This window comes from Salvelinus sp. IW2-2015, unplaced genomic scaffold (genome assembly GCF_002910315.2).
Source record: "Salvelinus sp. IW2-2015 unplaced genomic scaffold, ASM291031v2 Un_scaffold1098, whole genome shotgun sequence".
NCBI classification, from domain to species: Eukaryota; Metazoa; Chordata; class Actinopteri; order Salmoniformes; family Salmonidae; genus Salvelinus; species Salvelinus sp. IW2-2015.
In genome coordinates, this window is record NW_019942726.1 from 106,181 (window position 1) to 351,183 (window position 245,003).

Genomic DNA, 245,003 nt, shown 5'->3' on the forward strand with positions numbered 1-245,003 from the left:
ATGGCCATGTCTAGCTGTACCTAGTGTGTAGACTCAGTTATATGCTAGATTTATTTAAACCAACCCATATATTGGTGTCTCTCACTTCACATACACACTCAAGAAAATGAGAATGATGTGTAGACAAAACATTACTTGTGAGAGACGCTGATAACGAATGAATACATCAGTCACGAAGGTTAATGTCATGAATGCTAAGCCTACTTCAACTCTCATAAATGTGTCATGAACTGCTTCATAGAGATGTTATGAATGTTACAGAATAGGTTTACCCAGAAAACACGCATTTTAAGTGATTGAATRATGTGATATTTGGCTATTTTATGCTTTCATACATTATCTGAGTGATCTAACCAAATATAGTTAGTTAGAATGGGTCAACTTGCTTTCTTCTTTTATCTGAGACTTCCTGAGTCTGGCTTTTGGAGCGTTATCATAATTTACACATTACTGCTCCTTACCTGATGGGTCAAAGGCAGYGGTGGCCGAGTGAAATTAGCAGGTTTCTCGCCACTCACCTTCCCACAATCCCCGGCACATTTCTCCACGTGCCCTCTTTGAAAATGAATGGGGGCGGGAACTTCTCCTGCCGACTCAGCGTCTGGTGAAAATGCACTGTTACTACGGTTGCTGTCCTTTCAGCATAATGAGCCTGTTAAACTCACATCCTTTGATGTGTCACTGTTGTAACTCTTGGTGATGGTGTCAAATCAAATCTAATCTAATTTCAAATCAAATTAAATCAAATTGTTACTTGGTCACATACAGTCGTGGCCAGAAGTTATGAGAATGACACAATATATAATTTTCACAAAGTCTGCTGCTTCAGTGTCTTTAGATATTTTTGTCAGATGTTACTATTGGAATACTGAAGTATATTTACAAGCATTTCATAAAGTGTCAAAAGGCTTTTATTGACAATTACATGAAGTTGATGCAAAGAGTCAATATTTGCAGTGTTGACCCTTCTTTTTCAGACCTCTTGCAAATCTGCCCTGGCATGCTGTCAATTAACTTCTGGGCCACATCCTGACTGATGGCAGCCCATTCTTGCATAATAAATGCTTGGAGTTTGTCAGAATATGTGGGTTTGTGTTTGTCACCCGCCTCTTGAGGATTGACCACCAGTTCTCAATGGGATTAAGGTCTTGGGGAGTTTCCTGGCCATGGACCCAAATATCGCTGTTTTGTTCCCCGGCCACTTAATTTTCACTTTTGCCTTATGGCAAGGTGCTCCATCATGCTGGAAAAGGCATGTTTTGTCACAAACTGTTCCTGGATGGTTGGAGAAAAGTTGCTCTCGGAATGCTGTTGGTACATTCTTTATTGATGGTGTCGTTCTTAGGCAAAATTGTGAGTGAGCCCACTCTCTTGGCTGAGAAGCAACCCCACACATGAGATGGCTCAGGATGCTTTACTGTTGGCATGACACAGGACTGATGGTAGCGCTTAACTTGTCTTCTCCGGACAAGCTTTTTTCCGGATGCCCCAACAATCGGAAGGGTTTCATCAGAGAAAATGACTTTACCCAGTCCTCAGCAGTCCATCCCTGTACCTTTTGTGCAGAATATCAGTCTGTCCCTGATGTTTTTTCCTGGAGAGAAGTGGCTTCTTTGCTGCCTCTCTTGACACCAGCCATCCTCCAAAAGTCTTCGCCTCACTGTATGTGCAGATGCACTCACACGCCTGCTGCCATTCCTGAGGATGCTCTGTACTGTTGGTGCCCCGATCCCGCAGCTGCATCAACTTTTGGAGACGGTCCTGGCGCTTGCTGGACTTTCTTGGGCACCCTGAAGCCTTCTTCACAACAATTGAACCGCTCTCCTTGAAGTTCTTGATGATCCGATAAATGGTTGATTTAGGTGCAATCTTACTGGCAGCAATATCCTTGCCTGTGAAGCCCTTTTTGTGCAAAGCAATGATGACGGCACGTGTTTCCGTGCAGGTAACCATGGTTGGCAGAGGAAGAACAATGATTCCAAGCACCAACCTCCTTTTGAAGCTTACAGTCTGTTATTCAAACTCAATCAGCATGACAGAGTGATCTCCAGCCGTGTCCTCGTCAACACTCACACCTGTGTTAACGAGAGAATCATTGACATTACATTTACATTTAAGTCATTTAGCAGACGCTCTTATCCAGAGCGACTTACAAATTGGTGCATTCACCTTATGATATCCAGTGGAACAACCACTTTACAATAGTGCATCTAACTCTTTTAAGGGGGGGGGTTAGAGGGATTACTTTATCCTATCCTAGGTATTCCTTAAAGAGGTGGGGTTTCAGGTGTCTCCGGAAGGTGGTGATTGACTCCGCTGACCTGGCGTCGTGAGGGAGTTTGTTCCACCATTGGGGTACCAGAGCAGCGAACAGTTTTGACTGGGCTGAGCGGGAACTGTACTTCCTCAGAGGTAGGGAGGCGAGCAGGCCAGAGGTGGATGAACGCGGTGCCCTTGTTTGGGTGTAGGGCCTGATCAGAGCCTGAAGGTACGGAGGTGCCGTAATCCAGACGGGAGATGACAAGTGCCTGGATTAGGACCTGCGCCGCTTCCTGTGTGAGGCAGGGTCGTACTCTGCGAATGTTGTAGAGCATGAACCTACAGGAACGGGTCACCGTCTTGACATGATGTCAGCTGGTCCTTTTGTGGCAGGGCTGAAATGCAGTGGAAATGTTTTTGGGGGATTCAGTTCATTTGCATGGCAAAGAGGGACTTTGCAATTAGTCTGATCACTCTTCATAACATTCTGGAGTATATACAAATTTCCATCATACAAACTGATGCAGCAGACTTTGTGAAAATTTATATTTGTGTCATTCTCAAAACTTTTGGCCACGACTGTACACATGGTCAGCAGATGTTAATGCGAGTGTAGCRAAATGCTTGTGCTTCTAGTTCCGACCATGCAGTAATATCTAACAAGTACTCTAACAATTTCACAACAACTACCTTATACACACAAGTGTAAAGGAATGAATAAGAATATGTACATATAAATATATGGATGATCGAWGGCCGAACGGCATAGGTAAGATGCAGTAGATGGTATAGAGTACAGTATATACATGTGAGATGAGTAATGTAGGGTATGTAAACATTATATAAAGTGGCATTGTTTAAAGTGAATAGTGATACATTTATTACATCCAATTTTTTATTTTTGAAGTGGCTAGAGATTTGAGTCAGTATGTTGGCAGCAGCCACTCAATGTTAGTGATGGCTGTTTAACAGTCTGATGGTTTTTCAGTCTCTCGGTCCCAGCTTTGATGCACCTGTACTGACCTCGCCTTCTGGATGATAACGGAGTGAACAGGCAGTGGCTCGGGTGGTTGTTGTGCTTGATTGTCTTTTTTGGCCTTCCTGTGACATCGGGTGGTGTAGGTGTCTTGGAGGGCAGGTAGTTTKCCCCTGGTGATGCGATGTGCAGACCTCATAACCCTCTGGAGAGCCTTGCGGTTGTGGGCGGAGCAGTTGCCGTATCAGACGGTGATACAGCCCRACAGCATGCTCTCGATTGTGCATCTGTAAAAGTTTGAGTGTTTTGGGTGACAAGCCACATTTCTTCAGCCTCCTGAGGTTGAAGAGGCGCTGTTGCGCCTTCTTCACCACGCTGTCTGTGTGGGTGGACCATTTCAGTTTGTCTGTGATGTGTACGCCGAGGAACTTAAAACTTTCCACCTTCTCCACTACTGTCCCGTCGATGTGGATAGGGGGGTGCTCCCTCTGCTGTTTCCTGAAGTCCACGATCATCTTCTTTGTTTTGCTGACGTTGAGTGTGAGGTTGTTTTCCTGACACCACACTCTGAGGGSCCTCACCTCCTCCCTGTAGGCCGTCTCGTTGTTGTTGGCAATCAAGCCTACCACTGTAGTGTCGTCTGCAAACTTGATGATTGAGTTGGAGGCATGCATGGCCACACAGTCATGGGTGAACAGGGAGTACAGGAGAGGTCTAAGAACACACCCTTGTGGTGCCCCAGTGTTGAGGATCAGCAGGGTGGAGATGCTGTTTCCCACCCTCACCACCTGGGGGCGGCGCGTCAGAAAGTCCAGGACCCAGTTGCACAGGGCGGTGTCGAGACGAGTTTGGAGGGTACTTAATGACGAGTTTGGAGGCTACTATGGTGTTAAATGCTGAGCTGTAATCGATGAACAGCATTCTTAMATAGGTATTCCTCTTGTCCAGATGGGTTAGGGCAGTGTGCAGTGTGATTGCGATTGCGTCGTCTGTGGACCTAAGCAAATTGGAGTGGGTCTARGGTGTCAGGTAGAGTGGAGGTGATATGATCCTTGACTAGTCTCTCAAAGCACTTCATGATGACRGAAGTGAGTGCTACGGGGCGATAGTCGTTTAGCCCAGTTACCTTAGCTGTCTTGGGAACAGGAACAATGGTGGCCCTCTTGAAGCAGGTGGGAACAGCAGAGTGGGATAGGGATTGACTGAATATGTCCGTAAACACACCAGCAAGCTGGTCTGCGCATGCTCTRAGGACGCGGCTMGGGATGCTGTCTGGGCCGGCAGCCATGCGAGGGTTAACACGTTTAAATGTTTTACTCACGTTGGCTGTGGTGAAGGAGAGTCCGCAGGTTTTGGTAGCGGGCCGTGTCGGTGGCACTGTATTGTCCTCAAATCGAGCAAAGAAGTTGTTTAGTTTGTCTGGGAGCAAGACATCGGGGTCCGCGACGGAGCTAGTTTTCTTTTTGTAGTCYGTGATTGACTGTAGACCCTGCCACATACCTCTTGTGTCTGAGCCATTGAATTGCTACTCTACTTTATCTCTATACTGATGCTCAGCTTGTTTGATTGCCTTGCGGAGGGACTAGCTACACTGTTTGTATTCGGTCATGTTTCCGGTTGCCTTGCCCTGATTAAAAGCAGTGGTTTGCGCTTTCAGTTTTGCGCGAATGCTGCCGTCAATCCGCGGTTGGGTAAGGTTTTAATAGTCGCTGTTGGTGTGATAGTGATGGTGTGGCTACCGTAGTTTGTGTATGCAGTGTGGTTGTTGTTGCTGGTAACATTAGTGCTGTCTGTGTTTTCTTGATTTTTGACTTTGTGGAATTTTTTGGAATATTTTTTTCCCCGACTAAAGGCCTAGGTCCAATAGCCACGGTTTGCCACTGAAGGAAAGTGCTGTGCGTGTGTGTATGTGTGCATGTAAATTGTGTTTTTTGAAGCATGTGTTCCACAGAATTTATTTGACATCAAAAGTGAAATATGCAATATTTCAAAGCTATGGTTAATAAACATCTGGTGAACCTCTCTCACACATTCTTGGGAATGTGTTTTGGTCCCTTCCCATTGCAACATGTTTGTTTTGGGTCTGCACAGGTGAGAAACTGTTTCGTTGACTAGGGAGTCTTGCTCTCCATAAGGATGGGTTAGGAGACGGCAATGAAGCATGATACATGAGAAACGTTCCGAATAAGAAAAACTAGAAATGCACACCGCCAGAAACCTCAAAAAACCAAGCTCATCTGCAAATGTTCCCAGCCAGAGCCCACTTTAACCTCAGCTTGAATCAATCCAATGAATCCATCTGTCAATCTTATTTATGTAAACGCTATCAATCAATCTACACATCATACCTGTTTATATAGAGTGATCCTATTTGGATGGAGAGTTCCAGTATCGGAAGGGGTAACCATGCCTGGGAAAATGATCATCTATACACAGTTATGGATACTGCTTATTATGTTTACACTAGGTGGGACTATTGGAGCTCGTATCGTTTCTTTCCACTACACTGAAGTCATTTTCATCTCATCATCGAACGAAAGAGAAAAATAAGCAAGAATGAAATGGAGAATTAAAATAGCACTATGAGTTTCGTAGAGGGTTAACTATCCTGCCTGTGGCTGTGCTTGTAGATCGGCCTTTTGCTCTCCTGTACAAGCAACAAAGGTTATGTTGAACCAGGATGTGAAGTGAAAGGAAAGCTCAGCTCCTCTGGCCAAAATGGGCCCTGTTTTTCTTGGCCTAGCACAGTCTTTCTTTCCACATAATTTAACCGATTTAAAACACTGAAAACACCGAAAATGTGGTGATTCGTTGGTTTCTGCTCAGCACGTCTGCAATAACAGCACATGTCAAAACAACTCAATAGTTTGACAGCAACATTTGAGAAACTTAAAACAACAGCCTTATCAGAAACACATGATCTTCAGATTACACTGTGCCATTATTGTAATGGCTGTGATGGTACTTACCCCGTCGTACAGGGTCTCAGTGTTGTTATGCCAAGGTGACATTTGTAAAACTCTCAAACACAGGCGAGGGGGTGCCTGTAAGAACTCGCCCTGCTTATGACCTTATGAACATTAAAATATCGTCACAATTTTACCTCTCACTTTTATTTTTCTTCGATCGGGTTCTTAGAGCATTCCAGAGAAAAAAAGATCCGTCCAACGCGAACTGGGGCAAGAGTAAATATTGGATAGATGAATTAGAACCACAACCAACCATGAATTCAGCACGTTGATGCCAGCTCCTATTTTCCAGAGTGTGCCTAACACACCCCAGTGGCTCTCTGGACGTTACACAGAGCCCATAATGCAACAGGCATAGACTAGCACAGAGCTGCCAATGAGTTAATGCCCCATACATAAACACACAGGAACATACACATTCACATACTGGACTGTGGCTGGTGCAAACCTACCCCACTGACTACGAAAATATGAAGAAAAAAAAATATGAGAGAGAGAGAGAGAGAGAGAGAGAGAGAGAGATAGAGAGAGAGAAGAGAGAGAGAGAGAGAGAGAGAGAGAGAGCGAGAGAGAGAGAGAGAGGAGAGAGAGAGAGAGAGAGAGCGAGAGAGAGAGAGAGAGAGAGAGAGAGAGAGAGAGAGAGAGAGAGAGAGAGAGAGAGAGAGAGAGAGAGAGAGGAAAAAAAAAAAAAAGCTAATGTTTGTGGCCAATGGGTTATGCAAGAGTGAGAGGAGACAGTGATGGGAAAGGGGATAAGGTTCTGCCGGGGAGTCACCCCGTCACACCCCGACTGCTGTAATTAAATAATCATCTCTGCTTGGTGGGAGGGGGAAGGGTTAGAGGGGAGGGAGAGAGAGAGAAAAAGGGGCAGGAGAGGGGAGGTGTCCAGATGTCCCCCCTTAGCCTCTCGGAGTGGAGAGCAGCAGAGTATCACTGACCCGAGGGTGGAAGGTCAACCAGACAGAAGGACAAACTTCCTCTTCAGGCCCTAGCTCACACAGATTGGCTTACACATTGTTTGTCAGACATACCCTGCAGAGATTGTGCACAGCATAAATAGCATCCACCCAGAGTTGTAATGCATTTTGTGAGTTGAAATCGGGGATCTTAGAACAACATGGCCTCTCCCAGAACAACAATGCCTTATAATAATGTTTATTTTTCAGAATCAACGTTTAATTGCTCTGTAAGGTATCTAGCGATCAGTTTGTCTCTTCAGGACCGAGCTGTTTGTACAGGCTGCAGAGCAGAGTTTGTCTTGCTCCTCTGCCAAGAGGACCCGGTTTTGCAAGCTTCCTGCGTACAATGGCAGGCAGTGTATTCTCTACCTCAGAGATCTAACATACAGTGCCCCATTAGAATACTTCCTCAGATATTAGAAAAGGAAAGAGGAGAAATGGAAGGGAGAGAGGGTGAGAAGGGGAGCGAGAGAGAAAGAGAGAGAGAGAGCGACAGAGAGAGAAAGAGAGAGATCATTTTTACCCCAAAAAATAAAGCATAGCTAACTCTCAATAGCAGAAAAAGGGAATCTTACTGGTTAGTGGTCAGCCTTACAACTACTTCCTATGCTTCAGCAGCCTACACTACACTGGTGGTGACTAAACTATCCTGACACCGTCCCAGCAAGGGTGGGAGTCATGTAGTCTGGTGGTTGGATTATGACAAGGCAGGACAGCCTGTGACTAGGCATTATCCTGGTCGGATCCCGTGCTGTATATTGACAAAGCACTTTCATTTCTGTCTACAGCTTCTATTTTAAAACAACCACTGAAAAGACCCATAAGGAATTTCAATAGAATTCCACTGTTGGTTAACTTTAGTCCCTGGTAATTTAACGAGGGAATTGATCCCAGTGGATTGCCGTCAATCCAGTATACAGAGTATGTCCTAAATGGCACCCTATTCCCTACAAAGTGGACTACTTTTGACAGGAGCCATATGGGCACTGGTGAATAGGGTGCCATTTGGGATTCAGTCAAAGTCACCCCCACAGCAGTCTGAACTGGCCTGCAGTGTTACAAGAGAAAAGATATGATGACCAAAGACCTTGCCTAACAGGCCCTGTACTAGGCCAGGGCTTCTCCATAAATAGAAACAGCTGATAATTGAAATGCATGAAAAGAGCGTTCAAATTCCCAACACAATGGCCTGCGGTGGGCTGGCATCTCACCACCACTCGCCTGTTGAGAGAAAGGATTGCAATCTTTCATTTCTCTTGGACCCAAAAGCGGGTTAGAATTATGCAACGAAGAGAACATAAGAACACAGCCTTAAACACTCATCTGCTTGCGGTCTCCGCCACAGCATTTGTTTTGGTTTCTGCTGATATTTTAGTAAATTGAAAACATTGCCGTTCACAGATGCTGCCTGGGAAGGCTTTGGAGGAGAAATGCTTGAGAAAAGCTGGGTTGTTTGTTTCAGTGGGGAGATGTGGGGGGGGGGGGGGGGCAGACATCGAGCTGAGCTAAATCAGTGAGATGGATGGATAGAAACTTCCCTGTTTGTAATTGTAAATTCAATCAGCTGGATGTGTGGATGTGTTGGAGTGGGGGGTGGAGATGGGGGTGGAGATAGGGGGGGTCATCCCACCACACCCTGGAGTGTAATTGGTTGACTGGTGTCTGCGGGTGATGAATTGATTGTGGCTCCACGCCTTCCTCTAGTTGTGTGGGATAATCCATCAGTGAACTGCAGGTCCAGGTGGGACCAGATGCACCTTCACTCTCCCTCTCACTCCCAGGCTGTGTTCTTCTCCTGCCTGTCAGAGAGCAGTGTTGCCCAGCCCAGCCCTGGGAAGGTCACGAAGTATTTACACCTGATACATTTCACCTCTCTGTTCACTTCACTCAGGGACTGACCTCAACTCTCAAGGTAGCCTACTGTACAGTCAAAGAAGCGGGAAAGGTAACACACATCAGAACCTGCACAAGGTCAGAGTGAGCAGCACAACACGTATCTGAGTCTCTGGAAAGAGACCAAAAGCATGTTTAAGTTGTGGAGATAACCCAGCAAACCAAAATTGGTTCTGTGAAACTTCCCAGAACATTCGTTACGCTGCGGGAAATGTTCTCATAACACCAAAACTGTCCAGAAGCACTGAGGATTATACAATATGGAATGACGTGACATTCAATGATTTGATGACTTTTATATATCAAGTAATTACCTACTATGTTCAATTGTTACCAGATTAAAATAATTATGTAACAATTAACTCATTAGTAATTTGGGGCACCATGGAAGAAGTTGTTTAACGAGTTACCATCTCCTGAATTAAACTCAAGAATATATATAAGTTGTATATCGATAACAGTCCCTTATTAATCATTACTTCATATCAGTCTCGTTCTGAACGTCGCGGACTTCTTGAATCTGCACAAACCCGAGTCTTACTGATCATTCCGCACCACACAAATTTATTTGATTATTGATTAACTAACAAAATAAATGATAACACGGGATACACACACACTCAGTATAGGTTATTGATTAGAAACTTAATACGATGAAAACAGGTCCCTAGCGGACTAACACAATATGACACTTGTTACAAAAGATGGAGAGTTAAAGAGAGCGAGAGAAAGCGAGAGAAAAAGAGAGACAACACTTGGATACATTTGGAAACTATGCTCACAGTAATCCTAATACCTTGTCCCGAACTGCCGCCCGTTTGGGTAAGAAGTAATGCATGTATTTACGTGTTGAAGGTCTTTGTCGTTTATCTTTGTTGGAGGACTTCGTGAAAAGGGTTCCCAGGACCCAGGACTTTGTGAAAAGGGTTCCGCTTCGTGAAAAGGGTTTTGTTGGGCCTTCTCCTTAGTTCGTAAGTGTAAGTCTCTGATTGTCCACAAGATGTCACAATGTTCTTCTCCTTAGTTGTCTGTGTTTACTTTCACTCGTTCTGGAATCGTTCTGGAGTGGTCTTCTGAGGACAGCTAATCTGCCGTGTTGATGATCCCCAGAGTTGTGATGAGAGCAGTGTAGTCGACGGTTGTTTGAATAGAATAACCGGATGGTCCTACTTAAATTAACTTTCTTAGATACAGTACTTAGAACAGCTACTCAGCCTTAACATTGATTGTTAGAGAGGCTACTTTGTCTTCTTCAACTGATTGTTGATTTTAAGGGTTGTGATCAATGGAGACCTAGCTGCAACTTGTGGTCCTTCTAGTCTGGTATGTTAATTCTTAACTCAATCTTTTATGAACTTGGGTAACAAGAGCCCTTTCTGTAATACTGACACGCTCTCTGAGCTCCCTCTGTCATGCCTGCTCCCGCTCTTCCTCCCTCTGGCGCTCAAGGGTGCCAGACTCCCCAACATTACGCACTCAAGCCACTTTCAGTACGCACACCTGCCTTTCCCCGTCACGCGCATCAGCGCTCATTGGATTCACGTGGACTCAATTACTTGTGTAATTTCCTTCCCTATATCTGTTTGTTTCTTAGCTCTGTTCCCTGCTTCGGGATTGTTTGTCATATATCCTTGTTTACCCGTGTGCTGACGCTGTTCCTGTCGTGTTCTATGTCCGTTCCTGAATAAATGTTTGACTCCCCGTGACGTCGGTTCTGGGTCGCCGCCAATGGAACCAGGGGTGCCTAGCCATCTCATCGGGCCTCCACGCCCTAGCTGGCTTTAAAGGTTTCCTTGCCCCGGTTGGCTCAGAAGGCGCCCATCCCACGTTGGGCCTCAGCCGGATCGCCAGATCTTGTTCGCCCAGCCGGCTCGTCAGACTGCCACGTCTCCGTCGGATCATCGGGCTTCCACGTCGCAGCAGGATCAACAGGCGTTCATGCCTCAGCCAGATTGTCATGCTCCCATGCCTCAGCCGGCTCGCCAGGCTCCCAAGCCCCTGCAGGTTCGTTGAGAGTTTACCGCCAGCCGGCTTGCCCGGCGCTCATGTCTCGGCCGACTCGCCCAGGTGGGATGCCGGGTGGCACTCCTAGAAGGGAGGTACTGTCACGCCTGCTCCCGCTCTTCTTCCCTCTGGCACTCGAGGGCGTCAGACTCCCCAACATTACGCACTCAAGCCACTTTCAGTACGCACACCTGCCTTTCCCCGTCACGCGCATCAGTGCTCATTGGATTCACGTGGACTCAATTACTTGTGTAATTTCCTTCCCTATATCCGTCTGTTTCCTAGCTCTGTTCCCTGCTTCGGGATTGTTTGTCATATGCCCTTGTTTACCCGTGTGTTGATGCTGTTCCTGTCGTGTTCTATGTCCGTTCCTGAATAATTGTTTGACTCCCCGTACCTGCCTTCTCCTGTTCGGCGTCAGTCCTTACACCCTCGGACGTGGCTAGTTACGGGGCAAAACATCATCAAAAACGATGATCTTGTTAGAAAACGAAACTATCAAATGTGGTGTCGAATGAAAGCTAAGAGTCTATATTTTGAGGAAAGGAAGGCATATATACATTTTTCAACCATTTCCAGCCTAAAATTAAGAATAAGCATAGGCTTTGATTTATGGTCACACAGATGGAAAATGGGTCTTTAAAACATCTACTAGAAAAAGTGAAGGTATTAGAAATACATCAAAACACAATAGTGGTAAGGAGTCTACCGGGTCCGGAAGCAACTTCACCATTCATTTTCTGTATTCAGGGGTTCACTCAAACATTGTTTTAAGCTTTGTTTTACTATTGACAGTTGCAGCTGATTTCGGGATTGTATATCGATTCGCTCTCCTTAAATATAAGTAATCTGATTTATTCGTTTCAGTCTCTGAATTGTTAAATCAAACTCGAGGTAATATGCACATGTAGGTAGGGGAAAAGTGACTATGCATAGATAATAAACAGCGAGTAGCAGCAGTGTAAAAAAAAGGGTGATGCCAACAGTCCAGGTAGCCATTTGATTAGCTGTTCAGTAGTCTTATGGCTTGGGGTTAGAAGCTGTTAAGAAGCCTTTTGGACCTAGACTTGGCGCTCCGGTACCGCTTGTCACGTGGTAGCAGAGAGAACAGTCTATGACTATTCTACCCTACACACTACCCTCTGTAGCGCCTTGCGATCAGTGGCCAGGCAGTTGTCATACCAGGTGGTGATGCAACCAGTCAGGATGCTCTCAGTGGTGCACCTGTATAACTTTTTGAGGATCTGAGGAACCATATCAAATATTTTCAGTCTCCTGAGGGGGAAAATGTGTTGTCGTGCCCTCTTCATGACTGTCTTGGTGTGTTTGGACCATGATAGTTTGTTAGTTATGTGGACACCAAGGAACTTGAAGCTCTTAACCTGCTCCATTACAGCCCCGTCGATGAGAATGGGGGCATGCTCGGCCCTCCTTTTCCTGTAGTCCACGATCACCTCCTTCGTCTTGATCACTTGAGGGAGAGGTTGTTGTCCTGGCACCACACTGCCAGGTCTCTGACCTCCTCCCTATAGGCTGTCTCATCGTTGTCAGTGATCATGCCTATCAATGTTGTGTCGTCGGCAAACTTAATGATGATGTTGGAGTCGTGCTTGGCCACGCAGTCATGGGTGAACAGGGAGTACAGGAGGGGACAAAGCACGCACCCCTGAGGGTCCCCCGTGTTGAGGATCAGCGCGGAAGATGTGTTGTTGCCTACCCTTACCACCTGGGGATGGCCCGTCAGGCAGTCCAAGATCCATTTGCAGAGGGAGGTGTTTAGTCCCAGAGTCCTTAGCTTAGTGATGAGCTTTGAGGGCACTATGGTGTTGAAAGCTGAGCTGTAGTCAATGATCAGCGGCTGCAGCAGGTGTTATCGAAGAGGATATTGTTGCTCATTTGTTACCTGTGCTCTTTTCAAGATGAACTTTCAACAAGTTAAGGTTCAGCTGATCATCATCTTGTGGAACTGTGTTTTTTTATTGCAGCTCGCATGCTGTCGTTAGCTATCTAACTTATGTGTTGCATTTAAACTTTAGATCACCGGTTACTTTGTGTGCTGAATGCCCAAAATGTATTTGCAATGGGAAGTAGTAGTTACAAATTTAGATTGGGAAATGCTTAGCGTAATGGTTGTGTTTTTGTATTCTTATGATTTGGACCTGCTGGCCTTTTATGTCCGAGTGAGTGGACTGCTTATCCTTTAACATCATGCTGTGTGTGACTGCTGTCTTTCTATCGGCCCTATGTGTTTCACAAAAAGGGCACTCTCCTACATGGAGTGTGCTGATGTTGCGGTCGCTGTCCTTTCAGCATCACAAGCGAGTCACGCACATCCTTTGACGTGTCACTGTTGTCGCTTTGATGATAGTGTGATAGTGATGGTCTTAAGAACTACAGCACAATCCTATGGGAACAGCTGAATAACCTTTTTAGGCTCTAGATAGGACCTTTTTTTGCTAAGAGTGTAACTAGAATTTAATGGTAATGTCAGCTAATGTTCTGGTATGTTCCAGGTTTGCTGGGCTGTTTTTGTTATCAATACACATCATTGGTTGTTAGGCCTATACAGAATCTTAATTTGACCACTCTGTTGAAGGATGCATTTTCCTGCACTGCAGGAAATGAAAACTTGTACTGTACTTGAGGTTTAAAAATTATAATCCACATAGTAATTCAGATTTTCCTTTACATCAGGATTATTTTCCTGCTGTGAGAAACTGGTCAAATTAAGATCTTATACTTTACCTAGGTAGTTGTCTCACATGACATCTCCATTAATGTTAATGGGACGTTCCAATAATGTTTTTTCTCAGAATCAATTTAATTGAATCAGACATGATCACTGAAGAATGTTTAGGGAACGTTATTGGAACAATCATGGTATAACATCACACTGTAACTTTATAAGCGTATTGAGGGAATGTTCCCTGCCTGTTGTTATAGTTGTCTCGGATGACATCTCCATTAATGTTAGCCAAACGTTCCAGTAATGTTTTCTCAGAACCAATTTATTTGAATCCAGACATGATTGCTGAACAATGTTTAGGGAACGTTATTGGAACAATCATGTCATAACATCATACTGTAACTTTATGACAGCATTGTGGGAATATTTTGTTTGTTGTTATGGGTGTTTTTAATAACATAACACTAGCAGAACGTTCCCATGAATGTTTCGAGAACATTCCAAGGATGTGTGTGTGTGTGAGTGTGTGTGTGAGAGTGAGAGTGAGAGTGAGAGAGAGAGAGAGAGAGAGAGAGAGAGAGAGAGAGAGAGAGAGAGAGAGAGAGAGAGAGAGAGAGAGAGAGAATATATTTATTCCTCTCGTGTATGCTAGTTTTTGCCTGCCTCACTAACGACGCCTTTTGCCTATGCCTGTACTTTAGCCTATTGGATTTCCTGTTATCAACCTATTGCCTGATCTGACGTTACTAGCCTTTTCCCTGCCTGTACTGTTGCCTTTTTGGAACCCCTGTGTATGACCTTCTGCCTGCCCCTGGACCCAGCTACCTGCCTCCTCCTGTGGTCCTTTACAAATAAACACCTGCTGCGCCCTGCGCTTGAAACCAGCTCTTTCTCCCATCGTCCACGTCCACACAGTGACACACACTCAGGATTCAGCAGATTTACTTCTATGATTTCAACCCCTCTCCCCCTACTCAAGTACAGTAACACACATACATACACTACATATACAAAAGTCTGTGGACAAATTAGTGGACTCGACTGTTTAAGCCACACCCGTTGCTGACAAGTTTATAAAATAGAGAAATCTCCATAGACAAACATTGGCATTAGAATGGCATTACCGAAGAGCTCAGTGACCATACAGAAATGGTTTGTCGAGATCGATGTGGAAGAACTTGACAGGCCTGCACAGAGCCCTGACCTCAACACTATCGAACACCTTTGGGATGAATTGGAACGCCGACTGCGAGCCAGGCCTAATCGCCCAATATCAGTCCCTGACCTCACTAATGTGGCTGAATAGAAGAAGCAAGTCACCAAAAGCAATGTTCCAACATCTAGTGGAAAGCCTTCAGAGAAAAGTGGAGGCTGTTATAGCAGCAAAGGGGGCACCAACTCCATATTATTTTGGAATGAGATGTTTGATGAGCAGGTGTCCACATACTTTTGGTCATGTATTGTATTTCAATGGCAGCTTTGTCACTGCTCCATAGCAGATGATTGTTCCGTGAAGCAGCAATGTGGAGTAAGCCAGGCATGACAGCTCCCTCCTGCTCTGACACCATGTAAAAACAGAACAGGAAATGAGACAGAATGAAGACCTGGGCCAGAATAAAATATCTATCAGCCTTCATTCCTCTCAGGGTTGTTTCACTTCGTCTCGTTTTCTGCTCTCTCTCTCTCTCTCTCTCTCTCTTCCCTCCTTTCTCTCTCTCTCTCTCTCTCTCTCTCTCTCTCTCTCTCTCTCTCTCTCTCTCTCGCTCTCTCTCTCTCTCTCTCTCTCTCTCTCTCTCTCTCTCTCTCTCTCTCTCTCTCTCTCTCTCTCTCTCTCTCTCTCTTCTCTCTCTCTCTCTCTCTCTCTCTCTCTCTTTCTTTCTGTTGGTGGCTGTAGTCCAGAGGAAAGCACCTAGATGCACCATGGGAGGGAGATTATCGACTCCTCATTGGGCCCATGTGGAAACCATTTCCCCATAATCTCCAGTAATTGTATCCGTATTACGAGAGAGACCTGGTTTTAATTTTCTCTCCATCATCTTGACCGGGCATTCTGTAACAATGGTATAGTACTTACAGCAGGCTTGGCCATGGCCAGACATACTGATGTAAAGGGAGACCATTAAAAGTTTGTAAAATAATGGTAAAGAGATTTCCTGTTTTAACAAACCAACGATACATTCATGTTAATGTACATTCTGTCCTTCCTCTGAACCCACCAACAACAGTCTACATCACTTCACATTACGACCATATCAACTCAAACAGCCATATCTTGACGTTAGTTGTTCAAGCTTGTATTGCTACGTTTTTTGTTTCAATGAGACAAATTAAGTACAACAGCGTGCAACCTTATCTCAGAGCATTTCATATTTTTCTGTGCGTACATCCGAGACACTCCATTAGTATGATATGTTATGTCGAGATGGTACACTATACATACAAAGTATGTGGACATCTCTTCAAATTAGTGGATTCGTCTTTCAGCCAGACCCGTTGCTCATTGGTGTATAAAATCGAGCACGCAGCCATGCAAAATCCATAGACAAACATTGGCAGTAGAATGGCCTTACTGAAGAGCTCAGCGACATTCGACGTGGCACCGTCACATGATGCCAACTTTCCAGCGAGTCAGTTCGTAACATTTCTGCCCTGCTAGAGCTGCCCCAGTCAGCTGTAAGTGCTATTATTATGAAGTGGAAACGTCTAGGTGCAGCAACAACTCAGCCGCGAAGTGGTAGGCCACAAAAGCTCACAGAACGGGGCCGCCGAGTGCGTAAAAATGTATGTTGCAACACTCACTGCTGAGATCCAAACTGCCTCTGAAAGCAACGTTGTCGGGAGCTTCATGAAATGGGTTTCCATGACCGAGCAGCTGCACACAAGCCCAAGATCACCATGCGCAATGCTAAGCGTCGGCTGGATGTGTAAAGGTCACCGCCATTGAACTCTGGAGCAGTGGAAATGCGTTCTCTGGAGTTATGAATCACGCTTCACCATCCGGAAGTCCGTTGGACAAATCTGGGTTTGGCGGATGGCAGTAGAACGCTCCCTGGCCGAATGCATAGTGCCAACTGTAAAGTTTGGTGGACGGGAATAATGGTCTGGGTCTGTTTTTTTGTGGTTCAGGCTAGGCCCCTTAGTTCCAGTGAAGGGAAATCTTAACGCTACAGCATACAATGACATTCTAGATGATTCTGTGCTTCCAACTTTGTGGCAACAGTTGGGGAAGGCCTTTCCTGTTTTAGCATGACAATTCCCCTGTGCCACAAAGGTCCATACAGAAATGGTTTGTTGAGATCGGTGTGAAGTTCTTGACTGGCCTGCACAAAGCCCTGACCTCAACCCCATCAATCACATTTGGTTGATTTGGGACTTTGACTGCAAGCCAGGCTAATCCCCAAACATCAGTGCCCGACCTCACTAATGCGCTTGTTCCACAACTGCAGCAATGTTCTAACGTCTAGTGAAGCCTTCCCAAAAGAGTGGATCTGTTATGGCAGCAAAGGGGACCAACTCAATATTAATGCCATAATTTTGGAATGAGATGTTCGACAAGCAGGGTTCCACATACTTTTGGTCATGTAGTGTATGTATTAATTAGTGGATATCCATCATTCATTTCGTATGATATGTTACGAAATACAATTCGTATTATATGTTATGAATTTGCAAAATGTACAATATGTTATGAATTTGTAAAACGTACAATATGTTAAAAATTGGCAAAACCTATGATATGTTACGAATTCTGGCTAGCTGGCTAACTTCAGCTAGTTCGCTAATGTTAGGTAGGTTAGGGTTAGGGTTAAGGTTAGGGTTAAGTTTAGGAGTTTAAGAGCTAAGGATTTATAACATAATACAAATAATAATGATGATATTATTGTTTTCATTGATGATCCAATCAGGATTTTTCTTTGGGTGTCTCTGGTACATCTAACTGGCTCTGATACATCTAACTAGCTAAGTCAGCCATTGGCTAGACCATCAGAAGCTTGATAGAAGGCATCTGCCATTCAACTGGCCAGCAGCATACCACCCTGCATACCACTGCTGGCTTGCTTCTGAAGCTAAGCAGGGTTGGTCCTGGTCAGCCCTGGATGGGAGACCAGGTGCTGCTGGAAGTGGTGTTGGAGGCCAGTAGGAGGCACTCTTTCCTCTGGTCTAAACAAAGATCCAATGCCCCAGGGCAGTGATGTGGGACACTGCTCTGTGTAGGGTGCGTCTTTCGGATGGGACGTTAAACGGGTGTCCTGACTCTCTGAGGTCATTAAAGATCCCATGGCACTTATTGTAAGAGTAGGGTGTTAACCCCGGTGTCCTGGCTAAATTCCCAATCTGGCCCTCAACCATCACGGTCACCTAATAATCCCCAGTTTACCAATTGGCTCATTCATCCCCCTCCTCTCCCCTGTAACTATTCCCCAGGTCGTTGCTGCAAATGAGAACGTGTTCTCAGTCAACTTACCTGGTAAAATAACGGTAAAATAAAAAAAATAAAAAAAAACTGTATTAGGGCAAAATTTTGGAGTGACAGTGGAATCAACCAATCACATTGGCTTGTAATAGCCAACAGGTCGAAGACCAACAGGTCACTGTGAAATAGCGAGCAGTAGTTTTCCCACAGTCTAGCTAGCTAGCCTTTGTCGTAGGCTAGTTTGCAGTGGCTGTAGCAGGTGTTATCGAAGAGGATGTTGTATCTAATTTGTTAAGTTAACGTCTCCCTTTTCAAGAATGACTTTCAACAAGAAGTTACATTTCAAATGGTTATCATCTGGTGACTGGAACTATGTTTGTTATTGCAGCTCGCATTCTGTTCTTAGCCGTCTCTTTGAAAATAACTTATGTGTGTGACACATTGTTGCATTTAAACTTTAGATCACCAGTTACTTTGTGTGCTGAACGTGAAATGTTTTTTTGCAATGGGAAGGGGAAGTAATGGTTTAAGATTTAGATTGTGAAATGCTTAGCCTAATGGTTGTGCTTTTGTATTCTTATGATTGGGACCAACTGGCTTTTTATCTCCGAGTGAATGGACTGCTGTTTTTCCATCGGCCCTATGCAGTGGTGTAGTGGTGCCTGGAGAATTGGGTCCTGTGTGAAGGAAAGGCGTCCTGTGTGACATATCCTATGTTTTCCTATCGATTTTTCAGATTTTCACTCTTAAAATCACACTTTTTAAAATTAAATAAAAAATAAAAAATGTGATGTTCTAAGTCCACAACAATGCTTAAACCACATCAGGTGACCATTTTTTATGTCTGTGAAAAATCAAAAAAAAAAATTGGGGGAGGGTGTAGTTGCCCTTTAATTCAATTGAGGAAAACAAATGCTCTCCCTATTGATACAAAGCATGAAATCATTATGTCAGGAAGGCCTAGATTGCAGTCAACATTTAATTGGGAAGGTTTTTTGGGAAAGCCTTTAGAAATGCAAACAGTGCATGATGACTGGATTGCACATCGCAAATTGCCTACTAACTAAGACTAAGGACCAAACTTTTTCAGTACCTGGTTTGCATACCCATTAGTTAGTATTTACTGGTAGATATCATAAGTTGAAACGTGTTTCCTACCTACCGACTACCGATGTCATTCTTCTGTGAGCTGCTCCATGCAACAATCAGTTGAGAGAGAAAACAATTCAACTCTCCTACATGAGTGTGCTGGAATTATGGTTGCTGTCCTTTCAGCAACACGAAAGGCCTTGGTCCAATAGGTTCGCCACTGTACTAGCCTGTCACACACTGAAGGTCTTGGTGAAGGCCTTGGTCCAATAGGTTCGCCACTGTACTAACCTGTCACCCACTGAAGGCCTTGGTCCAATAGGTTCGCCACTGTACTAACCTGTCACACACTGAAGGCCTTGGTCCAATAGGTTCCCCACTGTACTAGCCTGTCACACACTGAAGGCCTTGGTCCAATAGGTTCGCCACTGTACTAACCTGTCACACATAGAAGGCCTAGGTCCAATAGGTTCGCCACTGTACTAGCCTGTCACACACTGAAGGCCTTGGTCCAATAGGCTTGCCACTGTACTAACCTGTCACACACTGAAGGCCTTGGTCCAATAGGTTCGCCACTGTACTAACCTGTCACACACTGAACGCCTAGGTCCAATAGGTCCGCCACTGCACAAACATGTGTTTTATAGATATATAGACTTTTACAATTTACCCGTTTCCCCTTTATTAATAGTGAGCAGGCAACTTTCCAATAATTTCCCCCACTCTTCCCTACCAGTGAGTCAAGGAAATTCGGACAAAGTTTGAGGATATTTTTCAATTAAAGTAAAGGACATTAATGTTATGAGTAAAGAAGGAATCCCAGGTTTCAATATGCAATAAGATATTCATGTTTCAATAAAGGAGTTTATATATTTGGCTTGACGAAGTGCTTTTATGCACTGACTGAATGGAAGCTGATAATTCTGAATTTTTACTCCGCTGGTCTCGGCTGGTCTCGGGAAGAAATTACAAGTCCTCACTGTCCTAGACAGAGTCAAGACCGAGTAAAAATGTATCCGACACAGAGACAAGATCGAAACACTCACTTTGGTCTCAAGACAGGACTCGAGACCGAGACTGGTCTCAAGTACTACAACACTGGTTAAAGGGTTAAAGTTAGGGCTAGGGGAAGGGTTAGCTAACATGCTAAGTAGTTGCAAAGTAGCTATAAAGTGGGAAGTAATTGAAAAGTAGCTAATTAGCTAAAATGCTAAAGTTGTCTGTGATGATATTCGAACCCGTCCACCCCAACCAACCACCCTCCTTTCGTTTTGGCCTTAAGTAACCATATGTCTTATGTAACCATACCAAACGTAACATCTCATACGAAATGAAGTGTTTCGGATTTACGTACAGAATAATAAGAAATGCTCTGAGACCAGTTTGCAGTGTGAGATATCACTATCACCTAGCTGGTACACATTGACAATCTAACCTGCATCAACAGGAATACGGTTGTATGGCCGATGGCAGTATTATTACACAATATACAGGTAGGTATGACTAGGTAGTGTTGCCCTAGCTGTGTCTGCCCACCGGCATAGGGAAATAAACCAGGGCAAGTTGCTCCAGGCTAACACTGATTTGAGTCAGATTTTTATTGCTGCCTCCAGCAAACCCATTAGCACTTTGTCACATGAGGTCAGATCACTTGCGTTATGTAGGGAGGCCCAACCTTGTAGAATCTAGCAGAGCAGAACAAGCAGAGGCAATTTATGATTTAGTAAGTGGGCTACCAGTACTTAGATATCATGTTTTGAGAGAAACAGATACTTTGATTGTATGCTTATCATTATTTGTAATGCATGTCAAATTAAGTTTCAATTCCTTGAACACTGTTATTGACAGAGGCATTGACTCAGAAAAACATAAATATTATGCGCAACTCACATTAATTAGAGCTAAACATCTTTGGACAAAATGATCCTATGGCCTTAAAAAATGCATGCACTTTAGATTGCTTCCACGAACAATCTGGATTTGAAATTGCCCAAGTACCCCAAATGTGGTCAATTTGATACAATTGCAGTGTAACCCTTTCACCCATGGTTTAATGGGGCCTGGTAATTATACTATACCACCCACTTCTCTCCTCCCTCTAAACTGGGCTTTAATACGGTTTCCATTACAATATTATCCATTCATTTCTCCTCTCAACTCGGCTGTGGAGCGCAGAGTCAGAACACATTACCGGCGCTGCAGTCAAAATAACATTACATCCACAGCGACACGACCCTCTCTGTGTTCCTCTGCTCTCTGGCGTGACCCCATATCCTGAACACAGCGGCCTGGGAGAGACAGAGACACAGCACTCCACTGAAAGGGAAGGGTGACTCCCCCTGGTCTCCATAGGAACAGGACAGACTTCTGAATGTTAACCCAGTAGTAACGTTATGCTGTAGTCCAGCAGCCTGGAGATAGCTTTTCAAGGATGAAATAATACTGGTTTAATGTCATCCATTTCACTGGACACCTGGTATAATTCTCAGAGCCAAACATACAGCACCAGTCAAAAGTTTGGACACACCTACTCGTTCAAGGGTTTTTCATTATTTGTACTATTTCCAACATTGTAGAATAGTAGTGAAGACATCAAAACTATGAAATGACACATATGGAATCATGTAGTAATAAAAAAGTGTTAAACGATTCAAAATATATTTTTGATTTTAGATTCTTCAACGTAGCCACCCTTTGCCTTGATGACAGCTTTGCACACTCTTGGCATTCTCTCAACCAGCTTCACCTGGAATGCTTTTCCAACAATCTTGAAGGAGTTCCCACATATGCTGAACACTTGTTGGATGCTTTTCCTTCCCTCTGCGGTCCAACTCAAACCATCTCAATTGGGTTGAGGTCGGGTGATTGGGTTGAGGTCGGGTGATTGTGGAGGCCAGGTCATCTGATGACCACTTCTTGGTCAAATAGCCCTTACACAGCCTGCCGCTTGATGGTTTTGCAACTGCATTTGAAGAAACCTTCAAAGTTCTTGACTGACCATCATGTCTTAAAGTAATGATGGACTGTTGTTTCTCTTTGCTTATTTAAGCTGTTCTTGCCATAATATGGACTTGGTCTTTAACCAAATAGGGATATCTTCTGTATATCACTCCTACCTTGTCACAACACAACTGATTGGCTCAAACGCATTAAGAAGGAAAGAAGTTCCACAAATTAACTCTTAACAAGGCACACCTGTTAATTGAAATGCATTCCAGGTGACTAACTCATGAAGCTGGTTGAGATAATGCCAAGAGTGTGCAAAGCTGTCATCAAGGCAAAGGGTGGCTACGTTGAAGAATCTCAAATATAAAATGTATTTTGTTTAACACTTTTTTGGTTACTACATGCTTCCATATGTGTTAATCCATAGTTTTGCTGTATTCACTATTATTCTACAATGTAGAAAATAATACAAAAAATAAAGAAAAGCCCTTGAATGAGTAGGTGTGTCCAAACTTTTGACTGGTACTGTATGTTTTTGTTAAATTAAATAACGTTAGAAGGGGAACTTAAGGCATGGTCTCTTATTAAATCTGGCTACGACTCTTATATACTGTAGGATGTTGAAACAGATTTGTTTGAGTCTGAACTATATGGTAACGGTAGGTGTTGGTCTGCCTTGGCTGTGAAAAAGCTTAGCCTAGTCCAGCCCTTACATACAGCATGGGCAACTTTCCCCCAAAGTGCCGTGACAGCATCATCTTCACCATCCTCATCAGGCTGGATCTCCTAGGCGCTCTCTCTGCCTCTGAGTCTGACCAGCTATCACAGCAGTAGCAGCATGCAGCATGCCTCAGCACTGCCCAGATGATAGATGAACCGTGCCCCGGGCTGCATCTTCAACAATCATTTATTTTCGCTGAAAGGAAGAGAGTGTTTTAGAAATATAAGAAACATCAGGCCCCACAACACAACACTCACATCAAACTACCCGCCTCAAATCCCCTACCTCTCCACCACTCCCAACTCTGAAAATAAATAAATAAGCATTGCGGGCTTGATACATTAGCCTGTGAATGATAGGCCAAAGACCTCCCTTAATTGCTTTTTTCTTGTAGTGTCTCAATTTATTTTTTCCTGAACTCAAAGCACACACTGGGCTCTTTTATGATGGATGACGGTAGGAGGATGCACCGGCTCGGGTAAACTGTGAGGGGCTTTGATTAACGATGCTGCTGGGAATCCCCCAGGAACCTGCAGGAGAATAACATTGTTATCTGGAAACAGCTGCTGCTCCCAGAGACCAGGGGCCCCCGGGGGCACGCACCAGGCAAGGGCCCCACAGCCACATATACCACTGGCCAGGAGGGAAGCGAGAGGTAGAGAGAGACCAAAACACAGAGAAAGTGTTAGAAAACATTACAGCGAGTGACCAAATAGAAAGAGAGAGTGCATAATAGTGAGACACTGAGCTGAGTTGATGAAGGTCCCATGAAGAGGAGCCAGGGGATGAGCTGGTTGACATGGGTACAGAATGTAAAGGAATGGCGAGGAGGGGTAAGGGAGAGGGGTGAGGGGAGGAGGTGTATCTGCAGGGAGATGTGCTCGACACGAGAACAGTCTCAGTGGGGAGACCATGTCTGAAGGGGCTAAATCTCCCTGACAGCCCTGTGTCATATCAGACACTGCATCATAGTGGCTCCCTAAAGGGACTACATGCCCACAAGACTCTCTACAACGCCACTTACCACTATCCATGTTCTGTTTTATATTCTACATTCACTCAGCAACCATGCAACTTTTTTTCATTATTGTTATTATCATTCAGTGAATGAAAGATAATTAGGTAATAAGGGAGTAAGCTGACTGAAGTGTCTCTTAAAAGATTAATTATATATTTTTGCAAACAAACAAATGGGCTCCCTCCCTCTCTAAAACAGACAGGTTAGTGAATACATCCTCTGGTGTTTCTGTATAGCTAAAATACAGTGGCAAGAAAAAGTATGTGAACCCTTTGGAAATACCTGGATTTCTGCATAAATTGGTCATGACATTTGATCTGATCTTCATCTAGGTCACAACGATAGACAAACAGTCTGCTAAAACTAATAACACAAAAAAAAATGTTTTTATTGAACAAACCATGTAAACATTCACAGTGCAGGGTGGGAAAAGTATGTGAACCCTTGGATTTAATAACTGGTTGACCCTCGTTTGGCAGCAAGAACCTCAACCAAATGTTTCTGTAGTTGTGGATCAGACCTGCACAACGGTCAGGAGAAATTTTGGACCATTCCTCTTTACAAAACTGTTTCAGTTCAGCAATATTCTTGGGATGTCTGGTGTGAACTGCTCTCTTGAGGTCATGCCACAGCACCTCAAATCGGGTTGAGGTCAGAACTCTGACTTGGCCACTCCAGAAGGTGTATTTTCTTCTGTTGAAGCCATTTTGATGTTGATTTACTTCTGTGTTTTGGGTCGTTGTCCTGTTGCATCACCCAACTTCTGTTGAGCTTCAATTGGCAGACAGATAGCCTAACATTCTCCTGAAAAATGTCTTGATAAACTTTGGAATTCATTTTCACGTTGATGACCAATTTATGCAGACATCCAAGTCATTCCAAAGGGTTCACATACTTTTTCTTGCCACTGTACATGCAACCCGCCATTTGTACAGTGAGAGGAAGGTGACTTTGGCTGAGGCAGGGAGACTCCACAAGTCTCCTTCAACAAGGTCCCATAACATCTGCCCAGCTGACTAGAGCCTGGGTTTTCATTTGTCATTCCCAACACTGGACCTCCACGCCTCTACCCAAGCACTGCTCTCTGGATCCCAGCCAGGCTGCTCTAAGGCGGGGTAGTGTTGCTGTGACCCCTCTGGATCTGTGACAAGAATGTGCACTGTGGAGCGACACATATCCAGATGGCATGAAGTCTTAATTGTGGGCAGCTTGGGTTGTTTCATTCCTCTTTCATTCTCCCCTCAAGCTACTCCCCTCCCCTCCATCACTGAAATCAAAGGAGGGCAGTTGTGTGCCCCCTTCCCCTCTCTGTTCCTCAGCTAGACCAGGGAGAGAGGGGACACCTCGAAGCAAATGTTTTTGGACGGGAGCCACGGTCTGTCAGGCCACGTCTGGGCTGGTGTATGAGGCGTCAGGGACTCGGGGAGGGCGCTGGGGCTCTGCCTGGGCACTTTTGTCCGCCTCTGTCAGGGCTCGCCCCGTTCTCACCCCCTCATTGCCTCCTTCTCATGGTCCCTGTTTATTTGTTCCTTCAGACAGCCACGACAGTGCTGGCCGGCCAACTGAGAGTGCTGCTGCAGCACTGGGACTGTACGAGTAAAACACTGGGCCGGCTGGTTTATTTTTGTTGCAGCTTGGTTTAAGTGCACATAGTTTGGTGCCCACGTGTTGTTTTCTCTCCTTGTGCGTAAATGTTTACATGAGACTGGAATTTTCGGAAATGTGATCTGCTCCGTCTGAAGAAATTTGAGTGGAGGAGCTTTGTCAAACACAGTGAATCATGTTTGTTTTACGATGGAGAGATTTATACACTAGAAAAATGGGAAAATGTTGTCAAAACACACTCAACGACAAAAATCCTAATCCATGACCAATCGTTGTCACACACACACAAACTTACTCTTTACATCACTGGTTTTCACCCTTTTTATCAAGACACTTGATAGGCTAGTAAAATACAGTTGGGCTAATAGGTACACCTTGGGGTCAACAAGAGAGCCTTTATGCCACAGAAATCCTGTAGGCCTGTGTCTAGGCCTATGAGAAACACTTCTCTGACATTTATCTCATCATTGCGTCAGCTCAAAAAGGCTGAAGCAGGTGTTGATAACGTTCAATGCTTTAATCACTTTTTTTTTTTTTTGCTCATCAAGAATGTTTCAGGAGGCTCCAAAGGCAGCAATTGATCTTATTAACCAAACATGGCTGGATCCCAAGTTGGGGTGAACATTATTATTTTCCCTCTCTTAATGAAGAGGGTCTCAAAAGAGAGGAAAAGAAATGATCCTCCATCCATAGTTTTGAATAACAATGAAAATAATAAAAAAGATTATGGGGGGAAAAACTTTCCTCATTGTCTGTATTAATTTAAGTCTCATTTAATGACTGCGGGAATCAAACCCGCCATGGGGGAGTGGGTGGTGAGACGCAGAGCTGAGCAAACAAACAAACAGAGAGAGAGAGAGAGAGAGAGAGAGAGAGAGAGAGAGAGAGCGAGAGGGAACACAGAGAGAATAAAACTCACTGAGAGACACAGAGACATCAGAATACATCAGTCCGAAAATAGACTTGCTTTGTGTTTCATCCGACAGAGAAAGGTGTAGTTAATTAAAGTCAGATGTTCCACCAGGCGCCAGAGCCAGGTAGAGCGCGAGAAGCGCGCGAGCCACCCTGACAATGCACACGAGCAAAATAAATGCGAGGGTAATGGCTGTCATCTCCTGACAGCTTTAAATGGCCTTTTAGTTTGCCGCGCAGAGCTGTCATAGAGAAACACATTAAGAATGCGTATGTAGACAGCCGAATCTGCGAGGCACATCATTATTAACAAACTGCGAAGAGCCTCTCGTTCACGGCCCTTCACAGAGGCCAGGACATGTAGTCGGATCTTCCCTCCTTGCGCGGACAAGAAACAAAGCACTGTCAGGGGAAACGAGCCGTGCAGTGCCACAACGGAGGTTTTGGGGTGCCAATCACCCAGGGCGCACTGCGTTTGTACACATTACCACCGACCCTGGTGGGAACATGAAACGAACCCCGGTGATGTTAATTTAACTCTGCCTGTTCCACAACTACCCTATTGTGATCCTGGGGCTTTGCTTTCCTGTTTAGTGGCTAGATTTGTTTGCTTGCATCCATATGATTTCTGATGCATCTCTGCTCCCTTTGTTTTCTTATACAGTGCTTTTTGTCCTCACCGCTTGAGGGAGGAACCCTATTACCACACACACACACACACACACACACACACACACACACACACACACCACACACACACACACACACACACACACACACACACACACACACACACACACACACACAGATTATTTGATTGGCTCCATTTTAGAGTCCATGGCTGACCTCATCCTACAAGGCATCCTATTGGCCAATGCTTTCTGCAAGCCAGTGGACCATGTCAGGGTCAGAGGTGAGGCAACAGAAAAATGAAATCCAAGTTAATGGATTCTCATATGTTTATTCACACAGGTGCTTTGAATGTGTTTTTTCTTTCTCTCACTGTGTGTATGAGGAGGGGCCGTCACTGAGGGAGCCGTTTGCAGCGAAATCACGTTCCCTCCATGAGACCTGTGTAAAAACCCAGAGTGCTTTGCAGCACAACCAAAGACTGTGTTGGAGTAAGGAAGATTGCATTACATTATGGCAGCGAAACAAAGAGGGCTTCAAGTCCACCTCAGCTTGTATATTGGCTATTAATGTGGTCAGTGTACAATTACAGTTCTGGGTCTAGTTTTTATGGGAGTGTGTGGCTGTGTGAGTATGCAAGCTTTAAAATTGTATTTGGGAGTTATATGTTGGTGTTTGCCTTTTTAAAAATGGGTTGGCTCTGTACAGTGAGTCAGTGTGCAGTTTGCTTCTCTTATGATCAAGAGTGTACGTACATGGTTCTGGCTACGAGGGAACAGGAAAAAAAAACTTTGCAGCCAGTCAGCTTTGCGATTGTGCCGACATACAGACCCCCCCCCCCCCTCCCCCGACGTCAAGTTCAGGTCAAGCTAACATTTGGGTTAGAGCCCCATGGCCTGACCACGCATGACAGCCAGCTAATCACCATGCTGTAATTAGTCTTTAAGTGCATCACCATTAGAGACACTCAGTGTACTGCATTACTACCAAATTACTTTTCTACCCTAACAGTTTAGCCTGATCAGTCCCAGTGACTCCCTCTCACCACATTGGAGCACCACATGGCTGGATCCTCAAACCTCCCTCCAGACAGTCTGGGGGATCCCATCAGGGCACGTGATGATGTTGAGCTAGACCTCACTACACAGACCCGACACCTGTCTGTAATTCCAGAGGCACTAATGAACTTGGCCCAAAAAGGCTAGAGGCGGTGGGACATCAATTGATAACAGGAAATGGGGAGTTCTGGGAATCGTGGTGCAGAGAGAGAAGCTACCGCAGTAGGTTAGGGGGAAGACATTATCAGCGTAAGACACACCAGAGCTGACCAATCAGATGTTTGAGATGGTATTTGTCTCTGGGACATGCCGTGGGGGTGATGACATGGTCAGAGTTACTCAGGGAAGGGCCTGTTCCTGTAAAAGAAATCTCCCTGGGCAACCATTAGGGAACTACATTAAAAGGTGGCAGGGTACGCTGATATGGATACGGTCTGTCTGGCTGTTTACCTCAAGGTATTAATGGCCTAATTAGCAGGGATGCTGCTCTGCTTGGGATGTGCTATCGTTGCTTTCGTTAAAGGTTAAATCTGATAGGCCTGTTATTTTGGAGCCACTCTTGAAGGTCTTTATTGAAGAAGGGTCAGTGGAATAGTCTGACTCATACAATTATACATATCATGTGGGAAACATGTAAGAATTTACCATTCTGTTCAACGACTATGAATGTGCAGTGTGTGTGTAGGAAGAAATTGTCATCGAAACTGGAGAGCACAATACAACCAGTCTCTAATGATTGGATTCATATCCTCTYATTTTTCTCAATAGAAATGACATTAAGTAGACATTTTCCATTTTAAATGTTGATTACAAAGTTTTACAGAGAAATAACAGAATTTAGGATCTAGCTTGTGCCACTCCAGAGTCGGGAGAAAGGGAGGCATTGATCCAGGGGTGTAATCGGGCCGTAAATTGAACGCTTAAGGATCTTGTTTTCACAGGAAGTGTTTGGTGGGATGTTATAAAATGTGCTGTCACCACACCGTAACTCAGGCCTCTCCCTCTGACAAAAGCCTGCTGTTTGGAGGCGCTGCCCCGGCGCGCTCTCGGCTACAATTACTAAACCAGCTCGTTATCCTCCTCTTCCTCCCCCTCTCCCTCTTCCTACCTACATAGAGGGGAGGGGGACAGAGGGAGGGAGAGTGGGGGAGGGCGGAAAAGAGGACAGTATTAGACGCTGCTGCAGCTTGTTACTGTGTACACTACAGAGTGTGATGTGTATATGATTCTTGCTTTTCCAGCAAAACTCCTGGCCCTGATACACAGTACAAAGGTACACTATGAGTGTCCAGAGCCAGGGCTGGAGCTGTAGCCAGAGGAATGTGTCTCAGTCAGGGTGAGAACACTCTAGTGTTGACACAGCGGATCAGAACCAGCAGTGCACCCTGCAGGGAGTGGCTCTGTTTGTCCTGGCCAGGCCCCTGTAGCACAGCTGGGGCTGATATGAGGACAGAGAAAGGGAGGAGGAGGGGGGGGGCAGGGCCGGTGGGTGAATAGATGCCTGGACCAGCCTTCAGTGTCTCAGTCACCACTTGCTCATAGTTTGTCAGTAGCAGGGGGACACATGTGGCACGGCGATCCCAAAACAAAGTTTTAAAAAGCCCCTTCACCCCTCCCCTACGAGGCCTGCCCGGGGCGTGACAAGCGCTAATGACGGGCGGACGCTGCTAAGTAACGGGCTGACAGGTGAACGGAATGTGATGACTCTGTGAAATTTGGTAAAGCCTTGCATCTGTTGTTGTTAGTCTTCAGAGCCCAGTGACAACTGCTGTGGGGAAAATGGGACGTTTCAATTAGGCCAATAGAGTTATTAAAGTAAACCCTGCACCCTATCCTCTCCCCCCTGTCTCTCTCTCTCTCTCCAGGTCCACAGCCGGACCGTCTAATTGGATGGGTAACAAAGAGGTGCTGTGAGATCCGGCGGTTGGACTGGATGCGCCTGCCTCTGTCTGGGGAGTAGTGTCAGCCATGTTCAACAGCAAACCTTGTGTGAGGATTTAGAGCAGAGGATTGGAAACAAAATACTTAGTTGATAATAAAGTCAGCGAGTATTGTTGTGACACTGTGACTCAACTCTAGGGAAATGCCAATATTGGACTGAATAAAAATTGTAGCACTGTTGTAAGTATGTCATTCTCATAACACAGGGCCTGGGACACAGGGAGATATAATTATCCTATCGCCTTTTCATACCAGGCCTCCCTAAGTACAGTGTATCCTCATTTCCTGATAATATGGGGATGGAGATTGGCAATCAGGGTTTCTGAATGGGAAATGTTCACTGCTGGGTGTTGTACATGTTTATATTTGAGTTTAGATCTAACTGGTTGTGCTGCATATCCTGTCAAAGGTGTGCAAAGTAATTMAGCTTTTCTCATAATACATTTTCACTTCTGCACACCAACTCCCTCATCAAATAAAACGGAAGATGTTTGAAGGTGGAAAGCAACACCCAAGATTGTCACGAGTTTTTTTTAGAATGCCCATGGGTCCAATTTTCAGCTTTTTCATTGGGAATTTAAATGTGCTTTCCCAGATTTCAAAATGTGGCTTGACGACTATTGGTGAGAGTGTGTTTGGGAGGCGGTGGGGGGGGGTGGTTATTATTTCACATATTTGTTTAAGCCTTAAATCTAAAACGTGGTCTTTCTCTCTCCTTAGTTCTTGGATTATTGGTCGCAGAACGTTGATTGAGGTACGCTATTAGTAGGGATTGCAAAGAAACGAAACGTCCCTGGCTCTACACCGAGAAGCGAAGAGGAAAGAACATCAGGAGAACATCCACAACATCCACAACATCCACAGAATCCGGGCCAGCCTACAAATGTGGCAATTGTGGCCGAGTCTGACTCACAGATTGGACTTCACAGCCACAGCAGACGCTGAACTAAGACCTAACCTCCAGACAAAAGAGATCTATGGTCTCCCGAGACTGCGATGCCGCCGCCGCGACAATTATTAGTGCATGCAGCGGGCAACTAGTTGACGCTAATTCATAAGTACCCCAGAGTCTTGAGATATACTGTATATGCACCATTTCCCTAACTGGACTTGTGCAGACTCTTGTTGTAGTAATCAGTGTAATACTAACAGAGAGAGTAATAGGGACACAGAGACAGAAAGCGACTGTGTTTCTTAGGTCCATGGAATACAATGCTACTCAGTGTTAGGGGTAGGGGGAACCTCTGGCTGCTTGTGTAATGTAGCGGGTAGACCACCCTTAATGAGTTCAGGTTGCACTAAATGAGAGTAGTTGCTTGTAATCGATGTGATGTTATCTGGGTTTCCATGTCAGGTCCTAGGGCACCACATCCTTATCTCAACTAGTTCCATTCTCTCGCTCTCTTCATTATAATGAGCCTTGTAATGAGAGAACACTTACATTCATCACAACCTTTCCCCTGCTCCCTCTAACTTCCTCAAATGATCCAATCACACTGTATCTACATGATCCAGGGGGTGTGTGTATGTGTTTGTTCGGGTGTACTTGCATGTGAGAGGTTGCATGTTTATGTGCCCTGACAATAGACAAGAGATTGTTCATTCCCAGTATCAATGTTTAGGTTAGGAGCCGGCAATGTTAGTAGAAGGGGAAACATGGCTTACCATTATTATCCCAGTTAAAAAGCAAAGTAGTGCTGTAGCCTTGACCTTGTCCCTTAATGAGTGCAAACACGTGGGGAGGACCAGCGGGCCAGTGGCTGTTAATTATTTCGGCTGTCCGTCCCGCTTTGGGCAGCAAGGCTCATGCCTGTGACCAATTGGGAGCAATTTTGTAACCCATACCCTTGAACATTAGTAATGGAAGACGACTGGGTGAACCTATGACTACATTAACCTTCAGAGGGCCGGCCTGGTGGTGTCACAGGGCCGGGCTCGGCCAGGCTCCAGCCCCCCTGCTCCCCAGGCCCCTCTCTTTCTCTCCAGGCCACCCAGGTCTGGGGCCTTGATTGAGGGGCCACTGAGTGAGGATGCGCGGCAGCTGCAACCCGGACTATTTTTAAGAGAGCGGACACCTTTCTTCTTCTCCTCTGCGAGCCCCACTCTCCCTCGCCGGTCAACCTCCACACAAGGACGGCAGGTTCGGCTGAGGGGCAGCGTACCCCTGTGGTTGCCTGGCTACCCAAACTCCTTGCTCCAGCCAAACGCTACGCCACGCCCGCGGACGTTAGTTTGTTCTCCGCAATGAATCTGGATCTGAGTACCTCCCCGACGATTTCTAGAATGCAAACACATTCTAACCGTTGTGATTGGTCCCAGAAACTGATGGGTTGGGCCATAGTACACACGAGAGTAAAGCAGCATTTTTAACATTTGTCATTGGCTTTTATATACTGATTGGTTAAAAATGATCCAATCGCTGATGACTTTGTTTTGTACAACACCCCTCATTTTGACATCACCACAAACCACTTCAATGATGGCAGTCTCAGACTGTAGTATGTAGCGAACATAGAGCAGGCGACCTCTGTGGTGCACTAATTGATAAGGAGTAGAGGATGAGTGGGGGGGGGAAAGAGAGAGATGTTCGAAGTTCAAACACACACGTGGTTGCTTCCTCTCAAGTATCGATTATCAGCAAATCAAAGTGTATTGGTCGTGTTCACAGATTTGCAGATGTTATCACAGGTGCAGCTAAATGCTTGTGCTTTCCAGCTCCAACAGTGCAGTAATATTTAGTCACAAAAAAAACAATACACACATCATTAAAAAAGTAAGAAAATAAGAAGAATATCAGAACAAGCAATATCGAGTGATGTTGTGAATAAGAAAGATGAATTACCGACTTTCGTTTTAAAAATGTGTCAGACCAAACATATGTACTGTATGTTTGTACTGTGGGTATGGATAGATGGATGTGTGCAATACATTTAAAAATGCATAAACTGGCAGCCTATTCTGTAAAATAACTCAAAACAAAACGTATTTGGCCAGCATGGCTCTCATACGGTGGTGTGTAATTAGCCTTACTGCTCATTGCGTCAGGCAAGTTTTACATCTGCTAAACCAACACCATCCGATGGGGCCCCTAAATAATGTACCTTCTCCAAACGAGGAAGCCTTCTGTCGAGCTGCACCCCTCTTCTCCCTCTTATCAGCCACGGCTGTCCTACAAAATGCAGGGCTCCTCTCTCTCCTCTCCCCATAATGGCCCATGGCACCTCACACACTCATTAAGCCCTGCTTCCCTCAGCAGACAGGCATTTTGCCACTTTGCTGTAGGGGACAGCAGGCACATGCCTTCAGGGTATGAATCCTAATGGAGAAAGAGAGAGGGAGAGACAGACAGAGAGACAGAGAGAGAGAGAGAGAGAGAGAGAGAAAGACCACTAATATCTGAGGTCAAATTCATGGTATAGAAGCATCTATTCTCCACTTAAGAGTGCCACTTGAGCCCTCCTTTTTAGTGTGAAATGACACATATTATGTATGCAAGTGTTATTTTAATTTGGTGTAGCTGAAATATTTTACAATGGCCCACTTTTAAGACTAAGTTGAGAGAGCATTTTAAGATGTAATCTGACTGGGAAAAACTCTGGGGCCTATTTATAGCCTATAACTAGGGCCCCGAGTTTTTCCTGGCTAGGTCACGTGGTCTGGGGGGGAAAAAAACACCTGGCCCTACCTATAACACATCAATAGCTGGTTTCCATTTTGGTTTGTTTCCATTTCCATCATTCCACAGAAAGGAGAGTTAGCAGCCAAGACTCTGGAATTCCAAAAATGTCACCACAGACCAGAAAGTGCTGTTGATGCATATTAAGTACATTTATTGGGGAAACAAATTGGGGAAACATTTGATACTTTACGGTCATGAAAATTGCATGACTGCTTGCACACAAGGGGAAGGGAACATCTTCCTCATCCTGTGAGGCAGAAGGTATGACCCACACCAGATGTCTCTGTAAGAACAGTGACCATTATCTCAAATGGTACGAGTAAAAAAAAAAAAGGGTCAAATCCAGCTCAACCCTTTATACGTTGCTAATAAATTGTGGCAAGTATACATGTCCTGGTTTTGACGTCACATGATTAATGTTTGACACAAAAATTTTAAATATTTTTTGGTTTCAGGACAGTAATAAGAAATATTATCAACACTTCTCTCCACATACACAAACATTCAGTCATCCATAAAGTAGTGTACAGCTACATCTTTTCTATTGATAGGAGCGGTTGAGAGGAGAGGTGCAGAGTGACAACACGCTAAAACACCTGACTGACTGACTGACTGACTGATTGACTGGCACACACACCGAGTACCAAACAAAGCATATTTTTGTTTCCGCTATCATATCTGTGGTAATGAGCGCCACCGCGACATCCTGGCCTTTCATCTCGGCAGCCCCACCACACCGCGAGCTGAGAGCTTCAGTCAGTCTGTGTCGACGCCACACCAGCCAGCCTCTGCTGTGTCTGAGGCTCTGCCTGGGTCGCCCCGCTGGCTACACACAGTCACTCTCCAGATAGGGACAGCACAATGCCACACAACAGCATAGCACTGGAACAACAGCCCAACACAGTAGAGCATCTTCAGAGACAGCAAACCAGGAAGTAGACTTATAGTTAATTAAAGGAAAGCATAATATAACATAAACCTGTGGATAAATATCTCTGAATCTATTTTGGTCCTGACCAAAATGAGCAGAAAGGCACATACAGCTTTGTAAAATACTTTGAATAGATACAACTTAAACAATAAACACGGTGATAACATATTATCTGTGTTGTCTGGCAGATGCAGAATCCATTTGAAAAAGTGACAGGAATCTCACGTTGTCATTAGATTGCATTGTGGAAGCGGCTCATTGCTGTCAGTTCACAGGATTTCATCAGTACATCACACACTGCTTCCACACAGCAAAATGCCTTTTTGTTGAGATTAAACCCTACCTTATCCACAAATACAAATATATGTTTATGTGGAATAACATTAGTATCAAGCCCTAGCCTATTCTCTAGGGGACAAACAGACTATCTAAGCGTAAATATTGTTTAGCCATTTGGAACACCGTGTACATTGCATAGAATGCAACGCAATAACATGTCAAAATCATTTCGTTTAGGAGTTGTACTCTTCTTTAACCGCACAATAACATCCTACTAAAGTCATAGAAACAGTCCATRATTAACGTGTGGATTAGTGTTCCAAGTTAAAATAGGGTGTGGTGTGGCAAAATAAAACGTTGAACATCCAGGTCAACATCCCATATTATTGTCATTTGTAATGATCTAATATGGCTGATTTGAACATGCTGTAGTCCAAATTGACTCTATGATCATGATTTCCAAGTATTGTTGCTTTTATACGTCTTGGTTACAAGTTCTTAACGATGGAATCAGCATTAGGGGGAAACAGTGGCACTTTGTTATTGTTTTTGTTTTGTGGACAAAACGGAGGTAAGATGTGTCAAGCAGTGTGTAAAAAAAATAAAAATAAAAAAGCAATACATATTCCGCTGTTCTATCGCGCGTGCAATGATGTCCGAGGGAAATAACAGGGTTCATTGTTTGCAGTAACTTCTTTGTTGTTGTAATATCCCAAACAGACATGTCAGTTTCACCATTAAGGATTCCAGCTTTAAAGCGTTCTCTTCTGCATGCTAGGGACCTGAGGGGAAGCTCCTTCAATGTCACTGTCATTATCAACAGATCTATGCTGCCCTCTTTTGGCCCTCAGGGATCATATCAGCAGAGGTCAAATGTCACAGTGAGGGGAAAGCTGACTGGCAGCCAGGAGTCCTGCTGCAGCCCACAGAGAGGACCTGATGGATGAATGACAGAAAGAGAAGAGGAGAAAAAGATGAATGAAGAGGACAGATGGATGAATGAGAGTGAGTGAGGTGAGATAAGAGGGTACAGGGCCATGCACAGACCTTTTGGGTGGCAGATGCTCAAAATTAAACAAGGGCATCCCCCTTTTGAAGAAAATAATTCATATATCGAAATTCATAACATAGTAACTGCCTCTGTAGCAATTTTTTCAAGATGTTAGCATACTGTAGGCCTATTTATTTCTGCAGCGACACACTCACTCATCACAAATTGTAAGCAAGCTAGTTACAGGGCCTCCTAAAGACAGGATCGACATCGGGGAAAGAGGGTAGGCTGATCATTGATGTTGATGATTGATGTAAATCTGCTTGTTAGCTAGCTCAATAATTATTTTACTGATTGGATTTATCTTCAATGCTCTTAAATAATAACTTCATAATATAGCCTAATATTCATAATTCTCTAACTCATGATACTGTATATGGCTGGCTGGCTGGTGGCTTGTGTGGATATTTTAATAGGCTATGTGGTGGTTAGCTAGAGTCTGGACTATCTGTGTTCAGTGCTTCATTTGTGAATCGAGTAAGCGCGATTGGGTGTGACCCAGGGAACTAGTTCTGAGGTATAGGAACGCATTTCTTTTTTTTTTAACCTTCATAATAATGCATTGCATGCATACCATCGCATCTGTGTAGTGGCATAGAGTAGTGGTGCGCGGGTCAGCTGTTTGTTCACCCGCACCTGCCCGCAATTGTTAATAACCCATCAGCAACTGCCGATGTGATAAATTGAAAATCTGAGGCCCCGCACCCATCCCTAACCCGCAAATATACAGTAGAATATGCGCTTTGTTAGTCAACTTGTCTATAAACTAGATACAGTACATGCAGCTTCTCTTTTATATGTTGACCTAGAAGACTAAATAAACCCTTGCTCAACAAAAGACTGTAATAGACCGATAGAATGAATGCTTCAATCTACACTGAACAAAAATATAAACGCAACATGTAAAGTCCCATTGTTTCATGAGCTGAAATAAAAGATCCCAGAAATCCCAGATCCCATACACACACAAATCTTGTTTCTCTCAAATTTTGAATRGGTGTGGCATATCAAAAAGCTGACTAAACAGCATGATCATTACACAGGTGCACCTTGTGCTGAGGACAATAAAAGGCCACTCTAGAATGTGCAGTTTTGCCACACAACACAAAGCCACAGATGTCTCAAGTTTTGACGGTGCATACAATTGGCATGCTGACTGCAGGAATGCCCATCAGAGCTGTTTAACTGCAAGAAATGCTTAAGTCTACAGGAGTTATTATTAAGGCAATGTGAGAGGTTATAGACCTACAGTCAGTGTCCAGATTTCAGTTTCCATTCAACCTATCTAAACAGTAGGCTACAGTTCCCTTGACATGCCATAGGCCTATTTGAAGTCCCTTCTTGTGACTGTGGAATTTGTATAGAGCCTCACAATTAATTAAACTTTGACAATGTCCTTTTTGGCTCCGTGGATTGATGTAAATTTTTTCTGCCTGTTCCCAAAAGCATTATTTGGCGAGTGGCTGTGCAGTGTATTTGGCGCGCGTACAGTTAAGCCTTAAAGTTTAGGCTTATGCACTAATGCCAGATAGCCTAAAATAATGAAAGAAAAACCTCAATGTAGCCTATAAATATAAATTGTACAAGAATTATACATTTATGGAAACCGCGCACCACTAGCATAGAGCAGCAGAGTAGAGGCGCTCACAGAAGTTGCAAACATGGGGACCATTTTTAGTAGCCTAGGGTCCAGGAATATGGTGGTGTTTATAAACGCATTTCATAACATTATACGTCATGTTACCTGACTGGAGACTTCGGCAAAAAAAWATGTAATACCGCACAAATGATCGAAATGACAGGCTATTTTGACACTGACAAACTGCGAATCTGAGATCAATAAAAATGATTTAGTCTTGAATCCATCAATTGCCTAGTTGCACACATATTGTACTATTATGAAGAGGAAATTATAGTCCTAAAAAAGCTTTCCAGTTTCACTGACTCACCCGGCCTTCGCCGGCTATGGCCAATGTGCCCTTGCTTCTCTCTTGTTAACTTTGTAACCCAATGTTGCTCAATAGGCCTATTTGGAAGTTTATCAAATATTTGAAAGCCTACAGCAGACTGATTAGTCTTCTCTTTTCAGCAGGAGCCATTTGCTTTCCAACCTGTGTTTTCCCGCGATTGTATTTGAAATATTGCCGAAAGGCCTGTTTTGTCTGCATGCTGTTCACTGACAGATTTGTCACTCGTTCCTACACACACTCAACTGGTGACTGCTTTTCAAGCCATGCATGTTTGAATAACGGAGACTGCAATCTCTGTACAAGGCAGAGGGGGAAAAGCACAGAGAACGATAAAGGCCTCTAGTGGCCAAAAGGTCATTCTTTTATGGGCAGCGCCATTGAGGGCCTTCACCATGCTTCCACCATTTTAAAGTAGTCAGAGTAGTCAACTGGGTAAGGATTCCTATGGGTTGTAGCCTCAATGGCACTGCCCATGCTGTCAAAGACGCTATAATAGCACACATATAAAGACGAGTTCAGTATCTATCTGTATGGGAAAAAATCCAATCAAGCGTCTTAAACAACAGGTGTAAAATAACAGTAATTCAAAATTCAAAAGGCACTCGCACATCTGAGCAATCTTTTTTTTGCAGGTGCATGGCAACAGTTGAACAAGATGAAGGAAAAGGGAAACCGCACACTGCTCTTGATAGTATCACTGATCTTTAATAGGCTTACGTGTCGGTCTCACGGCCTTTGTCAGTGCTTTTGTGAGTTTATTTAAATTAGAACCCTTATGTAGACCTAGCCTCACCCGCATCCGTTCCACTCATCGAAAAGKGGTTGGACKCGAAGGAAAAACAAATAAGTGCTACCTAATATAACAAYATGCATTTCATAAATATTCCAATAAAGTGTGTAAATAAGACGTATTAAACACGTCTGTAAAACCACAATGAGGACATAGACCTACCGAGCAAGTTTTCATTAATCCTTGGGTACGTCGTATGAAAAACATCAGAGTAATCTTAAATAGGGGCATAATTCATGTTCAAATTCACAACATAACATACATAGGCATTTCATCATTAAGACATTTAGGAAATAATGTCTGGAGGGTGAAAATCCAAAAACATTCTCTTTTACTCAGAGTATTATTAATATCACTGATATCTTAACTTTCTCTATGCCACAAAATCTGAAGGTAGAAATGTCATGTTTTAGGTCATTAAAATGTACTGCGACTGGATAATCCCTGTAAAATAACAGTAACATGCTTACTTACCCCCCCAACAATGCAGAGAGAAAAATGTAGTAAATAGTATAAATAATATATAACACAAGGAATAAATACACAATGAATAATGATAACTTGGCTATATACACAGGGTACCAGTACTGAGTCTACGTGCAGGGGTGGGAGTTAATTGAGGTAGATATGTACAAATGGGTAGAGATAAAGTGACTAGGCAACAGGATAGATAATAAACAGTAGCAGAAGCGTATGTGATGAGTCAAAAGAGTTAGTGCAAAGAAGATCAATGCAGATAGTCTGGTAGATATTTGGTTAACTATTTAGTAGTCTYATGGCTTGGGGATAAAAGCTAAAAACTGACTGTGACTTGGGTGGCTAGAGTATTTGACCATTTTTAGGGCCTTCCTCTGACACCGATCTTCCAAGATCCCTGCAGTTCCAGATGACTGTGTGATCTCGCTCTCCGTTGCCAATGTGAGTAGGACCATTAAACAGGTTAACATTCACAAGGCCGCGGATGTGTACAGAGCATGACCAGCTGGCGGTTGCCTTTACTGACATCTTCAACCTCTAACTGACCCAGTCTGTAATACCTACATGTTTCAAGCAGACCACCATAGTCCCTGTGCCCAAGAACGCCAAGGTAACCAGGCTATTGCCCCATAGCACTCACATCTGTTCATTGACTMCAGCTCAGCGTTCAACACCATAGTGCCCACAAAGCTCATCACTAAGCTAAGGACCCTTTGACTAAACACCTCCCTCTGCAACTGGTTCCTGGACTTCCTGACTGGCCGTCCCCAGGTGGTAAGGGTAGGCAACAACACATCTGCCACGCTGATCCTCAACACGGGGACCCCTCAGAGGTGCGTGCTTAGTCCCCTACTGTACTCCCTGTTCAACCACGAATTCGTGGCCAAGCACGACTCCAACACCATCATTAAGTTTGCTGATGACACTACGGTGGTAGGCCTGATCACCGAGGCAGCCTATAGAGAGGAGGTCAGAGACCTGGCAGTATGGTGCCAGGRCAACAACCTCTCCCTTAACGTGAGCAAGACAAAGGAGATGATCATGGACTACAGGAAAAGGAGGGCCGAACACGCCCCCATTCACATCAACAGGGCTATAGTGGAGCAGGTTGAGMGTTTCAAATTCCTTGGTGTCCACATCACCATGGTCCAAACACACCAAGAAAGTTGTGAAGAGGACACGACAACGCCTTTTCCCCCCCAGGAGACTGAAAAGATGTGGCATGGGTACCCAGATCCTCAAAARGTTCTACAGCTGTACCATCGAGAGCATCCTGACCGGTTGCATCACCACCTGGTATGGCAACTGCACGGCATCTGACCGTAAGGCGCTACACAGGGTAGTGCGTATGGCCCAGTGCATCACTGGGGCMAAGCTTTCTACCATCCAGGACCTATAAACTAGGAAGGCCCAAAAAATTGTCAAAGACTCCAATCACCCAAGTCATAGACTGTTCTCTCTGCTATCGCACGGTAAGCGGTACTGGAGCGCCAAGTCTAGGTCCAAAAGGCTCCTTAACAGCTTCTAACCCCAAGCCATAAGACTGCTGAACAATGAATCAAATGGCCACCCGGACTATTTGCATTGACACTCCCTCTTTGTTTTTACACTGCTGCTACTCACTGTTTATTATCTATGCATAGTCACATTACCCCTACCTACATTTACAAATTACCTCCACTAACCTGTACCTCGCACATTGACTCGGTACCGGTACCCCCTGTATATAGCCTCATTATTGTTATTTTATTGTGCTACTTTAATTTTTTGTTTTTACTTTAGTTTATTTAGTAAATATTTTCTTAACTCTATTTTCTTAAAACTACATTGTTGGTGAAGGGCTTGTAAGTAAGCATTTCACGGTAACGTCTGCACCTGTTGTATTCAGCGCATGTGACAAATACAATTGGATTCGATTTGATCTCACATACTGTCTAGCAAAGCAGTCCTGTAGCTTAGCATCCACTTCATCGGACCCCTTCCGTATTGAGTGCGTCACTGGTACTTCCTGTTTGAGTATTTGCTTGTGAACAGTAATCAGGAGGATAGAGTTATGGTCAGGGACGGCGACCCTTGTATGAAGAGCCTTGTATGCATTTCTGTGTGTGGAGTAAAGGTGATCTGCAGTTTTGTTGCCTCTGGATGTGTATTTACTTGTTTGCTTATGGCCATATTCAGCTCATTGTGTGCGGTCTTAGTGCCAGCATCGGTTTGTGGCGGTAAATAGTCAGCTATGAAAAATATAGATAAACTCTCTTGGTAAACAGTGTGGTCTACAGCKTATCATGATGTATTCTAACTCAGCAAGAACAAAGTTGAGACTTCCTTAACATTAGAGATTACAACAGCGCACCAGCTGTTGTTAACAAAGAGACACACCCYTTACTCCTCTCAGCTTCAGCCATCAGATCTTGACGAAGCATGGAAAAACCAGCAAGGTGTACATAGGATATTACAGTCCTTCAGGTCCCGTTGATAGAATAGTCTCGAACGGAGCTCATCCATTTTGTTCTCTTGTGATTATACATCCACCAACAAAAAAAGAGGTCAATGGTGAACAGGAAGGTGGCGCGGTGGTCCTTTGTGGGCAAATTTTATCATCCAACATTGTCATCAAAGTCTGGCATTCTCTGAATTTATGGTGCTTTCAAGACAACTGGGAACTTGGGAAAAAAACAAGGTTGAATCATGATGACGTCAGTGATCTTCAGGTCGTAGCTCTAGAAATAGGCCCGAGTTCCCGGATTTACAATTCTGAGTTGGATGATCATTCAAAACGTATTTTCCCAGTCGGAGCTTGTTTTTTCCCCGAGTTCCCAGTTGTCTTGAACTCACTGAAGTCAGATTTCGCAGTTCCGAGTTAAGAGTTGTTTTGAGCGCGGCACAAATCATGCTTCATTGACAGCATGGCCAACGTTAAATGTTTATCATTTTAAGCTTGGAAAAGAGACCCTTAATCCCAGACTTGGGACCACACAGCCACTCCACTGAATAGCAGGCTAGTGACTACTTTGCRAAGCTTGAAGTTAGCCACTGATTCCTTCCAAATCACTCATTGTTGAATTTGCGATTTCCAACTTGTTGTGTAATGTTTATGTCCAATGGCCGAAGAGCACCGATACGTTTTATCTATAATTTCTCTAATTTAAGACTTTGAAAGTATGTTGTTGTCCAATCAAAGCTACTGTAGATGTAATGTGATTTGACATCATTTTATCTGTGGCCAATGACCTTGAGCCTTCTTGGATGGGAACTTCTGATGTAACACTATGGCAGCAGCCAAGGGTCTTGAATTTTTTAGCTCTACCCTTAGAATTGGCGGTGACGTAGTGTCCCCATGAGTGACAGAACACTTTTTTACATAATTTGCAAACTGATATGTGACATGTATTAATGCCAAAATAACATGCAAAACAGGAAAGCACAACAACAACAACAACAAAAAAATATGTATTTACATTTTTGTAGCTCAAAATAGGTGGGCTCTGCCCTGAATTAAGGTTCGCCACTGCTTCCGCTTCCTCTTTCGAGTCCCTGGGATCAGGGCTAAGCATAACATCCAGAGCTGCCAGTCAGAGTTGAAATAGAAATCTTAATCCAAATGTAGGTTAGTGATCGCTGTCCAGAAGCTGTTTTCGGTCATAGGAAAGGATGGTGGAAACATTATGTACAGAAAAGTTATGATCAGCGTAAAAAAAACACAAAATAGCAGAATTGGTCAGGAGCCCGTAAGACGTCAGCTATCTACTGCAACGCCATCTCAAAAGGCACAACGGGCTCTGTGTTGTGCAGACCAACAGATAGGACAGGGGTACGGTAAAAAATAAAATAAAAAGTACMAAAAAAAAGATATACCACCACACAAAAGGGCACTTGGCGAGCGAGAGGGCAATGGGGCAAGTGCTCGGGCACAGGTATACCACTATCTGTGCACGTGCCTGAGCTGGTAGGTGAATGATGGTAAGTTTATAGTAGTGAGGAAAAAGCACTCTCTTTCTTTCTGTCGCTCTCTTTCTCCATCCATCCCTTGTCCCTCAACCATCCCCCCTCACCTATTTCTCCATCTCGTCACCCCTTCCTCCCTCGCTCCCTCCCTTCCTCTCTCTCTCTCTCTTACTCTTTCTCTCGCTCCCTCGTTCTGACCGCTGTATCTCCTGGCCAAAGTTTACAGCACAGTGGGTGTCATGCAGCCATCTGCTTTCCAGGGCTGTGAGCAGACTGATTCACTACAACATTGTGATTGAGTGGAGGGGATATTTCCAAGTCTAACAGATACACCCCTCCTCTGTCCCTGTTGTGCTGCGGAGGGTCTCAGCATGCATTTGCATTCAGCACCAGTCGGTAGGACCTCCACCATCAATGGGCTAATCCTGCTTTGTCTCCAGTGGCTCGTGATCTCTCCAACCCCGTAATGAACAGGTTCTGGGGTCCATTGGCCAGGCTGTCTGGGGGGCTGCCGCCCTCCCCTGCCCCCGACCCCCTCTCGTCCCCTCCCCTCTCCGCCCCTCTCGTTCCCACCTGTACCCAGAGGTCCCTGGCAGCTGCTCGGCATTGTGGGTGTGTAGGTGCCGTGAGGAGTGTGTCAGTAAGCCAAGGAGATGGAGGACATAGAATGGATGCACACTAATCCTGTTTTGCACTTGTATGCTATAGGCAGTGTTGAGGGGTGCACAGCCCCCAGTAATAAAGCAAGACAAAAAGAGCATTAGGCCTGCTGGTACAAGAGGCACACCAGAATACCAAATCATCTAAGCACATGGTTTGTATTTTTTTTAATCATAGATCACTAGGGAGACTGGGTTTAAGTGTTAGTGCATGCGTGAGCTTGTGTGTGTATGAGTATGAAATACATGTTAGTATGTTAGTTTGACTGTGACTATGTATAAGGAGGGAGGGCTCTGGGCTCTAACGCAGTGGTGATGGTAAACAATGACGCCTGTCCCCTGACCATATGGGTTTAGCTGGTGAATTATGTAAATGGCTTGTGTCCCAGCTGGTGGCCTGTGTMTGAGGGCAGCGGTGGCACAGCCCTTCACCCTCCCCCCCGTCTCCCCTCTGCCTCCCCCTTACCCCACTGTACTGCTGTCACTGGAGCACAGCCCCCACCCCCCAGCCACAGCTACAACATGAGGACAGTCACCCCATGTACACACAGGGAATATTGATCACCACTAGTGGACTTGATGTATAAATACACAATAAAAGTCAAAAGTTTGGACACACCTACTCGTTCCAGGGTTTTTCTTTATTTTTTATAATTTCAACATTGTAGAATAATAGTGAAAACTTCAAAACTATTAAACAACACATATGGAATCATGTAGTAACCAAAAAAGTGTTAAACAAACCAAAACATATTTGAGGTTCTTCAAAGTAACCAACATTTGCCTTGATGAAAGCTTTGCACACTTTTGGCATTCTTTCAACCAGCTTCATGAGGTAGTCACCTGGAATGCATTTCAGTTAACAGGTGTGTCTTCTTAAAAGTACATTTGTAGAATTTCTTTCCTTCTTAATGCATTTGAGCCAATCTGTTGTGTTGTGACAAGGTAGGTGTGGTATACAGAAGATAGGCCTATTTGGTAAAAGACTAAGTCCATATTATGGCAAAAACAGCTCAGAAATCACAGTCCATCATTACTTTAAGACATGAAAGTCAGTCAATCTGGAAAAATGTTCAAATTTCAGTCAATCAATCCAGACCTTTTCAAATTTCTTCAATTGCAGTCGCAAAAACCATCAAGCGCTATGATGAAACTGGCCCTCATGAGGACCGCCACAGGAAAGGAAGACCCAGAGTTACCTCTGCTGCAGAGGATAAGTTCATTAGAGTTACCAGCCTCAGAAATTGCAGCACAAATGAATGATTCACAGAGTTCAAGTAACAGACGCATCTCAACATCAACTGTTCAGAGGAGACTGCATGAATCAGGCCTTCATGGTCGAATTGCTTTAAAGAAACCATTACTAAAGGACACCAATAATAAGAAGAGACTTGCTCTGGCCAAGAAACACGAGTAATGGACATTAGACCGGTGGAAATCTGTCCTTTGGTCTGATGATTCCAAATTTGAGATGTTTTGTTCCAACAGCTGTGTCTTTGTGAGATGCACAGTAGGTGAACGGATGATCTCCATGTGTGGTTCCGACTGTAAAGCATGGAGGAGGAGGTGTGATGGTGTGGAGGTGCTTTGCTGGTGACACTGTCAGGGATTTATTTAGAATTCAAGGCACACTTAACCAGCATGGCTTCCACAGCATTCTGCAGCGATACGCCATCCCATCTGGTTTGCACTTAGTGGGACTATCATTTGTTTTTCAACAGGACAATGACCCAACACACCTCTAGGCTGTGTAAGGGCTATTTGACCAAGAAGTAGAGTGATGGAGTGCTGCATCAGATGACCTCGCCTCTACAATCACCTGACCTCAACCCAATTGAGATGGTGTGGGATGAGTGGACCGCAGAGTGAAGAAAAAGCAGCAAACAAGTACTCAGCATATGTGGGAACTCCTTCAAGACCATTGGCTAAAGCATTCCGTGTGAAGCTGGTTGAGAGAGTGCCAAGAGTGTGCCAAGCTGTCATCAATGCAAAGGGTGGCTACTTTGAAGAATGTAATACATTTTAGTAACCAAACACTTTTTTGGTTACTGCACGATTCATGTGTTATTTCATAGTTTTGATGTCTTCACTATTATTCTACAAAATAGAAAATATTACAAATAAAGAAAAACCCTTGAATGAGCAGGTGTGTCCAAACTTTTGACTGGTACTGTATATGCTAGCAGTAGAGTTCAACTAATGCTAACTGACTGGGTGGACTAACACATATAGAACATTTTGTTAAGTTTAAGTTCAGAATGAGTTATACATTGCTATCTGATTTGTCATGTTCACACATTGTTTTAAACCATTATGTCTCTGAGATAAGAGATTGTAGATTATAAATACTGCCAAAGGTCCAGAGTTGTCATAAGGAGTGTCGAGTATTACAGGGGGTAAGTGATGCGAGAGGCCTGGTCAGGAAGTGTGTGGCCATTGTCAAAACAGAGAAGTGAAACCAGTAGAATGTAGAAGGATAACTGTACCCCGCTGCTCCATGTCTTTTTATATTGTGCCTTTTGAGGTTTGTCGTCTTTCTCTTCTTTTAGAAAGAGGAGTTGCTTAACTTCCATGCTAACAGTGTAGTCTACAACCGTCMTCATTCTATACCATGCTGCGGTCACACATGGCAGCCAGAAATATGTGGGCTAAGATTACTAGAATAGGATGTATCTCACATACTGTCTATTCAAGGTTATGTATTCTCTTCAGACTTTTATTTGCACATTGTTATTGCTCGTGTTATGGATTTCTGTGTGGTCAAACGTGGTCAAATTGTAGCTGTCTCTGTTAGTTGCATTGATCTAACCGTTATTGACATAATCGTTCCAAACGGAAACATGACGTGATGTTTTTCCAAAGAGAAAGAAAATGTGAAAATAAAACGAATAAGATGCCCATATAAGATTCCTTTCCGTTTTTATTTAGGATTGTTATGTCACTAGACAACATCATACGAATACCAATCATTGATATCCTGTTTTGGATATTAAGGTCAAAACACAAGCCCTCAAAGGTGGTTCATCTGAGAATCTTTCCCAAGGTCTAGAGTGACATTACTTCTAAACATCTGCAGGGCTGTTATTCAATAAGAAACATATTAAACGCTCTGTTTCTGCTCACATAGTTTTAAAGGAAGTAAAACAGTGAGGCCTTGCGAGATCCCCAAAGAAATTAAAGCGGGGAACTGCAAAAATATTCACGTCATTAAGCCTTCATTTTAGCGGTCAGTCAAGCAGAGATGCCAATCAAGCTTCCTCTTTCAGATGCTAAATGTTAATAAAGTCCCAGAAGAATGGCAACTTGATTGAGTTTCCCAGGATTCCNTAAGTCATTTAGCAGACGCTCTTATCCAGAGCGACTTACAAAGTGGAAAGTTCATACATATTCATCCTGGTCCCCCCGTGGGGAATGAACCCACAACCCTGGCGTTGCAAGCGCCGTTGCAAGCGCCATGCTCTACCAACTGAGCCACACGGGACCGTAATTGATATCCTGTTTATGACATTCAGGTCAAATCAAAAGCCCCTGAGGAGGTTCATCTGAGAATCTTTCCCAAGGTCCAGAGTGACAGCACTTCTAAACGTCTGCAGGGCTGTTATTCAATAAGAAACATATCAAACGTTCGGTTTCTACCCACGTAGAGGAAGTAAAAACAGTGCTAGATCTCCAAAGAAATTAGAACGAGAAACTACAAAAATATTCACGTCATTAAGCCCTCATTTTAGTAGTCAGTCAACCAGACATGCCAATCAAGCACCCTCTTTCAAATGCTAAGCGTTAATAAAGTCCCAGAAGAATGCCAACTCGATTGAGTTGCCCATGATTCCTGCCTGGGCAAAGGGGGGAGTTGGGAGGGGGGGGGTTTGGGATTGGCAGAGCCTGCCTACTGAGGTGGGATGCGGTGCTATGGTGGTATAATTGTGCGCGATGCATGCCCTGCTAATTATCACTGTGGAAGGTAATCTCCAAAGATTATGGTAGCTGTCAGGGGTAACAAGCCAGTGATTCTACGCCACATTACTGGAGAACCAACGGCTCTCCCTCTGTCTCAGCGACAGTGGCTGTCTCTTCTTGTTCAATACACACATGCACATGGGCGTGCACACACAYGTATACGCACAGGCGTGGACCCACACACAGATATACACACACAGATACACACACACACACAGGAGTATACTGTGTGCATGCTACTGAAACAGATTCTCTCCTCTTTTAGCTGGCTGCGATGGACAGATGTCTCCTTTCAACATCACCATGGCACTGAATCCCACATTTATTTCCCAGCAGCTCTGCAGGGTTCATTCTCTCACCTGTCGCTGAGGACCCTGCCCATACCCTAATGGACGGCCAAATAGAGAATTAGTCCTGATTAATTTCATCACTTAACATTCTGCTCCCTCCTCTGATTTGATTCACACGTCAGGTACCCAGCATGCCGCCCGCGGGCATCTCCGCTGAGACCGCCGGGCCTTTTGAAGAGCAGGGCAGGAGATGTGGAGCGTGCCACTGACAGGCAGGGAGTCAGGCAGGCAGGCCCCACAGGGACACCGCCATTCACAGGCCCTACTTACGAGGCACCTCAGTATGCCAGGCGTGCCCGCTACGAGTGCCACTACACAGGGGTCAGGCCAGCAAGGGAGGGGCTCAGGAGGAGAGCAGGAGATGGAGGAGAGGAGAGAACAAGAGAGGGGGGGAGCGAGGCAGGGAGAGATGGATACAAATTAATTTTCTGCCCCCTGATGTTAAGAGCGTTAAATTACTGTTTTCCTCTGAGACATGCCATAGGCTATGGGTGGCTCTCGTGCCCTGGCTGTTCTGTTTCTGCGCTCTGCTCTGTGTGGAGTGCCGCACTGTCACAGACACACAATCAAATGGGAGCAGCTCTCTATAATCACAGCATACTAAGAGACTCTGCCTGTCTGTCGGTCTACAGTCTGCTGCACAGTCCTATTCATCCGCCATGTATCTTTCTCCCTACGTTCACACGAACAGATACTAAGGTTAGCAGTCATGTTGTGTGTTCCCAAATCATGTGGTGTGTATTATATTCTAGGTGCCACAACAATATCCACTACTGTAATTGACAGGCATTCATGCATACTCCACTCTCTGCTCCACGGTCCCCTTTTTCCTGAGCTGCTGATCACGAGCAGCATTAACGTAAGATCTTGATCAATTTCGCCTCGGTGAATTGTGACGTAAATCTAACAACACACAGAGAGAAAACCCCTATCGAACAACCAGAGTCTTCTCCGATCTCATATGTATATATAATCTCCGGAACGGTAAGGATGATAGACTTCTGTGCTTACTCCTTTGTCCATATCCACTACATGTCGGGCTGTGTGTGGAGGACTGCTGTGTGTGGATGTGGATTCAGTCGCCTAATGAGGTATTGACTCCAGTCTGCACACTGCACATTGTTTAACCTGTTTACTTATTTATGACTGTTTGATGTATAGAGCACTGCTCATGATTCATTCCTTAACACAGACCCCTGATCAATATGCAAGATTAATGGTGGATTTACTTTCATGTTATTTTTATTGAAAACATGGATACGCTCCTCTCTCTYTTTTTTTTCTTTCTATCTCTCTCCCTCTCCCCGCGTTCCCACTTGATTGATGTCAGCACCACATAAACCTGGCTTTCTTTTAATTCTCTGCATAATTTCTCTACTGTCAGTTGCATGGAGTTCTTTGTGGCTCGTTCAAAATGTCTTGTTAAAAATTAAAGCGATTGTATTCCCCTTTCTAATGCTAATAGCGTCCCACGTGGGCACCAAATGCATATGAGGGCCAGAAACAAGATCTGTGAGGAACAAATGACACTTCTTACAGACGCCAGAGTATTGAATAGTGATGAGGCCAGTGCTCACACACTCTTCCCCCCTCAGCACCCTATCAATGCCCTGTAGTCTACCTGTCTGTCTCCCTGTCAATCACACATAAGGAGGAAATGGAGGTAACGCTGTGTTTTCCTTATTTCTGTCTTGGGTTGTTTGATTCCGGGCTGACTTCGCTGAAGTGCCCTTTGTGTCGCAGCTACCCTGCTCACACTCAAATCCACAATCAACAATGCCATTTCAACAGAAACCATCAACACAATGTTATACGCCACCAGCAAAATATATATCATCCTTATAACATGCTTTATATTCATAGTTACAGCCTTAACATATAAATACAAATATAGTCAAAGATAAGCCCTCCTCCTGCATAACAAGGTAAATAAGGTAAGATTAAGCAACACTGCTGCAGGTGTGATTGACAGCCAGCGAGTGATTGACAGCTTGCATTATACCCTGGCTGAGGAGGCTTATAGGTCCTTCATTCAGGGCCAGTGAGCTGTGTGTAGATTCCAGAAGCATCTGTTTCAATCTGACGATAAAGAGAGACCGGGGAGAGTCCAGCCTCTATAGATCCCTATATCCTCCTCAACACGATCGTCATGGAGCCTCCCTCATCTTGTATCTTGATTGGTGGAGGAGGGTTGCTCTGAGTACGTTTGAGCTGTCTGCTGAACAATCACTTCAGTTCACTGAGACGTTTAGACTCTGTGAACATTTCTTAGGATGTTTTTTTTAATCTAGCCTCAACTCCCCATAGGAATGTGTAAATTACTCCTCCTGCCATTTAAGAGCTTGTCTGAGGTCAGTATGGTCTGTTAGGTCTTGATGGTTATGGTAATGTTGGTTTGTTATGAGGATTTTGGTCAGATCTCCATGTTTTATTTATGCAGAGAGCTTATTCGTTTTTCTCTTTGCCCTGGGCAAGGTATGGTTATTTATTTCCTCTACGCAAATATCATCTCACATCATTTTGTATTTTGTCAAGGATTTGTCAATGATAATAATTATTTAATCTACTCATAAATGTGGTCCTCCATGATGTTTTCATTACACATTTATGTGAATTGGAACATTAGTGGAATACCTGAATGAAAACATACACAAATTGTTACACATTTTATAGTGATTTTAAAAGCTATTAACGGTTTAATGTTGTTTAGAAATAATAAAGTCATCAAGTTTGATACACACACTTATTTCTTTCTCTCATAATTATGCCTATTAAATTAATTCAATTAAATCCAAGAATGCTTTATTGGCAGGGAACACACCAGTGAATAATCTCTGCCATGCTGTTTACCAACCCAGAGGCCTGTACAATATTTTTACCTCAGTGCTGCCTGCCTCTGAGAATAGGACTGTTGAGTACAGCACTGTGGGGGCAAAGTGCAATGGACCGGCTTGCATGAGACAAATGACAAGCGACATGGAGAAAATGAGAGCTAATTCGCCGCAGAGGGTTTTCTTTAATCCCAAACTTAACACCTGGGTTAATGACGGGAGGGTTCTGTGTTCGATAAGAGCAATTATCATGAACCAGGAGGGCTTATTAGTTTGAGCTCCTTTTGGCAGTCTGGAGTGGCATGCGGCACTCTCAGCGCACTCTCTTGGTGGTCCCTCAGTTCAGAGGCTCATGAATAAGTTTAAAAAAAAAACATTTTTTGAAGAGGTTTCCTTGGGGAAATCGGCCCCTGTCTTCTCTCCACTCCTCTCCAGGTACACACTGGGAAACGGGGAAACCGTAGCCCTTCCCTACTGCTATTATCATATTCTCTCCCCCTCTCTCTCCCTCTTTTACTCTCTTTCTCATGCTACTAACAATGAGGCAGTTTCTCTTATAATCTGATAATATATTGGTGCATTAATGTGTCGGACCTGCTGGTCTTACACTAACCTTTACTAAATGAGTCCTTTTCTTTGTGGTTCATTGTTGATGTTCTGTATTATATCTAAGTTTCCCTTCTCTTCATTTTTCACCTACCTGCAGAACTAGAGCTTGTTCCCATCGTAGAATATAAAATACAATTTATTGTAAAGACTTTAAACAGCTGCCATGTATGGGTAGTGCATTTTCAATGGGGATACAGGGGCAGCAAAAATTGAAAATAATCAACAGAAGTGAATATGGCAGCTGCCTGAAATCTGCACCAATCGAAGCTGATTTATACATATTTTCTCCAGATAGCAGATCATCAAGTCGTTCTCCATGTCGCTGTGAAAATTGTGACATTGAAGAAAACTAGTCTCCATACAGGCCAACTAGTCTCCATACATTTAATTGAGTGCATTTGGCTGTGTTTAGACAGGCAGCCCGATTCTGATCTTTTTTCCACTAATTGGTCTTTTGACCAATCACATTCAGAGCTGATCTGATTGGTCAAGACCAAAAAATATCCGAATTGGGCTACCTGTCTAAACGCAGCTTTTCAGCCTGTGAACTGGATCCAGTTCTACTCAAGTTCTGGTCAGGATTTCTACAAATATTTTTGAACAAATCTAAATATACTGTGGAAAACTTGAAAACTTGAAAGACCGATTTATTAACACTGAGAGGTAAAGTAATAGTGAGTAGAACACTCTTCTGACATTACTTAAAATACTGGAGATCTCCTCATTCTGATGGTTGCCTTCCCAGGAGAGAGTAATTTGGAGGACAGATGGGGAGGAATACCATATCACATGAAAGTCCACCGGCCTGCCACTGTTTCTCACTACAGTCTCTGACAGCCCAAATCAAGCACTGGTTGCCATGCAATGGATTTTTTGGGGAAACTGCACTTTTTGTGCAAGGAATGGATTCTTTGACAGTGAATTCATGACTCTCCTCTCACTTCTTTCCCTCCCTTTTTTCTCTCCTCTCACAGTGCCCCTTGGTTATTACTCTCTTAGGTTTTATGGTGCAGAACACCATATTAAAGGTGATGATAGTGAATAATGGTAATGTTTGGGTTCTGGCATAATAGTGGGGGAACAATGAGCGTCTTGTTATTCAATTTCCTAATAATTTGATTATTGACTTTGGAAATATGCTTAAAATCAGGAAATCCTTAAGGTTTGACGTTTGAGTGTTCAGGGTCCCAAGTTTCATTCTGGCAGACCATCACTCACTCTGGTGGCTCATTCCTCCGTCTCTACCACTCTACTGTTCTCAGTGAGCTGTGTGCAAGGCTTTGTTTCAGAGTTGGTTTGCACAACAAAACATCTGATTCATTTTGAGCCACAGCTTTTGCTTCACGCTCTGGTTTTAACTGGCCTGCACTATGTCACATCCACTGAAAAGCATTGGATTACGTGGAATATTCAGCATCGGGGGATGTCCGTTTCTAGTGGACTACAGTCATAAAAGAGCTTCAACGTGCGCCACGGCCCTCGCTTAATGAAAGGGAACGGGCTGGCGAGGTGCCTGTGTTTCTAGCACTCCTCAAAGTCCTGAGAACTCACGTCTGGTCCCGGAGCAAGGCCAGTGAGACACGAGGGAGTGAAACCCCCCCCCCCCCCCAGTGCGTTCTAACCATCCCAACTCCCCCTTAGCGTTGGCTGGAAAAAAACAGGAGAACGACGAGCCGGAAGATGGAGAGAGCTTCGCCAAAGTGCTAGCTTCCCATGTCAGCGCCTCTGTGCTGCCCAGGGCCATTGCAAGCAGCGCAGCATGTGTGCTCCCCACAGGCCTGGAGGAGAGAGAGAGAGAGCGAGAGAGAGAGATGCTAAATCTCTGCTGTTTGTCCATTGCTTTCCTGAGAGAATGGCGCCATCTAGTCTGAGCAGAGAAAAACAGTGCAGTATCTGTATAAGGTCAACAGTGGCCAAGGGAAGCCAGCCTTCCCCAAAAATATTGACCTAGAAAAAAATAAAAAGTGTCACTTTGTGATTCATGATTTTCCTTCAATTTACAAGAGGCTGTATCTCTTAAGCATCCATGCGATTTCCCTCTGTCTCAGTATGTGTAGCCCATCTATCTGATGCTGTCTGGTCAAAAAGAGTATGCTATTGTTGCCGGCTGTATCATTGAATGCAAGGGAAGCCAGAGAGTATTTGGYCTCCCTTGATATATATATTTTTTTATAATATCCAATCAGCTAGAGCTAAATTGAGTGAGCTCAACTGTGAATGGTCAACTGTGAATGGCACACCGACCAAAATAATGTCAATGGATACCAGTTTGGATTTGGCCTCACACCAATCGCATCAATTCAAAAGCAAAGCGTAATTTGCTGAAAAAAATAGAATTGTTGCATCTCGTTGTGTCATCCTCCGGTGGCTAGCTAGCTAAAATCGTCCCTATCCTAAATTAGCCATGGATGGGGATAAGGATTTGGACTTCTCTGTACTGGCCAATGATTATAATGGCGATTCTGATCCAACCATAAATTCATACATTGTGTTCCTGGCCTGAGAGGATGGAAGTTCAATATGTAGCTAGATGTAGAAGGCTAATGTTAACTAGCTGGCCTGGTGTATCGTTGCCCATGAAAGRAAATTTGGCAAGCAAGAAAGTATTTTAGCCAGGTAGCCTAGGGTAATTAAACTAAAAGTGTGTACTGTGTGATAGAGTGATAGACTGTTTCGTCAACATGAAAGAGAGGAGGATGGCATTGGCATTTCTCTACAAGTAGGGTGAGTCAACATGTTTTTCTACCTGCACACACACATACACACATACAGAAATCAGAACTACTGACAGCCACATCATATTTAGCTTACGATGATTGGACTAAATTGTTTTTGGTATCTTATATGTCACTGTATTAGACTAAGCATAGGTTGTTCTAAATCAATAGTTGTATGGTAGTCTGAAAATGTTGGAAACATTAACTTGCTTGACCATGCTGAAAGTCATGTAACTGTTTGTTACATGCAATATGCACTGTGGAATTCACCGGACAGATGTTGCTCTCCGCTTTTGTGATAAAACAAAGCTGTGGTTGGATTCATTCTGCCACTGTTTCTTCGTATTGTCTCGGCCGTAGGCCTATTCTGTATATCACAGTGGCAAGTCATATGAACTAACAAGTTATAAAGCAAACACTGCAATTATCACAACACATACAGTACCAGTCAAATGTTTGGACACACCTACAGTACTCATTCAAGGGTTTTTCTTTATTTTACTATTTTATACATTGTAGAATAATAGTGAAAACATCAAAACTATGAAATAACACATATGGAATCATGTAGTAACCAAAAAAGTGTTTAACAAATAAAAATATATTTTTTATTTGAGATTCTTCAAAGTAAACACCCTTTGCCTTGATGACAGCTTTGCACACTCTTGGCATACTCTCAACTATCTTCATGAGGTTTTGGAATGCATTTCAATTAACAGGTGTGCCTTGTCAAAAGTGCATTAGTGGAATTTCTTTCCTTCTTAATGCGTTTGAGCCAATCAGTTGTGTTGTGACAAGGTAGTGGTGGTATACAGAAGATAGCCCAATTTGGTAAAAGCCCAAGTCAATATTATGGCAGGAACAGCAAATAGAAACGACAGTCCATCATTACTTTAAGAGGTCAGTCAATTTGGAAAATTTCAAGAACTTTGGAAGCTTCTTCAATCTGTCCTTTGGTCTGATGAGTCCAAATTTGAGATGTTTGGCTACAACAGCTGTGTCTTTGTGAGATGCAGAGTAGGTGAACGGATGATCTGCACGTGTGGTTCCCACTGTAAAGCATGGAGGAGGAGGTGTGATGGTGTGGAGGTGCTTTGCTGGTGACACTGTCAGGGATTTATTTAGAATTCAAGGCACACTTAACCAGCATGGCTACCACAGCATTCTTCAGCGATACGCCATCCCATCTGGTTTGTGCTAGTGGCACTATCATTTGTTTTTCAACAGGACAATGACCCAAAACACCTCCAGGCTGTGTAAGGGCTATTTGACCAAAAAGGAGAGTGATGGAGTGCTGCATCAGATGACCTGGYCTCCACAGTCACCCAACCTCAACCAAATTGAGATGGTTTGGGATGAGTTGGACCGCAAAGTGAAGGAAAAGCAGCCAACAAGTGCTCAGCATATGTGGGAACTCCTTCAAGACTGATGGGAAGCAGTCCTCATGAAGCTGGTTGAGAGAACGCCAAGTGTGTGCAAAGCTGTCATCAAAGCAAACGGTGGCTACTTCAAAGAATCTAAAATATCAAATATATTTTGATTTGTTTAACACTCTTTGGGTTACTACGTGATTCCTAATGTGTTATTTCATAGTTTTGATGTCTTCACTATTATTCGACAATATAGAAAATGGTAAAAATAAAGAAAAAGCCTTGAATGAGTAGGTGTGTCCAAACGTTTGACTGGTACTGTAGATTGTAATATGGCTTTTCCCCCCACTGGCTCGACTTCCCCCAGTGATTTTACCCACGCACTGCTACTGAATGTCAACACGGTTACAATGGACACACAGCTATGATATCAGTCAGAAGAGCTTTGAGTGTCTATAGCACGTCATGAAGAATATCTATAGGTGTTAGTTCTGATTCCATTTTCGTCTTGGACTCAGGACTGCCTCAAAGTAGGTCAACGCAATGCAGACACTGTAGACCAGTGGTTCCCGACCTTTTTTGGATACTGTCCCACCAACTGAATTTTGGCTGCCCGGAGTACCCCTGAAGTACCACCTCGTGCATTTTATCAGTAGGCCTATGGTCTCATGAGTCTTCTCAAGTATCCCCTGTGGATAGGCCAAGTAACCCCAAGGGTCCTAGTGCCTCTGGTTTTGGAACCACTGCTGTACACTAACCCTGACTCTGATAAGGTATCTGAATAAGCAGAATAACTTGTGTTTTATACCTTTGTGTTTTATTGCTTTGTATGTTTCTCTCTCGTCTCCTTTGTTACAGATGATATATTATATTGAGCTCCAGAGTATGCTATTTCCTGTGTCGTTTTTTCCCCCTGTGCGCTTATAATGTTATTTTTGCGTCCTAAATTACTGCTACATCTGCACAGGCATTTCCTGCCTGACCTTGAGCCAGGCTCCCCGAGCACCCTCAAAGTGATGCTAGAAATCACTGACAGCCAAGGACAAGCATCTGCACGGACACAGGACTCAGTCCCAACAGACACACACTACAAACAGTAGGGCTAGGGGGAAAACAGTAGGCTTCACAATACTAGGCTGCACAACACAGTCTAAGATTGTATACGTTACACTAAACCAAAAACAAAATTGTTGTCGTGCAAATGTATGCTTTATAAATAGAAGTGGATATAGTTACCTCGTACTCCGGCACATCGACTCGGTACTGGTACACTGTGTATATAGTCCAGTTATCGTTACTCATTATGTATTTATTTTTTTATTACGTTTTATTTTTCTATTATTTCTCGATTTTCTTTATTTCTGCCATGTTGGGAAGGGACTGCGAGAAAACATTTCACTGTTATTCCAAACCTGTTTGTTTACGAAGCATGTGACAAATACAATTTGATTTGATAACCTACTTTAACCCATTTTTGACCAATAATTGAGTTGCTGATGTCAGACCCGTGTACTTATGAGGTATAGAGTTGATTTATCCAGGTCTCAGGTGATATGTAGGGAGTCATACTACTTTCTTAACCTTGTCAGGAGTTTCATCGGTACAATTAACATAGGCTTCCAACACCATAACACATCCTTTAAGTCGTTTACATGTATGACATACAGTGTCACGCCCTGACCATAGTTTGCTGTGTATGTTTCTATGTTTTGTTTGGTCAGGGTGTGATCTGAGTGGGCATTCTATGTTGTTTGTCTAGTTTGTCTATTTCTATGTGTTTAGCCTGATATGGTTCTCAATCAGAGGCAGGTGTTTGTCGTTGTCTCTGATTGGGAGCCATATTTAGGTAGCCTGTTTTGTATTGTGGGTTGTGGGTGACTGTTTCTGTGTTTGTTCACCATGCGGGACTGTTTCGTGTTCGTTAGTTTATTCGTTATTTTGTTTGTTTGTTTCGAGTATTCTAAATAAATATGAATACTCACCACGCTGCGTATTGGTCCGATATCTCCTACTCCTCCTCAGACGAGGAGGACGAAGACAGCCGTTACATACAGACCTAGGTGTGGGTGCGGGTGGGAGTTGGCATTATTATTCCGGGGCATAGAGTAGAAGGCCATTCACTCACAACAAAGTATTCAAAACCAAACCGAGCATTCAACTACGTAATCGCTTCACATTTTGAAATGCTATATGCTCCTAAAATTGGGCACACGTGTTTTTATTCAATGGGAAATTCATAAAAGTGAAGGTTAGGTCAGAGATAGTTTAGAATAATATTATTCATGTAAAAAGAAAGCAAATACAATTGCAAGTGTGACTTCACTGTATTTTGCGAGCATGCTCAGAATACATTGATATCCCTCGTAGCAGTAAAAGGCTGCCTTTTCTCACACTGCTATTTAATTGCCTGAACAAAATTTATAAGGCGCTGGAAACAAACCAAGCCAAAGTAAAATAATTAGCATAGATTTAAAATAACAAATCTTTCCCTCCGGCGATTTGCTAAACTTTCATAGACATAATAGCACACAGAAGTATTATTCCAACTCTGCCCAAAAACAAGCCAAGCACACACAGCGTCTATTGTGCTCTGTAATTAGTGTCTGCTTATAATGTTAAATCATATGACAAGTGACCATGATGGCAGTCCAAACACACAGAGGCTCAATTCTCCTGTGGAGCAGATAGGCTCAGAATGGATCCACCCTCCAGTCAGCACAACACACTGTTCGCCTCTTCTAGTCCTGGCCAAGCACATCCCAACACATTTTGAAGGATCCTGCCCTGACATCCCCTGCCTCTTCACCTCCAACCCACCCCTCCACCCCCTTCTAATCCCAGCAGGGGAGTCATAGTTTCCATGCCGTATGAGGCCGCGTAATCGTATGAGGTCATGGTGTTTGAGCAGGATACGAGTATCTCTCTGCTGCTTTCCCATGGGAGAGTTCTAGAAGGAACTGGCGGCGGGCGCTCTCGCTCTCTCTGTTTGTGTGTGCTGCTGGGAACCAACTCGCTCCACTGGTGGACGCATATCATGCACGTGTCCTCAACAGTTCCTCTGTTTTCTACACTGGGTTTTATCTATTGGCTGCCGTATGCATGCCTCCCCTCAAAGCACAATTACAATGTGCATGTACACACATGCACACGCACTCGCTACACATCAATAAAAGGATCAACCCGTCCTCCTAGTCATTTCATTTTCCCCAACAACAGCCTGTGACATATGCTCAGTGCCAGGATGCATTGCTGACTAACCTAGGCTCAGGCTCAGAAAGAGACCGCCATGGCTGTCACAGATGCTTCTTAATGCATGTTTGCTGTATAGACAGGTGCATGTCTTCACATTGTCCTATCTCATCTGTCACGGTTCACAGTGTTGCAGTGGTCTGGCCCTAAAAGCCCATGGGCTGTAGGAGGTTTTTACTGCTGTTCCACAGACCCAGGGGGGTTGCTTCCTGATCCAGTCCTGACGGACTGACTGACTCTCTGGCCCTGACAGCCACAGCCCTGGTCCCAAGGTGCCCCTCTCAGTCCCTGGTGTCACCCCACATGACAGCTGGTGTCCCACTGAGCGAGAGCACAGCTCTCCACATGAGTGCCCGTCCCAGCCGTCCACAGCCTAGACTTAGACAGGAAGTGACAGACCGGGTTGGCCAGCCTTTCTCTTTCTGCAGAGTTAAAAGAGAGAAGAGATCGTTCTCTCACTTCAGAAGAGTTTGCCAATTACGGCCAGAGAGAGAAAGAGGAGAGAGAGAGAGATAGAGGGGGGGGGGGGGGGGGCTGCAAGGCAGTTTCAAAATCAATAACCAGATCAAGTGATGTTCTCTAACAGAACTCTTGGCGAGGAGAAGAAAACACAGGGACTCTTTCAACATCAAATTAGAGAGATTGATTGGGAGACAGAAACGAATGCAGCTTCAATTGTTGATAAAACACGGGCCAAAATGTCACATCTTGAAACGTGCTACTCTTTATTTACAGTCCTCTTAGACACCTCTGACCTAGCTCCTTGACATGTTTTTATGACTTATTGAATATCATTACTCATCATCGAGATTGTTCTGGGAGCCATGCCCACAAACACTAGGCCTATTTAATAATATAAATATCTGTGTTTTAAAGCCCTGGCAGCTTAAACCCTGCAAGCCGTTGAACGGATAATGAGAGTACACAAAATGTTACGAGGTGCTGGAAGTGTGAGGTGAATGATGTAATTTCGTATGTATGACGCATGATTATTTGCAAGAGGAGTATCCAGTCCTCCCAGTTAGTTCCTACTAGATAGTAAGTGCATCCATGCGGATAAATAGCTCCAGGATGCTGCTGGCCTGGCCTTGCTCCGTTCACTGTGTGTTCACTTGAATAGTCCTACACACACAATCAGAGCAACGACAAGAGAGAGGGGAACTCAGTCGAAACACCTCTGGCGCTGTGACCCGTGTCAATCCATAAATTATTCCTGAATGTGAGCGTAAAAAGGGTATGCCACTCAAACACTGCGCTCCTATGACATACCGTCACATTTGTCCTTTCACATGGAGCCCTGCGCCCACTGAGCTGTTGGGGTCACGTCGTGGCAAAGTGATGCAGAAATCATTATTTTCCCTGATAAATAAATGAGCCAGGGGCCCTTCAGGCTTCACTCCAGCCACCCATAATACTGGGGGGGGGACCTGAATAATATAGAACAAATAGCTCAGTTCATTTATTAATAAGCCTTTTTTCCCCTGCTGTCACAAGAAGCGGATTGGCTATCGGCGGCGTTAAGGGACAAACGGATATGCCGCTGGGGACATTTAAATTCCTCCGGTTGAGAGCGAAGCGGGAGGAAATCGACTGCTGTTTTAAGCAATGTGAGGGTGACTGAGATGATGGAGTCGGGAGCTTGTCCCTGCAGGCTGTGTGACAATCAAGCAGTGGCGATCAAAGGCCTCGTTAGATTTGTGTTTAGGACAGAAATATATTCTGAAGAGGGGGGGAAGTCAGAACGGCCATTTAATGGATCTGTATTTCAACAACAGTTACTGTGGTGACCTCTGATTGAATGTGAACAAGGGGGAACACCTCTACCGCAGGCCAAGTAGGCTTATTGACATTCTCTATTATTACCGACAGGACCCACAGCTCTTCTCTCAGTGATCCATACTAATAGATCACTGGTCACAATGCATGTGCATTGTACGAAATATTGACTTGTGAAATGGACGTCAGTACTGCACCTTGTATCTTCGCCTGAGGAGCGGCATGGCTCCTGAGCTCTACTCTCTCCCCGTTGAACCTCACTCGGCTGTGTGAAGGTGAACTCATGACCTCCCTTGAACCTCATCTCTGTGGGACTACTACTCTATATCATTATGACAGGGAGACCGCAGGCCACTCACCCCAACGCAAACGTGCCAATTGGACTCCCATTTTCCCATTCCTGTTTTCTGGTTCTTACACACCCTACCCTTTACCTCTTATCACCCTTACTGATCAGGCGTGGTGTCCCCCCCTTGGATCGTCTTGCCCTGGCTAACTGAGCTCTGACAGGTTAGCCTGTCCCATAGACCTCCAGCCGCGGTGGTATCCTATCTCTATCATTGCTTAGTTACATTAGGCTTGAACTCATTCAGTAAGAGTGTCCTCGGGCCTAGTCCTCCTAGTCCTGGAAGATTGCCTAGTGCCTCTGTCGCTGTCGCTCCTCTCTGAGGGGTGAGGTGGCAGAGTGAGTTAACCCTGCAGGCTACGAGAAGCTCAACAGGGAGACAGATGTGACAGAAGCGCCTCAGTGGTTTGGGTTTGGGGTCTTCAGTCTCCACAGGGGAGCTTGACTGTCTGCAGAGCAATGGTATCCAAACATGTTCTCCCATCTAAGATCTCTCTTGGTGAAAGAGTAAGAGTCAGCGAAGAGTATCAATCTTTGTATATTTGTGTTAATCAGATTCAGAACTATTGACTCCATCAGCTCAGTACTAAGAGAGAGAGAGAGAGAGAAAGAGAGAGGATAGAATCATTTGTATCCATCCAAACACGTGTATTGTGTATTTGTTAGCTATAGTCTTCCTTGGTTATCACTAGTAATGTATGTTGACCGGTGCTCTGAGCGACAGTGTGCCCTGTTTGGGTACATGCTCATCGCCATGGCGCCGAGTGGGAGGCAGAGAATGCAAAAGGGCCCTGATTGGTTCAGACAGCTGATGCAAATGCCCCATAAAATATTCATGCTCTGTGCATTGAGTGTTGCCGTAGTTGCTCTTTTTTGGGTTGTTGTGGTCTTAATTCCACTAACGCTTACTAATGCTGAGAATACAGCCGCATTGATTTATGCAGTGTTGCTACGGCATTGCCGTGGACACCTTCAACAAGGTCCAGTATTTGAAATGGATTTCTAAGTGTCATTGTATAGGCTGGGCTGACTCCTTTGCATGCCAACATAAATGGTGGTGGCGGTGGTGTGTTTGGGGTAAAGTGGGGCAGTTGTATCGATGGAATGAAAGTGGTCCCCCTATCTGAACTCCCCGTGTTCTCCTGCTCGGAATCACTTCGTGGCCCTGAGCTCATCAGTCATGTTACAGTTGGATGTGACGTGGGCGGGTCAGGGTCCTGTGGTTCCACATGTCACACAGTCAAACCCGTAATAGCTCTCAGATGGAGGGAGGGGGAGGAGAGAGTGTCAAAGGCTCCCTCTCTATCTCCCTCCTAGCACATTCCGCCATGACACCCACCCAGTCCTTCTGTCCCTGTAGTAGTGCCTGGGATACAGCACGGGATAGAACTACAGGCTCTGGGGGTCTTCACGAACCTCTCACGTCTTGCTATAACAGAATATCCAAACACACTCACTGTCCCACAACATATACCATCACCCCCACCCCTCCATCGGCCTTAACCCAACATGAACACATGCACACACTTACACACACTAGCCCACCGTTTATTTGCTGTGGCAGGTGAACAACCAAGACGGTTGGCTTTACAGTTTGGCCTGGAGGCATTATCCAATTCGACGCTGTTTCCTATCCCATGTGTCTAACCCCTGACCATTTTCCCTTTTTTTTTTTGCAATCAAGTACTTTGAGCTCCGTGTTGAAAACCTGGGTATCCTCTTGGGTGCAGTGGGATGGAGGGAGAGGGCTGAGAGGGTAATTCCAGACGCCCAGCTCCAGTGCCTTAACTGCCATGGTTCCACAAACAACACATTCTCTCCTGGGTTTCTAGTGTTTCACTACCTCACTCGCTCTTGTGCTCTGCATTTCACTATGAAACATGTTGGCTCTTGGTTGATTCTTTCCATCTCACAGTGTTGTATTTTTTCCATCTTTTCATCAGCCTCTATGCTACTGCTGAAGCCTCTGATCAAACAGCCCAGAACAGAGGAGGGCAGAGTGGAGAAAACACGGAGTGACGTTTTCTCTGCCGACATGTCTGTCATACTTCTACAGTGCTGCGTTTTTTTTATACATTAGCGCTTTAAAGAAACGACACATGGATTATATGCAGTGAGTATGTAGAGTACTGTACAACCGCAGAGGTAGAGTATACAGCTATGACATATTCAAGAAAACTTAACCCTGTAGCATCCATGTAGCTTTCATGCTATCAGCTCAGCCCTCCAATAGTCATCATGTCCACTGAATCTTTGATATAGTGCTGCATTCTCTCATAGAATAGGGTCAAGACACACTCCAGCTATTTGTTTCCTGTTGAAAATCAATATCCCAGTATAAATGCAGTAATGTACACACATTTAAAGGAAAATTCCACCCCAAACTATATTTTGGTATTTGTTTCATTAGTCCATTGTACGAAAATGTTTTGATTTTAAACAATTAAGTTTTCAAGATATATAACTTTCAAAATACAGAAATCATCCCCGTATGAACCATTTTGCATCGTATGATTTTCACCTCATTTAACACCTGATTTACTTAACAAAAGGTCCCATCTCAATAGGTGGTCCAGGTAAGTCACGACATGGCACAAGTGGGGGGGGCGTTCCTCTTTTTTTATTTATTGCTCCTCTATAGTTCCTGAAGCAAGGGGGGAGGCCGATGACATCACRGATTCCCATCAGTACTTATTCCCATCAGTATTTATACAGGGATATCGCTTTTCAATAGTGAAAGTTCAAGAATTGCTGGAGGACGTCTTTAAGTGCTGTGTCTCTCTCACCTCTCACATCTCTCTGTTGTTCCATGGATGTTCTCTCTCTGTCCCGATTATTATTCATATGGAACAGGCCGTAATCCTATGAAGTGTGTTTTCCTTTCACTTTGTTATTTCATGATAAATGGGAGGCAAAGTACAAAACATATTGAAGCTGCCCGACCGTTCGCTCGCTGCCTATTTTCACACGATTACACCGTGACAGCTCCTCACATTCCACAAATGCACAGGGGTAGATTTTCCTTCCTTGAGCAGGCTTTGATTTAAACCTTAATAAATGCAATCGCCTTAATTTATCTCGGGGGCTCTTTAAGATGACAGCCTGAAAACAATTAACACCTTTTCTCCAACGTGTCTTGCTTTCCCTCTGGCGTAAGGAGCAATAATATTTGTTTTTGCCTGCAGTGTCATGGGTCACATCAACTCGATGAGAGTTTACTTCTCTGGCAAACGGGGGGTTTCAACACCTAGTGTGCGTGGTGAGGAACCAGCTTGACAAGGCAGTGTTATTTTAAGAATGTATACTCCCTGCTTTGGGAGAGATGCTGTTTTTTTTCTCTGTGTCCTGGAGCAATTCCCAGGCCTCTGAGGCTGCCTGCCTGTTTGATATAAATCTTATGCAGGGGAAACGGCTCTCTGCACAGCGTACAGGCAACGAGACGATGTATCCACGGGACATTAAGGAATAGTTTTTCAATGACTTCACTCATGCAATCTAGCTGGCGTTGAAATACGTTGAATGTTCCTTGTCATTGTCTTATCGTTTCTATGCTGCTGATGTGTAGTATCAACATTTACATTGTATGTTTTACAACATTGCATTTGGGAGTCATTGTTTAATTTGAGATTTAAATCACAGTGCAATTGAGAGAGTCTTTTTCTTCACTATCTATAACTGAAACCATAAGCCTCTGGAGCAAGAAAGACCACTGTCCATCAGTTTGTTTAATTTAAACAAATATTATGAAATCATTTTTTTATTTGGATAAACAGAGCCAGTGGTTAATTCTGTATGCGGACCCACAAGCTATGCTTTATCAGTGTTTCAATCAACGTACATTATGCCTCAGCCACTCGACCTCTCTCTTGTCGGAGGCCAAAAAGGGGATTTTGATAAGGACTCAGAGCTCTATATTTTATTCACATGCTTTTAACAGGCGAGTGCAAGCCAAAAGCCTGTTTTTCATAATGAGGTGCTCATAACAGCTCAAATAATCAACGTGGAGTTGACAATGAGACAAGGAGGGTTAGCCTAGAGCCAGGGGACGTACAGGAGGACCCTGGAAGGTTTAGACTATTCTTGCTCTCTCTTTCTTTCAGGGGCGGACTGGGACCAGAAATCGGCCTTGGCATTTTAAACACACCGGCATATTTTTTTCCTTGAGTCCCCCCAATTATTAGCCTGATCATTTTCATTTTGCGCCAAAAAAACAACAAGTTAGACAGGCCCACTAGGCTAAAAAGGGACCAGCCCATCTGGCACTTGCCAGCCCTTTTGTGGGCATCTGTTGTCATGCCATCTGCACTCTGCTTCTGTCCCGTGGTTTTTGTAGCTGGAGAGGATAGACCCATGGACATGAAGTGTAGCATGATGTTGCATTTTGGTTGTTGCATGAGAGAGCATTTTTGGCATTGCTCTCCATCCCATGGGAAAAGAGACAAAGCCACGGACTGACAGGGCTCTTAAATGCCTCGCTATGAAGAGTGAATAGTGCTTTTTCATCTCTTTCATTCTTTGTGGTCTGTATATTATTTGTGATTTTTCTCTCCCTCTGATGGTACTGTCTATTCTTCAAAAACGTGTATTCTTTTTAAAGGTAAAAATAAATGAACAAGCTATTGATATATTTTAGGCCACTGGGGTGTAATCTTTGCTTACTAAATTGACTGTCAATTAAATTCTGATGTCATTGCCACAACTTGTACTGTTTAATGTTATGCATTATTATCCATAGTCTCAGTGGATTTACAATAGACAAATTATTATTTTATTATTGAGAAATGACTTTTTTCACCACTTATCTGCCATTTCTCTTAGCTGGACCATGGCACAGACCTGTTTAACCATGCAGGAAGCAGGAAGCGTTTGTCCTTGAAAGTCTCACATTCTCATCCTCTTTTTCCACATCAACTATTAATGACTCCAGATGTTTGGACCTTTTTTCACGTTCCTTTTTATTCAGCTAAATTGTTAATTTAATCTGGCCATAAAAGAGCAGCTGCTTTTTGAGGACCAGAACAGTGTGTTAGTGTCAGGATGGAGAGACCAACAGGACAGCAGGATGAGAGGAGTTGTCCTGGGTCCCATATGACATCAGCAGCTAGCTTTATCCTGCTCTTTAATTGCCTTTAAAGTCTCTCCATTCCTTTCTTTTTATTCCCTGAGAGCTGATCATCCTATACCTGTGCCGCTACAGTGCTGTTATGTATCTGCATGACGCCGGTTTAGGGTTGTTTGCAAAAAGCAAATGGCTGACTGAAGCCAGGCTCTTCACAGTCAAAGTGTGTGTGTGTCTGTGTGTGAGTGTGTGCGGTGACAGGGGAGTTATCATTCCCGCCCCAGCTTTTTCATCCGCGATAAGAGGACTGATACAAGTCTTTAAATGCACAGGAGCTCTCCCATGGGGTTAAGTCCCAGTGCTCCACGGTTGTTCCTACCCAGATGTGCGCTAAGAATAAGGCCCTTATTTATCGTTCTCCAGTTTATTTCTGTAACAGCTCTGGAATGTGCGCCTTCTGCCTGTTTGTGTTGAAAATAAAAACGTAAGCGTCAGTAAACGCTGCAGCAGCTGATGATAAAGAAGCTGCTGCCTGTTCAGAGCATGACTGAGACTGGGAGTGAGACAGCAGCCTCCGCAAGGCCCTGTGCGGTGTGACCATGCACTGATGTCTTACGGCACTCCCTGCTGTGGCGCTAAAGATGGAGGACATTTCATGTGTCCTTCCACCATTCCCTTGTTCCCTCTCCTGCATGAACAATGACAGGCTGAGCCGCAGGCTGAGCCAGACAGTGGAAAGCACACACTGTTGTTTACCCCCGAGGAATGCACGCTGCCTCTCTTGTGGGGGGCAGAGGAACGGCAACAGTTTTAGACAAAGGATTTTGAAGGGAAAAGGAACATTTAAAGTGATTGTTGTGAAGCCAGTTCAAACAATGTATAAAGGAAGCATTGGATCAGATTTTGTCCAGTGCTTGGGCGAGACGTTGGCAGCATGCCCAGCGGGAAGAAAATTATCTGCTGGGCACTGTGCCCGCCCACTTAGGGTGGTGACCCTCCCAGCTCACACTGGCTCTATTAGGCTAGAACCACCACAGTGGACACAATGAATATGGCCCAGCTCACACTGGCTCTATTAGGCTAGAACCACCACAGTGAACACAGTGAATATGGCCCAGCTCACAGTGCATCATTATACCTGGTAGATCTATGCTGTTCCATCCCAAGGACAGGCAGCTCTGTAGATCCCATCACAATGACAGGAGGTGACTGGCCAGGACTGAACATCACGTCGACTCGGCTATTTGTCAAGTTCCCTGAACGTTCCCTGAGCGTTAATGGAGCGGACCTGTTTACGCCAGCTGAATTTCCCATGGCTGATCATCATCTGCAGTCACGGACGCTCTCCATCTTCTTCTACCACTTTATAGTATAGCAAAACAAAAAAGAACAAATCAAACAATCGAAATGTCCCATTATTATTATTTTTCATATGGATCCAATTAGTTTAAATACTGTGAAACCATGCGAGTGAGGGTGTTCTGTTTTTCTTCCGTTTCTTTTTGAAATACAATGTTCTTTGTTCATTGATTTAGCTCTAATTTTACATATCCATGCCCACGACTTGGGTCTCAGGTTTGAATCGCTCTGTTGGACGGGATATCTTTCCCCTTCTCCGCTGTTTTATTTTGGGTTGTTATTTTTGGCTACCACTCAGACCACAGTCAGACCTTAGGTCCTTTTCCCAAGCGATATACATGTCATACACCCACATGCCATACATCATTTGACCCTGACCCACATGCAAGCCTACTTCCACCACGGCTTCTTTGCCAGAAGAAAATCATATCTAAACAAACAAATAGGAAAAAGGTTCATGCCCGTTACATAGAAATCGGTGTGCTTTATGTGTGATTTTGTAAGTGGAACACAATTTCCTACAATGTCTTGATAATCTGTCTTTTATAAATTCCTTCATCTCCATTGTTATAAGGACACCAGAAAATGTATCTCTCTTTATACTGAAAACTACAATAATTGATCATTTATAACTATCATTATTATTTAAAATAATACATATATTAAAAATAAAGCTCTAAAACATTTAATATGATTATAGTAGTGGCTGGTAAAAGAACTCACCGCTCGATTAGATTTATCCATTCTCTTGTTTCTATCTATCATGTTTTATCTGGAGACGTCGTCACAAATGGTGGGGTCACAGTGACACCTATTGGAGAGACAGAATACACAGAATATCACATTTGCATACATTAAAGGATTGTGTCTTGATCAGGGTGAACTCTGGCCAAACATGCCCAGTCAATATTGACCAATCACTGTTCAGACAATCATTTGAAATGCAATTAAAATGCAATTGTGTCATCATCAGTAATCCCCAAAATGAGTGTTGGTAGCTGACCGAATCAGAATTGCTTGTACACCCAATCCGTAGCCAGTACCCCCGTACAGACTTTTGTAGATCTGAACCGCATAAGATAGGTGTAAGCAATGAGGCAATCATTTTACTTAGCCTATCAGAGGGCAAGCTGGAGCTATCTTTTCAGGTCTACATGAAGTGCTTAAGGTCTAGAGGCTATGGGGTTGATTTGGCATTGAGTGCTTCTACACCTGCATTGCTTGCTGTTTGGGGTTTTAGGCTGGGTTTCTGTACAGCACTTTGAGATATCAGCTKATGTACGAAGGGCYATATAAATAMATTTGATTTGATTTGCCAGATTCCCTATGAAAATCTTCTATTTATAGTCTTGTGCCATGCATTTCTGAACTATTCTTCAGTGGGTTTCCATGTAGATCAATAAAAAGCTCTTAATATATGTGAATGAAAGAGGTTACAATTTAATATTCATTTATTAACACACCACTAGGCCCTATTTCCTAACAAGTTCCACATCGTTCCGCTTCCTTGTTAAAACAAATCCCTTCAAACCAGCCAGATGAGGTCTTGAGGAGAAACAGTGAAAGCTGAGGAATAGTGAAGGATGACGGGGGCGTGACAGGAGAGTGGCGTGGTCAATGCCTGATCGCATTGACAGAACACAGCACTCCTCTTGGCAGCCCACTGACTAAGTGCATCTGAAAGACATTGTTTACTACTTATAGCCCATCCCCGTGGCCTCAACACTCCTGAATACTTTATTAGGAAGCCARAAACAGGTTCGTAAAGAAGGGCCTGTCAATCTCTGCCACTCCTCCGAGTCAAAATGATGAAATTGCTTCTGAATGTTCTGATTTCCTCTGCAGGCCTGACAGTCCGTGGGCTGTTTCTTCATTGGCCATGCAGTTTTGATGGGTTGGGGGCTCCCCTGACACAGTGCAGATAGAGACAGTAAGTGCTGTCTTATGTCATGCTTTGTTTTCACTAAAATCGTCATTTTTTTCATCTGTTTTTAGAGCATTGTAAAAAATAAAAATGTCAATGCGTGTAAAGACGAGAGCTCCTCCTGCAGTTGAAGTGGGTCCCCGATCATGTAAACGTTCTCCTTCAGAGTCAGAAGCAGACGCTATCCTGAAAAATGGGCTGGGGATCGGAGCTGACACCAGGAAGTCCTGCACGGCTGTCTCCTGTCCATCACTGAGACAGGCATGATAGAATCAGGATGACAAAGTGTGATTGTGCTGATGTGCATCGGGTCAGGCCTCACTTCACTGCCAGGCTGGAGTAAGAGCAATGACATTATTGTTGGATGTCACCACTGTTGTTGTGGATTGCAGTCTTGAAGCTGAATGTGTCCTCATGAAGATGGCTGCCTGCACCAGAAAATCCCATTACCTTTTCACTTGTCCTCCACAATGATGTCTCTCCTAGAATAATTTACCACTGACAGGCAGGCACATGAGCCTTCAAGATCCAAGGAGGTTGAGGCCCTATAGAGCGGTCAATGAATAGTAATTTAATTTGAAATAATATTGTAACGAATGGCGGGGAAGGGAGGCAAACCCAGGTTGCTGAAGTGAACGGCAAACAGCATGGGTTAACCCACTTGGTGGGAATTGTAGCGTGGCTTATATAGTCAGGATCGCTACACTGCCCCCATTTCAAACGGGAAGGCACGTCCTCGTGCTTTGACCTACCGTGGCCCGCTCACATGTCTGGCCATGCATTCTGAGAGCCTCATGGCCACCATTCCACTTCTGACACCAATGTAACAAACTGCAAGGCAGGGAAGTGAACCCAGGTCACTGGTGTGAAAGGCAAACACCCAACACATCACACCAATAAGGTTAACCCACTTCGTGGGAATTGTAATGTGGCTCATATAGCAAGGATCGCTACAATATTTTATATGTTTACACTTTATGTGTTGATTTGGATGATTTTTTTTGTTTTGTTTAAGTCTATTTTGACACGTTTTTACAAGTTACAAATGTTTATTTCTTAGATTGTACGGATAAAGTGGTTTTTACCATATTTTTGAGTGATACCTCACAAATATCTAATAATCATGGTCATGAAACAAAGAGTCTTTTCAAGAGATAAATCCATAAGAAAAATGTCAGGTGTTTGCCGCAACAGTTTGAGGACTGGGGGTTGGCCAAGGCTCAGGGTTCCGGTCTAGATCCCGGTTTCGACTCCTCCTAGAGTTTTGCTTCGGTACTGCAGTTTAACTGACTCTCGGCCTAGAAAGGCGATTTCCATAGACGACCACATAGAAAAGTCAGATTACAATATTCGTAATAAGACATTTTGGTCATCAATGGAAAACATCCATTGAATTATTCAAATATTTTTCGCTGAGGCCGTTTTTTCCCATCACTCACAGCTGAAGATAGTAAAATGTTATATTCATCCAATGTCTACCATGTTTTTTGATGATGTCGTCGCTGCTCCCTGAGCGCACTGATGCCGCATTCAAGGGCTAGTCGGAACTAGGAACCACAGACATTTTCGAATTGGTGGTTGAACTCGGCACGTGCATAACTACAACCCTTTATCAAGTCGAACGTTTCCTAGTCCAGATGAGTACGTGAACGCGGCATAAGTACTAGTTCGCATGTGATGTTTGTCCGTATAAACCGGATGCAACCTGGATATAGACGGTTCATGAATCAATGTATGTGAACGTGAGTAGATTACCTTGAAAACGRCGATCGGAAAACGTCTCAAGTTCTTATTATACCTCAGTGGGTGAGGCCTACCAAAACAAGAGATAAACTTGAAACAAGCACATATTTCCAGGACCCGGTTTCCCAGAAGCATCTAAAGGCAAAGTTCATCGTTAACCTTCGTAGGAGCATCATTAAATCTCTGAGCTGTTTCCCAAGAACATTGTTATTAACGCTGCTCTTGAAAACGCTCGTAATCTTGCGCCTGCCTCAGTTCACTCATAAAAAAAAGCTTCCTGCCATCCAGGACCTCTATACCAGGCGGTGTCAGAGGAAGGCCCTAAAAATGATCAAAGACTCCAGCCACACTAGTCATAGACTGTTCTCTCCGTACCGGAGCGGTCCAAAAGGTTTCTTAACAGCTTCTACCCCCAAGCCATAAGACTCCTGAACATCTAATCAAATGGCTACCCAGACAATTCGCTTTAATAACTCTACCTACATGTACATATTACCTCAATTACCTCGACTAACCGGTGCCCCTGCGCATTAATTCTGTACTGGTACCCCCTATTGTTATTTTACAGCTGCTCTTGAATTATTTGTTTCTTTTTTTCGGTTAGGGCTTGTATTTCACTGTAAGGTCTATCTTTTGTATTCGGCGCATGTGACAAATAAAATATGATTTGATTTGAAAACAGCTAAGTGCGTCGTTGGATGTTTTTTTTGCCCTCACACTTTATAAACAGAAGATCTCTGCTGAACATAGGATAAACCACGTGATTCTATCTCTGACTACCGATAACTTCAGAACAAAGTTGACTATAAATACAAAGTTGCAAATGTCTTTGCAACTGATACCAACAAGTGACGTATAAAAAGATGAATCAAATGAAAAATGAGATAACTGCATGCAAATATAAACCGTAGGCTATAGGCCTATTTCAACCACATTGAAATACATGTAAATGTTCAATCCATTGAGCTCTATTAGGCTACTGTCTGTGATTTGTCTCAATACATTTAATGATGTGTAGCCTAACATGTGTGCAATGATGTTCCAAATCAGTGATTTAATGCATTTTTATTGGGTAAGCGTTAGAATATGCCGCCKCAATATTTTCAGCCATAGGCGGTAATATGTCTCTAGGAGCTGACCCCTCGTCAGTATTGTGAAATAATTATAATGTTAAAGAAAGATTTGAATGGAGAAGGCTGATCCAAGAGCAGTGCTCCCTTTTTTTCTCGTTCCTATCAGTACCGTCACACGCTCCAACAACGTACTTACCGACCGTTCTCTCTGCGTGGGAAATGCGTGTCACATCTTCGGCCTTGTAGGAAAGATTCATTGTTAAAACCCTCGTAAGATTAAATTCCATCGCTATCGGGAAACCGGCCCAAAATAATTGTGATTCTACTTTCTTGCAATAGGCTGCGTTTACTTAGACAACTCAATTCTGATCTTTTTTTTCATTAATTTGTATTTTGACCAATTCGATCAGCTCTGAAAAAGATTTTGTAGAAATCTGATGTGACTGGTCAAAAGACCAATTTGTGGAAAAATATCAAAATTGGGCTGCCTCTGTAGGCTACCACAATGCAGCCTTTTAGGCTGCCACAAGAGACAAAATCTACACAAAACTATCAAATGGAACAATAAACATCTGCATATAAAAAGAACCAGAGCCATCAATTCAGTTAAAATAGCTCAATCAAATATCATACCTGTGTATTTTACTGGAGAAAATCTCACGCCTGTGTATTTTACTGGAGAAAATCTCACGACTGTGTATTTTACAGGAGAAGAGATGGCAGAGAGGGTTCTGATTCTGAATCGTCTCTGATTATTCTTTACATAGGCCTAGACATCAAGCTTGAGGGGAGGTATAATGACCAAGGTTAAATTGGACTTTTCTTTACCCTTTAGGTCAATATTTATGTGTCTTAGTATCCTTTTTTTTCCTGACACCCGACCCATGCTAGCACAACCTGGCCGGGTGGACACCACAGAGAAAAAAAATACATATTGGCAAAAAACTGACTGGTCAGATTTTTGTTTTTTAAGGAACCCGACATGCGGTAATGGCAGCGAGTAGTGAGGATGCTGCGATAGAGGATATGGAGAGAAGGTTGGAGAAGCAACAGCTGTGCTGGAATGCAAACAATATGGATGATAGTTGTGATGATATGGAGCGGGAGGATGAACGGTCTGTAGTGGAAAGTAATAGGAAAAAGAGAGACCATGCCACAGAAAGCAGTGGGTCTTCTAGTGCAGAGAGTGAAGAGTGTGAAGGTAGGGAACAAGAGTAAAAATGTGTTGGAGAGGGAAGTTATGATGGTATTTAATGTGACCACAGGGCCGCATCTACATACTAACCAATTAACCAATGACGTAAAGAAAGAGATAGGTGAAGAAAAACTAGCCCCGTTCTTTGGTAGACTGCTTATATTCTGTACTASCCATGCTCAGCAGGGGAAGATTTTTCAAATGTAAACCCTCAATTTGAATGTAAGCCCTCAAAAGCCATGTTCCTGGTGCTAAGTTGAGGGGAGTCATTTCTGGGATCCCACTATGTCCATAGATGATATTAAAGAAAATGTGAAGGGAGGCAGTGATTGAGGGAAAAGGTTGATCAGTAGGAAAGAGGGTCAAATAAATGAAAGCTTATCAGTGCTACTGAGGTTTGAGAAGGTTTTGCCTGAAAAAGTATCCGAGAATTTGTCCCCATCCGCATCGCTGAGTTTTAAATGCCAATGAATGGGACATGTACAGTGCATTTGGAAAGTATTCAGACCCCTTGACGTTTTCCACATTTTGTTGTGTTACAGCCTTATATTCTAAAAAATGTTTTTTTTTAAATCATCATTCTACACACATTACCCCATAATGACAAAACAAAAACAGGTTTTTAGAAATGTTAAAAATGAAATATTACATTTACATAAGTATTCAGACCCTTTACTCAGTAATTTGTTGAAGTACCTTTGGCAGCGTTTACTGCCTCGAGTCTTCTTGGGTATGACACTACAAGCTTGGCAAACCTGTATTTGGGGAGTTTCTCCATTTCTTCTCTGTAGATCCTCTCAAGCTCTGTCAGCTTGGATGGGGAGCGACGCTGCACAGCTATTTTCAGGTCTCTCCAGAGATGTTCGATTGGGTTCAAGTCCGGGCTCTGGCTGGGCCACTCAAGGACATTCAGAGACATACCTCCGAAGCCACTCCTGCGTTGTCTTGGCTGTGTGCTTAGGGTCATTGTCCTGTTGGAAGGTGAACCTTCACCCCAGTCTGAGGTCCTGAGCGCTCTGGGGCAGGTTTCATCAAGGATCTCTCTGTACTTTCTCATCTTCTCATCTTTCCCTTGATCCTGACTAGTCTCACAGTCCCTGCCGCTGAAAAACATCCACACAGCATGATGCTGCCACCACCATGCTTCACYGTAGGGATGGTGCCAGGTTTCCTCCAGATGTGCCGCTCGGCATTCAGGCCAAAGAGTTCAATCTTGGTTTCATCAGAACAGAGAATCTTGTTTCTCATGGTCTGAGTCAACTCCAAGCGAGCTGCCACGCGCCTTTTACTGAGGAGTGGCTTCTGTCTGACCACTCTACCATAAAGGCCTGATTGATGGAGTGTTGCAGAGATGGTTGTCCTTCTGGAAGGTTGTCACATCTCCACAGAGAAACTCTGGAGCTCTGTCAGAGTGACCATCGGGTCTTGGTGGGTCTTGGAAGAGTCTTGGTGGTTCTAAACTTATTCAATTTAAGAATGAAAAAGGCCACTGTGTTCTTGGGGACTTTCAATGCTGCAGACATTTTTGGCACCCTTCCCCAGATCTGTGCCCCAACACAATCCTGTCTCGGAGCTCACCGGACAATTCCTTCGACCTCATGGCTTGGTTTAGCTCTGACATGCACTGTCAACTGTGGGACCTTATATAGACAGGTGTGTGCCTATCCAAATCAAGTCCATTTAAATTGAATCTACCATCTCAAGGATGATCAATGGAAACAGGATGCACCTGAGCTCAATTTTCTAGCTGCTCAGTGTAAAGAAAGAAAAGATGTGCCAATTGTGGAGGGGAACATGGTTACGATGACTGTAGGAACAATTTGAAGGCTAATTGTTCTAATTATGGGGAGAACACAGTGCAGCATTTGGTGGATGCCAGGTGCAGAGAGAGGCAAGAGAGGCCCAGAGATACATAATCAAATCAAATTGAATTGTATTTGTCACATGCTTTGTAAACAACAGGTGTAGACTAACAGTGAAATTTACGGGCCCTTCTCAACAATGCAAAGAAAAAATAGAAAAATAATAACACAAGGAATAAATGCACAATGAGTAACGATAATTTACCTATATACATGGGGTACCAGTACYGAGTCAATGTGCAGGGGTACGAGGTAATTGAGGTAGATACTGTATGTACATATAGGTAGGGATAAAGTGACTAGGTAACAGGATAGGTAATACACAGTAATAGCAGCAAATGTGAGAGTCAAAAAAGGGTCAATGCAGATTGTCCGGGTAGCTATTAGTTAACTATTTAACTAACTATTTATCAGTCTTATGGCTTGGATGTAGAAGCTGCTCAGGGTCCTGTTGGTTCCAGACKTTGTGCATTGGTACCACTTGCCGTGCGGTAGCAGAGAGAACAGTCTATGACTTGGGTGGCTGGAGTCTTTGACAATTTTTAGGACCTTYCTCTGACACCGYCTGGTATGGAGGCCCTGGATGGCAGGGAGCTCGGGCACCAGTGATGTACTGGGCCGTACACACTACCCTCTGTAGTGCCTTGCGGTCGGATGCCAAGCAGTTGCCATACCAAGCGGTGATGCAGCCAGTCAAGATGCTCTCAATGGTGCTGCTGTATCTTTTTGAGGATCTGAGGGCCCAAGATTAATATTTTCAGCCTCCTGAGGGGTAAGAGGCGTTGCCGTGCCCTCTTCACGACTGTGTTGGTGTGTGTGGACCATGATAATTCTTTAGTGATGTGGACACCGAGGAACTTGAAGCTCTTGACCTGTTCCACAACAGCCCCGTCGATGTGAATGGGAACATGCTCGGCCCTACGTTTCCTGTAGTCCACGATCAGCTCCTTTGTCTTGCTGACGTTGAGGGAGAGGTTGTTGTTCTGGCACCACATTGCCAGGTCTCTGACCTCCTCCCTGTAGGCTGTTTTGTCGTTGTCAGTGATCAGGCCTATCACCATTGTGTCATCTGCAAACTTAATAATGTCGTTGGAATCATTGCAGTCGTGGGTGAACAGGGAGTACAGGAGGGGACTAAGCACACCCTGAGGGTCATCGTGGCGGATGTGTTGTTAGCTACCGTCACCACCTGGGGACGGCTCGTCAAGAAATCCAGGATCCATTTGCAGTTGGAGGTGTTTAATCCCAGGTTTCTTAGCTTAGTGATGAGCTGTAGTCAATTCACAGCCTTCTCATGTAGGTGTTCCTTTTGTCTAGGTGTGAAAGGGCAGTGTGGAGTGCAATAGAGATTGCGTCATCTGTGGATCTTTTGGGGCGGTATGCGAATTGGAGCGGGTCCAGGTTGTCTGTATTAATGGTGTTGATGTGAGCCATGAGCAGCCTTTCAAAGCATTTCATGGCAATAAACGTGAGTGCTACGGGGCGATAGCCAGTTTACCTTGGCGTTCTTGGGCACAGGGACTATGGTGGTCTGCTTGAAACATGTAGGTATTACAGACTGGGTCAGTTAGAGCTTGAAGATGTCAGTAAAGGCACCCGCCAGCTGGTCAGCGCATGCTCTGAGTACACGTGCTGGTAATCCGTCTGAATGTTAACCTGTTTAAATGTTAACCTGTCTTACTCACATCTGCTACGGAGAGCGTGATCACACAGTCGTCCGGAAGCAATCATGATGTCTCATATGCAGAGGCTGTAAAACAGATTGGTGGAACTACTAGGCGGACTGATGGAGCTACCATGGCTGCTTCTACTAGTCCTGACATGGTTTCGAAGCCTGTTCAGAAATATTGCTTCCATAAATATGCTGTATCAAAAGACTTTGATAGTAAATAAAATGGACTTCATAGCTTTCATTGGAAAAGTTATTAACATGACGCGGATTGAGGAAAGCAGAAATGCCAGGATGAAGATTATTGTGGATACGGCAACAGTTATTATGGGTAACAGATGTTACTGTCGACAGGACTTTTGAAATGCTGAATAATCCACATGTTGGATTGTTTTAGCATGATAGAGATTAAGTGTGAAGATGTTGGATGAGGTTGGGGGGGTTTGTTATAAATTTGTACGGATTCATTTGATTTTGTCTTAGTACAGAATTAGGCAAACCATGATTGATCGCACACTTCAGCACAATAGATGGGGACATGCACCTTAAACTTTTGTTTTYGGACCGCCATTATACCACAGAGTTTATGATTATACCATAGAAGAAAAAACAGACAGTTCGCCACGACGGTGATCTAACCATCTCTGGCTAAAGGGGTTGCAGTGAAACCCTACAGGACGACCTTCGTTCAAACTAGGAAGCGAAATAGAATCSATCGTTCTATATTGTGGTAGGCAGCTGTGCTGGACTGTGGTCGACATGGATGATACTTCTGATGGTATGGGTGGGGTTGATGAAAGTAATGGACGTGGATGGTCTGTGGTGAAAAGGAAAAAGGATGGCCATGCTATAAACGCTGCTGACAGCAGTGGCACTTTTAGCATTGAAAACATGAAGAGGGTGAAGGTAGTGAAAAACAAAAGTAATGTGTTCGGGTGGAAAGTTATAATCGTGTATACGGGGTCTCATCTACACCCTATTTGATTAACCAATGCCGTAAAGAAATGGCATTAGCTCGGTTCATTGGTTATGGTAGACTGTTAATATTCTGTGCTGACCATGTTCAGCAAGGGAAGATTCTGAAAATGAAAACTCACAATGGGAAGAAAATCACAAGTCATGTCCCTGGAGCTTCGGGCTAAGCTGAGGGGGGTCATTTCTGGGGTTCCACTATCTATGTCCATAGATTATATCAAATAAAATGTAGAGGGGGGCATAGTGGTTGAAGCCAAAATGCTGTTCAGTAAAAAAAGAGGGGCAGATAAGTGAAAACCTGTCAGTACTATTCATGTTTGAGAAGGTTTTACCTAAGAAAGTACAGATGGGCTTCCTGGCTTTCACTGTTAGAGAGTTTGTCCCACCTCCATTAAGGTGTTATAAATGCCAAAGAATGGGACATGTGGCAGCTCTGTGCAAAGTAATTGTGTGGGGGGGGGGGGCAGTGCAGCATTTGGTGGATGCCAGGTGCAGAAAGAGGTTAGAGAGGCCCAAAGATATAAAATCACTCATAATGTATCTTATTAGTCAGAATTATGGAGATAATAGGGTCAGTCCTGGAATAAGTGGACCTACTGTAGGAAATGTTGCTTACTGTATGTTGATCCAAACATGGATACCAGATAGTTTTAGACCAATAGCACTGACCTCTAACTTGTGTAAACTAATGGAAAAGATGATAATCAACAGATTGTCATATTTCCTGGAACATAGAGGTTTATTGAGGCAATGTCAAAGTGGATTCCGTAAAGGTAGATCTACTTTGGATGCATTAGGTAAGGTGAGTAATGAAGTTGAAAAAACTCTGGTCATGAAATATGTAATGGCTACTGTTTTTTTTTTTACATTGAAAAGGCTTATGAGACTATTTGGAGAGAATGCCTACTGATTAAGATGAAAAGACTTGGTATTGGGGGGGAGATTATATAACTGGGTTTTGACCTTCTTATTTAATCACTCTTTCGAGTTAACATAGGATCCATTTTATCTGATGCCTATGGAGTTGACRATGGTATTCCTCAAGGCAGTGTTATCAGTCCTATTTTGTTCAACATTAGGATTAACGATGTGTTTTTCAAATGTAGGTAGGGGTATTGGGGCTTCCCTATATGCCGATCATTGAGCTATTTTGAAGAGGGGAAGGAATGTTTCTTGTGATCAAATTTATTCAAAAAGCTATAGTGGATGTTCAAAGATGGTAGTGATGTCTTGTTGTATGTTCTTGATAATAATTGCTGATAATATACAGTTGTTTCTGTATGGACAGCCTATGGGGAGACTTTCTAAGTACAAATATTTTGGTCTATGGCTCAATGAGCAATATACATGGAAATATCATGTCAGACATGTTGAAACAAAGTGTAAGAAGGTGGTGCATCTTATRCGCTCGGTCTCTGGTTTGGTGCTGACTGACAATCGTTGATGGATATTTATAGAGCTGTGATCAGGACGACAATTGATTACAGGTGTATAGTTTATGGAACAGCGGYGAAGACTTGCCTTCAGAGGCTGGACAGAATCCAGTATATAGCTTTAAGGATATGTATTAGTGAATTTAAATCAACATCTATATGTGCCTTACTAGTGGAAGCAGGTGAGATGCCTTTGGATATACGGTGTAAAGAAATGTCATTAGCATATTGAGTTAGGCTGAAAGTTCTATGAGGTTGAGCATTCCACTGCTACTGTTCTAGATGACTGTTGGGAATTTACTGGTAATATAGTGGTTTTGGTTGGACAGTAGGAAAGCTTGCTGATGAGAGTGGTTTGAGGGAGTTGGAGGTTGGCCCTTCTGTGGTGATAGGGGATGTTCCTCCATGGTTACTCCCAGATCCTGTTGTTTATCTAACCTTGGCAGAGAAAATGAAAGATTGGTCAGAAGTCAGTGATATAGGGAAACTGGTTGACAATTATATTGGTAGAAGTTTTTTATGCTTTTTTACCGCTTTTCACAGATGGACCCAAGGATGCAGATAGTGGGTGCACAGGAGCAGGCTTTTATATTCCTGAATTTGATGTACAGATGTGTAGAAGACTAACAGCTATACTCAGTATAACAGCTATACAACAGCTATACTCAGTATACTCAGTTGAACTGTTGGGGATAGTAGTTGCCCTCCAGTGGGTGTAGGACGTACAACCTGTTAGAATTATAGTATGCTCAGATTCTCTGTCTGCATTGAATAGCTTTTCATCTGGTAAATCTAATAGCAGTGACTTACKATTGRAGGTATTAATGTTATTATAGAGATTTCAGAGACTGGGTGTAGTAGTGAGATTCTGCTGGGTCCCAGCACATTCGGGTGTGGAAGGGAATGAAATCGTTGACCAGTTAGCCAAAATAGCTTTAAACTTCTGTTTGAAGTTAGTATGGCTCTTTTTATTTTCTCAGAAGTACTGAGTTAGGTAGGAGGATTTAGAAATGTTGTAAAACGTGATTGACCATACACTCCAATACAGGAGGTGGCGGCATGCACCTTAAACGTTTGTTTGCGGACCGCCATTATATCACAGAAGAAGAACAAGCTCGCCGCGCTCCCGACAGTAGTAACTTGCGCGGCCCGTTTGCCGCTAACGGAGCTGGCTAGCTGAAGGGCTCGGAATTCTGTTGTCGGTGACACAAATCCAAGTCCATCTGTGGTTGTAAACAGACTGGACGACGCATTATTGAGGCGGCGAGCCCTTAGTCGAGAGTCTATATGCTAAATATGTGGAAAGTCCGAGAACTGGTGGATAAAGCGTGAGTATTCTTGCAGTTATCGTGTTGACGTTTTGTTGCAAGGCCCGTTTATGTTAAGGACAAGGGAATCACTGATTTCGTGACGTCACGCTGTTTTCTCAGCTGATGGCTCATTATGGGTAACGTTACTGTTTCAGCCTTGTGTACAACATGAAATACCATTAAATCATGTATTCTCCTCTGATCTTTTTGCTAATGTCCATTCTAAACATACATGCAAAGTAACATCCCCATCTTTCAGGCTGCTAACTCAGGAAAGTAACGTTAGGTGATGATGTATGGTTAATGCTAACGCGTTAGTTAGTCTCTTTCCGTGTCTGAATCGGTCCCTTTGATGTCCACTATCATCCATTTCCTGCTAGCAATATTTGTTTTACATAGCAAGATGATTTCTTACTCAATTACTAAATTATAATGCAAGGCCCTCGTTCACTGCCACCTAACATTGGCTAGTTAGAAATCTTACAAAACGGGCAAATTTAGCGGAACATGAGCTAATTAGCTAGCATAGCTAAGCTAGCCACAATGACTGTCAATACCTTTTCSTTTCATTGTGTCCATAACATTACCCACTATGGAAGTTGAACTTCATGACCATTCTATTGTTTTATCGTTAAAACGTTTTTATACGACCACAATTACTGGCTAGTTAGTTAACTAGTTAGTTAGCTAGTTAGTTAACTATCTAAGCCAGCAGCAGCAAACATGTATTTGTCTGTGCACTAACCTAGTGTACTGTAGCCAGCTGCCGGTTAGCTTCAGGAGGACTTTGCAGCAGAGACATAAAGCTGTATGCCGACTAGGGTAAACAGGCTCCTCATGCCTGTTTACACTTTGAATGACAGTGACTGAAAGTACACCTGAACCACGAGGAATGCAACACAGCACCAACATAATCTCTTAGCTAACGACTCACTGGTGGGCATTTTCTTCATAGTTAGTTAACATTAGCTAAATTAAACTAGTATTCTACCAGCAGCACAAACGATGTCACGTTTATATGGTAATGAGGAAACCTTAAATAAAAGCCAGCGTTTCAAAAGGTATTGCATTTGAATCAATGGTCACTTTTATTGTGCCAACAAGAAGTAATTTATGAAAACAAATAAAGTATGGCTTTAAAAACATTTTTTCAGACCAATAATGAAAAAGTTATGTTGAGATTATTGGGCTRTAGAGAGGCCTAACTATTCTACCTGTTTTAGCTAAAGTGGGGCATGAAATACTCAGTAGGGTCTCCACAAACCAAATATGGTTAATTTTTGTGTAGCATGGTCTGCTAGTGGCTTTTCACTCTGCCCCTTCCATAGCCCCCAATGCAATACACTGTAATAGGCTGTACATGGGATACATATTGGCTTGTAGAAATAACTTTTCTACCTGTGTTGAATAGTAGTTGGAGATGCAAAACAGGTTTTTGGGGGGTGCTGAGGAGTATTTCTGTCTGTAATAAAGCTCTTTTGTGTGGGAAAAATTCAATCTGATTGGCTGGACCTGGCTCCCCAGTGGGGAGGGCATAGGCCCACCCACTGGGGAGCCAGGCCCACCCATGGTTGAACCCCTGCCCAGTAATGTGAATTCCCTAGATTAGGGCCTAATGAATTTCTTTCAATTGACTGATTTCTTTATATGAACTGTAACTCAGTGAAATCTTTGAAATTGTTGCATTTATAGTTTTGTTCAATATACATTAGATTCTCGTTTTGATACAAATAAAAAAGGGTTGACTTTCATGCAAATTTTTTTATTTTGTGTGTGTTGATTTCAGGACCATGGATAGTACCAGGTCATTTAAAGCTGTGTTTCTGGATATGTACGACACACAAGTCCCCCTCCAAAATTACAGATATTTGGTTAGTAGAGACCTAGCTTCGTTGCAAACCAGGTTTCCCTTAAACAGGAGGCCTGGGAACGTTCCATGGCARAAATCAACTGAAGACGGGTCGGAACCTGGTGAAATCACTGACGCCTCGCAACACGTCAAACCAATCAAATGCCCTGCTTGGGCAGAGTTTCAAAGGTGCTCACCAGATTAGTGTCATAGGAGCTACAGTGCACGAGGACAAAAAAAGTCAACAAAAGAAGCACTGGTGACAAAACATTTTAGAATGTTGGCAGCATGCTGGTTTTCACAGCATTTCTCTGTTMTTTGGAGATTAGCTATAGCTGCAGCAAGATGGGAGAAATGGTCTACAATGCTGACCATATTAATATTTGTAATGTTGTTTCTGAAGTGATATTTGKCTGTAAAGGCTAGTATGAGGGACAATAAGTAGCAAGACACAATGAGGCTAGTTATGAGAAAAGTTAACTAACACATTACTTTAATAAAATATTTCAGTTGTGTATATTACATTTGTTGTCATTTGATGACTTTATTATTTCATTCCAAGTCATCATCTCATCTCTATAGAGCTGCTGTCTGACAAATCACTAGTTTGTCATTTTTCTAAGTAAATAAGGCATACTTTTATGACTGCTGAATACCAACTATAATTCACTTAGATCATGTGTTTTCAGGTAGAGAAAGCCCCGCAATGCAACTGCTTTCAATACCTCTTGCGAGTTCTCTCTTCGGTTCCGTCAACAAGGTCTCTGCGTCTGCTCCACACAGACTGAGACCGGACAAGTAAGCGGGCGGTCAAAGGATTATGATCATTGTAGTTAATGACCACATTTTCTGTGCTAAACTGTAGAATATTGGCCTGTTGGAAACTACAACTCCCTACTACATCGCACAATTTGGGCTTGATCTCAACAGAAACTGAGCATCGATCTCACAGAAAAAAAACGAACTAAATGGAATTCAAATAATTGAACCGACGTTGGTCAATTAGTTGTTTAAAAAACAAAAAATAATATAATTTTCAGTCAATCACTCAGAACAAATATTTTTTCAAGGCACTGTGTCCCATGTACAGTGTATTGCATTGGGAGCTATAGGGTGGAGAACGAAGTGCTGCKGGATATGTACGGCAGTCCCCCTCCAATCTAACCATATTTGGTTAGTAAAGACCCTATTGAGTATTTTCCACCCGACAACTTCTCTACAACCAGTAAGTATCCCCCATACAATGTATTGTATCGCAGTGAATAGTGTGGGTGGAGTCAGGAGTCATCAGCACTCTGTATTCAACYTGTTGCCCATCACAAGTTAAATAAAAACAAGAGACCATTTAAATTTAGCAGACTATTGAATAATTCCAATAACATAACTGTATTTTATTTTAAAAAATGTATTTCTTTAAATATAACCTACACATGAAGCTAGCTTTCAACATACCAGTATCTGTGTAAACTTTCAAAGGAAATGCTACTATAAATAATACAATGTTCAAAATAAAATGCATAAAATTATATATATATATTTTTTTTAGGTTGTTGCAATTTGGTTTGGGGGGTATACAGATTTCATATTGGCATACTGTCCTTCTCATCAGGGGATTTACAGTATTACCGTCTTAGTACACATGGGGWGCTAAAAATGCAACAACAAAAAAGCTCATTGGGTGTCTTATCAGATAGAATTTGCACAAAGTATTAGCACATTTCAATAGAGGCTGCTAGCTAAATATGCTAACGAGCGCAAACGGAAAATAAACGAATTGCCAAGACAGGGAGGAGCAGACGGGCAAGAATGGAGAGGAGAAAAAATAAACGCACGGAAATCAAGAACTCATCCAAAACGCTTTGACTTCTCAAACACGACAGAAAGCTAACAGTATGTGATGCCCGGTCTCCTTATTAATTCAGCCACTTACATAGATACCTAGCAAGTTAAACCAAATACAAAGCTGGAATCACCAGCTCCCGCTTTCTCCTGTTCTGCTATTTACAAACAACCATGTAACTCGCTCAACTTTTCTGGGGAACTAAGCTTCATATTGTGACAGGTGAAATGAAGAACGCAATCTGCTTTTATCTCCTAACATATTGCACAATTTGACTGCAGGTATTTCACTTAAATTGGCTACAAATATTCACATTTATTGAAAAACTTCAAATAAATAGTTTTGACGTTATTGAAAAACCATCCCCTGGCTTTTTCCAAGTACCCCGGTATACCGCCCAAGCCTAGTTGCAATGCTGTGAAAAACAGTTGTACTGCACTAGTGCTAAGAAAATTGATAATCCCAACGTTAAACTTGTCTTTGCAGGGGCACTCTTATTTTGAAATGTGCCGCCAGCATAATATTCTGATGCTCGGAGAACAGAAATCAAAGTTAGTGTGTTGCACATGATCTCATATGTGTTGGCTATGGACATTTGTACTGTATGGTGCTTACCAGACATTATTTCAATGAATCGCTAGAGGGGTTTGAAGTTTGTATACCCTGGCAACACTTATTTAATCATTCATGCGTCAGTATTGGAGAAGTTCAAATTGCTTAGTGCAACCGTTTATGTCAACACAGCTAGCTATGATCATGAGAAAAGCCTCTGTGGCACAAATATCTTGCATTGCCAGCCTGCAGCTTAGTGCTTCAAGGTTGTGCAAGATTTTGTAAGTGTAGCTAAGTAACCACAAAGTATAAAATAGAAAGACATTTTGTCCTGAGGCATAGCCTACTTCTCATAGGAAAGAGCGTATTTGACCTCTGGGTTGAAATGTGCAGTCACTGTGGTCATTTGACTAATACAGTTTTGAAACCAAGTGGTGTGTTTCTAGCACTTCTCCCTATGCCAGCATAAAGTCATGAATCATGGCAGTTCTTGTATCAACCCTGCATGCAACCACTTTCTGCAGGATTACCTTTCTCATGCTTTTAAGTTAGTCTTAATATAGGGAGGGACTTGTAAATACCATCGCTGGTCTAGCCGTTCAGGACCTATTGAAAATAGCCTATTTATAATCTGCTGTGTTTTGATTTGAATCAAAAGGTTTATTTGCATGCAGAGTAGTTTCAAATCATGCATACACTTGAGTCATAAAGAATGCATGAAATGAGAATGCTGATGAGCAGTAGAAAGAGGTGAAGGATATGAATGACTTATTCTGATGCAAAACTTCGCCCACGTCCCCCAATGAATGGTGCTCTGATGTCACTGTGACCTCTGATCTTCAATTACGTGCTTGTTGAGATGGAGGTTTGTAAGGTGCAAAGCCAGGCTAGACTCCATGTAGGTAGGCAAGATACTGCCTCCATTGTCTGACTGAATGCACTCATCCTKGATTCCAAACAGAAGGTTTGTAAAGGAAGATGTTTCTTTCATTGTGCAAACAGACAAACGAGCCCAGTAATTGAAAAGGGTCCTTTCTTGCTTCTTGTCTCCTCATTTTGAAAGGAACTCCATGGTTTTATGTAGGACTGTAAACATCAATTTACCGGAAAATGATTCCCTATAGACTTCAATGGTTTTAAAGCATTGGGCCAGTAACCGAAAGGCGGCTAGGTGAAAAATCTGTGTGCCCTTGAGCAAGGCACTGAACCATAATTGCTCCTATAAGTCGCTCTGGACAGGAGCGTCTGCTAAATGACTAAAATGTAACATTTAATGGAGGAAATGCTAGCTAGCTACATACATTTCAGCTGTCCTGCTAAAGGCTAGCCAGAGCCCTGATTTTTAAAAATGTGTTCTAAATGTATAGCCAGCAAGCTAGCTCCTAATTGCAGTGTTGGATAGATAGCTAGCTAACATGTTCCATCTATGAAAATAGCGACAATTATCTCACTTTCTTTCAACTTATCCAATCTTTACCCGGCACTGGGCATCTGTAGCTAGCCCATCTGTAGGCCCCCCCCTGGCTAGCTGAGTTCTGTTTATTGTTTCATTATTTTACATATTGTTTGAACACCAAATGGCCACAAGCTGCCTGCCAGTGGGTGGAGTTAACGAACTAGCTAACTAGATAGCCAATGCTATTGCTGAGGCAGGGATATCTTGCCAGCACGCATTGGGTGAATGCAGCAGTCCTATAACGTTAGCAAGCAAAGACAACCTGTGTTTTCAATGAATAAGCTGGCTTGGTAGCACACATTTCTTTAACTGATTCCGATGATAGCTTATGGCAGTCTATGGAGCAATCTGACCCAACTCAAGGATGAAGGAAGTTCATCAGAAACTTTCTTCACCATAGAGTTGCTGAGCTGTGGCTATGGGGTAATAAATTGTACTAGCTAGCTACTTCTCTGTTCTGGCATAAACCATAGCMTACATGTCGACACGTAATCACTGCAATTTGAGAGTTGTTTTCAACTGCTAGCCAGCTACCAGGTTTGGACAAGTTGCCTGCTTGCTTGCTAGTAGCTAATGTTATAYACAGAAAATAACAAACTCTCTTTTAAAGGATGATATTTTTACTTGGCTGTGATCTGATATCATTCTACACGGAGTGTACAAAACATGCTCTTTCCATGACATAGACTGACAATGTGAATCCAAGTAAATGCTATGATCCCTTATTGATGTCACTTGTTAAATCCACTTTAATCAGTGTAGATGAAGGGGAGGAGATGGGTTAYAGAATGCTTTTTAAGCCTTGAGACAATTGAGACATGGATTGTGTATGTGTCCCATTCAGATGGTGAATGAGCAAGAAAAAAGTACCCTGTTCAAAAAGTGCCTTTGAACAGGGTATGGTAGTAGGTGCCAGGCGCACCGGTTTGTGTAGAACTGCAACGCTGCTGGGTTTTTCACTCTCAACAGTTTCCCATATGTATCAAGTAGAGGTCGACCAATTATGATTTTTCAACGCCGATATCGATTATTGAGACCAAAAAAAGCGATACCTATTAATCGGACAACATTTTATTTATTTCATATATATATATATATATATACACTGCTCAAAAAAATAAAGGAACACTAAAATAACACATCCTAGATCTGAATGAATGAACTATTCTTATTAAATACTTTTTCTTACATAGTTGAATGTGCTGACAACAAAATCACACAAAAAATTATCAATGGAAATCAAATTTATCAACCCATGAGGTCTGGATTTGAGTCACACTCAAAATTAAAGTGGAAAACCACACTACAGGCTGATCCAACTTTGTGTAATGTCCTTAAAACAAGTCAAAATGAGGCTCAGTAGTGTGTGTGGCCTCCACATGCCTGTATGACCTCCTACAACGCCTGGGCATGCTCCTGATGAGGTGCGGATGGTCTCCTGAGGGATCTCCTCCCAGACCTAGACTAAAGCATCACGTCAACTCCTGGACAGTCTGTGGTGCAACGTGGCGTTGTGGATGGAGCGAGACATGATGTCCCAGATGTGCTCAATTGGATTCAGGTCTGGGAACGGGCGGGCCAGTCCATAGCATCAACGCCTTCCTCTTGCAGGACCTGCTGACACACTCCAGCCACATAGAGTCTAGCATTGTCTTGCATTAGGAGGAACCCAGGGCCAACCGCACCAGCATATGGTCTCACAAGGGGTCTGGATCTCATCTCGGTACCTAATGGCAGTCAGGCTACCTCTGTCGAGCCCATGGAGGGCTGTGCGCCCCCAAAGAAGAATCCACCCCCACACCATGACTGACCCACCGCCAAACCGGTCATGCTGGAGGATGTTGCAGGCAGCAGAACGTTCTCCACGGCGTCTCCAGACTGTCACGTCTGTCACATCCCTGTGAACCTGCTTTCATCTGTGAAGAGCACAGGGCGCCAGTGCAAATTTGCCAATCTTGGTGTTCTCTGGCAAATGCCAAACGTCCTGCACGGTGTTGGGCTGTAAGCACACCCCCACCTGTGGACGTCGGCCCTCATACCACCCATGGAGTCTGTTTCTGACTGTTTGAGCAGACACATGCACATTTGTGGCCTGCTGGAGGTCTCATTTGCAGGCCTCTGCAGTGCTCCTCCTCCCCTTCTTGCACAAAGGCGGAGGTAGCGGTCCTGCTGCTGGGTTGTTGCCCTCCTACGGCCTCCTCCACGTCTCCTGATGTACTGGCCTGTCTCCTGGTAGCGCCTCCATGCTCTGGACACTACGCTGACAGACACAGCAAACCTTCTTGCCACAGCTCGCATTGATGTCCATCCTGGATGAGCTGCACTACCTGAGCCACTTGTGTGGTTGAGACTCCGTCTCATGCTACCACTAAGAGTGAACACCGCCAGCATACAAAGTGACCAAAACATCAGCCAGGAAGCATAGGAACTGAGAAGTGGTCTGTGGTCACCACCGCCTGAGACCACTCCTTTATTGGGGGTGTCTTGCAATTGCCTATAATTTCCACCTGTTGTCTATTCCATTTGCACAACAGCATGTGAAAGTTATTGTCAATCAGTGTTGCTTCCTAAGTGGACGAGTTGATTTCACAGAAGTGTGATTGACTTGGAGTTACATTGTGTTTAAGTGTTCCTTTATTTTTGAGACAGTTATATATAAAAAAAAAATTAAAGAAACGGCACGCGTAACCCCAGTTTGGGATACCTGCCTACAGCATGTCATATTTCTAATGTTTAGTGTAGAGTTCTTGCTTGGGTGTGATTATGTGTTATTATCTTGCTAATAAAACCGGAGGAAATTGGAAAGCCTACTTGAGTGCACTCAAAAAATGTGCTGCATCAACCTCTCTCTTTAACTAAATTTTAATGGATTGATGCGATGGAAGCTATCAAATCTTCTGAATTGTGGATAATATAAGAAAAATCGGCGGCCAAAAATTCCGATTGTTATGAAAACTTGAAATCGGCCCCGATTTAATCGGCCATTCCGATTAATCGGTCGACCTCTACTCTATACTGACGCTTAGCTTGTTTGATTGCCTTGCGGAGGGAATAGCTACACTCTTTGTATTCAGTCATGTTTCAGGTCGCCTTGCCATGATTAAAAGCAGTGGTTTGTGCTTTCAGTTTTGTGCAAATGCTGCCATCAATCCACGGTTTCTGGTTGGGGATGGTTTTAATGGTCACCATGGGTACAACATCACCGATGCACTTGCTAATAAACTCGCTCACCGAATCAGCGTATACATCAATGTTGTTGTCTGAGGCCCAAACTGCTGCATATACTCTGACTCTGCTTGCACAGAACGCAAGAGAATTTCCCTAGTTAATATTGCCTGCTAACATGAATTTCTTTTAACTAAATATGCATGTTTAATATATAATTGTGTATTGATTTTAAGAAAGGCATTGATGTTTATGGTTAGGTGCATTGGTGCAACGACAGTGCTTTGGGGAAGTAGGCTGTGATTCGATGATAAATTAACAAGCACCGCATTGATTATTTGCAATGCAGGACAAGCTAGTTAAGCTAGYAATATCATCAACCATGTGTAGTTAACTAATGATTATGTTAAGATTWGTTTTTTTATAAGATAATTTTAATGCTAAGATAATTGTAATGCTATCGAGCAACTACCTTGGCTCCTTGCTGCACTCGCGTAACAGGTGGTCAGCCAGTCATGCAGTCTCCACAACCTGCCATGCAGTCTCTTGTGGAGTGCAATGTAATCGGCCATAATCAGCATCCAAAAATGCTGATTACCGGTTAATCGGTCGACCTCTAGTATCAAGAATGGTCCACCTTTCAAAGGACATCCAGCCAACTTGACACAATTGGAGTCAATATGGGTCAGCATCCCTGTGGAAAGTTTTCAAAAACGTGTAGTCCATGCCCYGAAGAATTGAGACTGTTCTGAGGGCAAAAGGGGGTGTGCRATTCAATATTAGGAAGGTGTTCCTAATGTTTTGTACACTCAGTGTATATCATCTATGAATAAGTGAACAGGCACGGGTTATCATTGCWCATTGTTTATTGCGAACCAACAGTGTTGGACGTGGCACACTAACCTAACATACTGGCTCACTATGGCCGTCTGCTGGATAATTTGGCGATTACATAATGAAATATCCCAGTGACATTGACAATGGTTCATATTATTGGAAAGTCTATTTTGCCGGTTCATTACAGTACTGTCAACTACACGAAGAAAAAAAAAACTAAACTTAACATGTAAAGTGCTAGTCACATATTTCATGAGCTCAATAAAAGATCCCCCAAATTTTCCCTATGCACAAAAAAGCTTACTTCGCTCAAATTTTGTGCACACATTTCTTTACATCCTGTTAGTGAGCATTTTGTCCTTTGTCGAGATAATCCATCCACCTGACAGGGTTGGCCTATCAAGAGGCTGATTAAACAGCATGATCGTTACACAGGCGCACCTTGTGCTGKGGACAATAAAAGGCCACTCTAAAATGTGCAGTTTTGAATGAACAATTAACCCTTTTATTTTAACTTAATATAATACATAAATAAAATCTATTTACGGTAGTCTCAAATAAATAATGAAACRTGTTCAATTTGGTTTAAATAATGCAAAAACACAGTGTTGAAGAAGAAAGTAAAAGTGCAATATGTGCCATGTAAAAAAGCTAACGTTTAAATTCCTTGCTCAGAACATGAGAACATATATGAAATCTGGTGGTTCAATATTCCCAGTTCTTCAATATTTCCAGTTCAGAAGTTGTAGTTATTATAAGAATTATGATGCGTCGACTATTTCTCCCTATACCATTTGTATTTCATATACAGTTGAAGTCAGAAGTTCATAAACACCTTACACACACCAAACATTTAAACTCAGTTTTTCACAATTCCTGACATTTAATCCTAGTAAAAATTCCCTGTCTTAGGTCAGTTAGGATCAACACTTTATTTTAAGAATGTGAAATGTCAGAATAATAGTTGAGAGAATATTTTTTTCAGCTTTTATTTCTTTCATCACATTCCCAGTGGGTCAGAAGTTTACATACACTCAATTAGTATTTGGTAGCATTGCCTTTAAATTGTTTAACTTGGGTCAAATGRGTCGGGTAGCCTTCCACAAGCTTCCCACAATAAGTTGGGTGAATTTTGGCCCATTCCTCCTGACAGAGCTGGTGTAWCTGAGTCAGGTTTGTAGGACTCCTTGMTCGCACACTCTTTTTCAGTTCTTCCCACARATTGTCTATAGGATTGAGGTCAGGGCTTTGTTATGGCCACTCCAATACCCTGACTTTGTTGTCCTTAAGCCATTTTGCCAACCGTGGCTGGRCCCTTGCTCAGTCATGTGAAATCCATAGATTAGGGCCTAATKAATGTATTTCAATTGACTGATTTTCTTACATGAACTGTAATTAAGTAAAATCTTTGAAATTGTTGCATGTTGAGTTTTTATATTTTTGTTAAGTATACATTATGCAATTACTGATTTTGTAAATACTGAACACAACCATGCAGAGAACCATGCACATAACTTTCTCCAACCAGGAAAAAAATGTGCTTGCTATTGTTACATAACGGTCATTTGTTCTATAGCATTCAGAGGCTCCAGTCGAGTGCCTGTTTTATGGACAGAGCTTGCAGTCAGGTGACAGTAATGGATGCTGCCTGAGATGCCATCATCTGATTTCAGCTGAATAGGGCTTGAAACAGGAGGCCAAGAGGGAGAGGGTCTTCTCCTGCTACCCTGGTCCCAGAGAGMTCCCTGCAGATGCTAAGCTGTTTGAGAACAGACTATCCACCGCCACACCTTGTCGGTGCGTTTTTTTTATTCTCATACATCTGTTTGGAATGGGATCCCAGCACKTCGCTTCAGTGTGTTTGGCCAGTTGAATGGTATTTCTGGTGAGGACCGACATTTTTCACAGATGTCTTGCAGAATATGCATTTAGGCTAGTCGATGGGTCATTGGGCCATATAGCCTATACTTATAGGTCATTCTGAGATCTCTGTGGCTGATCAATGGATCAATTATRTCTGTCTGAGACTCAAGATGAGACATTGATGGGAGGAACTTTGAGAGTGATCCTCTAGTATTTCTTGTTWGGGGTTTTTCCTTGTAGGTTATAATACAAAGGTATGTTTCCATCTGTTATTGCACGAGAGAAGTCATTTATTATTTGAATGATGACTTTGCTTCAAGGCCCACTCCAACTGTCTTTGTATAGGCATAAGTCCCGTGTTCAGTATGATATTGATGATATCATTGCATTGTATTGACTAACGATATCMCCTATGACGGCTTCTTCATGTCCTGGCTGTGTTTTAATTATTTTGACTTTCTCCGCCAGTTAATGGACAGAAAGTCCCATCTAATGCAGTAAGATCAATACCATGGCAGGACTGATGGCTTTGTGTGGGAGATCTCAAAGGCGTCACTCTGTGGAGAATGAAAAATGTCAAACATTGCACTATTATGTGGAGAGATGTGATCTGTTGAAGGGAGCAGAGGAAACCTGCTCCTGAAGACATGAGAGAGGGGGGGAGTTTTGACAACTCTCGCTCGGATAAGATCTGAGAACTCGCAAACTTGCGAAGACAAACATGAAGAAATGATCCGTCCATTTTTTTCTTCCATCGCTTTTTGAGGCAATATGGTTGCAGAAGTTATTCAGCTTGCCCTTAGCTGGCCACACTGTCTWGGCTGAACCATGTCATGACTGAGCCACACTTCTAGGAAATGCAAATGATGCTTTTAGGTTACAGTAATGAATAGAACTTCAGTCCATCAGCCAACTTGCAAATACATTTTTATCAGTAAATTATCTTCCTAGGCATGACTCCCAGCAGTACAGTGTTCCAAATCCTCCCAGCACACTGCAGTGTGATCAGCGCCACTTCTGTGTGAGTAGATTCAGGAATAGACCTACTCCAAATCAACCGAGCTGCAGGCTGCATCCCCCAGGGACTTTTCTCCCTGGCAAATGTCCTTGTCCGTCCAGTGCCTCTTGSTTCTAATGAGCGTCAGTGAGCGGAGCGCTCTCAACCTCCCTCCCCCTCTCCCTCGCTGCTGTTGTCCCCTGTGTCCCCTTCATTACTATCACCACTATCTCCATTTGAAAACTGACCTCTAGAACCACTGTTCMTCAGAAGCAGCAGGTGATGTTTATCTTCTAGTGTCGGAGGAGGGAGAGAGGAGAGTGAGGACTGGAGCAACTAGAGGTTGTTTCATGTGCAGGGCTTTGGCTTTTCAGCAGGGGCCCGCTAGGCTGTGTTCTCCACTGCATGTGTAAATAAGCAGGCACATCCTGAGCAGAACAGACTCGGCAACGGCGGGCCTACTGAACAAAGAGGCCCAGGATGCAGAGGGTTGGAAGGGAAGCCTGGGCTCTGTCTGTTTCCTTCTCCCTTTCAGTCAGAGCCACTGCTCACCTTCTTTTGTCTCATCTCCAGCTGAATATTTTTCACACAGCGGGTGTGTGTGTGTTTTCTAGGCTGTTTGAAATGTAAGCACATCGCCGGTACGCTTGCCGTTCAGGCCATCTGCTTTTATAAAACCGCTGTCATTCATTATTTATTGGACTAGGATTTCCCGCATCTTGGAGCAGCTTTGCTGTGGAGAAGCTCTCTCGCTCTCTGTCACTCATGCTGCTGCACGGACACTGACTGTATAAATTCTCTCTGCGTTTGTTAATCCATCCGCCATGCTTCATACACCTAAAGAAGTGTATTCCTGTTTCATTGAATGTCCAGTTCTACCCAATGTTCTGTTTGGAACAAACCGGTTTGAGCTGTGGCCATTTGTTGATCTAGGGCAGGATGCTAGAGCAGAGTCCCCTTTTTTGTAGGACTACAAATCACCCCCCCCCCCCCCAAAAAGAAAAATAAATGAACTTCATCAGGGTCTCAACTTGCTGTTGAGAGTTAGAATAGTAGAATACACAAGGTGAAATTTCAAAATTTGCTTGTGCATCAGCAGTTGTGTCAGTCACTGACACACAAATTGTTTTAGATTGGTAAGTTACAGTAGTCTAGCCAGCCGTATAAACTTGTAGTAATCATGGTCGAATTCTGACCAGAAGCCCCTATTGATTTTTCACTCGGATATATTAAAAACTGCAAACATTTCTCTCCACCTTATGGCAAAATATGTAGAATTCCAGCAAACTTGCTYTAAAACTGCAACATTTTCTCTATGCCCATGGCAAAGTGTAGAATTGTACTCAAATTGAACTCGAAAGCTAAAATGTTCTGCAACAAAAATGCACTTAGAGCCCCCAAAAGGCTAGGGCCAGCTCTAACAGCATGTGTGGGTATGGATGTCGGTACACAGCCCCGCGAGCCACTGCGGCTCCACATGATGAGTTCAGATTTTTTGTGGCCCCCACCCCGTCAAAGTTGGACATCCCTGATCTAGAGTCTACGTGTAGCCTATGGGTGATCAGTTGGCCGTTATCTCAGACTTCAAGTTTGTTTATTCGTCATATACATATGATATACTTTTGAGTGCAATGAAATGCTTACTTGCAGACTTTATATAATTGGCTCGTTCATCACTCTCGTCTCGTCATTCTTTCCCCAGCTCTATTCCATTGTCCTCCCATCTGTCACTGAGCACTTTACCCTTGACCTCCTAAGGATCTGAGCACCYGTCTGTGGCAAAGCCCTGGCTAAACCCAGCCAGCAGCCAGCTTTTGACTAGCCTAATCAGACCTGTGGTCACTTAAGGCGTCAGCTAGCCGAACCGAAGGAGTGTGCTCRCATACTCCCTTCAAAGACCGTCGCTTAAAAATGTTTGAAAAAAGCTTCAATAGTACTGATTGTCCATTTTGAGACACCGTAACCAGTATTCACTTCCTCAAAAGTCAGAATGAATCTATGATAATTTAAGAAAGAAAAGAGATCTTAGTCCCGCAATTTTAAATCTAACTAAGATGTTTGGTACAGTATTTTTCAAWAAAMAAATGTGCATGAAAATGKGTMATCTCTTGTTGAATGACTACAGACTTTATTGAAGAATCCCTACTGTTGACCAATCACTGACGAAGCGGCTTAGACTTTGGCTCCGAACTTTGGCTTGCCTCCAGAAATTATATTGTGTGYCCGAACAGCCCMAAAAAAASTCACCGAAGTCCAAAACAAACAAAAACTTCACAAAATGTTGTCATAATATATGCACAAACTCATGCAGACTCCTTTAGGGCCACCTCCACTACTCTAGACCCCCGGTAGGTTACTGTGTGCAAACAAATGTAGGCAAATAGACTGAGTGTGAAATAGGTTCAATAGGGAGGAGAATTGTAAATATGCTTTTCCATGTAGTGTTGTGGATTGTCCGATCTCTTCGCTAGGCTGATATTAGGGTCAGGAATTAAGTCAATCTCCCTTCCTATTGATAGGGCTCTAGAGCCATAAAATGTGATCTTTTTTGTGTTTTGCCATCAGCAACATGTGGAAGAGCTTGGCATGTGTCGTGAAACTGAACTAATCTGTGAACCTGCATTTCTGGATTTAATAAACCCTCTTGGATGTAATTAGATTATTCTAAACCAGAGTAAATTGATCCATCTCAAGTCCTCTGCCAAATCCAGGGATCCGTTCCAAAAGCTGGTTTAATCACAGATTTCCTTCTGCTGCGAGTTGCAGAAAGAAACATGTCGGCTTAGCTTATGCATAGGGTTTTGCACAGTGCACATGTAGGCTTAGTTTGTCCCCAGTAGATGGATTCATAGACTAAGTAGTCGAAGGAGCTGCATTTCCTGCCCTGTGAGAACAGGTGTTCAAACGGCAATCTCTCAGACCTGACCAAGTTTCTGTTCCTCTAACTCTTCCATCATCCATGTCCCAATCTGTGGTARTGGCTTCCGGTGCTGCATACCTGGCTCTCCACTCAACCTGCTCCCTCCCTGTGCAGGTGTGTCTTTGGAATTTATTGAGAGTGGGAGTGAAGGAAGTGTTTGTTTTCTGTCTAAATGACAGTAGGGATGATTGGTAAAAGTGCTGGAAGCTGCAGGGGAAGGAAGAGTCTGTTGGGCCATGGGGAGAATCTCAATTGCATACTCCTTGCCTCCTCAAAACCCCTTGGATGAGAAAGCCAGAGGTCCCTCCCATCTGACCTTCTCCTCCAATGGGTTTTGAGTAGGAGACAAGTCGAGAGGATGCGAGCAGTATGCTATTGAGATTCTCCAGAGTCTTGACTCCTCCTCGGTCCTCTTCACACATCTGCCAGGTCAGGGATGACCGAGGAAGGGTTAGCGCAGCGTGTCCCAAACTAGGGGTCGAGGACCCCATGTTGGGTTGCCTGATTTGAAAATGGGGTCGTGAAAAACTGAAATAAAATAAATAAAATGGTGCTTGGTTCATAGAACCGGGGTTACGTCAGTAACGGTTGTAATAAACCGAGCGCTTTTGTTTTCTTTCTACAGGTGAGGCGCTTATCTTTTTGATCCGTTTAAGCGACAACATTTTATGGCCCCTTCAGTGAAAGATAACTCTGTCTYCCTCTACAATGCCCACAAACGGCACAGGACTCATTAGAACAGAGTGGACAAGACCAGGCACTAAATCGGACTGGGGAAGGGGGGTTTAGGGTTAGGGGTTATTATTGCTATTATTGCCTGATGTTCTTCTATACTTCTCAATAACTTTCTGATGCATTTCAGTCACTTCAAACCATGCTTCCTTCAGATTGAAGTAATGTCAGACTCATTTATAAGACTGTCATAGCCCCAATTGGGGGGRAAAAAGTTATCATTGACAATTGATATCAAAAGGGGGTTGCGGGCCAAACTTTTTTGGAACCCCTGGGTTAGCCTAATCATCCACACAGTCATGTTTGGTCCCTTCTTACTATGGCTGAACAGTCCCTACAGGAATCACATTTACATTTACATACACCCGGAATTTGACCTGGTGAAATGGTGCTGACGGCAATAGACAAAATATAGGCCTAGGCGTACAATACCCATTTAATCCTGCAGTTTTCACGTGGGAATGTCCCTTGGCTATATACAAATAGGTAAAACCACGAGTGAATTCTTTCATTATTGAATAGTTGACCTGCCTTGTTGTTTCAGCTAACGTGTTGTCCCTCCATTGCAAGCCGACGTTACCATGTTTACCTCGTTTTTTTAAAGATGTAGAGCATCGCAGTGCTGTGTCCCTTCACCCTCACCTTCCATTAGCTGCGTCAGGTGGGGCCCCTACTCACTCCCTCACATCTGTCCCGGCTGAACTGTGGCAGGGGGTTAGAACGGCTGGTCCCTAGGTGTGATCTCAGTCACTAAAATAACATTGCATCACATTTTATCACTCTCACGGATCTTCCATCAGCTGATGGAATGTCATCATACACTGGGTGTACAAAACACTAGGAACACCTGCTCTTTCCATGACAGGCTGACCAGGTGAAAGCTACGATCCTTTATTGATCTCACTTGTTAAATCCACTTCAAATATTGTAGATGAAGGGGAGGAGACATGTTAAAGGAGGATTTTTGAGGAGAGACAAGGAGACAATTGAGACGCAGATTGCATTTGTGTGTCATTCAGAGGGTGAATAGGCAAGACAAAATATTAAAGTGCCTTTGAAAGGGGTATGGTGCCAGGTGCACCGGTTTTGAGTGCATCAAGAACTGCAACGCTGCTGGGTTTTTCACACTCAACAGTTTCCTGTGTATCAAGAATGGTCCAACTCCCAAAGGACATCTGGCCAACTTGATAGAACTGTGGAAAGCATTGGAGTCAACATGAGCCAGTCCAATCSCTGTGGAATGCTTTTGACACMTTGTAGAGTCCATGAATGAGTTCTGTTGTCAGCTGGTACATATTTCATTAAGCTGAGTGGTTATGGGTGTCTATTTGAGTTKTCATAATAATCCGGTCAAGCTGCTTTTCGAATCAGGATAGATCTTGAGAACCCTTTTTCCTCATCAGTCAATTTAATTGCCGTCTTTATACCCTGGAGTGGCCCACTCTGACGCTCCTTCTGACAGTCCAGAGGAGAAAGTTGTGTAGAGCCCAGCTGTTTCCTGGCACTCTGACTGCTCTGCTCTGTGATTTGGCAGGTATGGTGATGGGAGTGAATTGAGACCTGACAGGAAATGGCTGATTTGTTCTATATGGTCCACACTGAGTCACATTGATCTTTATGGACATCTGGAGCCCTCCCAAGCTGCTCTCAGAACAGGCCCAGTCTGAMCAGAGGAGTTAAGCCTTTGCTGGACATGATAGGCTAAATCAGAAGTCTGTTAAGAGCAGCCTTACCCCTACCTATTCTAACACCACCACCCTAATACTCAAAACACACCATGTACTGTTATGCCATGTACTGTTGTGCCAAGTACAAGACATTATTCATGCAGAATATGAAATAGATCATGCTCCACAATGTACAGTTCAAGTCGGGAGTTTACATACACTTATGATGGAGTCATTGAAACTAGTTTTTCAAACCACTCCACAATTTCTTGTTAACACACTATAGTTTTGGCAAGTCAGTTAGGACATCTACTTTGTGCATGACACAAGTCATTTTTCCAACAATTGTTTAAAGGCAGATTATTTCACTTATAATTCACTGTAACACAATTCCAGTGGGTCAGAAGTTTACATACACTAAGTTGACTGTGCCTTTAAACAGCTTGGAATATTCCGAGAAAATATGTCATGGCTTAAGAAACATCTGATAAGCGCATTGACATCATTTGAGTCAATTGGAGGTGTACTGTGGATGTATTTCAAGGCTACCTTCAAACGCAGTGCCTCTTTGCTATACATCATGGAAAATCTGAAGAAATCAGCCAAGACCTCAGAAAAAAGATTGTAGACCTCCACAAGTCTGGTTCATCATTGTGAAGAATTTCCAAATGCCTGAAGGTACCACGTTCATCCGTACAAACAATAGTACGCAAGTATAAACACCATGGGACCACGCAGCCATCATAGCTCAGGAAGGAGACGGTTCTGTCTCCTAGAGATGAACGTACTTTGGTGCGAAAAGTGCAAATCAATCCAGAACATCAGCAATGGACCTTGTGAAGATGCTGGAGGAAACACTAAAAAAGTATCTATACTCACAGTAAAACGAGTCGTATATCGCATAACCTGAAAGACAGCTCAGCAAGGAAGAAGCCATTGCTCCAAAACCGCCATAAAAAAGCCAGACTACGGTTTGCAACTGCACATGGGGACAAAGTGTACTTTTTTTGGAGAAATGTCCTCTGGTCTGATGAAAAAAATATAACTATTTGGCATAATGACCATCGTTATGTTGGAGGAAAAAGGGGAGGCTTGCAAGCCAAAGACCATCCAACCGTGAAGCAGCGGGGGTGGGCAGCATCATGTTGTGGGTCTTTGCTGCAGGAGGACTGTGCACTTCACAAAATAGATGGTATCATGATGGAGGAAAATGATGTGGCTATATTGAAGCAACATCTCTAGACATCAGTCAGAGTTAAAGCTTGGTCGCAAATGGGTCTTCCAAATGGACAATGACCCCAAGCATGCTTCCAAATTTGTGGCAAAATGGCTTAAGACAACCATTTCAAGTATTGGAGTGGCCATCACAAAGCCTGACCTCAATCCTATAGAAACATTTTGGCAGAACTGAAAAAGCGTGTGCGAGCAAGGAGGCTTACAAACCTGACTCAGTTACACAACACTCTGTCAGAGAGAATGGGCCAAAATTCACCAAATTATGTGGGGAAGCTCATGGAAGGCTACCCGAAAAGTTTGACCCAAGTTAAAAATTTAAAGGCAATGCTACCAATATACTAACTGAGTGTATGTAAACTTCTGACCCACTGGGAATGTGATGAAATAAATCATTCTCTCTTCTATTATTCTGACATTTCACATTCTTAAAATAAAGTGGTGATCCAAACTGACCTAAGACGGAATTTTTACTAGGATTTAAATGTCAGGAATTGTGAAAAACTGAGTTTAAATGTRTTTTGCTAAGGTGTATGTAAACTTCTGACTTCAACTGTATATGATATATCCACCAGTGTCTTTCAGTGTGTGTTTTTTTATTGATGTGATTCTTATATTAGCCTAATGTTTCATGTCTCTTGCAGCACTAATGTGGTGATGAACTACTCTGAGATCGAGTCCAAGGTGCGAGAGGCCACCAACGATGACTCCTGGGGTCCCTCTGGACAGCTCATGGGAGAGATCGCCAAGTAAGGGACAACCACTGCACAACACTGTCCTATCACATTTACAAAAACTAGGCCGGTAGTTGTGCCTAGKGCTGGGCCGTATATGTATGTTTTAGCGCCATGTTTCAAAGACCTGTATCGCAAGAATGAAGTGTATATATATATATATATTTTTTTTTTCTTTCTTCATTTTTAGTCTTTTTTGGTCTTGTATCCCTTGCTCCTTCTGTGCTGTGTGCAACTGTGCGCAACTGTGCACTTTGCCACTCGCACAGACACCAAGACCTTCCCCCTGCCACTCACAACAACAAAGACATGAAAGATCACTTCTTCCTCTCTGACAATTAGCAGTTTCAACTCGCTATTTGCGTTTGCGGTTTGGTCAGACATATAATCGGTTGTATGGGCACCGAAATACATTGAGATATTATTTTAGTGTACTAGAAAATATCTGAACCTTTGTAACAATCCCCTTTTTATGTCTCAACTCCCAACTTYTTTTAACAGAGCAGACCATACCAAGACTGGAGTATCAATGAACATGATTGTGGGAAATGAATCCTCAGTTTCTGTCACAACGCGGTGTTGCGCTGCCACGTACCACCTATAATCATCAACAGCCACACACTGTTATGCGCTAGCTGTTTAGTCTGTGTTTTATAAATATGCAATGAACATAAAAATATGCATTTGTTTAAGGAATTTGCAATTCGTTCTCATTCTGAGAAATAAGCGTCATCTTATCCAGGTAGGCAACATCTAAACAAAGTGAACAGGCTATGTTGTTCAAACTGTTGGAGACAGACAGGAGGGTGTATTCATAACAGTTCAACTGTTCTACCTTGTTAGCAAGCAAATAGATTCATGTTGTCTAGAGTTTAAATATAAAGATTAGCTGGCTACTCACTAGCAGTGGGCGTGTGCTTGTGAGATTGTTTTTGAGACCTGTGTTCATGTTCTATAATGCCTGCTACCAGAAGTTAGTCATTATTAGTGGATGTGTATGGTTCTGGTTACATTTGTAACAAAAATGTAATTTTCCTAGATTGACTTGAAAACCAGATTAGTGATTATTGTAAAAAAKAAAAAAGCAGGTAAAACTATTTTGATCAAATAATGAAATTATTAGTTGGTCTTATTGTTGAAGGCTTATATTTAGCCGAGGTATATTTTCACAAACTGCAAATTCATTCGATTATTCCAGACTGTTTTTGAAATGCGGAGTTTTGAGTTTACATTGTACACCAAAACTTATTTAGAGAGAAGGTTTAAAAAAAACAATTAAAAAACAGTTGTACCGATTTTATGATTTTTTTGTTGTTGGAAATATCGCCCAGCCCTAGTTGTGCATTTACCACTGATCCCATCCGTATTTCTTGATCTACCTCTCAGATCCACGTTCATGTACGAGCAGTTCCCCGAGGTCATGAACATGCTGTGGACCAGAATGCTGAAAGACAACAAGAAGAACTGGAGGAGAGTTTACAAGGTGTGGAGAGTCTCCSTTCCGCTGCTCATGTATCATTCATACGATCATGTTGATTGCGGTGAGGAAGCCGAGTGCCGTGTTGTTTCTAACTGTGTTGCACCTCTCCCCCAGGCCTTACTACTACTTGCATACCTCATCAGGAACGGATCGGAGCGAGTTGTCACCAGTGCGAGGGAACACATCTACGACCTTCGCTCCTTGGAAAACTACCATTTTGTCGGTAAGGAAACATTTGGGGCCGGCGCAGCACAGAACGACGAAGAAAAGTGTGAAGCCTAATCCTAGGTGTTTATTAATTCCGTAACCATCCCACACTTCTCTTCTAAACCAATCAGGATGTTCTCAGTGGTGAGACTGTTGGTTCTCAGATGGAAAACCCAGGAGAATTCATTAGTGAGGAGGAAGTCTCCAATGCTGGAGTACTGAAGAGTCAGTTCCATCATGTTCTGGTTTTAAATTGGTATATGCACATATGTAATGTGCACAAATGAACAGTATTTAAATCTTCAAGTTGAGTTTCTCTATGGATACCAACTGTACGCATTTGTGATTTGCTATGACAGAGGTAAAAGCCTTTGATGGGTTCTGTACATGTTTTGTGTGCTAGACCTAGCTTGAATAGCTCGCCTTGTGTTTTCAGTGGCACAACAACRCATGCTTTCGAGGCTAATGTCGTCACGAGAATGTGATAAACTCTGAACGTGTGCATTCCAAACATGGCTTGCTGTCCCTGTCAAATAGAGACCTTGTAGTTGTCGTAAGGACAGAGATTCAGCAGGAGACATACATACATACAGTACCAGTCAAGTTTAGACACATTCAGTTTACTCACTCAAGGGTTTTTCTTTATTTTTACTATTTTCTACATTGTAGAATAGTAGTGAAGACATCACAACTATGAAATAACACATGGAATCATGTAGTAACCAAAAAAGTGTTAAACAAATCAAAATATATTTTAGATTTGAGATTCTTCAAAGTAGCCACCCTTTGCCTTGATGACAGCTTTGCACACTCTTGGCATTCTCTCAACCAACTTCATGAGGTAGTCACCTGGAATGCATTTCAATTAACAGGTGTGCCTAGTTAATTTGTGGAATTTCTTTCCWTCTTGATGCGTTTGACCCAATCAGTTGTGTTGTGACAAGGTGGGGGGGATATACAGAAGATATCCCTATTTGGGCAAAGACCAAGTCCATATTATGGCAAGAACAGCTCAAATAAGTGAAGATAAACGACAGTCCATCATTACTTTAAGACGTGAAGATCAGTTAATCCGGAACATTTCAAGAACTTTGAAAGGTTCTTCAAGTGCAGTTGCAAAAAACTATCAAGCGCTATGATGAAACTGGCTCTCGTGAGGACCGCCACAGGAATGGAAGACCCAGAGTTACCTCTGCTGCAGAGGATAAGTTCATTAGAGTTACCAGCCTCAGAATTGCAGCCCAAATAAATGCTTCAGAGTTCAAGTAACAGACACATCTCAACATCAACTGTTCAGAGTACACTGCGTAAATCAGGCCTTCATGGTCAAATTGCTGCAAAGAAACCACTACTAAAGGACACCCATAAGAAGAAGAGACTTGATTGKGYCAAGGAACATAAGCAATAGACATTAGACCGGTGGAAATCTGTCCTTTGGTCTGATGAGTCCAAATTTGAGATTTTTGGTTCCAACCGCTGTGTCTTTCTGAGAGGATAAGTTACTCACCTAGAGTAGGTGAACTTATGATCTCCGCATGTGTGGTTCCCACCGTGAAGCATGAAGGAGAAGGTGTGGGGGTGCTTTGCTGGTCTTTTTTATTTATTCAAGGCACACTTAACCAGCATGGCTACCACATTCTGCAGCGATACGCCATCCCTTCTGGTTTGGGCTTAGGACTATCATTTGTTTTTCAACAGGACAATGACCCAATACACACCTCCAGGCTGTGTAAGGGATATTTGACCAAGAAGGAGAGTGATGGAAGGCTGCATCAGATGACCTGGCCTCCGCAATCACCCAACCTTAACCCAATTGAGATGGTTTGGGATGAGTTGGACCGCAGAGTGACGGAAAAGCAGCCAACAAGTTCTCCGCATTTGTGAGAACTCCTTCAAGACTGTTGGTTGTGATGTCTTATATTTGTGATGCCTTCACTATTATTCTACAATGTAGAAAATAGTAAAAAATTAAGAAAAACCCTTGAATGAGTAGGTGTCCAAACTTTTGACTGGTACTGTATATACATGCATACATACAGTTCATACAATCTTCTGACTTTAAATGTCAGCATTCCAAAAGAAAAGCCTATCATCAGGCAAAATCTGTCTTAACCAATAAAGCACAGGTGTTGTCTACCAGGCTCAGATACAACATGAATGTAATAATATACATAATGAGATACCAGACATGACTGGAACAAAACATTCTAGGTTGCTTGGTGATCTAAATAAATAAGACTAAAAAAATCTTTGCGTTATAGCTGGGAATTAATAAAGATTTACAAACTTGACTCACAAACTTGAAAAAATCAGTGGCAACAAATTGGCAGGAGTCGTGCGCATCTTCGCCACAATCCCTTTCATTGTTGGTGGTTATGAGAAACTGAGGAATGACATTGCATCACTACTTTTAATTATGCTCAGGGGAGTAATGTTTTGGAGGCACCATTTTGGTTCCAGTTACATTGAGCAGTTGGAAGTGGCTCTAGAACGTTGTTTCCAGAGCTGAACCGCGTACAGCGGTTTGCTTTAAACTTAATTTCAGTCTACACAAATGAACCTAGAGCCAAGCGAATGACCCTCTGAGACCTCTTCTGTTCGTAGTTTCAGCGAGTGACTGAATGACTCCATGTACATGATGCGGTTAGACCAGTTACCCAGTAATGCTCATTTAGGACTCTGGGTCTRTCTATAGGCTAAACAAGCCTGTCTAGAGACGCGCACACAGACCTTTGTTCAGATAATGTTTAGGTACGTTGAAGCCTCAATCTCAGTACATTCATCAAGGTTACTGTCCCTTAAGGATAGGTAGCCATAAATGTGTGTTCTCTCTCTAGAAGTTCAGTATATCTTGAGAAATTCACAACTCTGGTGAAGTTGCCTCTGTATTTTAGTCATTGGATATTGTGTTTTTGTGCTACACTTAATCCAATAACAAATGTATTTGGGTGATGGCATCCATTAAATATTTAAATAGGGAGGCCAACATATTTACAGTAGGGCTATTTTAAGTCGCGCTAATCTTTTTTCATGCTTCCCTCTCAAGAATTAGCATTTGGTGCATGGCATTAGTACAACTAGGTTCCGTTACATAAAGTCCTCGCTCAGACAAATACTGTCCCCAGAACAGGCCTGTTGTGGCAGTGAAACAATGGTGCCTGGAATGTTGGCGCGAATGTGTGAAGYCAAAAGTGAAATGTTTGTTTTTGACTTTCTAATTTGGTGAATGCTAGTATACTAAGGTTCCTATCCTGTTGTATCTTGTGTTCCCCCTTACCGTCGCCAGATGAGAGTGGGAAGGACCAGGGCATCAACGTGCGTCAGAAGGTGAAGGAGATGGTGGAGTTTGTCCAGGATGACGACCGGCTCCGGGAGGAGAGGAAGAAAGCCAAGAAGAACAAGGACAAGTACATCGGCGTGTCCTCGGACAGCACTGGAGGAGGATTCGGCAAGACCAGCCGTAAGTTTCACCACGCGGGGGAGAGGGCACGTAATCTGTGATGCTCTGCTAAAGGCGTGGAAGAGAATGTGGTATTGTCGTTCGGCGCCGCGCTCTCACAAGTGAGACGGGGAAATAGACGTTGTGCTGTTGCAACGTTCGTAAGGGACGTTCCCCTCAGTCAGCGAGGGCATTTTCCCTGTAAGCAGACATACAAGGTTCAAGTAAGTAAGTAAGTAAACACACTGACTGATTTGCCTCGAGTCGCTCTCTCTGCAGGCCTCAGTCTGTCAGTCTACAGACTCGGAATGCTTCCAGAATATCACACCTCATTCCCCTCCTCTATTCCCCACAGACCTCTCCCTCCCTCGTCTCACTCCTCCTCCTCACTGATCTTTTGATTAGAGCTGTTTTCACTCCGGGGCCAATCACGTCTCATCTCCTCTCACATCTTCATCTGTGAGATTTCTGATCATGTTTGTACGAGAGAAACCTCACCATTCATGTAACGGAACAGATCTTCCACAAATCCTTTTTTGATTTGTTGCTTTCTGATCTGCTATTCCGATATCTAATCAAGGGGGCTGGCGGGTCCCTTGCCATTTCATTAGGATTGGGTTGGAGACGACTCACTAGAGTTTTTACTTTATTTCCATGCGCCGTTCATTGATTCCTCCCTTTGATTCCCGATATCTTTGATTTGCTGCTGTGATTTCCCACTTCATTAGTCAAACGAGAGTTCCCATTTGTCAATTAATGATGTGGTAGGGAAGGGAATTATTTTTGTCACACAGGATCAAAATACCGCAGCGATGGGAGACATTCATCTAGGATTGTTCATCTAGGATGCTCGCTCTGTTTTCAGCAGACATACTGTAGCTGTGCAATGTTTGTGTTGGYAGTGGGGCCCATTTTTCAATGCGCGATAAACAGTTATCTGTTGCAAATCATAATTGGCGTTCCAGATAGATGCGGAGCATTTCCACAATGCCTCTCGTGTTAGTGAAGTGAGGCTCACTCAGCATAGCTACAACRCATGGTAATGGTACCAAAACACACTTGATTTTTCCGCACGTGTCAACCCCTGTTTCTCCCCTCTGCCCCTCAGCGGGCGAAATGTTTGACTCGGAGCCCAAAGGGAAGTGGGATGAGGACTGGGACAAGAGCAAAGGAGCCTTCCCCTTCAGCGAGAAGCTGGGAGAGATCAGCGACAAGATCGGCAGCACCATCGACGACACCATTAACAAGTTCCGCAAGAAGGAGAGGGATGACTCGCCCGACAGAATCAGGTACCGCCGAGTGTATTTAAGTACAATGACCAAAATGCTTATTAAGTTAATACAAATCTGCTTAATGACGGATCATTTCTTCTTGAAAGACACGTACAAGATAATCTTCACTCCTTTTAATGTTTTTGTTTTTGGGGGGGCTTTTCTTTYTCCCCCCAGTGACAACGAGGAGGACAGGGTATCGCGGAACGGCCGGCCGTTGTCGGGGTCAGGGAGTCTGTCGGGGGTGGAGTTCAAAGACGAGGAGGAGACTGTTACGACCAAGAGCATCCAGATCACCCAGGCAACAGAGACCACCACCACCACCACACGCAAACGGGGCGGCGTCCCSTCCAAAACCGTGGACCTGGGGGCCGCYGCCCACTACACAGGGGACAGGAGCAGTCTGGACGCAGACGACGCAAAGGTACCACTCTGACCACTGACCTAGGCCGCTGCTGTATGTCAGCGTAGGCCTATAGCGGGGATGGAGTCCACGCAGCACCTGCTTTTGAAGCCTATAGAGAACACTGTTGAATTGTCTGCAGCATCTATTTTCATCAGTGCGTTTTTATTGAGACTGAAGCACAAGATGGTGATCATTTCCTGTGGGACAGAAGGCAAGCCGTGTTGCGTCTCTTCTGACTGTCTAATGAGATGATAGAAGTGGATGGCAGCAGGAATAGTGAACAGCAGGAGCTCCTGGGCTGCCTATTCCTGACTGTTTCTAGACTAATGCTGCCCCCTTGTGGCAGTTTTAGGAAGGGTAGCCCCCCGTTTTATTCCAACTCCATTTAAAAGTGAACAGCTTGTGTAAGAGCCATTCTATTTCTCTCCTCTTCAGACGTCGGTCAGCCAGACTTCAAGCAGTGGCCTTGCAGACCTTCTGATGGTGGACTCTGGGTCCAGTCAGGCGGCACCAGCAGGTAAGACCCATCACTTATCTAATGAGTCACAGTGGTATAGACAATGAGAAGAGCTTGGTATTCAAAGTGATGGCACTCTAAAGCAAGATGGCTCAAAGCCATCGATGTATAGAATTGCCCTTAACCGCTCCTCCAGAATCGTCTGTGAGTAGTAGAGGGCACGAGGCGGGCAGGCCTAAGAGGCCCAGATGTCAGGCCAGTGTGTCAGGCAGCTTAGCTAGAGGAGAAAAGTGTGGTAGCAGAGTATGACCAGCTGTCTGAGGCTGAGCCAGTCTCTGGTGGGAAGGGAGTGCTGCATGCACACACACACACACACACACACACACACACACACAGATGCTGCTGTCCCTGTTCATCGTGTCCTTGCCGCTTCCAACCAAACAGCTGGGGCCTGTCTCTCACACTCAGCCATGTACTCTGGTAGGGAGCAAGATGAAGACATCTTCATCACCTCCACTGTCACACTGTTCTCACTCTTTCACTGTGTGTGTGTGTGTGTGTGTGTGCGCATGTGTGCGCCATCCAGGTGGAAGTTCAGACCTCATCGGTGGCTTTGCTGACTTCTCCTCCCCAGCTGCCTCAGCCAGTCTCCCTTCATCAGCCGGTATGTCTCACCGCTTTCTCGCTCCATTATCCGAACAGTATCCTCTTTCTGTATCACAGCTCCGACCATTCATCTTAGGCAGGCCGCTCCCACTTCCCAATGACCTAGTAGTCAGGTTAAATCCAGCAGAAATGTTTTCATAAACCTAGGAGCAGAAGAGGTGAATACCTTAGTACAGAAGCACCCACGACAGAGATATTTAGAGGATCCAGAGGCCCCCCTCCCGTTCCTGCTGAGGGATTTGTGGTTGCGGCCCACGTGTTGTCCTGTCCTGTGGAAGTGAAGGTCTTGAAATATTGATGAGTCACTTCCTCCTGAGCCTTATGAGGACAGACACCTGTCAGCTCCCATTTGACACAGCTTATCTCCCCCATCCTCCACCCTCTGCTCTGGATGGATGGATGGATGGATGGATGGATGGATAAAAAGAGAGAGGGATACAGGGAAGACGAGAGGGCCCCAGCAGCAAGTCTTTGGCAGTTTATCTGCTATCTAGATTGGATTTACACTGAACAAAACTCTTTCCATGACGTAGACATCGGTGAATCCAGGTGAAAGCTATGATCCCTTATTGATGTGACTTGTTAAATCCACTTCAATCAGTGTAGATGAAGGGGAGGAGACCGGTTAAAGAAGGATTTWTAAGACTTGAGACAATTGAGACATGGATTGTGTATGTGTGCCATTCAGAGGGTTACTGGGAAAGACCCAGTAAGTGCCTTTGAACGGGGTATGGTAGAAGGTGCCAGGYGCACCGGTTTGAGTGTATCAAGWACTGCAACGCTGCAGGGTTTTTCACGCTCAACAGTTTCCTGTGTGTATCAAGAATGGTCCACCACCCAAAGGACATCCAGCCAACTTGACAACTTGTAGAGTCCATGGCTTGAYGAATTGAGGCTGTTCTGAGGGCAGAAGGGGGTGCAACTCAATATTAGGAAGGTGTTCCTAATGTTTTGTACACTCTGTGTATACTAATTAGTCATTGTCAGAGTCCTCCCTGGATTTGTGTGTGTGTGCGTGCGTGTGTGTGTGTGTGCCTGCTCAAGCAGTACCCTCTGGGCCAGGTGTGTGTGGTGTGTGTTCCCATGCAGTAGCCTCTGGCCCTAGTGTTAGCACACACTCTGTCCTGTGTCAGGTCCCATCAGCACTGGGCTGTGTGTGCTGGTACTCCCCTCGGGGCGATATCTGTTACCTTCACTGTTCACCCGCCCTGCCTGACAGGGTGCACATCGCCCTTTCAGAAGAAATGGGACATGTATGCCTTATTCATTTCTCTTCAAGTTGACTTGGGAAAACAAAACTGAACACTGTGGATAATAAAATCTTTACTTATTTTGAAAAAAGATTTWAAGATAAGCACAGCAACTCATTTATTTTTTCAAAGAAAAAACACATAGTTTTATTTAAAGTCGTTGGTATAAGGGTGGTTAGAGATTCATAGATATGAATCTGGTGAATTCTTTCATTTTCTAAATGATCCTCCATTGTCTCCGTAGGGCCAGGGTCCAATGGGAACGGTGAGTTTGGGGACTGGAATGCGTTCTCCAGTCCTCCGGCCACCACCACTCCGTCTCAGCCAATCACACACCTGTTTGGTAGCATCCAGCCTCCCCCAGCCTCGGCCCCCACCCCGCCATCAGCTGAGCTCTTTGACCTAATGGGCTCCAATCGTACCTCCCTCAGCGCCTCCCAAAGCATGACCTTCTCCATGTGTGGTACCCAGAGTGTKGGCGCCGCCAACACCGGCCTGCCCATCTCCAGATCACAGGTACAGGTGGCTCACAGGCCTCCAACTCACTACACCAGTCATTGTTACAGATGGAGGTGCCTCATTATCACTGAAGATGTCTACGTTGTGAATACAAAGAAGGATGTATGTTGTGTGGTTGTAGGATAGACGAATGTCTTGTCTCTTCTTTGGGCTGTTGTAGAACTTTGGGCCAATGCAGGGGGGCTTATTGCCGCAGCACATGGGACTCCAGAAGCCCTCCCTCCCCCCCACATGGTCGGACCCCAGCGTCAACATCAGCCTGGACTTCCTGTCTCCTGGTATGCAGTCGGCCAACTGTAAGCCAAGCCTCAATATGTTACAGCAAGGTCTGTTATTAACTCAAGCTCTCTACTTTTCTCTTTGTTGGGTGTCAACTCACTTGTAATGTGAATATCTATGTGTCAGTGCAGGGAGATTTGAAATGACAGTAATAGGACCTAATTTTTCATTTCAGATCCCCTGCTTCCAGGAGTCCAGTCACCCATCAACCTGGCTCAGAGTTTTGGAGGCCTGAATATGAACATCCAGCCCACAGCCACACCCATCAGACCGCCGACCAACCCCATGATGCCCGTCAGGGCCATAGGCCTGGGCATGCCTCCCACCATGGCAACGGGTACCATGGGGATGGGCGCCGTGGGAATGGGAGGAATGCCTGTCAATCAGGGAATCATGGGAATGAACCTGGGCGTGGCCCCCTCAGGCATGGGCCTGCAAGGCACCCTGGGTATGCCAGGAATGGGCATGGGGCAGYCCATGGTCAACACTGCCATGATGCAACCCAAACAAGATGCCTTCGCAAACTTCGTCAACTTCGGGAAATGAGAGCGCTGAAGGATTTGTGTGGAAGAGTATGTCAGAATACACAATTTTGAAGGAAAAGCTCATACTTGAAAAATATCTGATGGTGTTACCCTTCAATCCCTACTTTTTATATATACAGGTAACTGCCAAAATAATGGAAACACTTAAAGTAAATAGTAAATATTGAAAGCAGGTGTGGTTCCTGATTTAATTAAGCAATAAACATCCCATCATGCTTAGGGCATGTATACAAATGCTGGGCAAGCCATTAATTTGGCTACCATGGCTATGCACCCGTAGGATGACAATACCCTCATCCACAGGGCGTGAGTGGTCACTGAATGGTTTGCTGAGCATAAAAACGATGTGAACTTTATGCCATTGCCGAGTCACCAGATCTCCACCCAATGTAACACTTATGAGAGATTCTGGAGCGGTGCCTGAGTCTGTTTTCCACCACCATCAACAAAACACCAAGTGATGGAATTTCTTGTGTAAGAATAGTGTCACATCCCTCCAATCGCGTTCCAGACACTTGTAGAATCGATGCCAAGGTGCATTGAAGCTGTTGTGGCTCTTAGTTGCCCAACGCCCTATTAAGACACTTTATTAATGTGTTTCCTTTATTTTGCCAGTTACCTATGTATACTGAACACAAATATAAACGCAACATGCAACCATTTAAGTGATTTTACTGAGTTACAGTTCATATGAGGAAATCAGTCAATTGAAATAAATTCWTTAGGCCCTGGCTCACACATGACTGGAAATAATATGTTGGTCACAAATGTCTCACAATGGGCCTCAGGATCTTGTCACGGTATTTTCAAATTGTCATCCATAAAATGCAGTTGTGCTTGTTGTCCGTAGTTTATGCCTGCCCGTACCATAACCTCACCGCCACCATGGGGCACTCTGTTCACAACGTTGACATCTGCAAACCGCTCGCCCACACAACGCCGTACATGTGGTCTGCGGTTGTGAGGCCGGTTAGACGTACTACCAAATTCTCTAAAACGAKGTTGCAGGTCGGCTTATGGTAGCGAAATTAACATTACATTATCTGGCAACAGCTCTATTAGACATTCCTGCAGTCAGCATGCCAATTTGCACTTTCCCTCAACTTGAGACATCTGTGGCATTATGTTGTGTAACAAAACTGCACATTATAGAGTGGCCTTTTATTGTACCCAGCACAAGGTGCACCTGTATCATTCTGTTTAATCAGCTTCTTGATATGCCACACCTGTCAGGTGGATGGATTATCTTGGCAAAGGAGAAATGCTCGCTAACAGGGATGTAAACAAATTTGTGCACACAATTTGAGCTAAATAAGTTTTTTGTGCATATCGAACATTTCTGGGATCTTTAATTTCCGTTCATGAAACATGGGACCAACACTTTACATGTTGCATTTATATTTTTGTTCAGTGTATGTACTGTATAAATCAAGAGTTTGAATTTGTTTTGGGGGTAGGGGAGGGGGCTGTGGCGTATCTGTGAGATTTTGTAAATGGTTGAAGGCATATACAGTATACTTTTGAAAGAAGGAGAAAGGTGTCTCCTACACCAGATAAAAACATGGTAGGCCTGTTACTTTGYCCCTTTTCTACTTTCATGTTGTCATCTCTCTGTTTCAAACCTGTCATAAGAATGTTCAGGAATTACCTCGCATTTACCATAATTCATTGACCATATGTAAATATATTTTCGGTGTGCAAAAAATACATTTTTGCGTTATTGATGACGTCTTGGACCGTATGACGTGGAGAGCAAGCCTAAAGGACAAAGAAGTACCCCAAGTCCTTAAATTCTTATTTTTTTTGTTGTGTTTTGAAGTCCGATTACATTTGAATATCTGAAACCTACAGTCTGTTACTGCTGCATGTTTTAAGCTGAACTTTCAATGCCCTCGGTTCTATTGCCTGTTCTACCGTCTTAAGAGGTTAACCATCAGAATCAGCATTAAGCAAAGCTGTTAACCCCAAGCACCAGCTTCTGTTGTGTCCCAAATGGCACCCTGTTCCCAACACACTGAATGTACAAGACCCCTCCCCCCGCCTGCCTTTTGCCCTCAGAACAGCCTCCATTCGTTGGGGCATAGACTCTACAAGGTGTCAAGTGTTCCACAGGGATGCTGGCCCATGTTGACTCCAATGCTTCCCACAGTTGTGTCAAGTTGGCTTGATGTCCTTTTGTTGGTGAACCATTCTTGATACACACGGGAAAATGTTGAGCGTGAATAGCCCAGCAGCGTTGCAGTTCTTGACACTCCAACCGGKGTGCCTGGCACCTACTACCATACCCTGTTCAAATGCACTTCAATATTTTCTTGCCCATTCACCCTCTCAATGGCACACATACACAATCCATGTCTCAATTGTCTTAAAAATCCTTATTTAACCTGTCTACTCCCCTTYATCTACACTGATTTGAAGTGAATTTAACAAGTGTCATCAATAAGGGATCGTAGCTTTCACCTGGTCAGTCTGTCATGGATAGAGCAGGTGTCCTTAATGTTTTGTACACTCAGTGCCTAGTGCACTATAAAGGGATTAGAGTGCCATTTGGGATTTAAAAGCTTTTCCATCCAAATGTGATCATGTACAGTGGCATTGGTAGTGTTACCCAGACAGAGGCTGCCCTCTCCTTCCTGCTATATGGTGCCTCACAGTGAAACCCATGCCTTGTCTGTCATGAGTATGGTCACAGGGGCTGACACGAGAATAAATCACTATTTGATAGAGATCCTTGATCGTTCGAGTCCTTTTAAGTATATTCATGGATATTAAGCCCATATATGCCACAGCTTGGTATGTAGTGTGTGTTGTGAGGTCATTGTGGGGAGGTGTATGACTGTGTGGCCAGCAGGAGTGGCCTGTCAGGCCTGGTGGTGATGGGGAGACAAGGGTTTAATGGGACTGTGGAGATGGGGGGGGACTATTGACTCTGAGTGAAACTGTCTGCATCCCTGCCTAGCACTCTAACGGGAGAGTGGGGACAGACCGAGAGCGAGATGAGGCCTGGGCTGAGTCCCTCTGACCTGCCCAGTGGTACCCCTCATCACTCTCCCTTCCACTGAAGGCTGAAGGCGGTGTTTCTTGCATCTCTCTCCCAATGTGAAGGTTATTTCAAAGGGTGTGTGTGTGTGTGTGAGAGATATTTCTCCATTTGCTGCTGTGCACACAGAGGCAAAAGAACACACCTTTTTGTCATACTCCGAGGCATTGTTTCAAATGACCAAATGTTTATTTTATTACTCAAGATTAYTCCATAGTGTTTGTATGTTACATATTCAAATATGAAACCGACTGTAATGTGTTAATTTACATAATGTTGAATGAATGGGAGAGTTACTAAAACCATTATTAGTTTATGCAAATATGAAAAATAGAAGGATAAAGCAGCTCTTTCATAAGCTAGTTTCTTTACTTTTCAGTACATTGTTTTGATTGTACTCAACAATATTTTATGTATTTCAATAAACTGTTCATTAAATCATGATTTAAAATGGCATTAATTTATCACGCAAAGCTTCTATTTTAAGTTATCTTCATTTTTTGTTGTTGCTTAGTGATACTCCTTGACAAACCAAATGGCAACGTCAACAGTCACTTTGCTTGTATAGTATAATTTTCATGGAATATTCCTTGAACTGAACCAGAGAGTGAAGGAGGAGATAGCTGAACCAGAGAGTGAAGGAGGAGATGGCTGAACCAGAGAGTGAAGGAGGAGATAGCTGAACCAGAGAGGGAAGGAGGGGATAGCTGAACCAGAGAGTGAAGGAGGGGATAGCGGGACATTAAAGTGATTCATTAGTAACACGATGGGTATAATTAAAGCATGTACAGTGCTTCAGAAAGAATTCTCACCTTACACATTTTGTTGTTACAGCCTGAATTTWAAATTGATTAAATTGAKATTTTGGGACAATGGCCTACACATAATACCYAATAATGTTAAAGTGGAATTGTGTTTTTAGACATTTTTGCWAATTAAATAAAAATTCAAAACTGAAATGTCTTGAGCCAATGCGTATTCAACTCCCTTGTTATGGYAAGCCTAAATAAGTTCAGGAGTAAAACTTTGTTTAGCAAGTCCAGTTTGTGTATGTGACCAATAAAATTGGATTTGATAAGTTGTATGGACTCAATAGTGTTTCACATGATTTGTATCCCACACATACAATTCTTTGTAAGGTCCCTCAGTCGAGCAGTGATTTTCAAACACAGATTCAAATCAAATCAAATTGTATTGGTCACATACACATGGTTAGCAGATGTTAATGCGAGTGTAGCGAAATGCTTGTGCTTCAAGTTCTGGCAGTGCAGTAATATCTAACAAGTATTCTAACAATTCAACCACAAAGACCAGGGAGGTTTTTCTATGCCTCGCAAAGAAGGGCTCCTATTGGTAGATGGTAAACATTTTTAAACCAGACATTGAATGTCCCTTTGAGCATGGTGAAGTTATTCATTACACTTTGAATGGTGKATCAATACACACAGTCACTACAAAKATACAGGCGTTCATCATAACTTGGTTGCTGGAGAGGAAGTAAACCATTCAGGGATTTCACCATSACGCCAATGGTGACTTTAAAACAGTTACTGAGTTYATCCTGTTTGCAATGTATCCTGTTTGCAATAACACACTAAAGTACAAATGCAAAAGAGGTGGAAAGAAATKAACTTTTTGTCCTGAATGCAAGCGTTATGTTTGGGGCTAATCCAACATATCACTGAGTACCACTCTTCATATTTTCAAACATGGTGGTGGCTGCATCATGTTATGKGTATGCTTGTCATCGACAAGGACTAGGGAGGTTTTTTAGCATAAAAAKAAATGGAATCGAGCTAACCACAGGCAAAATCCTAGAGGAAAACCTGGTTCAYTCTGCTTTCCAACAGACACTGGGAGACAAATTCACCTTTCAGCAAGATAATATCCTAAAACACAAGGCCAAGTATACAATGGAGTTGCTTACCAAGACGACGTTGAATGTTCCTGATTGGCCTAGTTACAGTTTTGACTTAAATCGACTTTAAAATCTATAGCAAGACTTGAAAGTAGCAAGGATCAACAACCAACGTGACAGAGCTTGAATAATTATTTWAAGAATGTGCTAATATTGTACAATCCAGGTGTGTGCAAAGCTCTTAGAAACTTACCCAGAAAGACTAGCAGCTGTAATCGCTACCAAAGGTGATTCTAACATGTATTGATTGACTCAGGGGTGTGAATACTTATGTAAATGCAATATTTCTGTATTTAATTTTTAATAGACTACAGTCGTGGCCAAAAGTTTTGAAAATGACACAAATATTAATTTTCACAAAAATATCTAAAGACACTGAAGCAGCAAACTTTGAAAATTCATATTTGTGTCATTCTCAAAACTTTTGGCCACAACTGTACATTTGCAACATTTTCTAAAAGCATGTTTTCACTTTGTTATTATGGAGTATTGTGTGTAGATGGGTGAATTATTATTTTTTAATCCAGTTTGAATTCAGGTTGTAACACAAAATGTGGAATAAGTCAAGGAGTATGAATACTTTCTGAAGGCAGTGTATGTTGGTTTCTCAGTCATTTCAAAGGTCCTGGCACCTTTGTCTAGAGCGCTGAGAGATGTCAGTGATACCAGGTTACACAACCTGGTCTCAGAGCATTTTGTATTATTCTGTAGTTAATCCGAGACACTCCATTTACTATGATATGTTACGTTTCGTATGGTATGTATTCATTTGTAGATGTCCATCATCCATTTCTTAAGGTATGCTACGAATTACAGTTCGTGTGATACAGTATGTTACCAATAGCAATTCATACAATATGTTACGAAATCACAAAACGTACAATATGTTACGAATTTGCAAAACGTATGATATGTTACAACTTTGTTGTGGCTAACGTTGGCTAGGTGGCTAATATTAGCTAGCTGGCTAACGTTATCTGGGATAGGGTTAAGGTTAGGAGTTAGGTTAACTCTTAGGGGAAGTGTTAGATAACATGCTAAGTAGTTGCAAAGTAGCTAAAAAGTAGTAAGTAGTTGCAAAGCGTTAATAAGCTAAAAAGTTGTCCATGATGCGATTCGAACACACAACCTGACAGATGTATAAAATCGAGCACACCGCCATGCAATCTCTATAGACAAACATTGGCAGTAGAATTGCCTTACTGACGAGCTCAGTGACTTTCAACGTGGCACCGTCATAGGATGCCACCTTTCCAACAAGTCAGTTCGTCACATTTCTGCCCTGCTAGAGCTCCCCCGGTCAACTGTAAGTGCTGTTAGCAGCAGTGAACACACAAGCCTAAGATCACCATGCAGCAGTGAAAACGCGTTCTCTGGAGTGATGAATCACTCTTCACCATCTGGCAGTCCAATGGACAAGTCTGGGTTTGGCAGATGCCAGGAGAACACTACCTGCCCCAATGCATAGTGCCAACTGTGAAGTTTGGTGGAGGAGGAATAATGGTCTGGTGCTGTTTTTCATAGTTTGGGCTAGGCCCCTTAGTTCCAGTGAAGGGAAATCAAAAACGCTACTGCATACAATGACATTCTAGGTGATTCTGTGCTTCCAACTTTCAARTCAAATCAAATCAAATGTATTTATAAAGCCCTTCTTACATCAGCTGATATCTCAAAGTGCTGTACAGAAACCCAGCCTAAAACCCCAAACAGCAAGCGATGCAGGTGTAGAAGCACGCTGGCTAGGAAAAACTCCCTAGAAAGGCCAGAACCTAGGAAGAAACCTAGAGAGGAACCAGGTTATGAGGGGTGGCCAGTCCTCTTTCTGGCTGTGCCGGGTGAAGATATAACAGAACATGGCCAAGATGTTTCAAATGTTCATAGATGACCAGCAGGGTCAATTAATAATATCACAGTGGTTGTTGAGGGTGCAACAGGTCAGCACCTCAGGAGTAAATGTCATTGGCTTTTCATAGCCGATCATTCAGAGTATCTCTACCGCTCCTGCTGTCTCTAGAGAGTTGAAAAAACAGTAGGTCTGGGACAGGTAGCACGTCCGGTGAACAGGTCAGGGTTCCATAGCCGCAGCAGAACAGTTTGAAACTGGAGCAGCAAAAGGAAAGGTAACACTGGGGACAGCAAGGAGTCATCAGGCCAGGTAGTCCTGAGGCATGGTCCTAGGGCTCAGGTCCTCTGAAAGAAAGAAAGAAAGAAAGAAAGAAAGAAAGAAAGAAAGAAAGAAAGAAAGAAAGAAAGAAAGAAAGAAAGAGCATACTTAAATTCACACAGGACACCGGATAAGACAGGAGAAATACTCCAGATATAACAGACTGACCCTAGCCCCCAACACATAAACTACTGCAGCATAAATACTGGAAGCACAGCCCCCACACCAYTAGAGGGAAATCTTCAACCACCAACTTACCATCCTGAGACAAGGCCGAGTATAGCCCCGAGTATAGCCCAACTTTGTGGCAACAGTTTGGGGAAGGCCATTTCCGGTTTCAGCATGACAATGCCCCTGTGCACAAAGCGAGGTCCATACAGAAATGGTTTGTAGAGATCGGTGTGGAACAACTTGAATGGCCTGCAAAGAGCCCTGACCTCAACCCCATCGAACACCTTTGGAATGAATTGGAACGCCGACTGCGAGCCAGGCCTAATCGCCCAACATCAGTGTCAGACTTCACTAATGCTTTTGTGGCTGAGTGGAAGCAAGTCCACACAGCAATGTTCCAACAACTAGTGGAAAGCCTTTTCAGAAGAGTGGAGGCTCTTATAGCAGCAAAGAGGGAACCAACTCCATATTAATGCCCATGATTTTGGAATGAGATGTTCGACAAGCAGGTGTCCAAATACGTTTGGTCATGTAGTGTACTGTACAGTACAGTATCATACTAATTTGAGTGACCCTGATTTACTTTTACTATGTTATGTTTAGTCTATGAGACCAGGCTGGTTCACAGGATATCCAATGTACCTTGACTGGGTGGGCAATACTGGCATCTGTTCAATCAGAGAGGAGACTAGGAGGGGGTTGTAATCAGCACCACACAGTCTCACCTGTACTTGTCCTATCTAAACAACACCAACAATTTAAAACGGGTTACTAAAATCATTCCAATCCCGATTAAAAGGTACATGCAGTTTAGAGGTATAAATGGGCTGGCTTTATGACAAAACCGACCACTCAGAGCAGACGAGAAGGCGAATTTGCCCGGCTGGCTGGCTTTAGGGCAAGAGCATTAATGCAGCTACACTGAATAGCACAACTTTTCCCTAGCGGTGGAAGATGGCTGTAGTAGATGGCATGGCTAGGAAACTGCTTTTTGACTTTACATGAAACAAAACTAGTGTTTTTAATTCCTGTGCTGAGCTGTGTTTGTAGCAGCCAAGGTAATAATGKCTGAAGAACATTTTATGTGTTTCTGCTGTTCCCCAAATGTATTTTWAAAGTTTTTAAATTGGGTAGAAATGCAGTAAATGAGCTTCAATTTTGTTAAAGTAAAAAATATTAATTTACATTAAGGCTAAATACATTTTTTTGAAAAATATGTATTTCTTGGTGTGCCAGTTAAAGGGTTTTAAACAAGGTCACTGCAGTAGAATTGCCACCTAATTTGGACAGATCTTATTAGCTTTCATTATCGTACTACTTGAAATAACATATCTTATCTCTCAAACAACAAAGTAGAAAAGAGTGACTTTGCTGTGGGCACTGGGAAGAGGAGGCTGGGGCCTTACCTGAACATGAGAGTGCCCATAGAAGTTGTTAGAAGAGAGGCTTTCACAAGAGGAAGGGGGACTTTGCACAGTTGGAGCACCTTTGCAGATGTTTGTCTTGAAAATAAATCTCCAASCCTGTTGTGTGTTTAAGGACGTGACCGTATTCTAATGAGCCCTGCTCTGCTCTGTGGAGCTCTTGAAGTGTGTCAGTGAAGCTGGGGAACAGATGTCCCCTGGGACTCATCTACAGYCTCCCCCCCTGAGCCGCCAGCAACACAAGGAAGGGGCTCCACTTTCTTCTCCATGGTGGGCAATTCTATTGTCTACAGCCCTCAAATATTATTGCACTTGTGCATCCTTTCACCTTTTTGAATTGCAGACAGTATTTTGCATAATTACAGACAGATAAAGCCTGATCTTGCAAGGTTGCCATCGAAACACAACTCATTGTCAGATTTGAAACCATGCAGCCCAGTTTGATACCGGGGTCGTTCCWCGAAATTAGTGCCTTTTGTGTCCCTTTGATATTTTAAGTAGAACTTGTGCACCAATATTGCATTTTAAAAGCATGTTATATTCAATTAAGTGCCCTTTAATATAGACCACAGGGAGAATTCAATAAATCAGATTTCTTATATGAATAAAGACTTGCTAATGTGCCAAGACTCAGCATTTTGACATGTCCCTCCTTGCACCCTCTGTGACTTAAATGTAAAATGTATCCAAGTTCTCATCATAAATGTAAAGCCCTAGTTATTTTGTTGCTTTGACAAAGTCATTTCTTAAAACGTATTATTTATTTCATGTGATTAGTGATTCATTTACGTCTGTCCCTCATTTTAAGGTCAACCCTGTTATGTGAACTGAACTCTCATTTTAGTACGGTGAAAACATTCCTTTTGAAATATCTTTTTCTAAAGAAACATTGAACATCTAATAGTGAAATCATATTGTTAAAAGGTGAGCTGGTTCGACCCTTTTTGGCAATTATCTGGAGTTTTGTGTTGGAAAACTGAGCAGGACCAGCATAACAGGTTAACTCTGTTACCCATAGATAGGAATGGTACAATGTTTTAACAATAAATAACACGAGCACTTCCATTTCCTGCGTAAAGCTGAAGTTGTAACGAGTCTGCAGCAATTTTAATGGTGTCTGCATCGCTCAGAGGAGGCTTGGCAGAAAATGCTCTGTCGTCATTTATATGAAATGGGGAYAAATATGTACTGTCAATAAATATGATCATATTTATTTTACAGTTATAAGAAAGGTGAAATCTTATGGTAAAATGTTTCTAATTTGATTGTTGCTATATTTAGAAAGCATTTCAGTCATTTCAAGCCCTATTCCCCCACTTTTGTTGAATAGGAAAAAAAAATATCAATGACTTTTTATACTTTCATATTTTCATAATTTTTGAACTGTACTTGAGCTTGTGTCCTCATAAGTGAGTACACCTCWGCAATGTATAAAACATTTTTACCAGAAAAGTGAGTGCCAGATCTTTATAGAACTATGCAGCAGTTCTAGTTATTTTTTCTGGGCCTCTCATGAAAAATATTTACTTTTGTGTATGTCTATTTAGGCAGAAATCTACATTTTGCTTTTGCATTATCATTCAATAAGTTTTAATATCGACTTACTATAGTTATTTTTTCTTCTTTTTTTTTACCTTTTGAGATGGGAAAACATGTTTTTTGTCTTTTTTACATGTGCTCTTTATGACAGAATGTTAAAATTAGGTGAAATCAAACTAAGTTACACATCTCAAAASGCAGCGAATTGGTGGAACGACCCACCGATGTTTACCTCAGCCAATTTGTCTTTTCACTATTCCACCATAATGAAGGTTTAAGTGCCTATACCCTATGAATTCAGAATGCTTTTGAGTGCATAAGTCTGTCCTATCAATTAATGCACGTTTAAGGGAGGGAGTAGTCTTTGAATTCCGTGAGATAGACAGAGTTATGTAGCTAGTGTGTTTAGGGATAATGTGCACATTAAAATGTAATCACAATCAGAAATGTGAAAAGAAAGAAACAATGGCATCCGGACGCTATTTACAGKTCAGGAGCTTAATAATTAATGTTGACCGTATGAAATGTATTTGACCAGCAGATTAAAGTGAGAAAATATGGCATGTTCACTTCCATCTCGCTAAATGTATTATTAGTCTAATGTCGCCATCTAGTGGTTAATTCTAGTACAGTGGCTGGTAGGCCTAACTGATATTTATGACTGGATTCATGACATTTTTTGTGATAATGGGAAACTACACATAGGCTTGTTTTGCTTGCTTTGTTGAYACGTTTTTCATTGTCATTTGAGGGTGTTTCATTGTGACAAGTTACATAGTTGCGTTCCTTTCCTTGCCATACAAACTTCAATTATGACAGGTCCCACGTGATTATTGTGGTTTGCAACAAAGCTGCTCGCGCAACAATTTAAATCGTTCTCAAACATTCCATGACAGTTTCTTTCTCGTAACAACGGACAAGACTTTCAGTTATTTTGTTGGTTGTTGTCGGGCACAATAAGAGTTTCTCTTAAGTTTAGCTAGCTAACGTGCTAATATTTGCCACAATGGACAGGCATCCCAAGCGAAGAGCGCAAATGACATTCAAGAAAAGTGAACAAAGTAAAAACGAAGATGACAGTGAGCCTCCAGCTTATATGAAAAATGCAAATGAAAGCGAGGGACCAGCATCTTCAACAGAGAGGCATCGAGGTGATGGAGAACAGAAAAGACCAGTGGGTAGGCCTAAAGGCAGTGGACGTTCTGGAAATAGTGTTAGTGGAGATGTTCAGGTTAGGCCTAAAGTTATTTTTAAAGCTGATAATAAATGGGTTGGTGATGGAGAGCTAATGCCCACAAGTTCAACACACCTCAAGGGAGCCATTCAAGGTCRACCAGTTACATTTGAAAAGGAGAGCGCATCATCATTAGCCAGTAAACAGAGTAAAGCCACATTTGATTATCCCAGGACATCTCAAGTGCTGGTCATCAAGGAGGAGATCACCACAACTGCTCCAGGTCAGGCCAAGGTCAAAGTTGTCCAAGAACCTGCAACAACACATCATCAAGGAAGTCCACCTGTGGCTCCCACTATAGACTTCTCCAAACCGATCCATGTTGTCCACGAAAATGGGATGACCTTCACAGTATTGGATGGTAAAGCCATAACGCTCAGCAAAGTTCCATACCCACCACTTGTTCATGTGAATGTTCCGCCACCCCCAGTAAAGGTGAAGACTAGAGGGATGAATCTCACCATGCCACCATCAGAAGCAGGTATGACTAAGAGCTTACCTACATTTTACATACGGATYGAATGTTTTTAATACTTTTCAACACATCATTGTCACGTATTGAGTTCATGCACAGTCCAAAACTTTGTGAAACATTTCCTTCTAGAAAATCTTGAAGTACCACAGAGCGTAGACAGGAATGGCTACATCAAGAGACCTATGAATGCGTTCATGGTCTGGGCGAGAATCCACAGGCCTGCCCTGTCCAAGGCCAACCCAACAGCCAATAATGCAGACATCAGTGTGCAGCTAGGAATAGAGTGGAGCAAGCTCACTGAGGAAGAGAAGAGGCCCTACTATGTTGAAGCACGTAAACTCAAAGACAAGCACAGACAGGAGTTCCCAGGTAAGCAAAGAGCAGGCTGTCTACTCACTCACACCATTTAAACATGTACAGTATAATTATCGGCTCATATATTTATCATATTTCAAAACTCATAGCTGACACTTATGACCWTTACTTGCTTTTCAAGTGTTTGTTCACAATCTTCACCCATAATCATCACAGGTTGGATCTATCAGCCCAGACCTGGAAAAAGAAAGTGCTACCCTTCTGTGATGTCTTTTGCTCCTGAACCATCCTGCTGCTCTGCAGGGACAAGTGGTCATGCGGCTGAGTCTTATCCCATGACCATGATGACTATGGCCAATACTACCACCAGCTCCTGTGTTCCATACACACAGGCCACAGGTAAAGCAATAGCTCACTATCAGGGTGGCTGGTGGATGCCCAAGTTTTACCAGTCACTCACATTTTCTACCAGACTAATTTTTTTTCTGGATATAAATAATGAAGATAAATCACAGTAAAGACATGCACATGTTTTGTAATGGTAAAACAACAATTATTGAATGGGTGTTTTCACTACTGTAGCATTAAGATTCTCTCTTCCAGAGCTCACATATATATATACACAACACAGTTGAAGTCGGAAGTTTACATACACTTTGGTTGGTGTCATTAAAAGTCGTTTTTCAACCACTCCACAAATTTCTTGTTAACAAACTATAGTTTTGGCATGTCGGCTAGGACATTTACTTTGTGCATGACACAAGTATTTTTCTAACAATTGTTTACAGACAGATTATTTCACTGTATTGCAATTCCAGTGGGTCAGAAGTTTACATACACTAAGTTGACTGTGCCTTTAAACAGTTTGGAAAATTCCAGAAAATTATGTCATGGCTTTAGAAGCTTCTGATAGGCTAATTGACATAATTTGAGTCAATTGGAGGTGTACCTGTGGATGTATTTCAAGGCCTACCTTCAACTCGGTGGAAAATCAAAAGAAATCAGCAAAGACCTCAGAAAAAAATTGTAGACCCCCACAAGACTGGTTCATCTCTTGGAGCAATTTCCAAACGCCTGAAGGTATGACATTCATCTGTACAACACATAGTACGCGCAAGTAAGGACCACGCAGCCGTCACACCGCTCAGGGGAGACGCGTTCTTTCTCCTGAGATGAACGTACTTTGGTGCAAAAAGTGCAAATCAATCCCAGAACAAACGGCAAAGGACATTGTGAAGTGCTGGAGGAAACAGGTACAAAAGTATATACAGTTGAAGTCGAAGTTTACATACACCTTAGCCAAATACATTTAAACTCAGTTTTTCACAATTCCTGACATTTAATCCTGTAATAATCGGTTAGGACATCTACTTTGTGCATGACACAAGTAATTTTTCCAACAATTGTTTACAGACAGATTATTTCACTTGTAATTCACTGTATCACAATTCCAGTGGGTCAGAAGTTTACATACACTAAGTTGACTGTGCTTTAAACAGATTCGAATATTTTCCACAGTGAAACGAGTCCTATATCGACATAACCTGAAAGTCCACTCAAAACCGCCATAAAAAGCCAGACTACGGTTTGCAACTGCACATGGGGACAAAGATCGTACTTTTTGGAGAAATGTCCTCTGGTCTGATGAAACAAAAATAGAACTATTTGGCCATAATGACCATCGTTATGTTTGGAGGAAAAAGGGGGAGGCTTGCAAGCCAAAGAACACCATCCCAACCGTGAAGCACTGGGGTGGCAGCATCATGTTGTGAGGGTGCTTTGCTGCAGGAGGGAATGGTGCACTTCACAAAATAGATGGTATCATGATAGAGGAAAGTTATGTGGATATATTGAAGCAACATCTCAAGACATCAGTCAGGAAGTTAAAGCTTGGTCGCAAATGGGTCTTCCAAATGGACAATGACCCCAAGCATGCTTCCAAAGTTGTGGCAAAAATGTCTTAAGACAACAAAGTTAAGGTATTGGATTGGCCATCACAAAGCCCTGACCTCAATCCGATAGAAATGTTGTGGGCAGAACTGAAAAAGCTTGTCCGAGCAAGGAGGCCAACAAACTCAGTTACACCAGCTCTGTCAGGAGGAATGGGCCAAAATTCACCCAACTTATTGTGGGAAGCTTGTGGAAGGCTACCCGACCCATTTGACCCAAGTTAAACATTTAAAGGCAATGCTACCAAATACTAATTGAGTGTATGTAAACTTCTGACCCACTGGGAATGTGATGAAAGAAATAAAATCTGAAATAAGTCATTCTCTCTACTGCTATTCTGACATTTCACATTCTTAAAATAAAGTGGTGATCCTAACTGACCTAAGACAAGGAATTCATTTTTACTAGGATTAAATGTCAGGAATTGTGAAAAACTGAGTTTAAATGTATTTGGCTAAGGTGTATGTAAACTGACTTCACTGTGTGTGTGTAATTATACACTGCTCAAAAAAATAAAAGGGAACACTTAAACAACACAATGTAACTCCAAGTCAATCAACTTCTGTGAAATCAAACTGTCCACTTAGGAAGCAACACTGATTGACAATAAATTTCACATGCTGTTGTGCAAAATGGAATAGACAAAAGGTGGAAATTATAGGCAATTAGTAAGACACCCCCAAAAAAGGAATGGTTCTGCAGGTGGTGACCACAGACCACTTCTCAGTTCCTATGCTTCCTGGCTGATGTTTTGGTCACTTTTGAATGGTGGGGTGCTTTCACTCTAGTGGTAGCATGAGACGGAGTCTACAACCCACACAAGTGGCTCAGGTAGTGCAGTTCATCAGGATGGCACCTCAATGCGAGCTGTGGCAAAAAGGTTTGCTGTGTCTGTCAGCGTAGTGTCCGAGCATGGAGGCGCCCAGGAGACAGGCCAAGTACATCAGGAGACGTGGAGGAGGCCGTAGGAGGGCAACAACCCAGCAGCAGGACGCTACCTCCGCCTTTGTGCAAGGAGTGCACTGCCAGAGCCCTGCAAAATGACCTCCAGCAGCCACAAATGTGCATGTGTCTGCTCAAACGGTCAGAAACAGCCTCCATGAGGGTGGTATGAGGGCCCGACGTCCACAGGTGGGGTTGTGCTTACAGCCCAACACCGTGCAGGACGTTTGGCATTTGCCAGAGAACACCAAGATTGGCAAATTTGCCACTGGCGCCCTGTGCTCTTCACAGATGAAAGCAGGTTCACACTGAGCACATGAGCACATGTGACAGACGTGACAGAGTCTGGAGAAGCCGTGGAGAACGTTCTGCTGCCTGCAACATCCTCCAGCATGACCGGTTTTGGCGGTGGGTCAGTCATGGTGTGGGGTGCATTTCTTTGTGGGGCCGCACAGCCCTCCATGTGCTCGCCAGAGGTAGCCTGATGCAATTAGGTACCGAGATTAGATCCTCAGACCCTTGTGAGACCATATGCTGACACATGCACATTTGTGGCCTGCTGGAGGTCATAAACTCACAGCCATTAATGTCTAAACCGCTGGCAACAAAAGTGAGTACACCCTAAGTGAAAATGTCAAATTGGCCCAAAGTGTCAATATTTTGTGTGGCACCATCATTTTCCAGCACTGCCTTAACCCTCTTGGGCATGGAGTTCACCAGAGCTTCACAGGTTGCCACTGGAGTCCTCTTCCACTCTCTCCATGATGACATCACGGAGCTGGTGGATGTTAGAGACCTTGCACTCCACCTTCCGTTTTGAGGATGCCCCACAGATGCTCAATAGGGTTTAGGTCTGGAGACATGCTTGGCCAGTCCATCACCTTTACCCTCAGCTTCTTTAGCAAGGCAGTGGTCGTCTTGGAGGTGTGTTTGGGGTCGTTATCATGTTGGAATACTACCCTGCGCCCAGTCTCCGAAGGGGGGGATCATGCTCTGCTTCAGTATGTCACAGTACATGTTGGCATTCATGGTTCCCTCAATGAACTGTAGCTCCCCAGTGCCGGCAGCACTCATGCAGCCCCAGACCATGACACTCCCACCACCATGCTTGACTGTAGGCAAGACACACTTGACTTTGTACTCCTCACCTGGTTGCCGCCACACACGCTTGACACCATCTGAACCAAATAAGTTTATCTTGGTCTCATCAGACCACAGGACATGGTTCCAGTAATCAATGTCCTTAGTCTGCTTGTCTTCAGCAAACTGTTTGCGGGCTTTCTTGTGCATCATCTTTAGAAGAGGCTTCCTTCTGGGACAACAGCCATGCAGACCAATTTGATGCAGTGTACGGCGTATGGTCTGAGCACTGACAGGCTGACCCCCCACCCTTCAACCTCTGCAGCAATGCTGGCAGCACTCATAAGTCTATTTCCCAAAGACAACCTCTGGATATGACGCTGAGCACGTGCACTCAACTTCTTTGGTCGACCATGGCGAGGCCTGTTCTGAGTGGAACCTGTCCAGTGAACCGCTGTATGGTCTTGGCCACCGTGCTGCAGCTCAGTTTCAGTGTCTTGGCAATCTTCTTATAGCCCAGGCCATCTTTATGTAGAGCAACAATTCTTTTTTCAGATCCTCAGAGAGTTCTTTGCCATGAGGTGCCATGTTGAACTTCCAGTCAGTATGAGGGAGTGTGAGAGCGATGACACCAAATTTAAACACACCTGCTCCCCATTCACACCTGAGACCTTGTAACACTAACGAGTCACATGACACCGGGGGGGAAAATGGCTAATTGGGCCCAATTTGGACATTTTCATTAGGGGTGTACTCACTTTTGATGGCTGTGTGTTGAGTTATTTTGAGGGGACAGCAGATGTACACTGTTATACAAGCTGTACTCTCACTACTTTACATTGTAGCAAAGTGTCATTTCTTCAGTGTTGTCACATGAAAAGATATATTCAAATATTTACAAAAACGTGAGGGGTGTACTCACTTTTGTGATATACTGTATATATTAGTATGAGTCAAAAGTTTGGACACCTACTCATTCAAGTTTTTTTTTTTCTACTATTTTCTACATTGTAGAATAATAGTGAAGACATCAAAACTATGAAATAACACATGGAATAATGTAGTAACCAAAAAAGTGTTAAACAATTCTAAATCTATTTTTGATTGTAGATTCTTCAAAGTAGCCACCCTTTGCCTTAATGACAGCTTTGCACACTCTTGGCATTCTCTCAACCAGCTTCATGAGGTAGTCACCTAGAATGCATTTCAATTAACAGATGCGCCTTGCTAAAAAAAAAAAGTGAATTTGTGGAATATCTTTCCTTAATGCGTTTGAGCCGTTCAGTTGTGTTGTGACAAGGTAGGGGTGGTATACAGAAGATAGCCCTATTTGGTAAAAGACCAAGTCCATATTATGGCAAGAACAGCTCAAATAGAAAAGAGAATGACAGTCAATCATTACTTTAAGACATGAAGGTCAGTCAATCCGGAAAATGTCAAGAACTTTGAAAGGTTCTTCAAGTGCTGTCGCAAAAAACTATCAAGCGCTATGATGAAACTGGCTCTCATGAGGACCGCCACAGGAAAGGAAGACCCAGAGTTACCTCTGCTGCAGAGGATAAGTTCATTAGATTTACCAGCCTCAGAAATTGCAGCCCAAATAAATTGTCCACCGAGTTCAAGTAAAGACACATCTCAACATCAGCTGTTCAGAGGAGACTGCGTGAATTGCTGCAAAGAAACCACTACTAAAAGACACCAATAAGAAGAGACTTGCTTGGCCAAGAAACACGAGCAATGGACATTAGACCGGTGGAAATCTGTCCTTTGGTCTGATGAGTCCAAATTTGAGATTGTTGGTTCTAACCGCAGTGTTTATGTGAGATGCAGAGTAGGTGAACGGATGATCTCCACATGTGTGGTTCCCACCGTGAAGAATGGATGAGGAGGTTGATGGTCGTGGGGGGTGCTTTGCTGGTGACACCATCTGTGATTTATTTAGAATTCAACACGAATTGAATGTAAGCTTCACAAAAAAATTATTCATTGTTAACATTTCTAACCTCTCCATCTATGGGTAACAGGGTTTGAGTGTTACTGTTTTTTTATTTTTTATTTCACCTTTATTTAACCAGGTAGGCCAGTTGAGAACATGTTCTCATTAACAACTGCGACCTGGCCAAGATAGAGCAAAGCAGTGTGACACGAACAACACAGTTATACATGGGATAAACAAACGTACAGTCAATAACACAATAGAAAAGTCTATATGCAGTGTGTGCAAATAATAAAAATAAAAAAAATATGTCATAGTGGCAAAATAATTACAATTTAGCAATTAAACACTGGAGTGATATATGTGCAAGTAGAGATACTGGGGTGCAAAGGAGAAAAATAAATAACATGGGGAYGAGGTAGTTGGGTGGGCTATTCACAGATGGGCTATGTACAGGTGCAATGATCGGTAAGCTGCTCTGACAGCTGATGCTTGAAGTTAGTGRGGGATATATAAGTCTCCAGCTTCAGTGATTTTTGCAATTCGTTCCAGTCAATGGCAGCAGAGAACTGGAAGGAAAGGCGGCCAAACGRGGAGTTRGCTTTGGGGATGACCAGTGAAATATACCTGCTGGAGCACGTGCTACGGGTGGGTGCTGCTATGGTGACCAGTGAGCTGAGATAAGGCGGAACTTTACTTAGCAAAGACTCATAGATGACCTGAAGCCAGTGGGTTTGGCAACGAATATGAAGCGAGGGCCAGCCAACGASAGCATACAGGTCACAGTGGTGGGTAGTATATGGGGCTTTGGTGACAAAACGGATGGCACTGTGATAGACTACATCCAATTTGCTGAGTAGAGTGTTGGAGGCTATTTTGTAAATGACATAAACGAAGTCAAGGATCGGTAGGATAGTCAGTTTTACGAGGGTATGTTTGGCAGCATGACTGAAGGATGCTTTGTTGYGAAATAGGAAGCTGATTCTAGATTTAATTTTGGATTGGAGATGCTTAATGTGAGTCTGGAAGGAGAGTTTACAGTCTAGCCAGACACCTAGGTATTTATAGTTGTCCACATATTGTCAGAACTCTCCAGAGTAGTGATGCTAGATGGGTGGGCGGATGCGGGCAGCGATCGGTTGAAGAGCATGCATTTAGTTTTACTTGCATTTAAGAGCAGTTGGAGGCCACGGAAGGAGTGTTGTATGATATTGAAGCTCATCTGGAGGTGTGTTAACACAGTGTCCAAAGATGGGCCAGAAGTATACAGAATGGTGTCGTCTGCGTAGAGGTGGATCAGAGAAACACCAGCAGCAAGAGCGACATCATTGATGTATACAGAGAAAAGAGTCGGCCTGAGAATTGAACCCTGTGGCACCCCCATAGAGACTGCCAGAGGTCCGGACAACAGGCCCTCTGATTTGACACACTGAACCACTGAAATGATCGATTATCGTAGATTTATCGGTGGTGAGTGTTTCCTAGCCTCAGTGCAGTGGGGAGCTGGGAGGAGGTGCTCTTATTCTCCAATGGCCTTTACAGTGTCCCAGAACTTTTTGAAGTTTGTGCTACAGGATGCAAATTTCTGTTTGAAAAAGCTAGCCTTAGCTTTCCTAACTGCCTGTGTATATTGATTCCTAACTTCCCTGAAAAGTTGCATATCGCGGGGGCTATTCGATGCTAATGCAGTACGCCACAGGATGTTTTTGTGCTGGTCAAGGGCAGTCAGGTCTAGAGTGAACCAATGGCTATATCTGTTCTTAGTTATACATTTTTGAATGGGGCATGCTTATTTAAGATGGTGAGGAAAGCATTTTTAAAGAATAACCAGGCATCCTCTGCTGACGGAATGAGGTCAATATCCTTCCAGGATATCCGGGCCAGGTCGATTTAGAAAGGCCTGCTCACTGAAGTGTTTTAGGGAGCGTTTGACAGTGATGAGGGGTGGTCATTGACCGCGGACGCAGGCAATGAGGCAGTGATCACTGAGATCCTGGTTGAAGACAGCAGAGGTGTATTTGGAGGGCAGGTTGGTCAAGATGATATCTATGAGGGTGCCCGTGTTTACTTGATTTAGGGTTGTACCTGGTGGGTTCCATGATAATTTGTGTGAGTTGTAGGGCATCTAGCTTAGATTGTAGGACCGCCAGGGTGTTAAGCATATCCTAGTTTAGGTCACCTAACAGTACAAACTCTGAAGATAAATGGGGGGGCAATTAATTCACATATGGTGACCAGGGCACAGCTGGGGGCTGAGGGGGGTCTATAACAAGCGGCAACAGTGAGAGAAATATTTCTGGAAAGGTGGATTTTTAAAAGTAGAAACTCGAACTCTTTGGGTACAGACCTGGATAGCATGACATAACTCTGCAGGCTATCTCTGCAGTAGATTGCAACTCCAYCCCCTTTGGCAGTTCTATCTTGGTGGAAAATGTTGTAGTTGGGGATGGAAATTTCAGAATTTTTGGTGGTCTWCCTAAGCCAGGATTCAGAYACGGCTAGGACATCAGGGTTGGCSGAGTGTGCTAAAGCGGTGAATAAAACAAACTTAGGGAGGAGGCTTCTGATGTTAACATGCATGAAACCAATGATAGCATCTGGGGAATAGGAGTCGAACTTGGRGCTACAGGGCCTGGGTTAACCTCTACATCACCAGAGGAACAGAGGAGGAGTAGGATAAGGGTATGGCTAAAGGCTATAAGAACTGGTCGTCTAGTGCGTTGGGGACAGAATTAAAGGAGCCGATTTCTGGGCGTGGTAGAATATATTCAAGGCATAATGTACACACATATGATAAGATGTGAGTGCAGTGGAGGTAAACCTAAGCGTTGAGTGACGATGAGAGAGATTTAGTCTCTGGAGGGACAAATTAAGCCAGGTGAGGTCTCCTCGTGTGTGTGGGGTGGGACAATATACTGTGCTTGACATGCTCAGTTTTCCACCACAACACCAGAAAATTGCGAAAAAGAGTAGAACGCTCTCACCTGCCTTTACACTATGATTTCACTATTAGATGTTCAATGTTTCTTTTGAAGTTTTTTGTTTTAAGGAATAGTTTCACCATATTAAAATGAGAGTTCAGTTCACGTAACAGGTTTGACTTTAAAATAAGGGACATATGTAAATGATTCACTAATCACATTAAATAAATAATAYATTTCAGAAATTACTTTGTCAAAGCAACAAAATAACTAYGGCTTTACAATGATGTTGAAAACTTAGACACTTTTGTGTTTAAATGGGTTAATCTTCCTAGAAGTCACAGAAGGTGCATGGAGGGACATGTTAAAATACAGAATTTTTGCACTTTAGCAAGTCTTTATTGATATTAAAAATTTGATTTATTGAATTTTCCTTGTCTATATTAAAGGGCAGTTCATTCATTATAACATGCTTTTAAAATGTAATATTGGTGTACAGTTTCTACTTAAAATATCAAAGGGATACAAAAGTCACACTTTTCGTGGAATGATCCGGTTGCTGTAACAGTAAGAATAATACATTGTAGTATGAAGCTCAATACTGTAATTATTATGGTTTTGTCTTCCCCAGGCTCTAATGACCATGGTGTCCAGGTGGCTATAACGGCAGCTCCAAATGCCTCTCAGACTACCAGCCCAGTCTCCATATTCTTCCAGACTACTGCCTGCCCACATCCCCACCCAACAGCCACAACCTCTGGTGGTAAGCCTGCAGAACGCAAGCATGAAGCCAGTCACTCTGACAGCAATCCTGAAGAAGCTCCCAAACCCAGGAAAATCAGCAGGCAACAGGCCTACTACAATTCTGCCAGTGAGATGCCCTCAACAAGCATGGCATCCAGCTCCAGAGGTCTCCAAATGCCACTCCCTAACATGGCTCACCCTCACATGTATCCTCCATCTCCCATGCCACATCCAGTGGGCCTCTTTCCCACCCCTCGCTTCCCCTTTGCTCCGCCCTACTTCATGCCTGGACCTAATTTTTATCCACCAGGGTGAGCAATGAATGCTGTTTCATCTAGAATACCATTTAAGTTATACTTAGGTACGCTGTGTGATGTTTTATAATTGTGAAGGTTAGTGGTGAAAATATAACTATGGTCATTTGAAACACCATCATCCTGGGAATCTTGTATTTTTTTCAGATCATACCCTTACCTACACAGCCCATACTCCTACCCAGTTCTCCAACCCCAGGATTTCTCAAACCCCATGGCTACTCCCATGGCTACTCCGGGCTACCCCTATGATGACAACTACGATCAGCATGAGTCCACATTTTCCCTTCTCAACAGAGACTACCCGTTTTGGCAGAATGGAGAGGGCAGGCAGAGATGTCAAGGGCAGGCCCCCACTGCCTCTGAGCTCCTAGGTTCGGTCCCACCACTGGACGTACGTGCCCTGGAGAACGTCTTCACCAACTCTGCCAGTGTCCAGGAGGTCCAAGTCACCAATGAGGAGGACGAGGAAGAAGTGCGCGTGATGAGAATTCTCTAGGATCAAACCTAAGAGACATCCTTTAGCAAAATCCCTGATAGCCTATTTGTTGATTCAGTGAATCAATACTTTGTGTTGTACATACAAAAATAAATGAATTGTTACTGTTATTCTGAAATGTATTTTTAACGATTAATATTGTTTTATGCGATCGACCACTGCTCTGCACAAAATGAAATGTCAAGTATTTTAAAGTGTTTGATATGGGTTCTATTTAWGCCTTTTTGTTCTACAAATACCTGGTTTGTAAGGAGAAAAGGGTGCTTTACTGATTTTATGCAGACTCCAGCTGATTTTTGTATAGAAATCCAATAAATTACAGTGCACCAATAATACATTGCAGAGTGGTCATTTAATCATGAGTTATACTTTTTTCACAACTATAGGAAATACTTTACCCACAATATTGATAATATATTACATGAATACATATACTGTTTATACATATTGCATGCAACGTCTTTTCTCAAATGTAAATTACGTTATGGTACAGTTGCCTGTTTTGCCATATGTTAAGAAATTGTTACGTATCAATAGTTTGGAAAGTCCTAACTGAACAAAACACATCACAGTGTCTAGACGCAGAGCCCTCTGCCCAGACGATGTTGACTATTTTGGCATCCAATCAGATGTTATTAACGACTGACCCCCYCTACTATGATTGACAGGCCATTTGGCCAATGCTGTGTACAAGTTTGTGTCAAGAGGTGTTTCCAGGAAGAATCGTTTGATTTCCCTGTAATGGCGGACCACGGAGACGGTGAAAGTATTGGGTTTAACGACAACAGGTGAGGCGATAGCGAATAAACCCAAGTGATCGATATTTGTGATAAATAATGTTTTCTGCGGTTGTTAACTTGACATTATTGTGAAACTGAACTCCCAACGATGTGTTACATGCGCTCGCGAGTGCATTCGTTGCTGCCGCTGACTGTTCAATGTGGCCACGCTAGTTAGTTGCTAACATTAGCCTCGTAACGTTAGCTAGACAACCTGTCTCATCGTATATTTTGATAAAATGTGATACTATTCGTCGAGTTAAGCAAAGCAGTTTCAACATAAACTACTTAATGACTAGTTAGACACGGACGATTGTTTCTGAAATGGTCCGTTAGCGTYAGCTGGGCGTGTAGACTGCGCGTCGATTTGAATGGCATAACATTAGCCAACGTTAGTTAGCCTAGAGTACCTATATTAGCTAACTAGTCAACATACACATTCACTAGTTACTGTTCATTGGCCTGCGGATTACCAGTTTCACAGAAACTGTGAAACTGTCAAATTTAGCGACAGTCACTGCGTCGTTTGATGCCATCAAGCGATKAATAGCTAGCTTGACCGCGCAATGTACGTAATAGGCTAGCTAATATTTTGAGACGCTAGTCTGTTGCTGCAAACAATAACCTGAACATGGGTAGGAAAGCTAGCGAGTAAAATGTTGTTGATTTTGATTTGGTTCATGAGCCAGGTCCATTTGGTTTGTTTCTAGGATGACGCAGCAGACGTTGCGTTTCCGCGGCCCTGCTCCTCCTCCAACCCCAGTGATGCGTGGTCCACCCCCACTTCTCAGACCCCCACCTCCCCCTTTCGGTATGATGAGAGGGCCTCCACCAAGGGGGCCACCATTCGGGCGTCCACCGTTTGACCCCAGCATGCCACCCATCCCCCCACCAGGAGGCATGCCCCCGCCTCTCGGACCCCCTCACCTACAGGTACACCTGCCAGTGATRCAAGGATATTTTTTAAATTTAGACCATCTATTCTAAAGTATGACTGCTGCACTTTTGGTCTGTCAGAGCTTGGAATGCATTGAGAGCCAGAACATCAGACTGCATAGTTAGTATAAAAGGCTTGAAATTTGAATGCATTTGTTTTTGTTTGTCAGAGACCTCCTTTCATGCCCCCTCCGATGGGCAGCATGCCCCCACCCCCAGGAATGCTATTCCCCCCTGGAATGCCCCCAGTTCCAGGGGCAGGAGCCCCTACTCTGCCCCTTGCTGAGGAGATCTGGGTGGAGAACAAGACACCGGAGGGAAAAGTAAAGAATGGCCTTTTACATTGGGCTGTTACATAGTTCTGTAATATTTCAACCTACCGGAATGAATATTTTCCTGTGTTTCCCTCATAAATTATAGATGGGTTGGTTGTTTAGCAACAACTGACGCATGCACAACTATGGGGTAAAACAGACAGGGTTGGCKTAGATTGTTGACATGTAAACTATATTTCTTCAATGTTTATTGAAAACAAGTACATTTTAATTTCTCTCAAATATATTGTGACAGTTGTTGATTAGCTTGTGAATTTTAGCCATATTAGTGTAGACGTGACATCAGTCAAAACACCTCCAAACAAGGCATGGTATCAAGAACAAGATAACACTAGCCGAAATGAGCCACCTACGATTCCCCACATGGCAGCTTYTTGTCATTGTTGCTAGCGGTCTGGCCATCCCAGAATCAAAACGACTTCTGCCCCATTGAAGCGTGCACATTGTTTTCGTGACGTTGTAAACCAACCCGTCTATCTCCCCCTAGGCGTACTACTACAATGCCAGGACTCGAGAGTCAGCCTGGAGCAAACCTGAGGGGGTGAAGGTGATCCAGCAGTCAGAGCTCAACCCTGTTATGGTGACCCCGGCGGGGACGGGAGCCTCCTCCAGTAGCATCACATCAGTCAGCACTGCAGCTGCTATACCTTCCCCAGTGTCCACACAGGCCCCATCCAGCACCATGACCACCAGCCCAGACTCCAACACCACCACCACCTCTGTGTCCCAGACCATTGCTAGTGAGTACATACAGTGCCTTRMAAAAGTATTCATCCACCTTGGTGTTTTTCATACTTTTTTTGCATTACAACCTTTAATTTAAATAGATTTTCATTTGGATGTCATGTAATGGACATACACAAAATAGTCCAAACTGGTGAAATGAAAAACATTACTTGTTTCAAAAAAAAATAAACGGAAAGGTGGTGCATGCATATGTATTTACCCCCTTTGCTATGAAGCCCCTAAATAGAACTGGTGCAACCAATTACCTTCAGAAGTTGTGTAATTAGTTAAATAAAGTCCACCTATGTGCAATCTAAGTGTCACATGATCCGTCACATGATTTCAGTATATATACACATGTTCTGAAAGGCCCCAGAGTCTGCAGCACCACAAAGACCAAGGACCTCTCCAAACAGGTCAGGGACAAAGTTGTGGAGAAGTACAGATCATGGTTGGGTTATAAAAAACATATCAGAAACTTTGAACATCCTACGGAGCACCATTAAATCCATTATTAAAAATGGAAAGAATATGGCACCACAACAAACCTGCCAAGAGAGGGCTGCCCACCAAAACTCACAGACCAGGCAAGGAGGGAATTAATCAGAGAGGCAACAAAGAGACCAAAGATAACCCTGAAGGAACTCCAATCTCCGCTGTGGAGCTTTGCATAATCTGTACAAAGGACCACTTTAAGCCCTACACTCCACAGAGCTGGGCTTTACAGAAGAGTGGTCAGAAAAAAAGCCATTGCTGAAAGAAAAAAAAATAAGCGAACACGTTGGTGTTTGCCAAAAGGCATGTGGGAGACTCCCCAAACATATGGAAGAAGGTACTTTGGTCAGATGAGACTAAAATTGAGCTTTTTGGTCATCAAGGAAAATGCTATGTCTGGCGCAAACCCAACACAACATCACCCCGAGAATACAATCCCCACAGTGAAGCATGGTGGTGGCAGCATCATGCTGTGGGGATGTTTTTCATAGGCAGGGATTGGGAAACTGGTCAGAATTGAAGAAATGATAGATGGCGCTAAATACAAGGATATTCTTGAGGGGAACCTGTTTCAGTCCTCCAGAGATTTGAGATTGGGTCAGAGGTTCACCTTCCAGCAGGACAATGACCCTAAGCATACTGCTAAAGCAACACTCGAGTGGTKTAAGGGGAAATATTTAAATGTCTTGGAATGGCCTAGTCAAAGCCCAGACCTCAATCCAATTTGAGAATCTGTTGTATGACTTAAAGATTGCTGTACACCAGTGGAACCCATCATTTTTGAACAAGCTGGAACAGTTTTCCCTTGAAGAATGGGCAAAAATCCCAGTGGCTAGATGTGCCAAGCTTATAGAGACAAAACCCAAGAGACTTGCAGCTGTAATTGCTGCAAAAGGTGGCTCTACAAAGTATTGACTTTGGGGGGTGAATAGTTATGGACGCTCAAGTTCATTTTTTTTGTGATGTTTGTTTCACACACACACACATTTTGCATCTTCAAAGTTGTAGGCATGTTGTGAAAAATCTAATGATACAAACCCCCCCCAAAAAAATCAATTTTAATTCCAGGTTGTAAGGCAACAAAATAGAAAAATGCCAAGGGGGTGAATACTTTCGCACGCAACTGTAAGAGGGACATCTGGGTCCCATCAAAGTTTTTGGCATGTCTGACCTTTTGTATGGTGAGAAATCCTGATTTGGTGAAGTTCACAAAGTTGGTAATGGGTTGTTTTCGGCTTGTTTATGGTTGGTTGTATTATATGACCAGACTGTGTGTTGCAACTGTCTGCTGGTCTTTGTCCAGCTTCTGCTGCTACAGATCTGCAGCCTGTGGCCTCCGTCCCCTCCAGTGTTGCGGTGACCATCAGTGTAGCCACCGTGCCAGCCTCAGTGACACCAGTCCAGACCATGTCCCTGCTGCCCCAGAGTCTCCCGACTGGCCTGCCCCACCACGCCATGTCCCAGCCTCACACGGCCACTATCCCAGGCTTCCCCCCAGGGGTCATGCATCCCTTCAGAGTGCCTCTACCAGGCATGCACATCCCACTGCCCGGTAAGACATAAGCTCCCTCATCCCAAACCCTCTCTTCTCTACCCCATTTTAACAGTACTGCCTCTCCATCCTTTTCCGTACTCTGTCATGTGTCATCTCTTCATTTGTTTGTCATAATGTTAGGTCTTTTATTTTCATCTTCTGTATAAGCAATAGGTTAAACAATTATTGTACGATGGTCCTGATCAAGGCTGGAGTAAATAATTGGGCAAATCAATTCAAGTTGTTTCTACTTAGTTTTTTATGATTCTTAAAACTTGTCCACTGGCACTTAAAATTAGGGCCAAATTCGAGCTGGTTCGAATGGAATTCTCMAATTCAAGCTGGGTCGAGGGAAACCCAGGCCAGTGCAGCCCAGTTTCACAACTGGTGCCAGCTCGATTAGAATTCTGGCTGGTAATTCTGTTAATATGCAACCACCAAGCTGATCACTGCTGGCTGCTGATACATTTAGCTAGCTTGTCTGGGCTCATTGCTCTTAGCTAGCACATTGACTACTGCAGAACTGCTTGTCTGACATTACATGAATTTCCACCATAGCTGGATCCTTCATTCATTTTTGCACGACACAAACTTTTGAACAGTCAGCCCTCAAATGCTAGCTACCTAACGTTAGCCAGTAAATCAGTTGAAACAAGCTAGCTAACGTGCGCTAGCAACACATTTTGCTGGTCAGGTCGTTTTGAAAGCTAGCAAGCTACATGATGTAAAAATGAATGAAGGATCCAGCTATGGTGGAAATTCATGTAATGTCAGACAAGCAGTTCTGCAGTATCAAACATGTYGTCTGGTTTGCTTGGTTAGTTAGCTAGCAAGCAAATAGTCAATGCCATGATAAGCAATGTAGGATTTAAGCTAGGTCGCCTGTTATGCTAGCAACGACAGTAACCGTTTAGCTAGCTAACTGACGTCAGTCTGGTACTGACAGGAATATGTGGTAACGTTAGTTACGGCATGGTGAGGGTGAATTAAATTTTCAACATCTTGCTAGTTAGCAACATTGGCAAAGCCAGTTGCAGTCACATTGGCTACCTAACATGACATTTCTAATTTCTGGAGGCAGTGGGTGGAAATGCAATTTCAGCTAGCCCAACAAAGCCAGCCCAACCTGGGTTGACTTCAAAGTGCCAATGAAAATAGTTTTATTCCACAATATTTCACATTCAACTCTTAGCATTTTACACTGAATAAAAATACGAACGCAACACGTAAAGTGTTGGTCCCATGTTTCATGAGCTGAAATAAAAGATCCCAGAAATGAAGCTGATTTTAAACAGCATGATCATTACACAGGTGCCATGTGTGCTGGGTACAATAAAAGGCCACTAAAATGTGCAGTTTTGTCACATAACACAATACCATAGATATCTCAAGTTGTGGGAGCGAGCAACTGTCATGCTGACTGCAGGAATGTCCACCGGCGCTGTAGCCAGATAATTGAATGTTMATTTCTCTACCATRAGCCATCCAATGTTTTAGAGAATTTGGCAGTGCCTCACAACCACAACCGCAGACCACGTATGTGTATGGTGTCGTGTGGGSGAGCGGTTTGCTTATGTCAACGTTGTGATTAGAGTGCCCCATGGTGGCGGTGGGGTTATGGTATGGGCAGGCATAAGCTACGGACAACAAACACAATTGCATTTTATCAATGGCAATTTGAATGCATGGAGATACCGGGACAAGATCCTGAGGCCCATTGTCGTGCCATTCATACGCAGCCATCACCTCATGTTTCAACATGATAACGCACAGCCCCATGTCGCAAGGATCTGTACACAATTCCTGAAAGCTGATACTGTCCCAGTTCTTCCTTGGCCTGCATACTCACAAGATATTTCACCCATTTAGCATGTTTGGGATGCTCTGGTTTGACGTGTACGTCAGCGTGTTCCGGTTCCCTCCAATATCCAGCATCTTTGCGCAGCCATTGAAGAGTGGGACAAGCATTCCACAGTCAACAGCCTGATGAAGTTTATGTGATGGAGATGTGTCGAGCTACATGAGACATATGGTGGTCACACCAGATACTGACTGGTTTTGTGATCCTTTAAAAAAAACATATTTTTTTAAGGTATCTATGACCAACCGATGCATATCTATATTCAGTCATGTGAAATCCAAAGATTAGGGCAAAGTGAATTTATTTCAATTGACTGATTTCCTTATATGAACTGTAATTCAGTAAAATCTTTTAAATTGTTGCAGGTCGTGTTTTTTTTTTCTTTATTTTCGTTCAGTTTTTTTCTTGCACAAATTATTGCAGAAACAAGTCGCATTCAGTCCTGTAAATGTCAGCATTGCCAAAGGCGTCTAAAGAAAGCAAATTCGAAGGCGTTTGACATACTCCCTTATAAGGAAAGGGGGTGTTAATTTTAGATGACTTCCTCTACTTTTCTTAAATGAATTTAAATACATTGTTAACAAAACAAAATTGTTCAATACTCTCCATTTATATGACCAAATTATTTATCCATATCGTTGTTGCCAGGAAGAGAATACTAACGTGGTTTTATCAAAGTAATATTATAGTTGTGGGCCTAGTTTTGTATATGTATTGTGTCAATAGCTGTCTGCCTTGCCCTGGCAGCTGGCACCTCTTCTCCTGTGTCCCAACAACATGCTTGCTTGTCCGTTCTTGCAGGTGTAGCAATGATGCAGATAGTAGGTGCTCCCTATATAAAGACAGTCTCCCCCAACAATAACGGTAATTCTTTCAAACGTCTCCAGTCAGTATTTTGTTAGATGGCATGTTAGTGGTGTGTTGTGAAAATTATGCTTTTTTTGGGGGGGGGCACCGCTGAACCATGTGAATATTGCTGTCGTATATTTTTCCTTTATATTTCCTCAACATTAGTGAGTTAGACATTTTAGGACATTCTTTCTTGTTTAAACTATACAGTTCTGATGCCCCCCCCCCCGAGGAGATTACGAACAGAGACATCTCTGCCCTTGTAATTATGATAAACAACCAATTTATATTTGGTGTCAGTGTGAAGTCTTGTTGGACGTAAACGCATTGTAGACTTGCATCAGTAATGTCACTGTTATACTGTTGGTTTTAGCTAGGCTAAACATTTTTAAGAGCGGAGTGATCATTTATTTTGTAGACAGTGACAAAGGAGTATTGGACCTTGTTTCGACAGGCAGCACCCTTATTTTCCATTCAGTAGAGGATATTCACATTAATATTGTATGGTCATTTGATAATCATGTACTTCTTGTGGCATGCCTTTTGTGTGTTTTTGTTAACATCTCAGTGGCTCAGTTTAGATGTTACTGTGTGACTAACCAGGGAAGGCCAATTTATTTCCAGTGTGGAGAATTAGGTCAAACATTTACACCTAAGACCTTTCTATATTTCAGGTGAATTCTTATATTATATACACAACCGGTCAAATGTTTTAGAACACCTACTTATTCAATGGTTTTTCTTTTCTTTTTAATATTTTCTACGTTGTAGAATAATGGTGAATACATCAACTATGAAATATCACATATGGAATCATGTAGTAACCCAAAAAATGTTAAACAAATCAAATATAGCCACCCTTTGCCTTGATGACCGCTTTGCACATTCTTGACTTTCTCTCAACTAGCTTCACCTGGAATACTTTTCCAACAGTCTTGAAGGAGTTTCCACTTATGCTGAGGACTTGTTGGCTGCTAAATAAATGAATCACAGTGTCACTAGCAAAGCACCCCACACAATAACACCACCGACTCCATGCTTTATGGTGAGAACCACACATGCGAAGGTCATCTGTTCACCCACACCGCGTCTCACAAAGAGGTTGGGACCAAAAATCTCCAATTTGGACTCCAGGCCAAAGGACAGATTTCTACCGGTCTAATGTCCATTGCTTGTGTTTCTTGGCCCAAACAAGTCTCTTCTTATTGGTGTCCTTTAGTGGTTTCTTTGCAGCAATTTGACCATGCAGGCCTGATTCCATACAGTCTCCTCTGAACAGTTCATGTGTCTTACTTGAACTCTGAAACCTTTATTTGGGCTGCAATTTCTGAGGCTGGCAACTTTATTGAACTTTTCCTCTGCAGTAGAGGTAACTCTGGGTCTTCCATTCCTGTGGCGGTCCTCATGAGAGCCAGTTTCATCATAGCACTTGATGGTTTTTGCGACTGCACTTGATATTATCCGGATTGGCTGACCTTCATGTCTTAAAGTAATGTACTGTCCTTTCTCTTTTCTATTTGAGCTGTTATTGCCGTAATTTTGACTTGATCTTTACCAAATAGGGCTATCTTCTGTATACCCCCCTACCTTTTCACAACACAACTGATTGGCTCAAATGCATTAATTTGTGGATTTTTTCCCCTTAGCTTTTAACAAGGCACACCTGTTAATTGAAATACATTCCATGTGAGTACCTCATGAAGCTGGTTGAGAGCCTGCCAACTGTGTGCAAAGCAGTCAAGGCAAAGGGTGGCTATTTAAAGAATCTCAAATATATATATATATATATATTATATATATATATATATATTTGTTTGCTTACTACATGATTCTATAATGTGTTATTTCATAGTTTTGATGTCTTCACTATTATTTTACAATGTAAAAAATTTAGTGAAACCCTTGAATGAGAAGATGTTCTAAAACTTTTGACTGGTAGTGTACATCCTCAATATATTTTAAGATTAAGAGGCACAAGCAAAGATGTCTTCTTTGTCTTTTCTACTACCCATCCCATGCTGTATGTTTGGTGTTGATTAGATGTGCAGTAGATTGGGGTTAGGAGTTTATCAGAGCTGAATGTCTTAAGTAGTCTGTATGTATTTCACCTTCTACAGGTATGTTGCCCGGCATGGCCCCTCCCCTTGTTCCCATGATGCACCACCCCCAGTTGGCCCTGGCGGCGCCCGCCTTGGCAGGCCTCCAACTCCCAGAGTGGTCCGAGTACAAAACGGCCGATGGGAAAACCTACTACTACAACAACCGCACACTAGAGTCCACCTGGGACAAGCCCCAGGAACTACGAGAGAAAGGTTGGTGTATTTAAAGCTTGGGTCTCGACAACCAGCTAGCATTCTTCCTGGACTGGTTAGTGAAATATTGATGATGGCGCCGACGGAGATGGCAGCATCGCGACTTGCTCTTGGGAAACTTCGCGCAAGCATTTCGCTACACCCGCAATAACATCTGCTAATCACGTGTATGGGACCAATAAAATTTGATATTTAACTGTTGCATGACTAATGTGTGTGAGTTTCTCCTCCTGTAGAGAGAGAGGCAGAGAAGGCCAAGGAGAGGCAGCAGGCCCTCGAGGAGGAGGCCATGGAGATGGAGGCCGAGGAGTCCAAAATAGAACCCCCTAATGAGATGAAAGAGGTAAGAGGAGAGCTGGCGCGGTCTACTAGTCAGAAAGTTGGCATCAAACAATCAACAGCCCATTTTACATCCACAGCATTAAATGTTATAATTTGATAGGGTGGATCATTTGAAGAATACTCTTTAACGGTTGTATTCCTTTTCATTGAGGAGGTTAAGGAGGAAGAGATGACTGAAGAGGAGAAAACAGCACAGAAAGCCAAGCCAGTGGCCACTAACCCTATCCCTGGCACTCCCTGGTATGTACCCACTGATGTTGATGGAGCCATGTGCTGTTGTATGAGGCTGAACTTTCATCACTCTCTTGCCCATGTGCCCTGTTGAACATGTGTAGGTGTATTGTGTGGACCGGTGACGAGCGTGTTTTCTACTACAATCCCACCACGCGTCTCTCCATGTGGGACCGGCCAGATGAGCTGGTGGGGCGGGCCGACGTTGACAAGAATATCCAGGAACCACCTCACAAAAGAGGCCTGGAGGACGCCACCAAGAAGCTGGGTACGAACACACGCACCAAAAAAAATTTTTTATTTTAGGAGAAGGTGGGATTCAAGATTCAAGTGTATATACAGTTTACCCTATAGCTTTTTTTTTTGTTGCCAATTTTGCCAACTTTATGTAATCTATTTTATGAGCTGAACGGCACGGTTAGGAGGAGAAGTTTAATTTCTAAAAGTTCCAAGCGGTCAAGAACATTCGTTTTTGAGACGGGGTTTCACCAAAGTTGTTTTGTGTTCATTAGTTAGAGGGGTCCGAAATTGGCACCCTTGATAAAGATGAGCAGAAATGAATGGTGGAAAATAAATAATTCATATACTGAGCCAATGCTGACTGCAGAATGTCCACCGGGGCTGTACGCAAGATAATTGTAATGTTATTTCTCTACATGAGCCAATTCCAATGTTTTAGAGAATTTGGCAGTGCCTCACAACCAACAACCGCAGACCACGGTATGCTGTATGGTGTCGTGTGGGCGAGCGGTTTGCTTATGTCAACCGTTGTGATTAGAGTGCCCCATGGTTGGCGTGGGGTTTTGGTATGGGCAGGCATAAGCTACGGACAACAAACACAATGCATTTTATCAATGGCAATTTGAATGCATGGAGATACCGGGACAAGTCCTGAGGCCCATTGTCGTGCCATTCATACGCAGCCATCACCCTATGTTTCAACATGATAACGCACCAGCCCATTGTCGCAAGGATCTGTTACACACTTCCTGATGAAGCTGATACTGTCCAAGTTTTCCCTTTGGCCTGCATACTCACAAATGATCTTCACCCATTTATAGCATGTTTGGGAATGCTCTGGTTGATCGTGTACGTCAGCCGTGTTCCGGTCCCTCCAATATCCACAGCATCTTTGGCAGCCTATGAAGAGTGGGACAAGCATTCCAGCAGTCAACAGGCCTGATGAAGTTTTTATGTGATGGAGATGTGTCGAGCTAGCATAGACTATAGGTGGTCCAACCAGATACTGACTGGTTTTGTGATCCTTAAAAAAACAATTTTTTTTTAAGGTATCAATGACAACCGATGCATATCTATATTCAGTCATGTGAAATCCAAAGATTAGGCAAAAGTGAATTTATTTCAATTGACTGATTTCCTTTATATGAAACTGTAATTCCAGTAAAATCTTTTAAAATTGTTGCAGGTCGTGTTTTTTTTTTCTCTTATTTCCGTTCCGTTTTTTTTTGCACAAATTATTGAGAAACAAGTCGCCATTCAGTCCTGTAATTGTCAGCATCTGCCAAAGGCGTCTAAAGAAAGCAAATTCGAAAGGCCGTTTGACATAGCTCCCTTATAAGGAAAGGGGGTGGTTAATTTTTAGATGAACTTCCTCTATTAAAATGAGTTTAATATACATTGTTAACAAAACAAAATTGTTTCCTACTCTCCATTATATGACCAAATTATTTTATCCCTATCGTTGGTCTGCAGAAGAGAATACTACGTGGTTTTATCAAAGTAATAGATTAAGTTGTGGGCCTAGTTTTTGTATATGTAATCGTGTCAATAGCTGTCTGCCTTGCCCGTGACCAGCTGGCACTCTTCTCCTGTGTTCCCAACAAGCATGCTTGCTTGTCCGTTCTTGCAGGTGTAGCAATGCAGCAGAATAGTAGGTGCTCCCTAATAAAGACAGTCTCCCCCCAACAATAACGGTAATTCTTTCAAACGTCTCCAGTCAGTATTTTTGTTAGATGGCAAATGTTTAGTGGTGTGTTGTTGAAAATTATGCTTTTTTGGGGGGCAACCGCTGAACCATGTGAATATTGCTGTCGTAATATTTTTCCGTTTATATTCCTCACATTAGTGAGTTAGACCATTTAGGACATTTCTTTCCTTGTTTAAACTATACAGTTTCATGATGACCCACCCCCGAGGAGATTACGAACAGAGACATCTTCTGCACTTGTAATTATATAAAACAACCAATTTATATTTGGTGTCCAGTGTGAAAGTCTTGTTGGACGTAAACGCATTGTAGACTTGCATCAGTAATGTACACTGTTATACTGTGTGTTTTAGCTAGGCTAAACATTTTTAAGAGGGAGTGATCCTTTATTTTGTAGACAGTGACATAAGGCTATTGGGACCTTGTTTCGACCGGCAGCACCCTTAATTTCCAGTCAGTAGAGTATTCACTTATATATTGTAATGGTCATTTGATAATCATGTCGTCTTCTTGTGGCATGCTTTGTGTGTTTTGTTAACATCTCAGTGGCTGCAGTTTAGATGTTACTGTTGACTAACCAGAAGGCCAATGTTATTTCAGTGTGGAGACATTAGTCCAACATTTACGACCTAACGACCTTTCTATATTTACAGGGTGAATTCTTATATATCCTATACACCAACCGGTCAATTTTAGAACACCACTACTTATTCAAATGTTTTTTCTTTTTCAATATTTTATAATCGTTGTAAAATAATGGTGAAAACATCAACTATGAAATATCACATTAGGAAACCATGTAGTAAATCCAAAAAGTTAAAACAAATCAATATAGCCACCCTTTTGCCTGATGACCGCTTTGCACGACATCTTGCTTTCTCTCAACTAGCTCACCTGGAATACTTTTCCAACAGTCTTGAAGGAGATTTCCATTATGTGAGCATGCTTGTTGGCCGTGCTAAAGCATGGTGGTGGCAGCATCATGCTGTGGGGATGTTTTTCATCGGCAGGGATTGGGAAACTGGTCAGAATTGAAGAAATTATAGATGGCGCTAAATACAAGGATATTCTTGAGGGGAACCTGTTTCAGTCCTCCAGAGATTTGAGATTGGGTCAGAGGTTCACCTTCCAGCAGGACAATGACCCTAAGCATACTGCTAAAGCAACACTCGAGTGGTKTAAGGGGAAATATTTAAATGTCTTGGAATGGCCTAGTCAAAGCCCAGACCTCAATCCAATTTGAGAATCTGTTGTATGACTTAAAGATTGCTGTACACCAGTGGAACCCATCATTTTTGAACAAGCTGGAACAGTTTTCCCTTGAAGAATGGGCAAAAATCCCAGTGGCTAGATGTGCCAAGCTTATAGAGACAAAACCCAAGAGACTTGCAGCTGTAATTGCTGCAAAAGGTGGCTCTACAAAGTATTGACTTTGGGGGGTGAATAGTTATGGACGCTCAAGTTCATTTTTTTTGTGATGTTTGTTTCACACACACACACATTTTGCATCTTCAAAGTTGTAGGCATGTTGTGAAAAATCTAATGATACAAACCCCCCCCAAAAAAATCAATTTTAATTCCAGGTTGTAAGGCAACAAAATAGAAAAATGCCAAGGGGGTGAATACTTTCGCACGCAACTGTAAGAGGGACATCTGGGTCCCATCAAAGTTTTTGGCATGTCTGACCTTTTGTATGGTGAGAAATCCTGATTTGGTGAAGTTCACAAAGTTGGTAATGGGTTGTTTTCGGCTTGTTTATGGTTGGTTGTATTATATGACCAGACTGTGTGTTGCAACTGTCTGCTGGTCTTTGTCCAGCTTCTGCTGCTACAGATCTGCAGCCTGTGGCCTCCGTCCCCTCCAGTGTTGCGGTGACCATCAGTGTAGCCACCGTGCCAGCCTCAGTGACACCAGTCCAGACCATGTCCCTGCTGCCCCAGAGTCTCCCGACTGGCCTGCCCCACCACGCCATGTCCCAGCCTCACACGGCCACTATCCCAGGCTTCCCCCCAGGGGTCATGCATCCCTTCAGAGTGCCTCTACCAGGCATGCACATCCCACTGCCCGGTAAGACATAAGCTCCCTCATCCCAAACCCTCTCTTCTCTACCCCATTTTAACAGTACTGCCTCTCCATCCTTTTCCGTACTCTGTCATGTGTCATCTCTTCATTTGTTTGTCATAATGTTAGGTCTTTTATTTTCATCTTCTGTATAAGCAATAGGTTAAACAATTATTGTACGATGGTCCTGATCAAGGCTGGAGTAAATAATTGGGCAAATCAATTCAAGTTGTTTCTACTTAGTTTTTTATGATTCTTAAAACTTGTCCACTGGCACTTAAAATTAGGGCCAAATTCGAGCTGGTTCGAATGGAATTCTCMAATTCAAGCTGGGTCGAGGGAAACCCAGGCCAGTGCAGCCCAGTTTCACAACTGGTGCCAGCTCGATTAGAATTCTGGCTGGTAATTCTGTTAATATGCAACCACCAAGCTGATCACTGCTGGCTGCTGATACATTTAGCTAGCTTGTCTGGGCTCATTGCTCTTAGCTAGCACATTGACTACTGCAGAACTGCTTGTCTGACATTACATGAATTTCCACCATAGCTGGATCCTTCATTCATTTTTGCACGACACAAACTTTTGAACAGTCAGCCCTCAAATGCTAGCTACCTAACGTTAGCCAGTAAATCAGTTGAAACAAGCTAGCTAACGTGCGCTAGCAACACATTTTGCTGGTCAGGTCGTTTTGAAAGCTAGCAAGCTACATGATGTAAAAATGAATGAAGGATCCAGCTATGGTGGAAATTCATGTAATGTCAGACAAGCAGTTCTGCAGTATCAAACATGTYGTCTGGTTTGCTTGGTTAGTTAGCTAGCAAGCAAATAGTCAATGCCATGATAAGCAATGTAGGATTTAAGCTAGGTCGCCTGTTATGCTAGCAACGACAGTAACCGTTTAGCTAGCTAACTGACGTCAGTCTGGTACTGACAGGAATATGTGGTAACGTTAGTTACGGCATGGTGAGGGTGAATTAAATTTTCAACATCTTGCTAGTTAGCAACATTGGCAAAGCCAGTTGCAGTCACATTGGCTACCTAACATGACATTTCTAATTTCTGGAGGCAGTGGGTGGAAATGCAATTTCAGCTAGCCCAACAAAGCCAGCCCAACCTGGGTTGACTTCAAAGTGCCAATGAAAATAGTTTTATTCCACAATATTTCACATTCAACTCTTAGCATTTTACACTGAATAAAAATACGAACGCAACACGTAAAGTGTTGGTCCCATGTTTCATGAGCTGAAATAAAAGATCCCAGAAATGAAGCTGATTTTAAACAGCATGATCATTACACAGGTGCCATGTGTGCTGGGTACAATAAAAGGCCACTAAAATGTGCAGTTTTGTCACATAACACAATACCATAGATATCTCAAGTTGTGGGAGCGAGCAACTGTCATGCTGACTGCAGGAATGTCCACCGGCGCTGTAGCCAGATAATTGAATGTTMATTTCTCTACCATRAGCCATCCAATGTTTTAGAGAATTTGGCAGTGCCTCACAACCACAACCGCAGACCACGTATGTGTATGGTGTCGTGTGGGSGAGCGGTTTGCTTATGTCAACGTTGTGATTAGAGTGCCCCATGGTGGCGGTGGGGTTATGGTATGGGCAGGCATAAGCTACGGACAACAAACACAATTGCATTTTATCAATGGCAATTTGAATGCATGGAGATACCGGGACAAGATCCTGAGGCCCATTGTCGTGCCATTCATACGCAGCCATCACCTCATGTTTCAACATGATAACGCACAGCCCCATGTCGCAAGGATCTGTACACAATTCCTGAAAGCTGATACTGTCCCAGTTCTTCCTTGGCCTGCATACTCACAAGATATTTCACCCATTTAGCATGTTTGGGATGCTCTGGTTTGACGTGTACGTCAGCGTGTTCCGGTTCCCTCCAATATCCAGCATCTTTGCGCAGCCATTGAAGAGTGGGACAAGCATTCCACAGTCAACAGCCTGATGAAGTTTATGTGATGGAGATGTGTCGAGCTACATGAGACATATGGTGGTCACACCAGATACTGACTGGTTTTGTGATCCTTTAAAAAAAACATATTTTTTTAAGGTATCTATGACCAACCGATGCATATCTATATTCAGTCATGTGAAATCCAAAGATTAGGGCAAAGTGAATTTATTTCAATTGACTGATTTCCTTATATGAACTGTAATTCAGTAAAATCTTTTAAATTGTTGCAGGTCGTGTTTTTTTTTTCTTTATTTTCGTTCAGTTTTTTTCTTGCACAAATTATTGCAGAAACAAGTCGCATTCAGTCCTGTAAATGTCAGCATTGCCAAAGGCGTCTAAAGAAAGCAAATTCGAAGGCGTTTGACATACTCCCTTATAAGGAAAGGGGGTGTTAATTTTAGATGACTTCCTCTACTTTTCTTAAATGAATTTAAATACATTGTTAACAAAACAAAATTGTTCAATACTCTCCATTTATATGACCAAATTATTTATCCATATCGTTGTTGCCAGGAAGAGAATACTAACGTGGTTTTATCAAAGTAATATTATAGTTGTGGGCCTAGTTTTGTATATGTATTGTGTCAATAGCTGTCTGCCTTGCCCTGGCAGCTGGCACCTCTTCTCCTGTGTCCCAACAACATGCTTGCTTGTCCGTTCTTGCAGGTGTAGCAATGATGCAGATAGTAGGTGCTCCCTATATAAAGACAGTCTCCCCCAACAATAACGGTAATTCTTTCAAACGTCTCCAGTCAGTATTTTGTTAGATGGCATGTTAGTGGTGTGTTGTGAAAATTATGCTTTTTTTGGGGGGGGGCACCGCTGAACCATGTGAATATTGCTGTCGTATATTTTTCCTTTATATTTCCTCAACATTAGTGAGTTAGACATTTTAGGACATTCTTTCTTGTTTAAACTATACAGTTCTGATGCCCCCCCCCCCGAGGAGATTACGAACAGAGACATCTCTGCCCTTGTAATTATGATAAACAACCAATTTATATTTGGTGTCAGTGTGAAGTCTTGTTGGACGTAAACGCATTGTAGACTTGCATCAGTAATGTCACTGTTATACTGTTGGTTTTAGCTAGGCTAAACATTTTTAAGAGCGGAGTGATCATTTATTTTGTAGACAGTGACAAAGGAGTATTGGACCTTGTTTCGACAGGCAGCACCCTTATTTTCCATTCAGTAGAGGATATTCACATTAATATTGTATGGTCATTTGATAATCATGTACTTCTTGTGGCATGCCTTTTGTGTGTTTTTGTTAACATCTCAGTGGCTCAGTTTAGATGTTACTGTGTGACTAACCAGGGAAGGCCAATTTATTTCCAGTGTGGAGAATTAGGTCAAACATTTACACCTAAGACCTTTCTATATTTCAGGTGAATTCTTATATTATATACACAACCGGTCAAATGTTTTAGAACACCTACTTATTCAATGGTTTTTCTTTTTAATATTTTCTACGTTGTAGAATAATGGTGAAAACATCAACTATGAAATATCACATATGGAATCATGTAGTAACCCAAAAAATGTTAAACAAATCAAATATAGCCACCCTTTGCCTTGATGACCGCTTTGCACACTCTTGGCTTTCTCTCAACTAGCTTCACCTGGAATACTTTTCCAACAGTCTTGAAGGAGTTTCCACTTATGCTGAGCACTTGTTGGCTGCTAAATAAATGAATCACAGTGTCACTAGCAAAGCACCCCACACAATAACACCACCGACTCCATTCTTTACGGTGAGAACCACACATGCGAAGGTCATCTGTTCACCCACACTGCGTCTCACAAAGAGGTTGGAACCAAAAATCGCCAATTTGGACCCCAGACCAAAGGACAGATTTCTACCAGTCTAATGTCCATTGCTTGTGTTTCTTGGCCCAAACAAGTCTCTTCTTCTTATTGGTGTCCTTTAGTGGTTTCTTTGCAGCAATTTGACCATGCAGGCCTGATTCCATAGTCTCCTCTGAACAGTTCATGTGTCTTACTTGAACTCTGAAACCTTAATTTGGGCTGCAATTTCTGAGGCTGGCAACTTTATTGAACTTTTCCTCTGCAGCAGAGGTAACTCTGGGTCTTCCATTCCTGTGGCGGTCCTCATGAGAGCCAGTTTCATCATAGCACTTGATGGTTTTTGCGACTGCACTTGATATTATCCGGATTGGCTGACCTTCATGTCTTAAAGTAATGTACTGTCTTTTCTCTTTTCTATTTGAGCTGTTATTGCCGTAATTTGGACTTGATCTTTACCAAATAGGGCTGATTGGCTCAAATGCATTAATTTGTAGATTTTTTCCCCTTAGCTTTTAACAAGGCACACCTGTTAATTGAAATACATTCCATGTGAGTACCTCATGAAGCTGGTTGAGAGCCTGCCAACTGTGTGCAAAGCAGTCAAGGCAAAGGGTGGCTATTTAAAGAATCTCAAATATATATATATATATATATTATATATATATATATATATTTGTTTGCTTACTACATGATTCTATAATGTGTTATTTCATAGTTTTGATGTCTTCACTATTATTTTACAATGTAAAAAATTTAGTGAAACCCTTGAATGAGAAGATGTTCTAAAACTTTTGACTGGTAGTGTACATCCTCAATATATTTTAAGATTAAGAGGCACAAGCAAAGATGTCTTCTTTGTCTTTTCTACTACCCATCCCATGCTGTATGTTTGGTGTTGATTAGATGTGCAGTAGATTGGGGTTAGGAGTTTATCAGAGCTGAATGTCTTAAGTAGTCTGTATGTATTTCACCTTCTACAGGTATGTTGCCCGGCATGGCCCCTCCCCTTGTTCCCATGATGCACCACCCCCAGTTGGCCCTGGCGGCGCCCGCCTTGGCAGGCCTCCAACTCCCAGAGTGGTCCGAGTACAAAACGGCCGATGGGAAAACCTACTACTACAACAACCGCACACTAGAGTCCACCTGGGACAAGCCCCAGGAACTACGAGAGAAAGGTTGGTGTATTTAAAGCTTGGGTCTCGACAACCAGCTAGCATTCTTCCTGGACTGGTTAGTGAAATATTGATGATGGCGCCGACGGAGATGGCAGCATCGCGACTTGCTCTTGGGAAACTTCGCGCAAGCATTTCGCTACACCCGCAATAACATCTGCTAATCACGTGTATGGGACCAATAAAATTTGATATTTAACTGTTGCATGACTAATGTGTGTGAGTTTCTCCTCCTGTAGAGAGAGAGGCAGAGAAGGCCAAGGAGAGGCAGCAGGCCCTCGAGGAGGAGGCCATGGAGATGGAGGCCGAGGAGTCCAAAATAGAACCCCCTAATGAGATGAAAGAGGTAAGAGGAGAGCTGGCGCGGTCTACTAGTCAGAAAGTTGGCATCAAACAATCAACAGCCCATTTTACATCCACAGCATTAAATGTTATAATTTGATAGGGTGGATCATTTGAAGAATACTCTTTAACGGTTGTATTCCTTTTCATTGAGGAGGTTAAGGAGGAAGAGATGACTGAAGAGGAGAAAACAGCACAGAAAGCCAAGCCAGTGGCCACTAACCCTATCCCTGGCACTCCCTGGTATGTACCCACTGATGTTGATGGAGCCATGTGCTGTTGTATGAGGCTGAACTTTCATCACTCTCTTGCCCATGTGCCCTGTTGAACATGTGTAGGTGTATTGTGTGGACCGGTGACGAGCGTGTTTTCTACTACAATCCCACCACGCGTCTCTCCATGTGGGACCGGCCAGATGAGCTGGTGGGGCGGGCCGACGTTGACAAGAATATCCAGGAACCACCTCACAAAAGAGGCCTGGAGGACGCCACCAAGAAGCTGGGTACGAACACACGCACCAAAAAAAATTTTTTATTTTAGGAGAAGGTGGGATTCAAGATTCAAGTGTATATACAGTTTACCCTATAGCTTTTTTTTTTGTTGCCAATTTTGCCAACTTTATGTAATCTATTTTATGAGCTGAACGGCACGGTTAGGAGGAGAAGTTTAATTTCTAAAAGTTCCAAGCGGTCAAGAACATTYGTTTTTGAGACGGGGTTTCACCAAAGTTGTTTTGTGTTCATWAGTTAGAGGGGTCCGAAATTGGCACCCTTGATAAAGATGAGCAGAAATGAATGGTGGAAAATAAATAATTCATATACTGAGCCTAAATTGTATGTTCCAAAAAATGAAATTATTTTATGCTAATACAATTGCACAGAGAAAGASATTTTGTTTAACAAATAAAATAATATATAGATCAAAATTGACACCCCTGTTTTCAATAMCTTTCAATACGTCACCTTGCGATGATAACGAGACTGAGGCTTTTTCTAAAATGTTTTATGAGTTAGAGAACACATTGGGAGGGATCTTTGCCCCTTCATCCATACAGAATCCTTCCAGATCCTTGATATCCTTTGTCTGCGCTTATGGACTGCTCTGTTCAATTCAAACCACAGGTTTCAATCGGTTTGAAGTCCGGAGACTGATAGCCATTGCGAAATGTTGATTTTTGTGGCCAATTAACTATTCCTTTGTGAAGATCCACTTGTGGCCAAGTTTCAGCCTCGTAGTGGACGCAACCAGACTTCCCCCTCAAATGTCCTGGTCCTGGATAAAGTTATATCAGGGTCCAGACACTRCTTTTGCGATATCACTTGTTTTTGAGAAACTTAAACCACCCAGCGAGTCACTTCCTCGTTTTCGAATAAGGCTGTAACGTAACAAAATGTGGGAAAAGTCAAGGGGTCTGAATACTTTCTAGAAGCCACTGTGTGTGTAATATGTAATCTACACACAGTGCCTTCGGAAAATATTCAGACCCCTTGACTTTCTCCCATTTTGTTACGTTACAGCCTTATTCGAAAATGGAAGAGAAAAAGATCCTCAGCAATCTACACACAAAATACCCATAAAGACAAATCGAAAAACAGTTTTGACATTATTGCAAAATAAGATGCCTTATTTCCATAAGTTTTAGACCCTTTTCTAGGAGACTCAATTGAGCTCCGGTGCATCCTGTTTCCATTGATCAACCTTGATGTTTTTACAACTTGATTGGTCCACCTGTGGTAAATTCAATTGATTGGACATCATTTGGAAGCACACACCTGTCTATACAAGGTCCCCACAGTTGACAGTGCATCTCAGAAGCAAAACCAAGCCATGAGGTCCAAGGAATTGTCCGTAGAGCTTCGAGACAGGATTGTGTCGAGTCATAGATCTGGGAAGGGTACCAAAAAATGTCTGCCACATTGAAGGTCCCAAAGAACACAGTGGTCTCCATCATTCTTAAATGGAGAAGTTTGGAACCATCAAGACACTTCCTAAAGCTGGCCAAACTGGGGCAATCGGGGAGAAGGGTTTGGTCTGGGAGGTGACCAAGAACCCAATGGTAAATCTGACAGAACTCTAGAGCTCTTTTGTGGAGATGGGAGAATCTTCCAGATGGAAATCTCTGCAGCACTCCACCAATCAGGCCTTTATGGTGGCCAGACGGAAGCCACTCCTCAGTAAAAGGCACATGACAGCCCGCTTGGAGTTTTCCAAAGGCACCTAAACATTCTGACCATGAAAACAAGATTTTCTGGTCTGATCAAACCAAGATTGAACTCTATGTTCTGAATGCCCAGCGTCACGTCTGGAGGAAACCTGTCACCATCCATATGGTGAACCATGGTGGTGGCAGCATCATGCTGTGGGGATGTTTTTCAGCGGCAGGGACTGGGAGACTAGTCGGGATCGAGGGAAAGATGAGTGGAGCAAAGTACAGAGAGATCCTTGATGAAACCTGCCCCAGAGCGCACAGGACTTCAGACTGGGTGAAGGTTCACCTTCCAACAGGACAACGACCCTAAACACAACAGCCAAGACAACGCAGGAGTTGCTTTGGGACAAGTCTCTGGATGTCCTTAAGTGACCCAGCCAGAGCCCAAACTTGAACCCGATCTAACATCTCTTGGAGAACCTGAAATGCTGTGCACCAACCTCCCCATCCAACCTGACAGAGCTTGAGAGGATCTGCAGAGAAGAATGGGAGAACACTCTCCAAATACAGGTGTGCCAAGCTTGTAGCGCTGCCAAAGGTGCTTCAACAAAGGACTAAGTAAAGGGTCTGAATAATTGAGACTGCAGAACACCAGTCTCAACGTCAACAGTGAAGAGGAAACTCTGGGATGCTGGCATTCTAGGTAGAGTTCCTCTTCCAGTGTCTGTTCTTTTGCCCATCTTAATCTTTTATTTTTATTGGCCAGTCTGAGATATGGCTTTTTCTTTGCCTCTTCACTGTTGACGTTGAGACTGGTGTTTTTGCGGGTACTATTTAATGAAGCTGCCAGTTGAGGACTTGTGAGGCATCTGTTTCTCAAACTAGACACTAATGTACTTGTCCTCTCTGCTCAGTTGTGCACCGGGGCCTCCCACTCCTCTTTCTGTTCTGGTTAGGGCCAGATTTGCGTGTTCTGTGAAGGGAGTAGTACACAGCGTTGTACGAGATTTTCCGTTTCTTTGGCAATTTCTCGCATGGGAATTGCCTTCATTTCTCAGAACAAGAATAGACTGACGAGTTTCAGAAGAAAGGGCTTTGTTTCTGGCTATTTTGAGCCTGTAATCGAACCCACAATGCTGATGCTCCAGATACTCAACTAGTCTAAAGGCATTTTTTTTTTGATTGCTGGGTAAACAGCACAACAGTTTTCAGCTGTGCTAACATAATTGCAAAAAGCGTTTTCTAATGATCAATTAGCCTTTTAAAATGATAAACTTGGATTAACTTACCCAACGTGCCGTTGGAACACAGGAGTGGATGTGTTGCTGCATAATGGGCCTATGTACGTATTTCATAAAAAATCTGCCATTTCCAGCTACAATAGTCATTTACACCATTAACAATGTGTACACTGTATTTCTGATCAATTTTGTTATTTTAATTGACAAAAATGTTGATTTTCTGAGAGAGGCTGGACTGAGGGCTTGTAGTTCTGTTGTAAGGCAGGTCCTTACCAGACATCACCGGCAACAACGTCGCCTATGGGCACAAACCCACCGTTACTGGACCAGACAGGACTGGCAAAAAGTGCTCTTCACTGACGAGTCGTGGTTTTGTCTCACATGGGGTGATGGTGTAACGCTCATTCCTTCGACGATAAACGCGAATCCGACCGAGGCCTATACTCTGGAGCGGGATCGATTTTTGGAGGTGGATGGTCCGTCAAGGTCTGGTGTGGTGTGTCACAGTATCATCGGACTGAGCTTGTTGTAATTGCAGGCAATGTCAACGCATTGCATTACAGGGAAGACATCCTCCTTCCTCATGTGGTACCCTTCCTGCAGGCTCATCCTGACATGACCCTCCAGCATGACAATGCCACCAGCCATACTGCTCGTTCTGTGTGATTTCCTGCAAGACAGGAATGTCAGTGTTCTGCCATGGTCAGCGAAGAGCCCCGATCTCAATCCCATTGAGCACGTCTGGGACCTGTTGGATCGGAGGGTGAGGGCTAGGGCCATTCCCCCCAGAAATGTCCTGGAACTTGCAGGTGCCTTGGTGGATGAGTAGGGTAACATCTCACAGCAAGATCTGGTGCAGTCCATGAGGAGGGGGATGCACTGCAGTACTTAATGCAGCTGGTGGCCACACCAGATACTGACTGTTACTTTTGATTTTGCCCCCCCCTTTGTTCATGAACACTATTCAATTTCTTTTAGTCACATGTCTGTGGAACCTCTTCAGTTTGTCTGTTGTTGAATCTTAAGTTCAAGCAAATATTTACACATGTTAAGTTTGCTGAAAATTAACACAGTTCACAGTGTGAGGACGTTTCTTTCTTTGCTGAGTTTGTGTCTGTGTGACACGGGGAATAAATACACAGTGAATAACGAGTAAAAATAACATGGCTAAATGCAGGGAGTACCAGTACCGAGTCGATGTGCAGGGGTACGAGGTAATTGAAGTAACTATGTACTACATATACAGTGGCTTGCGAAGTATTCATGCTTACCACTTTGAAGATCCAAAATATTTTTTATTGTAAAAGTCAAATCACAAAAATTAACTTGAGCGTGCATTAGTATTCACCCCTCAAAGTCAATACTTTGTAGAGCCACTTTTTGCAGCAATTACAGCTGCAAGTCTCTTGGGGCATCTCTCTATACGCTTGACACATCTAGCCACTGGGATTTTTGCCCATTCTTCAAGGCAAAACTGCTCCAGCTCCTTGAAGTTGGATGGGTTCTGCTAGTGTACAGCAATCTTTAAGTCATACTGCAGATTCTCAATTGGATTGAAGTCTGGGCTTTGACTAGGCCATTCCAAGACATTTAAATGTTTTCCCTTAAACCACTYGAGTGTTGCTTTAGCAGTATGCTTAGGGTCATTGTCCTGCTGGAAGGTCGACCTCCGTCCCAGTCTCAAATCTCTGGAAGACTGAAACAGGTTTCCCTCTATCTCCCTGGATTTAGCGCCATCCATCATTATTTTAATTCGGACCAGTTTCCCAGTCCCTGCCGACATTTTTAATAAAGGATATAAGGGTGCTCCGTGGGATGTTCAATATGTCTTCTTTTTTTTTTATAACCCAACCCTGATCTGTACTTCTCCACAACTTTGTCCCTGACCTGTTTGGAGAGCTCCTTGGTCTTCGTGGTGCTCCTTGCTTAGTGGTGTTGCAGACTCTGGGGCCTTTCAGAACGTGTGTGCGCCACACGGAAATCCACAAAGAAATGGTTAATTGTCCTAAACAATCTAAATTCATCTGTCTCTGGAAACCCATTGAAAACTTGTGGTTTGAATTGAAGAGGGCAGTCCATAAGCRCAGATCAAGGATGTGGAAAGATTCTGTATGGAAGAATGGTCTAAGATACTTTCAAATGTGTTCTCCCACTCATAAAACATTTTAGARAAAGGCTCAGTGCYGGTTTCCTTGSAAGGTGAGGTATTRAAAACAGGGGTGTCWMATTTTTTTACCCTACCTTTTTGAGAGGAGAAAAGTAATACTTTTTAAACAAAATCATTTTCTGAGCAATTGTATTAGTATAAAATGTTTTAGCATTCAATATAGCTCAGTATTTGAATTTATTTTATACTGTAATTTGTCCATTTTTATCAAAAAATGACTTATTTATTTATTTTACCGTTATTTTACCAGGTAAGTTGACTGAGAACACGTTCTCATTTGCAGCAACGACCTGGGGAATAGTTACAGGGGAGAGGAGGGGGATGAATGAGCCAATTGTAAACTATGACAATAGCCCTAGCTATTCTCTTGACAATGAGTCATTACCCAAGATTCCTTAATCTTCACAGCTCTACTCTCATTATGCCTCTGTAGGTTTTCATGAGGATGGCCTCATTTATAATGTTACACAGCTGTCTTATCAATTATCGCTCCCTCAGGAATCAGCAAAGAGGAGCTGGAGGCGGCAGCAGAGGAAGCTCTGGAKGATGAGCCTGTGAAGGCCAAGAAGAGGAAGTAAGTCCACAGTCCACCTCTCCATCCAAGGGCCCAACACAGAGGCCAATAGCAGCATGAGGAGGCACTCAGTCATTCTTCCTCTTGTCKAAACAGATAAAACAGCATGTACAAATTCAAATAAACCTATAATGTACTCTGGCTAAAAATCKAAATTGTTAGTTGAAGGTTGTTTATTTTTATTTTTTTTGGTCATCAAACCCTAAATTGCTTGATTTGGATCTTTTCCTGTGGGGGTGGAGGGACTGACTATTTTGGTGGGAAAGTAGTCTTTGACCCAGCTTGCACTGACTTAGTAAAGCCTGATTTTTATGTCTTCACTGGGTCTGTTAAAGTGGTGAATCGATGGTCACTGTCCAGGTTACCCAATCAGTCACTGTTTCCCATCAGTGCCCTCCAAGCCTGCCTCTCCCTGCTACCCCAAACACTGGTCCAGTTGCACACGAGACTATTGTTCAGGGAAAAGGCCTGTAGAACACATGATGCCAACATGGGCCTCCAAGGTAACCACCTTGCTTCTAAAACTACTGCTTTAGGAACCCCAATGAAACAGCAAATTAAGACCATTCACCTCACTGCCCTGTCCTGCCCTAGCTTTATGTGATTGTGGAACATGGACTCCAAGTTCATGACAATGAATATCAGTGGTCATGTATTTGACAAATCCTCCCCCTCCCAACCTATAAGACCTACGCAAAGCCTACCSTAGATAATTTGGAGTTCACTCTTTTGTTAGACATGGCCAATGATTGAACAGTCAAGTATAGTGCACCTCCACTATTGTTTCAAGTCATACCACCTGGATAGAGCTAACGGAGCAGAACATGTCATTTCCCTATTTAAAGAACTTAAGTTGCACCCCAGTCCAGCCTCGTAAACTCCCCATCTATCATCAAATGTATTTATAAAGCCCTTTTTTTTCTTCTTTTTTACATCAGCAGATGTCAAAGTGCTTCTAGCTCTCCCCTGCCCCTGTGTGCCTGGTCCCTGACGTGTTCCCTCTGCTTGCAGGAAGGAGGAAGTGATGAAAGAGGCGGACTCTGAGAAAGAGGCAGCCATGGAGGCGGAGCTGAAGGCGGCCCGAGAGCGGGCCATCGTGCCCCTGGAGAACCGCATGACGCAGTTCAGGGACATGCTGCTGAAGAGAGGGGTAAAACACTTCAATCCAACGCAATACTGTAACCAGCTCTGTAATGTTAGACACATTAATCTGAATGGAAGCCCACCAAGGTACACTCTTCAGTTAATTCTCCTTTTCCTTGTCTTTGGTGCACTGTTTTATTCCTGTTTCTCTCCCTCCTGCCTCTATCCATGTCTTCTCTCTTATGCTCAGTTGAATGACGAATACTTTTCTGCCTATGTTTTGCTTTGGTAATACAAAAAAAAAGAAATACAAAATGTTAGGTTAAAAAAATGTTATACAACTGTAAATGGTCTGATTTTTTTGAATTGTAATGATAGGCTAAGGATTTAACATTTCACTATTTTATGCAGGGAAGACATTCTTTCATAAATATCTATTTCTTGTACATAACGGTGACAGTTTCATATTTAAATTTTTTCGAAAATGACTCATGCCATATGCTGTATAGGAGTTTCTAACTATAGCTTTTGTTCCTAGAATTCAGTTCTTGGGTTTGTCCAATACCATCCATATGTCTACAGGCCTACACTGCCTATGACAGTCGTAATGTTCCTTGTTTACAAACTGGCGCGCAGAGCAGATAATAGCCTGTTTTTCGTTATTTTAGTCTCGTCTCTAATCTGGGTTCCGCTTGTCTTCACCTTCTGTTTAKGTATTACATGAACTGAGTGTCAACTTTTCTGTCCTATTTGACTAAACCGAGGTGTTCAACTTCTGTTCTGCCCCAACAGAAGCTTATTGTAACTGACGCATCCAAAGCAGCAATAAAATAAAATAAAAATCTAAAATTGTATTGTAAACTGTATTGAACTACCCTGGCAGGGGATTTATTTGGCCTGGTCTGCCTGGTCTCTGGAGCCTTTTCCATGGGCACCACCAGGYGTGATGCAGACCTTTTTTATTGCCTTACTCTGCTCTTATTATATTGCTCCTTTGTGTGTCAGTAGTTTGAGGAGTAAAACGTGACTCATTCCGACCCTTTTTAGATTTGAATGGGGGACGACCAAAGGATCATTTTTTCCCCTTGAAAGCAACTAAGTTGACTGATGAGTGAACTTGTTATGTGGATGTTGTTGAAGCCCACCTTGATTGKCCGGGTCTCATGCMCTCTTTTAACCCCRTGCCCGCAGGTCTCGGCATTCTCTACCTGGGAGAAAGAGCTGCACAAGATTGTTTTTGACCCGCGATATCTGCTGCTCAACCCCAAAGAGAGAAAGCAGGTATTGAATACTTACAGAATTAATCAATCAATGAATCTATACATGAATCAATTTGTTTCGAAAAGTATAAAAAAACATGTTTTCTTTTGCCATATTCTGTGCTATGGTAAAATGAGCTATGTTTCACTTTCGGGGGAAGGTCAGAGCCCTGATATATCAGGTAATGAATATCCTTAAGGGTTACCTGCCACAAATGTCTTTATTTTCGCTAACTATTGTTCCATGTGTCTGCTGGTCTTGGACAGGTGTTTGACCAGTATGTGAAGACCCGGGCTGAGGAGGAGAGGAAGGAGAAGAAGAATAAACTGATGCAGTCTAAGGACGAGTTCAGGAAGATGATGGAGGATGCTAAGCTCACCGCCAGGTCAGACCTCACTTCAAACACCCATCAGTTCAAACATTGTCTTGGTATACCAGGCAGTTGCACTCATTTAGGAATTTAGTGTCAAGTGTACATTTTGCGTTGTCATTGTTTTCTTGGCCAACTAAGAGTCTTTGTTTGTTTCAGGACAACGTTCAGTGAGTTTGCCTCCAAGCACGCCAAGGACCAGCGGTTCAAGGCCATCGATAAGATGAAGGACCGGGAGGCCATCTTCATTGAGTTCATGACCTCTCTCAAGAAGAAAGAGAAGGAGGACTCCAAGAACAGAGGAGAGAAGGTGAGCACTGGAAAACCCCCATGGCCCACGGAATACAGACGCCTGAGGAAATGATATGTTGGGACAAGTACCTTGCTGCCTGGATTCTGTGCTTAGGGAAACCTGGAAGAAATACCTAAATTGTTAATTGACAACACTTAGAACAATCATTTAAGTTGTTGTTAAATGTSTACCTGACCAAGTGTGTGTGTTCCTCTTATAAGCCTGGTCTGCCCTCGTGTCTGTCCCAGGTGAAGCAGGACTTCTTTGAACTTCTTGGGGACCACCACTTGGATGGAGGGCAGCGCTGGAGCAAGGTGAAGGACAAGCTGGAGGGAGACCCCCGCTACAAGGCTGTGGAGAGCTCCAACACCAGAGAGGAACTCTACAAGCAGTATGTGGACAAGCAGGCCAAGGTGGGAGGAATAGCCATGGCACCTCGCTCAGAGGCTGCCTGCAACCCTCATTCATACACTGACTCCAGCTCTTCTGGCATCTAACCCAGCCCATAGGCACAAACCTGCCACTATTCAGTGGCGTGCGGTTAGGCGCTGTTTGGCCACTTGACGGGTGTCATCTGTCGTGCTGCCTGTGATGATTGTAGGCCTCTGTGTGTATACTATGATGCTGCTAGTGTGTGTGTGTGACGGTTTCTCTCTCTGCTGCCAGCACATGGACTCTGATAAGGAGAAGGAGATGGAGCGCGCCGCCAGGATAGAGGCCAGTCTGAGGGAGAGGGAGCGCGAGGTGCAGAAGGCCCGCTCTGAGCAGACCAAGGAGATCGACAGGGAACGGGAGCAGCACAAGAGGGAGGAGGCCATTCAGCACTTCAGAGCCCTCATGTCTGATATGGTGAGCTCTCCCTGTCTCACTAGGTTAGCTTGGGTGAACCAAAAAAATTGGCCCTGTTTTATATGACCACTGAATAGTCTGAACACGAAAGTCATTTATTATTTTGACTGCATTAATGCACAGACTCGTGCAGTGATTTATGTGGACAAAGAACTACTTGCCAGATCCTAATCCTGGGGGTGTGTGTTGTGTGATCAGGTGAGGTCGTCTGACGCGTCGTGGTCAGACACCCGGCGTAACCTGCGTAAGGACCACCGCTGGGAGTCCGCCTCTCTGCTGGAGAGGGACGACAAGGAGAAACTGTTCAACGAACACGTGGAGACGCTCTCCAAGAAGAAGAAGGAGAACTTCAGACAGCTACTGGACGAGACCGTCATGGTGAGGGGCAACGCTTTGGCTGGTGTGACACTCCATTCCAGGGCGTATGCACACTGGCATGGCCGCATGAAATGGGAACTCACTGCAGTCCGTCTGCATGAACGTGCTGTTGACATAAAGGTGGCGTCGTAGACGACGGACAYGCATGTCATTCAGATATGGTGTGTGATCCTGGGACATGACTTGATAGTAAGTGCTGATATTGATTTGTTGTTCACCCAAAGATCACACTGACCACCACATGGAAGGAGGTGAAGAAGATCATCAAAGAGGACCCTCGCTGTATCAAGTTCTCCAGTAGTGACCGTGTAAGACCTCTGCTTTTCTCTTTACCTTACTGTGTGCTACTGGTTACGTCAGCCTCCCATGTACTGGGTAAACACCAGGCAAAAACGCTGAGGGGATTTTTGTGTGCTTTGTTTCTCAGAAGAAACAGAGGGAGTTTGAAGACTACATCAAAGACAAGTACATCACAGCCAAAGCTGACTTCCGAACGCTTCTGAAAGAGACCAAGTTCATCACGTACAGGTGGGTGATTGAACACATGGGCTGGCTTGACATCTTTACACTGCCACCTGAGGGAATACGTTTTCAATTGAAGTGTATCATAAGTTGGTTTAACTTTTAATGGCATTTTATACTTCTAATTAAGAATGGAGTCTCCAAGAATTGCTCGGTTTGATATTGGGTCAGCAGGAGGCGCTGTTGTTTCAACTGCACTGCCTCTTAACCCCTTCCTAGACTGTTGAATTGTGGCTGCGTCGTACTGTGGCCACAAGATATCGCCAAGATCCACTCTAGTCTTGTGTCTCCCAACACGTTATTTTTCCACTGACTGCTTCCACCCATGTCGTCGTCCTCAGGTCGAGGAAGTTGCTCCAGGAGTCTGACCAGCACCTGAAGGACGTGGAGAAGGTTCTGCAGAACGACAAGCGCTACCTGGTGCTGGACTGTGTCCCGGAGGAGAGGAGTAAACTAATCATGTTCTACATCGAGGACCTGGACCGCCGGGGTCCCCCTCCTCCCCCCACTGCCTCTGAGCCCACGCGCCGCTCCACTAAGTGACCACAGAGGATGCTCGAGAGCCAGAGCATGAACCCACCTGTCCCAGTGCAGTATTTAAAACTGTAACGTCGTAATGACTCATGGTAAACCCGGAACATCCATCCCCTGTATTTATTAAATGCAGTTCTGGGCCGTCGTGGCTCTCCCCTCCTGCCTACAGGGCCTGATGATGATGATATGCCACTTCCCTGTGTCCCTTAACATCTGACCTTTGGCTAAGGTGAAAGGTCAAAGGGATAGGCATAGTAATACATCTGTGGTTTTCAATCTGCTGCAGAAGCCTACAACATGTACGACAATGTAAATGATCAGTTTAGCTGTTTCTGTGATTCAAGGCATTGCAGGTCTTGGCAATAACTGTTAGAGGGTGTCATTTTCATGTACCATCTCGCAGTACAGTTTAAATGCTTCTCAAAGCGGTTTAATTTTGATAGGTTGCTGTTTCTGTAAATGTTTTACTGGATTAAAGGCAACCTTTTTTTGGAAAATCTTGTCCTATGATCTGTCARTGTTTAATGGTTTTGTTACCAAACAATTTAGAGTAATCTATGTAGGTATCAAATGCCCTGTTTATACCTGGAGCTAACATGTCCTGATCTTGTCCACATTCTGATTGTGCCCACACAGAGGAGACATTTAAAATAATCGAACAACGCAACGTTAATGATGATTTTTGAGCAATTTTTACTTAGAATGACAGTCTACCCCGGCCAAACCCGGATGACTCTGGGCGAATTGTGCGCCGCCCTATGGGACGCCCAATCACGGCCAGCTGTGATACAGCCCGGGTGCTCTCATGAAGGTTGTAACGGTGAAATTAGCCTTAAAATGCTTTTGGGGAAACTGGGCCCAGGTCCTCCTGACCACCTTCGGAGGTAGTCGTAATGTATCTAGATATCTTAAACCATTTAAATCGTCCCCCTGACAGGACTCCATCATTGACTCGAGGCATGTGTCTTAACAAAGTAAAAATGTGCATTCTGCTGAAATATACCCTTTTTGAGAAAGAGGATTGGCAAAAAGAGGATTGGCGAAATTGGGTTCCTTTCCCAGTGCCTAGTCCACAGCACCAGTCTTGTTTTGACAAGCTGTTCAGTCAGTTAGGTTAATTGACAAAATGTGGTTGGAAAACAAGTCACTGGGATTTGAACTGGCAACCTTGTGGGTCAAAAACTGTTTACCTCCCTAAAATGACTTTTTTTGACTCACCTGTTACTCCGCCCACTGATTTCATCGAACCAATCAATTAATCCACAACTACCTCCAGTGGAGGAGGATAAGTCAGTTATTTTAATTGTCTACACCAGGTATTCCCGCAATGCCATTGTGAGGTACGCCAAATWAAATGTGATTCACATTTTTTAAATTATCTTCACATTTTCAAACAGTCCATTTATATTTTCCAATGAGACTATACATTTGGGTGAGGKTTTTTTTCTCGCCTGAGTAGCCTCTTTTCACTGCCAAAAATTAAACTAAACTATCATAAACTTTGAAAAATAAGCCACGGGAGTTTTTGGAGCGAGAATTAAGACATGTATAACAGCAATAGATACCATTAATAAGAAGGGGCTAGAAACGTCTTATATGGTGAGTTACCGAGTGGCTAGGACAGACAAGCCCCATACTATTGTGGAGGAGTTAATTCTTCCTCCTGCCGTGGACAATGCTGGGACAAAAGGCCAAAAATACTTAACAAACAATGCCTTCATCAAACATCACTTTCACGGAGCATCAGTGACAAGGTAGATATTTTGAAACAATTACTGCTTCGCATACAAGCCAGTGAATTCTATGCGAGTCAACAGACGTGGCGGGCCTGCCACATGTCCATGGGGGGGTCAATTAAGGAAGACATCCTCTTCTGCAAACCATTGGAAACCAGGACAACAGGAGAGTATCATTTTAAAGTCCTCGACAGCTTTGTGACATCAAATGGACTTTGGTGGTCAAGATGTGTTGGTATCTGTACTGATGGCTCAAAAGCCATGACAGGGAGACATAGTGGAGTGGTAACGGGCGTGCAAGCAGTTGCTCCCGACGCCATTTGGGTACACTGCAGCATCCACCGAGAGGTTCTTGCTGCCAAAGGAATGCCTGACCGCTTGAAAGATGTTTTGGACACTACAGTGAAAATGGTTAACTTAAAGCAAAGCCCCTGAACTCTCGTGTATTTTCTGCACTATGCAATGACATGGGCAGCGACCATGTAACGCTTTTACAAAATACGCTGGTTATCAATGGCTTAGTTGACACGTTTTTTGAATTGAGAGWCGAGCTTAAAGTTTTCTTCACTGACTACAATTCTGGGTGATGTTTTTCTCGCCTGAATGATCTGAATCTAGGATTACAGGGACTCTCCACAACTATATTCAATGTGCGGGACAAAATTAAGGCTATGATTAAGAAGTTGGAGCTATTTGTCTACATTAACAAGGACAACACACAGGTCTTTCCATCATTGTATGATTTTTTGTGTGCAAATGAACTCAAGCTTACAGACAATGTTAAACGTGATATAGCGAAGCACATGAGTGAGTTGGGTGCGCAATTACGCAGGTACTTTTCCGAAACGGATGACAAACTGGATTCATTATCCCTTTCATGCCCTGCCTYCAGTCCACTTAACATATCTGAACAAGAGCCTCATCGAAATTGCAACAAGCGTTGCAATTTCATCAGAAGCCACTGCCAGATTTCTGGATTGGGCTGCGCTCAGAGTATCCTGTCTTGGCAAATCGCGTTAAGACAATGATGCCCTTTGCAACCACGTACCTATGTGAGAGTGGATTCTCGGCCATCACTAACAAGAAAACTAAATACAGGCACAGACTGTGTGTGGGAAAGTATTTAAGACAGACTCTCTCCAATACAACCCAACATTGCAGAGGTATGTGTATCCTTTCAARCACACCCTTCTCATTAACCTGTGGTGAGTTATTCACAATTTTCGATKAACAAATAAAATGTAATATGTAAAATGGCTAAATAAAGAGCAAAATGATTGATTATTATATTATTATTTGTGCCCTGGTCCTATAAGCGTTCTTTGTCACATCCCACGAGCTGGGTTGTGACAAAAACTCTCACTCATTCTTTTGTTTAATAAATACGTTATATAGTGTGTGTGGCAGGCTTTTACAATGATGGCAAAAAACAACATTTGAGAGTGTGCTGACCCTGGTGCTAGAGGGGGTACGCAGCTGGAGATTGAATGTTTGAAGGGGTACGGGACTATAAAAAGTTTGTGAACCACTGGTCAACACTAATTGTCTGCCCAATCAGAATGTGGACAGGATCAGAACACAGCACCAAGTATAAACGKGGCTAAAGAGACAGTAATGTTTTGGATTCATTGTTCCCGGGATTCATTGTTCCCACTGTTCCCGGGATCACTGAGCCCATAATAAAAAGTCATGACTATTTAGGTTACTCATTTTTTTTATTATACATTTTGTATTTTTGTAAATGTATTWAAAAAAAAAAAATGGAAGATAAAGCTTGCTACATTGTTTAAAATCAATCCTACCCAGTAACATCATCCGTTCCTCTGCAGGTATGTTTTGAAACCTTCATGAAGAGAAATGATAAATAAATAAATTAAGAGATACAGAGGGGGCAGGAGAAGAGGTCAAAGGKTGTCAAGCTCACACCATCTCAGTAGCATCTAAGCATGTCATCATCTCAGGGATGCAAAGGGTGAGTTAGTGGAGCCAGTCTCTCAGTTCATCTCCATCTCCCCAATGCAAAGTACTCCTGTTTCTACTTAGGAACATACACATAAAAGTATCATCCCTGCATTTCTGTGCAATATCCATCAAAACTACAGCAACAACTTTGAGGGAGAAAATCGTAAAATGGAGAAAAACAAAATAAACAGGCGTTGACAGCCATCGTTCTCAATGTTCTGGGTGCAACCGAGGGCAACCCTGGATTTACAACAACATGGCGGCAAGTCTCCGAGATCGAGAGAGAGAGGAAGCTGCAAAGCTGTCAGTGTCTCTTCTTCACAAGTTGCAGTGCGGCCAGAGATTCCCAGCCTTGCGGCCCTCTCCCAGTCCCCAGGTGAGCGCGGTCAGCCAGCCAGCCAGGGCGCGCTATGCTGGTCTGTGCTGCTCTGCTCTTCGTCCATTCAACCTTAGTTGACCTTGTCCTGGAATATGTACAGGTTGTTGGTGGCGGCCACGGCGATGATGTTCTCAGAGGGGTGCCAGGCGGTGTGCAGGATCTTCTTGCTGAAGTCCAGGCTGTCCACACTGATCTCGTCCTTGCGTCTCTTGCCTCCCACACACACCTTCCTGGGCTTCAGGATGGCCCGGGGCTTGCTGTTCTCCCTCGACGCCTCCAGGGTCACGTCACGCTTGGTGTTGCGGTCGAACATGCGGAAGAAGTTGTTGTAGGAGCCGGTCATGATCACACTACGGAGAGAGAAGGGGGGGGTGAGGATGCCGCAACACATCAATCCCATTCATCCAACCGTATCTACTGATGATGTAAAGTATGAAGATCTCCAGTCCCACCGATCCTAATACAGCGGCGGTCACTGACCTGTCAGACCCGTTCCAGACACATTCAAACTTGTCGAAGATGCAGTCGTTCTCATACAGGGAGCACAGCTTACTCCTCAGGTAGTCGTGCACCTGGAAGAGAGAAAAAGGGGGAAATAAATGGAGATATATTTTCCAGAACCATATGTTTTCGGTAAATATATGGCTCTGGTATTTCCCCTTTGCATATTTCTTTTTTGTACCCAGCGATGTGCAGACATGCTCAGAACGCTGTATGATCTACAGTGTATCAAGGTCTCCATAACAAGCTTGACAGATACAAAAAAAAAGTGTACGTGTTGTATACTCTACCTGGTAGGTCTCCAGAGGTTTGCTCTCCATGTTGAGGTCCCACACTTTGACAGTGAGGTAGTCCCGTGTCATCAGGTAGCGCCCGCTGTGGCTGAACTTGACATCTGAGATGGAGGAGATGATCTCAGAGAAGAAGGAGCGGTTACTGGGGTCCTCCGGCTCCTCGAAGACTGCAGGGGGAACAGAGGAACAAGAGGAACAAGCTGTGTTAACATCTGGCCAAAAAGCACTGGAGAAGCCACTCTCTGGCTTACAGCTTCAGTTGATTGATTAATCACTTTCACACTGCACCAGCTACTTTAAGCCATCAGCTGGCTCTTCTAAACAACCGCTAAATATGCAAAGGAAAAGGAGAGAAATAATAAATCTCACTGATAAATATTGGCTAAATAGAAAGCCATGATAAATCATGTTAGAAGACATTTATTTCTCAGTAAAACACGTAATTAACATAGTCGTATTTTGCACTGCAAACGCGTCATTAATACTTGATTATTTACTTCTGGGAATTGATCATCTATCTTTCCTCTTTATGARTCGATCTTTATCCACTCTCAAACAGGATGATAATTGATTTGAAATGCAAATGCGGCTCCTAACGGTCAATAATTGAACACACAAATACTGTGAGCTTATTTAAGATATTAAATGTACGATATATGTGCCAATAATAGATGTTATAATATGGCTGTTCTCACTGCATAACCTCCTGCCTCTCTATGATCCGTCAATATGTTCAGCCCGGTGGAAACGGATGATTTGGGGCTCAGGGACAGAGCCTTGACTGACCTTGAAACATCAATATCACTGTGTGTTTGGATCAACTCAGAGCCATGGAGGAATACACACTGTATCCTGTGGATTTTTTGGTCCACCATTTACAAAGAACTTAGTTCATGGCCAAAAACAACTGGAGGGGGRAAAAAATCTATAAAATCCCCCTTGACATCATAGTGCTTCTCTGTTTTCCTCCATTTCCACCTTATTTTCCAATAATATCTCACAAAGACATGTCCACCTGCAGCTTAGCTCCGTTCAACAAGATGTAGCATGCAATAAATTAATTTACCAACAACCGTGCCAGGGTCCCATCATACCAATACGAATTATCACTGTGCAGCAAATGACTAACARTTAGTGACACAGTAGCTGTTAGAATGGAGTAGATAGACTGTTATAGAAGTATAGGGGCTTCAGAGCGTACAACAGCCCCGGTGGCCTATGCTGAAAGGCTAGCAGTTTTTCCTGATCATGTGACCTGACTGCCTGGGACAACTCGGCCCCATAGCTTTTCCTAGTCAACTCATGTGGTCGGGAAAAACGCCTGGCCCTTATCATGGAGCCGGCTGACAATACACAGGCATATGAGTGGTTTGGGGTGCGGCAGAGGCGGTCTTACATTTGGAGTGGTTGTCACACAGGGCTGAGGCCCTCATGTCACACAGGCGGATGGAGCCCTTGCTGCTGCTGTAGATGAAGGTGTTACACTGGTTGGGATGGAACTCTGCTGCTGTGATCACCTCTGTCAGCTCCTCCATGTTGGCCGGCTTGATGTCCACAATGTCTGGGGTGGGGGGGGGCGGGGGTAAAGGAACTCAACCACATAGAGGAGTACTGATGCAATTCATAGCTTACAGTTTAAAGGAACTATTGGACAAGAGGAGGAAAGGGAAAACCCATAGCAACCCATTAGAGGTTGCCGGAGTAAGCACCAAAAAAAAACGAAAAAAATGAAAAGATATAACAGCATGAGGTAAAAAAATAAAATAAGACTTAAAAAAATGTCAAGGAACAGCAGAAACCAGCGCTGATCCGGAGGAGGGAAATGACAGCAGATCCATCACAGAGAGAGAGACAGGAGATGAGAGCTGAGGAGAGAGGTTGACTAGCCAGTAGCACTGTGATTGATCCAGTAAAGAGGCTCAGTAAATAAGAAGCTCAATATGTGCCCAGGGCCCCAAAGCTCGGCCATCCATTCTGCTGTGCATAGGGCATCTCATCTGTGATCTGCAGAGAACCTCAAAGTGGAAATCATTGTTGATCAATGGGGATGTGCGCCTGTTTAAAGATGACCTCATTGGATTCTCTCTGACACACACCTGGGATGGGATGCAGATGACTGCTGGACAGAGACTGGCACCAGATAATGGGTAATGGCCAGAGTGACAGAGAGGCAGACATATGAAGACCCAGGGGGGATATAGACAGAGATACCAGCAGCTTGCTAATTGCTATCTACCCAGTGTAAATATCAACCAAGCTGTTAGCTCAAATTACCTTCCATTTAAAGGAACAGTGGAAGTCCATGAGCATTCTGTTAAGAGGAAGATCTGATAAAGGGGGTTTGTAGGCACACTGGCATCAGCAGTTTCATACGATGAGCCATATAGATCTACAGTGCATTCRGAAAGTATTCASACCCCTTGACTTTTTCAAAATTWTGTTACGTTACAGCCTTATTCTAAAATGGATTAAATTCATTGTTTTCATCGTTAATCTACACACAATACCTCATAATGACAAAGCAAAAACAGGTTTTTAGACCTTTTTGCAAATGTATTAAAAATAAAAGACAGAAATACCTTATTTACACAAGTATTCAGACCCTTTGCTATGAGACTCAAAATTGAGCTCAGGTGCATCCTGTTAACATGAATCATCCTTGAGATGTTTCTAMAACTTGAATGKTTTTTACCAGATTTGGAATGGYACACACCTGTCTATTTTGTTTGTTTGTTTTGTTTTACCTTTATTTAACTAGGCAAGTCAGTTTAGAACAAATGCTTATTTACAATGATGGTCTACCCTGGCCAAACCTGGTCTATATAAGGTGCCACAGTTTACAGTGCATGTCAGAGAAAAAAACAAGCCTGAGGTCAAAGGAATTGTCTGTAAAACTCCAAGACAGGATTGTGTCGAGTACAGATCTGGGGAAGGGTACCCAAATAATTATGTAGCATTGAAGGTCCCCAAGAACACAGTGGCCTCCATCATTCTTAAAATTGGAACCACCAAGACTCTTCCTAAAGCTGGCCGCCCGACAAACTAAGCAATCGGGGGAGAAGGACCTTGGTCAGGGAGGTGACCAAGAACCCGRTGGTAAATCTGACAGAGCTCTAGATTTCCTCTGTGGAGATGGGAGAACCTTCCAGGAGAAGAGCCATCTCTGCAGCTCTCCACCAATCAGGCCTTTATGGTAGAGTGACCAGACGGAAGCCACTCCTAAGTAAATGACAGCTCACTTGGAGTTTGTCAAAAGGTACCTAAAGGACTCTCAGACCATGAGAAACAAGATTCTCTRGTCTGATGAAACCAAGATTGAACTCTTTGGCCTGAATGCTAAGCGTCACATCTGGAGGAAACCTCGTACCATCCCTACGGTGAAGCATGGTGGTGGCAGCATCATGCTGTGGGGATGTTTTTCAGCGGCAGGGACTGGGAGACTAGTCAGGATTGAGGGGAAGATGAACGGAGCAAAGTACAGAGAGATCCTTGTTGAAAACCTGCTCCAGAGCGCTCGGGACCTCAGACTGGGGCAAAGGTTCACCTTCCAACAGGACAACGACCCTAAACACACAGCCAAGACAACGCAGAAGTGGCTTCAGGACAAGTCTCTGAATGTGCTTGAGTGGCCCAGCCAGAGCCCGGACTTGAACCCGATCAAACATCTCTGGAGAGATGCAGCAACGTTCCCCATCCAACCTGACAGAGCTTGAGAGGGTCTGCAGAGAAGAATGGGAGAAACTCCCCAAATACAGGTGTGCCAAGCTTGTACCGTCAAAGGTGCTTCAACAAAGTACTGAGTAAAGGGTCTGAATACTTATGTAAATGTGATATTTCAGTTTAAATTTGCAAACATTTCTAAAAAYGTGTTTTTGCTTTCTCATTATGGGGTATTGTGTGTAGATTGATGAGGGGGGGGGGGAAACAATTTAATACATTTTAGAATAAGGCTGTAAAGTAACAAAATGTGGAAAAAGTCAAGAGGTCTGCATACTTTCAGGATGCACTGTATATCCTTTCATAGGTAGCAGCGTAATTGGGAGAAAATGTAAATGGTCAAAATTCATTCTTAACTTAAGCCTGGTTCTCTGTTTTATCCCAGTGTTTCATAACCAAGATGATACCAAACCTGACTGGTCTAGCTACATTATGCCAACTCATATTCTCTCAGTACGAATTTGATAGGACACACTAAATGGGCCATTCCGCCAAATCGGTGCCTTTTCCGTCCACAGTATGTGTATAATACATTATATTATTATTATCAAGCAAAGTGTCCTGCACTTTGTCCTAATTGCAATTTGAAAACAAATCATGTGAAGCCTTGATAAAAACTACCTAGAACACTGAAAAAGTTGGATTTTAGCCCGTCCCCACTCTCTAACACTACACTTCACCATGAAAAATAATGAATATAATCCTTCAGAAATCTWWTTTTWTTKTATTATTGTGTGACTATTTCCAATTTAGACATAACATTTTAATTTTAATCCGAAAATCATAATATGTTAGTTAAAACACACATTTTAGTCGTGTCCCCAGGTTTTCACTCAGTCCTGTTAGCCTGACACATTCCCCACTCTAAAAATGTGGGACATTCCACAAGTCACATGATCAACAGGAAGTAGCATCATTTGAGTGTCCTRAAGGCCATGGGAAGACCAAAAGTAAGTTCTCTCACTCTTTTCTCTGTATTTTTTTAATCATATTGTAAGTATGACTGAGAATGTCAATCTCAAAGTACAGTCCTGTTAACATCTAAGAAATAATTTAGGTATTGTTTTTTTTTTTTTTAGATAGTTTTGGTAAACCACTTGAAGGTGCTAAGTGTTCTCATGCTATTAGCATTGATGCCATGTGGCTACATTTCATGTGTTTGCAAATGCTATGCTAAACTCAGTACTGTTACTCATATGAAGGGTAACAGGACTGAATAAGAGTAACAGGAGTGAGGAGTTTGAATGAAATAGCCATTTTAAATGTGGTATATACTGTACATTGATTCATTATAATACTATTCTCTTGATTTTAAGTTTTACAGTTGGAATTACTGTTTTTTTAAGGTTAAGGTGTTTTCAGTTTTACAATGTGAACACATTACTTACAGGGAGCCAATCGATTAGGTTGCTGCAGAAACGCTATCGCGTTCGAAAAGCTATCGCACTCGACGCCATGCCGACCCAGAAAGGAGAGAGAGATACTTAAAAGAAGGAACAGCAGAAATACAGGGAGGACAAGGCAGGAAGAAAACAGTCAACATTTAGTAAGAGGGGAAAAGCGCAGACGTCGCAAAAAGCGGAGGGAGACTTTACTACAGGATCAAGTCCAGGATAGAAGCCACGAAGCACCTCACTACGCCTCCAGATAGCCCAGTTCCAGCTACGATGAAGATGCATCAGGCAGTAAACCTAGTCCACGGAGAGCTGACCTACAGGGATGTCAGCTGCTTGTGCACAGCAAGACATCCTCTGAGCTGTGAGTGCTTTTTAATGCAACGCATTTCACATTCAAATTGACAGAAGGCTCCCACGACCACAGAAAATCAGTAGCAAAGTCCTGAGGTTGTCGGCGAATGGTGTGTGCTGAAGTACGATGGTCAACTGTACCCTGGCATCATCCCAGATACAAACAACACACACGTCAAGGTTCGTTGTATGAAAAGGACTGGGGCCAACAGTTGTTGCTGGGCAGCACGCGAAGACATCCTTTGGTACCCCTKTCAAGACTTCCTGTGTACCATCCCACCAGCGAGGCGGTGGCTGTGTACCAGCGAGCGATAGGTCGTCACATGGAAATTGACAACGACGTCTGGGCCAAACTAGAGACTGTTTCTTAGAAAAGGCAAGTTTTTGTTCATTCATTTATTGCAATTCTATATGAAATACAATTGTATGTCGTGTTTGCAAGTGAATGTTGTGTTTTATATGCATAAAATAGTACTTTCAAGTTAATATTAGATACTGGTAGTCAATGTAGAGATCTGAGGATCTGCTTAATATTCTCAGCTTTTTGTATTTGTTGTCTTTCTTGCCTTTTGTAGAGGAAGATGGAGAACCCATGCTGTGCAGAGGCAGGAGCCAGACACACATGCTGCAGGGGGATACTCACACCTCTCTCTCGCTCTCTCTCTACCGCCCACCCCACCCCGCACACACACACACAAGCACGCGCTCACATACACGCACACGCACTCATGCAAAAGCACACACACACAATTGTTACTGCTTTATGTTGCTATTTAGACTCAGATCTTTTTGGCCAAATATAATGACCTCTGTTTTATCTTTGTTTAATTGAAGGAAGTTCTGTGACATCCAGTTATTCTCACACACACAAGCACTCATTCCTGGTACTCAGTGCTCATTCCTGTTACTTCATTTTTTTATTTAAAAATAAATAAAGATAAACCACTTATTTTTCAATTATGGTTGGTCCATCATTTAAACAATTGTTTGATAAAACACATGATAGATTTTTGATAAAATTGAGGTTGGGGTCTCCCTTAAAAATAAAAAATGGCTTTGTGTTAAAAAAATTAAAAAGATTTCGCTTGCATATGACTTTTTATCTACAGCTATATATTTTTTCAACATGTAACCAATAATTTCTTTAAAGTACCCACTTTATTGAGGGAGAAACAAAGAAACTAGTTGGCATGACTTTTAATTTATATTGAAACAGCTGTAAGAGTTTTGGTAACAGGACTGAGAAAAATGCAACCATCTTCCATTTAGAAACCTTGTAAAAAAAAATATTAAAAAAATATGTTTTTTTTTTTTTTGATTTGCCTGATTGACCATTACACATTTTGAATAGTTAAAATATCTGTTATTAGATACAGTGCTGAAAAAAGATAAAGAATGAAGTTAAATTTTGAAAAGTTACAACATGCAAATRGMACCGATTCGGCGGAATGGCCCAAATTCTATTGCATACAAGAGCTTTAAACTGCTTTAAACTGAATACCTATTTCATTCCCCGTGAAACTGAGAAATAATGCAATTCAGAATTAATAGTWTATATTTTCTGTCCTCTAGCTTAACATCCTGACTGTGATGCATACATCATCATGAATGAGCTAATCCAACAACAAAAAATGAAAACATCTTCCAAAGTGMGACAATCTCTTAATATGAGTTCCTCAGCGGTCAGTCTAGTCATCTACAGTATGTTTGTTGGGAGAAGGATACTGAAGCTCTGGTTGGTGATCTCCAGGTTCCACAGATTGATTCTCAGGTCRTCTGTGGACATGTAGGTCTCGTAATCGTTGCTGACGGAGATGGAGTTGATGTGGTACGTGTGGGCGTTGGAGAACACCCGCCTGGGCGTCGCCTCCACCATCAGGTCCATGGGCTGCAGCACTGGCACCTACGAGGGAGGGAAGGAGGGTGGCAGGGAGGGCACAATGGAGGGAAGAAGAGTGGCAGGGAGGAGAGAGAAAAGGGGAGAGGGAGGGAGTGATGGAGGGGAGGGAGAGAAAGAGAATAAGAAAAATATGTGTTTATAAACATCAAATCACCCGTGTATTCAACAGTCAGTAATTCAGTGAGTGCAATATTTCAAGTGCGGGCTGTTCATGCATCACTCTGACAGTGTGAGACTGAACTGAGAGCTCCTCTAGCCAGCCCATAATGGGGAACCCCATGTTCTCACAGGGAGTAGGGTTCCTTAATGATGACAAATCTCAGCCCGGGCCCCTAGACACCAGCCACGCAACAGGGGGCCCCTAGAGAGACCCAGGCCCCCACTGTGCAAGGCCTTGTCTGCCACACTCGCACCCTTTATGGGCTCCTTTCCCGACAAATGTTCCAGATTTTGTCTCCTACGCGCCTCGCAATTTAGACTAATGCATTGCCAACTCAGTGGAATCAGCAGGAGGCTGGTGCTGATGCATCACGGTCATTATCTCTGGATGTGAGGAGGACTCTTATAGAAGAGCATTAGGGTTTTATGATTGACAATGGCTGCAGGAGATAGGAAACCTTGTGGCCGTTCACAAGTTCCAATTGATGATATAGGCATGCGGGTGTTTCTACCGTCATATTTGCCAAAACAATGAAATCGGTTTTAGATATCTAGATCCCAAACGAAGGTTTGTACGGTATATTGGTCCAGCACTAGTCCAGACTGCTCCTTCATTTGTGTGGAGCTGTCAGTTGTAGTGTGTGTTATTGACAGAGACTGCCCCCTCCCTCTGTCTGTCTGTGGTTCCTCTGGCTGTGTTGGAAGAGCAATAAAAGCACTGGTAAACGATAACCCCTCACAGAGCTGCTTAACGGCCATACAGGAGGAGCAGCTGTAGCCTGCAGCTCCTCGCCAGGGACCCCCCCCACCTTCACTAGCACTCCCCCTCACACACCCACACACGCCCTCGCCTGTCTGTGCAAAGTGATAAATGCCCCTCCAGCCGCTCTCCCCACAGACACACCGCTCACACCCACCCACCCACACACAGACAATTCACACTTGGAATTGGATTTCTACCGTCCTCAGCCATAATCCCTCAGTCTCTAATGTTCTATAGCAGTGGTATTCAACTTTTTGAAAAAATGGGGGGGGGGGGGGGGGGGGCATTTTTTCAGCCAGAATTTCTCATGACCTCACCCCAAATCTAATGACACAACCTTACAATTGGTCAATTTAGATTTTTACATCAACAAATAACCTTGAATTCATTGCATTGTCATCTCTTATTGAAAATAATAAGAAAAGAAAGAAAGAAACATTTACTCGATAACATTTTTATTTTAGTTGTTATCATCTTTCTCAAAAGCGTTTGTATATTGTCCCAGACAATAATCTGTACTACCACTGGTCTATAGGGTCGGCACGGGAGAGACAAAAGAGAAAGATACATTTACACATTAGAGGGAGGGGGAGAGAGACTATGGAAAGAAGTAGAGGGAAAAGGGAATATGGAGAATCCAGGAGGGAGACGGAGTATTGACAATTTGACAGAGAGAGGAAGAGAGGAGTAATGAGTGATAGTGATAACTAGTGACAGAGAGAGAGAGAGAGAGAGAGAGAGAGAGAGAGGAGTAATGAGTGATAGTGATAACGAGAGAGAGAGAAGTAATGAGTGATAACGAGAGAGAGAGAGAAGTAATGAGTGACAGTGATAACTAGTGACAGAGAGGGGGAGTGGGACATGCTCACTAATGTGCATTCACTCTTGGGTGCCTCCTTGGCTGACCATTATTGGGTATCTGTCTGACAGTGAACACAAACCATCTGTCAACGCCACACAGACACAGCGCAGCACAGCCAATGATTATCAGATATGAGTCCGCTAGCATSATGAGTGTCTCTCAGCGCCACGGCACGGTCACACCATCACACAGCGAGAGGTGGAGGAGAAGCATGCTGCAGAGACTGCTGAGGTCATTAACTCATACATCAACGTCTGTTTCTCAGATGAGGCGGCGCTGGGAGGAGCTGCTTCGGTCCACAGTTATTACTCAATAGAAAGACCTGGACATGAATCAAGCCAAGAGGGTGATATGTTCAGACAGGATAGGAGAGGCATGGGAAACCCACCTTCAGCCCAAATGGATAGTAAATCCTCCTTAAGTGTACCATCTCACCATAAGCATAGCATACACAGTGGTATGCATGCTAGTGAGCAGTGGACATTTTCAATAACATTGATCCTGTACTGGTCCCACATAGGGTTAAGTGTAGTCAGTTAGTAAGGTCTCCTCTGCAGGGCACCGGGACAGACTGACAGTACATCCCGCCTCMTCTCTGATGGGTGACATCATGTTTTCTCTCAGAGTGACTGACAGACATTTTCTTCGCTCACCAAGCGAGGAGTTTTTGTATGGAGGTCAATGARGGAGTGTCAAATTTGGTTAACAAATAATTGACTGGCATATTTGCTACGTGTGGCTTACTTGATCTAATAGAAGTTTCGTAATGATTAGGTTGTTACGAGTGTACTGATATAAGTAGGACACGTGACATCCCRGCAACTTTGAGAAAACACACAATTTATCGGAGTTGTGCCTGGTCGTCACTAGTTACCACAGCCACAAAGTCATATTTCTCTTCTTAAAATGTGATTTTAAACCTAACCTTAAATKAATACAAAAAAAAAATKAATGTTCTGTTTTCATGRCTTTTTACGACAGAGCCCATTTTGACTTTGTGGCTGTGGTAACTAGCAGAAACCGTTGTGCCTGTGGTGCCTGTACACGCGCATCTGCCTTCTCATTGGCTCTAATTATCCCACCTGATCTTGCCTACTCCCGACTGCCTTCCATTTTTTTCATTTTTTTTTCATTGTTAGAGCGGCCACTAGAGTATCTGGTCAATATAATGGATAGTCTCTGCCAGTCCTGGAACCAGTGCTTGACTTGGAATGAAATAGGTGCCGGTACTCATTTTGGGTGCCGGTACTGCTTACATTTAGGTGCCGAAGCTCCACAATACTTTTGAGCTAATATTCTATAAGAGGAACAGGAGCTCAAGCAGTAGAAAATTGAAGTTGCCGGTACTCAGCTCCGGTGAGCTCCTGTCCAAGTCAAGCACAGCCTGCAACACTGTCGCTCCCTCCCACTAACTTAATCCCATTCAATGATGTTTCACAATTCCATCTCTCAACCGTAATGTGATTTCTATTGATTTCCAAAGGCTGTGTTGCGTAAGGGTCAATTTGGGCCCAGAGTGGAAAATGGGAGCATGAGGAGAGAGGGATGATTGGCACGAGCCAGGGGTCGAAATATTGATACAGTTTCTGCACTGCTCACCTCTCTCCTAAATCAATATGATATTTACTGAGGAGTGCGGAGTGTGAGCTCTTGAACGAAGGAAATCATGTCTATTACATTTTTTTAAATAATGAGAGTGGGGGAGAAAAAGAGAGGATTCAATTCCAATGTTTGTTCTGGGGGGTTTCTTTCATGTAACACAACAAAGATGAATATAGGCATTTTATGTTTATAAAGGAAAAGACAACAAAGTTCTACCCATCATAAGACCTCTGTTTACACCAGCTATAATCTACCATCTTGGCTTTACCATCTGACAGCTACCAATCTAGTTGATTCGGACATGTCCCAGCCTGCTGTCTGTGTATCCATGGAGATGGGGGTGATATTTGACCCCATGCTGACCCCTGGTCACAGGATGGTGGAGACAGATGGGTCACTACTGGACCTGGTTAATGTTTGGTCAGTCAGCAGCATTGGCGCTTGGTGTCCCCCGCTTACCCCATCCCTACCCCCCTCTAAGAGCCAGAAACACCCCTCCACACCCTCACACTGACAGACATGTGCATTTGGCAAGATATGAAACCAGGCGAGTTTCTTTAATCCCTCAGTGGCACTGGGGGAGAGATAGAGGCTTAGACTGCCATAGGGAGCGATAATGACACAGGTTGCCAGAGGAAGGATGACATCAGTGTTCAACCTCTGCGTGTAGCACTGGGCGGGTGGGCACAGAGATGCCCGGAGGCTGTGGTGACACCGTGGTGGGGCACGGGTTGGCATCTTACCCGCAGGGCGGTGATGGTGGCTGGGTCTCGGATCCTCCCATCCTCGTCCTTCAGGTTGTAGCCCTCCGGTCTCTTGTCCCGCTCACTGATCTTCCACAGCTTCACTGTTTTATCTGCAGGGCGGAGAAGAGGAGGGGAGAGAGGGATGAGTAACAACAGACGAGGGATAGGCTAAACGAAAGGTGTACTGTGCTGATCTGGCTTGGGGAGATAGCTAGCTGCGCTGAGGCGGGGAGGAGGGCGACAGTGGTGTGCGGCTCGATCTGCTGTGCTGCTACAGTATTGGAAGCTTGCCACTGCGGAGKGTTGGCATGGCATAAATAGATAGCAGATATATCAGCTGAGATCAATAGCCTCCAATTAACCTGATTAAAGCCTCCTGTTGCCAGCCCAGCTTGTTCCACTGATGTCCTCTGCCCTCATAGGAGTCTGTCTGCTGATSCAAGTTCCCCGTCTCATACATTTAGTGAAATGTGAAAGGAGGGGCACTGCAGTATTGTAAAGGTCAATGGAGTGACTGATGAATATGTGAATATGTAACTTGAGAAGAGCCACTTCCTGCCTCTTGTGGCACTTAACACGAAGACTTTTCCATAAAGCAGCTGCTTGGCTAAAATCAATAGGCTGTGTTATGCAACAGGTGATGTAATGGAGGTAATGGAACCATTAGCAGACACTAACATCGACAAGTGAGCAGTAAAATATGGCGATTTCCCTACAACTGGCTGCGCGGCTTACCATTGGTGGAGAGGAGGAAGTAGGCAGCGTTCTGTTGAGGCAGCCAGCGGATCTTGTTGATCTTCTCCTCGATCTCCAGGCTCTTCAGGTAGTCAAACTCAGGCTCGTGGCTCTGGAAGGTGCTGTAAACATTGTACTCCCCTCTCCTGTGGGGCTGGTTCTTACTCTGAAACAACAAGGACACGTTGGGAGTTTGTGGAAGAATGGGCAGATGTTCTGGGATTATTCAGCTATTCAGACATGCAAACGAAAAAAAGGCCAGTGTTTGAAGTTTGACAATGAAATGAGATAATGATATTGCGGATGAGGATACAGAGGAGGGGTACATTGAACACAATTTGAGAGTAGGATTCTATTTGCATTGAAGAACAAAATGTAAGGAAACAGCAACCCAAGATTTCACAGCAGCAGATGTGTCGATGGCCTGGTTTTTGCTTTCTAGATCAAGCATACTACGACACTACCCAGGAACTACCCAGGAACAAACAAAACATGGGGACTGTAGTATGTTGAGCAGTCACCAAAATCCCTCTCCGGCATTATACGTGTTGACATAACTGCTGACATGTACAGACCTTGTGCCTCCATAAGGTATTTTTGTTGAGTAGAACTATGAGAAATCAGGCAAAGTGGGTTAAATCTATTGTAAGGCTGTCAGGATCTGTAGTAAGGGCCAGCGAGATAGCTCAATAACAGCCAGCAGCCTCAGCTCAGCCAACATGGCAGGTCAGGTTTCACCTCAGGAAGCTTCAGTATCAATAGAGCCAAATCAGATGACCAAACAAGAGGGGAGGGTATTAATGGAAACACATTTGCCCTCTGCGGGGTGAAGACGGGGGGAAGCAAGAGGGGGGGGGGCGCCTCTGGTGTGAGGATTAGCGGATACTATGGAGCGCCTTGAAATCAGCTGGAAGGTGAAAAGACGCGGAGAAAGGAGGGGGGGGGGAACTCATGCAGTCCCTGACGTTCATATTTTCTCACAGCCAGACAGAAGATTCAGACGCTGTCTAGTCCTTTCATCCAGCTTCCAAAGGAGACGGTAGGCCTCCCCGAGTGGCCCATAATCTTTCCATATACCTCCTACAACCACTGAATAAACATTTCACAGACCCTTAACCTTCCACTACTAGTACTACTGCTGCTACTACTGCTGCTACAACTACTACTACACAGTAACCCAGCGAATGTAAGAGCTCAGACACAGCAATAGTGTTTGCTCGCCGAGAGTACTTAGCATCTCTGAACAGAGTGTCAGCATCATTTGCGAACCGAGTGTACACCAATTTTACATGTAGAATCGGGTGAAGACAGTCAGATGTAAACAGTGGGTGGTCCCTGAACACAGTGCGCGGAACGATCAGCAGACGAACGCTAGATCAACATTCGGTGCGATGCGTGCGAACCTTTACTGTAACACGCTGGCACTGTTTCTTCCAGATCCAACCAACATCTAAACTGAGCAAAAAAAGAAACGTCCTCTCACTGTCAACTGCGTTTACTTTGAGCAAACTTAACATGTGTAAATATTTATGAACAATAAAATGATTCAACAACTGAGACACAAACTGAACAAGTTCCACAGACATGTGACTAACAGAATGGAATAGTGTGTCCCTGAACAAAGGGGGGGGGGTCAAAATCAAAAGTAACAGTCAGTATCTGTGTTGGCCACCAGCTGCATTAAGTACTGCAGTGCATCCCCTCCTCATGGACTGCACCAGATGGTCAGTTCTTGCTGTGAGATGTTACCCCACTCATCCACCAAGGCACCTACAAGTTCCCGGACATTTCTGGGGGGAATGGCCCTAGCCCTCACCCTCCGATCCAACAGGTCCCAGACGTGCTCAATAGGATTGAGATCCGGGCTCTTCGCTGGCCATGGCAGAACACTGACATTCCTGTCTTGCAGAAATCACGCACAGAACGAGCAGTATGGCTGGTGGCATTGTCATGCTGGAGGTCATGTCAGGATGACCTGTAGGAAGGGTACCACATGAGGGAGGAGGATGTCTTCCCTGTAACGCACAGCGTTGAGATTGCCTGCAATGACAACAAGCTCAGTCCGATGATGCTGTGACACACTGCCCCAGACCATGACGGACCCTCCACTCCAAATCAATCCCGCTCCAGAGTACAAGCCTTGGTGTAACGCTCATTCCTTGGACTATAAACGCGAATCCGACCATCATCCCAGGTGGACAAAACCGCGACTCGTCAGTGAAGAGCATTTTTGCCAGTCCTGTCTGGTCCAGTGACAGGTTTGGGTTTGTGCCCATAGGCGACGTTTGTTGCCGGTGACGTCTGGTGAGGACCTGCCTTACAACAGGCCTACGAGCCCTCAGTCCAGCCTCTCAGCCTATTGCAGACAGTCTGAGCACTGATGGAGGGATTGTGCGTTCCTGGTGTAACTCGGCAGCTGTTGTTACCATACTGTACCTGTCCCACAGGTGTGATTTCAGATGTACCAATCCTGTGCAGGTGTTGTTACACGTGGTCTGCCACTGCGAGGACGATCAGCTGTCCGTCCTGTCTCCCTGTAGTGCTGTCTTAGGCGTCTCACAGTACGGACATTGCAATTTATTGCTCTGGCCACATCTGCAGTCCTCATGCCTCCTTGCAGCATGCCTAGGGCACATTCACGCAGATGAGCAGGGACCCTGGCATCTTAATTTTGGTGTTTTTCAGAGTCAGTAGAAAGGCCTCTTTAGTGTCCTACATTTTCATAACTGTGACCTTAATTGCCTACCGTCTGTAAGCTGTTAGTGTCTTAACGACCGTTCCACAGGTGCATGTTCATTAATTGTTTATGGTTCATTGAACAAGCATGGGAAACAGTGTTTAAACCCTTTACAATGAAGATCTGTGAAGTTATTTGTATTCCTACGAATTATCTTTGAGAGACAGGGTCCTGAAAATAGGACGTTTATGAATGGTAATGCATGTGCCGATGTGATGTTATTTCATTCAAGGTTCAATATGGGTTCATTCGATGCAGGTTTATGAGCTAGATGTCAAATGGTTAGTGACATAGTAAAACAGAGTGCCAGGATGTGAGAGACATGATGAGAATGGGGGTTTGTGCCGGTCTTACCTCCTGTTCTCTCTGGAACACCACTACTCTCCCTCCCTTGTCCCCCGTTGCCAGCAGCTCTCCAGTTGGGTTGAACTCAACCGTGGATATGATGTCAGCTGGAAGATAAGACACACAGAGAAACGTTACCTCACTGAGATACTCAATACWTTGATACAGTACATTACCCACCGACTGTATGCCTGAATGAGTCACGTTCTGTTTCCTTCACCTCATTGATAACCGTAAAATCTATTTTCAAGACCCAGCTATGTGAAATTAAATTGGTGAATGGCTTGAAATGCACTACATCACCAAAAGTATATGGACACCTGCTCGTCAAACATCTCATTCCAAAATCATGGGCATTAATATGGAGTTGGTCCCACCTTTGCTGCTATAACAGCCTCCACTCTTCTGGGAAGGCTTTCCACTAGATATTGGAACATTGCTGCAGGGACTTGCTTCCATTCAGCAACAAGAGCATTAGTGAGGTTGGGCACTGATGTTGGGCGATTAGGCGTGGCTTGCAGTCGGCTTTCCAATTCATCCCAAAGGTGTTTGATTGGGGTTGAGGTCAGAGCTCTGTGCAGGCTAGTCAAGTTCTTCCACACTGATCTCAACAAACTATTTCTGTATGGACCGTGCTTTGTGCACGGGGCATTGTCATGCTGAAACAGGATTCCGCAAACTGTTGCTACAAATTTGGAAGCACAGAATTGTCTAGAATGTCATTGTAAGCTGTAGCGTTAAGATTTCCCTTCACTGTAACTAAGGGGCCTAGCCTGAACCATGAAAAACAGCCCAGATTCGTCTGTTGGACTGCCAGATGGTGAAGCATGATTCATCACTCCAGAGAACACGTTTCCACTGCTCTAGAGTCCAATGTCGAGCTTTGCGCCACTCAAGCCGACGCTTGAAGTTGCGCATGGTGATCTTGGGCTTGTGTGCGGCTGCTCGGCCATGGAAACCCATTTCATGAAGCTCCTGACGAACAGTTCTTGTGCTGACCTTGCTTCCAGAGGCAGTTTGGAACTCGGTAGTGAGTGTTGCATCCGAGGACAGACGATTTTTACGTGCTATGAGCTTCAGCGGTCCCGTTCTGTAAGCTTGTGAGGCCTACCACTTCGCGGCTGAGCCATTGTTGCTCCTAGACATTTCCACTTCACAATAACAGCACAGAGTTGACCGGCAGCTCTAGCAGGGCAGAAATTYYACAAACTGATATGTTGGAAACGTGGCATCCTATGACGGTGCCACGTTGAAAGTCACKGATTTCTTCAGTAAGGCCATTCTACTGCCAATGTTTGTCTATGGAWATTGCATGGCTGTGTGCTTGATTTTATACACCTGTCAGCAATGGGTGTGACTGAAATTGCCGAATCCACTAATTTGAAGGGGTGTCCACATACTTTTGTAWATACTGTCTAGTGTAGGCGGGTCAAGAGGCAGAGTTAAAAAACGTAACCTTGATTCTTAAATGCATTCAAGCGGTCTATTTTCACGCCCCTGCAGTTGATGTGCTCCTCAAGTCTTTGAAGGCCTGCTCTCTCCGAGGCAGAAAGGCCTGCTCAGATAGCGTGTCCATGGATCGGATCAATTATGTGTGCCACTAGCTCATCTCAGGGCYGATGAAAGGCCTGGGCCACCACTACAACAACAGCCTGGGCCACTCACAATGCTACAGCCCCCTCGCTAGGCTAGCTCCATCAGTAGCACCCCCCTGCCCCTTGCCCCCACACTGTCTGTCACCACCCCATTCATATGCAAAACCCTCTCACACATCTCCCCGACACACACGCCAGATCTCTACAATAACACGGTATGGTGGACCTGGAGAATTACAGCCTGCTGCTTCTCTCTGTGGCAGGGAAGCCTCCGCAATGTGTCTCCACAACTCAATCAYATCAGATCAGATACAAATGACATTTCTGGTCCATCCGTCGCACACTCGGAACACTCCATTCTGTGGTTGACAGTGAAATTGCATTACAAAAGAGCCACCCCCACACCCTCTTCCCACAATATCAAAGATGGTAGATAGATGCTCACACTCATGTTCATATATAGAGATGGAAGACCAATGTCTGTCTTAACAGACCCCAACAGGGTGGCCAGGCATCCAACCGTAGACAATGGTACAGAATTACTGTTACTCTGAGAAACATACACAAACTACACCTAGGACAACACAAACGTCTCACTTAGCAGCATCACTGTAGGTGGTGCGCCAATCCAGATAACCCGTCTGCATTCCAGGGGCTTAGAGAAATGGCAAAGGAAGCTGCCATTGTTGGCTGTCTTGCGGTGTGATGAGGACTATCTAACCCACACAGCCACAGAGGAAAGTAGGGCAATCGGGGATGTTTAATTAAAGCGACCCCTCACTAGGGAGCGTTGAAGAACTGCGACACCACCATGGAACTTAGGGAACGAATGCTCTCCCCTCTGTCTGTCTGTGTAAACAGCCTGCCGTATCAGTGCCACCGCAGGGCCAATACAGCTCACTGTACGCATTAACAGCCTCTCAAGTGTCTCATACTCCACGCCCCGCTCTTGACTCGACCGTACAATTTGGCAACCTCGAAGAAGACAAAGAGCCTGTATTGCTGTCTATGTGCGCTGGGTGTTTATGTATGCTGCAGCAGTAAGCTCTGCCCTGCCCTGCCCTGCCAGCGGAGGGGATTTGCTTCTAAATGGAGGATCTGTGTGTCTATTATGCATAACTATCCTCAGCCCAAACACACAGTCTATCCAAGGCGGGCGAGTATCCTCTCCGTCTCGGTCTCCTTATCTAACCCTGTAGGTTCCCTTCTGCCCACGTCACACACACAACACAAATTACATGACACACCTGGCTACCTCACATGACCTGTCGACTGAACGCACCAAACATTGATTGAGCTCAGGACATCCAGAACTGAGATGTATCAAGTAGAATATCTATCTCGAGCTGATTCTAGCAGTGTGAGGTTAAGAGAATTCAACTGGCATGCCTAGAATGGAAATAGTTTGTTTTCATCTGAAAAACAAAGGAGTCGATCATGAGTTTTCCCCTCAAGCAGATTGTGGTCGATTGATTCCTACCTTTGACACATCTTCCCTGGTCTTCCTCTAGCAGATGCATCTGTTTTAGAGGCTGTGCCTGGGTACACTGTTGCTATGCAATCCTCTCAGAGATACGGGTGCATGCTCTGCCAGGTGGGCTGTGGCTTGCTCTCTCATTCGCAGGTATATTTGTATTGTTCGAAACTCTCTTCAGACCTGAAGAGATGAGTCCCTCGCACACATACACACTCCCACACACTCGCGAACAGAGTGCTTTTACCGACAACGCTCGGTCCGGATTTGAATAATTAACATTAAACCAAGCAAACAAACAAGACCAGGCTTTTAAATAATTATATTTTGTTCCCAGGAGAAGCATGTCAGAAATAGAGAGGGATAGAACGAGAAAGAGATGGAATGAAAGGAAAAGAGATAGATGTGGGTTTTTTGTGTGATTAAAAGAGAGAGAGAGCGAGAGAGAGAGAGAAACAGGGAAGGGAGTATGGAGCAATTTCAGTGCCAATATACATTTTATTTGAATTCCATCATTTTGAATTTTAATTTAATCTTTTTGAAATTGTAATGCTGAACTTGTAAACTGAACTTGTATTTCCTGATTTGAAACTGAATTGAATGGATATTACAGTCGGCTTTAACATTTAATTTCCATTTAATTTAATATTCAAGCTCAATAWTTATATATTCATTTTCAATATGATAGATATTGYATTAATTGTCTGTGCATCAAGTTAACAAACTATAATTTCAAGYTTATCAAAGTTTCATATATTCAACTTCTCAGACGCATTCAGATTCAGTTTTCCAATTCAGTTCTCTAAATTCAGATTCAAAACCAGAGACAACATCCTGGTACTTTGCCAGCCAGRAAAAGTGGAAGAGAACTGATAGAATCCAAAGCTCACTGTGGTAAACAGAAACTTCTGGCGGTTTCTGAAAACAATTCGGCCCTAATTCGGCCCATTTGGCCCTAACATTTGAACCGTTTTGGCTATGAGCTACTATGAGCCCATTCCTGAAAGCTAAGACTCTCTGGAGCCTGGACGTGGGTGTTTCACTCTATGATGATCACATGCTGCGTTAGAAGGGAGTGTCACAAAATGTCCCCCACATAAGAATATACAGTTGAAGTCAGATGTTTACATACACGTTAGCCAAATACATTTAAACTCAGTTTTTCACAATTCCTGACATTTAATCCTAGTAAAAATTCCCTGTCTTAGGTCAGTTAGGATCACCACTTTATTTTAAGAATGTGAAATGTCAGAATAATAGTAGAGAGAATGATTTATATCAGCTTTTATTTATTTCATCACGTTCCCAGTGGGTCAGAAGTTTTACATACACTCAAATAGTATTTGCCAGCATTGCCTTTAAATTGTTTAACTTGGGTCAAACGTTTCGGGTAGCCTTCCACAAGCTTCCCACAATAAGTTGGGTGAATTTTGGCCCATTCCTCCTGATAGAGCTGGTGTAACTGAGTCAGGTTTGTAGGCCTCCTTGCTCGCAAACGCTTTTTCAGTTCTGCCCACAAATTTTCTGTAGGATTGAGGTCAGGGCTTTGTGATGGCCACTCCAATACCTTGAAATGGTTGTCCTTAAGCCATTTTGCCACAAATTTGGAAGCATGCTTGGGGTCATTGTCCATTTGGAAGACCCATTTGCGACCAAGCTTTAACTTCCTNGTCAGGGCTTTGTGATGGCCACTCCAATACCTTGACTTTGTTGTCTTTAAGCCATTTTGCCACAACTTTGGAAGTATGCTTGGGGTCATTGTTCATTTGGAAGACCCATTTGCGACCAAGCTTTAAACTTCCTGACTGATGTCTTGAGATGTTGCTTCAATATATCCACATAATTTTCCTACCTCATGATGCCATCTATTTTGTGAAGTGCACCAGTCCCTCCTGTAGCAAAGCACCCCCACAACATGATGCTGCCAACCCCGTGTTTCACGGTTGGGATGGTGCTCTTCAGCTTGCAAGCCTCCCCGTTTTCCTCCAAACATAACGATAGGCATTATGGCCAAACAGTTCTAATTTTGTTTCATCAGACCAGAGGACATTTCTCCAAAAAGTACGATATTTGTCCCCATATGCAGTTGCAAACCGTAGTATGGCTTTTTTATGGCCTCCAGCATCATCACAATTTCCTTTGCTGTTGTTCTGGGATTGATTTGTACTTTTCGCACCAAAGTACGTTCATCTCTAGGAGACAGAACGCGTCTCCTTCCTGAGCAGTATGACGGCTGTGTGGTCCCATGGTGTTTATACTTGCGTACTATTGTTTGTACAGATGAACGTGGTACCTTCAGGTGTTTGGAAATTGCTCCCAAGGATGAACCAGACTTGTGGAGGTCTACAATTTTTTTTCTGGGGTCTTGGCTGATTTCTTCAGATTTTCCCATGATGTCATGCAAAGAGGCACTGAGTTTGAAGGTAGGCCTTGAAATACATCCACAGGTACACCTCCAATTGACTCAAATTATGTCAATTAGCCTATCAGAAGCTTCTAAAGCCATGACATAATTGTCTGGAAGCTGTTTAAAGGCACAGTATGTAAACTTCCTACCCACTGGAATTGTGATACAGTGAATTATATGTGAAATAATCTGTCTGTAAACAATTGTTGGAAAAATGACTTGTGTCATGCACAAGGTAGATGTCCTAACCGACTTGCCAAAACTAAAGTCTGTTAACAAGACATTTGGGGAGTGGTTGAAAAACAAGTGTTAATGACTCCAACCTAAGTGTATGTAAACTTCCAACTTCAACTGTAGTTGAAATGCCTTGTCATAGAATCCAAAGCTCACTGTGGTAAACAAAAACCATTGACTTCTAAGGATAGCCTTTCCACCCCCAATTTAATCTTGCTCTTGTGACTGACTGGGTTTGAACCAGGTCTGCTGCATGTCACAAGACTGTTAGTCCACTTAGCTAAAGCCTATAGGGATAAGTTCAGGAAGTTAATGTAAAGGACGACACACTGCTTGATTAAGGAGTACCGCTTCCTTCTGATTCAGCTCGTACCGAGACTCAAACTCAGGACCTCTTCCTCGCAAACACATTGGACTGCCCTCCTGAAGCATTCCAACCCACCGCTCTATTGAAAAAAGGTCTTCTTCAATTGCGCAAGGAACAACACTTCAGGCTGATGAGCAATGTTCCCTGTAAGCTATGCGCTGGCACGCAGGTCCCCCGGGACTGCCGCACAAAAKAAATATCAGCCAGCACAGAGAAGCACGAGATTGAACTTCACTCAACTTCTAGTTTTCCCCTTTAGTTAACACTATCAACGTTTCCCTTTACTGTGGGAATTGCCAATATTAGCCACTAATATAGATGTTTGGTCAACAGGGGGGTGGGGAGTTTTTGCCCGCACTGCAGAYGCGGCTATATCGGTCCGGCTTATACAGGACTATTAAAACCCCAGTGCACTACTTTTGTGAAAAAAATATTTTTTCCAACAACCAAAAAATACATATTTATTCAGATTTTTCAGGGGGTTCTCCAGCAACCTCAGCACCCTTACTTCCCATGGCTGTGGTAGATGCGCTTGTTTTGAGATCAAAGCGAGAGCTGCATTAAGCCACGTGTGCACATTTGTTAATGTTCTTCGCTAGTAAGTGAGTTATTAGCCCAGTTATAGCTAATTTCTAGTCAGCAATGGGGGAATAGTTGCTTCCTACAAGAGTACAAAACGTKTGCATTTCTAGCCATCATTGAAAAGCGAGTCAGGTAATGATAATTTTTTCTGTCTTAAAGGGGCAGTGTTGTATTTTGAGACAGGCTTGAATAAGCTAAGTAGCCAATATGCAGAAGATAGCATAATTTGTCTGATTCTCTGTAATAATGGTATGRGAATAATAATTAACTTTATTTTRTAAAGTGGTTTCTTGCATAAACAACACATTTCAAGTCACCTCCTTGTCTGAAGGACAAGTGGATAAACAAGTTAATGTCAAGCCCTGCATATTTTTTCCAAAAGTCTCACGGAATGTAGGACTACATTGAACACCACACATTAGCTGCTACTGTAGGCTTAATGATAGAACAGCTATTTCCATGTTAAAATGTTATGGGATGCATTTTCTCCATTGATTTTGATGGTAGGTCACTCTGGTAGGCCTACATTATGATCAAATAGACACAGTAGTTGTCTACTGTTAAAACTGTATCRTAAAGCGGGTACAGCCTCAGTGTTCACAGTCAACGCGTGCCAGAAGATGCACGTCATTTTCACAACGTTCAAGTTTGCGCTCAGCAGACCAGACATTTGCTCAGTGCCTAAAGAAAGGGAACATTAGCTGATGAGTGAGTTTCAAAGATCCCCATCTGCGACATTCACCCCTTTAGCTCTCTCCACAGCAACCCCAGCGATTGTACCAGTGCAACTGTAGATTCGAGTCCAGTTGCACCATTGTAAAGGACGCCACGCTGCCTGCTTAGCGAGTACCGCTTCCCCGCGGTTCAGCACATATGGAGATTCGAACTCAGGACTTCTGCCTCAAAAACACACATGACCTCCCTCCTGAAGCATCCCGACCCATCGTGCTATTAAAAAAAGGCCTTCTTCAATTATGCAAGGGGCGACACTTCAGCCTGAGGAGTGAGTTTCACAGGTCCCCATCTGCTAAACTAATACAAGTCTTCAAGATCCAGCAAGTTTAGGTGATCAATGCTTATGTGATGAGAACCTACCCTGAGACCTGAAGACGTGCTAGTTTGACAAGTGTTAGACATCAGGCAGGGGCGGACTGGCCATGTGGAATTTCGGGCAAATGCCAGATGGGCTGGTCCATTTTTAGCCCAGTGGGCCTGTCAAACCTGTTTTGTTTTTTTGCACAAAATTGTAATAGTTGGGGCCTCAAGGGAAATAATGGGCCATTGTGGGGGCCTGGAGGAAAAGAATGGGCCGGCGAAGGGGCCTTGAAATAAGAATGGGCTGGTGTGTTTGAAATGCCAGGGCCGATTTTTGGTCCCAGTCGGCCTCTGGTCTCATGTCTCCGGCAAGGGTAGTAATTATAAAGTTAACATGTGACTGACTGGGTTAAGACTGTGTTAGCCTGTTGCGCTAAATGCCTAGACATTGGTCCTGTGACTTGGATGGGTCTCTTCAAGGAGGAGGTCAAAGGAGRGTGAAGTGTATTAAATTAGGTGCACAGATTMTTCTGCTTCTGTTTGCCACAGAAAGTGTTGTTGTGCAGTAGGCTTGATTTCGAACCCAGTCTGTTATATTGGTGCCGTGATCTCCGAGTATGAGGTCCAAGGGGGGTGAAATGTAACCGAGGTGGTTCGATGAACCTTATTGGAGACTTGAAGACTTGTGTTAGCTTCCTGAACTAMTGCCTATGTGCTAATCTAAGAGGTCCAACAGCCTTGTGACATTCAGGAGACCTGGTTCGAACCCAGTCAGTCACAAGAGCAAGATTAAATAGGGGGTGGAAAGGCTATCCTTAGAAGGGCTATGACAGGGCTAGTCTGAAAAGTTGGCTAGGAGATAGAAACTATATTCTTATGGGGGCCAAATTGCGGTTTTTGTGACACTCCTAACGKAGCCTGTGATCATCACACATGGGAACAGAAAGCAAATGAATGCTCCAGAGAGTCTTAGCTTTTGGGAATGGGGTCATAATAGCKTATAGCTAAAGTGGTTCAAACAATAAAGCCAAATCCWTAGTAGGAAAATAAATTCAACATSYCACATTGGCTTCAGGAACCAGCAGAAGCTTCTGTTGACCACTGAGAGAGTTTGATTCTATCTGTTCTCCTCTACCTTTCCTGGCTGGCAAAGTACCAGGAACGTGGTCTCCGGTTTTGAATCTGAATGCATCTGAGGAATGAAATATATTAAACTTTGATGAACTTGAATTGATGGTTCGTAAACTTGATACACAGACCATGAATGCAATATCTACCGTATTTAAGCTGAATATACAAATATTGAATTTGAATTCAATTGAAATTGTATTTTAACTCGTAATGCAATATTCATTCAGTTCAGTTTCAAATCATGAAATACAAGTTCAATTTATGAATTCAATSATTCAATTTGTGAATTAAACATAAAAAAAATATTACATTCAAATATCCTAATACAAATAAAAAAATTMTACAATTACAATACAATTTCTGTTGGCACTGAAATCGCTCCACAAGGGAGGGAGAGTGAAAGAGAGAGAGATAAAAAAGAGGGGGAGTGAAAAAGAAAGAAGGCTGGGTTGTTATATTTTTTACCCTAGTGCACCTCCATGTTGTCTGTGTGTGTTGGGGGAATTGGAGGAGGTTTCCATGACGACCCCCTCCTAGACTAGCAGGGGCTGTATGAGGAGCATAGGCTGGGAGGACTTTGTTCTTAGGCTTTGAACTGGCAACAGCGCACTGCATCTTCACTGCTGCTTGATAATCATATACACTAAAACTCCCCCTCCCCTTCCACATACATATAGTACATACATATAGAAAATACTGCAGTGTGGAATGAGATGTTGTCAGCAGTGCTCGAAATCCAAAATTAGATTCGGTGTGTTATAGATGATCATCAGACAGCTTGATGAGACAACAGATTGACAGCTGAACGACCTTGTTAACTTTCCTATTTGTGTGTTACATAACGGGCCTCATTTGTGAATTGTGTTGGATCCAATAGGCTTAATGAGACAGGAGAGAACAAAGTGTTTATCCACGCGTAAGCGGTCAGTGGCTCTCCTGTTCTGGCTAGCCCTGTCTGTCTCTATCTTGTCTGTCTCTATCTTGTCTGTCTCTATCCTGTCTGTCTCTGTCCCTTTCTAATCGGTCTCTATACATCCTGTCTGTCTCTATCCTGTCCTGTCTCTGATGTTAAGAACATCCATACTGCTGACAGGTTGGCCACATACTGTAATGTACATCTCTCTTCATCACACTATAACTCTGCATCCCAAATGGCACCCTATTCCCTACATTAGAAAGAAATAATGGCGCCAGAGGGAATGGCTGCCGTTTTTAGGGCTTCTAACCAATTGTGATATTTTGCATGCAATCACTGGATGAGCTCCATTAGAGACTATCCTACCAACGGGACATTAAAAACGGTAATATCTTATTTTTCACAGAGTCGTGACTGAACAACAACACGAGTAATATACAGTTGGCTGGGTTTTCCRTGCATCGGCAGGACAGAACAGCTACGTCCGGTAAGACGAGGGGTAGGGGTGTGTGTCTATTTGTCAATAACAGCTGGTGCACGATGTCTAATACTTAGGTAGTCTYGAGGTATTGCTCCCCTGAGGTAGAGTACCTCATGATAAACCGTAGACCACACTATCTACCAAGAGTTTTCATCTATATTTTTTGTAGCCGTCTATTTACCGCCACAAATCAACGCTGGCACTAAGACCGCACTCAACGAGCTGTATAAGGCCATAAGCAAAGAAGAAAATACTCATCCAGAAGCGCTGCTCCTAGTGGCCGGGGACTTTAATGCAGGCAAACTTAAATACGTTTTACCTCATTTCTACCAGTATGTCACATGTGCAACCAGAGAAAAAAGAACTCTAGACCACCTTTACTCCACACACAGAGACACGTACAAAGCTCTCCCTCGCCATCCATTTGGCAAATCTGACTATAATTCCATCCTCCTGATTCCTGCTTACAAGCTAAAATTAAAGCAGGAAGTACCAGTGACTCGCTCAATACGGAAGTGGTCAGATGACGCGGATGCTACGCTACAGGACTGTTTTGCTAGCACAGACTGGGATTCATCCAATGGCATTGARGAGTATACCACCTCAGTCACCGGCTTCATCAATAAGTGCATCGACAACGTTGTCCCCACAGTGACTGTACGTACATATCCCAACCAGAAGCCATGGATTACAGGCAACATCCGCACCAAGCTAAATGCTAGAGCAGCTGCTTTCAAGGAGTGGGACACTAATCCGGATGCTTATAAGAAATCCCGTTATGCCCTCAGACGAACCATCAAACAGGCAAAGCGTCAATACAGGACTAAGATTGAATCCTACTACACCGGCTCTGACGCTCGTCGGATGTGGCAGGGCTTGCAAACTAATACGGACTACAAAGAGAAACCCAGCCATGAGCTGCCCAGTGACACGAGCCTACCAGATGGGCTAAATGTCTTTTATGCTCGTTTCGAGGCAAGCAACACTGAAGCATGCATGAGAGCACCAGCTGTTCCRGAAGACTGTGTGATCACGCTCTCCRTAGCCAATGTGAACAAGACCTTTAAAAAGGTYAACATTCACAAGGCCACAGGGCCAGATGGATTACCAGGACATGTACTCAGAGCATGCGCGGACCAACTGGCAAATGTCTTCACTGACATTTTCAACCTCTCTCTRACCGAGTCTGTAATATCTACATATTTCAATCAGACCACCATAGTCCCTGTGCCCAAGAAAGCGAAGGTAATCTGCCTAAATGACTACCGCCTCGTAGCACTCACGTTGGTATCTCAATCTCAATCGCACTCCACTCTGCCCTTTCCTACCTGGACAAAAGGAACACCTGTGAGAATGCTGTTCATTGACTACAGCTTGGTGTTCAACACCATAGTGTTGAACACCATTAAAATCATTTTTTTTTTATTAAATCAAAGCTCATCATTAAGCTAAGGACCCTGGGACTAAACACTTCCCTCTGCAACTGGATCCTGGACTTTCTGACGGGCTGCCCCCAGGTGGTAAGGGTAGTCAACAACACATCTGCCACGCTTATCCTCAACACGGGTTCCCCTCAGGGGTGCGTGCTTAGGCCCCTCCTGTACTCCCTGTTCACCCACTACTGCGTGGCCAAGCACGACTCCAACACCATCATTAAGTTTTCTGACGACACAACAGTGGTAGGCCTGATCACCGACAACAATGAGACAGCCTATTGGGAGGAGGTCAAAGCCCGACAGTGTGGTACTAGGACAACAACCTCTCCCTCAACGTGAGCAAGACAAAGGAGATGATTGTGGACTACAGGAAAATGAGGGCCCCCATTCACATCGACGGGGCTGTAGTGGAGCGGGTCGATAGATTAAAGTTCCTTGGTGTCCACATCACCAAAAAACTATCATGGTCTAAACACACCAAGAAAATTGTGAAGAGGGCGCGAGTACGCCTTTTTTCCCCCTCAGGAGACTGAAAAGATTTGGCATAGGTCCCCAGATCCTCAAAGTGTTATACAGTTGCACCATCGAGAGCATCCTGACCAGTTGCATCACCGCCTGGTATGGCAACTGCTCGGCATCTGACCGTAAGGCGCTACAGAGGGTAGTGAACACAGCCCAGTAAATCACTGGGGCCAAGCTTCCTGACATCCAGGACCTATATACTAGGCAGTGTCTAGGTCCAAAAGGCATCTTAACAGCTTCTACCCCCAAGCTATAAGACTGCTGAACAATTCATCAAATGGCCACCTGGACTATTTGCATTGACATCCCCCCTTGTTTTTACACTGCTGCTATTCACTGTTTATTATCTATGCATAGTCACTTTACCCCAACCTACATGTACAAATTACCTCGACTAAACTGTACCACGCACATTGACTCGGTACAGGTACCCCCTGAATATAGCCTCGTTATTGTTATTTTATTGTGTTACTTTTTTATTTACATTTTTTACTTTAGTTTATTTATTAAATATAATAAGTAAGCATTTCACGGTAAGGTTTATACTTGTTGTATTCGGCGCATGTGACAAATAAAATTAGACTTGATTTGAGCCCTATTGCAGTATAGATATAGGGAATAGGGTGCCATTTAGTAGGCACTATAACACACACACACACACTGTAACGGCTCTCTTTCGGTGAGTGAGTAGACCAAGGCGCAGCGGGTGATGAATACATAATGACTTTATTGTAAGACGAAGACAGACACGAAATACACTTGACTAAATATACAAAATAACAAAACGAACTAGACAGACTTAAACTACGAACTTACATGAAACGAAGAACACATGAACAGGAACGACCGAATGAACGAGACGAGACGAGACAGTACCGTGTGGTGCAACAAACACAGACACAGCGACAATCACCCACAAACAAACAGTGAGAACAACCTACCTTAATATGACTCAAATTAGAGGAAAACGCAAAACACCTGCCTCTAATTAAGAGCCATACCAGGCAACCCAAAACCAACATAGAAACAGCAAACATAGACTGCCCCCCAAACTCACGCCCTGACCATCACACACATACAAACAACAGAAAACAGGTCAGGAACGTGACAGAACCCCCCCTCAAGGTGCGAAGCCGGGCGCACAGCAACAAAGTCCAGGGGAGGGTCTGGGTGGGCATCTGACCACGGTGGTGGCTCAGGCTCCGGACGCTGTCCCACACACCATAGTCACTCCCCGCTTCTGTATCCCCTCCCAATGACCACCTCCAACTAAAACCACCTAAATGAAGGGGCAGCACCGGGATAAGGGGCAGCACGGGATAAGGGGCAGCACCGGGATAAGGGGCGGCAGGTCCTGGCTGAGGGACTCTGGCAGGTCCTGGCTGAGGGACTCCTGGCAGGTCCTGGCTGAGGGACTCTGGCAGGTCCGGGCTGAGGGACTCTGGCAGGTGGGCTGAGGACTCTGGCAGTCGGGCTGAGGACTCTGGCAGGTCCGGGCTGAGGGACTCTGGCAGGGTCCGGGCTGAGGGACTTCTGGCAGGTCCGGGCTGAGGGACTCTGGCAGGTCCGGGCTGTAGGGCAGCTCACACTGTAGGCAGCTCACGACTGTAGGGCAGCTCACGACTGTAGGCAGCTCACGACTGTAGGGCAGCTACGACTGTAGGGCAGCTCACGACTGTAGGGCAGCTCACGACTGTAGGGCAGCTCACGACTGTAGGGCACTCACGACTGTAGGGCAGCTCACGACTGTAAGGGCAGCTCATGACTGTAGGGCAGCTCTGACTGGCTGGCGGCTCTGGCAGCCTGACTGGCTGCGGCTCTGGCGGCTCCTGACGGCTGGCGGCTCTGGCGGCTCCTGACTGGCTGGCGGCTCTGGCGGTCCTGACTGGCTGGGGCTCTCGGCGCTCCTGACTGACGGACGGCTCTAGCGGCTCCTGACTGACGGACGGCTCTAATGGCTCGGACAGACGGGCGGCTCAGAGCGCTGGGCAGACGGATGGCTCATGAGGCGCTGGCAGAAGATGGCTCAAAGCGCTGGGCAGACAGATGGCTCAGAAGGCGCTGGCAGACAGATGGCTAGACAGCTGGCAGACGATGTCAGACGCGCTGGGCAGACAGATGGCTCAGACGGCGCTGGGCGACAGATGGCTCAGACGGCGCTGGCAGACAGATGGCTCAGACGGCGCTGGGCAGACAGATGGCTCAGACGGCGCTGGGCAGACAGATGGTCAGACGGCGCTGGCAGACAGATGGCTCAGACGCGCTGGGCAGACAGATGGCTCAGACGGCGCTGGGCAAAAGATGGCTCAGACGGCGCTGGCAGACAGATGGCTCAGACGGCGCTGGGAGACAGATGGCTCAGACGGCGCTGGGCAGCAGATGGCTCAGACGGCGCTGGGCAGACAGATGGCTCAGACGGCGCTGGCCAGACAGATGGCTCAGACGGAGCTGGGCAGACAGGCAGTGCAGAAGGGTTGGCAGACGGCCGACTCTGCCTGCTGAGGTGCACAGTAGGCCTGGTGCGTGGTGCGGAACTGGAGGTACCGGGATGACGGCACGCACTTCAAGCTAGTGCGGGGAGCAGGGACAGGGCACACTGACCTCTCGAAGCGCACTATAGCCTGGTGCGTGGTACCGGAACTGGAGGTCCCGGGCTGAGGGCACGCACCTCAGGGGAGTGCGGGGAGAAGGAACAGTGCGTACAGGCTCTGGAGACGCACAGATGGCTTAGTGCGTGTGGCCGGAACTGGTGGTACTGGGCTGGGGCGAGGAGGTAGCGCCGGAAATACGGGACCGTGTAGGCGTACTGGCTCCCTTGAGCACCGAGCCTGCCCAACCTTACCTGGCTGAATGCTCCCCGGTCGCCCGACCAGTGCGGGGAGGTGGAATAACCCGCACCGGGCTATGTAGGCGAACCGGGGACACCATGCGTAAGGCTGGTGCCATGTAAGCCGGCCCAAGGAGACGTACTGGTGGCCAGATATGTAGAGCCGGCCTCATGGCACTTTGGCAATGCTCAATCTAGCCCTACCAGTGCGGGGAGGTGAAAACCCGCACTGGGCTATTGCCCCCGTACAGGAGACACCGTGCGCTCTACTGCGTAACACGGCGTCTGCCCGTATCCCGTCTCACGGTTGCCTGGGAAGTGGGCGCAGGTCTCCTACCTGCCTCGGCCCTACCTCTTAGCCCCCAAGAAATTTTAGGTTAGTACTTGCGGGCTTCCAGCCTTGCTTCCGTGCTGCCTCCTCATAACGTCGCCTCTCCGCTTTCGCTGCCTCCAGCTCCGCTTTGGGCGGCGACACTCCACTGGCTCTGCCCAGGGTCCTTTTACCGTCCAGGATCTCTTCCCATGTCCAATCCTCCTTTTCCCACTGCTGCTGTCGTGGCTGTCCGTTAACGCTGCTTGATCTGGGTTTGGTGGGTGATTCTGTAACGGTCTCTTTCGGTGAGTGAGTAGACCAAGCGCAGCGGGTGAATGAATACATAATGACTTTATTGTAAGACGAAGACAGACACGAAATACACTTGACTAAATATACAAAATAACAAAACGAACTAGACAGACTTAAACTACGAACTTACATGAAACGAAGAACACATGAACAGGAACGACCGAATGAACGAGACGAGACGAGACAGTACCGTGTGTGCTGAACAAACACAGACACAGCGACAATCACCACAAACAAACAGTGAGACAACCTACCTTAATATGACTCTCAATTAGAGGAAAACGCAAAACACCTGCCTCTAATTAAGAGCCATACCAGGCAACCCAAAACCAACATAGAACAGCAACATAGACTGCCCACCACAAAACTCACGCCCTGACCATCACACATACAAACAACAGAAAACAGTCAGGAACGTGACACACCACACACACACACACACACACACACCACACACACACACACAACAACCACAACACACAACACACACAACACCACACAACACACACACACAACACACACACCCACACACACACACACACACACACAGCTGATGTGTTTGTCCAGTAACCAGGAGAACTCATGGCTCATGTCATGGCCCTAAGCTAACAATGGTAACACTTGGCAGACAGCAGAAAGACATGGGCCCAAGCTGTGTCGCAGCCTTGCGCCATCGCATAGGGGAACTATTTGTCCGAGCTAAAGGGGGTTCTTTCAGCTTGTCCTGAGACATTTGGTCCTGGCTCTTCATCCCAGCTCCTCTCTATGTCTGTATGGACACTTAGTGGTTGGTCTCTCAGCACCATTACTCCCTTGCTTCAATGGAACAGAATATGAGTATATCAGATTGTACCTAGCACACCATGCACACCATGCTTTTAGCACAGATAACATAAATATTTCTCCAGTCTGATTTATAAAGAGGAGGTGGCAGCAGAGCGTATGACCCACTTGGTCACAGATGTATTACCTCAGTGGTGTTAGAACACACTGTCCTACAGACAAAGATAAAAACAAGCACACACACCAACCTAGACACCACACTGCCATACACACACACACCTAGTGCGTCAGAACAGAGCACCATGCTCAATGCATTGATCAGGCGCCATGATGAAGAGGCGTATTGGAGAACACAAAGCAGAGCAGAGCCGGCGGAGGGGAGGGGGGGGGGGGGTACAGGGCAGGAATAATTACATCTAAATTCATATTCACAATCCACATGGAAAGAATTCCAAATCATCTCTCCGAGATGAGAAACATGCTGACCTAATTAGGCCCCGGGAGTATCCAATTTTCAGACTCCTTTTCCCAGCGTTTTCTTTCCTTATCATCAGACGAGAACATGGTGGGAGAATTCCACCAACAAAGATGAAAGATTCAGAGGGAATGATGCGCCAGAGGGTGAAGTGTTATCTTCTTTTAATAACAACCAAGCTCTATCTTGCTTCTTCATAGTGGACAGGGTGTAGCCAAACACAGAATACACCCACCGTTCGTCCTGTGAAGTAAAATAAGAACAATAGATATGAAATCAAATTTGAAATTGGTTTTCAATCAGTATACATGGTGTGGTGTGTATGCTCCATACATGTATTGCTGTGAGCATTTTTCACATTCACCGTCTGTTCAAACAGAAGATCAGAATACATTTCTCTTGCTCCCTGTGTGTGTGTGTGTGTGTGTGCATGCGTGCGTGCGTGCGTCAGTCAATCGGACTCGGGCACCAGTGTGAATTGATGGGTGATATCTTGTCAGACAGAGTGTGACTTCAAAGGCGGATTCCATTTTTCCATGATTAACCCATTAGAAGGGCGTGTGTGTTCAGAAAGGGAGACCTCATTACTGTAGCTGCTCTGAACAGAGAGAGGCTCTGCTGCTTTGTTCTCTGATCATACCCTGACAGACAGAGGACAAAAAAAAACACACACTAGCACAATAAGAAAGCACCAGACAGGTCGTCTACATACCGCGTACAGACAACGGCACGGAACCTTCCAGACTAAAATCTGGTCGCCTGTATCGAACATGAGCGATGTCATAGTTCTCCAAAGGCTGACGCTCCACGTTGATATTTAATTGGAAAGTATATCTCAGAAATAGYGGAGAAAATAGACAAAACTGTGTTGATAAGAGACTGGACCGAGAGGAGTGAGGAGTCCTGTTCWGAACAGGCCTTCATCCGGACATCTCAGTGATGCTTTGATCACTGGTCAGGTTTGAACACCTGACTACGTGGCACTCTGACTTAATCAACTCAGCACAAAGGCTTGTCTGTTCTGTAAGGCTCGGGATTTCGATCCCCTCTATAACGCAGGCTCGATGATGCTGGCCGTCGAGTCAGATGGAGAGAGAGAGAGAGAATAAATCACAAAGCCAGTGGGGCTTTCAAACGCTGGGGGTCAGGGGTCGAGGTGCTGCATGAGAGCCCAGCCGCCCTGATAACACAAATCCATCTTGTGTAATAATGTCAGCGCGACACTGTGGAAGGGGACAAGAGCTGAGTTTATCACTGCTCCCCATCCATCCATTTCACGCACATCTACACATCTGGACACACACACACGCTCACCTATAATATTCAACCCGTGCCGTGGAATGAGTATCGGAGGTGCCRTGGTGGGGCGCCCTCGCTCCTGCAGCCTAGTGCTGATTGCAATGGAGATTGGATCCCGGAGTCTACCTCCAACGCACATATCAGCCCCAGACGAAAGGCTAAAATTAGAATAGAGAAGATGCAGATAGCGGTCGATTCAGACGTAGGACACTGAGATTGAGGTGCAGAGGGCAGCAGGGCCGACACTGGAGAAGGATGAGTTTTTAAAAATTATTATTAAAACCAGGAGTCAAATGTTTCATCTCAATGTGCTGGAGGGCACAGAGGCACTGTGTCCTCTCTGTGACAAAGGTATTACCAACCAGGACTAAACAAGCATCAGTAAACAATGTGCCTGACACCCCCGGCCACTGTATAACACATTTTGCATTGTTCCCTTTCTCAGAGATGTCATTGTTTGTTTGTGCTCCAAAACGATGCTAACGTGGGCCTATGTGTTGTGTACATTGTGCAAGAGTAAGCAGGGAACATACCTATGTACCTATGCTTGTAYAACGAGGAAACAAATAAACACTGACCGTACAATCAGCTTTAGTCAAGAACCAGACAGGCTAGTGAGTAGTTAACAAGCTCTCAAGAGAACAGTAAGTAACATAGACAGAGAGCAGACTCGAGACAGGTCCTAACCCTACACTGTCCAGTACCAGAGCTCAGACAGACTACATGCTGTGAAGTTCTTGTGTTACATGGTTGGGATGGACCCACAAACATCTGTAGCTCTGCCCAGAAACAGTTGTATAAGCGGAGTTCCAGGTAGTATCAGAGAAAGAGGAATGTTAGAGAGAAGACAAAGAAGCAGCGAGAGAGGCGAGTGAGAAGAGACAGAGCAGAGCGAGTCAGACGAGAGAGAGATTAGAGACCGAGAGGAGAGAGAGAGGCAGAGCGAGAGAGAGAGAGAGAGAGAGAGAGAGCGAGAGAGAGAGAGAGAGAGACGAGCGAGACGAGAGAGAGAGACGAGAAGCGAGAGAGCAGAGAGAGGGCAGAGCGACGAAGAGAGAGAGCAGAGCAAAGAGAGACAGAGAGACAGAGGCAGAGAGAGAGAAGAGAAAGAGAGAGCGAGAAGAGAGAGAGAGAGGAGAGAGAGAGAGACAGAGCAGAGAGAGAAGAGAGAGCGAGAGAGAGAGAGAGACCAGAGCCGAGAGAGAGAGAGAGAGAGAGACAGAGCGAAGAGAGAGAGAACAGAGCGAGAGAGAAGAGAGAAGACAAGAGACAGAGACAGAGACAGAGACGCAGCAGCTTGCTGGCTTTAATGCATTGCTAAACAACACCTGCGTGGGCCAGAGATTAGCAGCTGAGTCTGTGCTGCTGAATTACGTCTAAAGGATTGACTTCAGGATAAACTGCACCTATCAGGAATGGCCCCATTTCCTGTGAAACAAACACACTATGAACTCACTGCACTGGTCTCACCTTAAAGTCTAGATTCAAAGAAGCAACGATGCAAATAGCCACGCAACGGAGCACCTCAACGTACGAGCAAAGTAATCACAGTGTCAACAACATACACGTATTAAAAAAACCAAAATCAACATTGCAGTCTTGACACATCGTCGTGTATCTTTCAAGTGAAACACGGCGTAAATCTACTCAATCAAGCTGTTTCTTAGAAGTCCGCTGGAATGTTTCCTAACGGAAGGGTCTAGGGCATTGGGTCATTGGGGAGTTTCCCATCCTTCCTTCCCTACATGCTGGAAGGCTAAGTTGACCCACAGCACTAAGTGGCTTAGACAGCCTGATAATCCTATGTTGTGCCCCTGGCGTCCACACACAGCCTAAATCCCTCTGAAAAATCTATTTGCACAATCTGCTCACTTCAAAATCGTCCCCCCCCCCCCCACACCTCATCCCCTACCCCGCATACAACAAACTAATACATCATAACATACCGAGCCTCACTGACATGGTCAGAATGGTTTATGTGGCACTGGCTCATCAGGAAACATGGAGTCATCTGCAGGAGAGCAGATTGCACTGCACCTAAAGCGTTGCCCCAAGTCCATGACCAGATCACAGAAGCTAGAGAGAGAGAGAGAGAGATATCTGAGGAGGCCTGGTCCTGAGGTGACGACTGGCACACACTGTGTCTCTCTGATTGGCTGGATCACACACTGCTCTGTCATCTCACCACGAACACCAGCAGCTCCCTCAGAGCATGACATCATCACATGACAGGGTCTGCTTTCAAGGTAGGACCTGAGGCCAGTTTGGTCATTTGCCCGCATGCACGCACACACACCCTTCACGGCCATTAACAGAGGACCCCTGCAGTGTGCGTTTCTGTCTGTTCTGTTCAGTGCCTCTCATTAGGTGTGTATAGAGGTTGGCTCAGGGCATGTGTTCATTCCCAGCCCAATTCCATTTGAAGATCAGCAATTCGAGACCATAACTAGGCCTACATAATTTAATCTACATCCTCCCAACGATTTCAATAAAATTCAGGTCCAAAGGCTGATCTTAAAATATCATCAGAGATTTCATGCAGCCACCTCCTGGTGTTGTTGTGTGAAAGGCCAGAGGCAGGTGGTCATTAGAATATGCCCCGAAACCTATCACTCCACCCTCATGCCCATGCAAATGCTCTTTTGTCACAAAATAGACGGATCCTATGCTAATGCAGACAATAAAAACTGCGGCTTGACTATCTAAATCACACAAACTGTCGTCCCCCCCCGCCTCCCCTTACACTGTACCGGGGCCAGAATGAGCTGAGGATTTTCTTTAGGAATAATGAATGTGGCCCCCGGGGCTGCTGGAATATTTATTTTCATAAATAAATCGGGGAGAGTGGCCAGGGGCTGTTTGGCTTGGCACAGGCAGCTTACTGCAGCCCAGTCAATAACAGGCACTCCCCCAACCCCAGCTCAGTGCCCCCAACCCCAGTTCAGTGCCCCACCCCAGTTCAGTCCCCCCAACCCAGTTCAGTGCCCCCAACCCAGTTCAGTCCCCCAACCCCAGTTCAGTCCCCAACCCCAGTTCAGTGCCCCCAACCCCAGTTCAGTGCCCCCAACCCCAGTTCAGTCCCCCAAGCGCCCAACCCAGTTCAGTCCCCCCAACCCAGTTCAGTCCCCCCAACCCCAGTTCAGTCCCCCCAACCCCAGTTCAGTCCCCCAACCCATTCAGTCCCCCAGTTCAGTCCCCCCAACCCCAGTTCAGTGCCCCCAACCCCAGTTAGTGCCCCCAACCCCAGTTCAGCACCGTAGACATTGTCAACAATCCTGCCACCCAGTTCAGTCCCCCCAACCCCAGTTCAGTGCCCCCAACCCCAGTTCAGTCCCCCCAACCCCAGTTCAGCACCACGGTACTGAGGTACTAAGCTTATGAAACCATGGGCCTAGGGAAAATCTGTTTTGGGTGGAAGAATGAAATGTGTTGTTTTTGTTGTCACATGATATATTTGTATCATTTGTGAAATGCAACGCAACTGACATATAAGACAACTGCCCATTGAATGCTATATTTCAACTTGGGGGTAGACTTCCAATACTTTTCTTTGAGGTGGAGGTTTAAAAATGCATTTCAAATGCTGCTCAATTCAAATGACGCTGACGCAAGCTGGCTCGCTCCAGCAGAACAYTGCAGATCACAGTGAAATGATAACGATGTTGAAAGAGGAGCGTTAACAGGACCATTCCTTCTCAATTGATCTCCAAATTCTATTCTAATGTCCACTGGGATTCTGAGCACTGCACTGCTTCCTAGTCAAAGTCAAGGTGTGAGCTTCCAGTGAATGTCTCTCGTTCCAGCGGCATATGAAATGTGAGTCTTTACACTGCATGGCTTGGGTTTCTGATGACGCTGTAGATCTGGAAAATGTGCAGGATGTGATTGARCAGAAGAACAGCTGAATGGCAATGCTTTTTTTAACCTCCAATATGTTGCAGTGTACTGCATCTGTGTGTACAGACCAGTATGYAGCTACGTGTGCGTTTATGCACAATCCCCCCAGTCTCTATGAGCGTGTGCACTGCACATCAGTGTATGAGGGACCTTTGCTGCAATGCAGATTGGCCAGCTGTCTTTGTTGCGGTCCCGAGGCAGCTCTGGGGCCATACATCACTGGTGGGATTGACTGAAGCTGGAGCTGCACGGGCTGAATTACCAGGGCCAGGGCTGGGGCCACATTGCAGCCACAGCCACATCCAGAGTCACAGGGCTAGGTGAACTCCTGCTTTCTTCTCCTTTTATACTTAAGCGATAAGGCACGAGGCGGTGTGGTATAAGGCCAATATACCACGGTTAAGGGCTGTTCTTTAAGCACGACCCAACGCGGAGTGCCTGGATACAGCCCATAGTCGCGGTATGTTGGCCATACACCACAAACCCCCGAGGTGYCTTATTGCTACTAAAAACTGGTTACCAACGTAATTAGAGCAGAAAATAKAAATGTTTTGTCATACCCGTGGTATACGGTCTGATATACCACGGCTGTCAGCCAATCAGCATTCAGGGCTCGAACCACCCAGTTTCTACTGGAGAATAGACTCYGGGCTCTGGGCTCCAGCGGCATTAGCAGGTCTCTGACTGACTCCCCATTGCTCTGTCTCTCTTTTGTTGGCTGCCAGTGCCTGAGCAGACAGTTTCCTCCCCCCGGGTATTGGCTGTGGATGCTGACGGGGGGATTGCTGTGTGTGAATAAAGGGTGTTTTTGCTGAGGCAGGTACTGTAGCTGTAACTCTCTGTTTCAGCCACAGCATATGATAGGAGAGGAGAGGGGAGGCGAGGAGAGGGCCTCTGGCTCTACAGCACTCTGCAGAGTCACATAAATAACCTCCAGCATTAGACTGGACATGCTTGGTGGAGCCAGCTCCTCCGTTACACTAACAGCCACTACAACAGCCATGAGCTAATGGAACACGCATGTGACAAATACGTCTCGCAACGTAATGGTGATACAAATTATAATAGCCAATGTAAACACATCAGTGGCTATCAGCTATTACAGTCAGACCACTCGTGTTTATCATTGCATTGCAACAGCTGTAATCAAGACAGCATGCCTCTTTGATTCTTGATTCTGTCCATTTCGTTAGTAAGTAAAGTTAACTTGGGACGRAGCCACGAGCAAGAAGGCAGTATCACTCCCTGGCTGGAAATGGAACKTGCAACTAACTGTTTCTAACTGCTGGATCATGCTGCTCTGTGCCCTCGCTCTCGTTCCATTCTCTCAACCTCTGCCATCTGCTCAAAAGAAGATGGAGAAGATGGAGATCACCAGTTGACTGCACAGCATTGGATAGAATAGTTTAGAGCATTTTCATAGGAGAGAGACAGCGAGGGAGAGAGAGATGGAGAGAGACATCTGGTCCATGATAATGAGCTCACATGTAATCTCTGCAGCAGGCAGCCCCTTCATATAAGCTGCCATCCCAGCACCATCTATGCACACACACACACACACACACACACACACACACACACACACACACACACACACACACACACACACACACACACACACAAACCACACACACCACACACACACCACACACAACACACCACACACGCACACCACACGCACACACACACGCACACACACATCGCACGCACACACACACCTGGTCTAAATTGCCCCACACATGAACATTTGTCTCCATTACAGGAGCATCTGGGACCCTCTGCTTCTGTATTACACGTTTTATTGCTGACATATGCCACAGGTTAGAGAGAACTGTGTGTGTGTTTTGTGTGTGTTTTGTGTGTGTGTTTTGTGTGTGTGTTTTGTGTGTGTGTTTTGCGCGTGTGTGTGTGTTGCGATAGAGCTGTCTGGCACAGGAAGAGCCGCGGAGTGAACACAAGTGTCTCCAAGACGGCTGTAAGACAGATCACAGCGATCCCTCAGTGCCTCTGGCAGAATGTCACTGCTATGACAGCTGCTGATACCAGCCTGCCCATGCCAGTCAGCGTAGCACAGTAGGGGACCATGGTTACCATCGGTACAGCATCCGTTATTGGAGCAACCCGTAAGCTTCCTGGATTCGTTTGGGTTGAAACGTTCAACGTCAACGAGTTAAGATATGTATCTGGAGCATGTGAGTGTGCAGGGCTGCAGGCCCTACTTTACTTTATTGCAGCACAGTGCCCCATTAAAAGTGATGTGCCTTTGATTTCATATGCAATTCGGTTAGCTAGTAGCTACCCTCTCTCTACTACATCCACCACACCAAAGTGAAAAGCGCTAATTATCTGTCGCGGAGGTTAGGGTTAGACAACAGAAAACATTCTCTAGTGTATTTATAATTGGACATGTAAATGCACCCTTAATGTAGTAAACTGAGCATACCAAACATTAGGAACACCTTSCTGATGTGGAGTTGCCCAATCCATGTCTCAATTGTCTCAAGGCTTAAATATCCTTCTTTAACTCATCTCCTCCCTCCATCTACACTTTATTGAAGTGGATTTAACGAGTGACATCAATAAGGGAGCATAGCTTTCACCTGGTCGGTCTACGTCATGGGAAGAGCCGGTGTTCTTAATGTTTTGTACACTCAGTGTATGCCTGAGGAGCTACACCACTATAACCCAACAACATAGGCTACTAACAGTGCTGAGGAATGGGTTGGAATGGGATGTTAACAGAGGGAAGAGACTCCATGGAGAGAGCGACAGCGTAATACGTGTCTCCATATGATCTACAACACTGTATACGCTAGCAGCATCCAGCCATGCCGGCTGAGGGAAGTTATTCAGCAGTTATTGTCCGCCTAGCCTAGCCTAGCCTAGCCTAGCCTAGCCTAGCATCATTGGCTCTGCGACCGGCTTTGACTGCTGTTGGGAGTCCGGGAGCATTAGCATGGGAAATGAAATAAGAGGGTGATGCCGTGCCACACAGTGCCCTGGGTACACTTGGCTGGCGGAGCAGAACTGCTGACTAGGTMCTGATGTAATAGGGAGAATCCAGCCAAATGTACCACAATGTTTAATTAATGATTTGTTTGCCCATGCCAAGGTCTCTTTGTGTCCCTCTTCCCTTTCCTGTTCATGTYGACTGAATCTCAAAACTCCAACGATGGGTGATCTAATACGGTCAGGAATGATTATATCCAGCAACACGCACAATTGGCTGCGAACGAACTAATAGCGTGAAAGTGCACCGATTAGTTGACGTAAATGTTTGCTCCTGTCTCGGTTTAACAATATCAATCCTTACATTCGTGMGTGCTAGAACACCATACTGGAGTAACAGAAGAACGTTTAGTGTCGCATCGAAAACGGAGAAGGTCAACTGAACCGTATAATGTAAAAGGTTAACAAATATCCGACTGCCAAAAGGGCTGAGCCTAAAAGCTGATTTCTCTTCTGTGTTAATGGGCCAGAAGCTAGTCTGTCTCAGTGTGAGCCTTTCACACCCATAAAACCCAGACCTATTAATGTAGCTGTAATAACCACTCAACCATATACCATGAGCAGAATGGGATAGGCACCATTTTGCTTAGACTGCTTTTATGAGGTGTGTTTGTGTGCGTTTTTGTGTGTGTGTGTGTGTGTGTCTATGTTTGCGCGTGCATGTGTGTATGCGTGTTTGTGTTGTGAGACAGTTCCTGAGACAGGCACAGAGGCTGGAGAGAGAGAGMGAGATCAATAGTGTCGAGTCAGAGACTCAGGGGGCAGACCTGATACTAGGACCAGTCATCAACAACAGATTCATTTCATAGATTCATTTCATAGAATCCACTGACCGAGGAAACGATTCCACTCTGGACCATTTCATCACCTGGCAATAACACGTGTTTAAACGTCCGGTGCGGCATTTTTTATCTTAATATCAAATCATTTCTGGGTAACAGTTAAGTACCTTACTGTAATTGTTTTCAATTAAAATGGTCAAAAAGAAGAATTCTTAGAAAAGAGCAATTTCTCAAGCAATCATTTTTCTAACATGCTGACCAGACCGGACATGTCGCGTGCGCGAGCGTCGCAAAATAAATTTAGAAATCCATGTTATTCAATTATTGCACCCACACTGCTTGCGCGCGCCAACGAGCGTCTGCGACGCCAAGGGCTAAAATAGAAGTCGTTCCTATTTCTGACGCAGATCGCGCTGAAAGTCATCTCCTCATTGGTTTATAGAAGCAGGTACCCACGTGCCATCTTCTCATTGGTTATACCCACGTGGGTGACAAAGACGAACTTTGTTGCCAGTTGTCGTGGTAATACAATGAACGTTTAGATGCGATCACCATATAAGTTCAAAGATGAAAAATCCTGGAAGGAGGAAAGATGACTAGAAACGATTTGGTTGGCCGTTTATGTGTGGATTAATTGTCGGAGTAGAGGTCCTTGTGCATTTCAGGTAAAATAACAACTCAATGTTTATATCCCAGGACAAATTAGCTAGCAACAGCAAGCTAGCTAAATAGGACAAATTAACGTTAGCTAGCAAGTGCAAGCTAGCTAGCTAAATTGCCATACATGTTTAATGCTTTTTCGACCTGTCCCCAAATTAATGTCATTGGTTCAGAGTTTGTTTTGATATTTTAACCTGCGTGTCGTGATCGCGTTTGGTGTGGGGGGACTAAATAAATGTATGCACGATAGCGCACGATGGCGCACGCGCGCAGCCGGTTTGGATTCCGTGTATTACTGTATGGGAGTGATCTGAGTGGGGAGGGGAAAACTAAAAACTAGCTGTTATTGGCAGAGAGGTTTGGAACTCTTATTGGCCTATCAACTCATTTATGTGATGTCACCAGGCAGGCTTTGGCCTCCATCCCACCAAAACAGGCAGAAATTTCAGGCGGTCTTTTCAAATAGCCCTTACACTAAAAGGGCATTATCATAAATTTCAATATTTCACAGTATTACTCCAACCTCATAGAATGTAAATATAAAACACAGGAAAATCTGTTTTTTGACTGCACTGGGCCTTTAAAAGTATTGATTGAAAAAAAATCCATGGAAAATGTGGCGATGAAATTGGTGTGGTGATTAAAGTGTCAGTATGTTTTAAAGCTGATCCAGGCCAGGCAGGGAATTTTAATCGAAACCTACGTCAGCAGCAGACAACCAGTCGGCAGCCAAACTGACATTGACAAGACTCCCTACCTTGGTATACTACTCTATTGAAATCCAATAGATCAGCATACATTCTATGCAGAGGACTCCTGTTCTGTTTTTTTTTCACAAACCTCCACTCCAGCCATGCATTCAGTTTTTGGATTTTCCTTTGGCAAAGTGGTATATACTCTGACCCTTAACCGTAGCCTGGCTTATGTCTGGTACATTCTTTCTGTGTACCATAGGAGGCACCCCAAGAGGTTTGGGTTTGTGTCTGTTTACATGTGTGCCTTTTTAGMCCGTACTATGGAACCCAGGGAGAATATAGAGGTTATAAATAGCCTAGCCTCAGTATGACTTCCTAATACCTCTAGGAAGCCACAGTCTGGAGCACAAAGGCTTCCTGAAGGTGTACAGCAGGGGCAGGCAACCCTTTTCCTGGAGTGCCGTAGGTTCTAACCACTAGGCACTTGGCCAACTGAGCTAATTGATCTGTTCAGCGATTGCCTACATTCAACCCACCTGGTCTTCTAGGTGGGTTAAATCAAAAACATGATGTACCCGTGGYACTCCAGGACCAGGGTCGCCAATCCATGGTATATAGTATAAAACAGCCTACAGTGATCAGGCTCAAATTGGTGGCAATTCAAGCAGGTCCCAACCTATTAGCATCCCGCCAGCCTGGTTGAGAGATAAACAGACCGCTGTATCAGTTGATGTCCACTGGGGCTGTGGCCGCCCGTCATGCTATTTGGAGGACAGGCAGGCAGACAGGTAGGCAGGCAGCCTACTGTACACTGCTGACAGTGCTGGAGTGGGGGAGAGAAGCGTTGTGTATGTGGGAAGTGTTTCTGTACAGGGAGCGACTCAGAGGGGCTGCGGTAAAGTGCTGCAGGGCAGGGGGGGAGAGGGGGGAGTGGGGGAGTTGGAACTAGAAAAAGAGGCATCAGCAATCTGCATTTAATGAGCGCACAAGAGAGGGTCGCAGTCCCTCTAACAAGATCCCTGGTTCCCCCTTGGTTCCCCTTCCACTCTCCTCCACCCCTCCTCTCCTCCACCCCTCCTCTCCTCCGCCCCATCCCCCTGTTCTGTTCTGCCACGCTGTTGTTAGATTAACTCAGGGTCAGGGGGTCTGAGGGGGAGATCCAGCCTCGCTGCCAGAGAGGTAATCAGTAGAGACGGGTACTGAACAGTCTCCCCTTCTTACACAGACAGACAGACACGCACACGCAGGCATGCATGCACACACACACACTGTAAATGTGGGCCTGATAGATTCCATTTGGAGGGGAGGGCTCGGGGATGGAACAATAGCATTCAATTCCACTGTATGAATATGTTAATGTGTTGCCCATTAGTGCAAATAGTCATGGCCACATTTGTTCATGTCAACAATTATGTCATTGCAAAATATGATGTGGGTACTGTGCAACACCTTTCTATGTCAATGCCTGGTCATACCACTTCCAGTTGCAAAAATAGAAAGAAAATAATTTTCAATCATCTGTTTCCCAATGCAATTGCACTCTACTACTTCAAATTCAAAGATCATCCGTTTACCTCTTACACACTCACAACTCTGCAGCCCTGTTCTCGAATCACAATCACAACTCCGCAGCCCTGTTCTCGAATCACAATCACAACTCCACAGCCCTGTTCTCGAATCACACTCACAACTCCACAGCCCTGTTCTCGAATCCACGAATCACAACTCCACAGCCCTGTTCTCGAATCACAATCACAACTCCACAGCCCTGTTCTCGAATCACAATCACAACTCCACAGCCCTGTTCTCAAATCACAATCACAACTCCACAGCCCTGTTCTCCACAGCCCTGTTCTCGAATCACAATCACAAGCTTCTTTTTGGGAGCAGAGATATAATCACCCTATACGAGCCAGCTTAGAAGCTGTGTTTACAGGATTTTTTTTTTGGGGGGGGGGTTTGCTGGTTCTCATCACAGATGAACAGTAGCCTAATCCTCCCAGGGCAGAGGAACAGAGAGCAGCGCTGCAGGCACGCACTCCTCTTCCCTCACAGATAAGACAGACAATAGACAGATATGAAGGGACTCAGCAGCCTGTAAAGGCATGTGTAGTCTCTCCGTCACTTCTTCATTAACCCTTAAAGGGGAGAACAGGAGGGATGGCATCAACGTCCCTCTTAATACCATTTGCTTTGTGAGCAGCTTGGATGTTAACGTATCTTTCACGGAATCTTGATTCATTCTGAGCTCATCCATCTTGAAATGCTCAGCAATATGTATTACATACAGCAGCTAAGATTTATATTGTATCACCAAGATGCCACACACATGATGGATTGCACTGTCTTTGTGTCACAATTAGAGATCATGCCACCTAAACTCTAGTACACAGTTGCTGGCTGGTGGTGGGCCGATATCCTGATGCAGAGGAACAACATAGCATTGTTTAGCCGGTCTTATATCACATGTTCTCTGGGACCTGGTCATGAGGCCTCCCTGGGTACTGGAGAGCTGATCTCCTTCCTCTGGACAAACAACAGGCATGTCAACAGACTCCTGACTATTGTCCACTGGTGTTGTCACTGCAGGGTCAACAGGAGAGAGCCAGAGCCAGGCAGAGAGACTAGCGAAGGAACTCAGCGCCATCTACCATTACCTCAGCCCACCGCTACCACAGTCCCAAACAATGGTCTCTACCACCTCCCTAATTCCTACATCCTGTAGGACTCCCCAGCCCTCAGAGGCTAACCCTGAGATTCCACCGAGGACCGACTAGGGGTGTGGAGGGTTAGTAGAGACATTCTAGAACCTTTCACTAGGCAACACAGCACAAACGGAAGGTAGATGTTCGCTGGGTATGTTTGTCCTGGCTTCCTTACCATTGTTTACACAAGGAGCCTCTTGATAATTGGAGAGCAGGGCCATGATAAGGGCAACAGCAGCCGCAGGAAAACAATACGCCATCGATTGCAGACCGCATTGCTAAAACAGATGTGTATTTTAATAGAACCACCATACAAGAMAAACAAGCTGCAGGCAACAAAAGATATTTACAGGAATGAGTGGAATTTTGTTTGTGGGAAGGTTAGACCTGATATTTTTTGAGACAGACCCAAAATAAGACTAAAATCGCRGAGGTACCAGGAGTCCTACTGTAGCAGTAAGTAAAATACCCATTCTTGACATAGGTACAGGGGCAGTGTAGGGGCCCGAGTAGACAACGGTAGGAACCAATGAGGTCACAATTTGAGCCCAGTGCTTCAGCCTTTAGATTCGAGAGGTGAGAGGTGCAACCTGGACCGATAGGAGGCGAGTTGAAAATGAACTGCTTTACTGAAAGGACGCCCAAAACCCACATGGGTGCTCACTGCTCACCCATGTGGTTTAATGCACATACCTCCACAGAGACACACCCTTAAATTAGCATCAGCATTATGCTAATTCGCACTCCCTCTTGCGCACACAAAGGGATTCCAGTGGGATTGGGGAGCTCACAGGCACACAAAGGCATGCTCACAGAAGCATATGTTACCGGGATGGGGAGTCAAAAGTCCTGGTACTGCTCCAAAACATAGAAATAATCAGAGCATCATTCTAACTCATCCGGGTCTAATCAAACCCGGGTAGGAAAAACATCAGCATCTGGAATTGTAATCTTGGGAAATGCCACACACGGCTCAACTCAAAGCCATTTGAGCCTAATATACAAACAATCCATCCGACTTTTCRTTTACTGCAGTTACTTTAGCGATGGTAGTGTATTGGTATGAAGCAACAAAAAAATAAGAATTGCTCACAATTCTAGGTCAGCCAGCTCCCTCAGCCGTTCTCTGAGCTTTATTTATCCACCTAACCCTCCATCTCTTTCTCCTTCTCTCTGCTTCCTTTGAACTCCCAGCCCATCCATAAGGCAGCGGGCTCATTTGAGTAGTGTGGAGGCTGAAGGTGCGTCTCCCAGGACTACAGCATCCATCACAACAGTCCTGTACTGTTACTTCCTCTGCCTCCAGAGTGAAGAGAGAGATAGATGTGAGACCTGTCTCATTATAACTCTACCTGGCTGCTGCTAACACTGACTGGGAGATGAGGTGCCTGACTTGGCCCTAGGCCGGGCCATAGACCCAAGAGGATTGTCCCAGCGGCACTGCATAATGTTCCTCGTGAGTTATACTGAACCTACTGTACATCCTAGATGTTTACGACTTACTGAATGTTCAAGCGATGCCTTTTTCAAATGGAGTTTCATCCGTCGGTACTGATACGTGCAGGTTCTGAAACCCAGATGTATTTGCTCATCATAAACCATGAACCCAAAGAAAGTAAACCAAAGTCAGATTATATAAAGGAACTCTAGGATTTATGGACTTTGGGAACGTTCTCCTTTTTCGGTTCGGTGCATCTACATTGCTTGTAAAGCGTCACTCAGGGAGTTAATGTAGCTCCTGATAGTAGTTTGAAGGATCCGTTGACAGGGCATAAACAGAGCTCTCTCAACTTGAGTAGTTGAGTGTGAAGGGCAATTTCAGTTAGTGCTTTATCCTTAGTCTGGTGTACCTTTTGCGTGGCCTTGTCCTAACTGGSTAAGACATACTTGACCTGAGTCTTTCTTTAGCTTAGTAACACGATCAACCTGTATGATAATGTCAAACTAATACACGGCATGATACACATTAATAAGAGTCACAGAGTTGTTTCAGGTGGTGATTGATGGGGCTGTGATAAAGGTGTCCAGCTTCGTTAGCCTTTTTATCATTATGCCATTTTCGAAAGGCCAGCAATATGCTCACAGCTACAGTGCATTCGGAAAGTATTCAGGCCCCTTCACTTTTTCCACATTCTGTTATGTTACAGCCTTGTTCTAAAATGGATTAAATCGTTTTTTTTACCTTCATCAATCTACACACAATACCTCATAATGACAAAGCAAAAACAGGTTAAGAAATTCTTGCAAATGTATTAAAAAYACAAAACTGAAAAATCACATTTACATAAGTATTCAGACCCTTTACTCATTACTTTGTTAAAGCACCTTTGGGAGCGATTACAGCCTCAAGTCTTCTTGGGTAKGACGTTACAAGCTTGGCTTCTCCCATTCTTCTCTGCAGATCCTCTCAAGCTCTGTCTGGTTCAATACTTAAGGCGTGAAATTTACCCCATACACCTATTTCATGTCATCTACTGTTGCACAGCTATTTTCAGGTCTCTCCAGAGATGTTCGATCGGGTTCAAGTCCGGGCTCTGGCTGGGCCACTCAAGGACATTCAGAGACTTGTCCCGAAGCCAGTTCTGCGTTGTCTTGGCTGTGTGCTTAGGGTTGTTGTCCCGTTGAAAGGTGAACCTTCGCCCCAGTCTGAGGTCCGRAGCAGGTTTTCATCAAGGATGTCTCTGTACCTTGCTCCATTCATCTTTCCCTTGATCCGGACTAGTCTCCCAGTCCCTGCCGCTGAAAAACATCCCCACAGCATGATGTTGCCACCACTATGCTTCACCATAGGGATGGTGCCAGGATACCTCAAGACGTGACGCTTGGTATTCAGGCCAAAGTGTTCAATCTTGGTTACATCAGACCAGAGAATCTTGTTTCTCATGGTCTGAGAGTCCTTTAGGTGCCTTTTGGCAAACTCCAAGCGGGCTGTCGTGTGCCTTTTACTGAGGAGTGGCTTCTGTCTGGCCATTCTACCATAAAGGCCTGATTGGTGGAATGCTGCAGAGATKTCCTTCTGGAAGGTTCTCCCATCTCCACAGAGGAACTCTGGAGCTCTGTCAGAGTGACCATCAGGTTTTTTGCCACCTCCCTGACCAGGGCCCTTCTCCCCCGATTTCTCAGTTTAGCCGGGCGGCCTGCTCTAGGAAGATTCTTGGTGGTTCCAAACATCTTCCATTTATAAATGATGGAGGCCACTGTGTAGGGACCTTCAATGCTGCAGACATTTTCTGGAACACTTCCCCAGATCTGTGCTACAACACAATCCTGTCTCTGAGCTTTACGTACAATTCCTTCGACCTCTTGGCTTGGTTTTTGCTCTGACATGCACTGTCAACTGTGGGACCTTATATAGACCAGTGTGTCTAAATCATGTCCAATCAATCGAATTTACCACAGGTGGCCTCCAATCAAGTTGTAGAAACATCTCAAGGATGATCAGTGGAAGCAGGAGGCACCTGAGCTCAATTTCGACTCTCATAGCAAAGGTCTGAATACTTATGTAAATAATGTATTTCTGTGTTTTATTTTTAATACATTTGCAAAAATGTCTAAAAGACTGTTTTCACTTTGTCATTAAGGGGTATTGTGTGTAGATTGATGAGAAAAAMAWWWTTGGAATCATTTCCGAATGCACTGTACATGCTTGTCCCTGTAACAGTAGCCCGTCTTCCTCCCTCTTCCACCTCCCGCCCGTATCCATTTTGTGAGAATTGGGAGGTCTATAAATCTCTGTCCCTGTCAGTGTGCAGGGAGGGAGCCGATTGGGAGGGGAGAGGATGAGCCCTCTAAGAGGCTGAGATCTGATTAGAGAGGGCACAATCACCGCGTGACACCGCCTCACTCACACATCACCCAGTGTGTGCATTCATTTAGGACTAATCCACGCCATCACATTCAAGCCCCATCTCACAGAAGGAAGATCCTCTCTCCCAAAGGTTTGCTGACGGAAAAGAGATCCCAGTGGTACTGCAGTGTTCCCTCTCCGAGAGACAACATAGATAGAGGTCCATGGACGTTATGTTAGCTCTCCTCTAATGCCCTGGTCTAATTACTGCTCTGGTCTCACTCTCATGTCATCAATCAAAATAACACAATGAGAGGGTTTTCCTCTTTTCTAGATTTTATAATGCCCTTTTCTTTTTTTCTTTTTTTTTTACATCAGCAGTTGTCACAAAGTGCTTTACAGTAACCCAGCCTAGACCCCAAAGAGCAAAGCAGAAGTGAGGGGATTGGGGACTAAAATGGTGAACGGAAGATACACGATGCGCCTCTCACGGTATCATAAAATAGGTTAAAGTGCACAGTTTACGTTTAGTCTTTTCTTCTAGTGGAGGATGTTAACAGTAGTAACAGGCAGAGGTAAACACAACATGCATTCAAATATATTTTAAAAATGCATGAGTCATCAATTATTCATCTGAATGWCAAACAAGTAGCATCGGACCATCATGAGGAGAGCAGCTTACCCCCCCCCTGGCCATTTCTATGAGTTCTTCCTGATTCCTAACGACATATTTCCTGCTCTAACTTGGACAGTGGATAGTGCACTCCATAAAGTTTTTTTTTTAAAGTCCAASTCAATTATATTCCCCCTACAGAAACAGTACATCTGAAACATCCAGGGATGAATAGCATTGCTGTTGTGATTCAAAGCTTTTCTCTTAAAAATGCACAGTTGTCTGCAGCTATCCACATCTCCCATAACTCTAGACAACCTCCCAGACAGAACAGATGACAGTCATCTACATGGGGTAAATTTCACGCCTTAAGTATTGAATTTAAAATAAAATACATCTTAAAAGATGAAAAATAGTTAAGAATGTTWAAAAAAAAAAGTGAAACTGGATGTAAAAATCTGATCCGGAATTTGTAAAATTGAAAACAAAAAAAATGATATCAATAGCAAAACAAAACAACTTGCAAGCAAATCATTTTAAATCGAGAGCAAAACTTGAATTTTAAAGCAATAACAAATTATTTGAAAACTAATGCCAAAATTGTTCAGTTTTCTATTTAAATTCCTATCTATTAATTAATATGTTTACCTAACTAGTTACATGGTTTGTCATGAAAGGTATTATATAGATATGCTTCTAATATCCAATAATTATTKACACGTGACAATTTTTAAGTATGTTAGCTTAGTTGGCTTGCTTAGTTGTCTGACTAGCTAGCCAAACAGAATGAATCGCCAGACTCTGCATGCCTGTAGCTAGCCACTGCCAGCCGTAGTGAAAGGTTTGCCCGTATGTTTTTAAGTGATGTCACGTCCTAATAGGCCATTGTGATTTTAGACCCATGATGAATGTCTCCAGTTAGCTAGCTAGCTACATCATTGTATTTAGGCCAAGGACTCGTGTGTACACCACTTAGCTAGCTATTTATCTAGCTGGAGACATTCATCATGAGATTGAAATCACATTACGCCCTTTACGGTCAAAAGAATTACTTGGTTAACGGAAATCATACAGTCAAACCACGCATACAATAATGTATGTATCTGAATGACCCTTAGCAAAATGTTCTGGACTATTGAAGCTAGAGATATTCATTGGGCAAGTTGGTTAAGGTGTCTTTTTCTATTGGCTAGTTAATAGCACAAAGATGAGTCTGTGTGCAGCGAAACCACCTCTGAATACTCTCTCTGCTGAACACAGTGAACATTATCTGGATATAGGGGCAACAATGTCAAGGGTGGCTGGTGGCACCTTAATTTGGGAGGACGGGCTCATTATAATGGTTGGAATGGAATTAATGGAATGGTATCAAACACATAGTTTCCATATGTTTTAATACCATTCCATTCAATCCATTCCAGCCATTATTATGAGCCGTCCTCCCCTCATCAGCCGCCTGTGAACTGCCGGCAAGAGCATATGCAAAATAGATCTAACAGCTGGTGGTGGAAAATTTGAACTGAAAACTATTTTTGCGTTAGTTTTCAAATAATTTGCTCTCGCTTTAAAATTATTTGCTTGCATTTTGCCTTTAATTTGTTTATTTTTTTTATCTCAACATCCATTATTTCACTTTTCCTAAAAAATATAACTTTTACATTTTGAACTTTATTTTTCATGTTTACGAATTTTTTGATTTTTGAAATCAATACTTAAGGTGTGAAATTTACCCCATACACCTATTTAATGTAATCTACTTCATCATAGACTGAGATGACATGAGCTGTCTTTATAGAGGTATAGAGGTTATGTATGCCATGTGTTTTAGTAGTAATGGTAAGATGGAGACAGCAGTCTGGTGGCCTTGAGATCCTCTCCTGTCCCTCCCATACAAATGCAGGCCGACCTTATAATAGGACACAGCCACAGACAGCAGACTGGGAGGATGGAGGGAGGGGGGGGGTTGTAAATATTCTTCTGATGGATGAGAGAGGACGGTACCTGAATTATTTACACTCTGTGGTCCTTGGGGAGAAAGCACACAGGGGTGTGGATTAGGGGGGGGGGGGGGGGGGTGCTAAGCTCCTGGTGAGTGGGTGGAGGGGGTTGGGGGGCAAGGGTTTGGTAGTTTGTAGGTCAGTGGGTGAGGCAGGGTCATTCACTCGGAAACAGGCTTAACCTGGGCTCTTAGTGATGGAGGAGGGGGGTTACTGGCAGCCTTCAGCCCCCCTCCAGCCCTCATGCCCTTGAGAAGGTGCTAGAGACGGCGATAGTAGTAATATGCTTTTAGGGAGGAGCTGTGGGGGAGGGGAGAACGTAAATTGTTTTGCCTCAGAAATTGTATGATTTACTCATTATTCCCAATTAGATTGTGAGGAGTACTAAGAGACAATAAAATGAGGGAAATCACTTCACAATTTGTCAATTGACTCTACACATTTTTTTAGGAATCGCAAATAAATTGAAAATATATTAATGTAAAGCTAGGTAAGCTAATATGAATATGAACAACATATTGGGTGAAACCCATTATTGAAAACGAATATCTAGCATTTCTAGATTGATAAAAAAAGAAAAAAGAATTCAGATGAACCTGAATAAAAMAWATATATATTTCCTGCTGCTCACTTTCACCCGAGGCTCCCGTCTTCACCTCAGTACCTTCATACATAGAGGAGAAACGAGTGAGCTGTACACCTCAGAGCCTGTAACCCGTACGTTTCTGTGAAAACCTTCCGTTCCCTCCAGGACATGCAGCACTAGGGAGACTGCAGAACCCTACAGTATAGATCTTACAGTTACCCATATAGTGAAACGAGCAGGGTGCGCTTCCCTCTAAGACAATGCAACAACACTTTCAGTATAAAGACTGGCACAGGTTAAGCCCTCCTGGAAAGAGCAGTAGTCTGGCAGCTTAGAGGTGAAGCTGATTAAAGAGAGAGAAAATGTTTTAGTCCTGGCTGGCTTTCACATGAGAGAATGGGATAGAAAAATTGGAGCTAAGCTTGTCTTATGTGTTGCATTTGTCTGACGCCAGTGTCATCTGCCTATTTGGTGGTTCAGCTTAATCCTATATGGTTGTTTCAGCTCTCTCTCTCTCTCCTCTCACTGCCCAGCCCCTGATCCATCCACAAATAAACTCAGCAAAAAAAGAAAACGTCCCTTTTTCGGGACCCTGTCTTTAAAAGATCATTCGTAAAAATCAAAATAACTTCACAGATCTTCATTGTAAAGGGTTTAAACACTGTTTCCAATGAACCATAAACAATTAATGAACATGCACCTGTGAAACGGTCGTTAAGACACTAACAGCTTACAGACGGTAGGCAATTAAGGTCACAGTTATGAAAACWTAGGACACTAAAGAGGCCTTTCTACAGACTCTGAAAAACACCAAAAGAAAGATGCCCAGGGTTCCTGCTCATCTTCATGAACGTGCCTTAGGCATGCTGCACAGAGGAATGAGGACTGCAGATGTGGCCAGGGCAATAAATTGCAATGTCCGTAACTGTGAGACGCCTAAGACAGCGCTACAGGGAGACAGGACGGACAGCTGATTGTCCTCCGCAGTGGCAGACCACGTGTAACAACACCTGCACAGGATCAGTACATCCGAACATCACACCTGCGGGACAGGAACAGGATGGCAACAACAAGTGCCGGAGTTACACCAGGAATGCACAACCCTCCATCAGTGCTCAGACTGTCCGCAATAGGCTGAGAGAGGCTGGACTGAGGGCTCGTAGGCCTGTTGTAAGGCAGGTCCTCACCAGACGTCACCGGCAACAACGTCACCTATGGGCACAACACACCGTCGCTGGACAAGACAGGACTGGCAAAAAGTGCTCTTCACTGACGAGTCACGGTTTTGTCTTACCAGTGGTGATGGTAGGATTCGCGTTTTAGTCGAAGGAATGAGTGTTACACCGGGCCTGTACTCTGGAGCAGGATCGATTTGGAGGTGGGGGTCCGTCATGGTCTGGGGCGGTGTGTCACAGCATCATCGGACTGAGCTTGTTGTCATTGCAGGCAATCTCAACACTGTGCGTTACAGGGAAGACATCCTCCTCCCTCATGTGGTACCCTTCCTGCAGGCTCATCCTGACATGACCCTCCAGTATGACAATGCCACCAGCCATACTGCTCGTTCTGTGCGTGATTTCCTGCAAGACAGGAACGTCAGTGTTCTGCCATGGCCAGCGAAGAGCCCGGATCTCAATCCCATTGAGCATGTCTGGGACCTGTTGGATCGGAGGGTGAGGGCTAGGGCCATTCCTCCCAGAAACGTCCGGGAACTTGCAGGTGCCTTGGGGGGGTAAGAGTGGGGTAACATCTCACAGCAAGAACTGGCACATCTGGTGCAGTCCATGAGGAGGAGATGCACTGCAGTACTTAATGCAGCTGGTGGCCACACCAGATACTGACTGTTACTTTAGATTTTTACCCCCCCCTTTGTTCAGGGACACATTATTCCATTTATGTTAGTCACATGTCTGTGGAACTTGTTCAGTTTATGTCTCAGTTGTTGAATCTTGTTATGTTCATACAAATATTTACACATGTTAAGTTGGCTGAAAATAAACGCAGTTGACAGTGAGGACGTTTCTTTTTTTGCTGAGTTTATTTAGCTTTAGATAACAGAGGGGGCTGGGCTGGGCTCAACATGATTTCTCTGCTTACTGTTGCCTAACTCTTGATATAGCCCTAAATCAATAAAACAAAGTCATATGGATGGAAATCAACATGGAAAAGCGTAGAATCCTGTTTGTGCCTTTGCTTGCTATCTTGCATATTTCAGTATTGACATTAAACAGACAAAATGCATAGAGAACTAAACTTTAATTCTGAACAGCAAACAATCTGATTAGCTGCACTACTCTGACACCAGCAACCCAAATGCTTTATTCCACTGCTATAGGCTACAGCACAGACCCTAAACAATACAGTATAACCAGCCATAGGGAAAGCAGGAAGCATTTTCTATAAGTGTGAGTGTCCTTTACATTTACAACCAACTTATAGGATATTGAATTTTGAATTATCTTTTTATTTGAAACAATTACGATAGCCTATTAAAAATGAAAATAAGTAGCCATAATGTCTCTCTAAATGAATGACTCTGTCGTTATCAATAAATATTTAGGCTACTCATGTGGTTGATACGAAATGGTCAACATAATGCTGTTTGTGATCTCTTGTTGTACACKGAACAAAAACATTAACTCAACATGCAACAATTTCAAAGATTTTACTGAGTTACAGTTCATATCAGGAAATCAGTCAATTGAAATAAATAAATTAGGCCATAATCTATGGAATTCACACGACTGGGCAGGGGTGCAGCCATGGGTGGGACTTGGAGGGCATTGGCCCACCCACTGGGGAGCCAGGCCCAGCCAATCAGAATGGGTTTTTCCCCACAAAATGAATTTATTACAGACAGAAATACTCCCCCTGTGTGTAATGATCATGCTGTTTAATTCGCTTCTTGATATGACACACCTGTCAGGTGGATGGATTATCTTGGATAAGGAGAAATGCTCACTAACAGGGATGTAAACAAATTTGTACACTAAATTTCAAAGAAAAACGTTTTCTGTACATAAAGAACATTTCTGGGATTTTTTATTTCAGCTCATGAAACATGGGACCAACACTTTATATGTTGCGTTTATATTTTTGTTCAGTGTAGTTGGCCAGAGGGATAAACCTATTTCTCTGTGTGAACTCCCCGGGATAATCTCAATTGCGTCCTCCTCGCATCCTCTCTCCTCGCTTCCTTCCCTAAACCCATTGGAAAAGGTCAAAGGGGAGGGTMCTCTGGCTTTCTCATCCAATGGGTTTTGAGAAGGAGGCGAGGAGAGAGGATAGAGGACACGAGGAGAATGGGATTTAGATTCTCCCACCGAGTCTCCTCTGACCCGCTTCTCATGCATCGGGATGTGCGTAGCTTCAGTGATTCATTCGGAATACACAGACATTGACATATCCGTGACTGCATTGTGTATTCTCCAATATCTGAACTTCTCAATATATAATGCAAYGCTATAGGCTAATGCCAGACAGCCATTAAATTCTACATAGCCTAACACTTTTTTTTCTGAGAAAGAGACTGTACAGACTCATAGCAAGCATTGCCGCGGGAAGTAGTCGTCACAATATTTTTTTTTTTTTAATTAATATAAATTGAAAAAAATTGTTGACCAAATTAGTGCACTAGGCCTTTATTACTCCTGCATGAAAATAATCGTCATCAGAGCGGGAGAACCCCCCAAGGACCTTACATGTTCTGTTTAGAGGCGAATTGGCTCTGGCAGTCAACRCAGCCAAATACTCCATCTAAACGTGAATTGAATCTCAATTGCGGTACGGTTCTAGAGACAGAAATCCCCCTACTTTCAAATCACATCAAAATTATTTCACAAACGCTAAATGTATACTGTTTTAACMATTTTTAACACAGTTGCAGCTGRCAGTAATTCTTTATGTGACAACATGTTAGTGGCGTCCGTTTTCAGTTTGAAGACAGGTGTTCGGGGACGCAGATAAATAATTACCACAGGTACACCTCCTTCCTATGTGTTTGCCATAAATAAGCTCTGTAAYATGGAAATGTGGTCTTATTGGAACCCCAACCCTATAAACATGTAGTAATTTAACCTTWGTTTTTTTATTGAATTATTTATCGCTGATATTAAAGATTTAGGCCTACGTGCCTTATGTTTCCAAAACCGTACCGTGTCGGGGCTCTTAACAAAACTCCCCCAGTGAGAAGATACTATCGTCAATAGGCGCTAAAGTTACGTACTTAGGTCTATATATGGGGTACCATAGAGCATGCTTTTGTAGAACAGTTGATGGCACACTGAGCTACTGGTCAGAAGGTGGRAGATTCGAGCTACACTCCCTGCCTCGTTCATTACAATACCTTCAGTTGCATAGTTGTGGTCCCGGAGGAAGCTGTTGTTTATTTTGCGGGTGTCGATTTCTTCATCCATTTGTGACACTTATTTTGTAAACCAGAAACAGAGAAACAAGTATCCATGGTCCTGAAACATCGCTTCAGCACAGGGTCGGCGCAAGCTGCGCGCTTTTCGTCATGATTAGACCCTTTCYAGAAATAAGAATGTGGAAAAGAGGCAGAAACCTCAACGTTTGCTCCTGAACGAATAAATAACCGTTCGATACAATATCATAGGAGGAAAAAGCCTGTCCCTTTCGAGACGACCGTTGAGTCGTCAGATGTCTGCCAATAATAGGCTCAGATTAAAGTGGCAGAAAACGAAGTATAAAACTGACAGCAAGAAAATAGCTGCGCATTACGTCTCCATTGTCAGAGGCGCAATAAAACAGTCCAGAAATCAGAGCAGGGTGTGTGAGCTGGTTCTTATTTTGCCCCAGTCTGCTTGCATCGCAGCGTCCGTTTCCTCTTGGATCACCCCGTTTCGCCTCGACGTGTCGCTCTGCCGCCAAACCTCACCGGGTGCTTCACTGCTAGCCTGCTGTTGCCACTGCCCATTCGCGCATTGCGTTACTGGCTCCGCCCCGACAGCTTGCCTCTGTCGACCTGCGTCAGCATCACAGTGATGTGTTCGCACATGCGGGGGCAGAGCGCACGGATGCGCCCTCATATCAGGGGGATACGGTGGTCACATATTTGATTTTTGTTTATACAACAAACATACAATATATCGATACCCTTCAGATCCTTTCTGATAATTGTTACCCCAAAAAGTGTGTGTGTGTGTGTGTCTGCCTGCTTGTGTCTCTGTGTATGTGTGCCCACACTGTAATTTCCCCTAGTTGGGTTTGGGCATGGTGGTGTTGGTGGCTGTGGCTGTCAGAGACCTCCCCCGRCCCATCCTGCCCCTACATGTTAAATAATCTGTGCTGTAGGATAATGTTTTAACAGCCCACCGCCCTTCAGCTAGGTCTGGATAAATCTATTATCTACATCCCCAAATGATGAAGGTCACTGATGCATGCCATGAAAAGAAGTTCCATCCACCCCACTTATGACCAGTTGAATATTCCCCAATCCAATTGTCTCCGCACCATGACAAACCATTCCCCTCAAACCCCTAATCCTTTTAATAAGGAGATAGTCCTCACCAACCCCTGAATCATCTGGGTTCACATTCACTCTAAATGGTATAGAATCTGTCTTTGCCGTCATGGGGTTTGAACAAACTGTTATGATAATTCTATTTGGGCGCTGAGGGGTATAAGCAACAGGAAGAGGGAATTAAAAAGGCATTGATTTTCTCCAGAATCACCACACTGGGATGTGCTCTATTACTGGGAGACTGCATTAGAGAGGCCTTCTGATGGATGACATTAACAGGCAGAGCTCATTGCTGTCCTTGGGAAGGAGGAGGGCTTAGATGTATTATTATTCTGTATGCAGACAGACAGACGCGCACACACACACACACACACACACACACACACACACACACACACACACACACACACACACACCACACACACACACACACACCCACACACACACAACACACACACAGGGTTCTAAGGGGCTTGGCAGAAAGACCATTTTATTCTGCAATGATACTGTAGGGGGTGGAAACAGCCTTGAGGAAGCCAAGACTGAGATCAATAATCTGACTGCTTTAATTAAAGCTTCTGCTTCCAGGACACACAACCACAGCAACAGTATGTTGACTGAAACCTCTCTCTACTGGCCTGTTCACTGTAAAATATACCACCGACCAAACCCATTTCCAATCCAAAGCCTCTGTATTATAGTGGTGATGGTTGAGAGAAACATACATTACATGACCAAAAGTATGTGGACACCTGCTTGTCGAACATCTCATTCCAAAATCATGGGCATTAATATGGAGTTGGTCCCTCCTTTGCTGCAATAAGAGCCTCCACTCTTCTGTGAAGGCTTTACACTAGTTGTTGGAACATTGCTGCGGGGACTTGCTTCCACTCAGCCACAAGAGCATTAGTGAGGTCGGGCACTGATGTTGGGCGATTAGGCTTGGCTCGCAGTCGGTGTTCCAATTCATCCCAAAGGTGTTCGATTGAGGTTATGGCTCTGTGCAGGCCAGTCAAGTTCTTCCACACGGATCTCGACAAACTATTTCTGTATGGACCTCGCTTGTGCACTGGGGCATTGTCATGCTGGAACAGGAAAGGGCCTTCCCCAAACTGTAGAATGTCAGAATGTCATTGTATGCTGTAGCGTTAAGATTTCCCTTCCCTGGAACTAAAACAGCCCCACACCATTATTCCTCCTCCACCAAACTTTACAGTKGACACTATGCATTGGGGCAGGTAGTGTTCTCCTGGCATCTGCCAAACCCAGATTCGTCCGTCGGACTGCCAGACGGTGAAGCCTGATTCATCTCTCCAGAGAATGCGTTTCCACTGCTCCAGAGTCCAATGGTGGCGAGCTTTACACCACTCCAGCCGACGCTTAGCATTGCGCATGGTGATCTTAGGCTTGTGTGCGGCTGCTCGGCCATGGAACCCCATTTCATGAAGCTYCTGACAAACAGTTATTGTGCTGAACTTGCTTCCAGATGCAGTTTGGAACTCGGTAGTGAGTGTTGCAACCGAGGACAGGCCATTTTTACATGCTACGCGCTTCAGCCATCGGCGGTCCCGCTCTGAGGGCTTCTGCGGCCTACCACTTCGCGGCTGAGCTGTTGTGAGCGCGTTCGCGTTTGCGCACACTGTGTACACACACAGAAGTGTGATCTCAGAATAATCATTACATCGGTCATTGGGAGTGCATATTGCAGAGTATTCCAGCACAACACTTGCATTAGCATCCCTCCTCTCATAATAGGACACCTGCTTCTAAGCTGTGAGAACCACAGCGCCCCTCATCGAAAACCACACAGACAATAATCACCTAATTATAACACACAATCGCTCTTGTGGATGCCGTCGTAGATGCATGACCTGGGGAAGGAGCCTGATTGGAACACGCAGGGCTGTCCTCCACAGAGAACATGGCCAGGGTCTGCCTCCGAATCGGCTCTGACGTTCAACCTGCCCCCTGTGCCCACCTGGCTCCTGGCTGCTGCTGCAGTGGCTTATGGGGAATACTCCTCTGATGTGTTGTGTTCCCTCTCTCCCATCCCCCGTCTCTCTCTCCGTCTCCCCATAACCCTCCTCCAATCACATCAAGCCCAGTGCCGCCACCTCGGTCAGTGTGCTCTGTTCACCCAGGAGAGGTAGCGAGCTCCACAGCTCCACGGGCCTAGTTGTGCAGTGCTATGGTTACTAGCCATCCATCCTGCCCTTACGCACTGGAGCACTCCGCATCTATGGGAACAGAAAACGTCACGCAGGTCTTAATGACCTCACAGTCCCTACAGAGGGACACAAAGCACGGGGAGTAAAGAGAGTCGAGAGATCACTACATAAAACACAGCGAGACTCGTGATCCAGACTAACCATATGCAGCACTAATGGAGTAGACTAGAAAAGAAAGGAGAGTTCCTCTTCTTAAACAACACACATCCGTGATTACAAATGCAGCGCACAAAGTGGTGGGCTCTGGGTGGCCTAATTGAATTCATAGCAAATAGGATTGAGCCATACGCCGATCTGGCCAGCAGCCACGGTGAAGAGGTGCAGAGGGACACGTTCGCCTGGAGCAGGAGAACCTGCAAGTCCTGTGGTAAAAAGGACCCTGCCAGCTCCAAATGAAATAACCACTCCTGATAGGCCAGCTCTGGATCTGAACTACTGACCTGGAATCAGCTTACAGAGTCACTGTACYGTAGAGAAAAATTGTGTTTACAACAAGACCTCGCCGACTCCAGAACTGTCAAAACTGCCTCCTGAATTCCTGGGGAACRCGACTGTTAAGTATCGAAAGTTGCAGGCAAAGACCTATTTTGAAGAAGAAAAATGAAAAGGCGAATCATGAGGGCATGATTTTGTGGGTTCGATTGGTGATGTTTTCTCCTCGGGTAGTGAGGTTTCAGAGGTTGCCTTATGGAGAATGTTCTTATAGCAGTAGCATTGTCTGAATTAGCCACGAGAGGGGAATTATTTAGAAAATCAGTTCCGTCAAGCCCCTGTCGGCTCAGACACCTCGATCTTCTCCACAAACTGCTGTTTGGAAGAGAGCCAACTCGTCTATTTTAGGCAGGGGGTTTGGAGCTGCAAGGTAGAGTTAAATAGAAGACAGGAAGGAGAGGGTGGAGAGAGGGTGGAGGAGAGAGAAATGCACGGTGAACAAAATATAGGTCACACACTCACAGGATGGAAAATGGATTTAGTGAGAATCCTAGAATTTTCCATAATAATGCAGATTGCAGAAACAGACAGAATGAGATGGACTGAGAGAGAAGAGAGGAGAGAGAGAGAAAAGAAGAAGAGAGAAGAGAGAGAGAGAGAGAGAGAGAGAGAGAGAGAGAGAGAGAGAGAGAGAGAGAGAGAGAGAGAGAGAGAGAGAGAGAGAGAAGACAAGATAAAGGCAGGCTGGGGGAGAGCGGATTAAAAGCAGCCTGCAGGAGGATAATCTAATAGTCCTTCTTAAAACATGATGACTACTGCACCTCTCTATCTCTCTCTCTCTCTCTCTTCCTCTGTCTCTCCTCTGTCTCTCTCTCTGTCTCTCTCTCTTCTCTCTTCTCCTCTCTCTCTCTCTCTCTCTCTCTCTCTCTCTCTCTCTCTCTCTCTCTCTCTCTCTCTCTCTCTCTCTCTCTCTCTCTCTCTCTCTCTCTCTCTCTCTGTCTCTCTCTGTCTCTCAATTCAATTCAATTCAAGGGGCTTATTGGCATGGGAAACATGTGTTAACATTGCCAAGCAAGTGAGTAGGTAATATACAAAAGTCAAATAAACAATAAAAAGAACAGTAAACATACACAACAGAAGTTTCAAACAATAAAGACAGTCTACAAATGTCATATTATTATTATGCCAGTGTTGTAACAATGTACAAATGGTTAAAGCACACAAGTTAAAATAAATAAACATAAATATGGGTTGTATTTACAGTGGTGTTTGTTCTTCACTGGTTGCCCTTTTCTTGTGGCAACAGGTCACAAATCTTGCTGCTGTGATGGCACACTGTGGAATTTCACCCAGTAGATATGGGAGTTTATCAAAATTGGATTTGTTTTCGAATTCTTTGTGGATCTGTGTCTCTCTCTGTCTGAGGAAAGTCAGCCACAGTCAGAATGCTTGTAAATGATGATGTCAGATAATTTTTTTTAAATTGTCACATTTATTTTAAACCTAGTCCTCACACTAGTCCCCAGTTACAATCCTTATTTTAGTCCTGGGCTGGGATCCATAAAACCACAAACAACAACAGCTACAGAATCACATATAACATACAATAACATGGCACATTGGTTTGATATCGCTGTGAAACACAGTTCTGTGTAGGCCTACATGTTGGACACTAAATCAAGAAGATAAAATGTAAAATAATTCAGACATTATTTATGACCATACCAAGTCATAATACCAGCACACATTTCTGATGCATGGCTAAACGGATATGTATTTTCCCTACAGCCTAGTCCTGTACACTGATCCTATGACAGAGGACATCTACTGTATCTGTGATCCATCCGGATCAGATGATGACAGAGTGACCTGTCCCACGGTCCTCGTGCGCTCTCTAATCTCGGAAATCGCTCACTGGGTGGCGTGACACGCCAGACGTGACATTCATCGTCAATACATCTGATTTATCGACAGCTGTCACTTCCGCCCAGCGTGACCCGTCCAGTCCTACGCTTCGTTCATGTTTTCCTACCCTACCCTTTGTTCTCTTCATTTCTTATTCAACGCGAGCCGAGAAATCAATAGCCAAAGCCTAATCCTTTAGAAAACCCCCCCCCGAACTCAAAGGTCTCCGTGTCACCTTAATGAATTCATAGGAAAGTGACACACACTTCCTGTTGTGCACAAAAATTAGAAAAGCAAGGCAGTTGAAAAAAAAAAAACTGGTGAAAGATTACTTAAAGGCAGCAATACATTTCAGGCAAAGATCTCCGGCTCTATTTCGTCAATGAAGCTGATATGGGTTTCAGCTCATAAACAGCGGCCGTCCTGGTTACGTCGCCTCCACGCCTCATTATACCCCTCCACCGCTTCCTTCCAGTCACATTCGCAATGACGTGCGGTACCTAGTAAGCAACTGACTCGGCAATCAATCAAAATTACATGACGGCTTGTGACAGATTGACTCCAAATAAAATAAGCAGGTTCACGCTTCCCCTATTCGGTCAACTCATAGACGACCAAGAAAGGAAATGAAGGCAAGTGAGGCCACCAGCAGACGAACCGGGACAATTGAACTGCATGACTTAACTTTTTGATTCAACAGTTTTTTGATCATTCTCTGACTAAAGGACACCCTCTCTGTGAAAGAACACACACGCTGCAAGGACTGGCAGTAGACCGGACGTCATCAGACGGGTGTTTATCAAAAGGCCAGGAGGACTTGATACACGGCATTTGATCTCTAATGAAAACCTTCCCTCCATCAGCTGTGCACCCTGCAAAAAAACCTCCCCAGTTCCTTTACTGTCCGTGGGCGGTGTCTCAAATCACACCACATCTATGACAGTGGTAGTGAACCTGTGGCAGTGATGTCTATCACCTCTGAACAGGATTCGGGGGATCGAGGAGGACTAGTTAGTAAATGCTTCGTGCCAGACAGACAAAGCTATAGGGAGCTGCCTGTGTCTGTCTGGCACGAAGCATTTACTAACTAGTCCTCCTGGATCCCCCGAAACCTGTTCAGAGGTGATAGACATCACTGCCACAGGTTCAMTACCACTGTCATAGATGTGGTGTGATTTGAGACACCGCCCCTGGACAGCAGACACTTCGACCCCTCTCCAGCTGCAGCACAGAAGACTGAACCTCCCAAATAGAACATGTGCACATCCTGTCTGAGCCGAAACAGAACAGGATTTAATCTTTCCTATTCTGTAATTCCCTTTTACTCGATGATTCTACAGAGCACCGCGCCAGGCTAAGCTGTCCAAATATTCAATCAGGATCCCGACCAGAGGGGAATGGTGGTGGTACTGTACTGCCTGGAAGAGCACGCTGGGAAATGTTCTCATCACTAAGTCCCTGGGGACTCAAGCATAAAGGACAGGAACTTACTTGAGATGTTTTGGATCAAATTAGGATCTACATCTACAATATAGTGGTTATATCCCCACTGTTGAGAGAGAGTGAGACACACACAGAGACAGACAGAGACACGGAGACAGACAGAGACACAGAGACAAACAGAGAGAGACACAGAGACAAACAGCGAGGAGAGACAAAGAGAGAGAGAGAAACAGAGAGAGACACAGAGACCGACAGAGACACAGAGACAGAGAGAGAGAGAGACACAGAGACAGAGACAGACAGAGAGGACAACAGAGAGAGACACAGAGACAGACAGAGAAGAGAGACAGAGAGCGACACAGAGACAGACAGACACAGAGACAGACAGAGAGAAGAGACAGAGAGAGAGAGACACAGAGACAGACAGAGACACAAGAGACAGACAGACACAGAGACAGACAGAGAGCAGAGACAGAGATAGACACAGAGACAGACAGAGAGGAGAGACAGAGAGAGACACAGAGACAGACAGAGAGGAGAGACAGAGAGAGAGACAGACAGAGAGGAGAGACAGAGACACAGAGACAGACAGAGAGCAGAGACAAACAGAGACAGACAGAGAGGACAGACAGAGAGAGACACAGAGACAGACAGAGATGAGAACAGAGAGACACAGAGACAGAGAGACAGAGACAGACAGAGAGGAGAGACAGAGAGAGACACAGAGACAGACAGAGAGGAGAGACAGAGAGAGACACAGAGGACAACAGAGAGAGAGACAGAGCGAGACATAGAGACAACAGAGAGGAGAGACAGAGAGAGACACAGAGACATACAGAGAGGAGAGACAGAGAGAGACACAGAGACAGACAGAGAGGAGAGAGACACAGAGACAGACAGAGAGGAGAGAGAGTAGTTATAGCAACAGTAAAAAAGGAACAATAGACAGCCCCCTCCTAGCTGCTCCTACTCTCTCCAATAAGTGTTGTGACTGAGCTGGTGTCGACCTGTCTGCCTGCAAGCCTGGTTCAGCTCTCTGCAGAGGGAGCTTAATAGCGGCACCATATGGCCAGCTCACGGCAGTAGCCACACACTCTAAACGGAGACCTGTTGTTTTCTCCCCACCACCRCCCACAGAAGAAACAGACGGACGTTCCTCTGACGGGGGCTAAGGGCATTCTGGGGATCAGGCAGACGGGACCGTGGCTGGGGGTGTCCCGCCCCCAGCTGACTCTGCCTGCGCCACTGTGATCACCCAGTCACCATGACAACTGTGTCAGTGCAACACGAGAGGACACGCACGGCCCCTCATCACACAAACAAAGGTGCTCTACTCTACTGTCATTGGGAGATGCTTTATACTGTATGAGCGTCTACGCATTTTCAATAAGGTACAGCCACGTATGGTATGCAACAACAGGCACGTGGATCGAGCAAACAAGGATATTTCTTGATGAGCTCTGTAGGGCCTTTTCACAGCTCAACGCCACATCAATGACGGTAGTGCCCTTCAGTGTCAGGTTTAAATTGCATCCAAAGCCTTGGGCTTAACTGGTTGGTCCGATCTCCCAGTTAGATCGTCCCTCAGCTCATTCTACAGCATGAACAGCTTTTCATTCYCATTCAATACAGCCGATTGGATGCCATTCTGTGGGCTTGTCTCATTGTATACACAGCGAATGATCATTATTGAGGTTCCAAACAGAGCCATTTTTATTAACGCAAACCCCCTACCAAATACACACGCATGCAGGCTGGAAAGCACGCGCACCCGCGAAATACACGCGCAAAAGCGCAAGCAAGCACCGCACACATATATATGTACACACACAGAAATCAGAATAATCTCTTCCAGGATATGGGCCGTGGGAGGACGTCAAGCAAGAAATCACGGCTTATCCTTATCCAACCGTCTTTTGTTGTCAAACAACATCTGTTCTGTACAACCTGTGTGTCTGAGGCTGCAGTAACATAGTGGAGCCAAGTCTTACCCTACAGCACCATCAACTGGACAGTCTGAGCTATTACACCAGTAATATAGGAACGAAGCTCAGCTCCAACCAGTGCGGAAATTAGCACTCAGACATCATATTCATTATTCAATAACCAAAAGTAACATTTGCTTTGACGTTTAAATTAATTCCATAGAGTGTCTACAAGATATATATTTGGGTAACAGGGTATTAACTAGAAAAAAAGCTAATATGTCAAATAAAATACCTGTGCACAGGTGAAAGCAATATTATGCTATTTTACAAAGGGTTGCATGGCATGATTTGATCCTATGTCCAGGTAAACCCCCCCCCCCCCACCCACACACACATACAGAATCATGTTCAGAATGTTGAGTCAGCATCTAAAAACAAGGAACAATACCCAGTTTGAATCTCAGCGCATAAGGAGGGTGGTTCAAAATCAAAGTTGTATGCATACCCACAGTCCAGCAGACATTGGTGTTTAATGTGTCGCAGACAGACTTTTACCATCATTGCAAATCTCACAGCAGCAGTAGTAGCTCATAAAGGGGTAGAGAATGAGGGAAATGATGGGACTGGTGATGTTCACATCAGAGAGTTTGTGGCAGCCAAGCAGCAGGCAGGTCTGTGGTCTCAAGAGAGTGAGAGTGGAGTAGAGTAGAGTAAGAAGAAGAGAAGAGAGAGAGAGAGAGAGAGAGAGAGAGAGACTTCCACAGGGCTCAAAGATACAGATAAATCAGGAAAAAGTGCTGTGTTAAGGGAAATCAGCAGAAAATGTACTCGGTCGGACACTCAGGGCTGGCTCCAGGCATAAGCGACATAAGCTGTTGCTTAGGGCCCCCGGCCTCTAGGGGGCCCCCATCCCAAAAAATTATAATATATATATTTTGGAGAACTCAATCAGGGTATAAACTTACTGTTGAGCGTTATACTGAAAAAAAAATATAATAATAAACACAACATGGAACAATTTCAACAATTTACAATTTACAATTTCAACGATGTTACTGACTTACAGTTCATATAAGGAAATCAGTCAACTGAAATAAATGTGTTAGGTMCTAATCTATGGATTTCACATGACTGGGCAGGGGTGCAGCCATGGGTGGGCCTGGGAGGGAATAGGCCCACCCACTTGGGAGCCAGGCCCAGCCAATCAGAATAATTTTTTCCCCATAAAAGGGCTTTATTACAGACAGAGCTATCCAGGTGGGTGGTCTCAGACGATCCCGCAGGTGAAGAAGCCGGATATGGAGGTCCTGGGCTGGCATGGTTACACGTGGTCTGCGGGTGTGAAGCCGGTTGGATATACTGCCAAATTCTCTAAAACAACGTTGGAGGCGGCTTATGGTAGAGAAATKAACATTCAATTATCTGGCAACAGCTCTGGTGGACATTCCTGCAKTGCACAATATTTGAAAGAAATAAGCTGTTTGTGCATATGGAACATTTCGGGGATCTTTTATTTTAGATCATGAAACATGGGCCAACACTTTACATGTTGCATTTACATTTTTGTTCAGTATAGAATAGTAGAATACACAAGGTGCACGTTAGGAAATTTGGTTGTGCATCAGCAGTTTTTCTCTTGTTTTGTCACTGACAGTCACTCAATTAGCCATGTCAGCTAACAWTTTTTAGATTGGTTAGATAGTCTAGCCAGTTATCTAAACTTGTAGTAATCATGGCCAAATACTGTGCCCAGGGGCCCTGACCACCAGGGGGCCCCCATTGATTTTGTTCGTCACTTTTACCCAGATATTATTAAGATGACATAAGTCATGGCAAAGTGTAGTRCAGGAAATTAGCATCAAAACTGAAAAGAAATTCTCTCCACCCCATAGCAAAATTGGTAGAATTGCAGGAAATTAGTTCTAAAATTGCACCATCATTCTCATTCTCTCCGCCCCATAGCAAAATGTGTAGAACAGCAGGAAATGAACTTAAAAAATGTAACGTTTCTCTTTGGGGGCACAAAAGATTAGAGCTGGCCCTGGGGACACTATTTTTTTAGAAACATTGACCACACAGCTTCCTGTATACACTATGAGGGGGTGTTGGATTAGAACACAATGTTGTATTAAAGGTTTTTCCACCATGTGGAGGAGAGATACAAGAGGATGAGAAAAAGAGAACTATGAGAAAAACAAGGAGGAGGAACATTGAGATCAAATGTGTAGAACAACTTTATTGCTGAACAACTGTATGAGAGAATCACATGATGCGCATTCCCAGCCAGTCGTCTCTCTAACTTGGCCATTACCCGCCACTTGTCAGTTGAATCTCTCAGCTCTTATCCTGGAGAGGATTAGGGCCRCTCTATGATTGAAAACTCAGCGATTCACATCACAACATCCCGACACAGTGTGTTTCAACCACTTTTCAACAACAGCATCAAATCCCCCTGCCATGACTGCTCTCCTTTCTCTTTTCACCCCGCCCCCGCCCGTGACTCACAWTCTAACCCTCCTGGAATCTTGGAGGTATATGATCCAGATCCACCACAGGCCACAACAGACCAGGTCTGACATGATGTTGCCTGCCCGCCATGTCTGGCCTGCCCTGGGTGTAAATCCCTCTTTAGCATGGATGAGTGGCCCAGGTTATGAGCTCAGTACAGGCAGTGGGCTGTGGGTGGGTACGGATGGAGCAGCAGTGGGAGAGGGGACTGGGGAGCTTCACGTGGAAATGGGCCGGAATAGATGAGGTGTCAGTGAGTGWGGCCAGCCACGTGCTGCTGGATAAAGCAGGTCAGTCAGGTTGCTCGCCTCGTGTTGCACAGCTGGGTGACAGACAGAGGCATGAGTCAGACCATCGATAGCAGGCAGGGGTGGCGGGGGGGAGGTGGCAAAGGAGAGGAGGTTAGAGCAGTAACACACAATGCTGGTGTGGTTCACAAAACAAAGTCAACCCCCCATGGAGGGACCAGGCAGCACAGGCTCAGCCAACGTGAGTCTACAGATGATTGGTTTGTCCCTGTTTGCCGATAACATGGCCACCTACTCAGCAGGAGAGAGAGAACACAACAACAAGTAAATACACTACCAATAAAATAACTCTCAAGTTAAGAGCCATTGAGCACAGCCAGGAAGGCAGAAACACACAGACCAGCACTGTATTTCTCTCTCTCTTSTTATGAATTCCTCTGCTTTATGGATGATGACAGATACAGATGGCTGTATCCGAGCCCTAAGCAGCCGAGAAGAAGGCACTTCCAGAGGCATGGCACATGGGTAGTTGCCTTAGTGCAAGAAAGGAACTTTCAAGTGTGATATCAAACAAATCTGTAAAACAGACGCCACAACAACACCATTAATCAAAGCTAAGAAGAACGTATTTTGAAGCAAGTAACAGCAGCATCAAAAGACCCCCAGCTAGCACATAACGTTCTTAGAACCATATGTTTCTTAGAGCTAGGTTAGAGTGTGGTTGTTCTATRGTTATTTTGCATACAACCTTACCCACAACTTTCTGGGAATGGTGCACGATAGTTTCTTGGCTTTGGAACWTTCTCAGCACATTTATAGAACTTGAGAAAAATACATGATTTTGTTGGTATTTCATTGCTTTAAAAGAACATTTCCTGATAGKTCAAACATGGTTACATTTCATTTAAATGTTGGTAATGTTCTAGGGACGTTCTCCAACTGGTTTTACATTGGAAATKTTCTCGAATAGTTCAGAGAACGCTAAGAAACAACAATCTTCTGTGAGAATTTCAGTMCTTCGTTTTTTACAGGTTTCACCATGGTTCTATATTAAAGTCATGTTCTCACATTGTTCCGAGAACGTTAAGAAACAACGTTCTTCTGTGGGAATTTCAGTACTTCAGCATAACGTTTCCAACAGGTTTCCTCATGGTTCTATTTAAAGTCACGTTCTCAAATTGTTCCGAGAAATATAAGAAAACTTTCCATAAAAACCACAAGGAAACGTTCTAAGAATGTTATTTAAAAACATACTGTATACGTTCCGTCGTCAGCATCAACAAAACTCTCTATATCCCCTATCTTGTTAAGTGTGTTCAGGTGTGTTGGCCGCGCCCACTAATTGGCCACACCTGATCTTAATGAGTGCTTGTTTCCTTTGAAATGGGGTCTGTTTGAATAGACTAAAATGAACAGCTTTGTATGAGTTAAAAAACATGGCATGCTAGCTCCATCCTGGTGGCACATAGGACTAATTCCATGGATAGATAAGAAAATATTACAGGTTTGAATCTCACTGATGCTGTGCCACATAAAAAATGTATGTGTTTGCACGATTAATGCCTAAGGATAGGAAATTCCATGTGTCCTATTTGTCCTTGAAGTTCAAAACAGCTAACCAAAACTAAGCTAGCAGTTTTATTGAAAGATGTTCTCAGAATGTTATTTAATTACCTTCAAATAACTTATAATTTCCGTTTTCAGACGGTTAATAAAACCTCCCAGGAAAACTATCAGAGAGAGACTAGTCAAGGACCATATCACCTCCACCCTAGCTGATACCCTAGACCCACTCCAATTTGCTTACCGCCCCAATAGGTCCACTGACGATGCAATCGCCACCACACTGCAGACTGCCCTATCCCATCTGGACAAGAGGAATACCTATGTATGAATGCTGTTCATTGACTACAGATCAGCATTTAACACCATAGTACCCTCCAAACTCGTCATTAAGCTCGAGACCCTAGGTCTCGACCCTGCCCTGTGCAACTGGGTCCTGGACTTTCTGACGGGCCGCCCCCAGGTGGTAGGAAACAACATCTCTACCCCGCTGATGCTCAACATTGGGCCCCACAAGAGTGCGTTCTCAGCCCTCTCCTGTACTCCCTGTTCACCCATGACTGCGTGGCCATGCACACTTCCAACTCAATCATCAAGTTTGCAGATGACACTACAGTGSTAGGCCTGGTTACCAACAACGATGGGCCCTCAGAGTGTGGTGTCAGGRAAATAACCTCYCACTCAATGTCAACAAAACAAAGCAGATGATCGTGGATTTCAGTAAACAGMAGAGGGAGCACCCCCCCATCCACATCGATTGGACAGTAGTGGAGAAGGTGGAAAGTTTTAAGTTCCTCRGCGTACACATCACGGACAAACTGAAATGGTCCACCCACACAAACAGCATTGTGAAGAAGGCGCAACAGCGCCTCTTCAACCTCAGGAGGCTGAAGAAATTTGGCTTGTCATCTAAAACACTCACAAACTTTTACAGATGCACAATCGAGAGCATCCTGTCGGGCTGTATCACCGCCTGGTACAGCAATTTCACCCCGCTCAACCGCAAGGCTCTCTAGAGGGTAGTGCGGTCTGCACAACGCATCACCGGGGGCAAACTGCCTGCCCTCCAGGAAGGCCAAAAAGATCATCAAGGACAACACCAGCCACTGCCTGTTCACCCCGCTATCATCCAGAAGGCGAGATCAGTACAGGTGCATCAAAGCTGGGCTGAAAAACAGCTTCTATCTCAAGGCCATTAGACTGCTAAACAACCATCACTGACACTGTTTCCTTTTTCATGATCACAATCTTGTGAAACCCGAACCCTCCAACCCGAACCCTCCCCACAGTTCCCCAATAGCTGTCCCTCAACCATTCGTGACCCCGCCCACAGTCCCCCCCGGAAGAAAATAATAAAAATACAATAAAAAATACAATTAATTCCATTCCCCACGAGAACCTCCCAATGCACCAACAACCAAGAGAATGAACTAAAGAGAAAAAAGGAAAAGACAGAAGAAAACAGCAAACAACAATGACATTTTTTTTTAACTAAATAATACATTTAAAAAAAGGACATCAAGGACAACTGAAATCATAACAGCAATGCCTACTTTATATGTTTGTGTGCATGTCTGGCACTATTACATGTATGTGTGTGTTCTTGTATGTGTTTATTTGAATGAGAGTGTGTGTATATGCATGTGTACATACACCTGACGGGCATCAGCTCAGGCCAAACCTGGCATTAGTTGTAAAAACACTGCCATTAGTGTCATTCAAATGTACTTCTTTTATGTTTTATTTGACCTTTTTTCCCTTATCTTTTGACCATCATTCTTCTCTCACCAGCAACTCCACTCCCACTTGTCTCCAATTCCACATACCAACCCTCAGCTTCTTCCTCAGCCCATCCCATCTGTCTCTGCTGGCCACCAGCAACAACATATCTTTCAACTATGCTATGATGTTTAACGTACAATTTCAATCTTCTAAAGATAGAATCTACAGATTGGTGGTTGAAGAAAATACTTTTACTAAGAGATTAGTATATTAGTAATTGACTACCCGGTCTCTCCAGATCTCCTAACAGTACTATTTCTAGGTCAATTTTAGTATCAATGCTATGCATTTTCAGCCATTCCTGAACCTGAGCACCAGAAACAGGCTACCTGAGGGCAATACCAAAATAAATGGTCTATTGATTCTGTATCCTCCACAACAAAATCTGCAGGGCTCGATGATTTTATTCCCCAAATATCAACATATTCGAACATATAATAATTTAGCTGAAAAGCACGAAGTCTTGAATCTTGCGTTGTTTTATATATAAACTCATCACCCTGTACCATGGAATCGGTACTCAAACATCTCTTCCCAACTATTTTGCACATCTGTATGGCACAGTTGTCAAACATTGGTCCTCAAATGAAACTGGGTATACTTTCCTATTATGCTATTTTTATTCCTCCCCAGTTTTGATCTTTATATTGGGCAGACAGACCAGTCCCCTCTCCCCCGCTTGCACCTGCCTCTCCATTTTTGGGGCAATGCTTGTAATCAATTGGTGTTACTCTTGGATTGAGAACCTTCCCGTACAATTCTGATAACTCCATGAAGGACATAACTCTACCATTACAATTACAATAAAAACAATAAGAACAAATACCCTTATTCAAATCATCTTTCCCATAAATACAGGTATTTTATCAACCAGCACATTTGAGTTCAGCCATAATATTTGTTTTAATATTTGTTCTATCTTTTCAGGGGGATGAAATTGAAAATGTATCCAGCTCTGCAATGCTTGTTTGAAAAAGACAGATACTTTGAAAAAAGTATAATTTTCAATTAATTGAAAATGAGACATGGCAATCTGCACAAAGGCTTAAAGGCCATTTTTAAACAATGGATGAGCTTTTCTTATTAATCTACTTGAGAACCATTTAGGGTTCAAATAAACTTTTGATTGAGTGAATCTTTTAGAGAGATGTTTAGTGCTTTTATATTTAATAATCTCAACCCACCCAATTCATATTCATTATATAGATAGGCTCTTTTCATTTTGTCTGGTTAAGCGTCCCAAATAAAGCAAAATATTTTTTGCTCATTTGAAAGATGAATCATCAGGAGTAGGYAGCGCCATAAGTAAGTGAGTAAACTGAGATATGACTACGGAGTTAATCAGGGCATTTTTTCCATAAATAGACAGGTATTTACCTCTCCATGGTTGCAGGATCTTGTCTATTTTTACAAGTTTTCTATTGAAATTCATTGTGGAGAGCTTATTTATATATTTTGTGATATGAATTCCGAGTACGTCTACTTCACCATCAGCCCATTTTATAGGTAAGCTGCAAGGTAATGTAAAAGTTGTATTTTTTAAGGATCCAATACGTAATATTGTACACTTATCATAATTAGGTTTTAGTCCAGAGAGTACAGAAAAGTTATCTGGATCTTTAATGAGACATTGCAGGGATCTAGCTTGYGGACTTTACATAAAACTTGAGTCATCGGCATACATGGGCACCTTTGTTTTTAATCCTTGGATTTCTAATCCTCTAATGTCGTTATTGGATCTGATTTTAATAGCTAGCATTTCGATGGCCATAACGAATAGATATGATGACAGCGGATACCCTTGTTTAACTCCTCTTGACAATTCAAGACTCTCTGAGAAGTAGCCGTTATTTACTATTTTACACCTGGGGTTGCTATTCATTATGTTTACCCATTTTATAAGAGAATTACCGAAATTGAAAAACATCCAGGCATTTATAAATAAAATTCAGTCTTATTTTATCAAATGCCTTTTCAAAATCCGCTATAAATACCATTTCTGTCTTCTTATATGTTTCATGATGTTCTATTATTTCTAGTAGTTGTCGTATATTATCTCCAATGTATTGTCCGTGTAAAAAACCTGTTTAATTCTGAGTGCTATGCATTTTGCTATTTTGCATCACAACATTGACGTGTAAGGGGCCTCCAGTTTTTTTTAGATAGACCGGGTCTTTATATTTGCCATCTGCGTCTTGTTTTAATAATAGAGAAATCAGACCTTCCTGCTGAGTACCTGACAGACTACCATTTATATAGGAGTAGTTAAAACAATCTAACAATGGAGCTTTGAGTATATCAAAAAATACTTGATATACCTCTACCGGTATGCCATCAAGCCCTGGGGTTTTTCCAGACTGAAAGGATTTAATAGCCTCAAAAAGTTCTTCCTCTGTAATTTGGCCTTCGCACTGATCTTTCTGTACATTTGTTAATTTTCAATTTTTTATATTAGTTGGAAAGAATTCCTTGCCGTAATCTTCATTCAGTGGGAGAGGATGAGACGGAAAAGAGAACATCTGCCTAAAATAATTAGCTTCCTCTTTAAAAATATCATTCGGAGAATCATAGATGACTCCGTCTTCAGTAACTAGTTTCTGCTAATTCTTTTTGTTAGCGTTCCTGTATTAGAGATTCAGAAAGAATTTTGTGCATTTTTCTCCATATTCCATCCAGTTTGCTTTATTTTTGTAATAGATTAGATTAGATCGTTCTTGAATAAGTTCCTCAAGTTCTTTTTGTTTTTCCTCTAACTTATTTTGTATCTCTGTAGTATCGTTTTTATTGCTATCTACCTGTACTATTAGTTCATGGATTTCCCTTGTCAGTCTTGTTTCTTTAGCCAGAAACTGCTTTTTTATTGATGAATATTGAATTAAATGACCCCTGAAGGTTCATTTAAAGGTATCCCAAACAATAACAATTTGCTGAACCTATATTATACTGGAAAAAGTCAGTTATAAATTATTTTGTCTTAGTTAAAAATAAGTTGTCCTCCAGTAAACTTTGATTAAATTTCCAATATCCCCGTCCATGTGAAAATCTATAAGAGTTATGTGTAGTCCAATTAGATGATGATCCAATCGCATTCTGTCTCCTATTAAATTAAAACTTTTTTAACCTTTGATGAAAGAGACAAGAAAGTAGTCAAGACGACTAGCTTGATTAAGTCTCCTTCATGTATATCTCACTAGGTATGGGTTTTTTAGTCTCCAAATATCCACTATTTCTAATGTGTCCATAATATTTGTGATTTCCTTAAGGGCACGGTGATGATAGTTTGTAGAGTGATTACCTTTACGGTCCATTGAGGTACTTAGCACTGTGTTATAGTCTCCTACCATAATGATTAGATCATTGTTGCCTGTAAGTTCAATAAATTGGTATAAATGTTTTCGAAGAAGTGTGGATCATCCTGATTTGGACCATATAGATTAATGAGCCAAATCTCTTTTTCGTCCACTTTCATATTCAAACGGATCCACCTTCCTGGCGAATCATTCCTGATTATTTGCAAATTCAGATCGAACTTTTTGTTAATTAATA

General features: G+C 43.9%; 4 protein-coding genes and 1 long non-coding RNA gene across 8 annotated transcripts; 4 read left to right on the plus strand and 1 right to left on the minus strand.

Annotated features, from left to right (window-relative positions):
• The first annotated feature begins 80,476 nt into the window (after positions 1-80,476).
• Positions 80,477-114,516, plus strand: clint1b (clathrin interactor 1b). 3 transcript variants are annotated; one of them, XM_024137097.2, is made up of 12 exons: positions 80,477-80,686; positions 100,424-100,528; positions 101,900-101,996; positions 102,108-102,216; positions 105,487-105,660; positions 106,748-106,928; positions 107,088-107,334; positions 107,752-107,833; positions 108,360-108,437; positions 109,934-110,205; positions 110,369-110,534; positions 110,663-114,516. In XM_024137097.2, the coding sequence occupies exons 1-12, from the start codon at positions 80,646-80,648 to the stop codon at positions 111,031-111,033; spliced, it is 1,923 nt and encodes a 640-aa protein (XP_023992865.1). In that variant the 5' UTR covers positions 80,477-80,645; the 3' UTR covers positions 111,034-114,516. The 3 variants fall into 3 exon arrangements, with proteins under 3 accessions (XP_023992865.1, XP_023992866.1, XP_023992867.1); XM_024137098.2 differs by having other exon boundaries at positions 110,369-110,504; XM_024137099.2 differs by lacking the exon at positions 108,360-108,437.
• Positions 114,517-122,144: 7,628 nt separating this feature from the next.
• On the plus strand, positions 122,145-134,014 carry LOC112069732 (SRY-box transcription factor 30). The gene is made up of 5 exons (XM_024137103.2): positions 122,145-123,003; positions 123,127-123,366; positions 123,529-123,711; positions 132,773-133,196; positions 133,347-134,014. The coding sequence occupies exons 1-5, from the start codon at positions 122,295-122,297 to the stop codon at positions 133,696-133,698; spliced, it is 1,908 nt and encodes a 635-aa protein (XP_023992871.1). The 5' UTR covers positions 122,145-122,294; the 3' UTR covers positions 133,699-134,014.
• Positions 134,015-134,420: 406 nt separating this feature from the next.
• On the plus strand, positions 134,421-165,330 carry LOC112069727 (transcription elongation regulator 1). The gene is made up of 21 exons (XM_070438675.1): positions 134,421-134,486; positions 135,188-135,410; positions 135,584-135,736; positions 136,236-136,488; positions 138,273-138,521; positions 141,166-141,228; positions 143,331-143,525; positions 143,762-143,868; positions 144,019-144,107; positions 144,203-144,366; positions 159,470-159,545; positions 160,557-160,695; positions 161,820-161,909; positions 162,155-162,273; positions 162,418-162,568; positions 162,799-162,963; positions 163,217-163,399; positions 163,598-163,777; positions 164,002-164,085; positions 164,205-164,305; positions 164,641-165,330. The coding sequence occupies exons 1-21, from the start codon at positions 134,440-134,442 to the stop codon at positions 164,840-164,842; spliced, it is 3,033 nt and encodes a 1,010-aa protein (XP_070294776.1). The 5' UTR covers positions 134,421-134,439; the 3' UTR covers positions 164,843-165,330.
• A 2,935-nt stretch (positions 165,331-168,265) lies between these two features.
• On the minus strand, positions 168,266-226,873 carry LOC112069729 (serine/threonine-protein phosphatase 2A 55 kDa regulatory subunit B beta isoform). 2 transcript variants are annotated; one of them, XM_024137100.2, is made up of 9 exons: positions 226,284-226,873; positions 185,028-185,125; positions 181,937-182,102; positions 181,199-181,311; positions 176,895-177,072; positions 171,101-171,265; positions 169,702-169,871; positions 169,391-169,482; positions 168,266-169,260 (listed from the first exon to the last, which is right to left on the minus strand). In XM_024137100.2, exons 1-9 carry the CDS (start codon positions 226,351-226,353, stop codon positions 168,981-168,983), a joined length of 1,332 nt encoding a protein of 443 aa, XP_023992868.1. In that variant the 5' UTR covers positions 226,354-226,873; the 3' UTR covers positions 168,266-168,980. The 2 variants fall into 2 exon arrangements, with proteins under 2 accessions (XP_023992868.1, XP_023992869.1); XM_024137101.2 differs by lacking the exon at positions 226,284-226,873 and adding an exon at positions 188,094-188,215.
• LOC112069730 (uncharacterized) lies at positions 174,276-176,133 on the plus strand. The gene is made up of 3 exons (XR_011475446.1): positions 174,276-174,371; positions 174,812-175,545; positions 175,745-176,133. It is a non-coding gene; the product is annotated as an uncharacterized lncRNA (long non-coding RNA).
• Positions 226,874-245,003: the final 18,130 nt, after the last annotated feature.